The sequence below is a fragment of the Thunnus maccoyii genome, chromosome 1, assembly GCF_910596095.1.
Source record: "Thunnus maccoyii chromosome 1, fThuMac1.1, whole genome shotgun sequence".
NCBI classification, from domain to species: domain Eukaryota; kingdom Metazoa; phylum Chordata; class Actinopteri; order Scombriformes; family Scombridae; genus Thunnus; species Thunnus maccoyii.
This window is the reverse complement of record NC_056533.1, coordinates 31,545,547-31,792,278: the sequence shown is the minus strand read 5'-3', so window position 1 is coordinate 31,792,278 and position 246,732 is coordinate 31,545,547. Positions and strand designations below refer to the sequence as shown.

At 38.6% G+C, this 246,732-nt stretch overlaps 7 protein-coding genes across 9 annotated transcripts; 4 read left to right on the top strand and 3 right to left on the bottom strand.

The window, feature by feature from the left end:
• Positions 1–19,131: 19,131 nt before the first annotated feature.
• tspan4a (tetraspanin 4a) lies at positions 19,132–163,140 on the bottom strand. 3 transcript variants are annotated; one of them, XM_042391389.1, is made up of 8 exons: positions 163,039–163,140; positions 128,744–128,823; positions 68,200–68,391; positions 57,788–57,862; positions 34,706–34,807; positions 31,111–31,242; positions 22,720–22,803; positions 19,132–19,659 (listed from the first exon to the last, which is right to left on the bottom strand). In XM_042391389.1, the coding sequence occupies exons 2-8, from the start codon at positions 128,804–128,806 to the stop codon at positions 19,591–19,593; spliced, it is 717 nt and encodes a 238-aa protein (XP_042247323.1). In that variant the 5' UTR covers positions 128,807–128,823; positions 163,039–163,140; the 3' UTR covers positions 19,132–19,590. The 3 variants fall into 3 exon arrangements, with proteins under 3 accessions (XP_042247323.1, XP_042246602.1, XP_042245788.1); XM_042390668.1 differs by lacking the exon at positions 163,039–163,140 and adding an exon at positions 129,588–130,364; XM_042389854.1 differs by lacking the exon at positions 163,039–163,140 and having other exon boundaries at positions 128,744–129,569.
• A 7,799-nt stretch (positions 163,141–170,939) lies between these two features.
• On the top strand, positions 170,940–183,854 carry taldo1 (transaldolase 1). Its single transcript, XM_042418681.1, has 8 exons — positions 170,940–171,139; positions 175,413–175,536; positions 176,028–176,135; positions 176,598–176,729; positions 179,180–179,355; positions 182,248–182,445; positions 183,023–183,168; positions 183,294–183,854. The coding sequence occupies exons 1-8, from the start codon at positions 171,040–171,042 to the stop codon at positions 183,324–183,326; spliced, it is 1,017 nt and encodes a 338-aa protein (XP_042274615.1). The 5' UTR covers positions 170,940–171,039; the 3' UTR covers positions 183,327–183,854.
• An 8,986-nt stretch (positions 183,855–192,840) lies between these two features.
• Positions 192,841–200,887, top strand: LOC121900507 (mucin-5AC-like). Its single transcript, XM_042416921.1, has 9 exons — positions 192,841–192,914; positions 195,051–195,203; positions 195,463–195,500; positions 195,653–195,682; positions 195,835–196,001; positions 196,653–197,167; positions 197,352–197,451; positions 198,489–198,774; positions 200,183–200,887. Exons 1-9 carry the CDS (start codon positions 192,853–192,855, stop codon positions 200,263–200,265), a joined length of 1,434 nt encoding a protein of 477 aa, XP_042272855.1. The 5' UTR covers positions 192,841–192,852; the 3' UTR covers positions 200,266–200,887.
• A 2,461-nt stretch (positions 200,888–203,348) lies between these two features.
• LOC121894738 (paired amphipathic helix protein Sin3a-like) lies at positions 203,349–222,193 on the top strand. Its single transcript, XM_042407562.1, has 21 exons — positions 203,349–203,670; positions 207,607–207,823; positions 208,585–208,764; positions 209,018–209,124; positions 209,315–209,642; positions 209,896–210,147; positions 210,309–210,461; positions 210,810–210,965; positions 211,352–211,438; positions 211,598–211,716; positions 211,971–212,196; positions 212,589–212,705; positions 212,909–213,147; positions 213,236–213,419; positions 213,707–214,289; positions 214,439–214,608; positions 215,074–215,247; positions 215,358–215,450; positions 216,113–216,207; positions 218,646–218,853; positions 221,216–222,193. The coding sequence occupies exons 2-21, from the start codon at positions 207,629–207,631 to the stop codon at positions 221,432–221,434; spliced, it is 3,885 nt and encodes a 1,294-aa protein (XP_042263496.1). The 5' UTR covers positions 203,349–203,670; positions 207,607–207,628; the 3' UTR covers positions 221,435–222,193.
• On the bottom strand, positions 221,965–230,006 carry LOC121894744 (cellular retinoic acid-binding protein 1). The gene is made up of 4 exons (XM_042407574.1): positions 229,853–230,006; positions 228,455–228,633; positions 227,685–227,798; positions 221,965–224,004 (listed from the first exon to the last, which is right to left on the bottom strand). Exons 1-4 carry the CDS (start codon positions 229,920–229,922, stop codon positions 223,954–223,956), a joined length of 414 nt encoding a protein of 137 aa, XP_042263508.1. The 5' UTR covers positions 229,923–230,006; the 3' UTR covers positions 221,965–223,953.
• A 3,694-nt stretch (positions 230,007–233,700) lies between these two features.
• Positions 233,701–240,128, bottom strand: LOC121898732 (solute carrier family 25 member 44-like). Its single transcript, XM_042414111.1, has 4 exons — positions 239,928–240,128; positions 236,805–237,473; positions 236,476–236,603; positions 233,701–235,793 (listed from the first exon to the last, which is right to left on the bottom strand). The coding sequence occupies exons 2-4, from the start codon at positions 237,430–237,432 to the stop codon at positions 235,602–235,604; spliced, it is 948 nt and encodes a 315-aa protein (XP_042270045.1). The 5' UTR covers positions 237,433–237,473; positions 239,928–240,128; the 3' UTR covers positions 233,701–235,601.
• Positions 240,129–240,753: 625 nt separating this feature from the next.
• Positions 240,754–244,333, top strand: LOC121898740 (proteasome subunit alpha type-4-like). The gene is made up of 9 exons (XM_042414124.1): positions 240,754–240,835; positions 241,287–241,312; positions 241,414–241,456; positions 242,102–242,264; positions 242,373–242,450; positions 242,550–242,638; positions 243,006–243,136; positions 243,733–243,856; positions 244,102–244,333. Exons 2-9 carry the CDS (start codon positions 241,310–241,312, stop codon positions 244,254–244,256), a joined length of 786 nt encoding a protein of 261 aa, XP_042270058.1. The 5' UTR covers positions 240,754–240,835; positions 241,287–241,309; the 3' UTR covers positions 244,257–244,333.
• Positions 244,334–246,732: the final 2,399 nt, after the last annotated feature.

The window sequence follows — 246,732 nt, the reverse complement described above, 5'->3', positions numbered from 1 at the left end:
AAAAAAATACACATCCTATTACTGAATGTAAAATTAAGGCAACTTTCTGTTTTTTACAGCAAAACTTTAAATTTAATGTAAAAAAAAGGTAAATAAATAAGTAAATAGTAAAGAAATGGTAAAAAGTCTGGCAGCAAAATTTGCCAAACATGGTAAATGGTAAAATATCAGTATTTTTTAAAATAAATCTCTGTAGAATAACTAAAGGGTTTTTACTGTTATTTGACAGTAAGTGTCTGGTAACTTTTGCTGCCAGACTTTTTACTGTTTTTTTTTTACAGTGTAGAAGGTTATTCAGTAATAATGAAGTACATTTTCACCTTTTTAATGAGGAAGTTGTCACGTTAAAATTAATATATTTCTCATTATAACAAGAAAAATGTTAAGGCATATTTTACACTTAGATCTGTGCTGCCTCAAGTTCCAGCTTCTCAAATGTGAATGTTTGCTTGATTTCATCGTCCTCTGTGCTGTGATGGTATTAAAGTAAATATCATTGGTTTTAGTGCTGTTAATCAGACAAAACAAGTCATTTGAATATGTAAATTTGATGTGCATTCGTGGTGTCAGTTTGGTGACCTTTTATGGACCAAACGATTAGTCCAGAAAATAATCAAGTAAATAATTAATTAATTAGATAATTGCTAGTAATAAAAAACGCTGCAGCCTTAGTTTGTAGTAGCTGTTAAAGGATGGGTTGACAATTTTCCAAGTCTGTCTTACAACAACAGTCAGGAGCCCAAATGAATATTGAAACAATTTTTCCTTGCTGTAATCATCCCTCCTGTTCATTAGAAGATCCCTTCATAATGCACTTATAATATAAGTGATGGAGGTCAAAATCCACGGGCGACCTTCTGTGCAAAAATGTATTTAAAAGTTTATCTGAAGCTTCAGTCATCAGAATGAGTCAAATCAAGTAGATATCTTTCAATGTTACAGTCTTTTTATTGCCAAAGTCCCTCTTTTTGTTACTATACTTCCACCACAGCTCAACAGGGAAACACAAAGAGAGAATTCAATGCTAAAATGTGGCAGATATCCACTTGATATGACTAACTCAGACTGCTGAAGCCTCATATAAACCTCAGAGAAACTTTTAAATGCATTTTTGCACTAAATGACACACTTGATTTTGGCTCCCATCACTTACACTGAAAACACATTTGAAGCGGATCTTTTATTGGCCAGTATGAACATTGTTTTAAGACAGACTTAAAAAATTGTGAACATGCTCTTTTAAGGCTGTGAGCAAAACAGATTGTATAGCTCTTTACATAGAAAAAGAAGTGAATGTAAATCCTCTTATTCAGGCTGAATTGTTTGCACGTAGACTCACTTTTCTCCTTTTATATACAACAGTTTGAATGCACGAGGAGCTTTCCACCGTTGTTGACCTCGTTTGTCAAATTAAAACAGCATCTTGGGTCTGGTTTACAGTTTATGCAGCCTTGCTGCTTGTAGCCTACATAGCCGCAATGAATCTTAGTATCCAAACAAGAGAAATAAAGGGGAAAAAAATGTTTCCATCAGTATGTCGGTAAATCAGTTTGTGTCCATATTAAACACGCAGGGTTTCCTTCTTGTTTCTTTGTCAGACCTGCTGAAAACGCAGAATGTTTCTTTGCATTTTTTTTTCTCAAGCACCTCATTAATTTCTGTTGTGTGTATATTTCTTTTCATCTGCAGTAAACAGTGTAGAATTGGGAGATACCAGCTATATCAGTCGAGGATATCAAAGGTCTTACAGAAAGAAATACTGGCAGGGTGACAGCGCAAAGTAGCTTCAATTATTATTCTCTTCACCGCTGCATTTTTGACTGAAGGTTTGAAGCAAACTGGTCTGTAACTGACAGTGGAAGTCCTCTGCCAGTTCTCCTGATCTATTTCTGTCCTCCTGTCACCATCTTTGTTTTGCTCTGGTGTTTCCCCCTTCGATTCCACATTCACACTTGATTGTTTGCATCTTCACCTCTCCTCTATATTGAAATCTGTCTTGTGAATTTAGAGAAAAACAACATTTATACACTAAAAAAGGCAAATATCCTTCCATGACCGTAAAAAGAACTAGAATAGATGAATATGAAATGAATTAATTTACTCAAATATTGTAAAATTCTGTTTTCACTGGCGGAAGATTCAATTTGAGATATTTTATTATTGGAACTCATATGTTATGGAAATCTTGAGCTGGTTTATTCAGAAATACCAGGAACCTTGGATATCTTAAGCAAAAGAATTTATTGACTCTTCATCGATTAAGGAGACACTCGGGTTACAATCTAAGTGCACAATCTTGACAGTGAATGCTGCCCAAAAGTCTGAAGGAGAGCTCTCCACAACGCTCAGGATTTGTTTACCAGGCAGCCTTGGCTCAAGTCAAGACATACAGAAACCTTACCATAAGATTGTTTCCTTTATTGCTGGTTCCCATGAGAATGATCCTGAGGAGAGGTACAGCCGGACCACAGAGACGACAGCTGGCCGACATACTGATATATGGAAAATCCCCTCACAGATCAACAATAATTACCTACCATGATATCCTTCAGAGTTGGAGTAACATCCACCTGCTTTAATCAAACATCATGTGAATCAAAGTATACAAAGATTAATATGAATCATATTATACAGCAATTAAGAATTAATAATGTACTGAATCAACCAGAGAATCTCAAATCTTTAACTCTTAGACATGTTAACACCAATCCACACAAATCTTACTAGATATAAAGGTATTTTCTTAATTCTCCCAATTTAAAACAGAGGAAAATTAGTTTTCAATAAAACACCATAGAAATGAAACTACAACAACGTCTCAATCCACCCAATTTACCTGACTCTGAGAATAGACCATTCAAAGCTAAAATAAGTCACATAAATCAAATACAGTATGTGTCGGTGAGTATGATGATCAATCAAAATAAACGGACTGAAGGAGGTGAGTGTTTCAAAGATATGTGGGAAATGGAAAAGAGTTATTGCCTCGAATCCCAAGCGACATGCTGTCATCACGCTGAGTAGCAGAGATGTTCAATATCTGCAACACTGAATGAGGAACATGCACCACACATTTCCGACCTTGTACAAAGGGAGAAGATTTCTCATTTATGGTGGCAACTGCAGCCACTGATCTAAGGCAACCTGGCATGCCAAGGACTACAGACCGTAGTACGAAACAGACCAGTAATGAGACCCATGTTTCTGTATCAGGATGCCTGTAGCATAGCCATCCCTGTCATGTACATGTAGGTGAAACGGCTGAAGATAATCCAGCAGGCCCAAGGCTGGGGTTACGGAGAGTGCATGTTTCAATTCATGGAAAGCTTTGCACATTCCCTCAGTGCATAGCACAGTTGGAAGAGCTGATTGGACTATGGTTGCCCACAAAACGTAACAGCATACTCATAAATCCAGTGTCTGCAGTAGTTTGCCATCCCCAAAAAACGAGAGCATCTCTTTCTTAGTCTTGAGAGGAGGTGAAAAGGAGGCAAATGTTTCACTCTCTCTGATGAAAGGAGGCAATGTCCATTCTTAAGAACATGTCTCAAGTATGTCTCCTCAGCCAGACAAAACTGCAGTTTAGTCAACAAGGCTCTGTGGCCGCACTCAGCCAGTCTTTGCAGGAGCAAGATGGAGTCAGAACAACAAGCTTCCTTTGATGGAGAAGCTATCAGCACCACATACTATGACCTCAATAATAAATATAAAGTAGAATTATCACCTGATTATCACCTTGAAAATGTATAAGCTTCATAAAAGTAGTAGTACAGCAGAGCTGTTGTATTGGATTACATTAGATTGCACATGTGTACCTAATGAAGTGGCTGGTGAGTGTAGTAACTCCCTTGCTGTACAGACACTGCCGTGATGCTTTACCAGAGATGCGTGCAAGAAAACAGCAGCATTTATCCTTAATGTAATGTTGGCACAGCAAGACATTAGACAACAACAAAATCTATGCTTTTAATGTTTTCTGATGTTTTTAAAGAGTTAAAGCCCCTAAAAACTTGGTTCCAAATGTTAAATATTTGTCTATAACATTAAATATTTGTGACTAAATGAACAATAAATTAAGTTTAAGTTTAGGAAAAATTACCCCTCTGTATTATTTTTTTTAGCATTTAAGACTCAGAAACAAATGTTTGGTGTGATTTGACCAAATTTGATGCTGTCTGACAACATCTGTAAAACAACACCACATCTTAAATATTGTTAAATTCTGATGGATTAAAAAAAAACCTCAGAGGAGCACAGATGGAGATTTAATTAACAAAAACTTTTGCAGAAAATGTTGTCTTCCACTTTTAAACCGTCCATGTTTTAATTTACTACTCAAGGACACAGAGCTCTGTATTTGTTTGTGTCCTTTTTTGCTCATATGTATGTTTGACTTGCACTGGACCCTGCAGAGGTTCAACTATATGTTTGAATTCATGTGTGGTTGAGTGAGAAAATGACCTTGAATTTGATGTTGAAGAATTGCTCGTAGTACATTGAGATAATAGGTTATCAGGGCCTTTAAAGATGAGTTAACATTAGAAGTGTCTGTAAACACAGGACTATTTTAAAGTATGATCAGTTTAGAGACACAGAAGGCTTATTTTTCATTTATATACATGAATACATGTGTAATTTAATGGATCAAAAACATTAGATTTAACCTTTAACCTTCAACTCTTCCTGTAATTTTCATTTCAGCACATTTATACTGGGTCAAGAACCATTTTGAGTTCTGGAAATCTTCCACCACAGTTCAAAAAGGTAACAGCACCAACAATAATGGTGGCCGGTAGAAATCTTTCACAGCAGATACTTTGACATATCATCGCTGGGAAATCAGATGGAACTAAAAACATTAACGATGGCTCAGTTCCATTGAGCGTCCCATGAAGCCATGCAAGTGAGCCGTCAGGCCCTATTACTGGCAGCATTAATTGAACGCAGCCATAATTAATGTTATTAATTATACCTGCACCTTTTCTGCAATGACGTGTCAAAATGTCTGCGGTGAAAACGTTCTGTCACAAAGCAGAGATGATTCATGTGCTGCCAAACAGCACTGTGTCACCTCCAGACACAAAGCACCGACAACAAGCAGACATCGATGTGTAAGTTTTTGGGTTAAAAGGTCATCAAGATGTGTCTGTCCTTCTAGTCTGAAGCATCAGACACACAGATTTTTTCAAATCCTGCACTGCTTCAAAATACCAAATCATGCAACAGAAATGTACCTTTAAAGTTACACTATTTTATATTAACTGAATAACATGACTATGTGTATTGTGACAGGGGTTATTCGTAGTGACACACCCACTGCAGCTTCTCTCAGGTCCACAGTGATTTCAGGGTCTTTCAGCTCATTATTTTGGTTTTATGTCCCGCTGGTTTATCGTTCTGGTTCTGCTCTCATCAATCGTGTTTGCAGCAGGCCAGTGTTTTCAGGGAAAAGGCTCCGAAAAACCAACTGTATGCTACCTGACCTAGCACCAAACAGCAGATAGAAGTTAACAACTAGCTGTTGAACATATGGTGTGATCCATTCAAGTTGGAGGTTGGAAATTTCCAAGTTGAAAATTCAACTCCAGAACGAAACATCAGAGCGTTTTCTAATCTGGCGAAAAACATTTATGAAATCATTGTTGTTCTGCAGTGTGATGTCATAGCAAATGCAACACAGTAAGTTTCTATGTGGAAAACCAGCCTGTGAACTCAAACTGTAATTGCTCAGAAAACACACCATATGCAATGCGCCAGGATTCAAAACCTAATAGCAAACAAACATGTAAGTGGAGCAGGTGGTGTAACTCACACATACTGTATCACCTGCAGCTGGATACAACACATCTTGTCTTGCTGCTCTTGAAACAAAATCATTAAGTGAAGCAGAAGTTGATTGTAACAAAAAGGTGTGATTCAAGTTGGATACACAATAAAAAAAAAAAAAATCAGAATTAGAACACTTGCTAAAATAGCTCCTTCAAGGCAACGAACATCACAGATGGGTGATATCTAACCGCGTAACAAGCTCTTGGGGCGGATTTTCCTTTAAAGGGTAAAGGAAGGTCGACCATGTAGAACCACCTCTGGGAAATGTCCAGCACAACCACAGACTCGTACTGATTAAACCGAGCGGCTTCACTGGAGCAGCTGGGAGGCTGAAGCAAATAATTTCACTTCAGACTGTTTGACGCGCAGTTATCTGCTGAGTCTAAACGGCTGTCAGAGAGTCATGCTACCTCTGTTTTTACTGGTTGTCTGTTTCTCTGAGAAGTTTTTTTTTTTTTGCACCTCAGCCTGGTCTGGCTCCCAGCTATATCACACATCTTTTAATCCCACTGAGCTGGAGCCAGAGGGCCCTCCAGGCCATTCCCAGCACAAAAAGTGACAGGGTCTTTGATGTCAGTGCCCCAAAGCTTTACAACTCCCCACCCCAAAAGCTCTAGCAAGCAGTCTGTGTCATATTTTTAAAATCTTTATCTCATTACCTGTGCTGTGCTTGGTGTAATCCCATGTAACTCCTGTCTGATCAGTTTCTAGCAGTTTCTAGTGTTAATGAGACACTTTGATGCCCTGTTTCGACAAGTGATATCAAGATACAACTCAGAACAGATGATGTAGGTAAATTAACACCTGGTGTTTAGAGTGAATTGGGTTGACACATCTCATCTCATTATTTCCAGCCTTTAATTAAAGCATAAGGCAGGTGATATTCTATTTTCCTTTTTTAGTCTGTCTCAGTCATTTTTGGACTTTTCCTAGCCTGTGGCACTTGATAACATGCCGATATGTTGTTACTGAAGACATTTTTGTCATTTCATCTAAAACAGATGGGCTCTGTAGTTTTTAGGAAATGTTTCTCAAACAATTGTTAATGGTGTATTTGTTGAGGACTGTTTTCAGCTGCGGATTTGGTGTTCTTGTGAGTATTTATGGCAGCAGGACGGTGTATGTACAGTGCCTGTGTTCATATTAATGAAGGGACATGTTTCTGGGTGCAACAACATGGCTCATGGATGTGTTTTTAATAGTTTTTGGATAACAATAAAGGTCTGTGGCACTGAAGAATGAGCTAAATCAGGCTTTGGATACACAGACAACCTATGAAATGTGACTAGGTCTTCCAAACTGTTTTCTTCTCACATTGTTTAGGGATCTTCTAGCACTTTAGTGTTAGGCTACCATAAAGCTTGGGGACCCACAAGAGACAAACTTAAAGAAGAAAATCGAAGCAGCAGAGGCCAAGATATCCTGACATTACTCATAGTAGCACCGTTGGGTAAAGCTCCAAAAACACTAGATTCTACCATTCCCATAATGCAACTTGATAGCATCTCTTCATTAGATCCTCACTGCCTGGATCCTCACCTGCATCTTTCAAACTCACCTTCATTTTGTCACTGTCTCCAAGCCCAAACTGAGATAACTCGGTGCTCCCTTAAATATTTTCTGTGACCTGAAGAGGTGAAACGATCCAGTATTTCATAAATAATGTTAAGATTAGAGAAAAATCAGAGAAAGTAAACAACAAGAGTGACAGAAATATGTTTTATTTTCTTATTTTCTATCTCGTTAATCATCTCAAAACACCACAGCTTTCTCGTGTGATTAACTGACCCCAAGGTCGGGAGCCACAGCACTACAGGTTACGTTCAGTTCTAGACCCCACAAAGTCTTATTTCCCACATTTTCCTCCAGTTGTCTCCATATTACTCCCTATTTGGAGTCAGATTGCTTACTGGGAGTGTGTTGTGAAAGCAAGTGTTTCATTTGACTTGGTACACTCCCTACAGAAAACCTGAGCTCTTTGTCACAGATTCAAACGAGTGAAACTCCATATTGTCCCCGGATGAACTCTGTATTTTCCCCGAGGACAGAAGTGGACTATTTATGGAGTCTAAACAGCATGGTTAATGCATTCAGCCCTGGCAGGGAGCCCCCACTTTCTGGCACATCATTTGTTACTGCCATTCCCGTCCTGCAGCGGTTGAGGGGGAGTTTTGCCCTGGTTGCTGTACTCTTCTACAAGTCTATGATCCAGCCAGAGTAAACCAGGTTCTGAGTATTTGTTTTTTTGTCTTTCTTTTTCAGTCTTACCAAGATTGGACTACATTCTTTTTGGTTTTGGTTTTGTATTGTTTTTGTTTTAAGTATTGCATGTCTTCTATTTCTGACTTTGAGAGATTTTGAGCACAAAAATATGAAGATAAACTCTCACATGACAGAAGAAAAAAAATATCTGCAGTAATGTTTTCAGACTTAAATATTGTGGAATAGGATCACAAGAAGATTGCAGTGTTTCTTTTCTATAAGATGGTCTCTCTTGCCTTCCCCATCCCCAGATTGTCCATAATAACAGAGGAGGAGGAAGATGTCTGTAAGCGCTGACACAGTAATGTGTAGGTTTCAGGCGACTTAAAAGGAATCTGAGGGTTTCGCTGTGTGCTGTCAATAAGAAGGGCAGCCATCTCTCTTTAAAATTAGAGATAGAAATGACCACAACTTCCTCCATGAAATCACACTTCACTGTGAAGATAAAATTTGATGGAAAACTGTTCTTGAGATCACTAATACACACTCTCTGGAATAATTTCCACCCGATTGTATTAATAATGTAGCGCCTCTAATCACGTTAGCTTAGACGTGAGATGGGATTGGTTTTGATGCTCGGGCATACAGCATGAAATATTCAAATTGAACTGCCCTACATTAGGTGGTGAATCTTCTCTTTTTTTTTCTTTTTTTTTTTTTTTCGCTCACTGGAGGCGAGTGTCTGATAAAACAGCCTTTCTCTGATAGCCATGTTAAGATGCTTATCTGGTAGTCCAAACATATAATTATGTTGCAGAGGGAGAACTAGACATTTTCTGGCACTGTGTAATTACAAAATGTAGATAAAATGCACTTGCAAACAACAAAGACACACACACAAAAAAACAAAGCTCAGGATGTCGCATCAAAAGCGCCCAGCTGTTTGTAGTGTTGAATTTGTAATTATAAGTCTGGTCAAATTATCCTCTAAAATTATTTTTTTTATATGTTTATGAATAAAAACAAAAAAACATTCAAACAACGCTAAAAGTCTCCAGCCATGTGGGGCTCTGAGAAGCTTATTTAAAGTGGTGCTTTGAGTTAAATGGGTTAATGTCAGCTAACATGCTAACATGATCACAATGTCATTGCTGATATTTAGTAGATATAATGTTTACCATGCTAACCATTGTAGTTTAGTGTGTTGACATGCTAACTATTGTTAAGTAGCTCAATTGTTAAGAATCTCATTAGTATCCTCATGAGACAAATTTGAATATTGACTTGATGTTAGCGCTACATGAAAAGTCAGAGAATCACCAAACTCATCCTGAGGGGGACATGAATGTGTGTACCGATTACCACGCCAGTCCATCAAATAGTTGTTGAGACAGCTCATCTAAAACCACAAAGGTCAACCTCATGGTGGCGTTAGATAAAAAGTCATGGGGTCAGCATAGTCATTAGGATGGTTGATATTTCAGTCTGGACTAAAACGGTAGACCCACCGACATTCCCATCCCTTGAGCCACACCACTAGCATGACTACAACCAATTATATAGCACAATTTTGATAATTTAATACGAGTTATTTGCTGCAACAAAAGCCAAGATGCCTTCACGCTCAAGAATTCACTGGTCTTCAGTGGTACATGCAGTGCGGATCTGTCACGTGGCCTCCATGCCTTAAAGTGAACATATGCACATTTCCAGGTCTATATTTATATTCTGGGGCTCTACTTGAATATTTTTGCATGATTTACAGTTAGAAAAAACTCATTATTCATCTTATATTGGCTCTCAATACAACCCCTCAGTTCAGCCTCTGTCTGAAACAGACTGTTTTTAACTCCTGTCTCTTTAAGGCCCCCCTCCCGCTAAGCCCACTCTGTTTTTATTGTCAGGCAACATAAACAAACTATAGTTGTAGGATTTCACTTCTTTTTCTCTTTCTTTCATCTTTTTCTTGAAACTTCTCAAGTACATTTGTACATGTTTGAGCCCAGATTTGATCCCAGTGGACAAGGCTGTTTCTTTTTCTATCGTTCCTTGCATGGATGAAAGAACCCCACCTTAAGCTTAACCTCTCTACGACTGAGCTCCTTGTCATCCCAGCCAGTCACTTTATACAACAACAGATCAATATCCAGCACGAATCAGCCCAACTCATGCCCACAAAGTCTGCCCGAAACTTGGGTGTCATGTTTGATGACCAACTAACCTTTAAAGTTCACGTGGCCTCGATTGCTCGGATTTGCTCAGTACAGCATTGGGAAAAGTAGACCTTACCTGCAGCACAACTCCTGATACAGGTTCTCATCATATCATGCACTGACTGCTGCAACTCCTTACTCGCAGGTCTCCTGCTCATGCACGTTCAAACCTTTGCAGATGATCCAGAATGCGGCGGCGTTCAACCAGCCCAAAACAGCACGTCACCCTGCTGTTCATATCCCTCCACTGGTTCCCAGTTGCTGCCTGCATCGAATTCAAAACCTTTACAAAACATTACAAAACAGCAACTAAAGCAGATCCAGCCTACCTGAACTCATGCCAATGAAAGGCGCCTGTTACTATCACCACAACAGCGCCCTAAGTCACCAGAAGACTCTTCTCTTCTGTAGTTCCCCAATGGTGGAACAAGTTATCAAACTCCATTTGATCCTCAGAGTCCCTCTCGATCTTTAAGAAGAAGCTACAGACCCAGCTCTTTCACAAACACCTCCGCACCTGATTGACTGAAAAAAAAATTGCTTCTATGCATTCTTTACGTTGCCTCTGTGCACTGCCCGTTGGCACCTACATCCTATCAGACTTGAACTTAGCTTTATGGCACTTATTCGTGTTGTTCTCTTCTGACCCTTGCTTGTGTTGTATTAACTCTCTCACTTTGGATAAAAGCATCTGCCAAATGAAATTATAACATTGAACATTGTAATACAGATCTACATTCACTGTGTTCATGGAGCAGATTTGGTCCACACAGAGAGCTTATACTTTTTCTGTCTGGAGGAAGAAATACTAAACATGAACAAACAGATAAGTGATTAGAGAAGACAGAACAATTTTGCAACCTTTCATTGTACATTTTGACTTTCCAATTTGACCTGAACATTTATTTTTGTTTTCAATCTTAAGATTTTAATCTTTAAAAAACAATGTTCAGGGCACAAAACTTGGAGAGAGGTTTAAGACGTAGGGTTACAGCATACATTGTAAAAAACGTGCTGTGGTTTGTGTAATGAATTCAGGATTTATGATGGTCAGAACAGTAAAATATTTTTGGCTCGCTGAAAATCAATCGGGAGAAGCTCCACTGACATGTCAAGGTGTTGCCAAAGGAACAATGCCTCTACTGGCAAGGCTGTAGTCATGCCCTGTTGGGCATAATAACTGAACAATCTGATCAAACTTGGCATCAGACTGCAGCATAAAAAGAGAATTAATGGTTCTGGATCGTAAATCAAAGGTTCAACAAAGCCCATGTTTTGGAAGAGCAATCTGAAGACTGGTCAGCAGTCTGTCATTTGTTTTCTATCCGTCATCCAGAAAAAAATTAAACATTGATTCAAGTAGAAGTTTTCTGCTGCTTACAAATTGTACTGTAATTTGTTGTGTTAGTTGATTGGTGGAGATTTAAACTAAACCAGCCAAAGTGTGATGAATGTCCATATACAGGAGAGACAGCCAAGTCCAACCTTTCAGCTTTAAATGGTCAGTACAAAGTCAAACTCAGACTCTCACACTTTTTTCTACTGTGAAACAGACTTTCAACATGGAGATTTGGAAACAAATTTGAACTGATTATCAGAGAGATAGTTTGGCACTCTTTTCCCTCAGCCCAACTATATCACATGTTTACCAAGGTACACTATATAGCCAAACATATGTTGACATACTTTCTAATTGGTGGGTTCAGCTGCCTCAGACACTGCTGCAGCTAACAGGTGCATAAAATCAAGCATACACCCATGCAGTCTCCTTTGACAAAGATTTGCAGTAGAATTGGTGACTTTTTAACAAGAGTGCCATCTTTCCAATGACTCAGTTTGTCACAATTTCTTCTCTGCTACTTTAGATTTGACCCTGTCAACTCTAAGTGCCGTTATTAGCAGGAGGCCACATGAGCTCACAGAATGATAATGCTGAGTGTTAAAATGCATGACGCAGCATCAATCACATTTTTAGACAATAGTGTGCTTCCAACTTTGTGGCCACAGTTTAGTGAAGACCATGTCCTGTTTGAACATGCCCCCTTGCACAAAACCAGGTCCACAAAGTAAAAGGTTTTCCCAGTTGGGTGTGGAAGAACTTGACTGGCCTGCTCGGAGCCCTGATCTCTACCCGGTCCAACACCTTTGGCATTAACTTGAACACTGACTATGAGCCTAACATCAACACTGGACCTCACTAATGCTCTTGTGGATGAATGGGAGCAAATCTCTGCAGTCAGGTTTCAAAATATTGTGGAGAACTAGACAAACCAGCAAGTTAAGGCTGCTACGGAGACATAATAAAGAATATGACTGTTGATTTACAGTTTACAGACTACATATCATGACCTCTTGATTTTATCCTTAAGTTATTTACAATGTACAATGTAGTACAAAGTCAAAGTTTGTGCACAAGCTAATGAAGCTCTGTAAACAGAAACATGTTCCCATATGCATGTGCATGGCATCTGCCTTACCTGTATTCAACTCAATGTCACCCAGTGCAACGGTGTGGCTCATTAACATGTTTTAATAGTTTTAGGACAACAATGGAGGTCTAGGGCACAGAGGAATATCATATACAGTATCAGACTTGGCACATAACATTTGTAAGTAGGATCAGTTAATTGTTGGTTTGTTAGTATGTTGGAGCCGCTGATTTCAGCTTAAACTGCTGACTTGATTTGTCTAGCTTTTTGGAGTTAAATCTCTGCTTATTTTTATTTAATGTAATTTTGTTTATATTGTCTTGAGTATAGGAAAAACTTTTAGCTTCCTGCCTCTTCTGGACAAGCATTAGTTTACTTGAAATGAATGTATAGCTCAGTACATGTAGATAAAAGTGTGTTGTTATACTGAACATATGAATGTCTTTGTGAACATATCAAAGCTTTAAATTGTTTATAATAAATGTATGGTTCAGTAATGCTGGTTTTTATGTTCCAGTCTTTCTGGTTTGCCTGCTAAGAGAGTAAAAGGTTTCCATTACTTCTGGCCATCATATAAACATCTATGTAACATTAAAGGCACACAATAAATGACAGATGTACACGAACCTTTCTTCTTTAACCATCAGTCCACATAGATGCTGATCTTGTGATACTATGGAGAATATGTTCTGCTCTGTGTAGGAGTGATGTTTGTTGTATAGAATCCATTTGTGGCTTTGAAGAAAATCTCTGTCAGGCATCAGTTTAGCTTAACATCTTCAAATGTGTATACCTGTTTTTTTTTTTTATTTTGGTGTACATTGGCCAAACCCTTTCTTAAAGCTGCATTAATCAATATTTTTATATTCACAATGGATCAACTGGCTGAGGGTAATGTGAAAGGTGCCACTAAACTCTGCAGCTCCCTTCAGCTCCATGAGGAGTTTTAACGTATTTCAGCTCATTGTTTTTGTTGTTTGTTGTAATTGGTTCAGTCTCACCACTTCATCAACCTTGTTTCCAGTAGCAGCTATTTTCAGCGAAAAGCTTATATAAACTCATTGCACGCTACTTGACCCTCAACAAATGGTCTACAGTGACATTTAGCCACTAGCTGATGAACATAGTGGAGCATTTAGCAGCTGAAGAGACAGATTTTTCATCCTGCAGGAGTTGGTGGAGACCAAAAACAAAGCTAAAAGGTGAGTAAATATTGGGCTTACATTCGCTAGGTGGCCAGAAACACAACTGCAAATGAACACTAATGTTGCTCTGTGTTTGCTAGATGTGTAAATAAGGTACTGTTTGCTAACACATTTGCTGAATTCACTTTATAAGGTGGTAATATATTAATGTTAACAGCGTTTTTAAAAATGTATTTAAAAATTAATTAATGCAGGTTTAAAATTATTCTGTGGTGATAATTTATGCTGGGCTATACTTCCTCCTTAGTGCAGGACACTGAAAGGAAATATTCTTGTAAGCATTTTTAAAGATGAGAACTTTTGTGGACTTGGGGAGGAAACTATGTGGGTGACAAATAAAGTGAGTTCCTTTCTCTACCCAAATTAGAGACACAACTCACGCAGGCGAAAGATGGCCTGAATTGTAGTAATTTTCTCCCAGTTTGAAAAGGCCATCCATCTATGCTGTTTTATCAGCACAGCATGGGCTCACGGTTTGGCTTCAGGAACAAGACGAGAGGATGATTTATTATTATATATGACATCATCTTGTGCTTGATTTATTGATCAAGCACAAGATGGGAGAAAGCCCATGAACATGGGCATGAATAATACATTCCATGAGGGGAAAGGAAACAGAGATCTGCTGAAGCGGTGAGGTGAATTTGAGAGGCAACAGAGGGACGAGAGGAGACGCCGGAGTTTGGAGAGAGTTTGCTGTCTTGTAAGTAAGCAACCACATTTCCAGACTAATGGAGTCAACGAGGCAACTTATGCTTGTGTTTGAATTGGTGCACACACCTTTTTGTGTGTTGAAAAGCCAATTGCAGGTTAAATTTGTCGCTCTTCCCATTTCTTTCCATCCAGGGTACTCCCGTCTGACTCCCCTTTTTTATTTTTAAAGCTTTTGTATCTTAAAACCTTAATCTAGGCCAACATGTACCCTTACTTTTCAACTTCACCATATGCCCTGTAAATTATTTCCACTGTTTTTTTTTTTTTAGGTCACATCAAGCAGTGGTACTCAAGGCTCATTTTCATCACCAGAATAGCTAATTTTTTATCTCATAGTTTCTGCACTGTAGGATCAAAGATACTGAACCTTTAGATGCCGGCACATGTACATACTGTACAGTATACAAGCTTGTATTCACTTGTTTAAGTTGAAGAGAAAACCAAACATTTTGTGAGGCTTTGGTGGAAGGTTTATCTTGCATTCACTGAGAGCCTGAGGTTGTGGATTGTCATTTTCATTTATTGTTTTCATTTATTGTTTCATAATGCAGCTGCTCTCAACCCCTTTTGAGACTCTAACTGCGTTCAACGACGGTACACATAAACTTGACTTATTTCCTCATAAGAGCGCCTGAAACACTGCATGAAAACAAAGGTACAAGGGTCCATAGGTTATATCTGACCAAACACTCCAAATCAGTTTGTGAAAAGCCGGTGGTGTTTGGTTTGTTGTCAGCGAGCTGAGGAAATAGTATACATCTGTCTTGACATTTTCAAACTACATCTCAGCGTGGGAGATTTCCGTTATTGTAGCAGGTCCAACAGTCCAAGCCCATAGCCAAACTGATGTCTTAGACATCACTGCTTACAAAATTACAATTATCCTCACCTTGCAGAACATGGCTAACTGTGATCTGACATGATTTTGAGTCCTCACGAATATTAAAATGTATTACATTTTTTTATTATGTATATGATTTGCATATCTTTGACGTTCTGTTGGCGTCATTGGTCTGTCCTGGTCAGTTGGTTAAGTTTATCAGCTTGTTCTAGAAAGATAGAAGCATTTGTTGTGTGCAAAATGTTGTTAGCAGGAATATACTGTATAAATAAAAAAATAAACAGTAGGTGTGAATGTGAGTGTGGAAGTTGTCTATCTCTATATGATAGACTGATGCACTGTGCAGGGTGTACCCATGGATGTGTTACCTGCCACTTGCCAAATGCATGCTGGGATAGGCTCCAGTCTCCTGCTAGTGGAACATGATAAGCATGGTAAGTATGGATAGATATTGTTAAGTTATTGTCCTGATGGCGACGCTATGAAGCTTAAGAGTTAGATGAAAAAGATTGATACTGCAGTAGTTGGCCTAATCGGAGACAACAAGGAGCTGGTTTACAGGCAGGAGGTGGTGCAACACCATAAATCTATCCCTGAATGTCGACAAAATGAAAGAGATCTGTGTTGACCTCAGGAGGAACTGTCCCAATCAGATTTCACTCTACATCAACAGCACCAGTGTGGAGTCAGTCAAGAACACAAAGTTCCTAGGGGTGTACATCATGGAAAACCTGACCTGGATCCTAAACACCTCATCTCTAGCCAAGACAGCCCAGCAGTACTTGCAGTTCCTGCGACAGATAACGAGAGCATACCCCCCCCCCCCCCCCGCCCCCCCCTCCCATCCTCACCACATCGTACAGAGGCTCCATAGAGAGTGTACTGACCAGCTGCATCATTAGCTGGTTTGGAGACTGCAATGCCTCAGACCGGAAGGCCCTGCAGAGAGTGGTGAGGACAGCTGAGAAAAACATCAGGACTTCACATCCATTCAGGACATATCACACAAACACTGACCACCAACATTGCTGAGGACCCCACTCATCATTATCGTGGTCTATTTGCCCTTCTGCCCTCCAGCAAGAGGTACTGTGGCATATGGTGCAGAACTGACCCCCCCCCCCCCCCCCCCCCCCCAACCACACACACGCGCATCCACTGACTCATGCACACACACACACACTTGGACTGTGCCAGTCTAGTAACTGCTTTTATCCTGTGATGCAACGTAATTTCTTTCTGCTGTGCACTTGTCCTGTTTATAGACTGAATCACAATAAAGTTAATCTTGAGTCTTGTGTGTATATGAGGCATTGAGGGTTTGACCAAGCGGGTAGCTACAGGTCTGAAAAGTGAAGCCAATACGGAAGTTCCTCAAACCTGCATTTTTTCTAATGGCCTGCAGGGGGCGACTCCACTGGCTCCAAAAAGAAGTCAATTTGTATAGAAGTCTATGGAAAAATGACCCTACTTCTCACTTGATTTATTACCTCAGTAAACAGTTTCCTAATGAGTTTATGGTCTCAATCTCTAGTTTCAAGTCATCTTCAATACAGCATGACGTTCATTTTGTAAATTATGATCCCATTTAGAGTGAAACAGACAATAAAGTAGGGTATGCTTTAGGGTGTGGCTACCTTGTGATTGACAAGTCGCTACCACAGCGGTGCATGAGGTGCTGTAGTTGGACTCTGGGGAGCTCCTCCCCAGCTCCATGCTCTCATCCAAATATGGTCACTTCTCTTCACTTCTGGCTCCAAAATACCAAGATGGCGACGGTCAAAATGCCCAATTCGAGGCTTCAAAACGGGAGTCCACAAACCAATGGGTGACATCACGGTGGCTCTGTCCATATATTTATACAGTCTATGGTTGTGACAGCAAACAAAACAGCAGAAAATAACACTACAAGTACTACAAGTACCATTACTACTACTAATAATAATAATAACAAGCAAAGGTGGGACAAAAAAATTAGAAGAAAAATAACAAAAAAATATAAGTAGAGTAGAAATTAGATACATTATTTTATTAATACATTAAAGCAGGTCGGTCTTGTTGGTTGGGAGGTCATGAATGCATCTAATGCTCATCAAGCTTATTTCCCAAAATGTCAAACTATTCCTTTAATACATCAATGTGACATGCAGACAGGTGTCCACAAATAAACATGTCTTTACTGTAGTTGTCTAAGGCAGAGGCGGGAAATACAAATCACTTTGCTGGTTTGAAATGTTACAAGTAGTTGTTTTGTAGGTTGTTAACTACGCTTAGCGATAAGATCACCATCCAAAGGCACATCCATATGAACTTCAGTGAGTGAATTCATTACTGTTCACTTTTATCGTTATATTCTGTGCTTCCTCTGGCTGCCTTCAGTTAAACAGTAAATTCAGTATGTTCCTGGATCAAACTGTTGCATTCAGTTCATGACAAACTAGGCCTATACAAGCACCATTTGTAAGGTTAATAGCTCAGCAGCCACCTATTATATTGCAATAGTTATCACATCATGACTGTTTCTCTGGCTTCTGCGGTGTTTTAGTAACCTTTTTACCAGGGGTTAATACGCTGACTGTGCTCTCAGGCACCAGTGAGGGGAATTGCACTGCTACAGGGTACTTACTGATCTGAGGACAATGATGATTCAGTATACTCAGTTTAGTTTGAAAATGTTGAACATTTGTTCGTTCATGTTCATCCAACACCTGTAGTTGTAGTGTGTGTGTTATTTTGCTTTACTTCAAATTTGGTGTTTTTTTACTACTTGTGTCACGGCCAAATAATCTAAATTAAAAATAGATGTTTTTTCAACTGTTTCTCTTATTATGTTAAACATATGTATGTATGTGGCCAAAATATTAGGCGAGATGTTTATTTATGTGACTCTAAATGGTAGAAAAAGGTCCTGTGCTAGGAACAAAAACATGCAATGTTGCCTGTTATAGTACCACCTACAGTTTGGTGACTTCAGCAAGGAGTTTTGTCACATTTCCTTAGATCTGATTGCTCTGAGACTTTTGTTGTCTGAGTTCTGGGTTATTTGAGGGCAGAGAAAGAGAAGCATTAGAAGAAAAATCCTAACAAATGCAGAAGGAGTGCCGGCACCTGCAGTACTTGGATCTCAAACTGCAGCTGAAACACCTCTTAAAGCTTTTTTCCTATGGGGCTATTTAATCAAAGTGTGTCTCTGGAGTACTTATAGCCTGGATTACACTTGACGGCCCAAGGTAGGGAGGGTAAAAAAAGGAACTTAAGGAGTCACAAAAGGGCCAGAGGAGGCTTCAAAGACTGCAGATGAATCTTTGTCATTGGAGCTCTGATTGGTGCTGGGAGGCAAATAGCCCCAGGCCAGTCTGGAGGATCCTTCTACTTGTTCATTTAAATTCTTCTGACAGAATCTTTTTTATTGCAGTTGCTGCAAATCTCATGTCCCATGTAAATCTTTCCAGTAAAAAGCCACATGTTCCTAAGCAAATGAAGTCGATATATCTAATTAATGCCTGATTAGTTATGTACTATGAAAGATTTTAATGACTCCAGAATGCCAGTATCAGCTGGAGGACTATATTAATATTTTTACATGCTGGTTGCCAACAAATTTCCGCACTTGTTTGTCATCTAAGTATCCAGAGTTTTGGGCATAATTACAGCAGGACTACAAATTTGTTGAGGAATGACACGATGACGTGCGCATGTTTAGTCGAGCCAAAACATTTAATACACACCATCGCAGAAGACATGCACTTTCCCAACTTTTAGCTCTCATTTTTAAAACACATAGAAACCATAAAATAATTTAAAACAAACACATATTAAAAAAAGGGGTTACACTTTTTTATACATGTTCATAATACTGCTTCATAAAATGTATCACAGAAATTAGCATTTGACACACAGCAAACCATAGGAAACAACTCAGGTTTTACACCGACACTGTGCTTGTTGATAGTTAGCAGAAAAAACTGTGAACTGTTGACATCCAATAAGGAATGTCACAGAGAGGACAAGTGTTGGAAAGAAGAGTCTGTCATGGGAGAAGGAGGAGGAGGAGGACGAGGAGGAGGAGGAGGAGGGAGGGAGGGAGGGAGGGTAAATATCGGCTCCTCTCTGATGAGAAACAATCCAAGTGCGCTGAAGGGCAGAGAGGTCGATCGCTAGGCGTAGAAGGTTTCTACTTTCACAGCCTGACAGAACATCGTCATAGAGAAGACCAGGCCCAGGATCTGCATCGACAAGGAAACAAATCAGCTGTTAGTGTCTGTAGATGTCCATGTGTGAAGTCACAGCGGAATAATAAGTAGCTCTTCTTTCTGCTTGGCTCGTTCTCTGTATCATAATATACAGCTGTTTGACAATAAATGCCAGAAAGACTAATTTTCTCATACTGTTATATCCAAATCTCATTACATTTATTTCTTGGGTAACAACAGGAAGATCACCCACACCCACACACTCCAATCTGTGCAATACTCATTTATTAAATATTACAAAGATTGGATTGCATGGACACTCTTCATTTTATTTCACATTGAGTCTTGGCCCCAACATCTCCAACAAGCATTTATCTGGTGAAGATTTTTATATTTTTTGATTAAAAGCCTTTTAAGCCTTCAACTGAAAGTGCAAAACAAAAATGCCACTTTCTTGTGTATTAAAATGACAGTGACTTGTGAGTAAAAAGCCATAAATTTAAGATGCCTTTTAACATCTGCTGTGGACACATGATGTGTGAAGTTTTTATTTTTACTTTAAAGGATAGGTTCAAATTTTTCAAGTCTGTCTTAAAACAACAGTCAGGTGCCCAAATGGACATTGAAATAGATTTTTTTTCTTGCTGTAATCATTCCTCCTATTCATACTGACCACTATAGGATTCATTCCTAATGCACTTTAAATGTAAGTGATGAGGACCAAAATCCATAGTCCTTGCTGCATGAAAAAATACATTTAAAGGTTTATATGACGTTAATATGAGGCTTCAGCAGTCTGAGTTACTCATATCAAGAGGGGATCTTCCAAATTTAATGTTTTTAGTAAGAAATTCCCTCTTTGTGTTTCCACAATAGCGTGTCTTTGCTGAGCTGCAGTCGAGAGAAACAGTAGTGATATTAAGGGAATTTTGAACTAAGAAGGCTGTTATGCTGGAAGATCACTTGGTTTGCTTACTTGGCCGACTGAAGCCTCATATTAGCTTCAGACGGAGAGGTAGACTGTGGATTTTGTCCCTCATCACTTACATTTAGAGCTGAAATGATTAGTCGATCGAAATAAAATTAATCGCAATTATTTTGATAATTGTTCTGGTCAGAAAAGTCAATATTTGCTGGTTTCAGCTTCTCAGATGTGATGATTCAATGCTTCTCTTTGTCAAACATGATGGTAATCTGATTTTCTTTCAGTTTTGGACTGTTGTACAAACAAAACATGACATATCATATCAACAAGTCCTCCTAATTAAATGACCACATAGGTCGTTTGTACCATGCACTGGAGAACGACCCACTGGAGCATTATCTAATATGCCTTCCCAAAACCATTACACATCACCGTTATTACACATGTTTTATTATGTTAGGATGCTGCGGTTAAGGTCTGGTTAGGTTTAGGCACAAAGACCACTTGCTTAAGGTTAAGAAAAGGTCATGGTTTGGGTTAAAATGATCACTTGAAACATGGTGTGGGTTAAAGTTACTACTTCCTTAAAGTTTCCTGCAGCAAAATCCACTAAGTCCACTTTTTGCAAGTCAGATCTAACCAGCCACTTTATATATATATATATATATATATATATATATATATATATATGTCATCTAACTGCGTCACTTCTCTTGGTCATAACTACTACGGCTGCTAGATGGCCTCAAATGTAACTGTAAGTTGTTTTTCTCGACTGAATTTATAATCTGTAGTGTCATTTTTCTTGGGAAGACAGGCTCGTTCATTTGGGCACCTGACTAACGATTCAAGACAGACTTGAAAATTTCTGAACCTATCCTTTAATTGACTAACACACCAAGGTACAAACAGATAAAATCCATACAAACATCCGAACTTAAATGTCACTTCAGTTGATACAATAACAACAGTAAAATAAAACGGGCATCACAGGAACTACACACTCTTCCCTGTGCACATTTTATGGAGTGAGTGTGTACAATGAGTGTGTGTGTGTGTGTGTCTGTGAATTATTGAAATGATGTCATTGCTTTAATAAAATCATCACAGAGCTCCAACTCATGATACTAATAATGCTGCACCTTCTGCAGCTTGATTTAATCACTTCTACATAATCTGTCTGTCTTCTTAACCGGCTGTCGATGTTTTAGGGGTATTTTTGTTTTAAGGAATCTTATGTTGTCTTCAGGATGACATTGTGATGTATTTGTGAGACATATTTTAGTGTTATCTGTTTTATGTTGTTTGTCTGTACACATCCTTGTTGACACTCAGTTAAGTTTTCCTTGTTAAATAAAGGTTTATATCTGTTATACATCAATCTATCAAAAGTTTGCCAACATTAGACATTGCAAAACCCCTGAGTGCATGGAATGAAATCACAGTTGAACTTCTTATTAGTAAGAGGCAGATTAATTCTTAGTTGCTGTTTACATTTCAAGATTGATTATCGATCTATAAAATGAAGATTTGATCTGAAAAGGTTAAGGCAACTTGGGCAGCAGCCTAGCAAGAACAAGCATTTACCAAATAGTCATTGTTAAAGGGTAAATCACTTAGCGTAAACCATAATTGTATAATTCAGTTCTTTGCATTTTATAACACTAAGTCAACAGGCGAACATCAGAGAATTATATATTTGAGATAAATCTGGCAGTGATTACGTGTTCTGTCTGGTTTTCATTTTAGTGCACGTAGGATTTTCTAAACGGGGCACTGATATACTAACGGGTGACTAAAAATATGAGCCTGCAGCATCACAGGCGCCTTGTTTGATCGGTGCTTTCAAGAACGGTGTATTTCTTTTCTTTTCTTGTGGATTGTGGAGGCGCATCACGTACCACTTGGCTGGAAAGAAGATAAAAGAATTTTATGGAAAGTCAAACCCTCCTATGTGGTCTTTAGTGGTAACAAACACAAGAGGCTTATATGGGCTCCTGCTGTCCTAAGAGATCCTACCTTCAGCGCTTAATGCAAAGGACACTGGAAATATTAAGTTTATTTATCACAAAGTAAGAGCCTCCGTCTGAGGCCCGCAGATATCAAGGGCTGAGTTAATGACTGCTGGAAAAAAAAAACTCATAACTTAAAAGCTGTACAGTAATTACCTGAGTAAGTGCTGTGCATAGAGCGAAGATCCAAAGTGCCACCAGGTTCTCATTAAGCCAGTCCTTCACTCGCTCGTAGCATGGCTGCGGAGACACACAAACACACACACACACACACACACATAGTATGAGCAAACATTAGCTGACAAATATAAACTCACCATTTGTGGCTGTGTATGCAATGCAATGCAATTTGCAATAGAAAGTGCCATTTACAGTGAGTCTTCTTCTCTCTTGTATTAAGAAAGTGTGGCAGAAAATGTTCCTTAGCTAAGAGATCCCCCGTGGCAACATCCTTATCTCCCACTCCCTCCTCTGACCTAATATTCCTTGGGAAAACTTTCCAAAATTCACACACGTCCCCGTTGTACTTGTCTTACTTCGGCGGCACAAACAGGAGTAATGTGAACAGGCAAGCAGCGCACACACTGGAGGTATCATTTTGACATGAGAATGGGCTGAATTTTTCATGTCTGACATTGCTTGAATGCATTCTAAAGGCATCGCAACGACAAAAAAAAAAATCTCTACCCTTTCACAGCTTCCCTATTTTATGTTACTAGGACATTTTCACCATCTCGAGTGCATTTCAAAATCCCTTTTGAAACTCGGTGAAATGTCCCTGAGCCATGTAGTGCCCAAAAGGCAGAAAGAAAGGAAAGATAATTATTATTAATAGGAGGAATGGAGCAGAGTCCTCCTGGGTCACAGATGTAAGCAAGTTATGAAAAGGAAAAGAATCCTCAAAGCAAAGAAAGTGGCTTTCTAAGAATAGATGAAAGCTGACATAACAAGTGATGGGAGTGGCATTTACCATGAGGGCCTAGTGGCAAATGGTTCCCTGCCTGAGGGAGTTTCACCTTTTAGACATTTTAAAGTTGTTTGTGCAAAACTGCGTGTATGATTATGTTAGATACGTCGGAAAAAAGACCATCTGACATACTGTAGTAAGGGAAAGGTGCTGTCATAACAGGCTACACCACTGTTCTAATTAAATTATTCATTTCTGCAGACATGCCTTCCCGATTGTGCTATTTTTTAAAGCTCCTTACATCAAGAAGCTGAGTCAGTGCCGGGGAAACCAAATACAATCTCCTCTACATTTCATTGCTGCCTGAGACGTCGGGGAACCAAAAAATATATTTTCCTAAGCACAAGGTGAAATAATTCTCAGCTGGATCAATATGGAAAGTAATGCAGTAAGCCAAAAATTTTAGATAGCTCAGTGTTATTTATCAAACTGCTACCAAACTGTAATCATTCTGGACCACAGAGCTGCATTTGAAAATATATAAATTCATATTTTTATTGTTTGGCTTCCACTGCAGATTCCCATAAAACCAAGAAAGATCAGATAAGTATACCTGAACCTGCTAAGCCAGCACAGTTACCACAGTCACAATATTACACGTCGAACAAATCCTCCGACCTAAATAACAAAATAAGTCTGTGTAACTTCAGCTCAAAGGTCCACTTAGCAGCTTTTCTGATGTTTTTGTCTCTCTGAAAAGTGGCTGAAAGCTTATGATGTTGTGACCAGTTTTAGTCTGGTGCTCACAGACAGCTGATGTTGTCTGTTTCTGCTGTTTGTTCAGTCTCTTGTCCAGGGTCGTTGCCTTTTCACCGATGTACAGTAGTGTTCCCAACAGCTGTCACACATAAGGGGAGTCTTGTCTTAAGAGTGCACCAGCAGAGATCTTTAAGTGTTGAATGATTTGTGGTAAGTACTGACTGCTCGCGACTTTAAGAACTCTGGTTAGATGTTCTGACAGTCTAGTCGTGTAAAGGATGTTCCTAGTGGTCCATGAATTAGCAGAATCGTCTTAGCCTTAGAGGGGATGTGTCATGCTTTCTGTCATTTTTATACTGCTTTAATGTCAGATGTCTAAGTTAAACACAGTCAAAGTTCAGAAGTGGATGTTTTATATTTGTAAAACTTTCCTTGAGCCTAGAAAAGCGATTTAAAAATCTGTGACATCTGTGCCATCACAATGTAAAGTCTATGGGACGAGCGGGGGAAAGCTAGAAACTTTTTTGGTGTATGCGCCAGGCGAGCAATTGTTATTGGACTGAACAGGAGCCATTTTGGGTCCGGTATCCAGCTCTTATAATACATCCATGGATGGAAGTCTGCTGAGGAACAGCTTCCTGGAAGCTGGCCAATCAGAACAGAGAGGGCTCATCAGGAGGGGGGCCTTAAAGAGACAGCTAAGCTAAAGAGAGAGCTAAAACAGCCTATTACAGACAGAGGCTGAACTGAGGGGCTGCATAAAGAGCCAGTATAAGATATATATGGAGTCTTTTGAACTCTAAATCATGCAAAAATATTCCAGTCGAGTCCCAGAATATAAATATAGACCTGGAAATATACATGATACATCCTCTTTAAAATGAAGAAAATGAGCCTTTGGGGAAATATAAGAAATGCTCCTTTTTGTCAAAGCTAGCTGGAGGGGCGCGTCGGCGTCTGTGTTTGATTGACAGCAGCTGGCAGACTGCCGGTGTTCCACCTTATAGAACAGAGACGAAGTAAACAAACTGCTGTAGCTACAAGTCATGGACAGACAGCGTGTTGCTAATGGATCTGAAGTGACATTTTCAGGTACTTTATGTTTACATACTGATTAATTGGCTGCAGTTGAGCAGCTAATTAGCGTTCTAGCCTGCTAACTGATGTTGGCGGTGCACTTTTCCCCGGCAAATGTTTATTTGGTGGCTCGTTCAACAAGGTAAGGTGCAGGACAAGAGTTCATGTTTATAAGATAGATAAGAAGGAGATTTTAGTAGGTTGTAGCTCCTGTGTCATTAAGTCAGCTGCTACCAGGCTCAGTATGATCGTCTGCTCTGCTTATGATCATACACCACATTCTCCAAGTCACTGAGGACTTTTTTCTGTATTAAATGAAGATCATGATCCTTCCCTAACCAAGGGCTGCCAGTATTTAAACATTTTTTTTTATTATGGTGTACGAGTGGATATTACACTGCAAGATCAGATATTTTGGTGGAAAGCAAATGAAATATGTTGTTAGTGAACATTGATTGTACTGATATGTTCAGTATAATAAGTTGAAGGATCCATTAATTAAAAGCATTTTCTCATTTATGTTGACAGAAAATGGAAAATTCAGGCGGCATTATGTTTCCCTCAAAATGTATTTGCTGTTGCACTTCAGCAATATATAAAAATAATTTCTAGAACACAGAATTGCACATTTACAGCAGTTGTGCACATTGCAGAAACACGTGGTCCTTGAAAATTTCACAGGTTTTCATATTGTGACCGTGTGTTTGTGTGTGAGTCCTTTTTCTGTTGTTTCTGTTTGCTGTCAATAAGGGAGCGCTAAGAGATTTTTCTTTATTTGTACAAAATATCTCTATATGGTTCTTAGGTTCATGAACACTCAGCTGCCAATGACAGAAACCACAAGAATCTTAAGCCAACACTGGGGATCAGGCTTTGTTCCTACTCTATTCATTACTAAACCATTTACTGAAACATAATATGAGGCATATATAAGATTTGTATCTGGAAAAAGAAGCATTCTCATATATCTGCCTCGAGACACTTCAGCAGCATAAAGCTTTTGTTTTCTTTTTCTCAAAAGAGAAATCTCAAGAGCGTGATTTGATGACACACTAAAGACTGAGGGTTATATTTTGTACAGGAATATAGATATAATTAAACTAAAATATTCAATATATATATATATATAAACAAAGAATGATATGTAAGTATTATTGAAAGACAGGATTATTTATGCATAATTCAATATGAGCAAGTAACTGAATCCTTGATCCGCAGGCGACATTAATCAAAATAAAAAACAAGCTACTTGAATTCAGAGGTCTACACGAAGGCCAACAAGCTGTCACATGGGGATAAATATGTATAATTCTGCAACATCTTTCAGTGGTTTGTGCAGAACCTGTTTTTAGGGAAAAGTAATGGAAAGACATTTTAAAAGGTTATGTCTTTCATTTTTAAAATTGAAAACAGCTGAAGTTTGACCACAGCTTGGCCTTTTCACTGCTGAATGGACAAATTAAATTGAGTTGCCAACAACTGCAGAGAGAAATTTGTATTTAAAGATGAAAGGCTGTTGGTTCCTGAGTCTACACCGATGACTATGATGGTATCATATTTAAGATTTGGCCTCTGCAAGTGGAAAATAAGGATTCACTTATTAACTAAAATAAAGGAGGATATTTGTTGGCAAATAGCAACCATGAACTATTATAACCAAAATATGCAAAACAGGGTCTCTCACTCATGACACAACAGCACTATCTTTGTGAGTTTTATCATAATTAACTCACAAAAGCTTAAAAGCATCACATTTAAGAAGCTGCAACCAGCAAATTGGGGCATTTTTTGCTTTAAAATTTGACTAAAATGATTATTTGATTATCAAAATAGTTGCTGATTAGTTTTCTGTTGATCGACTAAGCGATTAACTGACTAATGGTTGCAGCTCTAATGATGATGAACCAATCTAACCATAAGGATTTGCATTTTTCCTCAAAAATGAAATATAAAATTCGTACATCTACAACTCCGTGACACCTGAACACCTCCATCTACTGATGAAGATCATGTGATATGATTGAAAGTCCCAGAACAGCCACCAAAAGAACCTTGTCATGAGATGATTTCTCAACTGCTGTTCAAGAACCTCAAATTGTGTGATGTTTAATATGTTATAATGTTTTAAAATCTGGTTTTAAAACTAAAATTGACATCATCGAATAAAGTTTTTTTTAAAAGAGATTCATGAAACACTTTATAAACTTCGACTGTTTCTACAGGTGACATGAGGCACATTGGTATGATTTTTGAAAGGCCTCCTTATTTTGTTGTAACGACACAACATCTGAGGCCGCAGTGTCATTAATGTTCATTATCTTCGCTCATTATGATGCACGGTGACTGCTTTGGCATTGCTGGATGACAACACTCAATGTGTTCAGTGGTCCTAACAATTTTCTACTTCTTAATGGTGACAATGTGTCGATGTCAGAGCTTATTTTTAATCTTATTACTCCTGTCATCGCATCTTGTTGTGACACTTAATTCTTTATCATTAATCATGCTGACGACTACAAATGAAGTCTCCAGTTTCTGGACCTCTTCTTGTTCATGCACCATAATCTTTTGCAGTTGGAATGGCTGAAGAACAGCTGCTGTGTAGGTTTTGTGTTTTTCCATTTTCTTTTACTTTTAAGCAAAACTGAGTAAATTTAATTTAAATGTTGAACAAGCACACATGGTGTTCCTCTTTTATATAGTTGCAAGACTTACAGTAAACAGTGAACCACCCAAAAATATGAGGACTGAGGAGACTGAGGAGAGGGATGTTTGTACTCTTAAGACGACAAGGAAACTCTACTGGGACCCTGAGAGATGGAGCAACATGTCTCCCACCTGCCGCAGCTTCAGTCTGAACAACCAGGGCACCGTGTTCGTCTGCTGCAGAGTCCAGCCGGTGGCAGCGGCAGGTATTCCTGGCAACTCCAGCTACCAGTGAGCTGCCATGGCAGCTGCCGTTGTTTGTGGCAGCACAGTTTATTGTTCTAATAACTGTGTATTTGTGTGTTTTACGGGGATCAGCAGAGAGTCATGCGTATCATCACTGAGGGAACCTCAGTGTTGACTGGTCCTGAAAATGTGGCTGGTGAATGCTGCATTCTCCTTGTCCTGACTTTTCAAACTTTGAAGGTCTTTCAAAGACAACGAGACTCAAACCATTGAGGCTAAAACCAGCCTACAAATACATTATCCTGACTCACATAATCAAACATTTCTATTGTCCTGGCACAGCTTGTGCAAGGCTCTTTTTTGTGTATTTCAGTATGTGTGGCACTGTGTGGAGCTTTTTGAAGTCCCTGATTTAATGGACTTTGTTTATAAATGAGACATTTAGCAGCACTTTAAAACTGTCGGTTTGTCATTTTGGAAGCTGATTACTGGCAACTAAACACATTGCAACTTGTAAAGGACTTATAAATGATTCAGTCATACATTTACACATCATTCATAACAGATGAGGATGATGAAAGTAGTTGGGGATGGTATAGAGCTGACACATGGAGTCATCTGCATGAGGAGCTACATGTATACCGGCAGGTCACAGCGTGCATAGGTTCACATTATCCCACAGACCCACAAACACCCACACCTGTGCTCTATGAAGCACCTGACCAGTACTGGAAACACAGGAAAGTAATATATCAACAAATCAATATAATAAATCATCTACTAATATTTATTCATGAATATTGACTTACAATATGTTATGTTAACATAGCATTAAGTAATCATTTACAAAGGTATATTAATGTTTTGTTCATGATTAGTTCATCAATAGCTAATATAAATGACTTACTACTGATCTTTAGTGTTACTCATACCTACATAAGAAGCAGTAAACAAATTTTACATTTCAATATTTGATTAATATTTGGTGGAGAAAAGATCTGGACCTAAAATCAACCCTGTAGGGATGCCACAGTGGACAATGTAGTCTGAGTTCTTTTGGATAAATCTGATGAAAACCAGTAACAGACTGAGCCAGAGACACCTACCCAGTGTTCCATCATGAGATTAGGATGGTCTACTGTGTGTAAAAGGCTGATATAAAAGCCAGAGGACAGAACAATTTGATGCATCAGCTGTCAAGAGGAGATCATTAGTCAGGAGGGCTGATTCTGTCTGACGGAGCTATAGGATTCTCAAACCAGGCTGGAATTTTTCAAAGATGTTGATCTGCAGCAGGAAAGACAGCGATTCAGAAAAGAAATCTTGTTTTTTCTAGGACTTTGGGAAGAAAGGGAATTTTGAAGATGTATCTCTAGTTGTTCAGGACTGTGAAATTTCTCCCTTTCTTTAAGGAGTGGGTGGACTACTGTGTTTAATAAGATAGAGGCCAGTCAATGGTTGTTCTTGCAGTAGCTTCAGCTAATGACTGAAAGAGAGCAAGGACTAATTGTGCTAATGACAAGTTTATAGTGAGAGTGTCAAGGGAGCAGGTGGGCGCTTTCGTGTAGGAAACAATTTGCTTAAGTGCAGAAATGATAGTAAAATAATTCAGCAGAGTTTGCAGGGGTGACTAACAGGTCACAAATAGGTGGAGTAATTTTAGTTCTGAATGAATGTGTAATTAATACCAGCTGTCCCTACATATTATCTCAACACACTCAATTACCTCTCCAGTAACTACTTCCAGTCTTGCCAAATCATGTTACATGTGCAGATTAATCTATTTGCATACTGTTCTCGCAATCACTGGAAGCACCCAGTATTACATATTCATTGAGACAAACTGCTGCTAACCTGCAAAAATTATGTAGCTTCTCTTTGCTCCGTTGACTGAAACAATCTGCTGCACCCTCTTCACCAGCAGTAACAGTCATGCTCACAGTCATAAACAAACAACCCGTTTTAACAGATTGTGCCCTTTTTACTTTTACTTTACTAAAAAAAACAAAAAAAAAACTCTATATTGTTGGTTTTAACCTGGTCTGGACCTACAAATGGTCTCAAAAATGACTTTAGGAGGTGCATCGCAGACCTAAGAGCTCTAAACCTTAAGTTGTAAAATATTGCATAACATAGGACCTGTCTATCTTTGTGCTGTATGGTTCATTTTCTATATACTTTTATCACAATCCAAAAGGAAAACATTAATATTCTGTACTGTATAGCTGCAAAAAAATTAAAAAAATATATGATGATGTGATTATGCATCAGAAGAACATTAGCAGAAGTAGGCAAGTCCTCCTGGACAGAAGTGATTAATTCAGTAATTATGAATATTAATCTCTCCTGTCCTGTTATTTGCCTGCTGGGGTCTAGGGCTGCACAGCTACAGTGTAAGGTAAAAAAAAAAAAAAAAAGCCTAGCATTTTTAGCTGTAAGGATTTTGTGTTAATTGTAAGATTTGTAAGCAGAGTTCTTTTTTAAAAGATTACTTGAATCTTTAAATCTTCTTGGTATGTATAAGATAGCAGATGTGACTATTGATTATGGTCCCAGAATGATTTGGGCTCAAGTGCAACCTTTTGACATTATAAATTTGCATTTAAATGAAATGTGACCAACACTGTAATGCCTTCACCTCAGTGGTATCATCTCTTCTTCATTTTTCTTTGTTTGAATCTGTACCTGGGATGATTTTGAAACGTACTACTCCTCGGCAGACCCTTTGTTCACCAATGTGGATAATAAACTTCGACATAGAGTCAGTCATTCTGGAGAAAGATTGATGATATTTGAACTAAACGCTGACTATGATTCAGTAGTTACGGTTGCTAAACTATAATTTGACAATCACTGTTCAGGGAAGGGGTTTGGTGAAGTTTATCACTCATTTTGAGAGGTACAGTACTTACCGCTGTCCACCATGTTCCTGGGTTGTCCAGGCCACAGTTGTCGCTGTACTCCAGGCAGCAGGAGTCCGGCACACGAGTGGCATTGTAGACTTCAAACCAGTCTGTGTGGTTGGTAACTCCACAGCAGCGAAACTGCACCAGAGACAGACAATGAGTCAAGAGAGTCCGAGCTTTTATCACCATCACGGTGAAATCCTGATGCATGATAACAAATAAACATCCTCTGCTGCTGGCAAACTAAAATGATTTACCTGCCAAGAACAAGATTTACTGGCCAAAGCAATTCATATGTGTTGATTGTTAAAAACACTTCATCTTGCTGCTATTGAGCTGCAGCCCCATTTGTACAATCCACATCTCATTTGATTCAAGGCCCTAACGTCATTTTCCAACTCGCCTGCTTCTTTCTGTGTACATCTTCCCCCTTTGTGATTGGTATAGATTTTTGATAAGGGATCATGGCTTTCACCACAGTTCAATTCATCAGTGTACTGCATGAAGAGATAAAGTGCCCCTGATGTTTTGTTCATTCACTGGACTTTAATTCCACGCGGGGGTAATACCACCCGCTCCCCTACGCCACTTCGTGCACAGAATCAGGGATTGTGTGTAAATTTAAAACTCACTCACCCGCCCAAACTATGGATCAAGTTCGCAATTTATCATGAAGTACAGCAGAATTCAAATTACCAGAAAGCATTTGAATGAGTTTTAAAGTTGGAGAACAAAGAACAGACTAAAGCCTACATAAAGTTGAGATATTCAAATGCAGTCACCTCAAAAAGTTAACGGCCAGTGTGACATGTGCTCCCGACAGATTTATTGTGCCGGGCATTTGGCGTCGGGTGGATGTTCAATTCATATCCCGTGTGTTTTTACTGCATCCCCTTATGTATGTAGGTGCTCGACTACTCCATAAGTTGCCATTAATAATATTCAGGGTGAACTCTGCTCCAGGGACATCCGCTTTATTATCTATTCAGTGACTCAGCATGTATGAAGAACAGGGGAGCAGTGACAGAATGAGAGCTGCCTTTTAATGGTCACATCTCAGCCAGAGCCAGACTTTATGGAGCCCCATACATAGACACAGCAGCACTGATCTGACAAGGAGAAAAGTGCACGTTCACCCTCGCACACATAAATTATCAAACTGAGGCTCGTTCAGGCAGATTCTCCTCACACTATCATCCTGTAAGCAGAAAAAAAAAAACTCTGCACATTACCACCCACACATACAGACACATTTGCATATATTATTTGAATAGCAATACATTTCTCTGTCATCATTTATAGCTTTCACCGTACACACACTCACACACATTATATGCCTCCCAGACACTAGGCACATGCATGCACACACACACAGACGAGAGCCAGACCTTCAGTATGTGCTGCACATTTGCTAATGGAACAAAACTACAAGCCATAACACTGGATCTGTGATGCGAAAAAGGTCCAAAGAGGCCTGAAGTCTGCGATCTATCATTTGATGTCTCCCAAAGGCATTCACCAGCAGCAGCATCCGTCCTCTGCAGTCCTTAATTCCGAATCTCTGATTCGCACATTGTGTTTTTTCTTTGCGGTGGAATTTTTTTTTAAAATAAAAATATAAATAATACAAAGAAGAAGGCACATCAAAGTGAGAGCTGGAAACAAAGATTACCTCAGAGAGTCTATGATGTTGGCATTAATCTCTCTTTTAAAACTAGGGAAGCTTTGAGTGTTTGTTACAGTCAGTAGAGACATTTGAGGCATTTTTTAATCAGAATGTCAGTATTTTTTTTTTATCAGCCTGCTTGTAAATGTCCAGATCCCATTAACTACAAAAAGGATTGCATTTTTTATTCTCATTTTAACACAAAATGGAAAAATGTAAAATCAAATAGCCCTTCAACATTTGACTACTCACTTTTAATTTTCAAATTTGACCCATTTTGACATTTGAAAGCAATGAAAACACCCTAAATTACATTCTTTAAGCCTGATATTTTATGACTCTCCTAAAGTGGCCCAGATATACAAAAATGAAAATATTCAGCTGGTATATATTTTTGTACATAGGGGGTGTTCCAGGTCATATTTGACCTGTATTTATTTAAAGGGATTTTAAAGTCACCAGAGGGGGTCAAATCAAGGTTATGGGGGACCTTGAAACAGTGAAACCTCTGTACAGATCATGTCATGTCAGACATGTCATGTCTGTGTATTTTTGTCATCAGGACAGTGATGACAGAGTTCAAGAGGGACCTTGACACCGTCACGAGAACTGCTCATGTTCCCAATATATTGCTGCATTTGCCAGGGCTCCCACTCAGGTGGACTCCTGTAGACATTTGAGGTGTTATGGGGGAAACAGTGAAAGACTAAAACTGTGCATAGGCATCATCATATATGCTTTACGCACAGTAGGGACATTAGGTCACAAGGTGCCTTGACACTGTCGCATTATCTGCACCTGCAAACAAGCCTGTACAAGATAACAAATAAACCCATCAATTCCCATGCAACCAACATATTGGTTGACCAGCATTGCCTACACTATAGTGGAGGGCAGCTTTCATAGGACTATAAAATGTACCTGAGCCCCTATTTCACTGATTTGGTGATGTGACACCAGCCACAGCAGCACAGTAGTCTGAATCTGATCCCTGATCAGTCTGCTGTCCTACAGTCAATTGCCACAAGGTGACAAAAAAGAGGGAGATGCAACTACTGCACAAAAAAAGGATTGTAAAAGTAATGTGTTTGCAGTTTTGTTTGTTTGATATTTGCAAACCAGTTTTTTGTTTTGTTTTATGACTAATACACTCAATGCATAGTTGATTGTGTACAACTGACAGAAAGGGAAGGCACATGGTTTGTGGGCAGTGTTGAGTCACAGTTTTAATGGTTAAAATGAGAACTACCATTCAGAAATGTTGTTGCATCCTTCACTTTAAAAAAAAATTCATATAAATAATCATGGCCGTTATTTTCTCCTGTTTTAGATAATATGAGATCATAATATAGGCTAGTGATGGTGAATATATTTTCTTTGTAATCAAATAGTGTCAAACTTAAGGCAAAAACACTATCTCTGCTCTCTGAAACATTAATGAAGGATTAATTAACCATTTATTAATGACTGATAAGATATATATAGGAAAAAATACATTTGTGGTTCAAACTTTGGTATAGGGACTAATTATAAAGGGATACTTGAGCCAGGTCCATACTATGAAAGGTCAGAACATGAACAGCATGTAAAGGTTAACACTGATCACAGCAGTACAAATGGTGAAACCCTGCCAATAGCAAACATAAACACTGTCACAATGAATAACGGAGCCAAAATGTGATGTATCTCAGTCTGTGACAAGGTATTTTGCATGAGTTGACTTTCTAAATGGCTTAAAGTTAATATTGAATGGGCTGGGATGTTCAAAACAGAACGTTGAAGTTTTTTTTAGAGCATCATGGCTTCAACAAACTGTGAGTGAGAAACAGTAAAATGTCTCTTGAACTTCTGAGCTCTGTGGCTCAAGTCAACTGTGACTGTTTTAGATCGCCCCGACCACCACCATCTGCCCCCTTCAGTGATCTCATATCTTACATCAGTTTGTACTATCATCCAGGCGTTGGTCAAACCCACGTTGCCCTCTGTCCCGAAAAGCTGAAGGCCCTTCTTCAAATCCCTCTGGGCGTAGTGATCGATCTGTGAAAACAAGACAGGGAAAACTGTTGTAAAAGAGAGAAAGAAAGAGATACTATAACAAAATCTCATTACTGCTTGTGTGACCTTTAACACCGCTGTGCAGACGATGGACAGTTTAACAAAAGGATCAAAATGAATGCAGCAGGACCAAAGATATCATCTTTTTTACTCCATAGATTCTTCTCCTTTGCCTGGTGCCTACATTACCCACCATGCACCTTGACTAGATTCACACACCTGCAAAGATTTGGTTTGGTTATGCTAGCAGCGGCTAATGTAGCCTCAAGCCACTAGCTTCAAGTAGAGATGAGGAGCGGGCTACAGAGTTCTGGTAACCTGACCTCTTTCTCACTCCACAACCCCAGATTTATTTCACTTTAAAATTCGTAGTCTTCAGCCCCAACTGACATTGCTTCAAGTGACATCACTTGCAGCAAATTATCAGATTTCACGCAGATCACAAAAGGCTTTATACAACTTTTTCACTTATGCAGTAGTAATCCCCAAGACCTGGAAACAGACTTTGATGCGTAAAATCTGAGGAATTCCTCCTTAAACTGGATTTACACTTCTGCATTAAGGGGTTACACCATAGCTACGGCGGCTATGTGCGGAGGCTTGGAAGCTAGGCCATATCTAATACCATGTGGGGATCACAAGCTTTGGCTTCTTGTGTGTTCTCCAAGTTTCTGATAGTGATGGAGAACGTTGATAATGAAGACAACATGAAGCCAGGTGAAAAAAAGGCTCCAATATTCTTGGCAGTAACACATCTAACAAAGACATCTCAACTAGAAACCTTCTGCTCACCTCTGCTCTGCATCACAGTCAATGAAACAAGATTATTATGGTGACCACATGGAATAGTCTAATATTCAGTAACAGAACAAGCCAGACTGTCGCTTGTATCAGTGTAACAGTGAGTGAAACAATGTAAACACTATTTTAATACATGATGTGGTGATATCAATGGGTGAAATCCATGGCGGGATACCAATTACACCAAGTATGAATCCATGTGGCGACAAATAATCGCATAGAGTTTGTTTTTCTAAGACTAATTTGAGCGTTACGGTCAGAAAAAGGTAAAAGAAAAAGGGCACCAGATGGACTCAAACCGGAAATGTACTGGTTCACATGATCATACTGATGTATACTGGACTCCTGGTTCACTGCACATGGTTACATGGTGCATGTGGACTCATAGTGAACCCCTGTAATACATTGTTACACTGTGGATGTCTGATATACATCAATAGTTTCCGGACTGGTGGTCAGGATCCCACCATGGGGTTGAAATTAATCTAAATGGCCACGAGATAGTAAACAAATTACGAAATAAGAAGAAAAATCATTGGGGTTATTTTTCTCTGACTTTTCTCAAAACTTCAGAATCAGTAAACTGGACTTTTTTCTTGTGAAAAACTGGTGAAAAACTTTTTGGACTCTAAAAATGTTTAAAATAATACAATCTGAAAAGGGAAAGCCATTAATTGGTTGACTCTCTCACAGGTCACAGACAACCTCTGATGAGGGGTCATAAGAGGGCATTGCTTGGTTGTTAAGGGTCACAATCCATAATGTGTTGGGCGATATACGGTAGATATGGTCTAATGGTGGACACTGAAACCCACCTGTTTAGGTTACATAGTACAACAACTTTATGTAGACCTCTAGTTAACATAATAAATCTCCGGGACACTTTTATAGTTAGAAGGAGGTGGATGTTGACTGCCTGCAGTTTCTCAAGCTCAGACTAACACAACTTTAATGGACTGTGAGAGACTGCAGTCTGGTCTGATACTGATACACAACTCATATTTCATATTTCCTCAAGTGTTCTCAAATGATATTAAGACTAATAAACTGTGAAACATCAGTGGAAACACGTCAGCTTTACTGAACTTATTTCTACTGAGATTTGATTTGCTTTGACTCAAACAGCACACTGCAGAGAGAGCATGTTATCCAGCTTCAGCTCTATAAACAAGCTGCGTGCAGATCTATGTGGGTTCAGGTAAGAATCTCTGCTTCTGTGAACCTAAACAAACAAGATAAAAAACGTAACAAAATCAGCTTTTCCGGTAAGCTTTCAATCAAAGAAAACAAATTTTAAATGAACAATACCATCAGAGAGCTCAGACGTTGTCTACAAACTGCAAACAAAAACTCCAGACACACACAAGCTGCTGATCCTTGTTTACGCATTTAGATGGTCAATCCCATCAGACATCAATCTGATCTCCTACACTGCAGCCTTTTAGTCTGTGAGGTGCTGCAGACACTAAACACCTTGTAAGATCTGTGTCTCTTTTGCTCTTTCTGCAATCACAAATAATTAAAAAGACTATTATTTTGCTAAATAGCATCTGGATGTTAAATGTAGGGTATATATGCATATACTGTATATTCAGTAATTATCCTTAACACTATACTGGATGTGTAATGGGGTTGAACAGGGTAAGTTATTACCTGACAAAGCTCTCTGTAATCTGACAATGTCACAAGTTGAATGTCATTTCAAGTAGACAGTCCATCACTTAGATATCAACACAAACCCTTTATTGAAGTTTATTGAAATTTATTGAAAATCGTCTGGTACAGGATATAAATCCTCCACACCAGACTCTACATCTCAAAACAAACAAACCATACAACAACAACAACAACAACAAAAATACCACAAGATACTTTAAAATCACAATAATATCACAAATAATCACAAATCAGCTTTATAATTATATAACATATCCTTTGTTAACCAGAATTTATCCAATCTATTTTTAAAAGAGTTAACTGAAGGACAAACACTTTAGTGGGAATAATTTTAAGGAATTCCCTCTTAGCTCATACCTATTATTCCAAAAGTGGATGACAGGCTCGGCTGTGATATCATATATTCTGTGAACAAGCTTGTAGACCTCAATCATGTCTGTATACTAGAGTTGGTAATTGTAATTTTCTTAACCTCTCTTCTTCTGTTTCAGACCTGGAATTAGTTTAGTAGCTCTCCTCTGAACTTTCTCAGTTTTTTTCCATATATTTGAATTTATAAGACCGAACTTGCAAATTCAAGCTGAGATCTTCCGAGGATTTATATAATGGTAGGAATATTTCATCGCATAAATTTGTAAATCATCGAAAAATTCCTCTGATTATCACCAGCATAGAGTTTGCCTTTTTTAATTTTTTATGATGAAATGTGTGTGTGGAATTCAAGTGAACTATCAACCACTCCACCTATTACTTTTCCTCCTCTACTTGCTGAATCGCCAATTCTCCGACTGTATAATTAACAGTTATCATTTGATTTCCCAGTAAGTAAATGTTTACATCTTACAGATCTTCTTGAAGATTGGGCTGTGTCAGCGTCCTTAGTAATTATTCTAAATATTTTGGTGTCATCCACAAAAAGATATGCATCAGATTGTATCACGCTTAGTAAATCATTTATATAGACAACAAAGAGTACAGGGCCCAGCACAGATCCCTGTGGAACTCCAGAGGTCACCGGTTTCCAGTCTGAAGTGGCATTATTTACCATTACCTGCTGTTTCCTATTACTTAAAAAGTCCTGTATCCAGTCTAACTCTGTTGTCTATACAATAAGATTTTAATTTTGACAGTAGTCTTTTATGAGCAACTGTCTCAGAAGCTTTTTGGAAGTCCTGACTGTCCTTCATCCAAAACTGCTAACCACTTATAAAAACCGTGAGAAGCTGAAGTGTAGTCAAAGTCTGTTAAAGTCTGTTTGACTTCAGATGGTCAACAATAAATGTTCTGGTGAGATTTTCCATTGTATTACACACTACAGATTTCAGACTAACTGTAGTTTCCTGCTAATGATTTTCCTTTTTTTTCCCATTCACAGGGTAAAAATGATTCCTCTAACAATTGATTATATAATACTGTTAGAAGTTCCGCAACCCCACAAGCCAATTCCTTTAAAATCCTTGGATGTATCACATCTGACCCTGGAGATGTTAATATTCTGTAGAAGCAGTTTTGTATCCTCAGTAGTGAATATAAAATGTTCTATTTGCTGAACTTCCAACCTTGGCAATTCAGGTATGTGCCCCTCAGGTTCGTTCACAAATACACTGCTGAATTATTCTGACAATTTTTCTGCCTTCCCAATATCTTTGTCTGTTTCTGGGGAGTTAGTATTATTCTGATTAGTATATAAATTCTACTGATGTTTTAATTTTTGTCCTCTTATTTATATAATTCCAGATGACCTTTGGTTCTGTTTAGATTGTCTTATTAAGTCTTCTTCGTATATCTCTCTTAAATATCGTGTTCTCATTCTCACAGGATTTCTCACTCTCCGGTTCTCCTGTTGTACCTCTAGGTTTTTATTTCTTATTGCCTTTCTTGCAAGATTATATTTTTCCTTTTTTTTAAACTATCCAAGGGGAAGTTATGTTTTTCTTTCTGAGACCTGATTTCAGTGACTAACTTGTCCTCTACTTTGTTCAACTTAGCCTTAATTAGTCTCCATTTGTTGCCAACATCATAATAAGATAAGTTTTCCAATTCTTCACGCGCTTTTTCAAAATTCACCTTGTTGTAATTTTCATTTCTCAATGTTTTAGTATAACAAATGACCTTCAACAACAAGACACAATGATTGCTTTTACCTAAAGGGCTAAAATACTGAACATCATCTATCATGTTTTCCTCATTTGTGACAATAAGATCCAACACGTGTGTCGCCACCTCGTCTGTTCTTGTACATGTTGAAACAAAAATGTGTTCTGAATACAGAAAACCTATTATCTAATGATGTGAGATTATTCCCCTCTCCAGTGGTTAAATTCCAATCTGTTTGGCCAATTAAAATCACCCATAATTAATTTATGTGAGTGCTTTCTAGTTGACACTTCCTCCTTTAGAATCAAAAGATTATCACTGTTAGTCTCTGTACTGCTATCAGACCTTATTATTGCATTTAATCTCCCCAAAAAATATTCTCTTGAAACACTGTCCCTGTTATAATATCTTTAACCTCTAATGATTTATGAATACAAAGCAATGTGTCCTCTACCTGTATCATTATCTATATTCTTTGAAAATATATTATAACATTCTATATCATCCAAATTTAATGCCGCTGGGATCATTTTCTGCCTCCAATTTTTACACTTAACTTCAACACTTAACTTAACACTTTGATCTGCATTTGTATAAAAACACATAATGCTTTCTAAATATGTTATATATATGTTTTAAATATGTCTTTTACAGCATCCCAAATCCTTTTAATGCTGTTAAAGGCAAGTGTATTTTCTTTTGGGTCGACGTTTTTCACTACATCAGCCCAACTTGGCGTGTCAACATCTCTCTTCTCATTGCGCTTTTTCTCCAGCTTCGATTCCATCTCCTGCATTCGTTGTTCAAATACCTGGATTATTAGCTGGCATTTCTCTTCAATCATCTGCTCTGTCGCAATGCTCTTTTCCACACTTTCTTCACAATATGGACTCGTTTCTGTAGGATCACCTACTCTACGTCATCTAGGCATTTTATGCAGTAGTTCTTCTTACATTGTTTACAAATAAATATCTGTTTCCGAACTGTCAGCAGGAGTTTGGCATACTTGACATGCACTTTCTTTGTCCACCTCTGAGCCTCAGCTAATTAGCGTTTTGTCATTCTGCGCCACACCGATCCTAATATTAATTGCTCTTGTTCCAACATATCTCACACTCTCATGTCTCTTAGTATCTGTCATAATTCTCCTTCAGTTCTAGTAAGTGCTTCGTTATTTTATCAGCACTTAATACTAACTATGAACACTCTACATGGAGTTCTGCATGTGTCTAAAACCTGCCTGAACCCAACTGGTACTGCCAAATTTGAGACCCAAACCCAACCTATGACCTGAAGCTATATTTTTGCTTTATTTTATCCATTATAGGCTATTAGCTCAGCAATCTAATGAATGCACCAGCTACATTCTCTCTATCTCTTCAGTCTGAGCATTATGTATCTATTTGCAGCACATGATACACATAGATGCCGACGATTGGCACAGTCAAAGTAATAAAAAGAGAAATTAATAGATAAAATTTCATTTGAAAGTAACAAAACTTAAAGTTTTGAGGTAAGAAATGGGCCATGTGGCTGCAGGATCCACTTAATTAAAAACAACAAGTAGCGTTAATTAGCTGTTCATGCTAATTTTAAAAGGTGATTCATAATACTGTTGAAATATTTAGTTATTAGTAAATTAGAGAATCGTTTCTTGAATGGTTGTTTACGTCCTCTAATTTTTTAGTGTAATCACAGTCACAGATTTAAGAGGAGACATTCTTTTCCCGTCATCTGTGATGTAGGAGATCACATGAAGAAAACATCCATTTTAACAAATATGATATTTGCACGGCAGGTGATTCCATCATCGTAAAACGCAAGTCGCCACATAAGGCTTTTATTACACATTTATTAAAGGTCATAAACACGCCTGCAGGCCTGAATTTCTGTGAGAAGCTATTAAAATTAGCCACGAGCCATGTGTTCAACCATGTGTTCAGCCATGTGTAGTCGGTAAATACATCAGCTGAAAGTGAGCAGACAGAGATATATTGAGGGAATCAAGAAAAAAGGCTGAACTAACATGAACAGATTATGACATAAACACTCATCTACACCTGATATCAATCCGTCTCTTTGTCTTGATTGAAAATAGTCTGTTTTTTTTGTTTTTGCTCTCATGAATGTGTTTTAATAACAAAGCGTGTTTAATGCAATAAACCCTGGTGACAGATGTGTGAGGATGTTGGGATAACGTGCTCTACTGTTTATGAGATCCTGGGGGAGGATGTGTATGCTTTTGTATATACTTTATTTACTGGGAAATATTGAATAAATTACACAGAAGGGAGTTGAAACCTATGTTTTCCGTAACGCTGAGAGGGGCTGCAGAGTTGCTGATAATTCTCTGTAGGTTCAACACTACGAGCGACGCCTCTGATATTACACACTGAATTATATTGATACATTATTATATTGTTGTTATAGAAAATATCAATTATAGCCGCTTTAAGTATGCACACCATTTTGCCTGAAATATATTTATTGCATATATTGTGGACACATTTATCATGCATACACAAAAAATTAGATGACGCATAAGGATCTGTAAACATAAAAAAATCATCATTTGGATGCCTCGAAGAGAACGGAGATAAAAGAGAATTTTGAATGAAAAGACAAATGGCACAGAAAGTAATTTCTTGCAACAATAAAGAACTGTTGATCTGATTTCTACTGGTGCTATAAGCCACTGCATGATATCACAACTCTGGCAAAATGCAACATGCAAGTTATCTCAAAACTGACGTAAGCACAGGGAGTCCTTATATCCCATTTGAGTGGACTGGAGAAAGCCCTAAGTCTTGTGAAGTTGTGCTAATAAAAAAAAAAAGAGGAATAAAAAGAAAAATATTTTTCATTCAAATTTAAGTAGGTCATTAGTAAAGAGTGACTGAAAGTGTGGCAAGCAGACTGTGAATACGCCTCAGCTGTACTTTTAGTTTAGTATTGATGTTGTCCTCGGGACTTGAGTCGCCCTTTAACTACACCAGGCGAGTCAAAGATGGGCCATCAATTATTTATATGGCAGGGATAGAAGGAGAGATAAGAGATGAGATGTATACGGAGAGGAGAGTAGAGTAGAGGAGAGGAGAGGAGAGGAGAGGAGAGACAGAGAGATGTGGATTTTAAAAAAGGGGGATGAGAGATGGAGGTGGGGAAGAGAGTGGATGCAGGAAAAAAAGTAAACAGGGAAAGAGAGGGAGAGGATGAGCCAGAGAGCGACGAAGGTCAGAATATATAATAGCATACCTGTGTACACTGTTGGGCAGATGGAGTGCTTATATGACCACTGGACTCCATGCAAAGATAACACTGACAGTAAAGCAAGCAAAGAAAGGGAGCTTTCTATCTGTGACAGCCCGAGAGGAAGGACATTATGTTTGAAAGAAACACAAGAAAGGTTTTTCAGAGGAGCGGAAATAATGAGAGGAAAAATGCCTCAATTTACCCGCTTCCTCCAAACAGTGGATATCCATTACCTGTGTCATAAATGTGGGAGGAAGACAGAATCAGAGATACAGTAAAGTAGATAAAGACATTAAAAAAAAAAGAGGAAAAATCTGTGATCATACTCTCTGTGGATTTCCCGTGAACACATTATTTCACTATGAGACGCCAAACTGCATAAAACATGTCCTACTTCATCTCCTGCAATGACGTTACCGGCTCTAAAAAAGGAGGATTTTTAACATCATTGTTTTATAGATTAAACTGCTGCCTTGAGTTTAGAATTCATCACAACAATGCCGGCGGCTTTGTACCTCCAGATAATCCCAAATCAAGGTTGTATAAAATGTTTGATTTAAAAAGTCATGTTTCAGTCATTTCAAATATGTGTAATTTTGTCACCCAGTCATCTCTGTGCTTTCTAAAAGTACCCGAAGGTCCCACGGGGTTTCCTCACCTATTGGGTGCCCACGCTTATTGGCAAGGGCTAGTTTCCTGCAAATGCTTTCATTTTATCCTTCCTCCAAGGGAGCCGGAGCCCAGATTACATTCCCCGGACTCTGACCAATTTGGACCAAAGTCAACGTTTTTCAAGGACATTTATTTTGACTGCAGACAGACTATATTAGTCTGACTTGCTGCACTTTACTTCCCCTGGCTTGGGATATGAGTTTAAATCTTTGGAAGTGTTGCAGTACATTTCGGGAAAGGATTTACAGGGGTATGCCACCCTTCTAAAGAATCCACATATGTTATTCCTGTGCCTCAGGACAAATCGGTCAATACTTGCAAACTTTGACAGCTCTTCAGTAAAGCTATAATTTCAGGAAACCTTTAAATTTGTAAAGTGGGATGTGAAATCTGGTAGTGCTCCTCAGATAATAAATGGGATACCAGAGTCACAAATTTAAGGCTTCTGTCTCCGACTTGTAATTCTGTCCTGGGGCACAGCAATAACATACGTAAATTATTAATATGTGTGGCATTCCCCTTTAAGTGACTAATCTCAGTCCTTAGCTGGGGCAAATCAATTACAACCCCAACTCCTTTCCCTCCTCTGCTTCTAATCAGTTCTTGATTAACACTTGGCAAACCATGTGAGTAGACAATCAATGCCGCTAACGGGGGGAAAGTAGCGAACTAGCAGAATTGAGGTTATAAGGGATGATACTTGAACGGGATTAATCAAGGTGGTACTGAATGATCTTGGACAAGATATTGGACAATAACACAAGGTCAAGACTCATTATCTCTGAGATTCAGAGGAAAACTTTCATTATGATTGGACTCATTCCCAACGCCGAGATCTGTGTGTTTGTGGCCTGTTTCTCCATGTTGTTGATACTACGAAGGAGTTCGGAGGTGACGCATGAAACTATTTTGATGCGTCACTGAAATACTTTTGCTAGGCTATCGACAACTACGGCTACATTTTCCCTAAGGAAAAATGTGCTGAACTGTTTAACATCACTGTAGATTTTTATATTTTATAACCTTTTATCTACAGTTATTCTGTCGTTGTAGTGTCAAACATGTGAAAAAGATTATTATGTGAATGCAGAATGTGTAAAGTGTTGATATTTGGAGTCTATCACATCGTCACCAAGCTCAGTACAGCAGAGAGTGATAATAAAATCTTCCCACCTTGAGCAATGCACAGTCCTACCAGTGGATGCTGGGGTGGAGGTATGGTTGGTGAAACGTTACATGAATAGCAGTGGCAGTAAGTGACAGCGTCGGGCAGCAGGCACGACAGCAAAAGAGTGAGCAGAGCACTGACGGTTTAAGTACCCTGCCATGACTAAAAGGGTGAGTTACGGACGTTGCAGTGAGAAGCATATGTCATGTTGCAGGCTTTGAATAATTTAGAAAATATTGTGAAAATAAAATATGAATAGTGTAAAATTTAAATTAGCAGAAGCATCTCTCTTCGGCTCGTCGTCTGGCTTGACTGGGTTGTGACTGACAGACGGCGAGTCCTGAAATAACCACGAAAAATGCGTTTCTTCAGCTGAAATAATTAGTTGGAAAAGCAACAAATTAACTATGTGCTAGTGTGAAACTGTGAACAGAACCCCTTTGTAGTTCGGTGGCAACTGGTGGCTTCTCATTCACAGTGATGGTTTTCCTTTATCAACACAATTAAAATTCTTTGAATTATTTTACTTTTGGAATTGAACAGGAGAGAGAAAAAAAGCCTGATAGATTTGCCAAAACTAATTTACATCTGGCAAAAAAAAAAAGGATTTAGAAATGTCTTTAATCATGGCACATGGTAAAAACAGACAAATTTAATAATTTGCAGTTTTTACATAAATGGACTCATTTTATTCAAAGCAGCACAGTTGAACTGTTACTCCTACTGTGATTTCCCAGCAGAAATCTGTCAGTGCTCTGTCCATTGTCCTACAGAACCTGTGAAGCCTTTGACAGCAGAGCGTTTACTCACCTCAGGCTAATATCTCAGTTTGTGAGTGGGTTTTCAACCTCTGCAAGGAGCCCTTTGTTGTATTTCAAGTGTAACCCTTTAACCCCTCAAATTGTGCTGTTTTATTGAATTCATGAACCAGAAAGAGGCAACAAAACTGCAATATGTAACTCTTTAGCTAAATAACCCACACGCAATTTGTTATTTATTCAAAACCTTTTTTTCAAATTGTAACCCTAAACCCACTTATATAGAAATTGCACAAAGCAAGAACATAAAGCCGAGCTTGTTTTTCATGTCTTGAAGAAGACCGAATAATCTGAAGCAGGAGGAACAAGACACCTGGCAGTCCACCACCAACTGAGCAAAAGCTTTTGTGTTTCACAGGAAAAAATTTTTTTTGCTCCTGCTGAGAGGTGAAATTGAAACCGGAACATTTGATTTGTGTTCAATTTCTTCCCGTATCTCGCTGACGTCATGTTTTTTTTTTTTTCATGTTTATTCAAATGTAACTGTAGGAGTGTTTATATTTTCCAGTTTTCTTCCTGTTGCAGAGCTTCACTCTCTTGTGTCCCTTCATAATATGTGCATCTAGGCCTGATTGCAATTTAAATGACTTATAATTACTGTTGTTGCAACTCCTCAGCATTGTTATCTGCAGCCCTCAAACTGCACATTCCCTTGTCACATATATTTCAAGACTCCGCAAACAAATATCTTGTCTGTTTGACGATCATCTCAATTTCTCTCATATTAACATTGCCCTGACGTGGGTGTATTTTAGTAATGTGATTAGCCAGGGGTGTTTATCTAATTTCATTTCTTCAGTCTACATGAAATGAAAATTTCTCAGCCTTGAAATGTATTCAGACAGGGGTGCTGCATTTTGATATCTTGACAAGCTTAAATGTTTGACGGCTGATGCTGGAACAGTAATGATGTGGAGAAAGTGGAGCTATCCTGCTTGAAATGGGTATTTAATCGGGTTTCACGTGTTGTATGTCTGCAATTCAGATATATGATGCTTGTAGTTTGTTTTGTCACATGAATGGTTGCACTTTACCTGCATTTGAAAGTCTGTTCACAAATGGGTTATTTTTTTTCCCCTTTTCCTTATCAAGTTATTTCACAATTTCCTGTGTTTAGTCTTAAAACAGTTGGAAGTGGAGGAGGGGAAGAGGAGGTGATGTGAGAGTGAGACTGACACATCACCGGGGGCCTGACCCAGGTGCTGCACACCGACTCAGTCGTGAGAAAGGCAAGGCGGAGACTGTTTCACCTCAGATGCTTGAGGAAATTCTGGGTATCTCCTCAAATACTGAGGAATTTCTACTCCTGCACCATCGAGAGCGTCCTGACAGGGAACATCTCTGCCTGATAGGGAAACAGCACCGAACAGGACCGCAAGACCCTGCAGAGAGTGGTTTCTTTGGAGGAACATACAATAGGTGGTGCTTTACCTTGTCTAAAAGGTAATTACACCGGGCGCTGCAATAATAAGACTAGGAGAATCATTAAGGATCACAACCACCTGGATAACAGCCTTTTCTACCTGCTGTGGTCTGGAAGAAGGTACCGGATACAGCAGACCAGGTCCTTCACAAACTGAATTTAAATTAATTTAAATGAAACAAGTACCACGTGAATTCAAACACATTTTCAGTTTCTCAACTTTAACCTATTTAGTCATTTGTGTCTCACAAACACAGGTGGTATACAAAGAAATTACTTTTTCTGATGACTTTTTTTTCTAAGGCAACAACAACAACAGTATTTTCATTCAACCATAAATGAAGCAGGGCACTTTTTTTTCATATATGGATAAACTTTGAATTACCTTCCCGTCCTATAATGCAATACATAAAATACGTTCTGGTATAAAAGTCATTTATATGTGATTTCTTGCCAAATGGCTTTATTCTCAAATTGATTGAAATACATAAAACAAACAAAACATATTGAAAATGTGTAGGGCTGTGTATCCACTGCGTCTGTAAAAAAACATTTGCTCCTCAGTGAACAAAGCTGAAAAAACTGGCCTGTGGTTGGACTCAATAGACCTTTTTCACAGCAGACACTTGACATGATAGGAAAAGTAAAGGTGCAATTGATTACATTCATGATGGCTGAATCCCAGAACCATCATTGAAGGACGGGTTCACAATTTTTCAAGTCGGTCTTAAAACAACAGTTAGGTGCCCAAATAAACATTAAAACATGTTTTTCTTGCCATAAGCGTTCCTCCTGTTCATACTGACCATTAGAAGATCCCTTCATAATGCACCTCCTGTGCACAAAATGTACTTAAAAGTTTATCTGAAGCTAATATTGAGCTTCAGTCGTTTAAATGAGTCAAATCAAGTAGATATCTTTCAACGTTACAGTATTTTTAGTGCCAAAGTCCTTCTTTTTGTTACTATATTTCCACCGCAGCTCAACAGGGAAACACAAAGAGGAAATTTGATGCTAAAAGTACTGTAAATGTAGCAGATATCCACTTGATATGACTAACTCAGACTGCTGAAGCCTCATATTAGCTTCAGATAAACTTAGATACATTGAAAGCACATTTGAAGGGGATCTTTTAATAGCCAGTATGAACAGGAGGATTGATTACAGCAAGGGAAACCTCTTTCAGTGTTCATATGATTTGAGGTTTGATGGAGGGATGATGTCAGTTTGATCTGTTGGTGTTAAGTGGAAAGACTGGTCCGGTACGTACTAGCTTGATGTGGCTGCTGGAGATGTGGGGACGCGGCTAGCCGCCACCAAAAGAGGAGAAATTAGACTCCACGTAACTCTGAAGATAATTTATGTGCATGTTGTGTCTACTCAGCTGGCTTTCCTAAAGACTACATTCAGGAGCCACCTGGTTTAGGTCTGTAGTTCTCTGTAGTCAACCGTCTAGCTGTTGGTTGTCAGTACATACCTCCAAACTGTTGGTTGGCTGCTCGTTAAAACACAATGTCACATTTTCTTCTTCTATATGTGTCCAAACACAGAAGATGTGACAGGTGGGTGTGGAGGGTTTGAAGTAGAGCTGCAACAATTCATTGATTAGAAAATTAATTGGCAGCAATTATGATGATCAACTAATTGTTTCAGTCATTTTTTATGTTAAAAAAAGGGAAATGGGAAAAGGGACCTTGCTGTTTTTTCATTGTCATATATGACAGTAAATTGAATATCTTAAGGTTTTGGACTGTTCGTCAGACAAAACAAGCTAACTGAGGACCGTGGCCTCTACGAAATTGTGAATTAATTTTTTTTCACTATTTTTTAACATTTCATAGAATATAATAAAAAATAATCTGCAGATTAATCGATATTGAAAATTATTGTTAATGGCAGCACTGCTTTGAAGTTATTTAAAAGGCGCCTTTGACAGCTAGACTGAGAAATTAAAGCAAAGTAACAATAAATGTAACTAATAACTTTAGCTGTTGTGTAATTAAAGTATCGTAATTACTGATTACATTACAAGCGATTACATTTCTAGGTTACTTGTCCAACACTGTGTATAAATGATTAGTAAGGATAAGTAAGGACTTTGTGCAGTTGCCATGGAGACACAAAATGTTCTTTTCTCTGCTTACAAGTTATATTATAGTGTTATAGTGTGTTTAGACTATTAATTAATTGTTTATATACTGCTTATACTAAGCAAAGGGGGTTAAAATAAAGTGCTACCAATGTTTCAATAGCAGGCATTTTCAAACTTTTACAAATGGCACCATCAGAATGACAAACATGGCCACTACATCTGCTGGCATAGTTGCCATGATTCATTTTAACAGCTCCACTAGCCTTTGGGTTAGTGGATGAGGTCTGCTGGGGTTCCAACCTGACCATAGCTCTTCACGACTACCTTTTTACAGCGGCATTACCTCACCTTGACTCGTCCCAAAGCACACAAGCAGATAGCAAATCACACTTACTACTGCTGCATGACCAGACAGCAGAGGCAATACCTCATCCTGGATTGACCTAACATCATGCAGAGGTGAGGACACAAACGATCATAGCAGGATGAAGTTACACTGCAGATACTCTCTGAAATGAGGCTCATGTTATGATGAAGATGCAGCAGGGCAGTGTCAGGATGATTGGCTTTTTAATGTATCCCTACGTGATTTGTTGGCATCTTTTTATCCTTTGAAAGTGACAGAGGGGAATGAGGAGGAAAATGGTGATGCAGTCCTAAAAACAGATTTTCAAAACACATCTATGAAGTATGAACTCTTTCATTAAAGCAAAGTCAAAAGGACGTGTACTGAGGTTGGGTACATTTGAACGTTTTTGATATGCTGCTAATATGACACTGAGGCAACATTTAACTTTTTTTGATACCTTTCTGTGAAGAATATAAACATGTTTTTGTACAGGAAAGATGTAAAAGTATTTAATTTAGTTTTACTGTCAAACAAACCAGATAGACTAAATGAAATACAGTCTGAAATTAGCAAAATTATATAGAGAATTAATTACTTCTTTGTGCAAATATCCTGCTAATTGATATTACTGATCCTGACTCATAGTGTTCTTGAATCCAGTGTTATTTCCCTTTGTGTGTGTGTTTTACTGTCTTTCCTGTAGAGCTGCAACGATTAGTTGATTAATCTGTTAGTCAATCAAAAGAAAATTAATCGGCAACTATTTTGATAATCGATTAATAGTTTTCCAGCTTCATAAATGTGAATATTTTTCTGGTTTCTTTAGTTCTCTGTGATAGTAAATAAATACGTTACGAAAACATTTGGGTTATTGACAAAACAAGACATTTTAAGCTGCGTCTTGGGCTTTGAGAAACAGTTTCACCATTATCCGACATTTCATAGCTGACACAACTAATCAATTAATCAATGAAATAATTGACAGATAAATCAATAATGTAAATACCGGTTAGTTGCAGCCTTACTTTCCTCCCCCTCTTATGTTTATCACACAGTATTGATCATATTGGCAGCTTAAATCGACTCCTCCTTTATGCTGCTTATTTCACCCCTTGAAACTCATATAAAGATGGAAAAATACCAACATTTTGATTTATATAAGGAAACATCAGATCAAAAATAAGGATACGAATGTGATCAAGCAATTGATGCCAAGTAGGAGTCGCTAACAGTTTCAGATTAAATAAAACTAAAAGGTTGGTATTCAGGTTTGAACCTTTGAGCAAACAGGATGCCACAACATCAACATTCAACTTGCACTATACAAAAAAAAGCTACTGGTATTGAATTTCTGGACCCATTATGTGGTTTAGCAGTATAATCTATATATATTATTAGATATTGTATAAGGATTATCTATATATAGATTAGATTTATATCATATAATTATAAGTGGAGTCTTAGATTATATATTTTTTGGTTTTAAAGCAACAGAAAAACATAAAGTTGAGTTTCAAAGTTAATACTTGACCTTGTAAACAGTAGCTGGGGAAACAATATCATCTCAGGGTCCATTTAATAGCTGTTTTGGAACTTTCAGTCATACCAAATGATGTTCATCAGCTCATGGATTTTTGCTCAGTTCTCAATGAATTGTAGATTTTAAGTTTTCATTTTTTCTGAGCACTTCCTTTTTTTTTAATGTTAAGGCCTCAGAAAGAACATGGACTTCCAGACATGTCATTTTCTAGTAATGTTCAGCAAAAAGAGAAGAAGTATATTTTGGCAGAGATTGAGAGACAATTTTCTCCTCTTAAAGTACCCGGAATAGTTTATAATGTAATACAATCATAAGACGTGTTGCCTTTTCCGTAAAGGGCACGGCTCTCACTCTTTCTATATTGTAAACTCTCTTCATTATGGCCATTTGTTACTCTTCTCTCTAAATGTAAAATCAACATTTCACAGCTGTTCTCAGATGGATCAAAAGACAATCTTGGGAATTCAGGAAATCACCAGCAGGAGTAGATAGAATAAGTGGGGGTAAAATCGGGATACCAAAAAGGTGAATGACAACTCTTCCTCAAAAGAGAACTCCACTGAACATCACAGACTGATCACACAAAGCAGTTTAGGAATATCTGACGGAAGACTTTTCCCTTTAATTTTAACCCATCAATGTCAAAATCAAACCTTTTGGCTACGGGGCCTTTGTTGCACTCAGCTTTTGAACTCCAAGATCACACTAGATACAGACGTATCCAGTGTATCACTGTTGGTGCCAAATGGGTATTGGATTGGAATCTTCAATCAAAGAGTGATCATAGTTGATAGATATCTCTTTGATGAATGTCTCCTCAGCTGCTCATACAGAACAGTATGAACTGACTGTGTGGTCTACGTCTGAGCAAACATTGATATTTGGTTTAATTCCACAGTATATTGATATAAAACTAATAAACTAGTATAAACTAATATAAGTACACGAAGGGGGCGCGATTCACGGTGAACGTCTGGGGTTCTAATGTAATTAGCCCTTTAAATCACGCAAGTGCATTCAAACACCTTACGTTTCAGTTATTGATCTGGTTTTGGATCATTTATATAACAGACTCCAAGTCCTATCAATATACTTGCATAACAGCTTTATATACACCTCAGGGGTAACCTACCAGGGAGCTCTAGAGCAAGAATGGCCGATAATTTCTATTACCTGTATTGACATGTTCAGTGTCAGCATTTTCGATTTGCTCCCAGTGTTCACTCAATTATTTGTGCTTTTGTTGAGACCTTTTAACATCCCTTCAGGCTGTTTGATGAGGGAATAAATCTGAATCTAATACCATAAATGCTATTACTACCACTAATACCATGACTATCACAAATATTACTATCACTGGTGCTATACTCAGTATAGCAGTAAAAGTACCATGTGAGGTATTTGTACCGGTATTAATTGGAAGTAATTTCTTATAGTGGCTGAGTTTACTTTGCTGTTGGTTGTTTTTTTGCCATATGTTTTATGATGCTTTCATGCTGTTCACTTATAATGTGGTAAAGTATACACACTCGGGTCGAAGTATTATGAGTATTATGGCCTGCATTAGATTTTTCTGCAAATTTCCTATATACTGTAGCTTGTTACAGTTATTTTGCAGGGTTTCTCCATCTACTCATAACAAACTCTGGTCTCTAGTGGAGGGTAGATAATGTCTTATATCGGCTTTATGAGTTAAAATTTTATGGTTGACTTGCACACATACGGTACTGAGTGCTGATCCACATGAGTTAGCTGACTGAAGTGCATCTGTACTATGAGGAAAGCAAGCAAAACTTAATATATATAGCAGATTTAATACAAAAATGACAGTAAAAGCATATGCACAAATACAAAAACATGCATGCATAATGCACTAAGAGCCAAAATGATATATAATTCAAATGTTATTCAAAATGAACAGGAAACAAATGCAGAGACCTTATAGGGCTGTTGAGATAAGATCTCTCCCTACTGTCACTACCTGTAGTACTACACTACTACAACTGTGACTATTAAAAAATAATATAATGCGAATAATAGTTTTTATAACACTATTGTTGACAGTTTCCTAATCCTTAAATACTGTATTGCTCGTGGTCTGCTGTTGTTATTGCTTTGTTTGTGTGGTGGAGTAATATTCCCTTGAGGTGATAATAAAGGCAAAGTGGACAAGGCTGTAAATCCATGTGGAGAGATAATATGAAACAGCCATACATCAATTTTCAATATCACACCGCTGACTCTGACTTATTTTTATTCACTTTGACACTTTGAGTCCCACTGGCTTCAATGACATTAACCTCATTGGACCATTTCATCATTCTTAGGAACCAACAAAGTAAAACAAACTGTTTCAGGTGCGTGGAAGATCTGTGAGCTGTTTGAAGTAGCTTCCAGCTGCGTCATGGAGCTTTTTATCAGGTCTAAAGCAGGTGTAATAAACCGGACCACTGAGCGTGACCATACCTGAAGCCGACGGAGTTCATCAACATGCACCCACCGCTGCACTCTAGCTCTTTAAGTTATGGTATCTGGAAGGCTTTGCATACTAGAGGAATAGCATTGACTTATGTTCCAACTGCAGGACTGCTTCCAGGGAGTTACCATGGTGATGATGGTGATGGAGGAGGTGAAAGTCAGCATGGCTTGATAATCAGAGATAAACTAGGGCTCTAAAAACTGTGGGAAAAATCCAAGAAGATAAAATCTAACGAATGCTGAAAAGGATTTCATATTTGGGTCCAAAAATATTTGTATGCATGTTTTCACTGTCTATCTGGGTTAATTGTCTTTTTCACCTAGTTAGTTTGTTTATATCACACTGTACTGAAAGTAAATCCCCCCTAAATAATCAATACCTTAGGTGTTTACTTTGAAGACACTCTAAATTATAAAATGAGTATTTCTGAACATTCAAACACTGCATTATGTTCATCCTCAACATCCTAAATCTACCGTATGTTACAACTGCTTAAATCACACAATGCTTGAGACGATGCTGCAACGTGCAGTTTTACTCTTTGTAAAGGGTTTTTAATGTTTTGAATTTGTTTTAAAGAGATTTTATGTTTTATTTATAATGAACAGTCATTATTTTTTGCAACAAATCAGTGGCAATACTGCAAAATGATGCTCCTCTTACATGTGGCAATCAGTCCACTTTTGTGTGTGTTTCTTCCCTAAACTAATGAGGTAAACGCTGCATGCTTGCACGCAACAGCAGCAGAGAGACAAAGTGTGACCAGAATATCACACTCATATTGGAGGATTACACAAACAAAACCTTGCTCGCAGACACAGTTTCTGATGAAATTAAAATCAGGGGACAAATCCCTTTTCTGTATCTCCTAGTATGGATGCTCAAAACAAGACTTAGTGTTGGCACAGTAAGCATACAGTACTATCCAACCATCCCCAAATCAAAGTTTGTTTGTATTCGATGCAGACTGTTCTCTCAAGAAAAATATCAGTAGACATTGTTTGTTCAAGCAAATAAAAATGAGCTTTGTTTGTGTGACTTTCTTATAGCACAGTCATAGAGATTAATGTTTGGCTGTGCAAAGTTTGTGACTTAAATATTAGATTCTGTAAGTTTATTTACAGACAGTAAATGTTTCCTGTCAGCAAAGGTTAACTGGTGGATGCACACGATAGGTGCTGGTCATGGTATTGGTATATATTGAAGGAAAGACGACCTCACATTCAGCTCCAATGAGTTTATTATACAACCTACGTTTCAACCACACTTGTGTCGGTTTCAAGGCAAGTAAAGAGTAAAAAAACAAGAGCTTTCCTAACCTTAAAGGGGGCATCACATGCTTTTTGTGATTTTCTGTCATTTATATATTGTTATAAAATGTTGGATGTCAATATTAAACATAGTCAAAGTTCTAAAACTTGAGGTGCATGTATGTAAACATGCCGCCTTCAAGTCAAAGGCCAGGGCTACTGCCTACGCTGACGCTCTGTTTGCAAAGTTACCTCTACTTCCTCATCAAAAGGACATCAGATTGTTCACACATACCTACTAATGGCCGTCAGTTCTGTAGTCTTTGTTGCTAAGGTTGTTCCACAGGTTGTTCACGTTGTCAACTTGCATATTCTGTGCTCAAACATGTACAGATGTTTTTGAGAAGTTTATATTTTGAGTAAATAATGAGAAAAAGACATGAAATCTGACTACTATTGCCTCTGGAGCTGACGGAAATCAGAGTGGGCTCATCGGGAGGGGGACTTTAATCAAAGGGGCAATATTTTAGAAAACGCTCACAAGTTGTTTTTCAATTACTTTTTGTCAGTGCAGCTGAATATTTGAAAAGACTTGATCATTTTATTTGATCATTTTATCAGTTTGGACCTGCAGCACCTGTTCTGGTAAGCAGCCATGCACGCAACCTAATGAAAACATTATACCTCAATGACTTTTTAAGTTCACATAATACGCAAAAGTCAAGATATTTCTTTGCAACATAAGAAAAGTGAAAGATATTATGAAATATACCTTGTGATATTACACTGTAGAGGTTTTATTCAATTTTCCAGCAGTGCACACATTCAACAATTTAAAGGTGCAATAAGAATTATGTAAGTATTTTAGTTGAAAACATTTAAAAAATTAACTAAAATCATCAACAGAATGTGAAGAAATAATAAAATGAGACCTTCCCTGACTTTCTCAGTTGCCAATAACAGCCTGTGGACTGAATTCTGTGTAAAGGACTCAGGACGGTTTTGCCAAGAAATTCCAAAGGATGTGACGTTAATGCGCGCTCCCGAGTGCCTTGCCTATCTACCGTCCCCCTACAGCGCCAACAGGGTGCAACACTTGGTAATGTTAGCTTAGAAATGGGGTCCGCAAACGTCCGACCCCGGGCTGGCTTTCTTCCTATTGAACAGTTGAGTTAACATTACATCAAAGCATGTGAAATATATTGTGATATTGTGGTTATAGGTGGCTAATGTTAGCGCTGCTGCTCGCTCGCGCTGATGGAGCACACACGAGCAACGTGATACTAACTGCAGCTCACTCAACGGCCACTCGTGTCATTAACGAGAAGGAATTTCTGATTCATACATACTGCATCTTTAAAAGACAGAATGAACTCAGAGAATTGCCTCCTGCTTTTTTAAAAAATATCAATGGTATATCAAGTAATGGACACCCATTTTTTTACTGTCAGTGATTTCCCTCAGTGCACCAGCTCTGCAGAACATCAAGACCATCCCTAAATTTTTACTTGGTTCTGTCGCTAATTGCCTCCTGGGTAGATGAAACTGAATTATTCAGATCCTGAATAAATGAGGTGCACTGAACATCAGGGAACACAGATACTAAAGGAAAGGTGAGGCGTGACAGCAGTCAACATTCATTAAAAGGTAAACAGAACACTGCTGATTGGCTGAAATCCCAGAAGAATATGCCGGTCCAGAAATATTCATTGTGTTACACCACTGTGATGGAAATTCAACACATTAGGCAATATAATCATGCCAGAATTACAATAACAAAGAGATAAAAGCCAGAACAAAGTACATACAGGACCAAGGTCTATGGTCTCAACTATAATTCAGACAGAACGAGTTAGAAATATCAAAGTAGGTTGTTATTTACCAAAATGTACAAAGGCATTACACAGAGTTGGCCTTGGCCTAAATCTTTGGGGATAATGTTCTTAGTCTCAGCACATGAATAATGCAGTGCAAGTGGAGGAGAATTGCTAGTGATTTATGAAGGGCCACCATGCTTTGAATTCCCTCCATCTGGCAGTGGTCAATTATTTGTCTGTAAAGGATGCTCAATATATTGCACACTTCATGGAATTATAACACCTGAAGAATTTTTTAACGTACTTTATATCTTCACCTCATTACAGGACACCCACTCCCTCTAAAGGATTTCATTTCAGTAGAAACATGCTATCAGTTTCTATTAGTGTTCAATTAATCAATTAAAGAAGATAAATCATGAAAATATACAAAAGCAGTCATGTGTTCACAGCTGTCGTTACTGCTCGACATGTTGTCTATAATTCAGTAACTGGTCATTTACTGTGCTTTGGACTTTTGATTCTATTATTGCAAAAAGTCAAGGCTGTTCTGTTTGTTAAGAATCTGATTGTACTTGAAAGTGCTGATGTGAGGAGTCATAGTGGTCCTCTGACAGCGGCAACAGCAGTTTTGCATTACAAGATAACACAAAATAACACGAAACATAATCCTCAGGGGACTGAAGACAGGTTTTTTTTTTTTGTTGTTGTTATAGCAGGCCTTGGACCATATTTTAAAACTTCTGAGTCATTGGTTGCATCAACGCAGATTTATTTTGGGAATGTCCTTTCCCCCAGCACCGAACTAATCTCACTAATCTCACAAAATCCAACTAATACCCATTGTCAAAGTGATGTTTGTCATTCTGTGTTCAATAGATGTTTATGGACAGAACAGAAGACACATTGTCAGTGCTTTTGCATTAATCTTCCAAAACCCAAAATCCAGCCCTCAACCCCTTAATTAAGATTAGGATGGATGGAATTTAACATGCCCTTTCAATGCATTATTAAAACCTTAGCTGAAAATGTGAAGAGATTACAAATTTGTATTAGGAGAAGGGTAGCTCATCCTTTTCTTTTCTTTTGCCTGACTTGTTTATTTACAGGGGAAATCATCCAAAATGGATGAGCTGAGATAAATTGAGATTTACTAACAAGTACAGGAAATTGTGACAGTGTATATTTTTTTCCGGCCGTAGCCCAAAGATGTCTCCCCAAAGATGTTTGTGCATCAACCAAAGTAAAAACAACAACAACAAAAAAATCTCATTAAAACATCGTTTATGCAGAATGTCAGCTGGCATGCTCTTTTCTACTGCTTGCACTGCTTGCATGAACTTCAAAAACAAACCCTGCTGCTGAGACGCATCATTTTACATGCCAACGTCTATCTGAAACGTCAGCAGTCTACATGACATATGAAGGGAATTGGACAGTCTCTCCGCAGCCTGTTATTATCTTGTTCAGGTGGAGAAAATGACAGGATATAGGCTAACACAATGAGAGCAATCACTTATGTCTTACCTCGTCTTGGTAGATGAAGAAAAGCATGATGGACAGAATTTCCAGGAAGAAGATAAGCAGAAGAAGGATGAAGAACTGTGGAGACACGAAGGGAAGAGACAAGACAGCTCAGTTATTTTACAGACCATTTATCAGTGGAGAGAAAAAGATCACATTGGGGTTAACAAGCATCTATTTCTCTGTGAACAATGAACAAAATATACATTGAGGAGAAGAAAAAAGGACATTAAAGTGTGTGAAAGAGTGAAAAGAAAAAGAAATAAGAGAAAGAAGGGAAATGGCCATAGAGTGTCAAGGAGAAGAGGCCTGCGAGTTAAGATCGATCGAGGAGCCGTAGATCGTTCAGCCTCGATATTTCTAACTGACAGGTCAAGAGTGCAGAGAGAGAGGAGGAGGTGGGACAGTCATAGCTAGTAGGACAGACGAGGTGATATACAGTTTTCCTCCTTCCACTTTTGAATTTGTTAAAGGAGCCACATTTTACTCTTCGCCAGTCCCCACCCGCCCCTCCTCCGTACGGCGGCCGAGATGAGCTGCTCGATGGGTGATACATCTTCCTGAGGGCCCTTTTGAGTGCTTAAAACAGTTACGAGCTCATCCATCAACCACTTTGCGAAGACGTGACTCCGTCTCTCTCTCACCTGTCTGAGCCGAGGGAGGGATGAAATATTTTTTAGCAATAATGGTACGTTCCAGAGGGTCAGTAAAAGATGAAATGGCACTAGAATATCGGTTGATGTCTAAAGACGTATACATATACAAACAGCAGCGTTTCGAAGAATTTGTTTTCGTTTTTTTTTCGGAAAAAAGACGCAGACATCGTGAAATCTTCTCAGAGGGTCAAAATACAAATTTCAAAAGCAGAGATGTTCTTGTTCAAAGACCTCATAGCTACACTTCCTCCTGTGTATTCCAGGCATTTGCTTGACAGTGAATGTGAGTGTTGCTAGTTCACAAGACTGGTATCGAGCAGGGCTGTCAGTTGCCCCCGAGGTCTTTTTGGCAGCACCTGCATGAATGAATCACTAAGCGTGGAAAGGATGAAAGCCTCAGCGGCAACACTAGAAGCTGAGAGACAGACTAGGTAACGAATCGACGGCAGCACACAGCCCACGGTGTGTTTGACTCACTTGTGCGCTATTCAAGAGGTGCTCTCAAATAAGCATCTGAAATCAATTTCTATTGTTCTGTCAGGCTTCATTGTCTGAATGTTATTCACTGTGAAATACCAGATAACTCCAATTTGGGGGATTTTCAGGTGTTTATTTAAGAGGGAAAACTATGTTTCACTAAGGGTTGAGAAATTTCAACCTATTTGGGATGATGAAATCCTTTAACAAGCCACTGGATAATGTGAAAATAAAATGCAGTTGATTGAGGAGACACTGCTGTTTTTCTTAGTGTCTGAAAATTTGCTGGAGGTTTTTACACCAGACAGCAACAATAAGACTTTTTTTTATCATTATGCTCCATGTTTCTGCAACCGAACGTACAGTTTTTAAAAATAAATAATGAGACCACCAGACACAGAGGACGTTTTGCTAACAACGAAACAAAAGTCAAGTTTGAATTTGTCTTTTTGTGATATTTTCTGACCTGCTATTGATCCAGGAAGGGAAATCTTTTCCCTCCACAGTGCTAAGAGAGTGAAGGGTCAAATGTTCAACTACACTGGAAGATATTCACTGTCTTGCTCAAGAATTCTTTAGCACATTCTTGCTGCCACGAGCACTTTAACCACTATTTCCTACTTACAGTTGCATTAATCGATTTTTGGCCTTTTAAGGTTAAAGCAACAAATGATCACTTTTTTATGTTGTTATGGGTATTGTGTCAGCAAACAATTGCCTATTTACTGTACAAATCTGGAAGACGAAGACTTCATTATTCAGTCTGACATTGTGTCCACGTAAGCCGATTTCTGTTTGGGAGGGGGGGATTATTTTATCATAACCAGTAGACCAAAGGAAAAGGTCCTGTCAACACCATTTTCAGTTGACACAGAAGCGGTTAGCGGTTGCTCGGAGCAGATAATGTATCGTTTGTCATGTTGCCAGAAGAATTATTTCAATTTCTGGAAGTCCACTAACAACAATCCATCCACGCTTGTGGCCATTTTTGTGTCACTATTTTTCTAGCTCTGATACAGGAAGATAACGCCCCCTCATTCTTAACAGCTCACAAACCTCTGATTGACTGGATCATCAACCCCCCCCCCCCCCCCATCTCTCTTTTTTTATGATTTCACTCTCAGTCTCTCAACGACTCTTTGCTCTCCTGTGATCTTCAGTTTTTCTTTGAGACCGTGATATTACATCAGAGAGCAAAGGCAAAGGGACATCATTAAGAATGAGAAACTGATACTCACAAGCACTTGGAAAACAAACACACTCCATCCCCTGTGGCTCTCTGGACATTTCCCCATTAATCTGCTCTTAATAAGAAATTTAACTCCTTTTCTTTAGACCACAGGCAATTCAGACACAAGCAGATTCAATGGGATCACTTGATGGCAGAAAAATGTATTTTACTTTTATTATATACTGCAAGAAAGCTATTGAATTAAGTTAAGGGATTGCAAACTGCTACACTGTCACTGTTATCAAATGGGTTTCTGAAATTAACTGTAAATAATGAAAATACATTTGTGAACTGTGCAGAAAGGCTAATAATAATAATAAAAACTGTGCACCAATTAAGTCAAGTGCTAAGGAATCATTCTGAAGCAGTTGTTTCCTTCATGAAACACATTTAATGTAAAATGACAGACACAACTTCCATATAATAATAATAATAACAACATCTAAATAGCTGGCCTTCTTCTCTGAGAAAAAAAAAAAGATTTAATTGAGATGTAACATAAAAAATGGCATAATTTGTTCCAAATCACTTTGCAAGGCTGTTGCCTAATAAGACTGTAATGACACGCTTGTTTATGTGACAGACGCAGCAGGCAGCGAAAATACATTTGCATCTGCTCTTCTGTTTTACTCGTGGTAGTTTGTGCTTGAAGTAAATGGACATGAATGCAATATATCTCAGCTAAAATTTAACACTGAAGTTGGGGTTGCTCTGTGCTGCTGCTGCAGCCTCGCTGTGATGAATTAATATAAACAAAGACCGAGATCTCATTACTACACGACCAAAGCAAGCTCAATATGTTTTTTCCTGAATTGTCATTATTCAAACTGAAATATGTTATTCTGTTTGCAGCAGCATAACTACAGGAAAGATTTATGGGATATCAGAATAAACGGAAACAAATGCTACAAAAAAGCATTACAGCTTGCTAATCTGTTATCAAACAGAGATTCAGAGATTCTGCTGATTTTCAAACTTATCTATATGTGCTGTGTAATATGACATTCCTACAGTATATACACTATAAAAACTATTACACAAGCCAATTTTCTCTGTATCTTGCAGGAAGTTGGTTTTCATCCCCCCAAATCCTTACGCTGATCATGTAGTCACAGGCTGAGCAATGGCAAGAAAGATTCTTTTTTGGCCCCAAGTCTTCTTATTATTCTCATCACCAGATAACACTGAGAATTTGGAACCAGAAAAGCTGTATTTTCCTGTTACTGCTCTCCCTGTGCAAGGCTACAGTATGAGATTTAGATAGTACTGACACGTGTAATGGTGTATATAATCATGTCAGTCTATCACACCAGAGAGATAAAACTCAGTGAAGTGGTCCTTTAAGACCTCTCAATTCCAGTCATGGAGGAGGCCGGAGTCCTTCAGGTTTTTGTTCTCTTACAGTTTTAGTTCCACGAGAATTAATGACCCACAGCTGGTCTGTATCTAACCTTCATGGAGGATTTATGCTGTAATATTTACATTTAAGGAGACTTTACTATATCTGAAGAACACCACTTTTTATAGGCCACTGAAGTCTAAATGCAGATTGCATTATGAAAATTTATATAAAGCACTCCACAAAGGCTGCATGCATAAACTCATGTTATTTATGTTATGAGATGTTCGGCCGGCGATGCTGATATCCCTGTTTAGCAGAGATTGATGCCTTAGCAGGGCTTCACGATGAGAACCATAATCAAAGTCCAGGAACGAGGATTGATTCCTTCATTTCGGTCCTGCTGTGGTATCCACGCAGTGTGAAAGCTACAGAGGCTCTTTGTCTGTTGACACGCCGGTAAGATTGGTGAAGCAGTAATGTCAGGCACACAGTCCATCAGCCCCTCTGAAATCAATACCTTTTGGGATCTTGTTGCCTCGAGCGTACATGAAGGGAAGCCTCTGAAGGTAATAGCCGTCTTCTTTTCATGTGGTGGGTCTAATCATTTTTACAGGCTCTATATCTCAGGCTCATGTGTGGCTGCAGTGTAAACAATCTGCCTCCATTTCCACCAGAGTGATCTCACATTCTGTCACATTCTGACTAATTTGCAGCCAAATTAGGTCACGGACCTGCCACAACTCCTCTGTGCCCTTTGACTTGCTCTCGTATTGACTATCCGAACTCACTGGTGTGAGACATGACTTTAATTACCCATTAGGCTGATGAAAATTGAATTTCTGGAGAATTTCAATGGCCCTTATGACTCTTATTTTAAATTTAAAAGGAAAGGGTATTGGATTTTGTACTAAAATCTGGTTTAAGGTCATGACTGGTGCATTACACTATATGATGCATGAGGAAAAGCACCTGGAAGCAGGAGGACCTGGTGACAAATGGGTTTAAGGCGCCAACTACGAACCACAACATCCCTTTTTTGCGTCCAGCCTTCATTTCTCTCTTCTCAGTTACTCTTATCCGTCTATCTAGGCATAAAATGGCAAGAAAAACTTGAAGCCAGTGCTTAAAGATCCCCTCCAGACATGTATTAAGACATAAAAATACTCTGCTTGGAGCAATAATGTATTTCTGTTATGATTTTTCCAAAAAAAATGAAAGTATAATTACTACATTAAAATCCTTACAAGGACATCTACTCCTTCTCCCTCATTAAAAACTCCAGAATCTATGAATATGCAAATATATTTAATTTCAGAAGTTTAACTGCTGGACACAAGATGTCTCCTACTTCACTGTAAAGTCCATTCTCAGTGTTTGTGCACTGAAGCTTCAAGTTTCCACATCACACTTGTATAAGTTGCATACTGGACCAGGAAAATCAGATATTCAACAAGCACAGAGAAACTTTTCACTTTCAGCAGAATGTGAAGAAGAAAAACATATTTTTGAGTGGAGGGCGACTTTAGATATTTCTCTTTAATGATAAATAGTTTTGACTAATTAAGCAGCAATCAAAGGCTTATTTGCTTTCTTGCCCATGCGAGTTAGAAGAGAAGATTTATACCTGTTGGTTAAATATAAAGCTACCACCATCAGCCTGTTAGCTTAGCTTAGCATAAAGAATGGAAACAGGGAGAAACAGCTAGCTTGGCTCTGTCTGACGGTTACAAAAACGACTACCAGCACCTCTAAACCTGATTAATTAACACGTTATTTTTCTTTGTTTAATCTGTACAAAAATCAAGTATAAATACATCAAGTGATGGTTTTAAGGGGTTTATATGCCAAACTATTTCTTGGCGTGGAGCAACGTCATGATGACGACAAGACTCCAGGAAGCAGCTGTTTGTATGTAGCCAATCAGAGGCACAATTCAAATGCTTTGCTACTGTAACTAAGAGCAATTTACCCAGAATCTGAAAGGGCTAATTTTTTAATTGGACAGTCTACGGGTTTCTAGAAACTGGAAACTTTAACCTTCACTCACCATTAGCAGCACATGCACCAGAATTTTCAGGTTACTGATTGGTTGTTTTGTACTGAAATGCACTTTGGGAGTCGTGCTTAACTTCTCACCCTTCATTTTAATGTACACAAGCCTGAACTTTTGACTTTTTTTATCCAAACCCCCCCTCCAAAAGACCCAGATATTTCCCAATGCAATTTCTCATCTTTTTTGCTGATAACAGTGAAAGTTTCATGTCTATCCAAGTCTTGGACGAAATCCAACCGTTAGTCACCAACTGTGTCTACGCAGAAAATGAAAGTGACTGTTATTTCCACACAACTGTGGACACTTCAATTACCTCCTAACACCTTGAAGTTCTGTTGTTCTAACTTTTGCAGGAGATAGTAGTGTGTCCATCGCTCATGGTAAGAACAGAAATTGAAAAAATAAGTCTTCAGGGTCTTTGTAAGAGGTTTATTTGTGTGTGTTTACACACTAATTTTGCAGCCCACATTCCCTTTACAGTAACTCTGCTGCTGCGAGGCCAAAACCAAACATCAAGACTGAAGCTTACATGAGGAAGTGACTGGATAAAATATGTTTGTGACAGAAGTTTCACATTTGACACAACATTCATACAAAAGCTAAAATGTCTTTGAAGTCACTGAGTCACAGTTGAAAAAGCTTTTTTTCATGACTGTAAACCAGTGACTCTGCTGTTTGGAGCTTCGGATTACAAGCCACACAAAAGGCATAATAATACTTTTTCCAGCATCAAGTGCAAGAGTAATTCCTCAGATATCTCACAGTAATGTTGCAACACTCTCGTCAGCGATCAACATGCTAATTGGCCCTGAAATTTGATGGGAGAAGAGTCTTTTCTAATCTCCATGAAGAACGGGCCGCTCTGTCACTCATTAAAGCAGACTTACAGTTCGCCCAGACTCATTATATTGACACAGCGCAGGAATTGTTCTGGTCACTGTGGGGAAAATGGATCATGCTAATGATCGACGCTTAGACTCATTCCCACAGTGCTCATAATCGCTTACTCCTGCTGTGCCATTTTTATAATGATTAATTCTATTTTTTCCCCCCACAAAGAATTATTCTTTCTGATAAATGCTGTGCTGTTTCAGTGCTTGATTACATGAATGTGTTTGTTTATTAAAGTTCTTATCTATCTCACACTTTTTCAGGGATGCCTAGTTTGAAATTGGAGCTCAGACCAAAGTTTGTATAAATTAGATTGAAGAAAAGTTTGATATTTGGTGTCAAACACATCCTGTGCCCTGATCTGCAGATTAGTGGGTATATATCTGCTTTTCTCCCATGGCTAATTCAGAGGCCTGTACTATGAAGCAGGATTTGGGGTTAGCAAGGTAACTTCAGGTTTAACTCTGGTTTTCAGGGTAATGATGGTGGTTCACTTCTTGCCGTTGTACATCACCATGATAATTATGCTGAATAGCTAACCCGCTCCGGAGCAGGTTAACTTCAGAGGATCAGATGACAACCTGTCAACACCCCGACCACTGACCAATCAGATAACTGGAATAAGTGTCATCATTCCTACAGGATCTCAACATGGACAAAAATCCCAGGTTTACTATAAAGTGACAAGTAAAAAACAGCAATATCTATTTTTTTAAGTCAGTAAAAACATTTTATTATTTCAGGGTTTCTATTTCCACTCTGGTTTTAAAACAATTTGAATAAATAAATGCCATGAAGCATCTGATCTTGTTATGATTTATAGGCATTGTCTACATACAAATGTTTATATGTAACTCATATAAGTGAGATTCTATCTCTATAAAAAATCTAACTGGTTGATAGCTGTGGTATAATCAGCATATACTATGGCTATGACATTTAATGTCCTTTAACGGTTCTGTTTTTAATTATCACTCTGCGGTTACTGTCTAAGTGTTGCCCACAATCTGTAAGCAAGCAGGGACGACGCAGAGCTCCACCAACCACTGTCTCTGCAGCACCGTGGTGCAAGAGCTTTTGGATGTTGGCCTTGAAGCAAGAGAGATCATGTCTGTAAGCACAAATTTGAGAGCTCTCTCTAAAACTACTGGCGACTGAAGCTCAGTTTCCGGAGAAGGTGGAGCAGCATCCTCACCGCACCAAACAACGTATCTCCTAACGAAATGAGTCTAACATTACTGCAAACACTTTGCAACGTGACTTCGGTGACATTGGACAGTTTTTCCATGGGTGTACAATTAATGGGAATGTTCAAATTAATGTGAATAAATAACTCTGGTTAGATCTCTGACTAGCTTGAACGTTAGTTTAGCAGTTTATTAACGGTTCAGAGCAACCGCAGGCAGCCAGGAACTACTTTCTTGTAAATGACTCTTGTAATGTAAAAATTATTTAATAAAACAGTTTTTATTGGATCGTGTCTATAATTTCTGTGTTGTAATATTTGGTGACTGTTTTATAAAAGCAATAACTCATGACTGGCCGTGGTATATTGTAATTATATCACAGCTAAAGGGCGTTTTGTTCAGCCCGACGCACAGTGGAGGGCTGACAACCCTCTTCACCACCTTAATTATAGAAGTGTACACTGCACATACATACAGTGCTGTGCAATAGTTTTAGGCACTAAAAGTAAAGTGAGAATGCTTACAAAAATATTGCTATAAACTGTTTTAATTTATCAATTAACTTCTTACAAAGTTGAGTAAACAGCAGAAACCTAAATGAAATCAGTATCTGCTGTGAGCAGTTTTGCCTTTAACACAGCAGCTCAGTCTCCTCAGTACACTTTAACACAGTTTTTCACGGTAACTTGCAGGTTGGTTGTTGTAACCATCCTGGAGAAAGAATGTTCTTCTGTGGATTTATTATTTAAGCCATCTCAGGTGCTTCTTCATGTAATCCCAGATTGACTCCATGATGTTGAGATCAGGGCTCTGTGGGGGCCATACTATCTGTTAGAGGACTCATCATTCTTCTTATTGCTGAAAATAGCTCTTTATGACTCTAGCTGTCTGATTGGGGTCATTGTCATGTCATGAATAAATTTGGGACCGATCAGACACCTCCCTGATGGTATTGCATAATGGATAAGAATCTAAACATCTAGGGTGCCTAAAACTTTTGCACAGTGCTGCACATTGTTCTGAGAACATATTGACTGAAAAGCGGTCGTTGTCGTGATCATTTATGTATGTCATTAAAAAAAATGTGTCATCATAACATGGGTTGTATAACATGGGTAAGATGTACAAGATGTACTTTGACATGACTTACAACAGCTGTTAAGCCCCCAGACAAACATGTACTCGCTGGTCTACTCAGATTGGTGCAGCTAATAGAAATATCTCCAGACATTTAACTGGTAAAAAGAGGAACCATGTCGGTGGGGTTCTGGTGTGGGTCCAAGGGGGGGCCAGAGATCTATACCCCCATATGGTCCCTAAAGGTTTTGTCCCGGAAGCTCAGGGAAGCCATGAATTATTCAAAATATCCTTGTCGTTGTAATAGAAAAATGAATTGATTTTTCTTTGTTGCATAAAGCTACTGTAATTGTATTGTGTTGTTGTTGTTGGCTGTGTCTCAGCTATTTCTCATTGATTTTTATCAAGTTACTGAAACAGCATCCCTGTGTGCACACAGATGTAATACATGTCATGAGGTTTGTGTAATGTATTTTTAAAATAGTCAGAGGTGGCCGCCGACATACAACCATATATATATTATCAATAATCAAGACGTAAAGCCAACCACACTGGGTTTACAATCAGATTACAGTAAGTTAATGCACCATTCAAATGAAGCGACCAAGAAAGTGAATTAGTTTTCTATTATTGATATCCTGATGAAGGTCAGGAGTGTTTTCTATGAAAAGTGCCACAAGATATGTACTGTGATAAACTACAAGATATTGTCATTTACCACTTTAATGCACAGAAAATGCTAAATGCCTTCTATAGTTGTCTGTATGAACATGTGCAAGTTGTTCATGTTGCTTTAACATATCATGCATTAACCAGAAAGAGTATTTTGTAGTATCTGTAGTATTTTAGCTTAGTCTGCGATGGTTCCTTCAGAAATTGTATCATTCTGATATTTGAGAGTCATTCTGTGCTGGGTCTTCCTCAAAATAAATCATTTAATGTTAGCTGAACATATCACATCATTTTCAGACAGGATGTTAGCAGCCAGCTCTGTAGTTGTTGGGTGGATAGTGGTCATTTGTCTGAATGTTTCAATAAGCTTAAATAAATAAAATAAATAATAGACGTCAGGATTTTGTTTCTACTGTATCATCTTTCCTTCATCTGTTGAGCCATAGTGATTATTGAGACCCGTGTAGGTCTGCTTCTGTTTACCACAAACAAACAAGAAATGAAAAATTAAAGACTTCTTGTTAACAAGATATTTTCCTCTGGGAAGATCTCCTACACATCAGCTGTTCAAGAGACTAAGTAAAAGTTTTCAAGAAGTTGATACAGGTGGAATCACCAGCTTGTCATATCAATCAGTGATCGAGAGAACCGAGACAGAAACGCATCCATGCTGTATGAGAGTGTATATTATTTAATACAAAGTTGTTGACGTTATCTGTCATAGCAGCAACAAGAAAATATAATCTGAGAATTTGACATCAGAACATCAACACAGCCTTGTGTTTGAAGTCAGCGAGAACATCAAAAACCATCCTGGTAAATAGCTTACCGTCAATAGCAGAGGACGGCTCTCTTTGACAGCTCCAACACAGCCCAGACAGCCAATCACCATGATGATGGTCCCCACCGCGATGAGCAGGTTGGCTGCCGACAGGGAGGGAAGGGATGATGAAAGCGTGGCGAAGTTACCCTGGGTCACTGAGAGCCAGACTCCCACTCCCAGTATGCCACATCCTCCCAACTGCAGGGGGAAACACAAAGAGACGTCAAGCTGTCAGTGTATAACAACAACAAAGTCAAACTTGTCCTAAACAAAAAAAGACATTCATACATGGTGGTGCATAAAAAAATAGGTGCAGACTTGTTGTGGCTTTCTGTTTGTTTTTTTTTAAACTGCATGCCAGTAAGGGGGGTGCAAAGGCTGAAGAGGGAAAATCAAAATGAAAAAAATCTGTTGTCAAAATCTCAGAACAGCAGCAAAACCTGGGATAAAAGATCAAACGAGATAGCAGAGCAAAGACTTAGAAGCAGGTTTACCACAAAAGTTCAGCAACCTAACACCATGTCTACACAGAAAGTGTTTCAGCCACGTTTTTTCAGTCGTCCGTCTCACGGTGCATCTGATTGAATCAATCAATCCAGCTGTCTACGTGTTTCACTTGTGCTACACATGAGTAAAAGCATATTTTTATGCTTTAAGTCTGTTTTCTTCTGTTTTATGAAATGAAGATTGTTGGAGACACTGAAAAATTAGGGATTTCCTCGTCACTCGCTTGGATGCGGATAAACGTAATGAATTGATCGAACTAATCAACAGCTATCCATCGCTGTTTTTCTGATACCCCGTCCCAAACACGCTTAATAGAGCAGGACATAGATGTTGAAGATGCTGAGCCCATCAAGCAGCACTTTTATCATGTGTGGGATGAGAAGAGGAGACAGTTGGAGACTGAAGTTCAGTATATGCTAGACAACGGCATCGCTGAGCCATGTTCATCTGATTGGGACTCCCTGTTCCTCTTAGTTAAAAAGTCAGATGAAATTACTGTAAAAATACAGCCAAATCCAATCCGAAAATGTGACATCTAGAGAGCAAATTCTGAAAATCTGTACAAAGAAATACCAATAAATCTAATTCCTTCAGTATTATAAAAGAGAAACTCCAAACATTAGAAGAAACAAATAAAGACAACCACCACACAGACCACACAGACAAAATCTCTCCAGCCAAGGAAAGCTTGTAGTCCAGACAGTATTAAAAATGAAACACTCAAATGCAGCACTCCAGTGTTGGTGCAGTGTTGAAGTTGTTCAATATCGTGTTACAGTCAGGATGTTTTCCTGACATCTGGTGCAAAAGACTCATTTCCACCATTCATAAGACAAATCAGACCCTAGTAACTACCGTGGCGTCTGCATCAGTAGTTATCTAGGTAAATTATTCTATTAAATAAATAAATTATCCTAATAAATAAATAAAAGAATATTAGATTTCCTTGACGAACACTTCATCTTGAACACTGCACCACCAACCATGTATATACCTTTCACACTAATTAACAAACATGTGCACCAAACAAAAACAGGTAAGATATTCACTTGTTTTATTGATTTCAAGAAAGCTTTAGACCCTATTTTGCAATGAAGGACTCTATTACAGACTTCTACATTGTGGTATAGGGGGCAAAATGTATGATCTGGCTAAATCAGTGTATTTGGAAAATAGGTGTGCTGTTAAAATTGGAGACAAACAAACTGAATTCTTCACCCAGAGAAGAGGTGTTTATCACGGTTGCAATTTAAGTCTGATTTTATTTAATGTGTATATAAATGAACTTGCTGTTCAGTTGGATCAATGTTCCTGGACTCTCCATCCTAGATAGAGAGGTGAAGTCTCTGTTTTATGCCGATGACCTTGCTCTACTGTCTCCTACTGAACAAGGACAACAGCAACAGCTGGATATAGTAGAAAAGTTCTGTCAGAACTGGGTTCTGGCAGTAAATATGAAGAAAACTAATGACTCCTATACCTATACCTACCTTGGTATAACCATAAAAGCATCAGGGAGTTTCAACATGGAAGTGAATGCACTAAAAGGAAAAGCTCCAAGAGCTCTAAATGCAATTAAGAGACAATTTTACAATTTCCAAATTCCAATTAAAATCTGGCTTATTTGATAGTGTCATCTTGCCCATTGTGCTGTATGGTAGTGATGTCTGGGCTCAATCATCATAGCAATACCCTCTGGGACAAACATCCAACAGACTCTTTATATACAGAATTCTGCAGATAGATTTTACATGTACAAAAAAGAAAGTCCAATAAATGCACGTAGAGCAGAATTAGGCAGATATCCGCTGATAATTAACATTCAAAAGAGAGCACTCAAATTTTTTAATCACTTTAAATCCAGCCCCCTAGACACCCTCCATTCCAAAGCCCTCCAAACTCAAGAGCCGAGCCCAGAAATAAGTCCCCTATGTCAGTTGGTGCTCAAACTAACTCCCCTCTCTCAGACACACTCTGGCAGTCTCACACCAACACTGCTTTCCAAGCACCAATCAGAGTAAACCCTATTATAACACAAAGTAAAGAAACCTATTTGGAACATGGGAAAGAAGAAACTGAAAGCCAAAATATATTAGAGTGTTATCTGGCCCTAAAAAGAGATTATGAATTGGCAGAATATCTGTGCTGTCAGAGATAGAAAGCAGAGACAGATCCTAACAAAGTACTTTTGGTTGCCATGATTTTTTTGTCTGCCAGGTTGTGTTCACTGAGCCTGTAAACACAATATATGCTCACTGTTCGACAGGTAAGGTTGAGACAGAGATGCACTTCTTCCTACAATGTAAAACCTTCGGTGAAATAAGGAACATTTTCTTTAACAAGTTCAATGTTATTTCAGATTTCAAAGAGCTTAAAAATGAAAAATCCTTCTACTGTAGGAGAAGGACACAGGGTATATAATTCTGCACAATGTGTATCGACATATCACAGATTGAGGGACAATCAATTACCTCGACACACACACACACACACAACCACACACACACATACACACAAAGGTTATACTGTGTATATAAAATTAATATATATCAATCTTAATGTTGTGTTAAGGTTCATATTATTGTTATTTTGTACTCAAAACTTTCATGCCAACAAAGCACACTGAATTGAAATTGCATAAAAGCGGTAACTGAAAGCCCTTGAGTAACAAACTAACATCCAACCAGGATTTTGATTGTGACAGACAGTAAACCTCCGCTAATTAATGCGCTTTGATACGGACTGAAGGAATGAGGAAATGGAACAGCGTGTCTTGCTCTGTAAGAGAGAGGAGACAGAAAGAAACTCAGGGTTTGTTGAAGAAACCCTGCCCGTGAGCGGGTTAGGTTCACAGAGTCAGTTACCGTGGTAACCGACTCAAGAGTTTAGAGTTTCCCTCATCTCAGGGTTAACAACCTCAGAGTTTTCACTAAACCCGCTTTCTGGAATACGACCCTGATGATCAGCAGATTAGATCAGCAGATAGTTTTGCCTTTGAATTCATGCTCAAACCATTTACTGTATTTATAAAGTCCTGTAGTTGATCTAATTTGCTTTCACACGACCAGCAAACCTCACCAGAGCTCGCTCTGCAACACACCTTTTCAAACAGTCTCACCGCGGTTATTTGGTTTAATTAACAACTTTCAGTTAAACAAACTGAAACAAAATGGACAAAAACGCCAAAATTTGTACCAAACGGGTTAGTGTGAAAGCACTTCATGAGATTCAAGCACAACATTAGTACAATGATGTCTGATGGCAATCACGATGTAACATGATGTTCAAAAAAACAGCTGTGCAATGTGTTATCTTAACCATAATCTCTTGTTTGGAAACATATCCTATGAAAACTTGAAATATTCATTTCATATCCTACAAATAGAGGCCCTGCTTTTGCCTCACCTATTTATATTTTTGTTCAGTTGTGGGTGTGAGAATGAGGTTAAATAAATTTGGCTAAGGTTAAAATATTCTCTTTGGTTCAGTTATGAATTTGATTAGGGTTTTTTTTTTCAAAATTTTTTCCTCTATTAGACAGTAGCCCCTTTGGGACATTTTAATATAAAAAACAGTTTTGGATTGAGTCTATGTGGTATCTGATTATTTGTACATTTCAAAGGAAGGAAGTATAAATTTCCCATTAAACAGACTGATTTGTAGTATAAGACTAATTATCACCTCCACCAAAGAGGTTGGGTTTTTAATATACAAGACCAATTGCAGTCAGTAGGGGCCACCGTTTGAAGAATTCATCTGCTGTGAGAAGAAATCTCCTTTTGGAGTCCAGAGCCTGTGTGGATTCTTGTTTTTACTTCTTTGAAAATTTGTTCTTATGAACCACAGCATGTTTGCCTTTAGAGGCACAGACATGATAGTGGGAGGAGAAAAACAGTAACAAATTCATGATGTGCTTCAGTAAGAATTTTCAGACACATCTATAGGAAACATCCATCATACATGCAAACACAAACACTCTACGGCCACTTGCCAGAGACCCCCAAAGGCAATAAGATTTACATGGCTAAATACAAGATTATTGTTTTTCCCCCACTTTTCTTTCTATTTCCAGCTTTAACACAAGATCTTATTTAATGAGCTCTTGAGCTGGAAGTAGGGCAAGGCGAAAATAAAAAGCACTCGTGAGGGGCTCCAGTCACTGAGGCAGGTTTCTGTTCACTATCTACCATGGCTGGGAGATTTCAACAGCTTGCAAGTGAAGGGTCTTTGGGTCACTGTTGTTCACAGCGGACCCTTATTACGCACCAGAGTGTATTCTCTAATGAATATCGGCCACAGTGAGAAGGGTGATGGATGAAAAAGGAATGCTTGGAATAGATGGTTGCAAATATTCTGAGGTCAGATTCATAAACTCATAAGCAGAGGAGAGATTACAAAACTAAAAGAAATGATCAATAGAAACATACTGGCTAAGTGGGCTAGGGGGGTTTATATCAGTTGTCATCATGCAGGGAACCTACATCAGGTCGCATGGGGAAAAGTTTTTAGAAGGACTTCGGAAAATAGGATTTTGACACTAAAACATATGTACTAAGACCAAAATTTTTGGATTTGAATACATATGGAGCACTAATGTGAAGCTGCAGAATGAAAAAACACCTCAAAAACTCAGGAAGACTACCTTTCGTATGCCCGGGCCCGTAGTTTATTGCTCGTACCACCCTGTCATTCTCATCTCTCACACATGCTCGCTCTATTTCCAAGCTGCCGATGCTCAGAGGTGCAGATTGAGTCTTTTTAAATATATATCTCTCTCTATCCACCCCAGTCTCTGCAGGATCATCGGTCTCATCACTTCATCAGCTATCAGTCTCATCTGAAGTCATCAGCCACCACCACCAGTGTCCGGACTCCATGGGGGGGTGGGGGGGGGGATCTATCTAGCGGCTGCTCAGGGATAATGTCCCTGTGGAGTCAAAGCGCCAAAGTCTTTTATGACTATCATTTCTATCCGTATAATAAACGTTATCTTTTCTCCATTCACTTGTCTCTCCTGATTGAAATTGTGTCAGTAACATGAAATCCTGACTGTTAAGCCTGATGTGTGAATTGCATCAGATCAGCTGTGAACACAATGTCGGATGATTGACTATAAATAGCTCTCACATTTCCAGATCATCAACATTTTGAGCTTTTGTGCAGTGTGAAAACTAAGCTTTGGCTGTTTTGTTTCATGACGAGTGCATTGCATTTTGTCATAAACTACATTCATGACATATGATTATGTCATATTTGTTTTATATGTGAAGTTACCGATTGTGGCATAAATGTGCTGAGAGTCAGGCTGCCCATAACAATTGTCAAACAAATAAAGATTTCTTGGCTATTTATGTATTTATTACATTATTTTAGGAAACCCTATAAGTACACCTGTTGTTAGGGTGTCAACTTGACATCTATTTCTTAGCCTATGTATGTTATAAATAGCCTGCTACTTCTTTATGCAACTCATAAGTGCATATGTTGGGAGTCTGACCCTGATGTCACTTACAAACATGAATGTGAACCATCAACACATAAAGATCAGATCTGACTAAAAAAAAATCTAAATTGAGCATCAAGGCCTGTAATGTGAACATAGAAGAAGAAGAAGAGTGTTTTCTTGCTGTTGAAGCACTAATTAATGACCATTTTGAGCACCAGGGACACTCGACGCCTCTGCTCACTGGTGAATCCTCACATAAAATTTCTCATCAATTTCTTCATTTACTCTGCTGCCTATTTCTTAGAGTCCGACAATGTTAGGTTGTGACTCATTTCATTTCTATTTGCTCACAAGCTTTATCTAAAGCGTTTTGCTGGATATACATAATTTCATCCACGGCAAATGAATAAATGAAAAGCGAACACACAGGGAGGGGGAGCTGGTCTGACTATTATTGTGGCTGACAAGGAGTTTTATCTGTTTCACCCTGTACAGCGAGAGGAAAGAATCCCATTCATTATTAAAGTGATTAGATTTTTCCTGTGTATGAGAGACGATAATGAAGTGATATATTTACTACAGTACTCTTAATGAAAGGTGAGCACAATTTGCATTCAATTTCTCTCTTGTATATTTTACCTTGTGCTGCTGCAGCCTTTAAGCTTATATAACAACAACATTCAATTCACATTTGTTCCATGTTATGTGTCACTTGGTAACAATAATAATAGATAGACATGAGACCGACATGTTAAATTTTCATCAACATTTAAGTGCATGTTTGAAAGGGGATATATATACTGGATAACATGCATGTACATAGCTAAACAATCTTTTGCATAATCGATGATCATGAACGCTGCTACAGTTTCAACTGTCTGCACCAAGTCAACCCTGCACACTATATTATTGTATTTATTTCTTTTATTTATATTTTTTTAAACCTTAAACTTTTAATCCTTGAATTCTAAATTATTTTAAAGTTTAAATACTTATTTTGCATTATGCTACTTTCTCACCAAAGCCCCAGGAAACACAATTTCATGTCATCATATGTAGCACTGAACTGAAAAGTATAAATGTAACTGTGATGAGATGACAATAAAGGTCCTTTTGTATCCTTGTACTGCACATTGTGGAAATGCAATTAAAATGCACAAAGCAACTAATTTTAACTATCAATTAATCTTCTTTTTGTTTCTTTTGATCCAAACTGCCAAAAAAAATGTGAAAAATGCGCATTTTTATGAATACGAATTTCCCAGAGCCCAAGGTGACATCTTCACATTGCTTATTTTGTCTGACAAAAAGTCCAAAATCAGAGGATTTTCCATTTACAGTGATCGAAAAGAGAGAAAAACAGGAAAATTCCACCTTTGAAAAGCTGAAACCAGCAAATGTTTAGCATTTTCACTTGATAAATAACTCAATTTTGGTCCATCAACAAATCAATGAATTGATTCAGTAATTCAGCACTAGAATACCGAATAAATGTTGGAATGACTTCTCACCACATGTCATCATCACAGTTTCAGAAATGTGGTCTTTTTTTTGTGCAGTTCATTTTGAAGTTTAAAAAAAAAAAAATCCTTCCATCTATCAGCTTTTACAAGCAGTTCTATTTTCACTCTGATCACTACTGGTCTTGATTAGCACCCATCCCAAAAACAGCAGCTTCCATCTTTACACTCCCACAGATTTGCAGTGTTGAAATTGATGCGACCATCTGGACTGCCTCCCCCACTCACAGCAGGTTTGTGTATTTGAAGCAGAGCCTCTGATACTGTCTACTGATTAAGGCCCAGGACTGCGACTGTTCTGTGTGTGAGAACATACAGCTTTCTTCAATAAATTCCTATTAACTGAACTGCCTTTACTGCATCAGAAACATGAACAGAAAACTTGGCACAGTGGAGCAGAAACATTTATACCGATATTTTGATGATATGGCAATGAAAGAACGTCTCTGAATGATTTCCCCCAATAAAATATACATGTGCAGTAGATGTACTTGACTTCTGGGTTTGCAATGTATGACACAGGTGCTTTTAATGACTACATTCACAGTACATGAATATCAGCGCTCTGATCTCATTGCAGTTACGAGCGCTCCGTCCAGCATGGGTCAAGAATACATATTTATATAATGATATTAACATGATTAAGGTCATAAACTGAATTCTCATACATACATGAATGAAATGTGAAAGTCTTGAGGCCAGGGAGTGTGGTACCACACCAAAGAATGCTGGTTTGAATTCACATGCTTCATCTATTATTTCTCTTCTGACATTTTGATGTGTGAATCATGTATTCAGTTTGTCCCTGAAGAATGAATCCCGGTCTTTATATCTGCTCTGGTGATGAGGATTAAAGGTTGTTGGTTTTTAATATATTGCATACTTTGATCTGTATTACCTTTTGCTTTAAATAAGTTACAGCTTTAATCTTTATCTGTCCAAACGTGGCACATTTTCAATTTCAGCTTATAGAGTAGAATTTCTTAACGTATTATTGTAAAATGTTGGTCGTGTCCTGGCCAGAATCACCTGCCCTCTCAAGCAAACTCTAAAAGCAATCTATCAAAGAACTTTGTCGACTGATTATGCATGCACCACACACCATTTCCAGCAGACACAGAACAACATTTATAGGTTGTTTCTGGTCACCTGATGAATATAAATGCAATATTCAATCTCCTTTTTTTGCTCTGATTTGTTTCCACCAACTCCAGAGAAAAATATCTACTCTTGAGCTGCTAGATGCCACTCATTTCCTTAGGCCTTTAATAACACCTCCTTCAATAACAGGTATATGCCAATATTGCGTCCAATTCGATACTTAAACTTACCTAAATGTTGATTTACACACACTATTTGATTATTTCACATGAGTTACCTGGTTCAACAACTATTAAGTTTATATGATGATATACAGTATATGATATATGATATATCAGATTTTGATCAGGATTATTTTAGCTGATCCCGATGTACCAAGTGTACACTTGGCCTACAGTAACTAAACTTCTTTGCTGGAAAGCCTGTAATTTTATATGGGAGGGTTTGTTCAAGGGACTCAACTGCACAGTCTGTATGCACCCTGAGAACCAAAACAATTAGTTAAATTTGGCTAAGTGCTGCATTGCGTTGCAGAGTTGGATGATGATTCTCAGTAGGTTCCATACGACAACATTTTAACTTAATGTAGCTTTAAAGTTATCTGCTGATGAGACACAAAATGAAACTTCAGTATTTTACATGTTTAAAGGCCATAACGTCTTCACACAACTTTTTAATAAAACTTGGAGAGTTAATAACTTCTGCCACAGACTGGCCCGAGGCATGCTTCTATTATTTTTGATGGTCGACATGTCTCATTTGGTTAATGTTTACATCTGACATTTTTACTTATATCTACACCCAGCCTACACACTTCTAGGGCGTCTGTACTGATGAACTTCTGAGAACAGGGCTGCTTTGCTGCTGTTTGGCTGCAGATCCTGGCTGAATTAAACAGCTTGATAATATACTTGTTGTACACAAAAATCTCCACCATCAGAAGAGATCAATGTGAAAAGCAAAGACTTATAAAGTCCCTGTTAAAAACATCAAGGACAGCGCTGACAAACCATGACTGGTTCAAATTGATTCATGTAAGCTTTTTGTGATCTGCCACCCTCAACAGGGTCAGGTTAAGTTTAAGCAACTCAACTGACAAGAATGATCAAGGTCATTGCAAATGAATTAAAGAGCGCTAATGAATTAAAGAGGCCCCATGTTTAGTAATGATGAAAAGAGAACATATGATGAATAGAAACTGTTATGGGACAACAGTGTAAAAGTGATGAATCTATTACATTTTGCTTATAAAGTGAGGCAAGGCTAGAAAATCCCACATTTACACCAACCGTGTGAATAGTGGAAAGGCCTCTGCACGGCTCTGCTTATTGATTTTTTTTTTTTTTTTTTTTTTACACAGTCCAACCTCATTCATTAGCAGAAAAGCTTTTAACTCAAGCGAAATATGAACTGAACTGGCTGGAGAGCAGTTTTAATTACTAACAGGTTGTAGTGTTTGAGAGTAAACAGTTCACCCTTTTCATCCACCGCCTCTCCTTAGGGCTGTGCGCTACCTCTTTTCATATTTTATATGCAAACGACATACGTCAGCGGGAAATCAGGTTTATTATCAACTTTTCTCATTATTAAGTCATTGGTAACCTTTGGTGGGAGGTAGAGGATGGACGGGGACTTATTTTGAACGTGTCCTGTGTCCCACACGTGTCTTGGTGTGACAACTTTTCTCAGCAACTGAATGCCTCAAAAACCAAGGGTGTGATTATTGATTTTAGACAACCGTCATCCGCCCCCACACATACACGAACACGATCAATAAAGCTGGTGGGCAGCTTCAAGTTTCTGGTACCCTTATTGACATTAAGATGAATTTTGAGGCACATACTGATAATAGCTGCAAAAAGGTCATTTCATTGTCTCACTGAATCAACCTTCTGCATGATGTCCTGGTTTTGGAAACTGGGTATGTTCAATAAAAGAGATTAGGAGACTTTTGAAGGTAGCAGGCAAGATTACTGGAGTTGGCCTCAGCTGGCTGAAATCTTTGAAAGGCATTTGCTCAGCAAGGCAAATGTCATCCTTGATTGTCATGGTCACCCCCTGGTTTGAGAGTTGAAAATGTTTCTCTCTGAGAGCCACTTCAGAGCACTTAAATGCAGCAGGAATTAAACTGTTTTTATATATAATCTGGATAATACATCTCTTGCACATTATCATTTACAGCTTCAGCACTTTCAGTATTTGTTGCACTGTTAACACTCTCATTGCTGCAAAAACCTCAGTTGGATTTAAAAATGTTTAACACAGCTACAGTATTCTTGTGTGTGTATGTGTGTGTGTGTGCATTGTCTGGTAACAAATGTATAGCCTTGTAAGAGCTTCAAGTTTTCATTCCTTGTTTAAATAGAAATAAAATTGAAGTTAATAAGCCTAAAACATGCATGTTTTTACCAAAATTGTGCTTTTGTTAGCAAGCCATTGTGTAAACAGGAAACTATGCTTCACCTCAGGCTGTTTGCTACCTTCAGATTGGGAATAAAAAGATGCGAAACATCCTGCCCCTTGTTGCTAAGGCGAGTGCAAACACCAGACTTCCCTCCAGCACCTTCCTCTCTGGTTTTCTCAGAGCCACAGTGCAGAGAGCTAGCAGCACGTTAGATAGGTGGCACAGTAGAATCTACTACTAATTAGGAATGGTAATTATGACAAACCAATGTCTTTAAGCCAATGGTACTGAACATATGCTACCCATATAAAATTGTTAATTGAAAACATTTTGTCAGAGCCTCCTTGCCTCTTATAACAGTGGAAGCTTTCTAACACCGATCAAGTTTCACACCAGCAGCCCATTTGGAAAGACCAATTAATTAATTTGAACTAATTCAAAACTGCCCCCATCCACTTTTCATTTGAATTAATTTACAGCTATACCCATTTTTCCTTTTTACAAACTGTGAGAAAAGGAGGAAAATAACAAAAACACATTTCACTGTTTCCCGTAGGACTGCAATAACTTCTTCATCATGGCTGAGAGGAGCACGGTTTCACATGACTGAACCCTAAATCAAAGAGCCAATAATGGAGCAGCGAAAAGCATTCATGTCCCACTGATTGGGATTTTAGCAGGAGGTAGGCTATTATGCTCATAGATATGAAAGGCATACCAGGCTGTTTTATGTACACCAAATAAAAGATGAATTTACATGGAAAGTAATAACTGGTTTTACTCTCTATGAACATTTTCATCTGACAAACATCATATAAGAGGTTGAAGTTGCTTTATAAAGCTCAGACACCAAGGACACTCAAATTAAATTCTAGATAATAAAACTATTTCTGAGTCTAGTGAGATTTACATAAACCTGTTGTAATTCATCCATAATCTTGTCTCTCTATACAAACATTTTGAAATGCAGAAGCCTTGAAGTACAACCAACAATAAATCATCTGTGAATGATAAAGACTGTGAAATGGAATTAATCAACTCAAACTGCTATGAAATAAAGCACAATGTAATCAAATTTACCAGACTACAAATTTAATCTTGCATCACCTTGTTACTCTCTTCTTGCAAGTGGTGACTCTTCTGTGATCTATAAACTATAGGAATGTAAATTACAGTTTTGTTATGATAAAAAAGAAGTCTGTATAAAAAGAGATTTGTCAGGCAATTTTAGCGACACAAAAATCTCATCCCGCAAATCTTTTATTTGATCTTCTTTGACTTATAGTTGCTTTGCCAGACTCCTGCAATTCATGGCACCAAGCAGCAGAGATTACTGCCCAAAAAGATACAAGATGGCGTGTAGGATGTGTCATTGTGAAGCCATCCACCATTCATTTCTGTTCAGATCTTTATTGTCCCACAAGAGGAAATTCTCTTTGCATCAAGGAAGCATAAAAACACACAACCATGAAAATGTAAACACATTAAAAATACACCAAGACAATAAGATATTAAACACATTTAATTCAGACATTAAGGATGTGCTTTAAAAGCAAGGGAAACATCAACAAGGAGAATAAAGATAAGAAAAATGAAGTGCTAAGCTGTGTGAGGAAACAAGAGACAATTTATAATGTATTATAATCCCCCCATTCACAGGATTTGTCCACAAGTTGTTTCATTTTTCTGCCAGTTACCTGAACTATCCACCTTCCAGTAGAGCTGTTTCTGAGTTTAGTCATTGGCTTCATACTTTCAATTAAAAAGCAACTTTTTAAATGTTTCATAAAATTGTATCCTTATTTCCTTAACCTGATGTAATTCCTGTTGAAACAGGTTGTTAGAACAGGGCATTGGACAGCGAGGGACCGATATTTAGTGTAAACCAATTATCTACAGGTGATGGCGAGAAAGGTATTGTGGTTAGATAGGACAGGTAGAAAGTTTGTGGTTTTATTTTTGGTTAGACTTTTTGGTGCCGGATGAGGTCACCACTGAAGATGCACTATTTTCAGTGAGTAATAGTAATCAAAGGAAGTTTGCTTGCTTATTTTATACTCTTTTAAACACAAGCTGAAATTCTGTTTTTGTTAAGCTCCGGTAGTTTAACTTCTTACCTTGCTGCAGGGATATAAGTGTACAATAGGGTGTGGTCAGTACACTGTGACATCACTGCTGGGTGTGGTTACAAGTACAACAGAGCACACTTCTAACCATAGCTTAAGTTACTCATTAAAGTAGCTAAAATCAATATTTATATCTCAACAACAGATCACATGACCACTTGTATGGGAAAAGGTATCGCCCACAGATTATTATCACCTGACTCTGCAGTTCCACTCAGCTCAATGAAGAGTTTCAGCATCTTTTAGTTCATTTTTTTGGTTTTACATCCCACAACTTTACCAAAACCCACTGTACTAGCTGGTGAACACAATGGAGCATTTAGCAGCTAAAAAGTCAGATCAGGAGTTGGTGAAGAACAAAAACAGAGCTAAAAGGAGAGTGAATATTAGACTTGCATTAGAGTTCATGGCTACAAATGCTAATGTCACTACATATCTGCTGGATGTGTAAATAGGCAACTGTTTGCCAACAAGTTCACCATATCAACTTATAAGGTGATAATATGTCAGTCTTGCTTGTTTCCGCTGCTCCCAAGTGCCAAATAAATTAGCTAATGCTGGCTTGAAGACTCTCCTCACCCTCCTTGTTAGCCAGATAATGCCAATTAATTTGTACCATATGAATATGTACCAATGAGGGCATAGTTGGCTTCCTGCCATTCTTGCCTGCTTATCTGTTTGTCTGCATTTGGGTCCTTATCCTTGTTGCTGGTAACATTGAACTATGACATTTTGTGAAGGAGTTTGTCAGCCGCGTAAATCTTCAGCTAATCCGCCATGAGAAAAAGACACATGTTTCCAACTGTTCCCATTTTGAATATCTGTCATACTCGCACACATGTTTAAGGGCGGAAAACATGTACACAGGCTCTAAAGAAACGTCCCTTTAATGTCAGGACTCTTCAGTACTGTACTATTCCCGTGGGTTTACCTTATGTAGGTGTGTTCTGAATATTCCTCTGACAGTGTGCAAGTTTGACTAATCCATTTCCGCCCCTGGCTGACACATCCAACAAACAAATCGCTTCCTCTTTATTTGGAGAACCCCTGCACAGGATGCACACACAGTTGGTGAGATAAAATGTAATAAAAGCCAGGAGGATATGCTGTTATATAATCAAACAGTCCCTAATGTAATGTAATAATGTAATTATACTGATACAATGATACAATAAACTCCTTGTTAAGTGGGTGTAAAACAGAAAGTATAATGTAATATCAGACATGAAAAACCTGGATGGAGTTTGATAAAGTTACGTCAGTGTAAATGAATTACTGGATGACATAGAAATACCACGATTTACAAGCATGTAGGAATATTTCAAAAGATTAAAATGATTAGATCGAATTCTTAAATTGTGAAGTCTCTATAAAGATCAATTTGTTCCTGATTTGTTTTCAGTGTGACATTGTGAAATCATGTTTTCCAGTCCTTGCTGTATTTATGTGCATTTTCAGATATGTGTTGGGTAGTTCCCCATTGTGAGTGTAATGCTATTTAAGGAAATATAATACTGGAGCTGACAGGGCAAGAAGGCCACGTCTACAAAGTGCAGTACAAGAATGATTATGAGGGAATGCTGGTGCATACTGGCTGAGGCTCATCTTGGCTAAATAGACAATTGACTGTGAACTCCACTGCTCATGTGATTAACGTGGCCTTCCTCCAGCCTGCTAGCTCAGGCGTGCCATATAACTCCATCTGGCTCCCCTGCACTCTCTATCAGTGCGGAAGTCACCCAGAGCTGCACTGTCACTGACAGACTCTAGTGACTGAAGTTTTTCTTAAGCTTATGTTTGCTGTAATGATCTCCACTGTGTGACTGTAACTGTGGCTGTTACCAACACTGTCATTCTGCCCAAATGACGCAGCTGATTTAATTATGATGTCCTTCACCGCCACACAGCAACAGAGCTACAGAGCTTATGCAGCTTCCTGGTTCACTAATGACATGTAGAAAATAAAAACAGTTGTATGTGTCCTGAAACAATGCTTCAGACACTCTGGGCTCTCTGTCCATAAACTGGCCTTGCGTCAATATCAAAGGACTTCATCAAAGTCCCTTAAAGATGCTCAGTCACAGTTCTAGTCCAACCTAATTGATAACAATCCTGGAAACCCTAAGTGTCTTTTTTCCACCATAAATCATCTCCTGAAGCCACAATCATCTTCCCCAATTGAGGCTACAGAAGAGCGATGTAACAGCTTCATTGACTTTTTCAGAGCCAAGGACAACAACATCCGCTCTCTGATGTCCAGCTCTTTCTCTCTGCCTCCTCCTGTCATCGACCCTCTATCAGGGAGCTCGCCATCTCTACTCCATTTTACAGGCGTCAGGCAGAGCCACATTGAGGAAATCCTCAGGAAGATGAAACCCTGTACTTGTGCACTGGACCCCATTCCAACAGCTCTGTTCAAATCATACATCCCCATTCTCAGCCCCCTGATCACCCTAACTGTCAACCTCTCCCTTCAAACTGGTATTGTTCCATCTGTCCTCAAGGTTGCAGTCCCACCCCCTCCTCAAGAAGCCCAGCCTGGATCCAGAATCTCGTGCCAGCTACAGACCTATCTCCAACCTCACTTTCCTGTCCAATGTGTTGCAGAAGGTGGTTGCTTCTGAGCTTCAGAACCACCTTAAACACAACAACCTATTTGAAAAATTTTAGTCAGCTTTTCGTTCAGCACACACCACTTAAACAGCGCTGCTCAGGGTTGTGAATGAGCTGCTGATGGCAGTGGATACAGTGTTCCCTTCTCTCCTGATTCTCTTTGACCTGAGTACTGTATTTGACACTGTGGATCACATTATCCTCTTAGAGCGCCTCCATACCACCATTAGACTGTCAGACTCTGCACTTAAGTGGTTTCACTGGGAGGATGCAGGTCTCCCTGTCACCTGTGGTGTTCCGCAAGGATCAGTTCTCGGCCCCATATTGTTTACCCTCTACATTCTCCCTCCTGGACGTGTCATTAACAGACATGGGATGTATTTTCATTGCTATGCTGATGATACCCAGCTGTACATCAAAGCTGCCCCAAGCTTTTCTACAGCCATGTCACACCTCAGCACCTGTCTTAAGGAGATAAAGACCTGGATGAGCACAAATTTCCTCCAGTTAAACAGTAGCAAAACTGAAGCTCTCCTTATTGGCACTCCACACCAGTTTCAGTCATCCCCCCTTACCTCATCTCACCATTGATGGCCAGGATATTCCCTTTTCTCATCAGTCACTAATCTGGGTGTTACGTTTGACCCTCAGCAGACTTTTGCTGACCGTATAAGACATCTATGCAAAACTTTTTTCTACCATCTGAAAAACATCTCTAAACTCTGCCCCTCTCTAATCCTGTCAAATGTAGAGAAACTTGTCCATAATTTTATCTCCTCAAGACTGGACTGCTGCAATGCAGCTCTTCACAGGGATCCCTGGCAGGAGCATCCAGAAGCTCCAGTACATTCAGAACAGCGCTGGCAGGATCCTGGTGAGAATGTGAAAACATGAACATAAAACACCAATTCTGTTTTCATTGCACTGGCTCCCTGTCTCCTTCAGGATAGACTACAAAGTCACACATACAAATCCATCAATGGGCATGTGCCTCTGTACCTACTGATCATACCACTAACATCCACCTGCACCCTCAGATCTGCAAGCAGCTTGCTCCTCCGGGCCTCCAGTATCAAGCTCCGCACCATGGGGGATTGAGCCTTCTGCTGTGCTGCACCACGTGTCTGGAACAGCCCTCCTAACCATCTGATGGCAGAACAGACCCTAGACTCTTTTTTTAAAAAAAGGCCTGAAAACCTTTCTATTCAGGAAAGCTTTTTCATCTTAACTCTTATTACTATTTTCTTTGTGTTTTGTGTTCTATGTTATTAATACTGTAGCACTTTGAGTTTCACTTTGAGTATGAATAAAAAGTGAGGTACAAATTAAATGTATTAATATTATTATTATGATTTATTAATGTGTAAATCAGTTGCGAGGAAAAATCTGTTTAATAAGAAGCAACAAACTATGTAAACAGGAAGTCACTGTAGCATCACAAGCTCTAACAACTTAACTGCCAAAAATAACAGTTTTAGGGGCCAAAAGATAAAATAAACTGCAAATCCTTTGTGAACAACTTTGTTTTATTTATATCTGCATACCCAGAGAAATATGTGTGTTTTAGAATTAGTAGTATCCATGCAGTTTACAGTAAGAGGGAGAAATCTGATTATGCTAAGCTAACTGATATTATTTGGTCATATTTTCATTACGTTATTGGCTTAAAGTTTTGCAATTTGAGGTTTAACACTGAATCAAAAACTGTCAAGTACTGAAAGCTGTGGTTAGAATTGCAATCTTTACTTGTTTTGATCAGATAGTTGTTTTTTTGAACTAAAGTTTTGCAAAATTTTGACAGTATTTTATTCAGGCCCAGTTGCTTGTAACATTAGACAACCTTGACTTTTTTATTAATATTTCTCAAAGTAAGGTATCAAAAAAAAATCATTATTTTTGTATTTGTATTGAGACTTGGGTATCGTATTACCACAACTTTCAAAGGAATTCTACTGATAGGTTTTAAGCAATAAGCAGAATTTGAAATGATCCAGATATGTCTTGGATTTCCTTGTTGACTAACAGTAAGGTTATCCTTAAAAGAAAATTGAAGAAATAGAAATGTGTGGTGGAAAAAAAAAAACCCCACCGCCAGCTCTGCACACTTTCTTGTCAGTTTTTCAATTCAAGGCTTTAGGGGTGATGCTTTGATTGAAAAATCAAATGAGATGCAGCACACAACAACAAGCGCTGAGGGAAAGTCAGGGATGGCTGGTTAAATGAAACACGGCTACGGTCTGCACACTCTGAAAACCACCACCTCATCTGACACCTGAACAATAACCACACATAATAAAAGCTTGTCGATTTATTTCTTTAACTTCTTCTTTAAGAAGAAGGGGAGAAATCAAACTCAAGTCCTTTTTGCTGTGAGGCTTCAAGGTTCAGTCAATCAACCAAGTTTATTTGTTACATGTAACCCTACCATTATGAATAATAGTAGGGTTGTCATAATAATATCATACTTTATACTTTTGTCATACTTTAATTGTACACCCATGACAGTCAGTAGAAACACTATTAGTCCCATTTGAAATGCTGGAAAGAAAGAAACCTTTGGAGCTTTAAGAGCATTTTCCAGAGTCTGCTGGGGCTTTATTAACTGATTCCTGTAGAAAGTGTGGAAGTGTGGGGAATCACAGTTAAAAAAAAAACCTCCTGAAGTGTTTTTTAGGGGCCACAGTGGCAAGTGTTGCCAGCTAATCCATCCATATTAACGTTCACATACACTTATCTTTTACTCCGTATTTTCGCTGCTATTCTCTTCTGAATCTGGCTGCCTAGCATCACATACATATCAGTGTATAGTAGAGCAATTATATGTACTGAATCCTGCCTCTGGCATCCCAGCCTCCCCCTGACTAAGACTTCAGCATCTCATCATCAGCCTGGCAAGCTTACAGACAGTCAACAGTGTTACCTCTCACTGTTAGTCTTAGCCACTCCATACCTGGAGAAAATGGCACACTTGGCACTCACACGTTGACCTACTTTCCTTGATAAAAGCCTAACAACCTCTGCTCAGCCTGGAAATCAGTTGTGTTTCACTCACCGGAAGGGGTCTTAAAAGTCAGACAGTCTGGACATTTCAGCAGAATGAGAGAGTTAAAGGATGTAAGGATGTTGGAAGAGGAGAGCAGAAAGTGGCAGAGAGTGGAATTGGTAACTCGCACAGCAGATGATCTTGAATCACAGCAATCATATTGAAGCCAATCTAATCCCCCCTCCTTTCCAATTCCCACCTCTTTTTTGCCATTTAGCACATATATTTCCATCTCAGTCTTTTAGATGATGCTCCCATCTAAACTTAGAAAGAGTGTGACAAAGGTAAAAGCTTCAATTGCATCAGAATATATAAGCAGTTAATATTTTTCTTACTGGGCCTCTGACTTATAAGCCTCCTGGAAGTTAAAAAACAAATCCAGCTGGTCTTGTTCCACTCTACTTTCTCCCAGTATGTAAATCAAGAAAGCTATTTAACCTTACAGGTCAAACTGTGCTGCGGGTAGTTTATTCTCAAGGCGCTGTGTATATGTGCATGTGCTTATTAGAGACTTGCATTCTGTTTATCAGCCAAATGAAATCTCAACTCTCAAACTACATTAAGATACGCATTACTGAATACACATAGGGAGGAATCTCAGTAAATACACACACACTCCAGATGTGTGTTGCCCATCCAAAATCCATCTAGCCATTTGTCATGGATAGAGGGAATATATATCAGCAACTGACTGTGAAGTATATTCATGGAGCAATTTTCTGTTTAATTAAGCACATAGATTTTTAACCCCCAACTGCTCTGCTGGGGCTCAGTAAATTATCTATCTGTGCTCTTAGTCAGAATTGCAAAAAGACATCTGTACTCAGATTCTTAATATCTTCCAATCTATTAGAAGGGTGCAGTGGGATAAAAGAAATATAGCTCCCCTCAGGTGTTTTGATGTTGAGTGATAAAATCATAGTGTAGCAGTTCTCACACTAGTAAAAGCAGAGAGAAATTGCTACGTAGCCTCCGCTGTGCTGTATAGCTTCCTGCCGTCATCTTCCCACTCTGTAAGTCTGGGACACATTAAAATACTAATTTGTGCTGAAGGCATTGTCTAAATCTGGCGTTTGTTGCCAAGATGGAGAATAGACAATCTCAAAACCTGCAGGGTGTTTGAATGGATGCTTGGAGTCTCCTTCGATAAGCACAAGACTCCACAAACTCATGATCTCCCTTCACTGCCCTGCATAAGACGTTTCTCCTCCTTATTGCTTTGCTTTTGCTTTTTTTTTTCACTCCATGCTAAGTAAGAGACTCTTATAGAAAGCTGTGTTAGCCAAAGAAGTGACAGATTATCCTGTTCCTGTTATATGGACATCTTCTCCTGGCTTTGTAAAAGTTGGCTGCACAGAGATTTTCTGTTCACTCTGGTGCTGAGGATAAGATTCAGTAGCCAGAAACCATATTATACTGTATGCCTCCTTCAGTGGGAGACCACCGGAGCCAATAACATCCCGGTGTAAAAAGGCATGCAGCTTCCACTGAATATAAAGACTAACTGCCAAGTCTCAACCAATACCTGCCCCCGCACCCTTGTCTGCCCCCGCCGCCCCACGCCTTCTCATTCATTCATATTCTAAACACAGTCATAATCAAACAGCACAAGCACAAGCCCGACACAATCATCTACATGTCTTGCTGTTTTTTCATGCCCATCAGAAAAAGAAAGCAGCATGCATTCTATGGTACGGAGAAGCTGCATTTACATTTTAACGGTGAGCAAAGTGCAGCTGCTTGAGACATCACGGGGCATTTATAAAGACTAAAAGAGAAGGGAGCCTGCGTGATACAAGAGTGTATTGCCTTCATGTTCTCCTTCCACTACACTGATGCCGACATTGGTGCACTCGATAAGCCTCTGGAATGATGTTTTAGGAGAAGGCAGGTCAGTCGAAGTCTGTAACACACTGCAGAGCCAAAACATAGCCCTCTACAACCCTCTATAAATACACTGGCAGAGAATGGAAGACCCAAGGAAGATGGAGAGAGGGAGGGGAAGGGGGAGAGACACTGCAAAGGGTAATCAATAAATCTCTAATCTCTTGAGTATTCTCTCCTCCTCCTTCCCTCTGTGCAACCAGAAACACACCACACACATACACACACACACACACATAAACACTGATGCGCTCACACACACACACACACACACATACACACCTCTAGCCGCCTGCAGGTCTGGTCTCATTATATCGACTGGGATTGGGAGGAGACTGATTTGTTGCAGCAGCGCCCAGTTTGTCAGACATGGTGACAGCAGTCATCCCGTCCCTGGGCAAAGTCAGAGTAGAGGGACCAGCACACACACAGCTAATATGCTTCAGCTTATTTCCCTAACGCCAGGTGCTAAAACTGCCCCATAAATCATGTGAAGCACATATTCACATCCTAAAAGTGAATCTACCCCGGCATCCGTTGAGTTAAAGCCATCTGTGTAGAATCACATTATTGTTTCTTATTTAATGTAATTCATGATTATTTTATGGGTAACTAACTGTTTGTGTCTTCTCAATAAAGGAGAGAACTCAGTTTTCTTGACCTGCATGAGAAAGAGATTGCTTTCTCATGTACCAAATTGGCGCCTCGATTTCAAAGCCTTAGAAATCATCAAGGCTTTCCTCAATTTCTGAGCAGCCATTTTTGAATTCATTATGAAGGAATCATATTGGAGTAAATTACCCTCAGTCCCCAGTCCCCTCAAGTGTTGTCTGATCTTAATGTGCCCTCATTTGAGAACAGGTTTTGTGTGCTCAAGTCACTTTGCCGTATGCACACAAGTATATAAAACTCCCCCAGGATGTAGAGATATCGGATAACGATAATAACAAAGGTAGCACAAACACAAAGAAGGTTGGGAACATATCATGAATAATATCTAATAAAGAGAAATGACACCCTTTGCCTTTAGAACAACTTCAACCCTCTGAAAAAAAACTGTCTATTTTTGTATTTTTACCACTTCTATTACTGTATTTATCACTGGTATGACATACTGTAGAAAAAAAATCAGAGAAAACCTGACAAAATGACTAAGTAAAAGAGGATGTTTCATTCTAATGACAAATATGTCTTGCGCATAAAATCTTATTATTCAAAAAAAAACTGTTGAAAATAAATTAGCAGTTAAAGTCTGTAGATGAATCAGAAGACTGATGTAAGCCAGACATACAACCGAGTTTGTACTCATTTTTAAAGGGTTTTAAGGGTAAAACTTACGGGTAAAAAAATATTAACTAGTAAACAAAGAAGAAAATGACGGTTCTGAACCATGCAGCAACTACCATAGCATTAAGCTGGCGCTAATGCAGAAGTGCCTTAAAGTGCAATGCCACTGACGGTCGCTGTAGATGCTGGCTCCAATTAACTCCCTTTCAAAAAGCATTAACTTCTCTCTAGAAATACTAAGTCATTCTTTTTTGTCATTATGGTCTCAATCGTTAAATTCAAGCCCTCTAATAAGTGTGCTGGTGGTCGTTTTGGAGATTATTGCACGTTAATAAGATTTGAAGACTTATAGTAGCTTTGATGTCTTCCATGTGGACATTGATTGACAGTTCCTGTTGCTCTCCCCGGCATTGTGGGGTGTGTTTCCAGAGCCTGAAAGCCAACACAACGCACTCCTTATCTGGACGGTCCTGGCTTCAAACAGAAAAGATGGCGCCAACCATAAGCTGCAACTCTGGGCTTCAAACTGGCTGTAGTGCAAACCGATCGGTGACGTCACACCTTGCTACATCCATCTTTATATACAGTCTATGTTCTGAACACTTAGAACGAATGCAAACATTTAATAATAAAGCTGAGATTGCATGTACACAAGGGGACTGTAGTTCAACCCATTTACAGCTATAAGCACCCACATACATAGAAAAGCCCAAGAAATACATCATATCACAGATGTAAACATAAATCAATACCAAGGCAATCGGGCACTAAAGACATCAATAAAATAAAAACATAGAAGAAATAGAAAGGAAGGATGTATCGCACATTCATCAGGAAAACCATCATGAAGTGCAATGCCTACAGTAAGTATTCCTTAAACACATCATTACACTCTATTTATATCATCATACTAACGTCAACATTCTAATTTAAAACACTGGAGTTGTAAAGAGCCTCATATCTTTTTCTTTAATAGAAAAAAGAAGCTGGCAAATAAATGGCCACGTTTGATAAACAGCTAAATTGCAAAAAAAATACCATGCAGTAGACACCAAAGTGTAAACCTCTTCAGGAGATCCATCATTATAAGTGCACACTGTTCATCCAAGCGCTGTTCAAACCCAGGGAGCTTTATTTCAAATTGCACTGAGATCCCAGGATACCATATATGTCATTCTAAATTCCATATATACATTGATGCACAAGAAATTTCTCTCAATCTAAGCATTATTTAGCTCCACTGAGGCACTGGGGAAAGCTGATACAAAATGTGACATTGTTGGTCGTGTGGGAAATGCTGTATGTTTTATCCGCCTTTAAAAAAATTCACTTTAAACATGTGGGTTCACATGGTTAATCCACCTCGGACTGCCGCGGGGAGATATAAGACCCTGTTCATATAACATCACTGGGAGATGAAGAAAATGGAGATCATATATAATTTAGAGAAGATATTTAAGGAAGGGACTATCATGAAAACACAGAATGTAGTGTATGTAGTATCTGGTAACGCTTTATTTTACAGGTCCTTCAATTTTACACTAATTTCCTGGAAATTTTCTGAGCAATTTGCAGGTATTTAACAGTTAATATTTAGGACATTTTACTGAAGGACTGGTGCAATTTGATACAAATTATAAGAAGTTGGTTCAGTCGGTTAGTACCAGTTCATTCTTCATAAATTCTTCATAAATTAGATTCTTAACAATTCTTTAACTGACAGAAAATACTTAGGGCCAAATCAACTACAGGATTTTGCAGCTTTTGCGGCTGCTAAACTGGTGCAAATGAGACAAAAAGATAGCATGTAATTCACAAAGCACCTGCAAAGGGTGAAATTCAAACTGCAAACTGCAAACTGCAAACTGCAAACTGCGCTGCCAATCAAATAGTGCCAACCAAATGTTCCATTAGCATGTATGTAAATTAGGTAATATTCATACATTCAGTGCAAAATTGGCCCCTTTCTATGCAATAAGCGTTGTTGCAAAAACAGACCAATTCACAAAGACTAGTGCTAATAGCCACACATAGTTAAGGTGGAATTATTACCGTCTTCAGATAGTTGGTTTTAACTGCGCACACACACACTCCTCGCTCACTCTCTCTGTCTCTCTTCAAATCCTCAAGTTTGTGGGGTATTGACTGATATTGAATTGATATTGAATGATATCAAGGGTGAAATCTTGGAGGATGGCGCAAATGCTGCGCAATTGACGGTGCTGTCAGCGGCCCCAATCCATTCTTTGTGGATTTGGCCCTTAGTTTTCAGTGTGTAGTTTGTTTGTCAAACTAAATATTAGTAAATGCACTATCAAATTGCATAAGCCTTTCAAAGACATGTCCTAATAATTAATGTAGTTACACAGCAGCTACTTTTAGGAAATTATTGAAAAACCTAACATGCTAATATATTGTTTGGCACACAAAATGACAAAATGACACAGTGAAAACGAAATATTTTCTGTCAGTTAAAGAACTGTCAGTCACAAGTATTAACCCAAATATATTAAGTTGGTACTAAACCAACTTAAGTGTTTTTTTGGGGGGGGGTTTATAATTTGTATCAAATTGCACCACACTTTTTGTAAAATGTCCTAAAAATTGATCATTAAAAACATGCAAATTATTCAGAAAATTTCCGGGAAATTGTAAACGTGTGAATTAAAGAGTTATCCATCTTCCTTGTTGTCTGCTCTTATCTTGTACCAAGTTTGTCACAAAGGCTACAAGACTCCCCCACAGGAACAATAAAGACATAAAAAATAAATATTCACAGATTTTTAGATCTTGGTTTAACAAGCCATGAAAGGCATTAAGTGTTCACAAAGCCACCACTGAATTTAATTGTTCAACAATTAAATTGGTGGGAATTAACATCTTTAGAATATAAGAACATCAGGAGGGAGCAGTGTTTGCACCTTAAGATGCACCTGCTGCTATAAAATGCCCTCATACACCTCGGTCTTTATACGACCGCGCAGAGCAATCATCAGACCTAATGACTCCCACGAGATGGAAGCTCACACCAGCACAGATCCACCCCCATGTTTAACAGTGGCAACAGACACTGACAGAGTAAAAGCTGTTTTCTGCGGATAGAAACCTGTGAGGATGTAAGAAAAACTCATTAGACCACACTGACTGTTTCCACAGAGCTGCAGTCCAGCTTTGTCTGTTAAAATTGGATACAATTGATTTGTGAATGGTACCCCTGCAACACAGTACAGCTTTGTGAAGCTCAACACAGTGGATGCTTTATTGTGGAGGTCACCAATTCCTCATACCTGAAGGACAAAATATGTAGCCTGTGAATGTCTTCTAAAACGAACCACATGACAAAAATATAAACAGAGGCTGAGGAGGGAAGAGCCAGTGACGCATGATGTCAGATGCCGGACGCCGGACTGCCCAATCAGAGGCTGCACTGCAGACGCTCTGGATGACGCTGACTGGGAGATGTTCCAGCACAGCTCTGATGACGACATCAATTCATTTACGGAGGCGGTGCTCGACTACACGCAGTTCCTGATAGAGGAAACTGTACCCACCACTATGGTCAAAGTCTTCCCTGACCAGAAGCTGTGGGTGGATCCATCCGCAAGGCTGTTAACGCGCGCACCACTTCCTACAACACAGGGCTGATGACTGGAGACGTGGAGGAGTATAAGGCAGCTTCCTACAACCTGCGTAAGGCGGACAAGAAAGCCTAGAGAAAGTACAGAGAAAAGATGGAAGCCCAATTTCAGCAGTCGGACACCAGATGTCTGCGGCAGAGCAAGCAGACTGTTGTGGATTATAAAGGGAAACCCGTTGCCACAGCACATGCTGACGTCTCTCTGGCGGATGAGCTTAATTCATTTTATGCTAGTTTTGAGGCTAATCCCACCATCACTTAGCCCTCCAAACAGCATGAATGGTGATCCTGCCAGGGAGGTAAGCGCACTCACATTTCACTATCACCAAGCATGATGTGAGGGTGTTTAAAGGAGTAAATCTGAGGAAGGCATGCAGCCCTTGCGGCATCCCATGGCGCGTCCTAAGATCTTGCGCCGACCAGCTCACTCCAGCTATTATCCCTATTCCGAAAAGCTTTCACCCCACATCACTGAACGACTACTGCCCAGTAGTACTGACGTCTTTCGCCATGAAGTACTTTGAGTGGCTGGTCAGGGACCAAATCCACCACATCATTCCCCAGCTCACTGGACCCACTAGCTCTCCCACCTGGACCAAAGGGGGGGGGAACTATGTACCCATGCTCTTCATAGATTACAGTTTAGCCTTCAATACCATTGTTCCCTCCAAGCTCATCACAAAGCGCTGGGACCTGGGGCTCCAAATACACGATCTTCCTCAATCACCCTCAGCACTGGAGCCCCTCAGGGCTTCGTCCTCAGCACCCTGCTGTACTCCCTACTGTGGACGACATGGTGGTGGTGGACCTCATCAGCAATAATGATGAGAGGCTCTACCTGGGAGAGGTGGAGAACCTGACCTCATGGTGTCAAGCCAACTACCTCTCCCTGATTGCTTGAAAACAAAGGAGCTAGTTGTGGACTTTGGCAGGATGCAGACCAGGGACTACAGCCGCTTAACCATCAGTGGGGGTCCAGTGGAGAGGATGAGGAGCTTCAAATACCTTGGTATCCATCTCACCGAGGACCTCTCATTGATCAATCACACAGGCGGTATTGAGCAGCATTTGAGCAGCACCATTGAGCAGTACTGCAAAGCACTCCCCAGGATGTTGCGCTCAGCTGAGCATGTCACGAATCGACCCCCACCTGCCCTACAGGACATTTACACACAGCGGTGTAGAACCAGGGCAGGAAGGATAATTAGGGACCCCAGTTACCCAGACCATGGCCTGCTCTCAGTGCTGCGGTCAGGCAAAAGATAACGCAGCCTGAGGACCAACAGCGAGAGCCTCAGGCGGAGCTTTTTCCCTCAGGCGGTCCAGGTGCTAAATGAGAACGCTGCTCTGGGGCTGCACCCCCCAATCACCTCAAACACCCAGTAGACAAACACACCAGTTCTTTTTTGCACAAGGTGTATATAGTATATGTTGTCTATATTATATAATGTTTATGTTTATATGTTGTATATGTATGTTTATAAAATTTTGCACTGTTTTCTGTTTTACATTTTATTCTTCTGTCCTGTTTTATCACTTTGCACAATCTGGGGGTGGTGGGGGGGGGGGGGCACAATGGGAACACATTTCACTGCCTGTGACAAATAGAACTTAAACTTCAACTTGCAAATGGCCTTAAAGGATATGGCTGGTGATTTTCTGTATTTTTATTGTCAACAAATCTCATGTGCAGAGCCAAACCAACAATGAACTGATCCTACTTACAAGAATTGTGTGTAAAGCCTGATGTATTCCTGATGTATTCCTCTGTGCCGTAGACCTCCATTGTTGTCCAAAATCCATTAAAAACACTTCAATGATCCACACCGCTGAACTGGGTGAAACGTTGCTTTGCTACAAAGAGTTTGGGCACATTAGTTTGTTTAGAAATGGCTCAACTACAACATGTACTACAGTGTACACTTTAAAGAACTTAAGTACAAAGTCAAGAGGTTGTGATATGTAGCACAACAAGATAGTGAAGCACTGTAAACAGAATCACGTACAGTGGTGTCTGCCTTACACTGAACTACTCTGAACTGAACTGAAAATGGGATCACTGTTATTAGTCTTTGGAGCCATTTCTAAGCAATCTAACGTGACCAAAACCCACCATGGCTAAGGTACATGTCACCCAGTGCAATGATGTGGCTCATTGACATGTTTTTAATAGTTTTTGGACAACAACGGAGGTCTACAGCACAGAGGAATAAGATATATCAGGCTTTGGATACACACACAATACTTCTAAGTAGATCAATACATTGTTGGTTTGGCTCTTCACATGAGATTTGTTCACAATAAGAAAAATATAGAAAATAACCAGCCTTATCCTTTAATGATACTCCTCTGATCTGCCATCTCTGGTTATTCTTGTTAAGTTGAGGCTGAATCATAAAGTAAAACATCACCATCATGAATTGTGAAAAGACACAAATGTAGGCTGTTTGTGTGAGACAAGACGTGGACTGTAGTCTTCCATTTCTCTCTCAGGGGCAAACCATCATTTATAGAAAAGAAATTTCTGTGATTTTCTTGCAATTTATTTATGTTAGGAGTCTCAAGTGTATATGCTACATTGACCCAAAAACATAAAAGCCTGAAAAGCTTTTCCAGTGTACATGCCTGATGAACAACTTTTGCTGGATTGAATGGGGCGCCATCTTAAAACATGATATCCACTTCTCTCAATATCAGAATATCAGAAACACGGAGAGTCTGAAACAGTGGAGGAAATCACAGTAGCTAGTTGCACCATACAAAAGATGCTTCACTAAAGATGCACAAATTGCAGTCAGTCTTGAGATAGCAGTCTGATGAATGAGATATTACATTTGCATGTTACCAGCTACAAAAACTAGCACAAATCTTCCTGTGCCACTTATTTTGCAAGATGTACAAATAATGTGACCAGACTTTACAATATAACGATATAACAATCTCTTCCTATTTCTGCATTTGCTTCTAATAGATGACAGTCATTACTCTGAAAGCTGATAGGAATCCCTTATACATCGTGAAAATAAGTCATGTTAAACGTTGGTAGAAAATCAACTGATACTGTCATTGTTCCAGCGAGAAAAGTCTCATTTAGAGCGGATCAGAGAGATCAATGTCATTTCCTTTCTGAAGCATCCATCCCGAACATCTATCTTGTTAAATGTCTGTGGGCACATGAGGTAGGGACATAAAATGGTTTTAGATTGGGCGAAACTAATTAGTCTCTTTGGAAACCTTTTAAAACTCACATATTAAAGAGGCAATTGTTACACATCTTTTAAAGTTCACACTTCCTATTAATTAGCATTCAGCGGGAACTGATTTGCTTCTGTAGCTGCCTTTGTGATTTAGTTCCTTCAAAGTTTCAATTTCCTTTGTCATGATGTGGTATTTCCATAACTTTGTCCTCACAAACACACACAAACACACACACACGCATGCATGCAATCACATCTAACGGGAAACAGGAGTGCAGTATTTCACGAAGAATAGGCCTTCTTTGTTTTGCAATAATGGCCTTGTATTCCCATTCAGCCTTCTGAATGCCTTCTGGTGCATTCAGGTGGTACTAATGACAGATTGAAATGGCAATACCTACACTGTGTGTGCAACACTGATTAAATAATTCTCCCTGAACAAAAATATGGACGAAACCGAAGCTGCTGGCCTCACATGCAGTTTTCTGATGCTGCGCACTCTGTGTTCTCCGCTGATAAAGGCATTGCAGATGAAAAAACACCTCCATTGCATGCTGTAGGGAGAAACAAATCTCTGACAGCAGAAGTATGAGATCAAACAACATGAGGAGGGGGGTAAAGAGGGAGGAAGGAGAGAGAGAGGGTAATAGAAAACTCAGCGGACAGTGACCAATGAGACGTGAATGAGGGAATGGCAGTGGCATAACAAATCAGAACCGGGGGAGAGAGGGAAAGAGACCAATGAGAACTGCCCTCCAGAGCAAGAGTGGCATTACAAATTATAAATGGAAAGAGAGAGGGGTGGGAGGAAAGACAGCAATGAAGGAGGAGAAAGGGGCACTGCATAGAAAGAGTAACAAAGAGTGTCCCATGAGAACTGCATGACAAAATGCGGTGGCAGGCAGCGTTGCTGACAAGGAGGCTAAAGTCATAAGAAGGAGGGAGACAGAGAGGGGGGAGGGCGTGCAGCGGGATGAAAATAATCAGAGTGGGTCAACAAAGCAAAGAGAAGGAAAGAGGTGACAGATAGACCGGTGGGTTTGTTCAATCAGAGCGTTGTTTAGCAGCCGACGGCCCTCATGAGGCTGCGTTTCCACGTGTTTGCGGTAACAGATGCTCCACCTTGACTTCCCTTTCATGGAGGCAGAAAACATACAGAGATGATAAAAACTCCCCAAGAAAAATCTGACACTCCAGCCCAGTATGTAAGGAATTATGTACATATTTGTTCACATCCTGCCGGTCATAATTTACTTCCAGTGTCAATGTGGGAAGTGTAGGGAGGCAGAAAATAATATGGGAAACCGGAGTTCGTATCCCGTCACAGAACTACAATTAATGTTCACCTCTTACGGCATTTTTATCACCTTTATGTGATAAATGCAGAGAGAGCAAGGAAACATGAGTAGAGCGAGGGATATGACTTACAACAAAGGTCAGAATCGAATGATGAACGTTGCAGTTATGGGGTTTGTGTCGTGACCAGTAGGCACCTCTGTGTTCACTTTCTCTAAACTGTAACCACAACTTTTCCATAACCTTAACAATATCATAGATGTGCAGATAAGTGTTTCAAACATTTCAAACGCCTTTGAACGTAGGACTTTAAAGAATCATTCTTCAGCAATATGGTGTGAGACTCATAGTTGATTGACAGAAAACTGATTTAGTGAGTAAGTTAGTGAGTAAGTGAGACGAGGCAAGGAACACTGCATTCAGTCAATCACACAACACAAACCCCAAGGTGAGAAAATAAAGAAAAATCATTTAAATTGTATCCAAAGTGTCCGTTGTAAAGATCCATCAAAGTTTACAGACTAACTCCTCGCTCAAACTTTGATCCTCTGGACTCGCTGTAGTTGAGCACACACAGTGTTTCTGTTCAATGTGTCAAGTTCGTTCTCACTTTCGTCAACAACCTGTCACCCGACTTCTCATGTTTCTTGTCTTGTTGGAGCGAGAAATTATCTCTGAAATTACTTTGGTGAGTACAGTGTAATTGGAACTGACAGGAATGATGGTTAAATTGTACCCAAATTATATTTTTAAGTATTTTGGAGGCTTTTATGAAGTTCGAAGTAGAGAGATGAAATAAATGAAAGGTCCTTAATTGAACCCAAACTGGAGATGTTGCACACATCCCTTAAGTAATTTTTCAAGTAAAACTTCTCAGATATTCTAAAATATTTCTGAAATTTTCTCTGTTTGATGTCATTGTAAACTTAATATCTATGGGTTTTGGACGGTCAAACACAATAAATCTCTATTGTGATAGGCATATTTAATTATTTCCTGATATTTTATGAACTAAACAAAAAAAAAACAAACATTTAATCATAAAAACACTCCATAATGATGATAACCTTTAGTTGTAGACATGGCTCTGACTCACTAGCTGGTAAACAACAGGCCTCTTGTTTCAGTCGTATATGTGCACACATGAGTTTGTTTGTGTACTTCTGTGTCAGTCAGCCTCACAATCCCAACCACTGCATGTGTATGTTTGTGTGTGTGTGTTCACACTTCACCTGAGGGGGACCATCTATAAACCCCTTAACACTCCTTCACTCTGTCTCTCTCTGTCTCTCTTGTTCTCCCAGCCGACTTCTCTGACATTTTAATTCCTTGTTTCTTAATTGTGCTGCTCTTTCTCTTCTTTCACATCCTTACCTCTCCTCCTCCCCCACTCCGATCATTAACACCTCATTCCCCCAAGCCCTTGTTCTGTTGCACTTCTCCTCCTCCCTTTTACTCTCTTCCCATCATTAGCTCTCTCTTTTCCCCACTGAGTCACACATTCCTCTTTCACCATCACCCCCCCCTCTCTTTCTATCCCATTTTCTTTGCTTCTCTTTCCATCCTTACCTTGTCATCCTTCACAGTATCTGCCCTCCTTCTATCCATTTCCCCTTTCATCTCATCCTCACCTCCCTTCCCCTCTCCCTCATCTTCCTCCAACAGTCAAGCTCTGCCGCCACCAGTTCAAATCACCGTCATGTCCACCAGCCTCCTCAATATGGAAAATCCACCAAGGGTGAGAGAGGCTTAGGCTTGAGCAGGCTCAACCAGCCCAATGCAGTCCTGAAGAGCAGACATAGAGGGCTGTGTTAAGAAGAGGATTCATCAAATAAAAGGAGGGTTCTCAGCTTTTTTTTTTTTTGCTCACATACACACCCACGTTGCAGCTGCATATCGTGGAGCCTTCTGCCACTGTATATCCAGTTGGATACGCAGGTAATAAGATGGAAGGGTTAGCACTGAATATTTCAAAAGGCCTGTGCATCAAATAGAATGGGGCGGACCAGAAAACATGTGGGCAAAAAAAAAAAAAAAAGGGGGGGGTGGGTGTGTGTTGTACTTCGCAGAATCAAACAGCTTTGAAAGCGCCAGGGAAGTAAAACTGATGAGAGAGTGGTGATCAAACACAGCCCAGTTCCCGATCAGACGGGAGGGAGCACTGATAGCGCACAGTTTTAATCTCGTCGTATTATGAAACCAATCAGCACAGCTCACTGGCATCCAGGTGCAGACAATGTTTGTTTAATGCATTGACCTGCGCATGAAAACTGAAACTGGTTTTTTAGAAACATTAAATTTGGTTTAATTGCCTTTCAGCTGAGGAGTCCAGCAACAATAATCAGAGTCTAATTTGTGTCAGGAGCAGGAGGTTTCCCCGAAATCCTGAGATGAATTAAGATCTGCATGCAGCGTGTGGAACTGGAGTGAAATAATTCCAGCGGATAACAGACAACATGCCAGAGAAAAAAAAACATTTTTAAGCTCTGATGAATTAAAAATGCAGTGCGATTATACTCTTTAGCTGAGGTAAATTCAGTGTCATTCAGCGCATCGACATGAATGCCAATCAGCCTCCAAAGAAACCTTCAACCTTGTTGCCTAATTAAAGAGCCTCCTCCTGACTGGCCAATTACTCTACTTCAGTAATTATCCAGATTAGGAAATCTCTTAAGTCTCAAATGAGTAGCTGCAAATACATCCCTAAATTCTCTACATGTTGCATCTGATATCTGTCAGCCAATTGCTCTTATTCAAAGGTGCACAAAGTATCTCCGCAGGAGGATTACAGTGTGATCAATACATAGAAATTGCTTTCGCTTGTTTCCAACAATTCACTTTGCACCTTCAGTATTTTCACTTTTGTAAACAGGGGAGAGCAGAGCAAAACGGGCACCACAGGCTATATAAAAGCTCGGTGACAATAGAGATGTCAGACAATAAAACTGAAGAGTTCTGAAGAGAAATGAGAGAATCTGATTGCAGCAATCAGTGATTTCAATAAGAGATGTGCTGCAGATGGTGAGCAGCTGCCGCAAATTGAAAACGCTGCTGGTGAATTTTTTTGTTCGTTTTGCATTTTTCCTCATTTATTTCCCCAATTTAGCCACAGTAGCACGGCCTCTGTCATTGTCAAGACCCCATGCAGCGTGAAAACTACTGTGTTCTTTTCACCTTTCATCACAGAGTTTCACCAAACAATGTGTGATTATGCAAAGATCCTTTCAGTAAAGCTCCTTTCTGTGATGAACACTCACCGACAGTACAAACTCACTGTATTTATAGATTTCTGTGTAATCCACAGACAAGAGATGAGAAACATGTAGACTGATAGATGTGAAAATTAGTATGCAATTGAATTTCCCCCAACATTTTAATTCAATTTTTAAGGTGCTGGCCTGAAAAACACCCCAAAACCAACAAGTCCCTTCAAATTAAATGAAAAAAATCGTTTGTAATCGCCCTCCAGATGTACACATAATCTGATCAGGATGGCATCATTTGTCAGTGCCTTCCCCTAACTGTTACAAATCACTGTTGCAAAAATTAAACTGTTTTCTGATCACCACTATGTTAGCTTAGGCACAAAAACTTTTTGGTTAGGCTTAAGTAAAGGAATGATTGTGGCCATTAAATGCTGTGTTCACATTACATACTGAAGTGGCCCAAATTCCAAATTTTTTGCCTCCAAGTGACTCAGATCAGACTTTTTCACTAAACCAAATCAGATGTTTTCATATCAAATCTGGTCCACTTGCATATGTGGTCCTACAGCTGATTTATATCCAAACTCTGGCTATGCAACTGCTGTCAGAAAAGTCAGATTGGATTTCATGTGGTTTTCTTAACATCTCACTTCTCTGCGCATATTGCCTGCAGTCATCACTCAGTGTTGGCTCTTCACAGCTGGTAAAAGTAAACATGGAGGAGAGCAACAACAGCAGCGTGGGTCAACGGAGAGACGAGGAAGTTTCAGATTTGTTGGACATTAATGGAGATGCTTCTCCATAACATATAATGTATATACATGTATGCTAGCACAGCGATGTCATCCACGTTTATGGTTTGACTGTCACACAAATGATGTTATTGTTGGTATTCTTGAATGTGTGCAGCTCACATTTCAGTTAAAGCTTCACATGCATGGAAGTTTAGGACCTCAAGAGTGTTCACACCGGAGATGGATACATGAAAGACATCTGAACTGAGCGTTAAGTCCTGTATTGTGACCCTTGTCAAAGACTGCGTTGTTGATAGAAAACCACATGTGAACGGCGGTTTACTGTGCCAAAATCCAAAGTTGCGTTAACCCATCCATCCACCCACTTTAGCCTTTGAAACCCTCTTATAATATCACTAATGTCCTAATTTCTAATGCGCCTGAGGGCTTTGTCACTTGTTTTTTGGCATTTGCTAAAACAAAGCCATTTTTCTTGGATGGGCAATCTCCAAATTATATGTTTACAAGACAGATTAAATTAAAAAAAAACATCCTCTGCCTCCATCTCTTCCCTACATATAACAATCTGTTATTAATCTTTGGCATTTACAATTTAACCAGACATTAGCTTTATGCAGAATTGTGACAGGATACTTTTACTCACATCAGTTAGCAGGGGCATTGTCTTGACTCAAATTAGAGATCTTGTTATGAAGACAGCTTCTCATAATTACTGGTCAGTGAGAGATTGCTGAGAAATCACATGCACCAGCATGTATCAGAGCATCAGTACACCAGGTACGCACCACATGCTTTAATTGGTTTCCCAGGCATTCACAAAAATAAGATCTATAATTAAAGCTGGTGATCGCAGGCTGGTGTACTTATCAGTTAGCCACATGGGAGTCTAATCAACATGACAGATGGTGTACTAGCTAATGGATGGTTTTTTGTTTGTTTGGAGCATATCAATGTTTTTTTTAAAAAACATTCAGACTTTCAGACACCATACTGATATTCAGTCACCTACTTTGGGAAAAGAGTAACAAAAGATTACTTTACTACGTCTTCTGTCACTTGCATGTCTATGTCAGGGGTAGAGGAACTATATAGCACATAAGTAAAAAGCTTATTTCATCTAAAGCTGAAATAATTAGTCAATTTAAATATGTGTTGACTGACAGAAAATGAATCTGTAACTTTTTTAAGTATGTTGTACAAAAACAATCTGGTTGCTACTTTTAAATGTGAGGATTTGCTATTTTTATTTGTTTTGTGTCATTGTAAATAAAATATTTTGGGGTTTTGGACTGTTAAAAAATAAATAAATAAATAAATATGTCACTTTATGCTGTGGAAAATTGTAATAAGCATTTTTCACCATTGTCTGACATTTTATAGACTTAATGATTAATCAGCTAGTAGTAAAAATAAAATCTAATTCATTGTTTAAATGATGATAAAAATAATTCGTTCCAGCTGTAATTTCACCATTATATAACACTAAATCAAACCAGTCAAGATCAAGGTTTCAGTCCCTCATCTGGCTTTTTCCTGCCACTGTCATAATCCATCCACTGCTCTGTTACTTCAAAGTATCTGCAGAAAATGTGCAGAAAGTACCAAAACTGAAAAGCAGTAACTAGCATCAGATGAAATTGCTGAAGTAAACAACCAGCTTGCAAAGAACATTTAGCTTTGTCATCACAGCCTCGTATTATAGATATTGAAAAAAATAAGGCCACTGGTGGCTTCTCATGTTTTGGCACTCGCGGCACACACAGCCTTTTAGATAAATATGGCCTGTATCCCCCTGGAAAGATACATATTTCATGAGGACATTTGGGTTTGGGCTCAATGTTTATCTTGTCAACAGTTAACAAAGCTGTCTTAAAGGCTGCTGTACCCTGAGGAATCACTTCAGATCCCATTGTGTGGCCACACGACGTCTGCCCCAAAGACTCGGACTTGTCTCAATGAAAGGCAACAGAAGGTGTATTAAGAATGGATGTCCTTCATTCTTCTTTAGAAGACAGAAGGAAGGGCCTTTGATCATTACAAGACTCCGCAAAGGATTTCATTGTGTCGGCTACAAAGGACGACGGAGCACCGGTGTCTCTTGGAAATATTCAGGTGGAACCCTGCTTTGTCGTGAGATTGATTGGACGAGTGTTTGTCTCCTTAGAGAAGCAATGTATCCATCTGGCCTGAGGGTATTCTTGTGTCTAAAGGCTGAGTCTCTCTGCCTTTTCGCCAAGCCAGACAAGAGTGCGTGGGAATGATAAGGTTGACGATAACTCAAATACCTCAGGAAGACACTTGAATACTAAGTCATCAGCATGTGTCAGGTGCTGCAAGGTCAAGCTGAACCCTTTGGCATGTTTCCATCATGGTGTGGAGAGACAGATGGCTCAAACCTGATAAATGTGACAACAACATTGAGCAGCATTAAATGTAATCAGACCTATTATGGTCAAGCTCACATGGGTTGATGAGTCTAAATACGGCAGCCTTTGGGGAATCGACGGAAATATCACGCTCAACGAATTATCAAGGCTTTTTAATTCCATGTATTTTTAGCTCGTTTTAGCACACGAAGAAGCACGTTTGGGTCATTACAGCATCATCAAGATACTTTATGATGCAGCCTGTCTGGTGCTGTTACCACAACGTTTTTTTTTCCCTTACCCCCTCACCACCTGCTGTTTCCCCACCTGTTCCTGCAACCTCCACGTCTCCCCTGGTCCCTCCCTCATCCCTCACTCACCCAACCCCCCTCCTCTCCTCCCTCCTTCTCCCCCACCACCAGCTCTTATGGCTCTGCACCAATCCACCTGCATTCAGCACAGGTCCCAAGGTGCTCAGGCATCCTCCGGTTTGTACAACCACACCGTTCGGACTCTCCGCTGCACCACACTGCAGTTGTTTTTTCCATACTGCTACAACCGGATCTCGATTACAAGAACAAGGGCAGTAAAGACAATGCACTCCCCCCCCCCCCCCCACCCCCTTGCCTCCTCCCAGTTCTCTCAATTTGTCTTTCTCTCCTTCTCTAACTCTCTCTGGTAGTTAGCATTCTTCTCCCACTCTCCATTCTTCCATGCCCAGTCTTTTTCCCCCAACAACCATCTGGTCCTCTCATTGTCCAGACTTATTTTGGTTCTGTTTGGCTTCACTTTAATACAGACACTCCCCCCCTCCTCCCCCGGCACCCAAATCATCTCTCTTTCTCTCTCTCGGTGTCTCTCGCTCTCCCTCTGCCCAGCAGCATCCTTATTCTAAGCAGCGCTGCAGCAAAACGCTCCCGCCCTTCTCCGTTTCCCCTGTCGATAAGAAGATGGAATTTTTATCAGTGTTAATAAAAGCCTCTATTTTTATAGTCTGCTGAAAGAGCAGGGCCTCATCTTTGCATTCTCTCACTGTTGTTAATGTGTGAGAAAGTGAGAAATGTTTGCGCATGTGTGTGTTGTACCATGGAGAATGTGACTGTATGAGTGTGTGAAAGGTGTGCATAAAAGGTGTGTGTAAAAGGGTAAGCACAGGAGAGCAGGCATGGATGAAGCGGAGTTTCTGTGTGCAATCTTTATCCAGATTTTAGGCTTATGAAGTGCTTTTTTTGGAAATAGTTTGATTGACAGCTTGTTGACATGAAGCTAGAATAAAAACCAGCCACGTGAGGAGTTGAGGTTTAGCGCTTGGCCAGCTAGAAAGATGCTCACAGGGAGCTGCAGAGGAAGGTGAAAAGTTAGAAAGTTTTATTATTAAAAAAAAGGAAACATCTTCTCAGGAGAAGGCAGTGAATTTCACTGAATATTGTCAGAACAAACAAAGAGAACCATAAAGCATTGAAATTTGTGTCAATGCTATAAAAATCAGACATGCTAAGGCAATGGAGAAAGCTGCAGTCCAATTCGATTCAATTCAATTTTATTTATATAGCGCCAAATCATAACAGAAGTTATCTCAGGGTAGTTTTCACATAGAGCAGGTCTAGGCCATTTTCTTTAATTTATAGAGACCAAACATTCCCCTTATGAGCAAGCAAAACCGGGCTCTAGGTGGGCAGCCATCTACCTTGACTGGTTGAGAAAGAGGGAGACACAGAGAAGCACAGCAACAACAATAATAACAATAACAGTAGGAATATGACCAATAACAGTACAAGTCAAATGTTTGGACACACTTTCTCATTGAAGGGAATGTGTGCCCTGAACGCGTCAAGGTCTATTTTGAAAGATTATTACAGTGTGTCTCAAAATGGAAAAAAAAAAACAGAATTATAAATATTTTATACTCACAATAACCAGTCATGTCACAGCAGTCCACCACTTCACCAATAAATAAATAAATAAATAAATGCAAATGTAAATGTATCACCTTTTCTCTGCACTCTGACTGTGACAAACAGGTGTTGGGTGCAATTACAATGTGAACGTTGTTGGCATAATCTCATTAAACTGATGTCTTCTCCTGACAGAGGTGATTCAGACAGCGCTCCTGACAGAAAAAAAAAAAAAAAAGCCTATGGTTATACTTGACATATACCACACTACAGTGCAGACTAATAAGTGATGGGAAGGATGTATGTGTGAGGGTGTACTTAGAAGAAGAAGCCTGTTTCTGATTTGATAATGTGGAAGAATTTCAGTCGTGGTGCTGTAGTTAACGTGGGGGCGTGTTGCTGTGTCAGTGCCAAACTTACTCTGTAAGGAGTTGATTTACTCAGTTTACTGACAACACTGACTCACTGCTAGAAATCACACATCCCCTACCTACATAAACACTTTATTGTCTTTCTCTATTTTCTACTTAAAAGCTAATTTCTCCGATTGCTCCAAAAATAGTATGTGTTTCACGTCCTTGAGGGGATACGAAGGGTTTCTGTGGAACTATTGATTGTTCTTGTACCGGCAATATGTATTTAAATGGGGAACACCACCAATTTCACACAGAAAGGTTAGTTCACTAGTCCCAGGTGGTGCTATTCAGCCTCTGAAAACAGAAGCAGTCAAGTCAAGTGTAAGAAATAACCCTCATGATGCCATCAGGTTTGTTTTAGGCTTTAGAAAGCTTGTGTTACTAACTGTTAGCATGGAGCTTGAAAGATTCGGGTTTCACCAGAAAAAGAGGGTCAAAACAAAATTATGCTATTGGTTGTGTTATGGATAATGTAGGGTCCAGCATTTACACACACTTAGGACTAAAAGTCTGCTTCAACCCTGTCTGCTAGAAATTACATATTTGCTCAATGGATTACATAATCACTTAGCGGATAAGGTTTGTGGCACTGTGTTTTCCAATGATGCAAACCCTACATTTAAACCCTTACAAAGACTTTAACACCAGTAAAACACTTATGGTTTTGGTTAAATGTTAATAAAGATGTCATTTTCAATATTTAACCAAAACCACAATCTTTCCTTAAAGCAGCTATAGTTGATATTTTTAAATATAACAATGTATCTAATTATATTGTGTAATGTGAGAGGCGTCGGTTGTAGTGATGAACCTACAGAGAATTATCACCCGACTCAGCAGCTCCCCTCGGCTTATGGAGCTTTACAGGGAGTTTCAGCTCATTGTTTAGCTGTCTGGCTGCAACTTTACTGTTTTGGCTCACTCCCAGCGCACTCATAGCTTCTTTTTTTTTTGGTTGCAGCAAGCAGAAAAGCTCTAAAAACCCACTGAACACTACCTGCTCAGCACCAGACATCAAACAGACCAGCCTGGTCACCAGAATAAAACATTGAATATCGACGTTTCAACACATGTAATACGAAGCATATTAACATTTCAACAAAACATATCATCTCAACATTTCTACAAAACGTAGCATATTAACATTTCAACAACACATATATCAAAATTTCAACAAAACGTATCATCTCAACATTTCTAAAGTGACCAAACTTTAACCACAGCGTTGTCACACCATAAAGCATCATTATTCAGTGGATAGAAATGTTAATATGCTGCGTTTTGTAGAAATATTGATATGCTATGTATTACACATGTTGAAATGTTGATATTCAACGTTTCTGTGGTTTGCAGAAACGTTCAATGCCGACGTTTTGTTCTGCCGATTGGGTTGAACAGACACAGTTAGCAACTATCTGGTGAACATAGTAAAGCAGCTAAAGAGCCATATTTCCCTCAGGAGTTGGTAGAGAGCAAAAACTTGAGAGCTTGAAGAATGAATATTGGACTTACATTCATCAGCCGGACAGAAACATGACTCCAAATGAATGATAATGTTGCTCCTTAACTGCTGGATGTGTAAATTAGCAGTCTGCTAACAAATCACTAATCCGCTGCCCTCAATTGGCCAAAAAATCAGTTAATGCAGGTTTAAAGGGCCTAAAGATAACCGTAAAAAAAACTACTTCAGTACCAAAGAGCAGATAATGTAAGGGAAACAAATAAATTACTTCAGTTGTAAGTAAACATTTTTCAGATATGTCGTGTATCAACATTTTTCTACTTGGCAGATACATTCATTAAAACCATTTCCTGATTGTCAGGCAGCATTACGTTGCTCCCAAAATATATTTCCTGCTGTAAATAACGTAATTTCAAGGAGACAGACTTGTCTGCTTCAATTCTGACCATTGTTTTTTTTTTTGTTTGTTTGTTCCCCAACTTTATTGCAGTACAACACATTGGAGGATCTCTATATCTTCTTTATTATTATAAAGTAATTTGGCACAGCCATGCTTTTGTAAAAAATAAAAATAAAAAAAACTACTTAAATAACAGGCTGATTTGAATCAAAATGTGTTTTAAAATGTGTCCAAAACATTTACAATTTTTCCGTTTGATGGACTGGTGCAGCCATAACAAAAATGAATCCTGCAATGCAATATTTCACTCAATGTATCTGTGATATAAATTCAATGAAGCACTGGATCAGACGGATACAGAATATATATATATATATGTGGGACCGCCAAGTGGTGTATAATTTTGAAGTGACTTACTGGGAACTTGAAAGGAAAGATCATTTTCTTCTTTTATTCTGTCTAAGACTATCTCTGCCAATTCTTATGCATTTTAAATGTTTTTACACAAAGCACATTGTGTTTTTCTCATGCATGAAATGTACTATATAAAAGTCTGACTTGCCTAACCCTATCTTACACTGATACAACCAGAAATATTTCCTGACAGTGTGGAGAGCATGGCACAGCTTCTCCACAGAGGTAATAGAGACCACAGAGGGGAAAGGGAATATCAATAGAAAAGGCACTCTTGCAGAGAGAGTGACTACCAAGTGCGTGGGAACATCATAACCACATATCAGAGAGAAACTCTGTCTCTCCTCAAATTGACATTACTTATACACCGCTGCTTGTTCTTGGGCATAAATGATTTGTTACTGAAGATTTGTACCCGCCCCCTCCATCCTCTCCTGACGTCTTTCATGATTTTTCCTGGTGAGGTTTCATTGAGAATACAGCACGTCCTTAGAAATAATCTTAGAAATAATCACACACATGAGCGAAGCAGAAAAAAAAGAGGCTCTTCTGACTGTTCTTCAAACAAGAAAGAGTTCCCAAAGCATCTTTTTCCTTTATCCACTGTGCCCTGAGATATATTGATAATTAACACTGACTTTGTTTTTATTTACGTCACAGAACAAGAAGTTTTGTACCTGCTCAGTCCCTTTAGCATCTCTTCGGCAGCCGCAGCTGGATCGGCTCGGCTCTGATTAGTGTCACTCGGTTGTTTATGCATTCCACTTGGGACTGACTGCACCCTAAACCAAAGCTCCTTTCATGACACCACGCTGTCAATTAGGTGTATCGAGCTGCCTTTTTCCATCCTACGTCAGCAGGTGTTGGTGGGGTGTTAGAGCTCACTGCTTCCATCTGGTCTCCATCTGTAATTAGACAGGCTGACGGGGGGTCTTGCTCACTCTAAGAAATGATTCATGGGGTTAGTGAGCGTAGCTTAAAACCAAGAGCTTTTTCAGCATTAAAAAATAAGTTTGTTACATGTAGATGTTTTAGTCAGTTGATGACTAAAGTTGGTCAAAACGAACTGTTGGTCTTAACTCAGTAATATATCGATTTTGAACATTTTTGCCCGACTTAACAATAGAAAAGTATTAAATTAGTGCAACTTGTATATGTAGTGAGCATCCTTTAAAAGCAGAGAACAAGACTGAATTTGCCCGAACTTGTTTTGCTGCCAGACTCCACCTGCCACACCAGAGAGGAGGGGGAGAAACTGGGAGAAACGGAGGTTTGCATGGAATATCATTTAAAGGACCAGTGCGTAAGATTTAGTAGCATCTAGCGGAACGGACTTGGCAGAAATAGAATAAAATATTCATAAGTATGTTTTAATTAGTGTATAATCCCCAGAAAATGTGAATCGTGTTTTTGTTACCTTAGAATGAGCCCTTTATATCTACAGGGTCCTCTTCCACGGAGCACCGCCATATTGCACCGCCATGTTTCTTGCTTTTCATTTTGTTCATCTGGAGTTTTATGATGCATTATTGAAATTGAAAATTCTAACTAATTAATCGAGTTATAATGGCTTTTCTTTAAAATGATCAATTTATTATTTGATTATAATTAAACACAGTAGAGATCCGTAATACAGTCCAGGGCCTCATAAACCTCATCCTTCAGTCTTTTTTCCTAGTGATGTAATTATTAAAAATCCATCGTCAGTTTAACATTTTTCTTTCTTATTCACAGGATGATTCTGTGGAAAGAAGGAGAGAGGTTGCTATCCGCAGCTTAGTGGTGTATCTCAGAGAAAAGGAGGAGGGTCTCTTCAAAGAGCAGTTCGTAGGTAAATCAGACACTGAGGTTCAGACACACTATACTGTGTTACTCTCGTTTTTAAATACATTATGACAACTTAAAACACTGACTTTGATTCTGACCTACTTATGCCAGGATGGTGGGGATATTACCAATGAAGTGATGAAGATTGTTGTAAACAGAGGTGCCATAACGTCTGATCCAGTTGGCACAAGGATCATGATTGAGGGAACAGAAGTCCTGGGAGATCTGGACTTACCCAGAGTACCCTGTGCCTTGTTAATGGGGCTGATATATGCGCTCAACCACAGCTACCCAAAAGAACTGAAAAACACTTTTGAAGTACTTCAAAAGATATTCTTTGAGCTGAATGGTCTGAAAGCCAGTCTGAAGGTAATGTCTCTAAAAAATAAACCGCTGTACTAAAAAAAAATGTGAATTCAACAGGAAATGTTGGATTTATTGCAAGACTTTATGATTTGTTTTAGTGAAGTGGACCCAATTAACTGGATGTTGATGTTGAAATCTATTTCTGAGGTTTTCTGTGATCTTTTTTGGAAGTACTGATGTGTATCAGACATGTATTTACAAAGTAACTTGGAAAACATGCCTCCATATTCCTCGGGGAGAATGCATGTAGCCATTCGATGTGTTTCTGTCAACACCAGCAACACTAAGTTTTGTTTTGTTTTTTCCACATAGTGTATAGTGTTATTTTGCTATTGCCCAGAGAGTGAGGGACTGGATTTAGTTCAGGGGATCATACCTCCAAAACCCACATTAATAATTTAAATATGTTGTTGTTTTTGTTTTTACCTTGTTGAAGGGCAACTTCCTGGTACAAGCCTGTAAATATTTGAGTTGATGTGTTCATTCAGAGCTCCCGAAGACACCCTTAGTTTTGGTTAAAACCCATTCGGGTCTTTTATTTATTTATATTTGTCCGAGTATTTGTTGTGATGGGATGGGATTTTTATTCTGTGCACAGATGATGGTATAAAAATTGGTCACAGCTAAAAAAAAAAACAAACAAACAAATATTTGTACATAAGTTGACATTGGTTTTACAATAACCCTAAAACTGGAATTGGTATGTGTAATTTATTCTGACTGAAATGAAATAAGTTACTAATACTCAAAAAAAAAAAGGTAACAATTTGCATGGACATTTATGAGTGGAACGGAACTAAAATTAAGAAGTTAGAATAACTTAAATGAAGTAATTTGACCACTTAATAACACCAAAACTTTTAAATTAAAATTAAGTTGGTTCAACTTAATTAAACTTGTAGAGGACAAAGAACATCATGTTGGTTGTATTAAACTAATTGAGTCAGTCTAATCATAAAAGTCTCATGGGATTTACTCAATAATGGCTGAGTTGAAATTACTTAAAAGGATCCATGCAAATTGTTACCTTAATTTTTGGCTGGACCGGCCACGGACCAGCCCTACAACTGCAGGTGTCCACGAGTGATGAAGTTACACCATTGGTTGGCCGGCCGAGTGTTGGAGTTTCCTCATTGGCCGTTGCTCTTTCAAAATGAATCGGTGCGAGATAAAGGAAGTGGAGGACAGCGGCGATGCAGAGTGACTGTGTTTCCTGCTCTGACGCTCTCAGCTCCAGTCTTAAAATGCAGCACAGTCGGCTGAACTCCTGTTTAAACAGACACATACCAGCGTCTCTACACCGTACAGTGTGATCAACTCTCCGGCTGTCAGCGCTGTCAGCAGGAGAAACGCTCTGCAGCGCATTTGGATTTTATAACTGAACTTATACCAGGACGCAAACTTTTTATTTCTCTGATGTTTTCACATCACAAACGATGAACGATGATGAAGAGTCTTTCAGGTGAAACATGCAACTCATGTAGCCGTTATATCAGTTGGGGGCACTTGATTTGACTGTAACTGCAGTAACTGGGCGGAGATAAGCCTCCTGAATTTGCACCCAAAATGCTGTCAAATCTTTCATTTACAATTTCAACCGCAGCCTCCATGATCATCGACCAGGAAAAGAGGCAGAAAAAAGGTGCATGCAAAGTTAAAGCACCCCAAATGACCATAAATCTGACAAAACAGTCAATGCAGAGTGAAAAATGAGAGATATCCTCAGAGTGAAACAGATGAAAGAGCAGATATCCCAAGATATGAGTGGAAAGTATTGTTTTTGCAATATTGCATGTTATATGCTACTTCAGTAACAACAAATATTACTGAGATCACTACAGAAAATTGCAGATGAACATTTAATGTCCAGGAATTCACATTATAGACACTACCAATGACTATCCCTGTAACAAACTAGCAATACATGATCCAGCCATACACTAGGTTTTGACCTAGTCTTGTTTTAAGTTGAGCCAGAGTATTCTTTTTTAGAGTGCTCATATTATATGAGGGTTAACAGCCCACTGCTGTACTAACACAGAGGAACTCTCCAAATGCACATCTTAGATATATCCTTGTCTTACAAAAAAATTTTCCAGCCGACTTCTCAGTGAAACCCCCTCTAGATTTCATTACTGCCTCAAGCCAGTACACATGGTCAGCTGAGTAAAACAAAGTGGAATTGATGGGATTATACTTACGGGGAGCCACTTGACTCTTGGTAACTCTCACTTAAATGGATAATTGTTTAAACCAAAGTGTTCCCCAACTTCCCAATGTGGACTGAGGCTCATCTTCCACATCCTCCATGTGACATCTTAATCCTTTCATAGTGACCTAAAAATGAGAAACGGCCAATATATAGTATAAGGCGTTCCTATCACAACAGTGCAGCTACATGCTGTTTTCCCACCGTACTGCACGTCACTTTGACACATCCAGTCCTCATGTGTCCTTTATGAATATTTTAAAATTCTCATGACTCAGATCTGTCAAACGTGATGACTCAAAGCTTATTAATGTTAGCACACTTGGATGGAGCTTCTGAAGAGTTTAAAATATGCTGATTTTTTTTTTTTTTACTTTTTTGACATTGGCTTTAAATAAATGCAATGTTATATAAGGCTCTTTCCTTAAATCTATACCTGTTTTTAAAGATGTCCTTTGGTGCTATGGGAAGATAAGGCCATCTGTGTACAGAGAGGAGCCTCACTGCAGTCATGCCAGACGGATGCAGTGGAGGAAATAATTCACTGTCAGAATACTGACAAAGTAGTGAGCACATCCCTCACTATTTCTACTCAGTCCGCAGGCTAATGTGGAAAAGTGTTGGAGAGAAGAGTGTAGGAACAACAAGTGTTCTCTTAAATGGGTGATTCGGTGAATAAACATAAACATGTCTACTGTGATGCAGCACATTATGTGAAAACTAGAGTGGTGGTTCTTGCTGTATGTCTATATTCTCTATAGAGAATATGTTACAACAGATGATTTTTCCAACAACACACATATTCTGTGCAAAAACTGCTTTTGCTGCTCAGAACTGGCAGGTATGCATGTACTTGGAGTTAAAAGGTCAATTAACTGTGACGAAATTGCCCAGACTTTGAGGCATATTCTGTCCACTGAGCTTCCCAACGGTGGTAGCACTTGCTGCGCCAAGTAATAAAACAGCTCATCAGCGTAGCTAATATCAAATCTTTTTGGAAGTGACTTAAATTGAAAATGGTCATAAGTGAACAGTTTTTCTATCATCAACTAAGCTCAGGAGAACTAACACTTGCTAACTTTGTTCCTCTCCCTGACATCTCCTGTCCCTTCCTGGACTTCCATGGATTCAGAGTGTACAAGGCCAACCACAGCTTCGGGTCCTGGAGGCCTCGCCTCAGGCAGAGATAGGTCCACTGCTCAAGGATCATACGAGGAATTTGATCCTTCCATGGCGAAAGTGCCCTGAGAGTTGCTTCTATCCATGCTAGCTGAAAGTGTGATGGTCAGTGTGTTAATCTGTTTCTATCCGTTGAAGGAGAGTAAATATCGTACATCATGTAGGTGCAAGGCTGGTTAATATTTTATAGAAGGCTGTTGCATTTCTGTACAAGAATCTAGAGTTCCTTTTTTTTAAGCTTACTATTCTGTATTTGGAACATATGTTGATTCTGATATATGTGATGATGAATCTGATGTATAGTTTATATACAAGATGCATGTTGTGATATTTGTGATCATTTTGATGTATCGCTTTTGAAGTATGGCCTTTGTATTCCTGCTCTTTTCTCTGTACTTTATTGAATTATTAATTGCTTTGAGATGTTTATCACCCTGGGCGGATTGGATGGTTAACCACACCTGCCATCAAAGAGCTCGTCAGCCTATTGGTATGCATGATGTATAAATATGGGTGTGTTACAGACATTCTGACCTAACGAAGGTCCGAGTAGGATCGTAATGTCCAGATTAAATTTTGTGGCTCGGAGTAAGTGTGCAGGTGTTACCTTTTACCATTGAATCTTTCTCTGTCCTCCATCTAGAGACACTTACTGCGTTGCCAAGCCTCCACACAACTGTTTATCCACCAGTCTGCACATTGCATGTCTTAAATATTCTGGTTGGGAGAAGCCAGGCAAAAACTGAAGGTGCACATACTGTACCTTTAAGACTTTACAGTCATTTAATTATTTCATCATGTTAATAAATGACAAAAATGTTGAAATATGGTCTTAACCAATAACAGAAATGTGGCCTTGAGGCCAGGATGCTAATTAGCCTATAAATCAGATCATTTAACTGAATTGATTTTTTGTTAGGTTTTGTTAGGATGTTCATTTACTTTTCTTTTGTATTTTACTTTTGCCCAAACCAATCGGCAGTGAATGACGTATCCGTCCCACCACCATCATTTTCAGTCAACATGGAAGCTGCTGCTGCTGCTAGGAGCAGTAAATTTAATGTTTTTCACATTGATTAAAGAATTATGTAGATTTAGTTATTATTTATGTACATGGACTTGTAACATGTACAACTGCATTAGTCTCTAACAAGTCTCATCTGTTTTCTTGAATGTAGCTAGCTAAGTGGCTATGTAGGAAGATGACGTCTGCTTTCGTAATCCCACCCACTAAGCTCTGATTAGTTGACTGCTTCTCCAAATGGCAGAAAGAGCCAAGCACTACAACAGATTTGAGTTTCTGAACAAATCAGACATGTGGGTGGTGATTCAGAGGTCTAGAACCAGGCTACATGACAATGGTACCAACCTCAAATTTACTGTAAAGTTCTCTAATACAAAATATGTTAATTGTAAATATAAAGTAAATTCAAACAACCTTAGAGGGCAATTAAAAACAACTATGACTTGAGGTGTGTTGGCAGCTCACAAAGGGCACAAGTCATGTTATCAGTAGCATCAATACAATTTACAACTTTGTTAAACCTTTGAAAAGTCAGTCGGCAAAAAAACAAAGCATGTTGAAGTGTCTGGGGAAACAGGCGGGAGAAAACAACACAAGGCAGAACTGTCAAAACAGACTTGTGATCAGCTTTGTATCAGGTTTGACAACTGACTGGAATCAGGTTACTGACATACTTTTTTTGCTATCAAGGGCTTTCCTGGATGCCATGAATTTCTTTAACTTTAAACAACATTAGAATGAAAACCCATAAAAACTGGCATAACCTAGTTGCATCAAAAGATGACAACAAAAGCAATTTTATCTGAACTTTTAAAAACTTAATTCTTTTATGTATTTTTCATATCATCACAAGGCTATAGATTAAAAAGCACGACACTCCCCCATGTTTCCTATATCTACACTTTATGATATTCTTTGTTTTGTCTCATACAGTCTGTTGTAGCAATGCAGATGGAGAATGTCTTTATGTTGTTATCATAACCTAAGGCAGGAAAAAAATCATATAAATGTATAATTTATCACTGCATAATGATGGCTGATTGAATCTAAATATGTATTAGACCTAATAGTGACAGATTGTGCTAATCCTGTGATCACATAAATATAAACATCACTGGTGAGAACAAATAAAGTTATGACTTCATACCAACACATTTATGTGGCAGCTGGTTTTCTTAGCCATGGAAACATGTATAAAAATAGTTTTTTTAAAAGCTAAAGAATGTTTCAAGTAGGTCAGTGTTATGGCAATGCCAAAATCTGGTGTCTGTAAAAGCTGAAAGCTGGAATCAAAGGGGTTTGAGTATTAAACTGGCAGCAATGATAAAGCCAGAGCAGCCTCACTGAGGCATCACCTAAGCCTCTTTGTGAGCCAGGAAAAACCCCAGAGAGCTTTATTAAAAAATATTTTCAACAAAGTCTATCAGAAATAAACTTCGGCGTGTTTAGGAAATAATTAGTTGTAAATATTCTTATTTATATAGCACTGAATATACATCTCAGCACTACCCTACTGTTTGCTGTTACCTCAGCATGGCAGATCTGATGCAATTGCTGATGCTGTTTAGACACAAAAATGTAGCTGATGTCATCATCTGTAAACATGATAATGACACTGAGCAGAAAAACAAGACACCCCTTGTGTCTCTGCTCCATTTCTTATGTCAAGATCTAGAAGTTTCCCCCGAAATTGAATGTGGGTGTGACGTCGCCTGTGAAATGTGAACATAAACATACCACACTCAGCAAATGCAGGCCTATTATCTGGACCGCTCATGCAGTGCACGTCCCCTGACCTGCTGCGAATCGATGAGCTGTGTGGCGGCAGGGGCTGGGCGGAGTAGGGCTGACAGATCTCAAATCAGTAGAAAGGCAATTTTTTATTGATCTGGCCAAATCAGTGGAGACAGATGCAACCCATTCACAACTCTGGCAATCTATGGAACCTCCACTGGGCTCTGACCTACATTACGATGACAAGTAAACACAACTTCAGAGGACACTTCTTCAGTCTTCAGTCTTACTCTCTTCCTAGCTTCTTTTCCCTGTCCCAGTCTCACCCGCTGCTGCATGGGATTTCCCCCCTCTCAATCCCCCCACCCCCCTACCCTCCACCCCCACACTGTGGAAAAGCCAAGCGCTAACAAGATTAATTAAAAGGTGTCTGTAAATGAAAGTCTTATTTTGGTATTTTGTAGCTGTGGGGCACTATTTCCAGCTCTGTGGTGGTTTCCACAGAAAATGATTATTGTTGTGCATCTTTGCATATTTCTGAGTTGCCCACTGTTGCAATTTTATGCTGGAGTCATTGCTGTTACATTTAGAGGATAATCAGCATTTGTCCTGGAGCACAGAAATCCATCTCTCCATTTTGTATTTTTCTGATGCTTTGTCTGGGAAGAAGTGATACCCAGGCTGCTTTCACCCACACGGACGTTAATGTACTAGGTCAGAGCGTTGAGCTTATTTCACACATTTACAGTATAATGGGAATTAACCAAGCGGCAAATTCAAGGTCTGACAAGTGAAGCCAATGCAATAGTGCCTTAAACCTGCATTCCTTCTAATGGCCATCAGGGGGCGACTCCACTCGTTGCAAAAAGAGGTCTGATTGTATGGAAGTCTATGAGAAAATGACCCTACTTCTCACTTGATTTATTACCTCAGTAAACAGTTTCCTAATGAGTTTATGGTTTTTATCACTAGTTTCAAGTCTTCGATACAGCATGATGTTCATTTTGTAAATTATGGTCCCATTTAGACCATAAAGCAAGGTATGGGCATGGCTACCTGGTGACTGACAAGTTGCTACCACGGCAACAACATTGGTTACGTACATTACATATCGTAACCCCAGATTAGAATAGGAGTATAGGCATAGCAGTCGCTATTTTAGTGTGTTTTCAGTTCATGAAAGTTAATTGTAACATTTTGGTCACCTAAAATAGTCTTGTTCAGTGTTCAGTTGTAATAAAAGACCCTCTAAGGAGTCGGATGTTCAGTTTTTCCAATAAGTACATTTAATTTTGTTTTAAACCTTTCACTAGTCAAAATTAGTATTAGCATTAGCATTATCACAGTTGACCATAGCCTGAAAATGCACTGTGCTAACCAAACTAACAGCTAGCAGCGAGCGTTAGGGTCAACTCCAGCCTTTTATCCAAATATGGTCATTTCTGGCTCTAAAAATCCAAGATGGCGACGGTCAAAATGCTGAACTCAAGACTTCAAAACAGGAGTCCACAAACCAATGGGTGACGTCACGCTGGCTACGTCCATTATTTTTTTTTACAGACTATGGAATCAACAGAAGAGTAACTGAAGAGCTCAGAGTAAGTAAAGAGTTATTGGATTCTAATTTGAGTGAGATGTGTTAGCTGCTGTCGACTTTATTTACAAGTGTGTGATATGTATTATATGGGCACGCACAAGCACACTCACACTCACATGCACAAACAAACGCAGACCTTGTGATTGCTTTTCATGCAGTGCTTCAAAAAGGACACATTTCCATGACAATCTGCAAGTTGATACACCTTTTAATGACATGAAAGCATGAAATCTGAATTCAGACTGAGTAATGGCTTTGTTCCACATTTTTGTTCTGAGAGAGAAACACAGACTCCGAAATTACATTTATGATAATAACAGTAATAACACTGCTGCATCCACCATTACTCATACACAATAATGTAGTCAGAGTTATCTAGTGGCTCTTTATTTAGCCTTAAATAACTATGTGTATAGGATTTATTTTTATTAAAAATAAATATATAAATCAAGAATATTGCTGTTTTTTGAATATTTTAAAACATATTAAACCAGGTAATAATACAAAAATCCAGGTGAAAAGCAGTTTATTTGTAGCATAGACATTCTGCAGTTTAACTGTATGATTTTTAAGTTACTTAGAGGGACTGTGATGTATAATTAGCACTTTATTTGTGCTTTCTCCCTATTTTCTCTTCCTTTTCTATCACCAGAGGCATTGTCTGAACTGTCAATGTTGCAAGAGGAACTTGTTTAATGTAAACAGCAGTAACAATGTCTGCAGCAGGGAACTTGGATGCTTGGGGATGTAAAATCAGAGGGAAACCAGGCTTAAAGCAATCTGTTCCTTAAAAACTGAGTACTTTTTAAATAATAAAAAAAAACTTCAAAGGGAAAAGAAATAAAGACAATAAACCTTCCTTTAAAAGTATGTCAAAGGAACTGAGTGACAATAATGTCGTCATAAGTAAAAATTGGGACTGAAATGAATAAAAATGCCATGCATGACTAACAAGGTGACACAGGAATTAGACATGTGTTAACATGTACTTAAATAACCAGGTTTATAGTCCATTATCTCCAGAAAGCTGATTTCTTAACTGTCATTGAGAAACATGAGAGACCTGGTTTCTGAAAACGGTATAGGGGATTGAAGAAACCTGATTTCCCCAGGTAGATTTCTCCTTGAGAACGTCAATGTCTCTGCCATTTATACACATCACCAGGTTTCTAATCAGCTTTTTTACAAGTATGCATGTCTGTAACAATAGATTGCATTTCAGGGAAAGCACAGGACAGCGGCTAGATGAAAGGAGAATTCTTTACACAATGAAATGCATCCTTGCATTTGAAATAATTGCATCTAAAGTCAGACTAAAACTGAAACTATAACAAAGCCTGTAGTAGTTTAAATGAGTCAGTTTCCACTGCTGAACATTTGACTGTTAAATCCAGACACTGTCATGCTGTGAAGAAAAACTCTGCTCTGTCTGTCTGTAGCATCTTTTATCACCAAGCCACATTTTCTAAATGAGGTTGGTGATAGGAGAGAAATCTGGTTACTTATCTGTATATGTGGATTTACAGTAACTAGATTACAGTGCGTTTAAATGTGTTACCCACTAGGGATGTGCAGAGAGCCAAATATTTGTATCTGTATCTGTATTTGTTGAAGCAGCAAAATTATTTGTATTTGAATAAAAGTGGATTCCTGTTTTGTTTTGTTTTTGTTACGCTTTTAATTTTAGAAAATGGAAGTGTTACAATAAGTGTTCATGAATAAACTACCTTACGAAGGAGGTCCCCACACTGAGTCTTGAACTGGAGTCTCCCAGATCATAGCCGACTGCACTGACTACTGAGGTAAAACTTTACTCATCGCTTCATTGCAGACAGACCTCTACCTATTTATACACTCATAACACAGAGACAGCACACCGTGTAATGTGTAGGGAGGAACATCAAAGGCGACTATTGCTTTGCACTTCTTTTCATTTATTTTCATTATCTTTTACATCCTAACTTTGTGGAAAGGAGAAGAGGAACAACAGGTTATGGAGAGTCCTTTGGGAGCACTTTGCATGTGTCAGTAGCTCAGCTTTATCTCTGGGGAACACTCCCAAATCCAGGAGTGACGTCCAAATTAGGAAATGTGCGTCATGCAGCAGGTGGATGTGACTCCCCTAGTTGAGACCTGCTGTACTCTAGGCTCCTCTGCTCTACTCTAACAGTAGAGCAGAGGAGAGAGACTGAGATAGCGATCTAACCGACCTGCACACTGGTATTTGACATGTTTTTTTTTTTCCTTCCTGAAAACAAATAATTTTTAAAATATTTGTATGAAACAACCACTATTTGTGCTTTGCCAAATAACATATTTGTGTTCGGGCACACCCCTATTACCCACATAACCTGGTTTCACTGAGTGACTTGGTTACTTAGGTGCAAGTAAACACATTAATTATACTACAAGAGCATAATATAAAAAGTTTAGTTCTGTTTCTCGGGAAAGTTGCTTCAAATTTAGATTCCTGTAATCTGTTGTTCTACTGCAGCCAAACATCAGTAAAGTCGCAGATCTTTAGACTGTCCCCTCTGGAGCGGGACAGCAGTCAGCTCGCTCGAGTAGATACTGTCATCTGCACTTGTTCCCATCATCCCCGGTGCCTTCAGTAGCTGCACACCAGCAGCTCTGACCTCAATCATAACGACAGTTCTGGCTAAGTCGTCACAGTTTGACTCATTGACCTCTTGCAGTCGCCTTGAGAACAAATTAGTCTGTGACACCAACATGAGCAGACAGTTTGTCCCAGAAAATCCTGACGCTCCTGGCTGCTGTGTCATTGTCCTGTTTTCTGACTGAAAGCATAAAAACTCCAACATGAAACTTGACACTCTTTTTGCACAATTTCTAATCATCCAACCCAAAACCACTTTAATCTACAGAAATATAGATTTGTAGATTTTATGTAAATGGATTATTTCAAGGGGAAAAAAATCTGATATTTCTAGATATTTTCCAAATTGTCTGTTATTGTGCAGTGAAGTGACAACTTCCACCAAGAGACGGTCTGTTATTTGATATTTTATATGCCAGAGTGAGCAAAAGATTAATTGGTGGTATAACTCAGAGTGGAAACAAAAGGAAGTAGTTATAAAAAAAAAAGCAGAAAAAAACACTGAACCACTAAAAAATATTTTATTCAGCATACATGAGATACACTGAAATCAATAGAATGAAAAGAGCTTACACCTAATTGACTGAACATCAAATTATAAAGTTTTTCTTTTAGAATTTTTGGCCCAGTTTTTTTATGGCATCTTTTAAAAACACTTGCACTGAAAAATATGCATTTTGCTTGTACAGATTGGAATTCCTCAACTCATTCTTCAATTAATTACCTACTGAACAGATGGGTTTGACAGTATTTCATCATGGGGAGTTAGGAGGAAGCAGATAATTGGGACTTCCTACTCGGAGAGGAAGGTGTTATGACTGGTGACAAATGAAAGGAGAAACCAAAATAAAGTGTCTTAGTAAGGTGTTGGGCCAACAGCTTCAATTTGCCTTGGCATTGATTCTACAAGTCTCTGAACTCTTCTGGAGGGATGAACTCCATTCTTCCAAAAGATATTCCCTCATTTGGTGTTTTGATGATGATGGTAGAGAGCACTGTCTAACAGGTCGGTCAGAAAATGTGCCATAGGTGTTCAGTTGGTTTGAGATCTGGTGACTGCGAAGGCCATAGCATAGGAATCACATTATTTTCATACTCATCAAACCATTCAGTGACCCTGCGTGCCCTATGGATGGGGGCATTGTCATCCTGGAAGACACCATTTCCATCAGGATAGAAATGTTTCATCGTAGGATAAAGGTGATCACACATAACAACTCTGTATTGATTTGCAGTGACCCTTTCCTCTAAGGGGACAAGCGGACTCAAACCACGCCAGCAAAATGCCCCCCCACAGCATAACAGAGCCACCAGATCTCCTCACTGTAAGGGTCAAGCATTCAGACCTGTACCGTTCTCTTGGTGTATGCCACACTTGCACTCGCCCATTTGTCCAGCATATGGTGAAGCATGACCTATCTGACCATATCACTTTTTTCCACATCTCTGCCCACTGGCTATGGTTTTTGCACCACTGAACTCAAATGTGTATTCATCTTTGTAATGAGAGGTTTATGCACTGCAACTCTAATATAATATCCCTCTGTATGTAATTGCTGACAGACTGTTCTTGCTGAGACATTCAGTTCACATCCTACATTGACATTCTGTCACCTGAGGAAGAGTTGCTCCTCTCTTTTTCCTTACATGTCGCACTAATGCACGAGCATCATGGTCATCGAATGTGCACTGTCTACCACAATTTCCAACCTTATTTACTGAAGTCTCTCCCATAGATCTGAATGCAGATGTCACTTTGGTCACTGTTCCTATTGAAACACCAGTCAGTTGAGCAGTCTTTGTGACTGACCTGCCATCCGTGCCTCAACAAGGAATCATCTTTCAAAGTCACTTGGATCTTTTCCTCTTGCTATCATGATACAAAATCTGAATCAACTGGGCCTGCCAGCATTTTTATACATGCCACAGAGCATGATTGGATCTTTATTGCTTAATTGTACCATGCAGTGCACCTGAGTGGAAGCATCTGCATTCATTATGTTTCACCTCTCATTTATTCAGGTTTTTTCTGTAGCTCCAACTGAATGTCTGTTGCTGATAAACTGACACAAAACTGTATCAAAACTGCAGTTATTTCATACTGATCCATCACCAATTATGAATTCTGTCATTGGTATTCATCCACCATCAATAACACCATCAAACAGAAATCAAAACATCTCCCCTTTAATTATGAAGTTGCATCAGAAGAAGCTTTTCAAAGTCTCAGCTGGTCTTACTTTACCAGTCACAATAACAAAAAGCATCCTAACCTACCATAGTTTTGTTCTCCTCCACCTCCTGCTGCTCTCTGGGCAGCGCAGCATGGGTGATTGGCAGTTTGCTGCCCACCATGAGGGAACTACATGATGCCAGCAAGAAGGTCTGTCTTCAATCCTAAACACCCAACTGCACAATTGACCTGAAAATGTTCCTCAGGGAGACAGCGCTGGTTCATTCGACAATGTCTTATCTTTTTCATTTCATCCAGTTTAGGGTAAATCCATCATTCTGTTGTTGACATTTGTCATCTGATTTAAGCAAACATAGTTGTGTTGCGACAAAGATAAAGAGCAAACAAGGCTAGAGACAAATGGGAGCTTTGTATTTTTTAATATTTTGGTGAACAGACTGAGAATAAAGATGGAAAGCAGAGAGGTGTATCAGGCTGCAGGAGAAGTTGTATGTTTTGATATTTTTTATTTGCCATGACTCAAAATATGGACTTTTAGTGGAGCATTCCTTTAACTTGTACTGTATATGTGCACAGCAATATGTGTTCTCTCTATCACATGTCACACCGTCTTCTCACTCAGTATGTGGAGTCATATTGTTCCTGTGCCTGCACAACAAGTACATTTATCTCTGACAGTGTTAACACAACACTGTCAAAGATTATATACAGTATATAGACATGTATGTTAATATTTGAAGGTCTTCTGTGTGTGTGTGCGTGCATGCGTGTGCGCTGTGTGTCATTTTCAAATCTAGTTGTCGATGCATATCTGCAACATGACAACTTTCTGTACATTTTCTGCACTTGGCAGATTCAGCTCTTGATTATTTCTGTTGTCAGTGCTTCCCTCGGAGGATTTTCATCTCACTGGGTTTACTCAATGGTTAAAGTGGTGAGATTCTATTATTTATATATCTAATCTCTTTGGTGCTAAGCGCTTGTTGCTATGGTGTTTTTATTTTTGCTCTGCAATTCACAAAGATCATCCGTCAGTTTAACAGTCAGGCCAGTACTGTGCTGTCTTTATATTTGGACTTTTCTGTCTGAGTTTCTGTCAGTGGCTCTTTTTTGGTCATTTCAGCCATGGTCGCTGTCACACTGCACATATTATAAGTACCCAGCTCTCAGGCTTTTTTTTTTTTTGCTGAGCCGCTGAGTAGGACTCCAGCAAGGAAGAAATTATGTGCTATCTTGGGTGTTATATCGATACTATGAGGGCTGCAACTGTTTTTTATTATTATTAATTCATCTGTTTATTATTTTTTGATTAATGATTTACACTATTCAAATTGAGAAAATAATGAAAATTGCGAAACACAAGTTCCCAGAGCATGAGATCAGGTTTTCAAATGACTTCCTTTGTTCAACCAATAGTCCAAACCCTAAAGAAATTCAATTTACAATAAGAGAAACCCAGGGAATGTTTGGCCTTTTTGCTTGAAAAATTGCTTAATTTTCTGTCGATTGATTAATTAATTAATCAAGAAATGATTTCCACACTAGAGACTGAAAGGTCTTTTTGAGAAGATTATTAAGTTTCATTTAAATTCATCTGCACTCCACCAGTATAAGTAGAAATGTTTATACTTTACAAAAATATAATTCTAACATGAAAGTCAAACCATTAGGGAGAAGTTCACATTCCCTCTTGTGGGTTTGTTGTTTCAACTTTCGACTTTATGAACACTGAATGCCAGAAGTGGTTGTTTCCCTTATGCATTATATCTGCTCTTCTCTGTGTCCTCATTTTGTCTTTGTTGCATGTTGTTGTGCTACTGCACACAGAAATTATCTTGACGGAAATGGGCTAAATAAGTGGCAACTTTATAGCCTGGTATCTGTAATGTAGAATCAATACAGTATATCACAAAGAAAGAGTGCCCATTACAAGATAAGTAGAGGATTGCTCTCAGTTGGCTACTGTCATTTTCTTTGTAATTCTGTGAGTTGCAGGAAAAAAAAGGAAAATTTTTACTTTCTTTGCTAATGTGGGATCAAAGAAAATTCACACCTCAGTGGTGTTATGTAGCAGTGATGGCAGTAGACAGATACAGAATTTAGATTATGTTGCTTTAGTTGTAACTACCGGTGTTAGCTGAGTACATTCTTTCATTTTGATAGTAGTAAATTACTTGAATTAAATTACGGTATCAATACACTCTACTCTCCCATTTTGTGAAATCAGCAGTAACAATACAGTCACAACTGATCATTAGTAATCACAACCAGCACAATTTGTTATACACTCACTGTAGGTGACTGAGGAAGAAGCATCTTTTAGATGTAATTGTTCTCATATAAATATATCAACACTGTCCACAAAAAATAATGCATTTAAACACATCATATCAGTATCTGAATAATGTGATTTATGTGAAGTTTTATACAATATTTGCTTCTGCTGGGGTCAAACTACAAGACATTTGAAGTCTTGATTGACGCAGATCAACCACTCATCTCTGGATCCTTTCAAAATTACATTACGTTACATTATATTACATTACAGTTCATTATAAGTCCAATAATTAAACCTATTTTCTCGCAGCACAGTGCAGAAGCTGCTGTTTATTGATATTATCACAAGTATATTTCTGAAGAATTCTATGACACTTACAGAATATGAACTGATTGAAGTCACTTAATGCCCCCTGGAAGTCTTGTTTTTGCAGACCTCCAGTTGTTTAACTTCTCACCTTGCTGCAGTGCTGTACATGTCAACCCCAGGACACTGTGACATCTCTGTTGGGTGCGTTTCAACCAAAAGTGTTAAGTTGCTATTTTAGTTGAGAGTCCCCTCTCAGAAGTCACTGTATGTGAGAACTTCTTAACAGTTAACCCAGTTGAGTTGTGAATCTCACTGATATAAATAATATATATAAGCCACTAGAAGCTCCAATTGACTTCCATTCAAAAGTGTCCACTTGTCTCTAGAAATAGAAAGTCAACGAGCCATTAAGGTCTCAATGACTAAATTCAGGCCTTCTAATAAGTATGCTGGTGGTCATTTTGGAAATTATTGCTCCGTCAATAAGATTCGAAGACTAACATTAGCTTTGATATTTGCTATATGGGCGTTGATTGACAGCGTTGGCTTATCTGCTGCTCTCCCCGGTGCCAGGACTCACATTCTGACTATTGTCGCAATATTTCAGTAAGTTTAATGTTACTTGATTACAATACCTGCCCTATTAGCACAATTTATCTAAAGTACCTAACGTTAGTTCAGGTGACCACTGCTCAGAGTTCCCAGCAAGCTAGCATTAGCTTGGGTCCAAGGTAGCAGGGTGCTTTACCAGAGCATGAAAGTTAACACCCTGCAGTCCTTATTTGGAAGGTCCTGGCTCCAAACAGAGAAGATTGCGCTGACCATAAGCTGCAACCTTGGGCTTCAAACCAGCTTCAATGCCAACCAATGACTGACATCACCCTTCGCTATGTCTATCTTTATATGCAGATGATGGTCAAATGTTTTCAGAATATCAAGGTCACATTCAAAACTTACAGTATGAAATTATAACTTGAAAGTCTATATTTTGAATGAGGTGCACAGACACACTGGGTTTGGAACCAGTGGGCATAAAACTGAAATGGCTTGTAAATTGCTACTGAAATGGTGGACACACTGAGGTCTGACATTAGCCATCAGCAGATACTATGACTCAGATGTGTTATTTTCAAAGACAGGCTTCATATTGAAAGTGCTTGTCTCATCTTAGCTGGATGATCCTAAAATGATTGGCTTCTCAGGAGGAGAAGGCTATAGCTCATCATGGTCAAGTGGTCATTATTTATCCCCCGCGGCAACACATACACACACACACAGAGTGTACTAATAACAAATACTATGACCCCTCTTTGACAGCATTTTACAGCAGGCAGAAGATGTGGAGGTGAAGAGGTCACTCATTCCCTGAGGGAGATTGCATCTTGGTAGCTAAATTGCATTTCAGCGTTCAAGGCCTCATCTCATTCCATTACCAATAAGAACAGACGTATGACAAATCAAAGTAATCCAAGAAAGGTAACCACAGAGAGCAACATCCTATCAAAAGTCTGTGACAAGTTGGAATGGATTTCACAAAGGGAGTCTGTAGCCAAAAAAAAACCCACAGATGAAGCAGAGATCAAGATCTTTAAATCTGAACCACAGCTGGGGAACATGACAGGCTTCATAGTGTGAATGAAAGTGAACTGTTGTGGGGCTATCGGAGCAGGATTGACAGAGGCAGACAGGCACCAAGGCTCGAACGTCCCCACGGCAAACAGATAAGATCAGCCAGATAGACCGGATTGACAGCAGATGCTTTGAGGGGCTGAGAAGTGCTGCTGCACAGGGAGGAGGGTGAAGCAGAGGCAGGTGAAAAATTACAGCACAATGGTAACACTGTGATTAACTATAGTACACACAATACACGCTCCAAATATGCCAAAGCTTAACACAGCAAACAATGCAGTGCACACCCACACTTAAACTACTGTATAGGGAACAGAAAAAGCTCGACTCACCCACACAGTGGGCTTTGTACACATGATCTAAATGCATGATCTGTCTCTTTCTCACACACCGCCTCCCCCCCCCTCCTCGCTCATCTCACATCACTCTCGGTGAACAAACACACATATCAGAGCTGAGTCTAAACCGAAAAATAGGACTTTACAGTGAAACAAAAACCAATTTAAAAGTCAAGAAAGCAAGACAGCACTTTCTGAAAAACAAATATTGCTAAAACTCACATATACACACACACACACTCAGTGATAGAAAAATAAAAGACAATTCACTCACCCAGAAAAGGAGGTTGAAGAAGACCATTCCATAACGCAGGGCCATCATACAACCCTCGGCCATCCTGCAGCGCCGCAGTTCTAGGAGGAATATGAAGGAGAGGTCCAGGTAAAACACCACATACTTCTTCCCCTGGGCGTAGCGCCCCTTGGATGTCTGCGGCCCCTTTGTTGTGTGGAAGCCGAACGCAAACGGTGGCCGCTTATACTCAAACTCCCCACTGAAGCGGTGAAACCCAGAAGTGAACGGCGGCGTGTCAGGTTTACTGTCCAGAGACGGACTCCGCCGGTACGGAGTCTCGTCTGTGCTCGAGCGTCTCATTACAGAAGCTGAATGAGCCTTAAAGAGTTTTTAATAGTTACACTGTAATTCAGCTCTGCACAAAGTCCACAATCAAGGATCAGAAGTTATTCCTCTGAGGAGCGAGCGTTGGATTTCAATAATGTTTTGACCTATCCTCAGTTTGCCTCAAAAATAATTATTACCCGTCAAACCCTTGGATTCAATTACACCCCAGGTGTGATCGCACTTGATCTCAGTTAATTTGTAGATAATGTGCTGCCATTCACTTGACAGGAGTTCTTCTTTTTAATCCTATAGTGCCACTATATTCAGGACACCTGTGTAATTCTGTGTATTTAGGACATAATCCCAACACACACATACACAGCTGCACGTCTCTGTTTCCCTCTCTCTAATCCCTCAAACACAGGTGTCATGCTCTGCGAGATAAGCTGGGTTGCAGTTTCATCTAACAACAGTTCAATCAGGCAGGTGACTGGAGGGCTTCGATTCGACCTCTCCAGCTGCTTTGGGTTGGCAAAACGATCCAGAAACGTCCTACCTGATCTCATGAGAAATTCCTGAGCAGGTGCTCTTGGCCGGGAGGTAATGGCACCCCTGCTTCAGCCAATCAACTTCTTTTACTCAGTAACACATAACACATCCACTGAGAATGAAATGCTGCGCTGAGGTCTATGTCGTGTCTGAGTGTGCTCGGCAGTGTCCATGTGGTCGTGGCTGTCGATGTGCTTTTGCTGACATGCAAAAAAAAAGGAAAGAACTAAACAAGACAAGATGAGCAGGAAAGGTGATGTTATGAATGTGAGAGGGAGACTGAAAAACAACGGAGGCATGAAGGGATGAATAACGCATGTGAGCGGACCATTCTTTGGCTTTTTGAATTAGTATCCCTGTTGAATTCCTGCCTTGCCTAATTTCCTCCTCGCTTCTTTTTACCTCTGCCCTAACTTGTCCCTTTCTCTCTGAAAAGTATCTAGGGTTTACTCTGCCTCTCTCCACAGCCCATTCTTCACATATCTAGCAATTCACCCTCCTCAACTCCCTCTCTTCCTCCACCTCACACTGTGCCCCTTTCTGCGCTCCCCCCTCTGTGCCGATGGCGGTTAATTAATTTCCAGACTCTCATCAGTGAGGCAAAGTGTGCGGTGTCCCCTCTTCTTGTCTATCCCTCCTCCGCTACAGCGTTTCTCTCCTCTTCTCTACGTGGGCAAGGAGATCAAGGTGTCCACCGGGGTCATGGCCATGCAGCGAGCAGGAAGGGGAGACAGGCAGGGAGAAGAGAAAGACAGTTTCCTCAGAGAAGCAAAAGAAAGACTGCAGTGTTTGAGCGCTAGTCCAGCCTCGCTGCCTAAAGCTCCCTCCCTCTTTCTCTTCACCAGCTCCTGTTCTCTTTCTCTCTCTGTTCCCCCCTCCCCTTTTCCTTGCTCTCCTCTCTCACAAGCTCTGATGCTCTCTCCTCCCCGCGCACAATCTCAAACACCCTATCCCTCCTCGGTAACTGTCCCCAAAACCTTGCAGCGCGAAAGGCAAGAGCAGTCATTCATATTCTGGCCACACCTTACTAGGAGGCACAACCAATCACTGTCTTGTAGCCCCATCCTCCCTCATGCACACGCCAATCATGCCCTCCTATCTACAAGATAACACTCACACATGCACACACGCACACACACACGCGATGTATGTGCACACTTAGACACACACAAAACCTGGTGTGTTGTTAACATACCAGTGCTGAGAAGCCTGCTGCACTTGTGCTAGTGCCTTCTCCTCTCCTCTCCTCTCCTCTCCTCTCCTCTCCTCTCCTCTCCTCTCCTCTCCTCTCCTCTCCACCTCCTGCCTGGATCTCATTCCACATGCAGAGGTTGTTGTTGCGCACAACCCGGGCTGCTCTCTGCACGCTTGGCTTCAGTCATGTTCCCTTTTCCCTCTCTGCCTCTGGACCTGGACTTGTGTCATACAGTATCCGTGTAGCTGGATACTCGGCACAGATTTTCCACACTACAAACAACTAAACACACACCTGAAGTGTGTCTCTGTATCAACGCACTGGGAAGCGTACACTGCTGCTGACATTCACACAAAATAACTGCATGTTCGCTACAACCTGGTAGCCATCTGGGTCAGTTGCTTTATGAGTCCACAGAGACATTTCAAAGCTGCAAAGGTACTGACTTTATTCATGAATGCATCAAGTATTTAAAGGATTTCTGTTTTGCCTCCTGCATGTATTTTTGTATGACCGCAGAGGCAGCGGCCTGGGACAGTGAATGTGACTTACTGACTGACATTGTTCATGCGTGACATTTAGGCTAATGGTGTTTTCTCCGAAAACATTAGTTGTACGTGCACAAAATCAGAATAAGAAGAAAGGATTTGGTCTTTCCTCATGATTAAGGACTTTATCAGATGATTTTGAACTGTTCTTTAACTAATGAGCGGTGGATGGTGTAACACTGCAGTAAAAGAGTTTTTAAATTAAATGAGTATCTACTGCAGTACTGGCTGTTGAGAGTTAAACCTTTTTGTGATTCTACAGCTGCCTAAAATGTTGCTAGTATGGCACGCAACTCGTGTTTTATTGGGAATCCACATAGAAAGTGAGATATTGAAGCGTTCTATCCGTTCAATCCACACTGACTCCGACCTGCATTCGGACGTCTCTCTCCACAGACCCGGCTGTCTGGTCAGAAGCTCCTGGCGAGCTGAGAGGACATCAGCCAACCAAACTGTCTTCACCAGGCTGACTGCTATAGAAGCAGAGAAGGGGTTTCTGGCACAACTTCACCTATTTCCAAGGTGCACGGAGCATGGAAAAACGTCTAAAGAGGTCAAAACTCCAGTGATTATAAAGTTGTCGGCATTTTGACCTCTTAACCAAGGTGACTGACAGCAGAAATTTCCTGAACCAAAATAGTTTTAATGTAGGCTCCATGGGAATCGACAGTGTTTGTATTTATTGATTTCATTTCCTTGCTGCTGGGGAATCTGCCAGTAGTGAAACTGGCAAGCTCACAGGCAGACTGGGAGCCTTGATGAATCAATATACCGGAGATACCACTGGTGCCGGACTTGGAGGGGATGGGGGGGAGGTGAGGGGGGGCAAGGAGACTTGATGAAAATGAAATCAAAGTGATCTGACATCCAATAAAATTTCATTATGAATTGTGTGTGTGTGTGATGTCCAATGCCAGAGCTGAACAGAGTTTCTCAAGTCTCCTTGCATCTGATCTACAATGACAGAGAAACGGCTTAACAATCTGCTTTTCCTGCACATCCACAAAGACCTGCCTGATGACTTGGACATGAGCAAAGTGTTAAATAGCTTTTGCTTTGCCAAAGCAAACGCTACAGGACCTATTGCTCGCTTCAGTACTTTGGAAAATAAGCCTGGGGGACTAAACCTTGCGGTGCTGTCTATTTTTTAGTAGGCATATTGGATATCAAGACTCCATTTTAATAGGGCATGAATTTTGATCTTTTAAACCCCAAATGGACTGGTTGGTTGGTTGACTGGTTACAGTGTAACAGTTCTCAGAATGAAAAACATAAGAGTCTTGTTATAAGACCACTACCCATTACCCTGATGAGATGAGGGAATGCATTTCTTACCATATTTTAGTTGTACAAAAACAGTAAGCTAGGCTGAGATTGAAAGGAAACTGACATGAAAAAGTTTACTAGCCTTTAATATAAAAACAGCAGGAGATTTGTGTGATTTAAACAGCTGTCTGTGGAGATTACGCTTCACTAAATACACCAGAGGAGAAAAAAAATCTCTTGGAGCGGGTGTAATTAAGTGGGTGTATCTCAAAGTCAGTGTGGATTGATACATTCAATAAAACGGAAGCATATTCTTTTCTGTGAGATGTACAAGTGACAGACGTCTAAAACGCTTGTAAAAACACTTTCTATGTGGATTGGTCGTTATACATCATCATATTTGTTTCTCAGTTATCCATGATATTCACCCACGCTCACTTCCAATGTCATCTTACTAACTTTTTAGCTGTGATCTGCCATCAGCGTCGTCAACATTGGGCTTCCAGGGCTTTAGCTGGTAATGTCTTTTGACCAGCCCTGAATCTTTCAGGGCTGCTGGATTTGTGAGATCACGATATTGAGCAAGGGTCCATCTTGTAAGGCTTCAAGTTATGCACTTGTATCCAAACCACCAGTGATGTGAAACGAGAGAAAAGTGTGAAACAAGATCTGTTATGTTGCATTTTGAATCAGAAATCCTACCTGACAAAGTATTCTTGGATCATATCAATTACCCAGTAAGGTATTTTGTTCCCAAACCCATTCAGTGTAGATGTTGTTGGAAATCTGGACACAGCTCACTTGTGTGTAGACATGATTTGGGGATATATGATAAATATGGATAAGTGCTGCAGAAGATATTGTGAAAAAGAACCCAAGTGTAGTCAGTGTGGAGGGGAGTCATGAGGCATGGCAAGCAGATTCTCCGAAGAGAAAGAAAAAGATGGAAATCATGAGGATCAGGTCTAAGAGAAGGCTAAGCCATGAGGAAGCAGCTAGGACTGAAAAGATTCAAGAGCTAAGGGAGAACAAATCAGGTAGGAAGCATGATGAATATTGTTTCTGTAAGGACAAGATTAAATTCTTAGCATTTCTGGCCAGGGTGATTAACTGTGCCGCTGAGGCAGAAAGGAAATCCGAGAGAGGGAGATAGATCTGAGATAGTTGTTGATGCAGCGAGAAAGTTTTTGGATATTGTGTAAATTACTGGAGAGAAAGTGGAGGGGCTGTTGAGAGAGGCTTTCAGGCCCTCTCAGAGTCTAGACTGAGAAGTGATATTAGAAAACTTTATTCATTTATTTTTTGTTATTTTTATTTTATTTCATTTTATATGTAATAATTTAGGGTAGATAGGTGAATTGAGTCCTATTTTCAATCCAGTAAAAGGCGGTAATGCAACATTTTAGATGCAAACCCCCTCTAAAAACCAACAAAGAAGAAAAAGAAGAAGCCTCCTTTCTCTCGGGTGCTGCGTGCAACCTCATGTCCACACCTGCGCCATGGCCTGGACACATAGCGTGCAATGCTGCCTCTGCTTCATACTGTCTGTTCAGCTGTCAGGGTCACACAGCAGTGACAACACTACACCAAAAAGATAAAACAAAAGTCCTACTGGCGACTGTGCTGCACCTCGATTTGAGAATCACTGGTTTATTGACTATTGTAGCTGAGCAAAGCCTAACTACATATCTGTGATATCTGCTGTTGGTTTATTCTGACATTTTTGCCAGAGAACGTGGCTAAGCTAATGTTACTGGTACATGTCAATTAGCGTAGGGGTTACAGCGTTGCCTTGATATATCTGATAACTAACCTGCTAGCTAATGTTAGCTGCTGCATTGTTTAGCTCCTGGTATGTAAGTGTTTAAGTATGTAACATTATGCTACCTTTGTTTGATAGCTGATCAATGGCCATCATGTGAGGGCCGTTTAATTTCGGATTTTTTTGCCAAGAAGGGAGAGAGCAGACTGGCAACAAGAGGAAGAGAGAACACACATGGTTCAACAACAAGACTTATCTAAATGCCAGGGGCAAGTAAAATGCCACATCGGGCTGGTAAATGTAATAACATAAAAAATGTTTCACATCATTTCATTTTTTTCAATCATTGTCTTATAAATTAGGTTCTCGTTCTCTGGCACACAGCATAGCCCCCTCCCCTTGCGCGCGGCAGAATATTGGCGCATGCGGCTGGCCAATCAGGAATCGAGTAGCCTAGCTGTGAGATGAAATAAACATCCCTCAGGATTATGTGAACACTGTCAAATAGAGTAATCAGTGGAGCATGTAATTTTTCACTGACATAAATACTCTTGAGAACGAGAAACATTAAAGAGGGAAATCAGGAAGCTTGGAGTGGAAGAAATGAGTCTAAAAATGTATTTGCCATCGGGTTAGAGAGTCTATTCCACTATTTGAAAGAAACTGATCAAAAGAATTTAGAGTTCAGTGAAATATAGGGGATGTGTCACATTGTTTCTGATATGCAAGAATGTTTGTTGCTTCGCATCTATGACACAGTGTCCTTGTTCTGTTGCATTTACTTAAATAAAGATTAAACATTACAGTTAACTTTAGTCTTTGTTTTTATTTGATAACTGCCAATAAATAAAACAATTTGTATAGAGGCAAGTAAAAACTGACTTCGGGCAAGTAGATTTCTGAACCACTTGCCCAACCTAGCAAGCGAAACATTAACGTTGGACCCTGCACAGGTAACTATTCATAATACTTTGAGTGTTAACAATAATAATAATACATTTGAAATGAAATCGAATTTGAAAGTGCTGCTGGATACTACTATACTATATAGATACTACATAGATACTATAAATACTGCTACACTGGGTGTCTGTCTTCATTTATACATCTCCCTGTTTGTGAACAGATAAGCATAAACAGTTTTGATTGGTAACTGAATCTTCTTTCGTAACAGTTCCTCTGTACTGTAATTACCTTATCTATAGTGTACAGTATACAGTATAGATGTTGTGTTAGGTCTAGAAAGTAGTCTTTAGATAAGTGTAGTAATACAAGTTTTATGTTTGTTCACTCTGTCATTGACCACCACAAAATATATTGCAAATTAAGTAGCAGACTAGTATCCACCCATTTCATAATGCAGAGTTCCCAAGGTGCCCCCTCACCCCATCAATCTGTCAAAAACAGACATGCATGCTATATCTCGGAAACATCTCTGAAATTCTTCGTTATAGCACAATTTATAAGATTGATTGTTTTGTGAAAATGAAAAACGTGTTATGGGAACAATCTTTATGGTAATATATGATTTTGTCATGTAGACATATATGACATGAGTTAAAGGACAAAGGATACTTGGAGAGTTGGTAACACAATTTTGAGGAAAAGGATGATATTCCCTAAATGTTTGTACAAATAAACAAGTGTTTCAATTCAGTCTACTGTCACCAGGCTGCTGGTTTACTTTATTTGTACAACACAAAGTGCTAAACATTACAGCAGTCAAATAAAATTCTAAAAGCAGAATAAAAAAAGTAAAGTGGCAATTAAACACTGGTGCCATAGGTTTGAGAATCCTCAGCTGCCCTGCAGAGGTCCATTTCATCCAAAACAATTGTCTCAACATTACTATTAAAAATTCAGTTTCAAATGAAATGTAATGTTTGCAGTAGTCATACAATGAATAAAATTATATTAAATTTAAGCAGCAGTGTTCCAGGCAGAACAGCAGGGACCACCCAAAAAAAATTGAGTACACACTCCACACACACACACACACACACACACACCGTGACCACAGCCCCAGATGGTCTGGGCTTATCCCCAGACCTTGTCATCTCCTAGAAACGCTCCTGATGTGTGCTGTCTAAAAAATGTCTCCACTGTTTGACTCTCCCCACGTCCTGTATGCTTTGGCTGGCATGAAGCAGGAGTATGGATGTATTAAGAGAACTGGATATGGCGCAATATACATTACGGTGGCTAATGATGTTACTGCAACAAACAATCCCCTGCAGCCCAAAAAGCATTTTCCTCTGTTATAGAAAGGTGGATTTTTTTTTATAATTTGCATTATTACAAAGTCACAGTGCTTTTGACTTAAAGGACCAGTGTGTAGAATTTATTGGCAACTAGCAAAACAGACTTGGCAGAAATGGAATATAATATTCATAAGTATGTTTTAATTAGTGTTTAATCACCTGTAAATAAGAATCGTTGTGTTTTCGTTACCTTAGAATGAGCCCTTTATATCTACATAGTGAGCAGGTCCCCTTCCACGGAGCCCGCCATGTTGAACCAACATGTTTCTACAGTAGCTAGTTTCATGGTCGCCCCAGGTTCTCCTACACACCTGAAAGGGGAGGGGTATTCAGTTTGTTGCAATCCGCAACCTCACCGCTAGAAGCCACTAAATCCTACACAGTGCTCCTTTGAGCCTTTCATTTTACTTTGGAAAAAACCTAAAAATGTGTTAAGGAGAATTCCTCGCTCAAATAAAACGTAAAACTGTAATGACCAACACCAATTTCAACTGCTGAGTTAATTTTATGTAAAATATGTCATCAAATTGCTTCAGTACAGTCAGTGCTGTCAGGAAAGTCACTCAAGTTATGTTTATTGAACAAATATGGTTGTCCTAGCCAAGCAAAATAGCTAGAAAAAGTATCATCAATGAGGAACTGTTTCAAAAATGAACTGACTGTGAAGCGTCTTCATCGGCTGTTACAGTAAACCAGGAGGGTTATCTGTTAATTCTCAACACGTTAAAAGGTATTCGGCATATTTTATTCATTTAATCTTGGACAGTTGGATATCATACTGACTTTCTAGGAGACAAACAGCTCTTTTTAGTTCATCTTGATGATCTAATGCAGAATAACAGTATACATACAAAAATGGCATTGGTTACATATACCGGTCTAGGGCTGCAACTAACGATTATTTCATTATCGATTAATCTGCAGTCTATAAAATGTCAGAAAATTATGAAAAAATGCTTGTTATAAATTCTTAGAGCCAAAAGCGATGACTTCAAACGTCTTGTTTTGTCAAAAATCCAAAGAAATTCAGTTTTAAATGACAGAAAAGCTTCAAATCATCACATTTAAGAAGCAAATGTTTGGCCTTTTTGCTTAATAAATTATTAAAATGATTATTCAACTAACAAAATAGTTCAGATTAACTTTCTATCCATTGACTAATTGATTGACTGATCATTGCAGCTCTGTTCCTCATACTTATTCATGATCCATATCGATAAATTATAATACACGTTGAAAGAAATCACATATATCTCACTAATATGTCAATGAAACCAGTACAGAATGATCTGCTCGGCGTCACTTTCATAAAATATACAGACGGGAATGAATCATGCAGCAGAAAACTCATTATAACTGGATTGTCATTAACATACTGTGACGCCGTAAAGCAAAACACCTAACTGTTCGTCATTCATGTTCACATCCATGACACCAACACAACTAAACGGGACTCTAACCTACATTCTTAAACACACACACACACACACACACACACATACACACACACAAACCAGCAAACTAAGTAAATATGCAGTGGCACCCTGGGGTTGACGGCTGCTTTGATGTCCTCAGCATGAACAAATACACAGATGGAGAAAAAAAAAAAAAAAAAAGGTTTATACTGCAGCAAGGGAACATGATACACACAACATGATGAATCTCATCTGAGACTGAAGGTTTATAGATAGGGGCAAATATTAAAGCATTTCATGAATCGCTGTGATGTGGAAATAGGAAGTAAATGGACAGACGAGCTCAGTCAGATAGACGAAGCGCGTCGTGCTGCACTCTGGTCTCCGTGCAGCCGTAAAGGGGTCAGAGTCTGGTTTGCTTTGCCTTGTTTAAAGCTGGAATATGACTCTCCCCTGAATATCTCCACTAAATGACAAAACACGCTAAAGGGACATGTGCACTGCGCACAGAGAGGCGGTATGAGCATACGAAATGAGAATGTCTTTCCACCAGACTGGCAAATTATTTAGAGCTGTTTGCCTGGTAGAATTTTAGCTTAGTCAGCCAGTACAGGCTTTACATGATGCTATTTTTGGAAAATCTTTTTAACTGTCAGACTTCATATGCCTGTTTTAAGACAACTTATTTCTCCTTGGATATTTTTTTTCCGATTCAATAAAATGTCTCTTATGTGGATTCATTATGTACATATACAGGCGGCATACAGATGCAAAGAGCAGGCATGGTTGCTAATGATTATGTTGGGCCAATTATCTTGAGATCGCAACATGATTATCGTGTGATCTTGTTTTCTCTCCTGATCAGAATTTAATGATTTCATTTACTCAGAGTAAGGAATTATGTTTCTATTTATTTTTCAGACCGTTCCTTGAGATAACCGTTTGATATCCTGAGATAATTCGATAATATTGAGATAACAAGATTTAGCGTTTAACTGTCAAATTGGTATCAGCCTCAAACATGCATGTTTTATAATCATTTCTACTGCTGATATTTTTGAGACCTTATAAAAAAAATCTGTCACATGATCTCACCTCGAGTTGTTGCTGTTTTGGTAACAGCAGACAGAAAAGTACATCCGTTTTCCAGCCAGGGTTTAAAAGTGGATAATTCATTGAAAGCTTGTTTTCTCGAGGCATGAAATAGCTCAACCTCAGGGTTAAGTCAGTGATTTATCCTTTATCAAATCACATCGATTTGTTCAAATAAATGACACTAAGGCACCTTAACACTCTGAGTTGGTAATAACGTTAAATAGTTTAATGTTACCTCACAGTTCTTGACATTTTCCGTCCGTGAATAATGTGAAGGTCAGAATATCGCATCATGATCAGTGTTCAATCATCAAAATCTGAGAATTATCCGTGTTGAGGTATCACGTTCCAAAAACACAGCTGTGGTGCAGCAGATGAGCTGACTGAAAGCACATTTTCACAACAGCATGACACCAAAGATCACTGAGGAATTAGAGCCTTTAATATTAATAACAACAGCTCTGGTGGGAAATAAACATGTTTTACTCAACCGACCAGACTCGGGGGGGATTTAAGATTTGCTTCACTGACAAAAGCGAGGTTTATGGAAAATAAAACTAAAATAGACACATCAAGACATCAACAAAGTGTTTTGTTAAAAAAAAACTGGTACCAGCATTTGCAGAATGAGTAAAAAGGCAAATATAAGCTCAAATAAGATACATCATGTGAAAGCCTTTTGGTAGAACTGCTGATGAAAAGATTTAATATAAAATAGAGTAGTGTTGAAATAAGAATATATTATTATAACTATTGGAAGCCTGCCAGTTTCATCAGAGCACAAAAATAATGTGAGTAGAGAGTGATGGCATTTTAACAAGCTTTTAGTATGTCACTCAAGGTTTAAACATTATTAAAGATAACACCTTTTAGACATAATTTGTTGAACGTTTCTGTTTACAACAGAAGAAAATAACCTCGACTGTGTTTAAATTTATCTGAAGTTTCGGTCTCAGATACATTCAGTACGTGACAACAGTCAGGCAGAAGTGTCAATGCGGGATATTTTTGGTTTAACGGAAAGATGGTGCTCAGTACCGTTGGCAGGGCACAAACACGTCTGTATAACATGCGAACAGATGGAATTTTATTTAAGAAGATAGTCAAATTGAGATCGATCATCATAAAATAAGAAGTCCATTATAATTTCTTAAAGACCATGGTGACGTCTTCAAATGTCTTGTTTTGATAGATGAAGATATTTAATGAGTGATATAGGTAAATTAAATTAATCTATATGAAATAATATCTGTGACTGTATATAAATGTTCATACCATCACCAAGATCTGGTCTGTATTGTATTTATGTGGTAGTTTATAACTAATGGTTCTTATCCTTGTACCATTCAGGGTAGAGGAAGGGAGGAGGGAGGAACTTTAAAGACAGAGGAGCCTTTTGTCGGGCAGTTGATGAAGGTCATAATATATATATATATACAAGAGTGCCATGTTTGTATGTTTATGTTAAAATAATCTATGTCCAGTATTGCAGATGTATGTAGAGGCTGATGATTTGCTGTTATATTCAATCTAACTTCCAATACTGAAAAATAAATATTTAATCACAAAAAACAGTGATATGGTTACCATTTAAAGTTTGTATTTGCCAGTGACTTTGGTTAGATTAGTTAGATTTGATACTATTTATATTTGCATTTAAACAAATCTCCTGTTAAGAAGGGATATCTGAAGAGCATCATAGGCAGACTAAGCATGAGTAACAGCCTGCGTTTGAATGGTAATATTGGCATATAAAATGTTAATATTAACTTAAAAGTAAAGCTGAAGCTGAAGCTATTTGATGATTAGTTTAACACAAATATATGGGATAAATGTATCATTATACGAGATTCAGCCATAAATGTCAGTACCACTTTTCACAGCAATTCATCCGATAGTTAGATAGATATTTTACTGCGAACCAAAGTGTTGGAGCGACAGAATGATGGACAGATGAAATAACAGACAGACTGACTCTGCTTTCCCAAGAGTCACACCACTATTTAGGTCAGACTGCACTAACGAAAATTACAGAATAATGTTGAGAGGAGCGCTGTGATGCGTACAAAAACACTCTGTCATTGTTCCCAAATGGCCCACATTGTAAATAAACATGAATTAAAGAATTAACTAAACACATTAACCAACATAAATGAATAATATGAATCCACAAAGCTTGAGAGTGAGAAATGAATGAGTCACACCTCGATCACCATTAGTAATGTGGTGACTTAATACCTTTGTACATTATAATTTAGCATTAATTAATGGTGTTAACTAAAAGACTTAATTAATATATTAATTCAACAAGGGGATTTCACATGTGGGGGACACAAAACAATTAACTAACCATGAAAAGCTTGTGATCCAACGTATTGTTCATTAGGCATGTGTTTGTGTATGAGTCCATTGATGTCTGCAGTTGTGAAACCTGACACGGTGAAATGTAATTACGCTGCATGCCACACTAAGAGCCAAACAGACACACTGTCAATGCAAAGAGTTTGGATGTAGGCGGATGCAAAGAATGGCTCTACGCCTTCCTGTATTCATTGTGTAAAGAAAAGAGCAGAAATGAAGAAAAATGTATTTCTGTGTGTCAAGTCAAATAAATATTATGATGTTACTGTTACCTTTTTGAAGCACTGGTTTGGCTTGGAGCTGCTTAACTAACATGATGTGTTAGTAGCAAAGGTCATGCTCAGTTTCAAGATAAGGCTGCTGATATTTTTTTTTAATTTTTTCTTATGCATGAGAGAGTTCATTCTTGACTTCTGGACATAATAAAGTGATTGTTTTGACTAAACAATCCAGGTCTATTTGCTATTTTTTACAGAGATTTGAGTCATATACTGGTTTTCAATAATAGATTAGGTTTGTGCAGTTGTCATGGCGATGAAACTGTTAACTTCACTAAGATCAGTTGCTGTTATGATTTCATCCATAGTACTTTGAGGACTTCTCATCTGTATTGCCTTAAAAACTAAGCATGAAAGAAAATTTATTCTTAGCCTTGGATATAATAGTTTGAACAAGGTCAACAAATTGGCTTTTACTGGAGCTTTCAGATGAGAAGTTCTTGTCTTTTCTTTGTTTACTGCAGCACATATATGTATATGATCTGTAAATCACTTGTCCTTTGTCCTCTTGTGAGAAAAAAAATCAGAAACCTAAAGGGAGAAATGTATATTTTTAATTCTTTGGTTTCAGGATGGTGCCCCCTAGTTTTGCATTATTTCGATGAAATACGGTTCTGTCATCCGTTTAAGTAGCTGGAGTCCTTATTTCAACACAGCAAATCAGACAGACACTGAGTCACACTGAGTCTGATAATACACAACACAAGAGCCACAGACTCTGAATAACAACTATTATCTTTCCTGCTAAAGTCTCCTTCTCATCTAACTCACAAACACACGTCTCGTCCTGCACCTCACCTCGTTGGACGAGCCAGTAACACTGTGTTTAAGCATTCACCATTATTCTGTAGCTGTCACAAGTGACCGCAGTGGCAACTGTTCAGCAAAAATTACACAGTCACACATATATGAATAAAATCATAACAGCTACTTAGCATGTCAACAGATCCATCTCCAGATCAACTTGGCAAACTCCAGCCACTGATAAAAACTGTGTGATATGGTTTACAACTCCAAAACTAACAATTAATTGATCCCATTAACAAGTATTGTCTGTAGATACTGTACATACTCACTTGCACACCAATGTGTATTAATCTATGGCTGAAAGTAGTCCTCAACAAATACACTATTTACTCTTATTTGAATCACATTTAATTTATTTAAAATAAATGCATTATAGACAGGATGAGGAAGACGGAGAAACACACTGTTGATTTTGGTCTTGATTTGTTGTTATTTGCTTTCTAACTTTTCATTTTGTAATTATTTTTGTGTTTAGTGATAGCGGGTGAGATCAACCACAGCCCAGTCTGGGTAAGAATAGATGAACATGTGTCTTTTGCCATTTGTGTTGGTGCTGGTTTTGAAAGCCTAAAGGTAAATTACCTATCATCAGGGAAGGTGAACTGAGAAAATTGAACTTTAATTATTTATACAGTTTTTATAGCACAGGCTGCCTCCTCCACTGCCTCCACATAAAAATGTAATTAGGTTTAAAGTTGTTATCAGCAGGTCTGTGTCTCCTCATGTTCTCAAATGAGACAACATGCTTAACAATGCATAGGTCTTGCATTAAAGCAGGAGTGGGCAGTTTTCAGGAAAAGACAAAAAAAAATGCCAGAATTTGAAAATAAAGCCCTCCTCCTGCAGCTCTCCCCCCTCCCCTCTCTGTCCTAAGCCCCTCCCACCAGACAAGCACGGGCATATGTACACGTATCATACGTGCACGCAAACAGTGTTTACTACTGCACTCACTCACACATATAACTTCCTCTCAAAGCACAACAACCTTTAACGGACAGTAAACAGTACACAGAACCACCTCTCAGCTTTTTAAAGTCTGCCACAAAAGCAGTGAGTGCCTCAAGTGCACATGCAGAGTGCACGCTGGTAGGCAAGTAGGTAGGTAGACAGGCAGGTCGGCCATCCAGTCGTTTCATGCTGGCCGAACGAAATGATTGGATGGGCTTATTACAGGCGTGCAACAGCCACAGAGCATTTGATCGATTGATTGATTGCTGTTGGGATGTAAAGAGAATTTCAAAAAATACAACAAAACAATCCATCAATCCATTGTCTTTACTGCTTATCCTAATAAGCAGTAAAGACCTGTTATTGCTTTCTGTGTCATGTGTCTTTGCTTTTGTGTTGTACTGCCTTTGTTTGTCAAAAGCACTTTGTTACTATCTTTACTATTATTACTATCCTCCAGAGGGTCGTGGGGGAGCTGGAAGCAATTTCAGCTGACAACACACAGGTTGCCAGTCAATCATAGGGCTCACATATTATATAGACACAGACAACCATTTACATTCACACTTCCAGGCATTTTAGAGTCACCAATTGACCTAACCTGCATGTTCTTGGTCTGTGGGAAGAAGCCAGAGTACCCAGCGAGAGCCCATGCAAACCCCAGCCGGTCGGTGGATTCGAATCCCGAACCCTTTTGCTATGAGGCAGCAGTGCTGACCACTGCACCACCGTGCCACCCTATAACAAAAAATGCTTCTAAAATAAATTGCCTACCCCAGCTTTAATAAAGTACCTAATAATATACATGAGCAAGATCCCCATGCATATTTAAAGAAGGCCTGTCAACTTGTGATTACACCACAAACACTAACTGAAACACTGCTTGTGGTGAAATATTAAGAACAAAGAGTCTTAAAATATTTATTCGTCTTAGTAGCTGCATGCAGATCTGTCTCTTGCTTTTCAGGTTCCAATGTTGTGCATTATTTGTCACACTAGCATTATCAGTCATACAGGGACAGGCCGAACAATGTAACCAGGACTTTGAATTTAATGGAGTTTGATGTGACTTAATTATGATTTAAAATGTGCTAAATAGTTAAATCAGGATTAGCAGCATAAGAGCGGTTTGGTAATCAGCAGGTAGATTTGGAAATTTACCAATGAACTCCAAAGAGGTCAAATCATCTGTGACCATTCTGTAGGTGCATCAGTCAAAATAAATTGCAAAATTATAATATGTCAAGGGAACAGACAGGAGGGAAACACAAACTGCATCAACAAAAAGAAAAAGCAACTGAAAATAACAAAAAAAAGGAAATGATGGACACAGACCTGATATAACCTTTGTAGCCACGTGTGCAGACTGGTGATTCACAAATTTAAAAGCCTTTCTCAATGAGTACTTTAATTGTTTATTCTGCCTCCGTTACTGTGCACACACTGTACTCTCTGTGGACAAAAACACTTCAATTTGTGCTTACATATCCTCTTTCTTTAGCCATGGTAGCAGCGGTCTGCCAGTCCACCACTTTGTCCAGACTTCAATGACTCAACAGCTGTTAGATCTATTAGATAGTTTGCCATTACATTTTGTGAAAACATTCATGCTCCCAAGATGATGAACCAAGAGCAATTCTTACAGTAGCTAATTAGCATTGTAAGCATGCTAGCACGCTAAACAAATATGGTGATTATGTTGATTATTTACATTATACCTGCTAAACATCATCATGTTAGCATTGCTATCTGCTGTTAGCATGCTGAGATTTGCTTTTAGTTTAAAGCACAACTGTGCCGAAGTACAGCCTCACAGAGCCGTTGACATTGTTATAGACTGTCAAGGTGCTTTCAGACAGTGGGCAGTCGCAGCTGCTGCCTCCATTGCTGCTGAGGTCATCAGTGATGGCAAGAAAAGGGAGGGCAGCTGCTACTTTCATGAACACGCTTTTGCCGCTGCTGCTGCCGTCGGAGTTCATGACAGTTCAACTTTGCCGTGTGACCACGGTAACCACGGAAACTACAGCGAGGAAAACGCATTTGGGAAACATTACAGGAGCTGATTTTACTGATAGGTCATTTGAGTTTCCTGAACATGATGAACAACTCTCCACCGGCAGAGAACAGTCATATCAATGAGGAGAAATGGTATTGGAGCAGCTCCAGCTTCAAAGTCTGATTGTCTGGTTTAAGACAATAAACAACATTTTTGATACTGGTATGTGTAACATATGCCGCTTGCATGTTACATTAGATACATCAGTTGAGCTTTAAATGTTCACTATGTCTAATAGCAAAATCTTGTTATATAGAATATAATTTTGTCAGCAATTTTACCTTTATTTAATAGTTGTAAGGTGTACATATTTGTGCTATTGTCATATTTTCATGCTGTTATCTTATATTTAATATTTAATACTTGGCTACACGGTATCCAAGGTAACTATGCAGCTATAAAGCACATCACCGGGGGAACAAGTCAGACTGGGCTTGTATCCCTCAGGTGAGTGTGTGACTATTAAATGGAAACCTGTAAATATTAATGTATAGCTGATCCGAGAGAGACTTGACTACTAATTATAACCATATTGACATTCAGAGTGATTATCTGTGTGAACTGATTCATCTGTATCAATAGTGTCTTTTGTGTAATTTGTAATATAGTGAGTCTTTGATCCTGGTCAAGGTTAGACCGTTGGCCCTGTTATTTAACGATTCATTGCAGAAATCATTTATTAGTATTGTAAGTTTCCTTTGATTATGATTTTATTTATATTAAATAGTTTTACTGAGACCATGCTTGTATCCCATAGATCCCAAAGTGCTTGTAAGCAATAAACAGTCATCAATGAATCTGTGTGTCTTCGTTGTCGAGTCAACAAACGTTACTAACTGTCAGCTGTTTGTCCACCATCATCATCACAACACAACGCAGAGACTGTAGGCTGTCACTATTATCAGCAATATAAAAGAAACTTACTCTGTACTGCTCACCATTTCCTCTGTTTTAAGTCACAACCTGCTTTATTTAGCAGCGTGATGAGATTGTAGGTGCAGTCTGTGGTGCACAAACTGGTCGGATCAGAGGTAGCTGCCATAGTGGGAGCATTGTGCCCTTCTGCCACCGATTCAAAATACAGAGCATTGATGTTGCGAGGCGGCAGCTGTGCACCTGCTAGCTAGCACTGTTTTGACAATTGAATGCCTGAAAAAAATGTGCTTTTTATCACTTTCTGGCACTGAAGTGAGGTGGGGCCCTGCCTAGTTCAGCTCTGGTGAAATGTTAACATATCAAACCATTCAGGAGGTCCACACCCACTCGTTAAGGCAGAAACTTCTGAACCGAGATGCTGCATTTGAACAGCTTTTCATACAAACATGCAACCCAAAGTGCTTCACATAGCAAGATTAAAACAACAAAGACTTAAAAACAAAAACAGACAACAATACATAAAATTCTTCAAGATTAAAAATTACAGCAGTAACGCAATAAAATGCTGAAAATAAATGAAGAAAAAGTCAATACAATAAACACCAGGGATAAAAATAATATAAAAAACAATGATTAAAGCTTAAAAACTAAGGCTATAACATTACTATATTACAAATTAAAAGCCAGATTAAAAAGATAAGTCTTTAATTTCCTTGCCATTCTAATATCCAGAGGCAGTACTTTTATGGGACACAAAAGGAACATTTTTAGAAGAGAAGCAGTGGAGGACTTCAGTGATCTGTCTGGAATATAAAATTAAAGAAAATCTGTAATGTAGGGAGGAGCAAGGTCATTTAAAGCTTCATAAACATTTAAAAGAACTTTAAAATCAATTCTTAAAGATACAGGTAGCCAGTGTAGTGTCTTAAGCAGTAGGGGGGATGTGATCTATGTTTCAATTACAACTCCGGCCTCAGCATTCTGAACTAGCTTTACTTTTCTTATAGACTTTTTAGTTAATCCAGTAAAAAAGAGAATTACAATAGTCTAAACAGCTATTAATAAAAGCGTGAACGAGCGTTTCAGCATATTTCTGAGTTAAAAAATGTCTGACTTTGGCAATATTTCTGAGATGAGAAAAGGATGTTTTAATGACCTTGTTAAAGTGAGAATAAAAATTTAAATAAGAGTCTGAAATCACTCCCAAGTTTGTGATTGGTGTTCTAATCTGTATGCTAAGACCACCAAGCATTGAGTGCAGTTTTTCTCTTACTGCTTTGGGTCTGGGTATTAAAAGAATCTCAATTTGTCTCGACAAAGTGGTACACAGCTGTGGTTGGTTGTAATAAATACATAGACTACAGTACAAGTGGTGAGAATTTACTTAAACGCGTGCTCTGGCGAACGACGTAGCAGGTTAATGGTTAATATATCCATATGTCACCATGTGTGTAAATGATGGTAGCAGTCTCATAATTAATAGATCCAAGCTGTTTACAAGAAGATAAAACGGTGGATGACTGGCTTCCATTATTTACACCTTGTGGTGGCTTTCTCATTAGTCCTGTTCATGTGATGTAATTACCCGTGACCGATGATCAGCCAGATGCAGAACAACTGGTAACTTCGACTTAGCCCTGTGATTATTTTCTTCCCTCTACAAACTGATAAGTAAATGACATCCAGATGCAGCATCACTCAGGCTGTGAAATCTTTCAAACCTGACAGAACGGTAATTTACACCTATAAATATCTGCATCTATTCATCTTCATCCATATCTCCATCACCTCATCAAACATCTCTGCCATAAGGGGTGTCAGCGGCTTCATGACTGATTCTGATCTCTTGCTCCACACCCCAGAATAACCAGCGTGAAAACCTTCACACCTGCAAACATGAGGTATGCATATGTGTCACATCTGCCATTTACATTCAGCTGTTAATCCCTCCTAGCGGGAAGGTTATTACCCTGCTTGCCAGTCAAATGCTGCCCAAGAACAGACAAATATGCTTTCTGTGTGGACATGTATTTATGGACATGAAGGGAAGAAAATCCCCCCGGAGGAAAGAAGCAGCGGGGGGTTGCTGTAAATTTAACCATCCATTTTACAGACACAAACATGCATCTTGCACATGTGAAAATTCATCGTGACACATGTATGAATGACCGCCCCTGCTGCGTTAACATGGAGACAAGTAGTTGACAGTCTCATATATACACTACATGACTCCCACTCCCAGATTATATTACTCGAAAAAATCTATTCACACTGTTGGTGGTTTTAACAAAATCCTCTTTCACTCAAATAATCCAAGTAATGCGTATTTCCTGGTAAAAACTGAGTCAGCTGTGGTGTTTTAAAGCAGGTTACTTCACAAGTGTTTGTGTGGATGGTGTATCCAATGGTGCTGAATGAAAAGCAAATTGGATTGTCCCATTTTAACGCCGCACATGTCCACACGCACAGGACAGGCTGAAATCTGATTTGCGCGGCCAAACTGAGACACATTTATTCAGATTTGAGTCGCAATTTCAAATGAATGGTTTAAATCTTATTTGTGAAACTCAATTTCTGTGTGTTGTTTTTGCTTTCCGGGACTGAAAAGCAGGCTGCCAATCACGTCTTTGATTGTCCCATTGGCGTCACTCGTTATACAGAGGACATTCACAACAAGTAAACTCAATCCAGCTGTCATCACACTGATGGGCTCTAAAACACAATGCATGTGAATGAATGCCCAATCACAAGGTAATCAGAAAGTATTTTAGCTGTCTGTATCTTTCAAATTGCAATATAAGTATAAAGATTACTGCTTTTTATGCCTAAGAAAGTTTGGACTGTTTAACAAATGGTTTTGAAGTGTAATGAGATGCAGTGAGTTTCTTTGCATGGAGATTGAGCATATTAATTTAGCTGAATGTGTTCATAACGCACCGAATCTCATAATTTGCATTTACTCCAGTCTCTCTTGTATAATATCCTCGAATTCACTGAGTTTATAGTAATAAACAGGCACAATTTCAAATAAATCCACCGTTTCATTTCTCAAGCCAAACTCACATCCGCACAAAAGCATACAGAGACATATGTCCTCCCTCATTCACAGCATTAAGAGAGTATCACATCAAAACACATGCACACAAAAACACACACACACACACACACACACACACAAACAGCTGAAATCCCAGTGTGAGTAATCTCATCAGAGGAGTGTACAGACAGGTGGCTGTGTGTAGGCAGACCTGCTTGATCCAGAAGACAGGGAGCACCAGAGATAACCGGTGATAAAGTCCCTGGTGCAGACATGAAACGACTGGGATCGCGCCACATCAATTGATGTACAAGTGTGTCTTTGTGAAAGTGTGCCGGCATGTGTGTGAGCACCATCTTTCCTCAAGGGCCTTGGTCCATTGTGTTCTCCCGAGACCATCAGTCTTTAATACACAGATGCAATAGAACTTGCCGCAGTCTGTGTCTCAAGGGCATCCAAACATGGCCTTGTTTAGCCTGACGGGCTGCGAGGAGACAGGCTTGTAATGTCTTTAAATTTTAAAATCATGTCATGTATGCATATTTTTTTGAAAAGAGTAAAACTACTGTAATTGTCTGTTAAAGGATGGCATTCAAGCAACCGAGTCATTCTGGTCTGCGGTGCAGGATATGATTACCTTCTGCAACCTCTTTTATAAAACTGACAAGGCTGAAATGGATTCAATGCAACCAGGAGAGCAGCAATTCAGTGGTTTCGAAATTATGACATGAAGCTTTTTTTAACGAATCCCTTTTGTGGTAATGTTTCATAAGAATGCTGAAATAAAGGTTAAAAACTGCCAGCCTAAAAAGCAGCTCAGATAAACAATTCCTAAGCTCGCTGTAGCATTAGATTTCTGACGAGCTATCCATAATTTGGTATGCTTTGGTAATTATTTGATTGCGTTTCTATGGTGATGTTACACAAGAAGCAGAACGATGACGTCTGGGCCTCACAATGGAGTGATGAGAACAAGGAAAAAAATATAATAACAGTCAAAGACAGATTAAGTATTGTTTGTTTAATAGATTATTAGCTGATTCTGAGACATAGTGAGCTTATTGTTCACATGGATTTCCAAAAACATGATAAGAAAAGAATAAGAATTTTTTCATAAAGAAATGCATGAAAGCATGAAAGTGTTTTCTTGACCCAGGAAATAGCAGTTGGACAAAAAGTCTTAAAGTGCCCATTCATTCAAAAATGTGTTTTTCTTTGTTACTTCAGTTGAATGTTTGAGCTTCACTCTGCAGAATGATGCACATGCAGAGTTTGACACTTAAAGGCTGTTTTCACACTGATCTGCTGAAAGGGGAAAATTTCACTGCGCTCAACAAAATGTTTGAGTTTGCACACTATGAGCAGGATTTGTGACATCACAAATAGTTTGGAGCCAGTCATGGTCGAGTATTAAACTTCAGTGTAAACTTCACATCGGTGTGATGTGGAAACCTGAAGCCTCCTTGAATTAGGAGATGATAACTGACAGTTTGATGATCCCTTGGACTGTCTAACTGATGTAATATGAGCAGTATATATCCATAATGAGGATACACACTGAGAAACTACCCTTGTCCACACAGACCCCTACAGGGAGGCGGGGTCCCTGAAAGAGCGTCTGATCTCATGGGTCAAACGGTTAACAGCAATCAGTGTTGCAAAGTAAATAATTTGATCACAGGGAGCATAAAGGGATTCATTATCAAATGTGTGCAAATATTTTCTGAACGTAATGACATTCATTTTCTTTTAAGGATCAGCAGTTGATTTGTTTGGGCACTATCTATTATTTCATACCTTCATACCTGACATTTCATCAGGGTATATGACAGTATTTGTGTAAAAAATAAATTAGTTAATGAGCTGAGCTGCTGGTGATAGAAGTCATTGTAGCATGTATGACATTGTCTAGCCTACAATGCAGTGTGTCTAATATGCAATTAGCCTACTTAGACAAGTCTTGCTGGGTTTTAATACTTATGGCCTATAGAATAATTAATAGATAGGAAACAAAGCGCCCCTCTTCCACAGATTCTTGCTGGAGGACCTGATGACACTTGTTGCCGCAGCAGATACCGACACATTAGCAGGCTGAGCGGAGATGATGTGCGGGAGGTGGTGGTGGTGGCAGACTGGCTGTTGAATAAAATCATGTGGCTAATAAACCGCTTTCATAGTTGGAAGAAGATATAATATCAAGATAAAGTTACATGATTCTATACCACTCGCAGACGCCATCTTTCTCAGCCCGGCTGCCTGTTCCACCAGTATAGACTGTCTTCTGTTGGTGTGTGCTGTGCGCTATAATACGCCACCTCAATACAGCATCTCCATGTCAGTTTAATAGAAAGAGGAGCGTCTGTGTTTTTGATGGTATTGAAAATCATTCCTTCGGGGTTTCTAAATACCCTGGTATACCGTAATACCTTAATACCGCCCAAGCCCTGGTTGTGTGATGTCCTGCGTGGGTGTTCTTTTAACTATAAAACATGATCATGGAAAAAAAAAAAACATCAAACAGCTTTCATATCTAACTCCAGTTGTAAAACATCCACACAAGCTATTGCATTTTATTGTAGCCACCGCTATCTGGCACATCGAAAAAAAATGGACACAGGCTTTCTTTCAAGTGTGCAAAGACGCCTCCGTACCCAATTAACACGATTGTTAGCTGAGCTTTTCCTATGTGATGAGACAGCATGAGATATTTCACTTGAATGTGAGCTCTGAGGAGGTAGGTGGCTTGTTTTGAATGCAAAAAAACAGATTTTTAGATGTCAGTGTGCTGATTTGCGTCCTTTAACGCATGCTGTGAGGATAAATTATATGAAAATTATATGAAATTATAAAAGCAGGCACTTAATAAGTGAAATTTTTGTTAAAGCTGTCAATATTGTAGTTTAAAAAACACTTTTCAAACACGGTTTAACAAAAGACCAAATACTTGACAAATCAATTATAGCTGATTAACGATGAAGCCTTGTTAAGTATTAACAAGCTTAACAAAGCTCACTTGGGTAAAAAATATCTCCTACATGCTACATTTTTAATACTCAACTGATGCATTTCAGCTAGTTTGATGTATCTTCAGAAATATGTTACTGTAAGATCTCAGATTAACTATGAATAAATGATGCATTCAAAATCATTAAAACAGAATAATCGAAACTGTGACTGATTAAAATAAATATATCTACTTTGCCAAGAACAAGTGAGAACAATGAGGCCATATATCATGCATGTTTCCTCACCCACTCTGTTTGAACCTTGTGGGATACAAAGAGAGGAGGACAAGTTAAAGGAAAACATGAATAAATGAGTGGAGTAGCAGATGTTTCCATACAGGGGCACCCGGACTCACTGAATGCATTTATGAACATGAAAAGAATGTGAATCATACTGTATGCAATGTCCCCCGCAGTCACCATATCTCAACCCAGTTGAACCACTATGGGAGATTATGGACTGATGGAAGTGCTCTCCACCACCATCATCAATAAAGTCAATCAAATGAGGGAATATCTGCCGGCTGTTCATCCCTCCAGTAGAGTTTAGAGACTTGCTGCCAAGAAGCTGTTCTCCAGGCTTGTGGAACAACGCCTTATATTTTATATACTTTATGTTTGTCACCCATTTGTAGACGTCTTCAAGATTGCTGCAGTTTTCATAAACTAGAATTTCAATCTAAGGCTGCTGTTATTCTATATTTTCCTGACTGTCAACTTGTAGTTGGATCCACTCATTGTTGATTTTGCTCTTTTCGAGGGACTTGTTGACAACAAGAAACATATAGAATATATGGAATACATCTTTCTATTGCAAAATCAGATGTGTTTAGAGGGGGGGGTGGTATTTTCTCCTACAAAAAGTGTACAACAAGACACCACAACATTTTAAAGACTTCACAAACTGTATCTGAAAGTATTCCCCATTCATTTCACATTCATGGTATCCTCAGCCAGCTCGGATCTCTAGCCCCTCTCTGCATGCACACAGAGAAGTCATCCAGCTCTGTCCTTTCACTGCAGCCTCACTAATGACTCATTAAGCCCCCGCTGGCCAACTTCAAAATTGCAAGCTGGCACCCCATTAACTGTATCATCACCATTATGAACGGGTACGCTCCTCCTCTGTGTCCACATTTTCTTCTGTCGTGGCTTGTTAGAGTCACATCAGAAAAAAAGACTAAACTCCTTGCATGCCTCCCTGTTATAAGTCTCTCAGATAAAAATGGAATTAAAATCATGCCTTTCCCCTAACAATACAGTTCAAGATCTTCTGCATCACCTTTTGTGCTAAATATCAGACATGATTTGCAGCACTATTAGCTATTCTTTTGAAGCGCTAATGAATACAAGCTGGAGACTACATCTACTATCATAACAATCTGGTATAGGCAGAAATATGCAAAAAATTCAGGGTTAAGGTGGGAGTACAGTAGCCTGGACAGATGAAGCAAACATACTGCAGCTGCTCTTGGTGATTAATTCATGAAGTAATAATCAGGTTATTAATACAAGGTCTACTTAATGATTTTATAGTCTGATTTTAACATTTAAACAGCTCTCGCTTTGGCTGCTGTAACGAGAATCAACACTCATTTTGGTGCAAAAAGTGAGAATCTCATCTCTCACACCAAAAATGTAAAAACATGTCCAGAGAGAGAGAAAGAGAGAGAGCCTGAGTTAGATGGGCAGTCAGAGGAAAAATGCATGTTGAGGTTTCTCTAACACGCTTCTGTCAGAAATCACCGAGTCCACGAGAGCTACCGAGCCTCTGTCAACAACACTCTTCAAACTTTTCCATAACGTATCCTCCACCGAAAGGAAGCAAACACAAGTATCGGGTAACGTATTCCTCCTGACTTCTGACAGCTTTGTTTCCATGGTAACTAATCTGCAGGCTGTGGCAGTAAAGAAGTACCTTGTGAACTTCTCAATGAGAACAAGTCACTGTGGACTAAGGAGTGGAGGACTGTGAATGTTAATTATATCACAGACCTAGATAGGAACTCAACAAATAAGAGCAAAATTAGGCAATGTGTGCTCCATCACTTCCTTTCTGTGTATTTTTAAAAGTAAACATTTGACTTTGTCGTATTAAAACAGCACTATCTATATGATGAAAGTGTGTGTGTGTGTGTGTGTGTGTGTGTGTGTGTGTGTGTGTAGGTTTGGCAGGATGGAGCAGACCGTTCAAAGGGCACAGTAATCAAGGCTACATGAGGGTTAATTACAGTGCTGGGAAAATCATTGCTTACAAGAGCTAATGACGTGTGACATTAGCCACTTTGAGCTGATTGGGAATATAATTAGAAGAATCATCCCAAAATGGCACGAAAACAAGATATTCTATTAGTCAGCGACATGGCCTGAAAGAAAGAAGACATGGCAAATCAAGAGAGTCCAATAATCAGTACTATTCAAGAGAAGAAAGCTGGTATTTCTCACAGGAGTTGTAAAATAAAAAACAAAAGGCTGAAAAGACTCTCAGGAGTTTTTTGCCATCAGGATTTTTGTACAAAACAGGTCGATATGCAGCAGTTATGAAGCAAAAATTTCAATTTTTATTGCCATTTTTTCCTCATCTATGATGCCTTCAGGAAGATACAACCCCTTAAACTTCCTGTGTTTTGTTTTATAGGTTAAATTAGGACTGTTTTGTTTCTGATCCACACACACGAACCCATAAATGTTGGTGTGCTCTTTTTAGTTTATTTATAGTTGTTTACAAATGAGTTAGAAATGAAAAGCTGAAATGTTTTGAGGCAATAATAATTCAACTCCTTTGCCGTGACACTTCAAATCAAGTTTGGCTGCATCCAATTTTGTAAATGTCTTTTGGATTCTCTGCAGCGTGAGTTAACTTGTCGACGTGTGTTCACTTCATATGGCTGGACACGGTTTTGGAATGAATGCCAATCACGATGCAATGACATGGCGACACACAGTCGATGGAGTCATATGATTCTTAGACAGAGATAAACATTAGACACAAAAAAGTCTAAAAGGAGCACAGCAGGGGGCATTGTTAGGAAACGAAAAACTCTAAGTGCACAGTTTCATCCTAACAAACTGAGCTACACTGAAAAAAGGGCCTGCATAGATCAGGGGACAGCACAAGAGCAGAATTAAAGTAGAGAGTTCCTTTGATGTGGTGGGAAATCTTAAGAGAGGGACAACATAACGTTTACTTCTCATATCTTGGCTGTAAAACAGTCATGAAGTAACGGCTGGAAAAAATCCCACATGACAGCAGCAAAATACTACACAGTGCAGAGAAAGGGCATATTATATGTCACGTCATCACAGTGTGTGTGTGTGTGTAAAGAGTCACTTCTCTGCCATTAAAAGCTGATGCCAAACCAGAAATTCCTTAAAGGGGCACTCCAGTAATTTTTAGTATTGCACTTCTATAAAGTTGAGGGACTTGCAAGAGAGCCAAGATACAGAAAAGAAAAACTTGGGATCCCAAAATTCCCTAAATAGCATATTTGACTGGACGCTCTCTACCTTAAAATGCTTTAAATGCTTACATTTGTAATGCAGGCTCTTTGGTCTCTAGACCAAACTAAATAACAAAATAACCCTGAAAGAGTTTATAAAGCTCCTGCAGAGCCACAGAAGACATTATACAACTGTTTTCACAGGCTGAGTGAATAAGTTCTCCTCATGATGATTAAACTCATGATGTGTAAAATTGTTCAAGTCTCCTTTCATGTATATGAAAAGTCTGCTAATTTCTTATAGAACATCAGAGTATTAATAGCTAATGTAACATCGTTCTGATTTGTATCTTGATTTAAAAAAAATACTGTTTCATCAAAGAAATAATTTTTAAAAAAAGGTACAAGTCAGAGCATGTCACACATAGCTGAGGTGGTTGCCACTTCCTTTTCACTCCTCAACTCCACCCAGACTCCATTTTCCTTTGATGGAGTTTTAAAAAGCAAATTGTCTGTCATCAAGCCCTAAACCCAAACAGGTTAAGAGGTTGGACCACCTAAGACCGACCGTCACACGCAAACTCTCTGGCTTTTATCCCACAGGGGACACAACAGTTCAACCAGAAATTCGTGAGGAGGGTAAATGGTAAATGGACTGTACTTGTATAGCGCCTTTCTAGTCTTCCGACCACTCAAAGCGCTTTTATACTACGAATCACATTCACCCATTCACGCACATTCATACACTGAATGGGTACAGGGGCTACCATGCAAGGTCCCAACCTGCCCATCAGTGGAAATCTAATCATTCATACACATCCACACACTGATGGCACAGCCATCAGGAGCAATTTGGGGTTAAGTGTCTTGCCCAAGGACACATCGACATGTGGACTGGACGAGCCGGGAATCAAACCGCCAATCTTCCGATTAGTGGATGACCCACTCTACCTCCTGAGCCACAGGGGCGGCTGTGGCTCAGGAGGTAGAGCGGTGTAAACTTTAATTTTGTTTTAATGTTAATCCTACTTTTAGATGTATGACTGTAGTTTTGTGTTGTCTATGGGTTGGTTATAGGTGTTTATCTTTTGTGCTTTACAGCATTGGTTAATTAGGATGGGAACACTGTAATTTCCATACTTTTTATGGATGAATAAATTGAACCTTGAACCTTGAGACTTCAAAGCGTCCCTTCAGAAACCTGGGTGACGTCCCTGAAAATATATATCGATGTATTTCTACAGTCTATGTTAATAATGCTGGTATTGAAGCGAAATACTCAGTGGGTTGGAGCAGAAATTTACATTTTAACAGTCTCAGACAATGACTCTTTTCACGTTTACATTATCTGCAACATTTACTACAGTAGATGCTGTTATCCAGAGAAACATTAAATCATCATCTTCGACAGCCTTTTCAGATTAAGTGAAGATATATGTTTTATGATAGCAATCTTTTATGTCGGATTAAAAAGCTACAGCTGATTTTGTACAACAGCTTTCTGTTTAAAAAGAACATGAGAACTAGTCATGATACAAAATAGAGTAGCTTCAGTACTGGACTGTATAAGTAGTTGAGTGACAGAGATAAAAAAAAAAATAAAAATAAAAAAAATCCCATTTGAGCTGTTCACAAAGGCTCCCTACGGAGCTTGAAACTGCACATTTAAGAGCTAAAAAAAAAAATAAAAATCCCCAAATCCAGATGTGACAAACAAACAAAGACAATTCGAAGAAGAGCAGATGCTGTCATTTCAGCCACGATTGTCTCTAAGAGGACGTAATACTATTTAAATGGGACGATGTTTAAATTCAAGAGAAAAACAAAAACAAGAAAATTTAAAGCTGTGTTCAATTTTTCACTGTAAATTATTCTGTGTAGATTGTCGACAACAAATCCTGATGTACTTTGTATTCAATCTGGCACGCTTTCAGGGCATCATGGGGTTTTGAAACTTTCTAAAGGGATTGTACTTCAAATCTAGAAGAGAAACGCTCTCCATTTTAAAGTCATGAAAATTGATTTCCACTCTGAAGCTATAGCATGATCCGTGTCCAGGGAGCCAGCCTCTATAAAGTTAGACTAAATCAATTAAGATCACCGATGACTGGCCACAAGTGGCTGCCAAAAATGAATGCAAATGAGAGTCAAGCTCTTATTTTGAGATGTTTCCTTCAGTACAGGCTGCTCAGACAGAACTTAGGCTGTATTAAAGAAAGAGGAATCATATCAAGAAACGGATGATGTGGAGAGAAATCTGAGGAAAATGAATGCAAAGATAACCTAAGGAAATATGTTGACTTTGTGGTATGCTTGCATGTTTAAAGCATTCCCCATACGATGCAAAATTACAGGTTATGTAAAGATTGCACCACCAAAAGGGATAAAAAAGAAGCAGCTATATACAGAATGTTAATGCTTGCTGCTATTTATATCGTCTACAATGAAAACTAAGGAGTCTAAACAAAAGATTAAACAGAATATATATCTCTATGTGTCAACTAGAGGTAAATTACGGTGAGAAAAGTGAGATAAAGAGTGTGAGGAGAAGAGGAAACATCAACTAATGTAGTGAAGGGGGAAAAAAGCCTGTCAATGTGTGTGTGTGTGTGTTTTCTCTTTTTTGGGTTGTTTTTTTTTTTGCTGTGTTAAACTGGGCGTGAGACTGGGAGTCAGCAGCAGTGAAAGAGTGTGGTTATGGCTTGTGGTCAGCAGAGCTCTCAACAAGAAGACAAAATAGACCCTTCAAAATGTAAGAGGCCCATCCTGAGAGGACAGGCTGAAAAATAAAACAACTACCATGTGTGACATCAAGTATGTGCAGTTAAGTGTAAATTATTGTAGCTGTAACCATGGCTGTCAAACACACACTGCCTGTATTTCCTTTTCTCATGGTTGAGAGCAGCCTTAGACAAATCTGTTCCCTATTGAGAATATATTAAAAAAGATATATGAGGTAATACTTTATTATTTTGTTGACAGCAGGCATGTAGCGACAGACCAGAAAACTAAAGTCACATCCGTTGTATTTTGGGGGATGTGGAGGTTTTTGCGACCTGTCACTACATGTGACTTTCAATTATGGTGAAAATTGGGTGTGGAAATAGTCTGCAAGGATAATGATGACTGACTACAGCAACTTATATTTTCTAAATTCAAGCCTTGACTCAAGTCTATGAACATAATAAAAACCATTTTGTTTATTTTTTTTGGGTGTGGTTGAATAAACAAAACGTGTGCAATTTACTTTACCATAAACTTTGTTTAAAAGGTCAGCTTTCTTATATATATTTTTTGTAACATTTAACAGAAGAAAACAATACTTTTAGTCATTTTTTTAAGACGTGTGTCTGCAGATGACCAAATAAGATCATAGTAAGTCTACTGTCTGTCATTTTTCAAACCAAACCGGCCAAAAAACACACATGTTTAGTAGTCATAGTTTCAAAACTCTTTGCTACTGCCTTGGATGACGATATTCACTTGGAACGCATTTTGAATGACCTAAATATGCGTCAGACATACAGTAAATGACATAAATACTTTCTAAAAAAAATAGAAAATTGGTGTGTATTTTGCCTCCTGACAACATTTCTTCTAAAATCCTAACATCTATTTCCTGCATTTTTCTGTTTCATGCTGCAGTTGCCTTGTTTGACCCACCAGAACTATTCAAGTTTAATCTCCCTGTATCTTATCTAATAGTGTGTCTGTTTGGACCAATAATTACTTTAGATAGGCCTCATCATACTGGGTAGTATCTCATATCTACTGTGGCTACGGTATGTTGAGTCTATAATTAAAGGTCTGCTCCCTCTGCAGCCTATTATGGGATAACTATATATTTTGTCATATTTCACAGTTTGGTTTTGCATCCACTGCTGCACACTATTACAAACTGTACATCTGTCCTGCATCATGTTATGTTACCTTACCCCTGATTCCCCTTAAGATATATTTTTCATTCCTAACCTCACACAACCCCTTCTACCAAAGATAAGAAAAAAATATCTTCTATATGTTACCTATATTCAACTTAACATACAGTATATTTCTACATTCTCTTTTTTCTTCTGGCAGAACTGAAGAAAATTGTGCTACAAGAACATGAGGCTGAAAACTGCAGGCATAAACTGTACTGAGGGAACAAAGTGAAAGAAGACCAGCTGAAATCTGGCAAATAAAAATGTACTGAAGGTACATAGAGCTGAGGGAAAATTGGGTGAGTGAATTCAGAGCAGACCTGTGCACATACGCTAACACACACACACGCACGCACACACACACACACCTGCAGGCAGTAGTACAATGCAGCCTTGTTATATCCACCTTCAGTAGAGCCAGTGTTCAGGGCAATTATCCAGAGAGTTGCCACACCTAGAGAAGCCTACAAGTCAGCCACAGAACTGTAGTTGGACAAACAACACCAGCTGTGACGATTAAAGAAAACACTCGACACCTCCTCTCCCAAACATATTTTCACTGCTTCCGTGAAAATACTTAGCTGCCATATACACTGTTAAGCAGCGAGGAAAACACGCACTCAGAACTCTGTGTAACGGAAGCAGCTTTGGTCTTGGCTAGTGTTTGTGGGGTAAATGTAAACAGTGTGCAGCTGCCAACTGTCCGGAGTCATCAGTTCATCAGTTCAGCCATGCTGGAGCTGATGAAACGTGGGAGGACGTGTCTCAGTGCACATCTTGGAATGTGTCAAAGCAGTCTGACTGTCACTGTGTGCTGGTGAGAGCGGATTTCATGAGGAAATATACAGTAATATGGAACACAAGCTGAATATTTCTAAAGGAAACATTCTCTTTAAATAGTTTTATACTGGTTGATTCAATCTGTTAAATGGAGTACAGTCCAGGAGTCAGTCTGTGATGTACTTTACTTCTGTTGTGGGTTCATTAACCACATTTCCCAGGCTGCAGTTAACAATTACTTCTATCACTTATTAATCTATTGATTGATATTGATCTTCAATGAATTGTTCAGTTTATAAATATCAGAATAGTCATCGCTTCAGTGAGCTATGGGAAGAAATGGAAGACAAGACTAAGAATCTATAGCTGTGCTCACTGCTCTGTGGGCTAAATACTAACCCCAACTTGCTAATGCAATGCTAATATATTTATAATTAGCGGGTATAATGATTAACATGTTCACCATTTTAGTTTGATGTGTTAGCTTGCTAACGATTCATTATGATTCATCCTGAAGGGGTTGTGTCTGTATCATATTTAATGATAATCTATCCAATAGTTGTTGAGACGTTTCACTCAAAACCACAAACGTCAACCTCATGGTGGCTCTAAAAGGAAAGTCAGAGGATCAACAAAGTCGTACTGAGAGACATGATTGTCTGTGCAAATATTTGTGCCAATCCATTGGGCAGATCTTGAGATATTTCACAGGATAAGTGAAAAAGTTTGAGTTGCTGATGGTGCGAGAGGAAACATCAGGGAACCACCAAAGTCATTAAGATTCGTCCTCTGGTCACCATGGATATCTGTACAAAATTTCATGGTAAATGATCAAATAGTTGTTGAGTTATGTCAGTCTGGATCAAACTAGTGGGCCAACGAACCAACGTTACCATCCCTATTTCCACACGACTATCTTGGCTATATATAATAGGCTCATAAATTAGTTTAAAAATGAACTGATCACCAATGTTGATTGATAAATCAAGTAATTGTTTAAGTATTTTGGTAGCCTCAAAAGCAGACTAAAGTGCCATTTTGTTTTTTGAATATATTGTTAAACTAAAACTAACACATACATTTAATTAAAAATCAAATATTACTATTTCAAATTCTGAAAATAACTAATAATAGATATAAAATAGAAGTTTAGAAGTCTGAAACTAGGCTAGCACTACTCAGCAACTCCTAAAGGAAAGTGTAAACTTATAGGATTCATATGTGTTTAATGAAAAAAGCTTATGAAGAGAGAGAAAAAGCCAGAGTGATGCTTCTTATTCATATCAGTCTTGTAGCTGAATTGCATTCTGGTCTATTCAGCTTTCCGTTAGCACGCAAAAATCTGACGTGTTTATTCTACAACAATACGTTTCTCCATGTATGATTGTTGAGAATCAGCACAAAATGTAGAGTCTCTAAAAGAAAAACTCTTTCTTTTAGATTCTGAGGAACTGACACCAAAATCTGTTGTTTCATGTTGATGTTTTAGACAGTTCAGATTTTTTTTTTTAAACTCTCATTGATGCAGCAATTAGAAAAATATATCACAAGACAAAATGGGCCAAAATCCAGGATACATCTCCTGTTTTAAGCTTTTCATGGTAGATTTCCCTTTAACGCTGCCTTAATGCCATCATTAAAGTTGAGATTAATTTTTAATGCATCATGTGGGATATGGAGCAGCTTCACCTGGGAGAATTTAGGACCTCTGCAAACCTAACAGAAGGGCACATTGTATGGCAGTGAATTCCTCTGCACTTTGCCAGCCAGTCGTGGCTTTGAAAAGTCAATGAGGCCCAAAGTTCCTGTAACCCCTCCAGAAGAAAAAAAAAAAGAAAAAATGAAGGGAGGGAATCGCTTAAGGAATGGTTGGTATTCTGAAATGTTGTTCTTCTCCACAAGTTTATTTCTGTCTTTCATCAAGGTTCCAGGGAAACATTCCCCGGGCCAATCAGAGAGCTTCAGTTTCACACATCGCCACATTTCCACAATCATAACATACAACAACATATATTTTTGGACAGTTACTGATCAGAGAAAAGACACACTGGGTAATATTAAAGAGCTTTTTTTTTTTTGTGAGCAAATCACACTTCTGGTGATCAGCAAGCTTAAGTATGATTAATGTAATCCCACCCTTTTTTAAACCAAGTGCAACAGTCATTGACCAATTCACACAAGATAAATGGAAGCAGAATATAGTTTATCCCTTCTAATTAGACAAATACAGAACCATGAAAGCTCCCAATTTATCAAAGTTAAATCTCTTTAACAAGGTCATTGACTTCTGTGCATGTGTATGGTAGAGCTAGAACACATATTTAAAGAGAAAAGATAGGAGAAATAGGAGAAGTCTGAAGCAAGATAATACATCTTATTTTAAATAGGAGGAAAAAATGACTTACCTCTCACTTATCTCACACTCTACACTCCCTCCCGGCAGTCCTTCTTCTTTCCTCTGTGTATGACAAAACTTCCCAAGTTGTTCCTCTCCACAGACTCTCTCTCTCTCTCTCTCTCTCTCTCTCTCTCTCTCTCTCTCTCTCTCTCTCTCTCTCTCTCTCTCTCTCTCTCCCTCCCTCCCAACATGGATGCACATGTGACTGTCATTGACCTGTCGAAAAGCAAAATGCCGACATCTAGTGGTGAGTAAAGCTATAGCATTTTAAAGCAATAGTCCGGTGTAGACAGATTGGCCCCCTGACAATATCCAAAAGTAATTTGTAGGCTAATTTGCTCTGATTAAGTGGGCGATTTAGAGGCATTGGCTGATGAATACTAATAGCTACTAATAATAAATATAAACAGTTTTGGCCATCCTTGGACACGTCATTAAAGCCTATAAAGTCAAGTAATATTCTTATTTTGTATCTAGGGAAACTTATTTTCACAGCCCATCATATAAAATATATTGTGGAATCTGATTTTGTGAGTAAAATTCAACTTAATGTTAAATTATAAGATATCAAGTGTGAATTGTCATGTGACCTGTGGATTGTGACACATTTTTTTTGCCATATGAAATACTCTTTGAACATCTTTGAATCAGACTGTTTTGTGGATATTTTCACTGGAGTTTTTAAAAAATATATTTGAATGGAATATTTGCGTGTGTGGTGTCAAATTATATACTTCCTTTATACTTAATTTCTTTTCTTTTTAGCCACATTACCGGTACATTGCAGCTCTATGGCACAGTTGGTCCAAACTGAAATATCTGAGCAACTATTGTATGGATTGCCATGAAAATTTGATTTACACATTCATGTCCCATCTAGGATGAATTGTTTTAACTTTGATGACCCCTTTACTTTTAATGTAGCGCTACCATCAGATCAAAATTTCAATTTGTCCAATATTTTGTTTTATGACCAAATACCTGCAAAACTAATGATATTCCCATCAGCCTCAGATGTACGTACTGTTAGCATGCTAACATGCTAAAAAAATGATAGTGAACATGATAAACATTATACCAGCTAAACATTAGCATATTAGTGTTGTTACTGTATGTTGCCATGCTAGTATTAGCATTTAGCTTAAAGCACTGCTGTGCCAAAGTACAGTCTCACAGAGCAGCTAGCAAGGCTGTAGATTCTTAGTCTTATTTTCATACTAGTGAGTGTATTTGAGAAGACAGCACAAAAGGTCACTCCACCATGTGTCACCACACAAAACAAATGTTCTTGTTTCTTGTAGTAAGAAAGCAAATGTGGAAGTGAGCAAATGACTGAGGATGGTTGCTTCCTTGCACCCAAGCTGTATGACATGGCTGGAGGCTCATGGGGTTTCCAGTGCTCCAAACTGGAAGTGACTGTTTACTGGTTGCTTAATGAAACAACTTTTGCTGTATATTCCAAAACCAGGTCTATACTGAGCTTGACATTATAAACATCGGTTGGATAAAGCTGATAGATTTTTGAAACTGAAAGGCTTGTGTGCAAAAGTTTTAATGCCATCAATAGTTTTTATTTATCAACCTCATATAAAGTTCAGTAAACAGTAAACACCTAAAGTTAATCAATACGGTGTGAGCACACTTTGCCTTTAAAACAGCAGCAGTTCTCCTCGGTACACTTGAACACAGTTTTTCAAGGTACTTGGCAGGTCGATGTTCCTGCATCTTGGAGAAGTTGCCACGGTTTCCTCTGTGGATTTTGGCATCTCAGTTGTTTCTTTCTCTTCATGTGATCCCAGACTGACTCCATGATGTTGAGATCAGGGCTCTGTGGGGGTCCATACCATCTGCTGCTGTTCTTTTCTTCTTTTTTGCTGAAGATAGTTATTTATGACTCTGGCTGGATGTTTGGGGCCGTCATTATGCTGAAGAGTAAATTTGGGACCAATCAAACATCTCCCTGACGGTATTACATTATGGATAAGAATCTAAACATCAAATTGCCTAAAAATTTTACTGTATATTGAGACTCAGAGCCAGAATCAAGTTTATTGGCAAAGTACTGTATGTTGATGCAGTAGCTCTCAGTAGTCAATAGCTCTCAATACACTTACAGGATGATACAGATACAGACATACAGCTAAATATAGATATAAAGCTAAACAAATATAAGCAAACATAGACATGAAGCTATTATATACAGGCAAGAGCTGGACAACAAACGTATCTATATACAGGTCAGATTACATAGTTGTGTGACATGTAGTGCAAGCGTGCATGGTAGTGTGAAGATGTTGGAATAAATACTATAGGGATACTAAGATATGTACTTGTATTATGTATGTATATGTATTATTTAAGTGTCTTAATGTGTAAATATTGAGATTATCTGTACATAACAATGCTTAGACTTGACAATGAAAGATTGTCATATTGTTGCACAATAATAATATATCATATACTCTATACAGTGTTAAAAGAAGAGAAGAAGAATCAGCAAGGAATGGTTTTATTTCAGAAGTCCTAATTAGTGCAGCAAAAAATGTGATCGAGGTACAACAAAACCATAAATAAAGATAAGTCTGCAACCTTAACATAACAAATATGACGTTCTGGAAAAATAAACAAGAACTGCTAAATATTTTGTCAAGCAAAGAGGAGATCACACAGTTAGCATATGCTAATTACGCGGATGTAGGCTTTTGTTTATTTTTGCCTTTGGGATGGAAATTGTTTGCTGAAGGAAGGTTTTTACATCTCTTTGAAATAATTCAGGTAATAATACATCTTTTCTGTTTACTACTAATTGGCGATGTTCAAAGTTCTGACTCTTCTTTGGCATTTGGCAGCACGTCATCAACTGTGAGATATTGTTTAATATCAATATATCAGTAAGGCAGCCCTTCAGTTTCAGTAATGGAGTAAATGGCCACTATGCTGCTAAAGCCTGGGGGTTGAAGTATTGCTTTAGAATACAGGCACATATGCTGAAAGGCAAGCAGGGCAATCACACCGAGTGTAATGGTTTCTTAAGTGAAATTGTTCCCATATTATTGCAAATAAGACGAGTGTTCAGGTGACTGTTTCTGCAGGGCAAGAGGATGTATTGAGAACAGCTGCCTTGGTAAGGTTATTGCGATAATCAAGCAATCAAAATCACATTAAGCGTTGGCATGTGGTTTACATGCTGAACAGACTCTGCACTCTATGTTTAATTAAATATTACACAAATTATATGTTGTATTATCATATATTATATTATTATAGTCTGTTATTCACAGACTAATTTAAATGAAAAAAAAATCATGATGGAAACTTAATTCCTTCAATAAACTTTATTGTTCCAATGTGTTACGGAGAGCTGCCTCCTTCATCGGTGCTCACAAAACAATAATGAAACAGACTCACCATGAATATATTGTGGCCAGGAAGCCTCAACAACAACAGAGAGAGATATTCTAATATGTAGGTCAGAACTAACAGGAGTTCATTACCTTCTGCCCTTTATCCTCTCAACATACTGTTTTACCCTTATAGAGCCTTTTTGCTTAAATATCTTAAATGTTGGAAAACCGTCTCCACTGGCAGACAGTATCAACGTCATCAACAAGTTATTGCAGCTCTTCACTGAAACTATATGATGTTTACACAGAGTGTAATATTAAATCCCAAGACTCCAGTTTTTAATGGCTGCACCATCCATCAAATGAAAATATACTAGATGTCTTCTGGATCATTTTTATGTTTTGTTTTGTTTTTGTTTTTGTTTTTTAATACACATTTCTCTAATTAAATCTAATTCCATTAGAATTTACAATAAACTAATGAGGGTTTGAACCTTGTTTGGCTGCACAGACGGACTGCAATGAGTTTAAAGGGTTAACATGTCAAATTTAAAGTGCCCCTCCACTCAAAAATGTATGCAGAATGATGAGTTTGACACTAGGAGGCTGTTTTCACATTCGTGAGGGAGAAAATTTCTCAGTTCTCACTTTAACTGTGAGTTTAGGATGTGCACATACGAGCATGATTTGTAACATTACATCTATTTTAGAAGCCAGTCGTGGTCCATTGTACAACTTCCACAAGTGTGATGTTGAAACCTGCAGTGCACACACACTGAGAATGGACTTGGACTTCATAGAAGTAGGAGATGTTGCAGCCAGCAGTTAAACTTATGAAATGAAAAATATTTTCATATATTTTTCACTGAGGGTGAAGAAGTGAGAATTTTTAACAGGGCAATTGAACTTTTTAAAGGAAAAACGGTATTAGTCACAAATTATTATTATTATAAGCAAAGTTTTATAAAAGGTTTAAACATGCCTGAAGGTGATCTTTAACTCGTCCGGTTGAGCATTCACAATGACACATAATAGAATCATGGAAAATAATATTCACATGATGTTGGCAAATTACATGTTATGTAACTTATGCCTGCAGGTAAAGTTTCAGACCTGAATTTAAAAAGAAAAAGAAAAAAATGTTGTTAAACTGGAGCAACTAAAACATTTTTAGACCGATTTTGGAGTTACACTCATTGTGCTTAACAAATCATTTCTTTTAAGACAAAAAACACACGTGTTAGTATTAGCTTATATATCCATTATTAAGTCTTTCTGAAAAGTAAGTAATGTTAATTATTCATAAGACATATTTATAGAGATATGTATTATAATTATGACTTACTGATGTCATGGATTCAACTTTGTGAATCATAGTCTAATTTGGTAACAGTGCAGCACAGAGAAAATATAGAAAACAAAGGAGAAAACAAATCAGAAAATGCAATTTCTGAGGAAATTGTGTGTGACTGCTGAAAGCTGAAATTGATTGCATTGTTGGGAGATGAAAAGTACTGAAATTCTACCAAGACTAACGTTGTCTGCGGGTGGGTTCACACCTACAACCTCATGTTTGTACAACAGCACTGCTATGCACCAAGCTAATGTGTGACAGCAAACAGCGAGCAAGATCAAATTTACATATTTAGACTTTTAATTGCATAACAACATAAGGGTTGCAGCTCCGATGTTGTTATAGTATTAAAGTGCGCTGAAGTCACACTGCATGATGGTACATGATAAACATGTTAAGCGACTTTCTTTATAAGAGCAGAGTTATGAGGAACACTGCCCTGAGCTGGTATCAGGGCCAAAACCTTGAAATCTAACAGGGAAAGCTGGTGATTCACAGGGATGAACCACAGAGCACAAATTCACATTTTGTTGAGGAAAAAATGATTTGCCTAAAACAAAGCTTCTATCTCAGAGATTTGAGCATTATTAGAGGCGGCAGGACTAACTGAGTATGAGGATATATGTGCACAAGGTGTTTGAAGAAAGAGAGAATCTGTAAGTTTAAGAGATGGGAGAGTGAGGAGACACACAGCCTGCTGATTCTATTGCAGTCAATGAGATCTTGACAGCGCTCTCTCTATCAATAAGGTTTAGATCTCAAAAACTATAACTCATAGGAAATATTTTTACATTTTGAGAGAGAGGAGGCTTGTGGCAACATTTTAAGGTATGGTATGTGCTTGGAGAGTTAAAACTGTAAGAGTGAGATGTGTTTACTTTTTTTTTCTCGTCTAAAAAACTGACTGACTGATGATGTCACACGCTGATGTCACACACTGATGAGATCTGAAAACTGCTGTGAAACACAACTTTGAATATCGAAAGTTTGCTTAACGTTTTAAAGTTTCAACGGGATCTGTAGGCCAACGTGTAACAATAAATAATAATAAAATCAAAAATGAAGCAAATGCCGATCATATTTAAAGATATAGAAATAACCTCATTAAAATCCTCATAAAAATGCAGACTCTATGTAAATATTTTATTTTCAAAAGGTTAACTGCTGGACACAAGATTTCTCCTTCTTCACTTGGAAGTTCATTCTCAGTGTTTGTGCACCGGAGGCTTCAAGTTGCCACATCACACTTGTGTAAGCTGCATGCTGGACCACAAACTGGTTATGATGTCACAAATCATGCTGGTAGGTACGAGCTTTAAACTCATTTAAGCGGACACAGAAACTTTCAGCAGATTAACGTGAAAACAAACTCTGAACATTCATCATTCTGCACAGTGAAGCTCAGACATCCAACTGAAGGGACAAGAGGGAAAACATGTTTTTGACTGGGAGGGGATTTCACTGATTCAATTCAAAATTCAATTTGACTTTATTGCCATTTTCCATTAAAAATGCATTTGTCAAATTAAAAAATGATGAATTTAAAAAACGTAAGTTAAAATGAAAATGAAAATAGAGTAGCATGGTCTGAGAGATATTACATTATTTACAACAGTTATTTACAGCAACCCAACAATTTTTCACAGAGCGTCTAATGAAATAGTGGAGCAGCAGTTAGAGGAAGGTATTGTAGGTATTGCACATAAGGAAAAAACAGATATTGCACCGGTTTAGATATTTCACCACAGTGCAGCAGCATGTTATAATAGGATATAAATAAAGGGTTTGGATAAATAAAATAAGCAAGGTGTTTGTGTGTCAGATGTAGGTAATTCACAGTCCATTTACAGTCCAGGGAGGGAGCGTGTGTGCGTGTGTGTGCGTGTGTGTGTGTGTGTGTGTGTGTGTGTGTGTGTGCTAGGACACCAAAGACTGAGAGTGATGGGAGGTGAGCGTGCCTCTCACCAGCCTCAGTGTCCTTAGCAACCAATCTCATTGCTGCTGGGAAGAAGCTGTTGCTGTATCTGTTGTATCTACCTATTTCCAGTTAGTATATCAATGTAGCTAAGTTCTTAGCTATATTATTACATGTACAGTACTGTGCAAATGTTTAGGCACATTAGATGTTTAGATTCTTATCCTTAATGCAATATTATCAGGGAGGCATCTGATTGGTCCCAGATTTATTTTGCTGCATCACAATTACCCCAAACATACAGCCAGAGTCATAAATAACTACCTTCATGTAAAATAGAACAAGGAGTCCTGTAACAGATGGTATGACTCCCACAGAGCCGTGATCTCAACATAATCAAGTCTGTCTGGGATCACATGAGGAGACAGAAGCAGCTGAGACGCCTAAATCCACAGAATAACTGTGACAAGTTCTCCAAGATGCAGGAACAACCGACCTGCCAAGTACCTGAAAAACCGTGTGGGAGTGTATCAAGAAAGACTGGTGCTGTTTTAAAGGCAAATCGTGCTCACACCAAACATTGATTTAATATGGGTTTCTTCTGTTTACTGCACTTTGTATGAAGTTAATTTTTAAATATAATAAAAATTATTCATGGTATTATTTTTTTTTTAGCTTCCTCGTTTTACTTTTAATGCCCAAAACCTCATTATAAACCTCATCATCACCTCATCGTTTTTTACCTCATTGTTTTCTGCTGTAACATTTTAATTTCCCCTTGGTATCTATCTATCTATCTATCTATCTATCTATCTATCTATCTATCTATCTATCTATCTATCTATCTATAACTTTTGCACAGTACTGTACATATTCATGAGTCATATAATATAAATATGTCACAAGAAGCTATGACTGTGTGATAATTATTGTCTCTTAATCGAGACTGTTTATCTACTTTTTCATTAATTACTTTCCCTTTTCTGCTCGAGCTTCCTTAAAGTTTTATTTCTCCAGAGCGCGCTCCCGCCCGGTGTCTCCTTCCTGGTCGTGTCTACACGGTAACCCTAGATTGCAATACTCTCGCGAGATTTGGAAGTAAATTGTATCTTTAACCCATACCACGTTTCAAAGTGATTATTTTAACCCAGACCATGATATTTCCCTAACCCTAACCAAGTAGTTTTTGAGCCTAAACCTAACCAGACCTTAACCTTAGCGTTGATACATCAGCGAGACAAGAATATTTCGAGGCGGCTCGCGAGAGTTTCGCAAATATAGGGTTACCATGTAAACTCCTTCCTCTCCCGTTGGGCTGCGCGTATCCGCCTCTCTGACATTCCGCCTGGTCTCACGTGTTTTCTGTGTATAAAAGGGTCTCCGTCTCTGCTCACAATGTCCAGTGTGTCACCAGACAAACGGCGAAAAATGGAGTCAGCGCTGAACCAGCTGAAGAAGCACACCGTGGTGGTGGCAGACACGGGAGATTTTAACGGTAAAACGGCCGTTTTCATCACACGCTAATGTTAGCTGGTTAGCATGCTAAGGAACTGACCAGGCAGTATCCAGCTTTAATGTGAATGACCGCTGTGTCAATATATAACGACTGTTAGCATCGATCTCACTCCGTTCAGGCTGGCCGGTGATGTTACACAACCTAGCTAACCATCCTCTGTGATGTTTTGCGTGTTTTCTTACTTGTTACTGATGTTGACAAGCTCATAATCCAATTAGTTGCTATTAAAGGCACCTAACATAGTAACAGTTGCTACTTTGCGTTAGCCGTGGTGGCTAACTAACCGTTTCTGCTTAATCTGTTGTGAATACAAGTATTTTGTGTGTGTATATAAGCCTTATACCAACCTCAAAAATGACAGATTTATACAAGCTACAACTATCATTTCTAACTAATGTGTGGGTGGAGGAAAAAAACAAAAATGATACTGTTCTGCACTGTAAGTCATCACACAAGAAAGAGTAAAATGTGGTTTTCCTTCCTTGTTTGACCTGTTCATGCCACAGATGAAAAGATCTCGTTTCTCAATAGACCTGAATGAGGAACAGTGTGCAGTAATTCAATTACATTGTGATGCAAACCAGACTGTTCCTCATGCAGGTTTGCAGACTCAGGATGACATGACAGAACTGGTTTGTGACTCCTGCAGCCAGGCGTGACTCCTAGAAGCTGATTATCTGACACTCATTAAGCCTTGCAGGGGTGTTTGTGTAGACTTTTTTTTAGTGTGTTTGTGTGTATTTTACCTGAGGCTTGGTTAAAATGTACTCTTGTTCTACATTCATTTTGAGAAATGATAGGAATGCATACAAGGAAGGACGCAACATCATGAACAACGGTCTCATTTTGTGCAACCCAAGGATGCTGAAGGAATTAGTCAATCTAGAGCTGCAGCTAACCATTATTATTGTTATCATCATTATTATTATTATTATTATTATTATTATTATTCTGTATTGTTTTCACAGTTAATCAATTAACAGTAAATTTTAGAAAATAGTGACCTTGTGAGTCCAAGGTGTTGTCTTCAAATGACTTGTTTTGTCCAATCAAACAGTCCATAATATATTCAATTTACAGTCATCTAAAACCAGCAGGCGGCACATTAGAGAAGCTAAAATCAGAGAATGATTGGAGTTTTTGATTGATAAATGACTTTAAGGATGAATTGAATATCAAAATAGTTGCCAAATAATTTTCTGTTGATGGCCACAAAACTGATTGACTTATTGTTGCAGCTCTTTATTAATCAATTAGTCAAATCTATTGAAAAATTCAATTCAAATCAGTTAATTGTTTTAGTTATTCATAACACAAAAATACCAAACATTCTGTTTCTAACTTGTTGAATGTGAAGATCTTCAGCTTTTTAGTTTTAATATAATTTTAAATTGAATATATTTTGGGTTTTGGACTTTATTTGTAGCTCACCTTTCATACAGGTTGGTGCTGTTAAAAAATGCTTCACAGGTGACCAAGACAGACAAATATTAACAGTAAAACATTTATAGACTAACGCACACAATAATATGAAGATGTCACCTCAAACTCTGAGGCGTTTTTCACTATTCACGACAGTTTATAGATAAGATGAATATAGATACAGAAGAATCGACAATGAAAATTCAGCACAGCAGCCGATTTAAAACATCTGTCAACCTTAGTGAAAACCTTCATCAGCACTGTCACTAAAAAAAGATGTTTGTGATGGTGATAAGAAGAGTGGTTCCTCTATATTTACCTCCTCTGGTTTTACATGAAAGCTGTAAGATTTTTTGGGGGGTTTTCACTGCTTGCAAGTTAAAACCTGTTTAGAAGCAGCACTTCTGTTTCACAAAAAAAAAAAAAAATGCAAGAGCTCGGTTAAACGTGGTGCAACGCCACAGTCTTGCTTCACTTATGTAAGTGGGGAAAGAGCGATTCTCAGAAATATTTTGAAAGTTAATGAGGTTTAGGGGGCACTTGTGAAATTTTGCACAAGGCTACTTGGTAACTGATTAGCCCACACAGTTATTAATAGTTTAAAGGAGACATACATTTAAGGTTGTTTGTGTCTTTTTATGACTAATGTGTAGATTAATGATGTAATCTGACATATTGAGTAAATTATGCATTTTTGCTTAGTCATTTAAGGTTATTAGGAATAAAAAGTTTGATTTAACATCTTCATATACCACAATTCTCACAGAATGATCTTTTATAAAAAGTTATGGTTAATTAGATGTTTCCCCACATTCTTTAACACATCACTCTGGAAATTAACTTGAAGCTCCAACTGCATGTGTACCAAAATATGCTCATTCACAGGAATTGTGTTATAATATGCATGCAAATATAGTTGCACAGTCATGGTGAAGTTGTAAATTACTGAAGGAGAAATCAGCGTTCCCAACCGCAAATCTTAAAACTTATCAGGCGCCAGTTTGCACAGAAAGGTCTGCACTAGTGTTGTATGGTATATTCTTTAATACTTTTATTTGTGTTGTAAAATTTTCCTCATAATTTCTAAGTATCTATGCACCCAGGGGAGGACATGTATTGTTAGAGGAATTTTTTAGGTTATTTACTGTTGATAGAAAGTGGATAACAAACCAGACCTCACTTTCTGGAAATACTAGTATAATCAATCCGCCATTTTAACTGTGTAGTATCTCTTTGAGCTGTTGATCACGAGTGTCCAATCCAAACCCACTGACCTGCAAAAGGATCTCTTTTTTTTTTTTTTTTTTTTTTTTTAGGATGTTGTGAGAGATAACTAGGTAGAGAACAGAGGGGGGCTTTGTTCTCTCTGAGGCTGAAGAGCTGGCAGCACTGACTAGAATCCACTGCTACAATCAAATGCTGACACAAACCCATGAAAAGGCCCCGTCGCTCATGCATATTAAATTAAAAAAAAAATTGGAGTCCAGCCTCGTGAACATTAAAGCTGTGTAGGTTATGGAATACTCTCATACAGGTTGTGTGAGTTTTCACTACAGACTATAAAGACTATTCAACTTTTTACTCATCTCAAACTATTAAAACCTTTTCTCTAGTATATCTTAGATGTAATATTATGAGCTAAGATTTATCTTTACTGATAATTTCATTAGTTCCTTATTCAGGAGAGAGTTTCTCTCTGTGGTTATTCTTTGTCCTTTTTTTTTTTTTGTTTGTTTTTCCTCTGATTTAAAAGGAGCTTACAGCAGGTTGCTGCATCAGCAGTTTAGACCTTTTTGCTAAGTATGGGAGAAGAATTCCCAGCCGCGTATAATCACCCTTTAGTAATACACAAGACACTGTTAAATAATTCATCTTTACCCTACTTAAGCATTTGTCCTCTTTTTTTTAGGATTGTGTTAAAACTGTGTATCCTTTATGTGTGTCCAGAAGAAGCGCTGATATCTATTTGCCTAGTCTGACTCTTAATAGTTTGTTTTTTAGAGGATGGTAAGACAATACATTTGCACTGTAGATGGCGCCATTTTCCACCTGACAGCAGCAGTATTTAGTAGATTTTACATGATGGTGTCCTCTCCTTGACCCTTCTGACTAATGTTTTTTTTTTTTTTTTACCTACATGCAGAAACACTCCACCTCTTTTATATTTATGGGATTAAGGAAAGTCTTGATTACAGTCATTAGTGTGAGAACTGGATTTAAACTGGTCTCTGAGGTTCAACTGGTGTTACATTTTACCAGTTATTGACACCTCAGGTTTGTAATAGACTCATAGTCAGTGACATGGTTTGAAATCAAATAATAAAAAGCTGACTGTAATTATGTTGCCTTTTTAAAATTTTTGAATACCATCTCTGTCCTTGATCCGTAGTCTTCAGTGTTTGCAATTTAAATGGATTATAGAAAAGTGATTGAACTACATTTTTGTGAGAGGACATAATTTTAATTTTGTAGAAAATGCAAAGAGTGATGGAACATATTTTGATATTAATACTTTCATATTAACCCTGGTTAAAAATGGGACATATTCAAAATAATAAAGTAGCTAAAGCATCTTTTATTATTTTCCTGAATTGTGATGGTGTAAATTTTATAATAATTTTGACACACAAGCAGAGAGAAAGGATTCAGTCAAGTATTTAGTGGTAGCATCTACTTCCAGTCTACCCTGGGTTTGTGGATGTCAGTGCATTTGCCATGTATGAGATATCTGATAAGTGAGAATGATATCTGTACTTCCTAAACCAGGTTTAGTATGTATGTATGTATGTATGTGTGAGACCTCTAACTACTCTGTTCCATTTTCCTGCAGCCATCGACGAGTACAAGCCTCAAGATGCCACCACTAACCCGTCTCTTATCCTGGCTGCTGCTAAGATGCCAGCCTACCAGCACCTGTTGGATCAGGCCCTTAAATACGGCATTGCCAAAGGCGGGTAAGAGGTTTTCCACAAATTACACCCCAAATATATGAAACTATTCTTTAGTCTACACTAGAGGGCAAACTTTGAACTCAAACAGCATTCAAGTAAAAGTCACTTGCTGAAGAGCAGGAACATTGTTTGCAACATTGTTCAGATGTTGCACACAGTTCCTCTGTGCAAATAGTTGACAAAGTTCCCTAATTTATAGACAGTTCACTCTTACAGTTACAAGATGAAACCTGGGATGTTTTTAATGAATGTAATTGTTTTATCCATCTGTTTGATAAGGGTTGTGAATCACAAAAAAAGGCATTTACTGTGGTTGGAGATGAGTGATTTAAACTCAACGTGGCATCAAATTTGCATTAATTAGTGTTTAGAAGTTGACAATTGCAGCTGTAAACATATGTAAATGTCAATTTCTTGTAAATTTCCTATGTGAATATAACTTTTTGATACTAAGTTCACCAGCTTCAACATTTTTTTTCTTCCTCTCTCGTCAGATCTGAAGAGCAGCAGGTAGCCAACACCATGGACAAGCTGTTTGTGAGCTTTGGCCTTGAGATCCTCAAGAAGGTCCCAGGCAGAGTTTCTACTGAGGTGGACGCCAGGTAGATGCAAACAGTACTGTATATCACAAGATAGCGTTTATGACAGGAAACTGATAACACAATGTTCACTATCTTGGAAAAGTACACAGTAGGACAAGAGATTCCCAAAGCGTGTTGGTCATGAAGCTAAATTTGAAAAAGTGAGCCGTGTTTAGAGGCCGTGTCGATGTCGAGTGGAAAATCTGACTGCATGTGATTCATGTTGTCTCTTCTATTGTAGAGTTAATTATTATACATACGATACAGTCGCATAATGTATCTGAATCTCCAGTCATGTCATCTTTTTTTTTAATTTAAATTTTACTTCTCAATTATCTGCCACATAAAAAAATCAATAATTAATCGTTAAAAGCATTAAAATAAATGTTTTTCCTTGATGAAACTTTGTTGTAGCAACAGACATGGTAAAGTAAAATGGGTATTAATCACTGTGTTGTTTCCACTGATCTCTTCGCCCAACAGATTATCTTTCGATAAAGATGAAATGGTGGCCAAGGCCCTGAGGCTCATCGCTCTCTACGAAGAAGCGGGCATCAGCAAGGAGCGTGTGCTCATCAAGCTGTCATCTACATGGGAGGGAATCCAGGCTGGCAAGTGAGTATGTAATGTTAGCTATGCTGGCCTGTCATTTATTATACCTGTTATTGTCTGCATTGTTGTTAGAACATTATGATGTCGACAGGGTTTCATAGTCTTTTCAAACGGTCACTAATTAACACGTCGTATCTTGTTGTTTTTAATCCACCAAAGTGTAAAATGACAGTTCACTATTTTTAGGGTGTTTTTTACGTGCTGAACTATGTGTGTTGACTTGAACCAGTCGATATACTTTCCCACAATTTCCTTTCTGTATAAGAATATCCTCTGCAGCCACATTGATTTCAGTTTTATTCTTAAAATGTGCAAGTCAGCAGAAGCCAACAGCATGTATCAGTGTAAGGACAGCTGGGCAATATCACCTGAACTCAATATCACAATTGATTCTAATATTTACCTCAGTAACAATTAATCAATTGATATTTTGTTAAATGCACCTCTGCACAAGATTCTCCGTCCTCACAGTGGAGCTTTTATTAATTATTTGTACTGAAAAATAAAGAGAAAACCCTGAAATATGACTTAGTCACTTTCCAAAATAGATAAGTTAAGTACGCGGAAACTCAAAGGAGTGGCTTGTCACTAAAATAAGAGTAGCTCTCTCTCTCTTTCTATTTCTTTTTCTTTTGTCTCTCTCTCCCTCCCTCTCCAGTTACAGATGTTTCATCTCTCGCTTATTTTTAATCTTCCCTCCCCTACATCAGGTTTCCCACCCATAACCCAAGCTGCATGTATAAAGATTCATTCAAGTTAAAGTAACTATGTGCATCACAATGTGGACATATGTTACATATAAACATACGTCCCCCCATTTAGGGGGAAGGTTTTGACCTTTTTAAAGTAGGATATCACAGGTTCCCAAATTAAATGATTTTTTTTTTTGGTTGATCCCCTAATAGAGTATTTGATCTTTTTCAACCTGAGGAAAAGCATCAAGTCACTAAAGCCTGACAGATGCTTGAGGTGGTTAAAGATTTCCATTCCAACAGGTTCCTTCCCCTGGCGTCTTTTTGGCTGTTTGTCAGAGATATGTCATTACCTGGTAGCCCAGAGATGGCTATCTCCACTTTAGGTTACAAGTCAATATCAAACGCCTCGGACAGGGTTTCAAAACTGTAGCCCAAAAACCTGCTAATTTAAAGCAGCAGCGCCAGAACATGTGAGCTAAATCTGCCTTTGCAGTGTGATGTCGGTCACGTTTTTCATTAACACTTGAGTCTGTTGTAGATAGTCTGGCTTTGCAGAAGTGGATACGGTGTAGGACTTTGAATATATTAAGCTCAGGTGTGTGCATGTAGACATACCATTCACTCTATCTAGAGCACTTTCCCAGGACTCCTCGGGTATCTTGAACTCATCTGCCCAGTCTGAAAAGTGACATAATGATGTCAAGCAGATAACAGATTAGATCCCTTTTGGATGTGGGGAAACTGCAAAATGGTATCCAACCCTGTCTTTAGCGGCAGGTTTGGAAATGTTGGGCTCAGTTTTCAAACACATTCCCAGATCTGAAAATAATGAAATAGGTTTGACGGGGATAGCTTAAACTCATAAGAAAGGACACAAAACTCACAGTCACGGTTCCATCAAAATATATGATGCTGAACTTTTGTTCAGTTCTGTTTGATGGGATTTTTGTCTAAATTTAGACCGTATCTTTTAATGTAGAAGATACAATAGTGCAGGTGGTGTATTGTGAGGGAGAAAGGGATAGCTTAGCTGTGACTAATACTGGGAGTGATGGTGATGGGCAGGAATTTGTTTGACTGACACCAATCTACATCAGGAGAGTGGAACCAGTAGACAGTCTTATGGATGTTTGCAGCTCAATAGTAGTTCCTGATGTTTGAAAGTCTGAATCCCACCTCCGCCCTGTGTTGTTGAAGAATATCCTTGTGTATTCTGTGATGTTTGCCTCCACATAAAAAGGAAGATGAGTAAACATTGAAACAAATATAGAAATCTTGGTAAAATATTTATTTTTATGCAGTTGATTCTTCCTGCCAGGGACAAATGAAGGGCGCTCCATCCAAACATGTTTTTTTTTTTGAGGGAAACGTATAATAACTTGTCAAAACATGACCTGTTTTTGACCAATCCGGCTTTAAAATTAGGTTGAGGTATTATTTTAAAAATGTTCCTTTTTATAATATGATTCAAAATGATAACGAAGTTTTGGTCCTTATACCAAAACCTATCCAACTCACGTATATTGCAACCTGTATCTCTGTTAACTGCTTCAAGTGGTTCTACATATTTTCAACAAAATGAACTTCCTCTCAACCAATAGGGTCGGGGTACGCCTTGAGAAAACTAATGTCTCATATTCTAACATTCTGTGTCTCGTCATCTCATCTTTGAGGAGGATCTCCAGTTGAAAAGGGGTAGCAGAGAAAGATGTGATGTGTTTTTTTTTTTTAATAATATATTTTTGTTTTCTTGCACAGGGAGCTTGAGGAGAAGCACGGTGTTCACTGCAACATGACCCTGCTGTTCTCTTTTGCTCAGGCTGTAGCCTGCGCAGAAGCGAAGGTAACACTGATCTCACCCTTCGTCGGACGTATCCTCGACTGGTACAAGGAGAACACGGATCGCAAAAGTTACGAGCCCCATGAAGACCCAGGTAGTGTATCACTGTTATGAAACCATGCGAAATAAGACACCAAGGTGCTGATGAGAACAACTTGAAATTTTTGCCTTACAGCTACAGACTTGGATTCTGATTGTATAACTCTTCTCATACATAGTATGTTGTTTACAGCAGTAATCCTCCCCTGGATATAGATCAGTGTGTAGCTCAGACATTATTGATTTTATCCAAGACCAGAGTGTATAGATAATTGGCTAGTTAGTTTTGATAGAGTCAAAATGCTCCCTGTAAAGAAACCCCCCCCCCCCCACCCCACCCCCTCACAGGAACAATATTCCCTTATGTTATTTGCCTAATTCATTCGTCTCATTTCAACTCTGTGAGAATCTCTACTATGTTTTGCTGGCATTTACAGTCGTGCTAGTTTCTCTCTTCTCCTCTGCTCTCAGCCCCTCCCCACACACACACACACACACACACACACACACACACAGAGCAGAGGAGGAGAGGCAGGTGAAGTGAAGATAACGTTACTCGAGTTGACAACAACCACACTTGCGTATAACCTAAATGTCATAATTAAATGTCTCGTGGAAAAGATGACGCACACAGTTGTTTTGGTGCATCCCACTGCGTATAAACCACAAGGCGAACGATGGGAACAAATAGTCCCGATACAGTCAAGTAATAAGAGTGAAGATTTTTCATGGAAACCCCCCCTCCGAAACTCCTGTAGACTTCATGACTGACCTCATAAATGTGAATCTGTGTAGAAAACTGATTCATAACAAATTAGTGAGGTATTTACAACAGCAGAGGTGTTGTTGTGCTAGAGTCAACCCTTGGGTCTGAGGTGTGTCACTGTCCTGTGAAATTGTATGTTATGCAAATAAAGACTATGCAGATGGAGCACATACCTGGAATTTAACATGAGTTGAAAGGGTTGAACTTCATAAATGTCATGTATGATATAAATGGCACAGAACACAGGTAGGCGGGCTGCACCTTTTCTCCCGCCGTGACACACAGTGAGTCAGAAAAATTGGCAAACTGGAGCGGACAAGGAAAAAAACTTGGAAAGGTATTCTGACTATTTAAAATGGATATTCTGAAGATACTAGAAAGAGAATATTTATTTTATTTTATTTTTATTTTTTTTATTTTTTTTATGTAGCCGAATTAAAGAAAATGTCTGGATAATTGTGATGGATTGGCAAATTGCAGCTTTGATCAGTATGTAGAATGAGCTTCAAAGCCCCAGAAAACCCTCAAGTATTTCTCTGTAACATCAATATTCATTACTAAATAAGCTGAATCAAAGTTTTAAAAAGCATCCTATTACAAAAAAAAACCTCAAAAGCTAATCTGCTTCATTAGGACCCTTTTAGGTTGTAGTTTGGTCAGATTTGGTCGACTGTGAGCAAAAAACCCAACATTTGTCATCAGATTTCGGGTCTGTAATCACACTTGTAGTATTAAATACTAAAGTGCACGTTCACACAGCACCAGGTAGTAGACAAGCAGGGTTTCCCATACATTCATTTATTTGTGGCCACAATAAAACTTTGCCCGCCACAAATTGGTTTTCTATTTTTGGAGCTGCACACTACGCTCTCTCTCTCTCTCTCTCTGATATACTCCCAAACAGACGCGGATGCACCTGCACCGACTCGTTCTTCCCCCACTGTACACAAACCGCCTCATCTGTGCTTTTATCCTACAGTCATGTCACGCGCCATCTACACTTGAGAGGCGCGGTCGCACTATCTCCATCTAAAAATTTAAACACTTAAATGTAGATTGTGCGTTTACATTGCTTTGTAAAACACCGACCATAGACTGTAAAGACAAGGGACGTGATGCATTTAGATGCACCTCATAAACTCAGAAATCTGTACTCCAATGACCACGAAGGTTGTTTTTTAAAATTAGTTTCTTTTGCTGCAGCATTTTTAATAATTAGATGCTAAAATCATAACAAGAATATCCCATTCGTTCAAAAGTTCCATTAATCCCCCCCCTGCCCCTTATCAGCTACCACCACAAATACAATCTGATTCTGTGGGGAAACACTGACATGTGTCCCATATCTGAAATATGCCAACATACACTACACTTCACCCACACTTGATAGCAGATGATAGCTCCTGATAGCTCTTCAAAGCTTCATTCACAGCCAAGTGTATCCCACAGTCCACCACAGTAAATTGCCCATCCAGTTGTTGGCGGTAGTGCATCTGTAGGCTGTTGTTTTAGGACACACATGAATATTAATGTCCAAACACTACAAAGTTATGGCAGGACCTCCGCAGATTATCATGTGATATTAACAATCCGTTCTTCCTTTTTTATCAAAGATTTTGAGAAAAATGATCCATCCTTAAACTGTTATCAGAAGGAAACCATTCAAAATAATATTATGTCACTTTAAAGTGAGAATAGCACATTTAAGTATGAGTTGGCAAAAACAATAAGCACTCAAAACATTCAGCTGCCAAACAATATGAAAAGATTTCATAACAACACTCAGAATTTAACTCAGAAGTCAAACTATGGTGTTTATCGTGACACGAGTTATTCACACAAGTTAATATTGTCAAAGTGCAGCGTACTGGGTGCACTTGACTGCACACACAAAAGGCGTGTCTCTTCATCCATAATGTGGCGCCTTTTTCTCAGGACTCTGCAACCAACTCACCTAAATGTTCCACCAGCACCACCAAAAGTCACTTTAATAAAAGCAAAAGGAGGTGCCACAGAATGAAAATGATATGTGTTTGGCAAACTTTGATATGTTTGGTTTAACTTTAATGGCACTGCTAATCAGGTCTGGCTGCATCTTAAAGTAGTTGCATCATGGTGATTTGGTACATCTGTCACGTTTGGCATTTAACGCATCCTCATTTCCCTCACCTCCGTCTCTAGGTGTGCTGAGCGTGACTAAGATTTACAACTACTACAAGAAGTTTGGCTATAGCACCGTGGTGATGGGCGCCTCCTTCAGAAACACGGGGCAAGTGAAAGCCCTGGCAGGCTGCGACCTGCTCACCATCTCTCCCGGGCTGCTGGGAGAGCTCAGCCAGGATCACACCACTGTCACAGAGATGCTCACTGTGGAGAAAGGTACTGTCTTCCTGCAAAATACTGCTATCTTTACTTTGCCTGTTTTTATTTTCATTGTGACTGGACATTCAGTGACCCAGAAGCATAAAAGGGGAAGAGGTTAGATTACATCATTAAACAGGCCAAACCCCAAATAATTGCAGCCTCTAAGGTTTTGACACCTAGTTGGATCATAATTAATACGTTTTTATTAATTAAAAAAAATATATATATCACTGCCTCTATGTACCAGCTGTTCTGTAGCTTGTATTAATGCAAACAATGGTACAGTGACACCTGCTATTATCTCTCATCCAGCCTCCTTCTTGCATCAACAAAGATAATAGTGTTTTTGTTTTTTTAAGGAGTTGTCATCTCAAGAGCCACAGAGTTTTGCTCCCTTTTTCTCTTCATTCTCTGTTATTGAAAGCATTTTCTGAACATCATAAGACAACATACTTTTAGATGCATGGGGGGAAAAATCTGTGTTTAGATTTGTTAAAACCAAACTGCTCTTTTGAAAAAGCAAAATTGAAAATCTGAAAAACCTGAAAATGAAGAGTCTTGACGTTTTGGGTTTTTTTTTTTTTTTTGGCAGCCAAGATCTGCGATCTGGACAAGATCCACCTGGATGAGAAGGCCTTCCGCTGGCAGCACAACGAGGACCGCATGGGCGTTGAGAAACTGTCTGACGGCATCCGCAAGTTCTCTGCTGACGCCATCAAGCTGGAGACCATGATCAAAGTAAGATTTCCAATTTCTTTTGTTGTTATTTTTGCATGTATATGGAATCTATTTCTTTGCATTTGACAATGTAAGTTATTTGCCAAGTTTTGTAATTCTGAAGCTGTTGTCTTTTTTAATTACAGGAGAAAATCCTTAATGTGAAAAACGGCCAGTAATGGACAGATTGGGCGTCTCCCGCCACACTGACAGGAAATATAAGGAGTTAGGAAGCTGCCTTTTTTTTTGTCCTGTACAACCTGAGAGGAGGCTGAAAGCACCAGAAGACCTTCTCTTTCCTTCTGTGACCAAACGCCAGGGACCTCCCTCCCCAACGGACACCTTTCCTCCTTTAGGCTGGGACTGACTCTGACTCTATTTCTGACCAAACATTAACGGTGAACGATACTAATATGAGTGTGGAGTTAAAATATGCTAATATTTACTAGAAATGTGACCAGAAAGGAAAAAAAAAAAAAAAACAACTTTACAGAAGAAATTTCTTAATGAGACTTGATTTAGTCTTGTTGAGTAGCGATCAGGTGACTACTAGAAAGGACCATGAGCACTTTTTGGCAGGAAAGGACCACAATTTTTGTTATCAAGAACAGGGTTAAGGGCAAAACTTTAATAAAAGACAATTGTACCACCATTCCTGAGAATATTACATTTTGTTCTTTCTATAAATAAACATGTCAGTCTTCACAGTTCTGTTTTGGTTGTTTTTTAACTTTCTGTCTTGGGTAAAAACAGGTGTCGGACTAACTAACTGCATCAACACTAAAGCCTTGCAAGGCTTTTTAAGTGGGAGCTCCATCAGTTGAACTTGAAATTACACTTATCCGTATCACAAGTCCTCCTCTTGACGTGCAACTATTGTCATGCCTCTTTTACAGTCTCTGGTCCGGCCAGTTTTACTTCATTCCTTCAGTCTAAATTCAGCTTAACTCCACCTTCGCTCATAAGACGTATGTAGGACCACAAGGCTACTGTAAGCTCTTCATACTTCCTGTTTGAAGCCAGTCGAGATCTCAATCTTAGATAGTACTTTGAAGCGTTTGATTGTGTGGCTGGTGGCTTAAGGTAATGGGATTAATTTAACTTCTGTATTAGATATTTTTGACTTCCTGTTTTGTTTGCTGTATTTCAGTGTGTGTTAAATAGAGTTTGTGGAGATTTTAAGAGACTAAATTTTGTAATATCAGCACCAAAACTGGTATATTTATGTGGTCTGAAGGTTTCAGTACTCACAAAGATTTTGCACAACTTTAAGTAAGGTAGCAAATGTATGTAGAGTTTAAGCAAATTAATTGGTGGTCTCACACTATTTCTTGTAATGATGAACGTAACTTAAAGTAAAACAAGCTCCTGTTCCACCAAACTCAAAAAACCAAGATTTAAATTGTTATAACTTGAAATATTTGTACAACAGCAACTTACACGGAGCAAATGTTGAGCAGAAAGAAGGAAAGGCTCATGTTTTTTAGAAAGACAACTTGATTGAATGTAATGCTTTTGTCACTTTGTTATAAGCAAAAAGTTTTATACAACCAATGTCTTGTATCTGAGAGTAAATTATTTCCGTCCTTAAACGCTTTGTTAGAAGCTCAGCATACTTCAGTCAGCCATACTCCTGAAATATGTAGCTTCCAGTTTTGAACCTGTCTTGTAAGAAAACAAAAGTAAAAGATGAGCTGCTCGGCTCGGTAATAACAAAAATATTCAAAGACGTTCTTCTCAAAACGTAAGATTTGTTGGACCATTTTACCTCTTTAGCAAGTGACACTAGTGCCATGTAATGTGCCACAATTAATTAAAATGTACTTTTAGTGGGTTTAAGGTATAATAAAAACCTTTTTAATGTACTGCACGTCCCAATAATGTAGAAACAGTTTTATGACGTAAGATCAAGGCCAGATTAACCTGCTGAGGGGCCTCGAGCGAAAATTTACAATAGGCCCCCGTTGCCATCAGCAGTATCTAATGTAAACAAAGATAAACAATACAAATTTCACAACTCAGTATTTGTATGTACTCAATTTGATTTTCAACATTTTAGAGATGAGACGGAAATGAGACTATTTTTCTCGCAGGCGTGGTTCTCTGGAAATTGATGAGTGGATGGAAATGTTTGTTTCTGGCCCAAGAGTCTGTTTTTAATTTTAATTTAACCTACACTGACACATATTTTGATTTGAATTAGAAAGATATTTAAATACATCTGCAGTATTGTAGATACTGCAGTATTTTCCCCATTTGTGCTCTAGGTAATCAAGGCATATATAACATAACATAGTTTTTGTAAATGGTAAAAGATAACACTTGTAGTATTTGTACAATACAATTAGGCAAAGGCCATGAAGCAATGTCATATCAAATCAATTAAAATGTGTTTGTAAGGAGTTTGTGAGATATTTAGCTCCTTAGGATTGATCCAAAATCTTGGAGCCCCTGTAAAAACAGTGAAAATCATGATATAAATGTACATCTTCAAATGGCAAACAATCACTAGCCATAGAAGAAGAAGAAATGGCAAAAGCAAAAGTTAAACAACATGAATGAGAAGTTTTTGTAAGGAACATCTTGTCGACTATTAGTGAAAAAACAGTCTGCAACAATGACTGAAATGGTGACAATTCAAAACAACTCAAAACAACAAATCTGGAAAATATTTAGCTTAGTCCACTGCTGTCATATACTGTGTATATATGCAGAGAGGGAAGGCTGATGTTTCATTTAAGATTTAGGACTGAATCACGTAACTGCCTGTGTTTTTACTCATGGAAAAATAACATTTGTGACAAAATACTAGGAATCTGCAAAAAAAGTGCATTTGAAAAGACACAAACACAGTGTCTAGTCATGTCTACATCTGTTAAATCACTTGTTCTGTTACTTTTGGCTGATAAAAAAATAATATTTTTTGTTTTGCCGTCACGCTTTACACATCAACCAATCATAAAAGTCCACGACTTCTAATTCTACAAAACAGTCCGTGTAATCACCCGTGGCGCTCATTTCTCTAAGCGAGCTCTCAGTTCCTTTTGAAAAGTTCCAAAATCATTAATGAGCAGTTTCTGTGAGGAATATCCTGTTGATTGTTGGAGACAAAGGTCAGTTAGTGACTGAAATGCTGACATTTATAACTCCAAACCAACAGATGGAATATATATATATATATATATATATATATATATATATATATATATATATATATATATATATATATATATATATATATATATATATATAGTATATCATCCATCTCTGTGTACCACAAAAGTCTGTGTTTTTACTTGTGAAATGGATAAATAACATGTATTTCTTTCATTTCTTCCTTTTTTAAGTAATATTAGATTAGTCAGATGTTCCATATACCATCCAATCATAAATGTAATTGCTCCTCAACAGTTCCGCCTAACCTGCCTTTGCAGTGTTACTCCCGTCGCCTCCGCAGTCTCCTCCATTATTAGCATTGAGTTCTGTGTGCATGTTGTTGAAACAGAGTTGCACAACCATTAATGGGTAGCTTCTGTAAGGAACATCCTGTTGACGGTTGATGTAAGAGTTTAAAAAGACGAAGGTCAAATGCTGACAACGAAAGCAACAATCAGACAGGAAAGACTGTCATTATGTCTGTACATATATATAAAGACTGACAACTCAGCTGCTTCATTTTACCACAAAAGTCTGTTTTTTTCTTGTGAATTGGGGATAAATAACATTTATATTATTTTTTTTTTAAAAGAATTATAATCAGACATGTTATCGAGCATGATATTCAGTTTTATGTCATAAATGTCCACGACTGATTGAATTCAACAAGGCGCTACACGGCCGTAGCGTGGAACTCGTTTCATTGTGAAATCTTTAATTCTCACACTGCTCCTCAACACTCCAGCATCTCTAAAAATTGTGACTCCCTCTGCTCCCCCAGCATTCGAATTTAGTTGTATGTGAATTTTGAATGTTTCATGTAAATTTATGTTCACGTTTGTTCTAATATTGTGTGTCTCAGGCTCTAATGGTGGGTGTTGGAGCTCAAGGACAGTCAGATCTGTTAAACAAGCATCACCTGCTCAAAGACACACCACCAATTTCAATTGCATACATGTTGAAATAACTGATTTAAACCTTATATGATATGCTTTACCGGTGATTATATCATATCTCTAATCTTGATAAGGCTTTAAATTATCCTTCACACTGTTCTGCAAAATAATAATTCAATAGTAATACTGATTGTTCTCTAATTTGGAGAGTGGCGGGTTGTGCTGCTTGGATCTGCTCCATCTTTATCATTTCAACCTTTCAAACTAAAATAGGTCAGACATACCTTATCATGACATACTTCTTTTTTGACATGCAATACCATGAATTGCAGAGGTGCTGGTTGTAACCCAAGCATCAATCAACACTCCTTTATCATCTCTCTCACAGTTTGTTCAAGACCATAATTACATAACATCTTCATCACATCACCATCCCGTACAGACAACCTCCTTATTTCAGAAAGTGTCAAGACTCATTATGCTGGGTAAGTCTTAGTTACTTTGATTTATTAGCAATACATTTTAGAGCTTATGTATGAATTGTGACTGGTTAACCTCCCTCTCTGTGTATTTCCTGTCTCAGTGAGGAGCTGGGTGTTGGTTAGATCCAGTCTGAGCATCCTGTTGCAGGGCCTGGCTCTGTTCTGGTTAGGCCCTGCCTGTGAGGCTACCTCTCTGGGGATGACAGTCCATGCTGTGCCCCTGGAAAGTGATGGAGGGAAAACGGTGGGCATCATTTTCTCCTCAAAAAACTTTCTGTACAGTTGTCCTTGAGTTCACAGTCTTACTCTGTGTAGCTCTGTGGGACTGGTAGACAGCCTGTTTTATATTTTCTATTGATTGATAATAATGAACAACTATTTACTGCTGTTACAAAGCTCAAAGGAATCTAAAGTTATCATTTCATACATCAACATCATACTGTATTATTTGCATCTAGAAATCCATAGTTTGAAATGATCTTTGGAAACCATCCAAATTAGGAATTTTACAGGTATTTCTCATAATTTCTATTGTAATTGTATTTCTCTACAAACCTCATATTCCTTAAAATAAATGTATTATTTAATTTCTCCTTAACCTAATCCTATTAAAATGTTCTCAAGCGTTCATTAACAGAGGAAGAAAGTATCAGTTTTAACAAAGAATCTTTTTTAACAGAAACCACTTATTAAACAAACTTAACTCCTAAAACCAAATTTTTTTCAGTTTAATTTTATTTTTAGAAACTCACAGCCATTTTAGCAGAAAAGCCAACTCAGAGCCTTTAATTAAGATCCATTAATCCATTAATTATCAAAATTACTAAGATTTATTGTAATCAATGAATTTATTATTCAATAGCCATATTAAATCCATTAATAACTCTGTAAAATACAATTAAAACAGAAAAAAGAAAAACATTTTGATTCTCAATCCTTGATTTAATCCCATTACCCTTCACAGTAACCGCTCATAATTAGTCTCTATACCAAACATCTGAACCACAAATCTATTTTAACATTCATAAATACCTTATCATCATGTCATTAATAAATATGTGATTCATTTACTAAGCTTTCAGAGGGCAGAGAGAGTGTATTCTTTAGGTTTTACACCATTTGTTTACAGTGAAAAAACATTCACAATCGCACTATATTATGGTCCTATGTTAACTTAAACAGGAAAACATAAAAGCCATCATGATTTCAACATTTCTGAATGGTGATTTTTGAATTTTTGCATAAATACAGGTCACATTTAACCAAGAACAACCTATATCTAAAAATATGTATCAGCTGCACAAAAATGAAATAAAAAAGTTGAAATATTTATTTATATTTTGTATATTCTGGGTCACATTAGGAAAAATTTCAGGGTAAAACAAAGGTGTTTTTAAGGTGTTTTTAGTGCTCTCAATTGTAAACATTGGTCAAATTTGAACTAAACAATATAAGGGATACTAATGCTTACTTTTTCGGGATTTGGCATTTTTTAATGAATTATTAGACTTGATTTAATTGAGCAATTAAGGATATCTAAGAGATAAAATTTTGTGTTTTGCTTGCACATTGTTACATTTTCGCTGTACCATCAACTCTCACTGGGCCATAAACGCCCCTTACTGTATCTTATTATTGATTTATAAAAGATAATATAGACCATCTGGCGTTTTATGTTTTGTAGTATTGTGATACCTCACGAAGTACATAATACTGGCTGTAAATATCTGTTTTATCTTTGTGACTAAGAACAGACTGATCTCACCCTACAGGTTCTTCATCCTCAGCTGAATTCACTTAACTCGGTCATAAATTCCGTCACTGCACGCAAAGACACGTTTGTCATTCTCCTCTTTGCTTCTTGTAGGTGCGGGCTCATTTCACTGTCATCGCTCCCAATCCATGTCCATTATTAAGTGGGCTGTGTGTTATAGGTGATGACTGTGTGCTCCACACTACCTCCTTACCTTTCAACGGCACCAAACCCGAATCTGGCTGGTGTGTCCGCCAGTGGTGGAAAAGTGTCCCCAGTAACTACAATGCCACCATCACTTTAGGGTATGAGACCTGCATACACTATCTGGACCTTTAACCTCAAACATCTGAAATTCATTCATTCATTCTTTTACATCTGCAGATTTTTTTAACCAATAACCTGAACAAGAATGGCCGCTCTGTTTTTCATCTTTTATTGTTGCTACTTCCTGTTTTATGATGTTTTGGAGTGCAACATGCAAGTAGTTGCAAGTAAATAATGTTAACAAGGAGAAACTCTTTGTTCTTTGGCTTTTGGTTGTTTTATCTTGCCCAGATATAACTCATATGTGTCCGTTATTTACTCTGACAAAGTAGCTTAATAATCACAGCAATTTGTGGCTTAGTTTGACATTATTTAATCTTGATAGTTAAAGTTAACAATTGAAGTAATTATAATAATTATACAGATCTTGATTATATTAATAAACTGTGGATAAATAAGGGATGTGTCCATAATTTTTCAAGTCTGTTTTAAAACAACAGTCAGCTGCACAAATGAACATTGTAACAGGTTTTTCTTGCTGTAATCATTCCTCCAGTTCATACTGACCATCAGAGGATCCCTTCATAAGGCACTTTAAAATGTAAGTGATGGGGTACAAAATCCACAGTCCTCGTTCTGAACAAAAATGTATTTAAAAGCTTATCTGAAGATAATATGAAGCTTCAGTCGTCCAAATGAGTCAAATCAAGTAGATATCTTTCAGCCGTCATGTAGAGTTAGTCATGTCTAGTAGATATCTACTTGATATGACTAACTCAGACTGCTGAAGCTTCATATAAGCTTCAGATCAACTTTTAAATGCATTTTTGTACAAAATGACTGTGTAGACAGACTGTGGATTTTGTCCCCCATCACTTATATTGAAAGCACATTTGAAGGGGATCTTTTAATAGTCAGTATGAACAGGAGGAATGATTACAGCGAGGAAAACCTGTTGTTTTAAGACAGACTTGAAACATTGTGAACCAGTCCTTTAAGGTTTTTTTTTTTTTTTACATCTGTGAGAAATCTTTATCAATGGAAAATTGCTCATACCTATTTGATTGGTTACTGTGATTCATGTCTCACAACTGGTTTTTCTGGGTCCTCAGCAATTTTATTTCTTTAACATTCCTGTGGTAATTCTGCCTTTAGCACTTTGTACTGTCAGCACAGTGAGTTTCATTTATTCTTATACTCCCTTCTTTTCCTTTAGGACCAACACAGAGTTTCATGTTTCAATGAACGCAGGGCCAAAGATTCGGACTAACAGCGGGAGACTCAACCAACCTGCTTATGTTGCTCTCCCACCCCCTATAAGGTAATGTACACAAACACAGACACTTAAGTGCCATTGTTGTAGTAAACAATATAATTAAGACATTATCCTCTCCCATGTTGTAAAAAGTCGGCGCCGTTTACTTAAATTGCACAACAAAAATATGAAACTTGTGCGATTCACAAAACACATAAAGGAGTATGGCCACCAAACTAAAATATTAAGGGAAATGAGGGCTTACTGTAGTTAAAAGCATTAAATAAGAGTTGCAGAGGTGTGAATAAATCAAACATACTCATAATCAGCTTTACAAACATTCTCTCGAGATTTCAAATCAAGTCTCTAACTTTGCAATAGTTCAGTTAATCACCTCACCTTTATTGTATCCACTTTTGTTTGTCTCGTCTATTGTGACTGTATGTGTGATGTGTGGATCTGATTATCTCTTGTGCTGTGGGATCAGGGCCCGTGTGAACTGCCCTCACCACTTTTATCTGGCAGTGAAAGACCTGGATGGAGACAAGGTGCGTTGTCGCTTCGCCCGCGCCGACCAGGGAGAGTGTGTCAGCTGCCCTCAGCACTCTTTTATAGAACTGGATGAGGTGAGTCTGACTTGAGAATTTCCTTAAATGGTTTGTACAATAACACATTTATCTATGTTTTTGCTCAGTGAGCTTTTGCAAATCTTTATTGAATTGATTAAATCGCATTTTTGTAAGCAGTATGATTAAACTTGTTCTGTGTGTAAAATCTTTACCTGCTGAAAAACTTATAACTTTAGCTGTCAGATGAATGTAGTACAATATTTTCCTCTAAAATGTGGTGATGTATAACTATAAAGTAGCATAAAATAGAACTTAATTATAGTACTTAAGAAAATGTAATTAGTTACTACCACTGGATATAAATCCACATTATTGCAAAACTACATGTAGTTTTTTTAAAAGTAAATAGCAAAGTAAACAAGTTGCTTTAAAGGTAATTTTCAAACACTGGGAGAAGTGTTGAAGCAACTTGCAGCAGTGATTAAATAAACAAAATCAAGCTTACTTTAAGAGATCGCTATGTACCAAACTAGCTCAGTAATCAGGGAGGACAAGATTGACAGTGTTTGTTTGTTTGGATAGCATAGGGAGGGCCCATAAACAGAAACCTGCCAGTAAAATGTACAAGTCTCAATGAATAAATAGTGATCATATTTTGCGGTCCAACACTCAGCAGTGCGTTGACTTCCTTGCCTCGCCCACCTCTCCAGAAGCATTTTAAAAACTCAACAGCAGCCTGACTGTCTAGGTTAATTTGCATAATCCAACTTGTTCATTAAATGCATTTCTGTGGTTTAAATCTGTTTTGTTTATTCACATGATTTGCTTATTAACTCATTACAATCACATTCTGTTTGACCTCTGATCTCTTTTTTTTACCAGGAGAAATGTATGCTGAGATTCACCGGAAATGCACCAGTAGGACGATATTTTATCTACCTGATGGCGGAGGACCTGATTCCTGTGCCCAAAACAAGCCATGTCATAGACAACAAACCCCTCAGCTCTGTCCCCGTGCACCTCTCTCTCACTGGTGAGTCTGTCAAGGCATTATTTAATTATTAAAAAGGCATTTATGTTGTCTATATGCCCTCACAGACATACAGAGTAAGAACCGGTAACTATAGAGGCATAAAATGTACATTTTAAGTTCATGTTCTATCCCATTTTAGTCCTTTCTCTGTAAAAATGAGAAATATAATTAACTTTTTTTTATGCTGCTAACAAATTCGTCTCTTATTCTCCTTTCCCTCCAGTGGAGGAGGCGTCTTCTAGCTGCAGTGCTGAACCTATGACGACAGATGAGACCCCCAAACAGGACTCGACGATGTTTGTCCTGCCATTCCAGGAGGTCAAATTCAACGCCAACTTTATGTCACGACTGGAGAGGTGTGTCTTAATGTCATCTTTGTGTTTCCACATGAAACATTTTTGACAAAACCCATATTGTTCCAGTGGCACACACTGCTCCACAACACTACCAACTTATCATTATGTATTCCTCCTCAAGTCTGGAGAATTGGTTTATCAAACCACAGACATATTGAGTTTTTCATTTGAGAAGGTCAAAGAAATATCCTGCACTAAAACAGAGAGGAAAACATTTAGAGAGGAATGCTAATCATTTGAAGATTTTAAAGAAGTTGTTATTTTATAGCATGTATAATTTATACCCCTTCCGTCTTCCTCAATTCCTTCTTCATAGTATTGAACACATCTTAACACATTAGCAGGACAAACTTATCTCTTTTGTTTCTCTATATGGAGTTAAATAGGAAGCATTGCATATTCACTAGTGCTGCATTCATGCAATTTCGACAGAGAACAAGAAAAACTCCTGTTATTCCGACTCGGGGGCATCCATACATTATTCCAAGATGGTAACCTCCACCGTTAGCCATCATATAAAAAGCCTAACTTAGCTTCTTATGTTGCGTTACATATTTGTCAAGGTTTGTTAAGTGAAAGCACACAAACACAGAGAGCATAGCTCATTTTAAAGTAGCTGAATTGGATTTTATTTAGATGTCACTGCCAGTGATCGAGGCTTTGCTGCTCTGAATCGTACAGTATCACATGAACTGAGCATAATACACTAACTTAAAGGATAGGTTCACAATGTTACAAGTCTGTCTTAAAACAACAGTCAGGTGCCCATATGAACAAATGCAAAAATGCATTTAAAAGTTTATCTGAAGCTTATATGAGGCTTCAGCAGTCTGAGTTAGTCATGTCAAGTAGAAATCTGCCACATTTTAGCATCAAATTCCCTCTTTGTGTTTCCCTGTTGAGCTGCGGTGGAAGTATAGTAACAAAAAGAGGGACTTAGGTACTAAAAAGACTGTAACAATGAAAGATATCTACTTGATTTGAACAATTTGGACAGCTGAAACTTCATACTATCTTCAGATAAACTTTTAAATACATTTTTGTATGTAGTAGACTGTGGATTTTGGCCTCCATCATTTACATTGTAAGTATATTATGAAGGGATCTTCTAATGGCCAGTATGAACAAGAGGAATAATTATGGCAAGAAAAAAAAAAAACTATTTCAATGTTCATTTGGGCACCTGATTATCATTTTAAGACAGACTTTAAAAAAATGTGAACCTGTCGTTCAAAGTGCATTCACCAGGAATGAAATGTGCTTCATAAATAGAATTGCCTAAAGGCCCTGCACACCCACACAGGTGTTTTCAGTCATTCTTGCTGATAAGACCTCTGCTCAAGTTGAAGGCGAGGGGAGCCATGCTAGAATTACTTGAGGCCACCATACTTCATGTAGCAACACGCCTTTTTCACAGCAGACATTTTGACTTATGATAATAGAAAAAGCACAGGTGTTGCTAATGTCATTAATAATGACTCTGTTCTTTTCAAGTGTCCCAGTAAATCATGATGGTATGACAGTAAGTCGGCATGCACAATACCAGGATCCTGAAACTGAAGCAGCTAAATGGAATTCAGCTATCAATAGTTTTATTATTTTACGCCTGCGCTTTTCCTACTGTGATATGTCAAAGCGTCTTCTGTGATAAAGGTCTATAGGAGTAATAAAAGCATAATTTACCTCACCCTAACATTTACAACCAAACTAACTGGAGAGTCTGGGAGATAATTAAGTGCAGTCTGTACACACCCATATGGTCCTGAAAGGAGGGCTGCATCCAAATTCACTTTATTTGAGTGTCTGAAACATATGCCTCATATAGAGCCTACAAAAGTCCCACAACGGAATGTGTCCATGACATGAACACAATGCAATGTGTCATCTTTTATAGATGTGACAATTACTGTTGTGCAACTCTACACCTGCACCTGTCAATGATGACGCAAAATGACAATAATTCATAAGTGTCTGTCTATGAACAGGGAAGTGATTTCTTACACAGCTGAGATCTAATCAGGCACAATAATTCAATGTATCTGTGTGTGTTACCAAGGGTGTACCAGGCCTTTAAGCAAAACTGTTTTAAATACAGTTATGACAGCCGAATTTAAAGGTTTCTCTCTATATTTGCAGTGTTTCAGAGATAGCAGTGGTTGGCCCACCTGCACTCTTCAGGACTGGCTTCGTATCAGTCGGCCCTCTGGCGACCATGACCATGGCCTGGGTCCGCTCCGAAAACAAGCTGACTCGTCTTTTGCCTGTCTGCTTTGTTGCGAATACCAAGAGGTAGGTTGTCCTGTGAACTGAATTGTACTAATACTGCCAGAATTACTTTCACACTCATGAGCAGGAGGAATTAAGGTTGTAGATACTTTAGAAAAATATTAAGTAAGGTTGTTTTTTAAGTCTCGGGAATTTATATGAGCTTTTTCAACATGGTCTATTATTCATAAGTACACCTGATTACACTTCTAGTTAAATTATTTCTTGAAGAAAGTATATTTAGTACATGACGTGGTCTGATTTGCACTTCTTGTCTTTCCAGTTTGCAGTCAGAGCCCAGATGCATGTGGCTGTACCAAAGTAAGACCTTTAGCTTCCTACAAATAAGACGCCAGATATGCTTTACTGTACTGTAGCTCTCAATACACTCCTGTACCAATCAATAGAGTTTCTCAGAAAATATTCACTATTACCTAATGACTATTAAAACATGCCTTTCCTAATATTTTCAGGAGAAATGAGGACCCTACCTACCGGAACAGGTTGAGAAAATATTCATTTCATTATAATCACACTTCATTATAATCAAGTCTTGTGTATGATTCAGATCTCGCCTAATGACGAGCGTGCTCATTATGTCTGTGAGTGAAACTAATTATTGATCATCTAAGAATGTGCTGCTGTCTGCCTGCAGAGTTGAAGTGTGAGAACACAGAGATGTCTCTGGTGCTTCCTGTCACCTCACTGAGCAACATCAACCTGGCCGAACTGCAGCTCAACAGCCCCACCTGTCCCGTCACGTACAACAGCACACACCTGACTGCACGCATCCCCTTGAGTGGCTGCGGCACCAAAACTGTGGTAAAAGGCTCTACCTTTCTTTCTTTCTTTCTTTGACTATTTTCAACCCTACAAGCCATCTTGGCATGTAGGTGTAGGTGTTTTGGCTCTATACTCTGGCACACTGGATTTCAAATCAAACAATGATTAACTATGTTGGTTAACTATGTTGTAGTACTGACTTAAAACTTTAATGATGGTTTGGTGGTGTCCACATTCATATTAGCCATAATAGCCTAGACAGCGATGCCCTTTTTACCCCTGAGGGACTATGAACGAAAAGTTCTACAATTTCAATTTCATTATTGGCTATTTCTGACCCCCAGTGTAAATTATTGAATAAAATATTATTTGTTTCAAGTTCTGTGGTTTATATCTTCCTGTTTCATCTATTTATGACGATAAGAAAAGGATCATAGCAGTACTTAAAGAGCAACTTAACACCCTTGAAAATCTTGACTTTGCTGACCTCAAGTGGTTTCAGTTTTCACCTTGCTGCAGTGATGCACTACACCAAGCATCAGAGGTGAAAGTGACAGGAAACTTTAAACCAGACATGGCAATAAAACAATCTGGTGTTAAGTTACTCTTAAAATTCACTTTGCATTGACAGGTTTTTCAGCTGAATGTGAATTCAAACTGTAGACTTCCTCATTCTCTCCTGTCTTCCAGCACTCTGGTTCAGAGCTGGTTTACACCAACACCTTGAAAAGTGTGCGTCCGTACACCATGGTCAGCCGCGAGCCCTCCCTCGTCCTCCCCCTGGCCTGCCGGATTCCTGGAGTCCAGGCCAAAGGACCACAGCACAAGATCAGCATGCCCACAGAAAAGGAAACCTTTGGTGAGGTTAGGTTTTGGATAGAATTTCACTTACCAGGAGAAGGGCCCCTGGCACAATTCACACGCGACCCGAAGTTGCGCTCCCTCCGATTCTCACCAGAACGAGTGCGTCGAGAGGTGGAATCACTATCAAGGAGCTACAGCACATCAAACAGCACCTCCAACAGTACCTCAGACTTCTCCGTTAACAGCACTGGCATCTACGACGCCATCGGGTCCAGGATCAACCAGCTGGACCTCCATGTGATGTCCAACTGCAGCGTTGATCGTGCTGAGATGGTAGTGAGCAATTGCATGGAGTCTGAAGCGGAAGACTTTTCTGTATCCAACCCCATTCTGGAGCAAGGGTCAGTAACAAATCACTTGTTGACTGTAATAGTTTGAGGTTACCATTTTGAAGAGGATAGATATGAAACAGTCTGAAAGAAATATTGACTCACACACAACTTATGTGTACATCTGTTTTAGCTGTCTCTGAGTTTGAAGCTTATCCTATAAACTCAGGTAGTTCTTTGACTATTTCTCTTCCAGATGTACAACATCCAGCAACACATTGGAGGTTGTTACAACAGAAAGCAATTCCAAAGTCTACCGCCTTGATTTGAGCACTCTGGAGACCCAAGGATCAACGGTCTGTACTTTCATGCAACACACATGTTACGTCTTTCATGAATCATAAATAATATAACAGGGCTGCACACAACATCTCCATGACCTAATACATACTCTCACTTGCAGGTACTGGCAACAGAATAACGTGTGGAAAACTCTAAATTCAGATGTTTTTTGTTGTTTTTTTAATATGATGTTTATTTAAGCAGGAAGTCTGTACTAGTTCCTGCTTTTAGTTATTCAAAGAGACAATTTTCATTTTTGTTTAATATTTACTTTTTTTACCGGTATTTTAAGTGTGTTTTCACTTGTCTATTGTGCTTACTATTATAACCAATTTTTCATTCTGCCCACTTGGTTTTAAACAAGACAATGGATGGTACAACTCAATTGCCCACTGTGTGAGGAATTTGTGCTTTTAAAAAATCTAGTAAAATGTTTTTTGTATAAATGCTCCATCAGCTTAATCTCAAGTCAAGACCTGAGACTAGGTCCAAAAGTATTAGAGCAGCTCTGACTTATATACAAACATTTGTGGTAAATTGTTCTGTCAAATGTCTATGATTACACTTTTCTCTGTAGAATTGATGGTTTGCATAAATTTTTTGCCATACTAGCGACTGTTTGGATGGAAATTTCAGTCCAGTCCACAACTTTCAGCAAGACTGAAATTTCCTGGATATATTGTCATGACATTTGGGACGGACATTCATGTCCCTGATATGATGACTTGTAATAACTTTGGTCCCATGACTAAGCACTAAATTAATAACATTCCTATCAGCATCGGCATGCTGTTACTTAACTAACCCAAGCCTGTTGGTTTGCATTTCATAAATATCCGCTAGAAATCTCATGTTTGTGTGAGGATCAAACACTGCCTTGGTTTCCACTTCTTTAATAATTTCCATTTTTCAAATATGTGTATTGTTACAGTATGCTGTCAAACAGTAACTAATGTCTCATAAATATTTGAAGATATGTTGTGCAATTCTAAAATGTTTTGAAGCTGCCTCCACTCCACTAACTTGTATCTATTTGTTTTGTGCTGTACAGATGTATGTCCAGTGCACAGTCAATCTGTGCATCGCCACCCTTCCCTCAGAGAAGTGTCCTGACCTGTGCACCCGCGCCATTAATCACAGATCGCTGGTTAACAGTGTGTTTACGAAAACCTACACCATCAACTCAGGACCTATTAGCCTTGTGATCACCACTCCAGGACCATCTACAGCCGCTCCCAGTACTACCACTACTACTAAACCAACTACAACAACTACTACCACTACTACTACTACTGCTGCTGTTACCACAGCTGCCCAGACCACCACCACCTCACATGGTAAAAAACTCCATCTCTTTGTTTTGTTTGTTAATTTGTAATAATCTATTAAGTGAAATATCAATCCACTGACTACTGGCGGTATTATTTCAAGCAAATCCTTTATTTTCCTGTGAACGATATTTTATTTAAGAGCTGTTTCATACCAAGCATTCATATTAGCCAAATGGACAACTGGTGGCATAAAAAAACTAAATGACCACTTTGGTCCCCAGAGCCAACAAGGGCCCCCCCAATGTGTGAACTATCTTATTTTTTCATAATTTAAGTATTTATTCAAGTTACAATATCTCATGTTTATTACAAAGCTTTGTAAATGAACCACAGCCTGCTGAACTGCTTTGTTAATGCTTTATTTTATAGATCCCTAAAGAGTAATTTGCAGGTATTTAACAGTTGATTTTGAGGACATTTTACAGAGAGGGTGGGGCAATGTGGCACAAATTATAAGAAAAAACTGAATAAAGTGTTAAATTGGTAAGTTGGTAGTTGATAGTAAATACCCACTCATTATATTTTAATACATAATTCTTCAAAAATTACTTATATCAGTACTTAAACTGACAAAATACTTGGTTTTCAGTGTAAATGTTAATTCTTAGGACATTTCTTTGACAGGGTTATGTAATTTGGTAATATACAGGAAATGTGCTAATTATAGAGTTTTTAAGAAACAACCCAACATGCTATTTTTTTGCAAATTAACAACTAGGTATGAACCAAGATACGATAATTAGCAACTAAACCAACTTAAGAATTATGCATTACTTAAATATAATGAGCGGGTACTCACTATCAACTACCAACTTACCAATTTAACATTTTATTCAGTTTTTTCTTATAATTTGTACCAAATTGCACCACTCTCTCTGTATGTCCTAAAAAAATAACAGTTAAATACCTGCAAATTACTCAGAAAATTTCCATGAAATTAGCGTAAAATTACAGCACCTGTAAAATAAAGTGTGATAGCTGCTCTTGTTCCACTTTCATCAGGTCAGTCATTGCAATTGTAGCTGATTGTAAATTGTGAAGTAAATTTTAGAACTATTAACCAATTGTTTTTGAGGGGACTACCTTGTGCTTTGTGCCTATTGTGGTCATTTTAATAACATCGTAGAGAAATAATTTACTGCTCCCTCCAAGGTTTACACAGTTGTGAGCCCATATAATGCACAGTTTATGCACTGGAACACAAGAAGGCACTATGAAAGTTATTGTTAAGTCTTTAATAGGCTTAGGCAAGCCCTCCCTAAAAGAAAAACGGTTTAAAATGACTTGGCTGCCTGAAAAAAATGTTTAAAAACTCCAAAGATGTCTGTTATAAGTCACTCTGAGGGAAATCTAAAGTGTGAATTGAGAAATTTTCTGTAAATATTCAAGTAAACTCTCCTCTCTTCTCCTGCAGCTCCACAACGGGCCTCAGCCATGGCGGTGGGAGTGATTTTGACGACTATCAGCATATTTCTTCAACACATCTTCCTTTACTGAGCACGTTGGATGATGATCTGTCAGTAACATGGAACATTACTTTTTCCTGTTTGGCTTCAAATGAAGATTGAGCCCCATTCCACTATATATTTTGAGCTGTTTTAGAGAATCAAACAAAAGCAAGACTAGCACTACATTGCTGTCAGAAAAACATAAGATGCTGCACTGCTTGCACTGCAGGATCCTGAAGGATGTGACCCAGACAAGCAGTCAAGCATTAAAAGCTTCTCCCTGAAATGAGGTTTTATTTCTAATGCGCTTATACAAAGCGTCCGTGAAGCCTAAATGTTTAAGACGCTGACCATATAATCGCAATGAGCCTAAATTTGTTGTGTTCATAAGTATTGAGCACAGGAGATAACAAATAGCGTCATACACCTCTTTCCCCTCATGAGCTCTTATTGGCTACTGCTGCTCAATGTTCTGTAAATGTTTACTTATCACAAACATTGCAGATAAAATCAGCTGTATTTTAAAAACTTAAAATATTTAAATATTTCATCACTGATACTTCTATCTGCATGTCCAATTTGTCTTAGACCTAAAAAATCTGTCTCGTCAAAACTGTGCTTAATGTTGTTTGTTGTGTATCTGTCTTTACTTTAAATGTAAAAAGTATATATATATTTTTAGTAATAAATTGTTGGTATAACATGTATATTTTATTAAACAATTATGCAAACTGTATAATTCAAAAGACAATAAAACATTAAATGACATAAAAACACACAGATTTCCTGTCAGAAAATTAATAGAAGCTAAAGTTTAAAAAAAATGTGTGAATGATGAGTCAATGAATGTGTGCGTGAATGGGTGAATGTTGACATGTAGAGTGAAGCACTTCGAGTGGTCGGAAGACTAGAAAGGTGCTATATAAATGCAGTCCATTTACCATTTTAAATCAATTACAAATGATTGCTCTATAGGTAATCAGTGCCTGAATCTCTTCAGGGAGACTCTGTCAACATGTTTTGTCTCCTCTAATGACTTGAATTAACTAAATGCAGTGGGCCATATACAGCAGCAGCAGCAGCAGCAGCAGCAGCATGATGCAGAGGACGGAGCACACCAAAACAGGTGTATGTGAGTGTAAGTAGGAAGTATACATACCTAGTAAGAATAAAATGCCAATATGAGCACAGAATTTTAGTCTTGACCTTACTACTTACTAGCTTTTTCTAGTAAATGTCAGCAGTTGATCTATTCACTAAAGAAGACAACCATAAAATGATATTAAATAAAAATCTTGTAGATTGTTTTGTAATCTAAAATCAAAATGCAACTTTTTATTTCGAGTATAAATTCTTTAAATTATTACGCTTTGTGTTTGCAGGACTGCATGTACAGTATACAGTAGTAATTCAGAGAAAGGTTGCAGGATGTGCTTCAATGGACCTGCATAAATGCAAAGTGAGACTTGCCATTGTCAATGATTAAAATGTTAAGAGCAGCTCTGCACACTGTCAAAGCCACTATTTTAAGGTCACAAAACTGGTTAGTAATACTTTTTAAATAAATATTTACATGAAGGTTTGACACTAGTATTATGTTTATAAACTCATTTTACAATGTTTAAAGGTTGTTGCCACACAAATACCCTAAATAGGCAATGTATCCTTGGATATCCAAACTCTAAAATACATTTTACCATGAATTTTATAGGATCAATCATTTTATTCTAATGTTATGTAGCCTTTTCAACACCTGGCCAGGGATAACAGATGAAAATGAAACTTTTAGGCTAACTCTGGCTCATTTACATTTTTCTTCTGTTGATTAATGAGCACTGTCCCTGCTAAATAAATAAACTTATAAAAAGTTGTATTTTGTGGGGGGGGGAATAATAAATCATGAAACTGTGTTTATTAGCCCAAATGAGTTGGAATAGAGTAATGAGATCATTTTAACTATTTCTATGTTTTGCCTATATAAGAAACAGAGTACTGGCCTCTAGTCCTAAATCTTACTGGCTGAAGATATGTGCCTTTCCCAAAGTTGTCAATTTGTCACTAAGTTTACAGCAATGACTGTAAATACAGCAGCTTTTGTAGATCAGTGTATAAAAACTCAAATGTTAAAGATAAAGAGGCTTTGAGACCAATGTACCAATACAGCAATGTAAAAATACTCCATTACAAGTAATAGTTCTGCATGAAAAATCTCATTTAAGTACATAAGTATTATCAGCTTTATGTAGTTAAAGTATTGCAGTATAACTGACTGATATATTATTATGTATGACATCATTAGATTATTAATACTGAAGCATCAGTGTTAGAGCAGCATGTTACTGTTGTAGCTGCTGGAGGTGGAGCTAGTTTCAACTACTTTATATACAGTTAGCTAGTTTAGTCCAGTGGTTCCCAACCTAGGGGTCAGGCCCCTCCAAAGGGTCACCAGATAAATCTGAGGGGTCGTGTTCTGATACACACATCTGGTTTCCGGTCTTGGACTTTTTCTCTTATCTTTGATTTTTGGTGAAATATTGGATCATTTGAACATTTATTGAAATGAGTGTGTGTGTGTTCACAAAGTCCCAGAGTTCAACTTGTTCAACTAGTAACTAAAGCTGTCAAATAAAAGTCAAATAAAGTATAAAATAGCATCAAATGGAAATACTCAAGTGAAGTACAAGTACCTCAAAACTGTACTTAAGTACATTACTCGAGTAAATGTATAAAATGCATACATTTTAAAAGGTTATCTCACAATCAAGAAAAAGTATGTACTTTGTTGTTGAGTTTCATAAGACAATATGTGTGCAGATGTATTAGAGTTTAGTGTTTTGTGATAAAATGTGTATGTGTCTGTTGAGTTTTGTGCAGCTTCATATATTTTAATGTTGAGTTGTATGTATGTTAAAAGCCCATCTATAGACGGGCACAGCAAACTAGCTTAGCCTATACATGCTTTGGTATGTGGCATAAGTTCATGCTATATATTTGTCCCTATGCAAATAAACATGAAATATGAAATGTAAAATAATCATCCACCTGTAACGTAGCAGTAAAGCAGCAACGTGGACGCCAGTGTTGCAGATGGAGTGCAGATACAAACCTGCACTTAGAGTGACAATAAACTAAACCAGACGCCTTTAAAGAAGAGATACCGAGAGATACTGGCTCTTTGCCTTTACTGTATTTGTTTTCATTTTCTGAAGCTGACCAATCCCAGTTCGGACTGGGAGGAGACCAGCCCGCCTTCAGGAAAGACACGCCTCTATGTTCAAGGAACACCGCTTCATACATACACTGTTGTTAGCGACGCAGCCGCTACGGACAATTTCATTTTTGACATTTTTCCACTTGAGACCAGCTCACAAAACCTCACATCTTGCCACAGGTGAATGCAAGAGTAGCGGTTTCTCCTGGTTGGGCCCCGTTACGCTGGTGGCAGTCCTGCGAGGTGAGTTTAAACCAGCTAGTTAGCGCCGAAGATAGCCTGTAACGTTACTGATGGGGGGTTGGTTGTTGTGCTAACGTAGCATTTCACTTAGCTGCTACATAACCTTGCCGAACAGACACAAGTAGTGAGCTAGCTAACACTGGCCGCATTTCCGTTACGACTTAATATTTTCGTCTTCTGGCTGATTAACAGGAGAGATTTGAGTAGAGGCTGCATGAGCTTGTGGCGTCAATAAGTTAAGACAAGCTAGTTTGAGTGAGGCTAGCAAGCTAACAGCGGCGACCATGATTTAGCTGACAGGCTAACGCTAAAAGCAGACTGACCTGACAAGATGCGTTTTCTTGTTGTGTTTAATGTTTACTGCGTGGGTCTGGGTTGTTATGAGACTAACGTTAATGGCAGTGAAGTCGTTTGTGTGACAACTGTATTTTTTTCTCTGTCGGAACTTCTCGCATAACTTGATGTTAACGCGACGTTATGTGGAAGCTAGCGTTAGCTCGTCGGCTAACTGACCTAATCAGCTTGCTGCATAAGTCAGAAATAATTATTGACCGTCTAACTTCATTTAACTGCGGTGCTGTAACGTTAACACACATGCTACAAACTAAACATCACACTGTGTTGTCGCGTTGTCAGCTGCGATGAGGCATTGTTGTGTCTTTTCGACATCTTCCACCTAACTAACAAGCAAGGGTAACGTTAGTTAGCCAACATGTTTCAGTAAGCAGGGTCCCGTCTGTCGAGGACGGCCAGCGACGACCCGACACCATCACTTTCTGACAAATAGTACCATTAACAGCTCAGTCTGCAGATAGCAAAAGGTTAGCTTGCTTGCCACATAACTTTGGGCCAGGACGAAAGCCAACGTCAGCCATCAGGCAAGCTCACCGAGAAACGGATGGCGTTAAGCTCGGTGTTTGGCAGAGAGGGGGAGGGGATGAGGCAGAGCTACAGCGAAAGAGAGAGAGACAGCGCCTACATGGCTGCGAAGTATAACCAATATTCTAGCTTTTTTTGAAAGCGTTAGTCGACCAATTTCGCTGTCTATGACTCTCTGCCGTATTTGTTTCGCGTTTCGTCAAAAAATATTTGAAGCTGGATATGCGACAAACACGATCTCAGCGACTCAAGCCACCGTGTTTTCCGAAATTGGTGGTGCAGGGCAGCGAGGCACAATGTCTTCTCCCCGCTGGACAAATGCAATGACGTTTGCTTAGGGAGCGTCAATAACTTACTGTTTTTTTTCCGCCGAAAAAAATGTACTGATCGTGCTGAGAGCCTCATACATAAACTTAAATGTGTGTAAATGTATTGTTGAGCATTGTGCAGTTTCATATGTATTTTTACTGTTTTACTGAGTTATATGTATTTTAAAAGCCCATGCAGGGACAGGCATTGCAAACTTGCTTAGGCTGAAAATACTGTGGTATGTGGAAAAAGTTATTTTTTCCCTTTTCTTTATTTTAAGTATTCTTATGTAATTGTCAAATTGGATTTTTATATCGTCACATCAGGTGTTATTTTCTTTAAAAAGAAAAGCAATTTTGCTGATAGTGGATCATATCGCTCTTTATTTTCCTGTTGCCCCCTATGAATAATAGCCGGATATTACATTGTAATCATGATTTGTTGATAACATTGTTATCTCAGTGTTGTGTTAAATAAGGAAATTGTTTACATACTTAAGAAACTACATAAATAAATAAATAAATACATTGGTGTCACCAAATCCAGAGACGGTAAATTGCCAGATGTATTTCAACAAGTCACCAACACTTTAAAAAGTGTTTACATCTTTGTTATTTGAAGTGTTCTTATGTAATCATCAAATTGGCCTTTGCATAGCATCACATCAAGTGTTATTTTCTCTAAAAATGCATATTGATATATCACTCAGCCACTTTGCTTTTAGTGGATCTTATCACTCTTTACTCTGCTGTTGCCCCTCATGAATAAGAGCAGGATATTATATGGTAGTTATGATTTGTTGATAACATTGTCATCTCAGTGTTTTGTAAAATAATAAAATTGCATGCATACATAAAAAATGAAGTTGCCATCACAATATCCATACACTGTAAATTACCAGATGTATGTCAAGAAGTCACCAACACTTAAAACAAATGTTCTGCACATACATTATAATTTCAGGGTATTTTTGGTAACAGATTTATACACTTAAGATTCAGTAAAGTTCCACTTACAAACCCAGAATACCAATATCTCAAAGTTGACCTATCCGGTTGAAGTTTCCCTGATTTGTAAACCTAAAAGTGTAGCTTTCATATCTGGACTCAAAGTCTTTGATGGGAACAAATAATAGAGAAAGGCACATTTAGGATCCCAAATACACCATCTAAATAACTAATGGCGGCAGAGATGTATTGGTGATGTCTGTAAAATTTCCATTGAAGCACTATAATGCTGAAAAAGTCATTATTATAATTGCTAGAATAGTGTTTTATTAAATTAATATTTGGCATCTGGTTAAAGTTCTGTGAATTAAACGCAAATTACTCAAACTCAATTAAACGTAAATTATCTTTAATTTATAAAATGCTTACTTTTATGTTTTTATTGAGTGAAGGGAGTCTTAGTCCTCTCATGAAGCTGCAATGCATTTTTCAGTTCTTTCACACGTGTGTATCACTTGAAGGACGGTCCCTAACTTGCTGCCATAGACATCCTGCTGTAGAATGACAGGAAGCCCATATAGAGACTGTCATGGTGAAGCATTTTGCATAATACTTTCCCATAGCCATTTCATTTGAAACAGTCAGTTATTCTCTTTGTTTCACTCTGACTTTTTTTTCCTTTTCTTTTTTTTTTGCTTTTCTTTTTATGGCATGTTTGTGGTTTTGTCAGTTTTGTAAACTCGGTGCATAAAAGAGGGCTCTCTTGTTTGTTCAGTATGACTTGCCACATGTAAGTTAAGGTTGAATTTGAAACAATGGCATGGTTTACAGACCGAGACTGTTAGTATTATTATGTACGTAGACTGGACCCAACACAGTGAGAGAATTTTCACTTCAGTGTTATTTCTCTTAAAACAGTGTCAAACGCCAGCAGTTCAGACCTTAAATTGTTACCGTTGAGCTGCACTGAGGAAGTGTTATGGCAAAGCATTACATTGCAGAAAAGGGGATTTTTTTTTTTGCATTGAAGTACATATGCTACAATGCTTGTGGCATTGTTGCATTTGACTGTTACACAGAAACACCTCATTCAGCTGATTCATTTCTTATGTATTTTCTAGATTTTAATCGCAATACTGTTTAAATTGCAGTTATAACATCAGAGACAAACTAGAGAGGGCTGCTGTTAAGTCTCAAACAACAGTGAAATGGCTTGTCAGTAAGGAAAGTTTGTTCAGGTGTCACTGTGATACAGGGATCAATAGAAATGTCTAAGGATACAAAACAATGGCCGAAAAAGTTATTTTATCCATGTTGTTAATTCAGCCAAACGTGGTAAAGAACTGAAGATCTAGAACTTTTTAAATAACGAAATGAGGTAAAGGTAAAAAACTTTATATTTGAGCATGGCGTAACTCTGCCTTTCTCCTTCAGTGTTGAGAATGTTTAAAAAACTTTTTTTTTTAACTTTAGCAGACCTACGTATTACATCAGTGTTTGACAAGATACTGTACTTTCACTTGTTGTGATGACAGCTGTTTCCTCCTCTCCTCTGTCAAAGTAAAGATCCCTCACTTTAAAAAATACTTAACCGGAGTACTTTATTTTAAAATGTTGATCTCTTGATGATTTCTAAAAGTATTTCTGGCTGCCCTGTGTCCCTTTTTTTACTACATATACTACATACAAATATGAATAGTCTGCACATTCTTGAGGAATGCTTGACACTATTTGTTAAAGTTCACAGACTCGGTAAAACCCAACAAGCTGTTAACTGTCCATCTGTCTTTGTCCATTGTAGCCCCTTTGAGTATGTGTATACAATGAAGAGGCGTGTGGAGGACCAGGAACCAATATTTGCATCCCAGCAACAGCAATCACGTCGCCCCCCAGTTCAGGGTATTGCAGAGAGCTTCCAGCACCGGGCCCTCGCCCCGGCCCCTACTGTGATAGAGGCAGCCGCAGACAACATGCAGCCCTCCACCGGCATCCAGTATTCTCTCCCCCAGGGCTACCAGGTATGGTGCAAGCAGTTGGTGCTTGAACAGGGTCTTAGATTAACATTTACCAGACACCACTATCGGTAAATTGCCGTTGGGTGGATAAATGGATAAAGCCATATAGAGTCAAAACCTTTAAAGGGTTTGGCAATTTTTCTATATTTTTCTTGTTGTCAAGAAATCACATGTGCAGAGCCAAACCGACATCCTACTTAAAAGTATTGTGTGTGTATCCAAAGTCTGATATATGGTATTCCTCTGTGCCATAGACCTCCGTTATTGTCCACACTGCACTGGATGACATGTTCCCTTCTACCTGGCGATGGTAGCTTGTTTAGAAAGAGCTCCAAAGGGTAAAGACATCGATAAGATAGTAACCCTCTGGAGTGATGTTCCTAGTTTGACACCACTAAGCATGCACGGGAACACGGTTCTGTTTACAGCTTCGTTAGCTTGTTGTGCTACATAATACAACCTTTTGACTTTGTACTACATCATACATTTCTCAAATAACTTCAGTACAAAGTCAAGAGGTTGTGTTATGTAGCACAACAAGCTAGCAAGGCTGTAAACATCTGATCCGTTCATTGTTGGTTTTGGCTCTGCACATGAGATTTATTGACAAAAGGAAAAATATAGAAAATCACCAAACAAATCCTTTTAAAAACCTTGTAGTTCATTTCAGTATCTCTATTTGATTATTTATTTAAATATTGTAAAGAAAAGAGTAATTAAGTGTTTATAGATCTTAAAATGCAAGTATATTTCTTCCTCAAAAGGTGCCTACAATGCCTCAGAGCACAGGAGGTCATGGACATAACAGTACTGCACCTCATGTTGGGCCCCATGCACACAGCATAGCAGTTCAGTCCCAGGGCCCTGCAGTGGTCCAGGGACACGTTCATCCACCTGCACCCTTGACTTCAGCCCAGGGACAGCAGCAGTTTCAGCGACTGAAGGTACATCCACATGAACATATAGACAGTCTTTAAAATATGTGCACCAAAGTAAATCAGCCAATCTAGGCCAAGTATGTTGATGAAACCAATAACTTTGGAATATTTATTTAACTTGTTACAGGTTTCTACATGTTTAGCCGAATATATTTCAGTTTTTCTGTTTCTAAGTTCATGTTGATGCTGCATTTAGTGGTTACAGTATATCTGCTTCCTTGAGGGGGATTCAGTGAATTTTTACACTTTTACTTCGTAGGTTGAAGATGCCCTGTCCTATCTGGATCAAGTGAAGCTGCAGTTTGGGAATCAGCCACAAGTTTATAATGATTTCCTTGATATTATGAAAGAGTTCAAGTCACAGAGGTCAGTCCCAGTTTTACTGCCATTTCTTTTCAACAAGCAGAGGAAATCCATAAACAGCTTTTCTATGTTTTAAGTTTTCACATATTAAATAAACAGAATATCCATTATCTGCTTTGAAAAGTAGCACAATGATGCTTTTAGATGAAGATTTTAGATGCTAAATTACCATAATTTCCTCTTGTCACTACAGCATAGACACTCCTGGAGTTATCAGCCGTGTGTCCCAACTCTTCAAGGGCCATCCAGACCTCATCATGGGTTTCAACACTTTCTTGCCACCCGGATATAAGATTGAGGTTCAAACCAACGATCTGGTCAATGTGACCACGCCAGGTCAGATTCACTACATTACCCCTCATGGTATCTCTGTTCAGAACATCCCTGTAAGTGGAGCATCCAGCCAACCTGCGAGCCAACACCAGCACCAGAGTCTGCCACAGGCTGGCCCGCACACCACCACCACTACCACTACCACCCCACCCATCCCCGCCCAGCCTGCAGCAAACAAAACCAACAAGGTAGAGTATGGGCTTCTATATTGGTTCACTGAATTGAGTGTAGTAGACTAGAACATCACATATTGAGAGTCTTATTGGTCCAGTTTCATATGCTGACATCTTACTAAATTTCTTAATCAAGTATTTATATCTGTGCAGGTCCTTGTTATCTAAATATTTTTAGATTTGATATTAATAACTTGTCGTTTTTGCACACCAAATTGAGTCTTTGTGTGTGTTAAGTGTTTATACACTTCTCTGTTAATTTCATAAGCCGATGCAGTCTCCAGCCCACACCCCCACCAGCCAGCCCAACCCATCCATCCCATCCTACGCCTCACCGCGCTCGCCTTCAGTCCAATCCCACACTCCTGTGAGCAGCACACCGTCCGGTGGGCCACCTCTCCAGAACAACCAGCCTGTGGAGTTCAATCACGCTATAAACTACGTCAACAAGATCAAGAACCGCTTCCAGGACCAGCCAGACATCTACAAAGCCTTCCTGGAAATCCTGCACACATACCAGGTAAGGAGGTGCACAACAATAAAACATATTTATGCTTCGTAGTATATACAGCGCTGTTGGTACCCAAATGACTTTATGTGTTGCCACCAAAAAAAAAACAAAGTGTGATACCCCCAGAGTTGACCCAACTACTACCTCTTTTTAAATTACAAATTTTCCAGAAGGAACAACGAAATGCTAAAGAGGCAGGAGGCAACTACACCCCAGCGCTGACTGAGCAGGAGGTCTACACTCAGGTGGCGAGGCTCTTCAAGAACCAGGAAGACCTGCTCTCAGAGTTTGGACAGTTCCTCCCTGATGCAAACAGCTCAGTGGTGAGTCTCTGTTAATACTTTATGAAACTAATGAGGTTATTTTTGTGATTGTGCTTGGTTATGGAGTGCGAAAGTCTGGAAGTCTTTCCGTTTAAATATTCCATCTTTATAGTACAGTTAAATACAGATGAAACACTGGCACTGCCAAAAGTAAAGGAATGGAGGAAAGAAAAAAATATTTTTTAGACCTGTCCTAAACATGTGACTCATTTGCTCTCTTCATTTATTCAAGTGCCTCAACTCTTTTTAATAGGTAGTTGACACTATTTACACAATTTTTCCTTGATGCATCCTGTTGAGTTTATGACATCTGTTTGGTGAGATAATGGTGTGTAAATCTCTTCCCAGCTGTTGAGCAAGACTGCGCCAGACAGGGCAGAGTCAGTGCGTAACGATCACGGCGGCACAGTAAAGAGACCTTTACTAAACAACAAACAAAGACTGAGCCAGAACGGCCTGCCGATCAGGAGACCTGTGGGAGTTGGAGTCACGCCACCTGTCAAGGTACACACCGTTTAACATGTTGACTGTCTGCATATATTTAACTGATTGTACTGTTTATGTCTTTCTGTCATGATATAGACCTAATAAAAGGCAGAAATTATAGTGTATATTGATAAGATAATTAGCACCAGTCGCAGTGTCAGTGTACTGCAATGGCAATTTGTTTCTGAAGTGCAAAATGTAATTAGTCATTTAGACTTTTGAATTTGTGCGTACAATTAATTATTTCTAAAAGTAAGTCATTCTTTCTAAAATGTATTGCTTGACATGGTGCACATGTACATTTAAATCAGCATCAGTATGATATTTTCTTCTACTTAAACATCCTCCTTTTTAAAAAAAATGAAACAACAATTAAACCTTTTAAATCATCTTCACCCTTGCAGAAGAAACCCAAAATAGGGATGAAGGACCATGGCATGACTGAAGTCAGCAAACACAGCACCAGCACTGAAACTATGTTCTTTGAGAAGGTCAGTACTGTTAAAAACCAATATCACTATTGTTATTTATTGTTCTGGTCTTGTAATAAGATGAAGATGATAATTACTAGAATGAGTTTCAAGGGATGGTTTGTTAATCTTGTTTTTTTTTTGTTTTTTTTGTCATCATCACTGAAAACTCTACAACAGGTAAAGAAGGCTCTTAGGAGCTCTGAGGCGTATGACAACTTTCTGCGGTGTCTGCACATCTTCAACCAGGAAGTGATTTCACGTGCTGAGCTGGTTCAATTAGTCATCCCATTTCTTGGGTGAGTGTACACATCACACAGTCCGTTGGAGCAGCAGATACATATTGCTTCTATAACTGTACTTCTGTGTATTGTAGCTTAATGATATCTTCAGACTAAAATATAGTTTGTTTTGCTTTTATTTAAAAACGTCACATTAGTTCATCACACTAAATACTTAAATCATAGATTCATAATCATTGAACCACTAGTGTTTATGTTATAAATACCTTCCTATTAACTGCATTATTCATGCATTGTGACACACTTCACAGAAAATTCCCAGAGCTTTTTACATGGTTTAAAAACTTCCTGGGCTACCGAGAATCAAGCCACGGTGAGTCGAGCCAAGCGGAGAGTTTACCCAAGGAGCGTGCAACGGAGGGTATCGCCATGGAGATTGACTATGCTTCCTGCAAGAGGCTGGGGTCCAGCTACAGAGCACTGCCAAAAAGCTACCAGCAGCCTAAGTGCACAGGGAGGACGCCACTGTGCAGAGAAGTGAGTCACTGGAGTCTGCTACTTAAAGTTTAAAGTTTTTCCTATCATGATGATTAATAACCAAACAAAGTAGGACTGAGACTACAGGTTATTTTCATTATTGGTACATTTTTGGTTAAATAGCTTTTCTTTTTACACACAGCATACCACAGCAGTGTTTTTTCTCCCAGATTGCTTATTTATCACATCCAAAGCTTTTAAAATGAGAAGCTGCAACAAATTCATGATTACTATTTTCCCAATACACAACTGAAATTTATCATTGATTATATGTTGACATTATTTTTGTGATTTCCGTGCCTGCTATCAGTTTGTCACAGTCACAACTGAGAGTCTAAATGCCTTCCTGAGAATAAAATAAAGGTTTGAATGAAGCAAATGTGTCTTTGTAGGTTCTGAATGACACATGGGTGTCGTTTCCATCATGGTCTGAGGATTCTACAGTTGTAAGCTCCAAGAAGACTCAGTATGAGGAGCACATTTACAGATGTGAGGATGAGCGCTTTGAGGTGAGGAAACAAAGTAAAACTTGTGGTCTTGTTTTGGTTGTAAGAATGTGTGGAGTCAAGATTTCCAGTAGATGTCCAGGGAAAAGCCCTGCTGACAGCATTTGCAATAATGAAAATTAGAGTTGATTGGCACAAGCTTTAAATAAATCCTCAAATAAAACAGATTCAGTCATTAACTTGACGGTTATGGCGCCCTCCTTTAGCTGGATGTCGTGTTGGAGACCAACCTTGCCACGATACGAGTCCTCGAGACAGTGCAGCGACGGCTTTCTCGCATGTCTGCTGAGGAGCAGCTGCGCTTCAAGCTGGACAACACATTGGGCGGCTCCTCAGAGGTCATTCATCGCAAAGCTATCCAGAGGATATATGGGGACAAGGCCCACGACATCATCGACGGGCTTAAGAAGAACCCAGCTGTGTCCGTCCCCATAGTGCTCAAGAGGTGAGTTAAAATTGTGATTTCTTAGCTTTTCATCTGCTTAGGGTTTAACTTCAGGTTGTAAATCACTATTTTTTATTGCTGTTTACAGGTTAAAAATAAAGGAGGAGGAGTGGAGAGAAGCTCAGAGAGGCTTCAACAAAATCTGGCGGGAGCAGAATGAGAAATATTACCTGAAGTCACTCGACCATCAAGGCATCAACTTCAAGCAGAATGATACCAAAGTGTTTCGCTCAAAGACCCTGCTCAATGAAATCGAGATGCTGTATGATGAGGTAAGGAAACAATAATTGGATAGATTGAAAACAAGACAAACATAATAACTCAATGCATGATTTATTTACAGCGTAGCTCCAACAACAAAAGACAAAACAGTCTTTTTGTTCCCACAGTGCGATGTGTTTGGTAGTGCTTTTGATACTTTAATTGCTTTTGACATCTTGTAGCTGTAAATGAGACCTGGAGCATCACTTCCTGTTGTCTAGACATTTTACTCTCATACAGACTGTCTAAAAAGAGAAATCCTCTATGAGCCCAATTAACTCCTGTCTGTGTCCTATAGCGCCAGGAGCGAGCATCAGAGGAAACTGCCACACCGCCTCCCAGCGGCCCGCACATGAACCTGACCTACGATGACAGCCAGATCCTGGAGGACGCCGCTGCCCTCATCATCCACCATGTCAAAAGACAAGTTGGCATCCAGAAAGAAGACAAGTACAAGATCAAACAGATCATCCACCACTTCATCCCTGACCTGCTTTTTGCACGGCGAGGTGAGCTCTCTGATGTGGAGGAAGAGGAAGAAGAGGAGGAAGAGGACATGGACGTGGATCAAGACGGTCCCAAGAAGCACAACGGCCTGCCGGGCAACAGCCCATCAAAGTCCAAGCTCCTCTTCAGCAACACGGCGGCTCAGAAGCTTCGGGGCACAGACGATGCTTATAATCTGTTCTTCGTGAACAACTACTGGTATATCTTCCTTCGTCTTCATCACATCCTCTGCTCTCGTTTGCTGCGAATCTACGGGCAGGCGGAGAAGCAGATTGAGGAGGATGCCCGTGAGAAAGAGTGGGAAAGAGAAGTGTTGGGGCTGAAAAGAGAAAAGAATGAAAATCCAGCAATTCAGCTTAAGATGAAGGAGCCTAGTAAGTGCAAAAACCTTTAAATGACACATAATTATACTCAAATTCTCACTGACAGTTGTTTTGATCCCACTAAAAAACCACAGGGTGTCATATTTTATGATATCTCACCATATAATTAATCACATTTGCTGTCCCTTTTCTCATTGCAGTGGATGTCGATGTAGAAGACTATTACTCGGTCTTTCTGGAGATGGTGCGTAACCTTTTGGATGGAAACATGGAGCCGGCTCAGTACGAGGACTCCTTGAGGGAAATGTTTACTATCCACGCCTACACTGCCTTCACCATGGACAAACTCATCCAGAGCATTGTCCGGCAGGTCAGCGTACACAAAGATTTTATCATTCGATTTGATTTCCGTCGCACAAATATTCCATGGAAGTGTCATTAGTTCATGAAAATACCAGAGAAATTAGATTGAACTGATTGGCATTTTTTTATTTCCTGTTAAAAACGGATCTTACTAAGAATCCGTTGAGCATGAACAGACATGTATGAGTATTAGTTTGTATTGGTTGTTTTGAGAATGTAATCTGACTCCGACATGAGTAAGGTGGAGTAAAAAGAAAAACTAACATGCAGCCAAAAGTCATCTGCTTTAATGGAGCAGAGCTGTATTTCCTGTTTTTCCTAAATAACACGTCTATTGTTTATTGTTTAACTCTGTGATAGATGACTGAACGTTTAACCCTTCAGTCACTGAGTGTGTTTCTATCACACTGATAGGCTGTGATCCTACAAAGCCACCTGTTGCACACTGAATGCTTTTTTTTTTTTCCCACAGCTCCAGCACCTTGTCACTGATGATGTGTGTGCACGTGTGACGGACTTATACCTGAGCGAAAGTGCCAATAAAGCCACAGGGGGCACGCTGTCCACGCAGGCGTCCAGGGCCTCAGCAGAGGGCACCTACCAGCGCAAAGCAGAGCAGCTTATGTCTGATGAGAACTGCTTCAAGGTACCACAAGCACAGAGTCATATTTTTTTGTTAATCAGTCTGCACTTCTTTGAACACTTTGTTTGTAGACACTGTGTTAAATACTTGTCTCTCGTTGCTTGTGCGTCTAGTTGATGTTTATGAAGAACCGAGGTTCTGTCAGTCTGGCCATGGAGCTGCTGGACACAGAAGAGGAGAACTCTGATGAGCCAGCTGAGGCAGAGGTAAGACTCCCATCAGTATTCAAGTACACTTCATACACTGAGAATTTCTTAGACACACCTGCATCTGTGTTGGCAATAGATTTGCAATAAGTGTGACTTTTTTGAGGTTGGAGTTTATGGTGATGTTTTAGTGTTTCTAATACTGTGTCCACCAAAAATTGACATCAATTGGTATTAGCACTGAAACAATTACTCACTTAATCAAAGGCTTATTCAAAAGAAAATTAACTACCAATAACTTTGATTAAATTTTAAGTCCTTTATCAAGGAAAAAGTCTCACTTCCAGCTTCTCCAGTGTGAGGATTTGCTGCTTTTCTGTGTCTTAAACTTTGTGACATGTTTTTTTACTCAATGAATCACATCATTTAATCTTGATCAATCAATCTAATCAACAGTGAACTAATGGGTGTGGACTAAATATTAGGAACACCTTTTAGAGGAATGATACCTGTGTTATTGTAGCAGCATAGAGTAACCGTGTTGTAAGTTAACTAAAGCCTAACACCAGGGTTAGAGGTCAAATATTACACATTTGAAAGGCCGTAACCACTTGTCTGGTTATTCTGGTTATTATGTTACCTCCTGTAACTGGTCCAAAAAGATGTAAATAGAGACGTCTATGTGAAACATATTTATTTATTTTTGCTCTGTCCCCTAACAGAGGTGGTCAGACTACGTGGGCAGATACCTGAACTCAGATTCAGCCTCCCCAGAGCTGCGTGAGCATTTGGCCCAGAAGCCGGTGTTCCTCCCCAGGTGAGGCCCCAGCCATGTCTCCCTCTTGTCTGCACACTTAAAACTTCTGTCCTGAGCCTCTAGTCAGCCGAGCAGCCACTCCACTGTTGACAAGCCAGACCAGCTGCCAAACAACTCATTTTCAGAGATATAAAACAGTGGCACTTTTTTACAAGCTTGACTTAGGAAGCTCTCTCTAATCTCAACATTTTGGGCATAGGAGCTCTGCCTTAATAGTCACGGACAAACAGCAAGAGTTTGAGAAGGTTAATTTACAAAGAGTGACTCCACAGTAACAGTGAAACCCTGTCTGGAAAGAATCTCATTGGCCATGAACATTTTTTCAGTTTCTGACCTCTGCCTCACGTAGAAGATTGCACTTTACATGGCCATTCTTTTAAAAATGGAATTTATTTATTCATTGATTCAGTTCCTTTTTAATGGGGAATTTTATTTATTCATAGTAAGGTTTTTAAAAATGGTTTTGGCTTGATCGTGGTTTTGAATTTCCAGCTTAGCAGACACCTATAAGGAATCATTTGGTTTGATTATTCACATTGTATTGAATTTAAATGATGATTTTCATTGTGTAACGTAATAACAAAAAGTCTTTTTGAATACGCAAACTGAAAGTAAAACAAATGGGTTCCACCTTTTTGTCATTTTATTTCATTTTTCTACGATGTCTTTGACCTGAGTTTGAGAGACTAAAGCTCTTGTTTAGGACCTGAGTGACTTTGTTAAGAAAGAAACAGTGAAGTCATGGTTTTTCTTTTCTACCTTATCATGCCCTTTGTTTGTGATTGTATTCAAATCAAAGGTCCTGTATGTGACTTAATCACTGTTTGCAACTGTAAATGTTCAAATGTCCATTTTGTTTAAGTCTGTTCTACTCAGTGTTATGTTTGTAATAATTTTCAGTGGAAACAGTGCACTCCCGTTGCAACTTTTTGTTGTGGGTGAGGTTTTTTTTTCCACTGGTTTGAGAGAGATTTGTGCTCAAGCTTTTTAAAAAAAAAAAAACTCTGGTCAAGCACATTATCTGCAAAACTTGTACAGAGGAGTAGGGTTTGTAAATAAAAATGATCGTCTAAATTGTATGTTCATATGTTGGTGTATTTCTTTCCTGACACCTCAGAGCTGTGCATGGAGGCGTGGTTGTGTCCACTCTGTCTTAAAGCTCCAGATGAGTGTTGTGTGTATTATTATATATACATATATATATATAAAAAGCCTGTCTGTCTTTGATTTTCAATGCTTTTTTTTGTTTTATTTTGTTTTATTTTTGAGATGGCTGTCCATTACCATAAACATTTCAAAAGGCTTTTTTCAACAAAAAAAAAATGCAGAACAATCTTACTCTTAGTTTTCTCTTATTTAACCCATTGCATAAATCTGGTACCTGACTATGATTTATCATTGGGCTCACCCACATCTTGTCCTTTTTTCCCATCAAATCTATGAGAGGTCAGCAGCACAGGAGGTCAAAAGACTTGGCCCTTCTTCACACAAAAAAAAAAAAAAAACCTTCAGTGGCAGTTAAAAATCTAGCGGTTTCTTTTTCCAGTTGTGTTGGGTCTTCATCTCATGATCATAACACTCTGTACATTGTTGGTGAAAGTATGTGCACATCAAAGTATCCTCAGCTCATATTTTGGATTGGTATCCGATCAGGCAGCAATTTTTTTTTTTTTTTTTTTTTGTAGTGTTTGTTTCTAACAGTTTTACCCTGAAATTGGCCTCACTGTCATGTCTTTTAAGTGGAGCCCTGAATGCAAAAATATGCTTCATGGTTTCAGTCCTCGCTCACCTGTACCCTCTGTGGTAAGTACACATTTAAAACTTTCATTCAGGTGGGGTGAATATTTGCTTTTTTTTTTTTTAATTTTTTTTTTTTTAATTAATATTACCTGCACAAAATCGGGATCAATTTCCAATTAAAAGAAGTATTTGTTTGCCAAACATATTTAGATTTCAACTATGTGGCTGTTCAACGGAAGTGCACTGTAAAGAAATATTACGACTGCTGCCTCTGCTGCTCTTATAGATCCACATTCCCCACGAATGATTTGACTCCCTATCTAATTCTGTTACTCGGTGAGTTTGCAATGCATGGGTTTAAAAAAATTCTTGTTTAAAGGGACAGTCCTCTCAAATTTGACTAGACAGCTCTCAAATCAGCTTGTTAAGATTGTGTGTGTATGATGGCTGACTACATCCTTTTTTTTAGGCTGTAAAATCGCACAGTGCATATTGTCAAAATATAAAATTGTCTCTTAAATGAAAATAAAACAGTTGACAGATATTTTTTTTTTTAGAAATTTGTGCGAACTTTCCCTGTAAACGTGATGCACTCTTTTGATGTGTGGAATAAAGAGCAGGATTTTTTTAATTTATTTGTTTGTTTCTTTCAGGTCAGCCAGTGTTATTCATGTCTGTCAATCTCTTCTGGCTTTCAGGAATTTGAGAAGGATAAGGAAGTGTCAGAGAGGATGGGAACAACTGCAACAGGAGAGAATGACCAAGGGCACCTCCGACAAGTCGCAGGACGGCAAGAGCGAACTAAAGATGGAGTGCATGTTCAAGCTCAACTCCTACAAGATGGTGTACGTCTGTAAATCAGAAGACTACATGTACAGGCACACAGCGCTCACGCGGGCTCATCAGGTAAGCACAGAACAAATAATCAGCTGTAGAGTTTGTCTGCTTCTAATTATCATTAATTGTTAATTCATCACTGGTACGGGGGGGGAAATACATTTAAAAATTAAAGCTGCAAGCAGCGTTGAACGGGCCTTCGCACCCTTATGGGCTTATAATATCTAAACTGTTCCAGTTATTACAAAGTTTTTAACAAATTTTGTTCAGCACAGTGTGATAAGTCATGTATTCAAGTTTGAAGCCGATACCATTAACGCCTTAGGATGAGATAGCGTTTCTTGGGGGTCGAAAATTGGCGGAAAGTCGTACTTTGATGAGCATATTGCGGACTTCCTGTTGGATTTAGGTCAGGGGTGTCAGTGTATGATTTGTAGGTCTTGATGAGATGAATAATTGAGTTTTGGTTCGATCTCTCTACGACATTCCTACGGGCTGTGGCAGCCATATTAGATACATAGGTGGCGCTATAGAGCACATGTTGGCACTTTGGGGGATAATTTTTACATTTTATCACATTTTTCACCAGACCTGATGTGTGTGCCAAATTTGATGAGTTTTGAGCATCTTTTGTTTAGGGTTGAAGTGGCGTAATAATAAAGAAAGAATAATAAGAAAGAAACAAACACACGAAAAACAACAGGGTCTTCGCCCCTTTAGGGCTCAGGCCCTAATAATCAAACATATTTAAATTTGTCACCATTGTGTAGATTTAAAAAGCACCAGAACAACAACGTAATGAGTGAACACACTAACGGCCATGTGTCCAGTCACATCGCTACTGTGTGTTCAGACAGAGCTCGAAGCGAATTTAAGAGGTGGCGCGATTACACACAAAGTCGATGCAATGATGCAACTAGAAGTAAATTCGTCTGAGCAGTGCAAATACGTGTCTGTGTGAGTTGAAAATGTTTCATCTTGAGTGAAAAAGTTGTGCAAATCCCAGAGCTTTATGAATGTGTTTCATAGAATAGACCAGAGGGAAAAGGAGAGAGACAGAAACAAACTGAGTCTCTGGTGAGTTTTGAGTTCAGCCAGATGCTGAACTGAACACAAACACACACACACACACACACATGGTCAGTGTGCTTGTTGCTATCTAGTTTACAGTTAATGCACAGTTGGTATTTTGGCTGTTTGGGGCGAATAAACACAAATGGTCCAGTGATCAAATACGTGCGAATGATGCAAGGCGAAGATTTGCTTTGTGTTCTGTCTGATCACACTGTTAGAGGTTAACATCTAAGAACTATGAAGTACCCAGTGGTGGGTCTGTGTTGATAAACTCCTAGTGTGCAGCCAAGCGTTCTTTAACCAACAGAAAGATACATATACCATCCCGACAATTCCTGTTTACAGCCAAATAAGGTGCAGCCATCGTAGCTCTAATGATGTGTGGGGGCACAGACTGGTTGGACGAGGAGAGTATACAGTGTGCAGTACAGTCGTGTGATGTGATTTGATGTGGAAAAGATGTATTAATGAATTTTCAGGTAAATTTTAGGGGGAAAAATCAAGATATTATAAGTTTTAATGAGGTATATACCACAGTACAGTTAAGGCAAGTTCAGAAATGTTCACCTGTTGTACACGAGAGAAAAAAAAAATGTTGTTTCACATATTTATACATTATCAGTTTGATTGGCAGAGATATTTGCAGTTTGCAGATTTTCTTTCTTGCTCCAAGCTCATGATCATAGAGGTCAATCAATCAAATCAATTTTTAGTGATAGTCTTTTCATGTATTAGCAAGTTGGATTTTTTAAATTTTGGTAGTTCTATCAATAACTATTCTTTTTTATTATTATTATTATTATTATTATTATTATTATTATTATTATTATAACTCTTAATAGTGGGTCGTTTGTTTTTTCACTTTTTATCATTCTCAAAATATTTTTAATTAAAAGTATTTCATATGTGTTTTAACAAACTTGAAAAACTTTATAACAGTCCATACTTAAACCTATTAAGTGACTTTTTTAGTCAGAAGGTGATGACAGGAACCCTTCGGCGTTCATCGTGTGGCGATACGATGCCCCCTAGTGAATGCAGATGATCTGAGATGCCGTCACATTAAAATGACATCTCACTTTTGCCGCCTTCAGAAACGATAGCGTCAGTTATGTCCTCATTGACTAGAGGAGTGACATTGCCACAAGATAAATGCTGCGAATTTCCTTTATGTCATCAGACCTGAAAATAGGATGGATAGTCTGCAGCTCTCTACAGCCCAGTGGATTGATTTTGTTTTGACGTTGTACCGCTATATCTGGATGAAGGTGATGACATGTTTCTGCGACTGTCTTAGTGTTTTTATGTTGGTATCATAGTAGCTGAACTGCATTTTTCCCATTGATGTCTCTTCCAGTCCCAACAGCGGGTCAACACACGCCTGCACAGACGCTTTCAGACCTGGCTGGACTCCTGGGCCAAGGAGCACGTGACGAGCGACATGGCTGCCGACAACCGCAAGTGGCTGATGGGAGACGGACAAGAAGGCCTGGTGCCTTGTACCACCTCCTCCAACCCCGAGGTCCTCCATTATCTCAACATTAACAAGTACCGGGTGAAGTACAGAACACTGTAGTTTCTCTGAAGGATGAACTGTGGCTGTGATCGTCATCACACGACAGACTGCCAGTAATGACTTTAAATATACAGCAGCTTCATGCGGATCTTTCAAAACCTGCCGTTACTGGATTCAGTTGCCAAATGTTGTGTGGTTATCAGTCCAGGGTTCACATTGGATTCCAAGTTTTTTCCCCTTTTTTTTTTACATATGCGGGCGGAACCGTTTCAGGAACTTTGTGCTAACTTTTAAGCTTACACTGCAAAGTCTGCAATGCCTGTGAAATAGTAGTTTTGCAGGTATTGCTGTCACTAGATTGGAGAAAAAACCCCCACTTTTTTTTAGTAAGTCCAAAAAAATATTAAATGCAGATTTTTATATTAGTTAATGAAACAAAAAAAGCACTCCTTGCTGCATTTCCTCTCTGGAATAACTCACAATTTGAACAAAACACCCGGTTAAACATTTCGTAAAACATACTTAACAATTAATTAGCTGTTTTTGGAGGACCACAGGAAATAAAAACAAACAACCTCAGTTTTTTTTTCTTTAGGTAGCAACAACTTGGACCTTTTACCTCTGTGAAAATGTGCATACTCTGACTTGGAGCTTAATCTGGCTTCCAGCTGTAAAATTGTATAGCCTGTGAATGTTTTCTTTTTTTTGATGGTAAAGGTGCAATAATGCACTGTATATTCAACATCTCTGGCAACTGCTGGGAAGCTGCTTGGCATCAGTACAATGTCAGCAGAGTGTATCAAGTACAGTAAGTTATGACTGCCCAAACAATTTGTGTAAATATGTTGTTTATATCTAGATTTTTTTTTAAAAAATCAGATGTCATCGATGTGTAGCATACATTAACACACATAGTATCAATATTTAGCTAGAGGTTGCAGAGACATTTATTAAGAAAATGCAAAATTTTAACTGTTTATTACCAAAGGGTGTTAATTAGAGACCTTTTTTTGTTTGTGGTCTGTTGAACGTGCTTTCCCCTTAAGTCTCAATTTAGTAGAAAAAATTGTCCATTTCATGTTTCGAGGCAGAAACCGTCTACCCTCTCTGCGCTTTTCAACCTTCAGTCTTTGGCATTGGTATCACTCGTGGTGTTAACATGATTGAATGTAGCCAAGCAGCAATTTATGCTTTTTTGAAAGTAACAGTAAATGTCCGTTTTTGAAAGTACTGAAGTCCTAACAGTACTTTGAATTCTTTCTTTGTATGTTAACTTAACCAAATGGTTAGAATCTGTTCGACAGATCTGGTGGTCTCACAGCGTATCACCTATAAAAAAAAAACTGTACATTTAATTTGTGTTTATTTTTTATGCCCAGTGTTGATGACAAACACTGACAGATGTATAGTGGGTCTATACGTGAATGTCAGACTTGTGTGACTTGTGTACAGTTTTAGGATCAAGACAACAAGCGAGCAATAATTCCTTTCAATTGCAGTTAATCAAAGCTATGTTTGTATTTCTTGCTGAAATACAAATGTGAATGTTAAATTCCCTTAAAAGAGGGATGTAAACAAAGGATTTTTTATTGCCTTTCCCCTCTGCAGTTTGTTTATTTAAAGATAGAATTAGCTTTGTAGATATTGTAGGTAATGTTGGGTGGTCAGACGAGACCAAAAAGGCTTTTATTGGTTTCTGATTTGAGAATATCTATCACACTAAAAGCTGTCAAGTGTGTCAAACAATACATATATATATATATATATATATATATATAAGACACAGACTTTTCTTAACATGCAACTTTTAGGTAAGCAGTCACATCACTTTTACATTTTCATGAATGGATCATAATGCGAGCAAACACACCAAAAGTTTGGTTCGGATGTGCAGATTGGCAACACTCCAAAAGAAGCTGCCTGACAAATATTTTAACATTTTCCAGGAACATTTAAGGCAACAGTCAATTACATAACCAGCTACAGACAATCTTGGAACAGTTTATTACTTGGGTTTTTATTTTTGTATTTACTATGTTTAATATGGAATACGACAGGAAGTCCCGGGGAGCTGATTGTACATAAAGACATCGTTTGTACCTTGTTTTAATGTGTCTCTTCTCTTGACTTTTATGATGTTGTACATGAGTGTTAGTATGGTGTTTGGCATTAAACTATCCTTTGAATAGACAGAAACCATTTCCTCTTTCATTTCTGACATTGTGTTTGTATGATTCTGGACACTTTTTTAACAAAATAAGCCCATCCGTAATGACGAGCAAAGGTGTATTATTTTATGCAGCTTTTGTCTTGTCTTCTATAACGTCCCCAGATTTGGAGCACGAGTTGAACAATATAACAAGAAGAAATCATACTTTGATTGTTTAATTTCCAATGCTAGAAAAAATTATATACAAAAAAGAACAGAATGGTTATATCCAGCTCTGAATTGTGAGTTATGAAGATGCAAAACAAAGAGTTTCTAAAGCAGTAGTTTTAGATATGTTGATATGTTTGTAACAGCCGTATAAATGAGGGCAACTCATTTCAGTTTGGAAACACATGGACGACTTCTTCTGCTATGCTCGTACGTAGATCCTTGTGCACACCACATCATCGGCTCCGAAGGTCTGAAACGAGATTGAGAGGGAGAAGAAAAAAAAAAAAAAAGAAAGTATCTGATTACCATTTCATCAGCATTAGCTCGTAGCCTGTTCTGTTGCCACGCCTCATTAGAGGTTTCTTGTTATTCATGAATGATTCTTTTCACTGCAATCGTAGCTCATTGCCTCTCGTGGCTCTTTCTGAAACGGACAAAGGCTTCCTAATCAAACGAAGCAAAGGCAAAAGATGTGTTCATTTAACTGTTAAGTACAAATGTCTCTAATGCACTCTCCATATTTCTTCTAAGACAAAGTTAAAGTCCTGATATTTGCTGCTGCTCTGCTATATTTCCACCTTTTAATTCATGAAAAACAAACTAATATTGTGATTTTAATTTGACACTACTCAGTGAGGAATATGGCAGCTGCCTGAAAGAGAAACGGACGTGACAGAAACTGATATGAAAATGGGAAAGAAACATAGAAGGCCCTCGGATCAGGGGTGTGTCCAGTTCCTAAGATTTATGGGAGTCCCACAGGCATAGCATTATGGCCAACTGCAGCGCCACACATCATCATTATCTCAAGCCGTGCAGCGTGGCGGAACAGGAAACAGGCCCGGGCTGTGAAAAATGGAGCTGAGATGACTCCATCTGGCACGTGGCCCGATGCCGAGGGAGACATTAACTGGAGCTAACGCCAGGGTCCATTGGCATTTTTCAACAGTGTGATCAATGAGGCCAATTAGAGCCCACAGGAGAACACAACAAATTTGGACCAAGAGACCCCCCGACGCTATCACAGCCACACAATTTCTCCTGGCTCCAGTCCAATCATAAGCTAGCCATTTTGAGGACTGAATTAATCTTTAAAATCAATATCTACTGGCTTCAAATGTAAAGGATGTACATGAGGTTCCTCACAGTAAGAGTAGTTTTTTCTCTCTCTCAAGCATTTATCCTCCTCCCACTTATCCTTTTCACTGTAGACTCTCCAAATGGTCATTGTAGTCCACCCATCTTCGATCACTGTGAGTGCTGTAAGCCACCACATGTTGTCTTCATTAAGCCTTGCATCCATCCATCTTCCCCTGAGAGCTCTAATTTCCCTCATCTACTGGCGGCCTTTTATTCAAGTTTATGCTAATTTTTTTTTCTGTTTATACTGAAGGATTGATCATATTCCTCTATGAGTAGAAAGGAGAACGAGGCCGGTGTTAGTGGACAATGGGACATGTTAGCTTGTAGCACTCTTTGTTCAGAATATCAAACAGGTACTTTCCACATGTCATTTTAAATTTGTAGGAATTCAATTTGACCATTTGATTATGTTTTGGCTTGTCTTGAAGCTTTGAACATAGCTGTGGACATAAGAGTCAGACTAAGACTTAAGACTTGACCGTGATGAGATGTGACCTACTTGAGACCAGCCTCTAAAAGACGTCTTGTCTTCTGTCTTGAGACTTGAAAGTGGAAACATGTAATTCTCAACTTATGAGCTGTTATAATCCTGTAACAACATGGTCTGAATGATATAAACATGTCGAAATTTCTAATTATAATGATCAGAGACTTGAAAGACTTTCAATTTAAAGACTTGACAGACATAAACAGTTGCTGACTCTTCCCAGAATTACTATATACCTCCACCTGTGATCATTTAAGTAGATTTTCAGTGTTATACAGTATGTTCACAGTTGAAGAAGACTAAGAGTCTACAGCTATGCCAGCAGCTTTGCAAGTATGTAGGAAAATAAAAAGTATTGGACGAATTTAAAATTTGACCCGATGATGGCGCTAGACGATCAGGTTCGCCAAAGTTATTTCAACTCATCCTAAGTGGAACATGGATGGATTGCCATGGAATTTGGTACGGGCATCCAACAGTTGTCAGAACATTTCACTGAAAACCACAGATGAGAAACCTACAGTAAAAGTAAAGGTGTTACTATAAGGTTTTAGGATGAAGAGACTATTTCACAGTATCTTCATCACCTCAGAGTTGAACGTCTTTGCTTCAAGGAGGCAATTATGTTGAAATTACAGAACAGCAGGGAATTTATCAGACCTCTCCCTCCTTGCCGGTAAAACTCGATTATATCTTTGAAAAAAGCAGGTTTTTTTTCCAATGATTCAACCCCACATGCCTATCAGGTTACAGCCCATCACTCCACATGGACAGACGTACACACCCTTATCTTGAATAAAAAACAGATTTTCCTCCTGTTCAAAGGTTTCTTTCCAGTTTGAAAACCTGCATCCGATCCAAATTACAGCCCCTCTCAAATGTTTTCCTGATTGCCTCTCTTCAGAGGTTAGTCACAGTCGGTAAAGAGGAGATCTCCATCACATCCAAACTGGACTCTTTGTTGTCCATCTGGCCAATAAATCCAAGCAGGCCCAGATGTTTACAGAAACACTGTATTGTCCCGGTGATCTTGAATTGCCAGGAAATGGAGACGGCAGTGTTTCTGATGGATGCAAGATCATGAAGTGGAATGTAGCGTCTAACAACAAACGTATGGCAGCGAAATGTTAATTTAGCCCTTTGAAACCCAGAAGAAGTTTCCCTGTGGACCCTCTGAAAAGGTGTTGCTGCAAGCTATAACTGTATTCAGATGAGAATTGGCAAATAATTCACTTCTTTTTGGCCTTTCGCGTCATTTTTCTTTTAATTAAGGTGCATCGTGCAGCCAATAGCAAAAATCAGACCACCGTGAAATGACCCAAGAAAAACAAAACTCCCCTCAGCTGTGTGCTATTTCTTGTTTACATTTGAGTACAAGACCTTTATGAAGAATTCCCTTAATATTTTTATGGATTTCTTTATTTTATGTGGAAAATAAAAGCCCCCCCCCAAAAAAAAGGGGGGGGGGGACAGCTCACTATGACAATGTCCTTACGTACAGTTACAGGCATGTTTATACACACCCTCAAATGGCAAAAGAAGGAAATTTGTGAAATGGATGGCAACTCCCAGTGGCCATGAGAGAACATTTCCTTGGAGTCATGTAGTATTTTGGAAAAAAAATATCCACCAGATCGTTAAACAGTGTCACCACCCAGTTATGGCCTCTTTAGACCATCTGTCTAGTTTTGGTTTCTGCTTCTGCAGTGGAAAGGCTCATCATCATCATTATTACAGAGAAACTCTCTTAATAGGAATAGTTTTGGGAAATAAGCTGAGAGTTGATGAGAAGATTGAAACCACAGACATGAGAGTGGTCGTAATTTTCTATGTATTTCCAAAAATGTCAAACTATTCCTTTAAAGACACACTGTACTGCCAGAACAACTGTATTTTTGACACGAATTTGAGGACCGTCCCTTCAGCCCACCCATGTTTTTCATATTGGCAGACACAGAAAATGGCCCATGTGGTTCAACATAGTGACCTCAGGATTTGACACCTCATCCCACGTCGCAAAACATCCAAACATCTGTTCATAGATCTGCTGAGACTTTTTTTTTTTTTTTTTTTTTAAATGCAAATGGGAGTCATTGCATCAGACTGATGGGATGAGAGCATTTGGGAGTCACAATTTAATAAAAGAAAACACAGAACCAGTCCGTTACGTTATGAATCTACAAAGGGAAGATGAGCCTCCGAGGAGGTACATGTGACTCCAGAATCCATGCTCTGAATTTAGTGCTCGCTTTGGTTTCTGTCACCATATTTCTAATTACGGTAAACTTAAAACAACCCACCAGTATGAGTTCATCCCCTCTGAGTTCTCTGCTCCAGAAGGTTTTCGGGCCGTTCCCGTTCAGTAGAGTCTGTGTGCAGTAAATCTTGTTTTCCGTCTCCCAAGTGGCCAGGCTCTGTGGAAAAGCAGCACCTCAATGAGATCTCCTACAAATATGCCCTCAGTTTCACCTGGATAACAGGACGTCAGCAGAGAGTGATATATACATGGAAGATCCTGCCATGTTACCAAATTTACTACTGCCTGCTGATTTTCAAAACATTTGATTTTTCAATGCATTTTTACCTTTTTCCTGGTAGCCAATGGACTTCCTTAGTTTCAGTAGTGTGAGAATAAAATAGCAGGATGTTGAGTCTTGTTTGGAGACAGCCAAAGCAGTATGATTAATATGATATGATATATGCATGGTAGCACGGCTGAAAGTTTGGACTGCTTTTCTAATGTCTTTCTCGGTGATGTGTTCAGGTGCTGGTGCAAATTTCCAACATCTAAGACTTGTTTTTAATGCAAAAAGCTACCAAATTCATATAATCCTTCTCATAATGTCCATTTTTTTCTTATTTTTAAATGTGACACACACACAGACAGATGAGTATTTGACTCTTACTCTTTTTATTGAGACTTGTTACATGTTATATGCCTCATAATGTGTTATGTTTTTGTTGGACTGGGGGAAGAGTAGCTGCTGACTTAGTGGCAGCTCATGGGGATCCAAATAAAGAATTAGTCTTGTGCACATTCATGGATTGTATCACAGGTTAATTACGTTACCTTGCACTTTCTGCCGTCCACCGTCTCCTCATTAAACTCCTCACCAACGACGAAGTTGACCTCCGTGGTGCGGACTGTGGTGGACGTCTTGATGTAGAAGTTCTCGCCGTTCTGCTTTATCTCCACGTGGGGCTTGGACGCAGCCGCCACTGCGACCTTCCTCAGCATGGCATTTACACCTGAGAACAAACCTAACTGTGAGCCTGTGTGAATTTAAGTAAAGTAGGGCTGATGAGTGTGTCAATGATAAAACTCGCAATGACCTGATGTGCTAAACAACAAGCCCCTGCGGGTTTTTTAGTGGTGCCCCAGACAAGAATTCCCACTAAATGCCACCTACTTTCTCTGTATTTTATCATCTGACATTGAGTTGTGTCACCTCACATTTTTGCTTGTCTGCCTCTGGCGCCAAAAAAAAAAATCTGAGTTGCTGTTTCAGTGATGAAGGAATGCAAGAAAGAGAAAAAGGTATCTATCTCAGGCAGAGTCATGCCACATTGAAAACAATTGGCTTTTTATTTGTCAGGAGGAGCTATTTACAGTAAAGAGCCATTGGTGAAATGAAAATCAGAATCCTCCTGCAGCTGCAGCTGAGATTGTTATCAGCAGATGTTGCAAATATGGAGGGGATGCAGTGACAAGGTGATGAGAGAGGGGAATGTTGGCGCCCTTTGCTTTGTTTATCTCTGGTGTAAATCATGATATATTCTGTCCTGTAGAATGAGTGGAAAAGCTCTTAACCCTCTCTGTCACACAGTTACAGTACAAACAATTAGATAAGCGAACACTTCGGTCTGTTTGCCATCCGTCCTCCTCATAGTCCATCACCGAGACGCAGCATCAGTGCATGTGTAACAAGACGAGTTTGTCGTCTCGTCCTGCAATTGAAACCAGATTTACTCCACTTTGGAACAAGAGAAGACTTTAATTTGTCTCCTCCAACTATAGTCTACATCCACATGAGAAAAAAAAAGCTCTGCAGCAAAGACCTGTGTAGTTATGGAGGTGTTATTAGAGAAATTGTGATGAATATCATCTTTTAGTGGTAGTTTAAGTGAATGAAATGATTTTATTTCTTTAGCTACTGTCTAAATTGCTTACAATCACTGTACAGTCTCCAATTTTCCACTTCAAGTGTAATTTTTGTATTTTCCTTACATTTGAAAATCAATAAACTATTCAACTAAACATCAGTCAACTCCTCATGTGTTTAAATATAACCCCTGACTGCAGTCTAATGCCAGTATAAAGCAGTCATGATCTTCCACAGCGCAGAAAATAGAACTCTGACAGGCTTGTTCATTTCAATCTGCAGTCACTGGATCATTTTAGTAAAAACCTTCTCTCACTAAAACACATTCAAACCTTGAAAGGAGAAAAAGAGTGAAATGTTCTCACCCAGGGCTTTGAGCAGCTCGTCGAAATTCTCGCTGCTTTTCATTTTCCAGTTTCCTGCGAAATTGGGCATTTTTTTTGTTGCTGGGTGTTGATTGTGTGTCAGCCGTCGCCTCTCGTCGTCTGTCTCCTGCGCTCCCTTTTTCTTCAGGCTCTTTCTCTCCCTCCGTCCTTCCCTGTGCTCCCTCCTTCTCTCCTCCCTGTGTGTAATGATCCCATGCAGCAGACCGAACCCCCCCCCCCCCCCCCCCCCACCTCTGCCTCCTCTCCCACACACACACACACACACACACTTAATGGTTTATTGTCATTAGAGAATTCTTTTAATGACCGTCCTAAATTATGGTTCAGCTGGAGTGTCTCATCTGCAGTATCAGTCAGCTTATCAGTGGAAATTAATGGTGCATTTATATAATTATGTGATCTCAAAATCTTTTCTCCAGAAAAATCTCAGTGGATCACAGCTGAATAGAGAATTGTACAACAAAACCCTTTTGAACTCCTTTTTTTAGTTTTGTTTAATGTATCAACCCTTCTAGTTTAGCCAAATATAAAAAGGGTGGGTTCACCTAAATTACCACAAAACATCTTTTCTCACTTATCTCCAGTATATATCTCATCATGAAGACAGTTTTACTTCTATTTTCCCAGATTTTGAGATATCTGAGATTTTTCTGCTGCCACCCAAAAACAATGGAGTTGAATGGAGTTTCAATCCAACAGTAACATCTCTCTTCAGAAACGACGTCCCTGTTGCGGTTGATCCACAGATCTCACTGTGAACAGCTTTCATTGCAACTTCTTTCTGCTGAAGAAACAGTGCCTGTATGAAAACAAGGTCTGTTAACATCAACACAGTTTCTGTAAAGAGAAGCTGTTTTTTTATGTAATTTTTACATTTACTCATTTTTTACCTCCATTGTATCAGGGCGCAGATCTCTGATATCTCAAAACCTGACAAGTAAAACAAAACTATCTGCATGGATAGATACCACCAGAGAAAAGTGAGAAAATATTTGTTTGTTTGTCTTTTTTTGTAATTTGGGGCGAATCTGCACTTTTAAATGGGATCAAATTTGCATCAAAACAATCCTGAGAGAAGTTTTTGTATGATTTAACCTTAGATAACAGAACATTGTAATATCAGCCAGAAGAAAAATGGTAAAGACGACTAATTTAAAAGGAGTCAAAAGCTTATAATAGAGGTTTCGTAGTGCAGTCTCCATTTAGCTGTCAACACCACTGCAAGGTTTTTTGATACTTAGAGACAAAGTGTTACCATCAGTTTCCTCTAAATCCCAGTGAGATCACATCACTAATATTGAAGATGATGATAACGACAGCTCCTTTTGTAATACCTTTTTATACTTTACTGCTTTTTAAACATCCCCGTTTTTGTTTAAAGCTGCACAGACGGTTACAGAAAGTCTCTCAACACAAGATGTTCTCAACGCTCGTACTATCCCACCTCCTGTCCTACTCACACGCACTCGCATATCTTCCACCATTACATCCCATGAGAATGAGAGGCCCTTCCTCTAACCTCAGCCAAGTCAGATTTGTTCCCTCTCTGACAGCCCCTCATCCATCTTTTTGACAAAGTGCCTTCCAGACACCGCTTGATAATTAATGTATAGAGCAGAGCAGAGAGCACTCAGTCATCCCACCAGGAAGTGTCAGCTCAAAGAAGACTTCCGCTGTCTTCACGAGGAAAACCTTGTTGGTTTCATTCACCAGTAGGATTTGTGTGTGTGTGTTTTGTCTCTGGGTGGGTTTTTTTTTTATTATTTCCAACAGGGAAAGTGGTGAAAGGAGGAGAGGGAAAGTTTGAGAGTTTCTGACAAAGCATGAAGGGGGAAAAAATGTGGGATGTGAGAGAATTGTCTGCTGCCATCTATCGCCCTGTTCATGGAAAATGGTGACTTTTAACATTTGTGCCAGTTACTTCTGGTATTTCTATGGCTTTAAATTTAATTTTGAGAACCACTGTTCTTAAAAAAAAGCAGCATTTTTCACTCATACACAATTATATCTCCAGTAAGATAAACCTTTAATGTCTTATACATTGTTTCATAAGTTTATTCATTTCTTTCTTCTGAAAAAAATCACAGTAAAATGAACAAGTTTCAACCTAAAGCCCATTTTGTCCCTTTAACAATGGATATAATATAATTTTCTAATATCATGAAAAGGAATAAAATCCTTCATATCACACTGTAACTTCTTCATACTGAATGTTGCAGTTATATTTGCTGCCAAATTAGATAAAACTGTCAGTAAAAAAAAACAAAACACTTGGATTAAAAATAAACTGACTTCTCTTCAGTAAATCCTTTCATCTCATTACCTGACTAACATAACGAGATATGACCTTTGCTGTCAGAGTGTCACCTTCCATAAGATGTATGGACGCCCCACGGTTATGAGGACATCAAGGAAACACATTAGCTTCTCAGGCCACAGAATCACATTTTCCCCTGACGGACCTTTAATTGAACGATGAACTCCCAGAGGAACGGGACAGGACAATATTGACTTTTTTTTTTTTTTTTTTCTAAATTGTTGCAGTTGATATTGTTCAAAGCCTCTAAATTGAATACAGCCTTCTTATGTGTCATTTGTACATCAAAGAATTGGTAGGAGCAGCGAGTTAGGAAACATAAGGAAAACATTTTCCCCCCGATCACTTTTTAAATATTTGATCCAACCAAGGAAATAACTTGTCTGCAGTGATTTCATGCATCACAAATTTTAAAAAGTTGAAGCTTTTAAGGAGTCTGCCTTTATGTCATTCATGTCAAATCAGTGATCTGGGGGGATTTTGGATATAAAACGCATAATAAAAGACAAAATATTACCATCTAAACTATTTCACGGCATGTTTGACTAGTTTCTAATACAAGAAATCATCCAGGTAGATATATTGATACAGGAATACACTGTATGTCAGCTGATATTTAAAAGGAAAATTGCAATACAGCAATGACTAACAAATAATTTACAAGTGTCACCACTACAGTTTGTCCACTAGAGAGCACTGACAGGTTTATTTTTCAACTGGAAAATGTCTACAGTATCTACATCATCTTAAAAAAAAAACCCCAATATCAATTGATTTACCATCTGATTTTTTAAAACTCAAATATTGATGTCAGCCTAAAAAAAAATCCTGCATCAATCAGGCTCTAATGTAGGTGTATTTGATAAATGTTTCCAAACAATTTCTTGTAGTTTGACATGATATCTGTTAACCCCTTTACAAACCCATTAATCATTATTTAATTCGTCTCATTTTTTTAGAGTAAACAGTGAAATATCTGAATTTAAACTGAAAAGGGCAACACAAAAAGCATGAACTGACTTTGTTTAGCGGTTGTGATGTTTTATTGGCCAACCAGTTGAACCAAAACACAGACAACACATAAAACATGATGTAAAACCCTGCGTACTCTATACATGACGGCTGAGATTCTGATTTACGTTCAGAAGACTATTCTCTGCGGCTCACTCTGCCGCAGCTTACTGACAACATAATCGTACTGATTACTGGGAGCTGTGCAAAGAAAATAAAAACTCCAGACAGTAGTAAACCTTATTCCATTACCCTTTTCTCCCCAGAGGCTCACAAGTTTAGTAAAACATGCCTTTAAAAAGATAAAGAGAATTGCCCCGAAAGAAGTGTCACTGCATTAAAATCTGAATATTTCTACAAGCTTTACCAAAGTTCAGTGACTCTGAATGACACATCATAACGAGGTTTTAGCAGATTTAAATAGAAAGTTTATGGCTTTATCTACTTTTTGCCCTTTCTGCAGTGACAAAGTGAAATATAATGTGTCCAATTTTTTAAAAAATGTGATCAAATCTATAAACTGGCCAAAAATGTCATTAAAACAACAACAATACAAAAGCAACAAACTGCATGAGCCACTCTAATCAAACTTATCGATCTTCAAACAAACTTAATAATGTGACAAATTTGAGGTTTGGACACTTTTGTGGTTATAATCTTAAAGAAACTCCCAAAATAAAAGAATAAATTAGGTATAATACATTCTTTTAAAGACACATTATTCACACAATTTACAAGAAATGTAGAGTCACATTTTGTGCTGAAAAGGATGAAACATTTACATTATTGCACTCAACATTTAGTGTCACAATAGGAAACCTTTTCAGCTCAGATACTCCCACACGATGCTCCACTTCCTGGTAGTCAGCTGTACAGTAAATCAGCCGTTTCTTAACCGGCGTAGTGCCTGCAATATTTTCTACAATGACGGTAAGAAAGCATACTCCTATGTCACATGAATGCTTTGCGCTATGTGTTTATGCCGATGAAATATTTTACTGTCTGTTTACTGTTTTTCATGGAATTTGTGAAGTCATTCGTTTTGACCGCGGCGTACAAGACGTCTATAAATAAAAACATACCTACGACACACAGACTGCCACAGTGAAGTAATTCTAATACCTACTGAACATCTTGCACATATTCTGCAGTTGAAACCAAAAATAAAATAAAAAAAAGAAGCAGATAACGCGTCATGATTTCACACTATGAAGGCAGCAACTTAAAAAGGCAAAACTGCAGAGAAGACATGGAAGCCAGTTTGGTGAGAGAGAGAGAGAGAGGGAACAGACAGGAAAGGTTTGTTTACCTGTTATCTAAATGCGTCACCGCGAGTTATATGACGTGTCTCTAACTATTGTTTGATGTGGGCCCAACACTGTTTGGTTTTGGTAAGACGGCACAAACACGGATGACGACAGCAGCTATCGGGCCAGCGCTACTACAGCGGGATAATGACAGCAGCTATCGGGCCAGCGCTACTACAGCGGGATAATGACAGCAGCTCGCTCAGTGACCAATCCACTCTCATCCACCGCAACGGTGCTGACTGTAGAGCATAGATTCATTTTTCCAATCACCAAGTTAAGAAAATAAATCCTATAAAGTTGCAATGATTGAAAAACTTTGTAGTGACACCTTCTGATTGCAACTGCTTGCATGGGTCTGGTGTGACTGTTTAAACCAGGTATTGAATCAGTGACTAATAGGTTGGTAACAGATGATTAAATGCATCTTTGAAGACGAGGTTTGTCTTTTAAAAAGTACCTGATTCTATTTTGTTCCCCAGGCTGTTGTTCAACAACAAACCTTTCTTACATCTGGTGCCTCCAGAAGAAGTCTAATTTAGGAGTGATGCCGAGATCAAAAAGTGGCTGATGATATGCCGCTCCCGTTCTAGGTCCCTCTGTCCGCCTGCATACCCGTAGTGTGTTTTGTTTTAGTGTCATATGCTGCTTTAGCTAGTGGCATGTCTCTGCTGTACGACCGGCATATGGCACATGAAAACAGTCACTACCAGATACCACTCCCTACCGGCTTATGGCAGTTCTTTACTAGCATATAATCGCTGCTGAGCCACATGAAAACAGCGTATCACTGTTGTTGCACCGGGAGATTTGCTGCGAGTTCCAACACACCAGCAGTATGCCGGTGAAAAGTGGTATCTGCCAGTGAGCTGGGAGTGTTAAGCCATTTATAAGTCGCACACAGCTGCAGCATAGACATGAGTTTTAGAGTGGTGTAAAACAGTGAAACCGCCTCAGCATACCACTCAGAATCAGCATATGCCAATAGAAGATGTGGGAGACGTACCATCAGACACTTTTCAATCTCACGCTGCTCTAATTTAGGGCTGTGGGCTAAAATGGCACATCCATATGAAGAATGTCCAGGTAGCTTCTACCAGTGTCTCGAATCCACCAGCTCCGGCCGCAGACTCATTTTTTTTAGCGCCTCGTAGCCGACCACCATGACGATGGTGGTGGGTGTGGATGAAATGATGCGTGCCGACAGTCCTTTGGTCAATCCCCAGAAGCCCTCCTCTTTGATCAGCTGCCTGAAGGTCTCAGTGACTGAAGTCCTTCCTTCAACCTAAACAAAAACACACATACGTTCCTGTTGAGTTAGTGTTACAGTGTAACAACTTCCCCTAATGTTGAACTGAATATGCAAAACGTGCAAGACCAACAATGGAGTTTGCTCAGTTAGTGTGGTAAATTAATTATTTGTAGCCTCCAGTATAACATGTTTCAGAATAAATAATTCTTCTTAGAGGCAGAACTTGGACTCTGGACGTTCCCTGTGCTAAACCTGTCTCAAGAGCATCACTTTGGCTGTCTTTCACTGGACAGGGATATGTCTCTAGTGTGTTGAGATATGCAGATCACAGCAGAGTCAATTAATAACTTGAAATGTTAAACACATAACAAACAAACAAAGAAAGCTGACTAATCAGTAACAGTTATTGTGTTAGCCATTAAAAATATCTAACTGAATTATGCACTTTCAAAACATCTCCCAGCTACCTCCACACACACAAGGAAAACTATTTTTTTGATATATTAAATGCCATTGATCTCTTCCATACTGGATTAAGCTACAGCCAATATCAATAACACCAAACATTAGAAATTAAAAAATTCCTTGATTAATCAACTTCACTGTGCTGTGAGTGATCAGTTTAACACAACAGCCCAGACTGACCACCTGCCTGTACCTGTAAAATACCTGTCCTGTATTTTAACGCAGCCTGTTAGATGTAAATAACGTCTACCTGCACTCTGGCTCTGACTACATCCATCGGGTTGGTGACAGTAGAGGCAGTAGCAGCAGCTAGCGGCCCGGCCATGGCTTGTAGAATCAGATGAGGGCAGTCACTGGGAGCCAGATTTGAGAGCTGCTCTGTTGAACATCACAGATACAGATACATTATTAACTATACAGCCAGAAACTCTGGATTGTATCCTCACTACAGATGTACAAATGAAATGGGAAAGTTCAAGGTCTTCACAGAGAGAACAGAGCAACGCCATTACTGTACCGCCACATAAGTGCAGTTCTTTCTAGTGCTTAATATTTTAGAAAACATGAGTTTAAGCTTACCAGCATAAAAATGATAGAAAGGCCACCAGACAGCGCTGTTTGGGATGTAGGTGAGTAAAGAAGCCACATATCCCCTGTAGAAGCCTCGGAAACCATCAGCAGCAAATATCTGACCCATAATGCTCCTGGTTTGGCCAAACACTTTTTTGGGTTTTCCAGTCTCTGTGTTTGAATTGAGCCGAAAGCGGGTCATGTGCTCCCCTTGGCCCTGCATCATCAGCTGCTGAGAGACAACATCTATGGGGACAGTGATGCTCTGGGCAACCAGGGAGGCCGAGCCGCCCGCCACCAGCGACTTCACGGTGTTGTCATCAGAATATTGGGAGACGTACTTCCTCACCAGCTCGTAGGTGGTAATGTACGCCTGGCCTGAGATGAGGGTGAAGGTGTTGACCATGAAGCCGCGATACAGGCCTCGTACGCCTTCCGCCCGCAGGATCTTGAAGAAGGCGTCGAAGGTGCCGCTGTAGAGCGATTTGCCCCTCTGCACCTGGAGCCGAGTGCGGATGAGCGTGGCCGGGTAGACCGTGGCCCGGATGGTCATGGTCATGAACACCCCGAAAGAGTAGAACTTCCTCTTGTCCAGGTCCTCCCACTCAATGATCTGGATGTTCCTCTTCTGCTGCATCCTGCCAGCTGTAGGAGCCCCCTCATCAGACTGATCCCTGCCTGACAGCGGAAACAACATCATATATGTATATATTATACAAGTCTACACCAGGGGCAGAAAAAAAGCTGCTGATGTGGAAGGTAGTAGGGGTGGGTGATATAAATAAAATCAATACATGTCATTCTGTGGTAAAATAAACAAGCAGGAATGCCCAGTTATTCAATATGACCATAAAGCAGTCAGGGATTTGCAACATTGGCCAAAATGTCCCACACAGAGATATCAAATGGTATAAACGACGAAATCTGTGACCGACAGTTGACAAGTTGATATCTCACCATAGAGCTGCAGTGATTAGTCGATGATCAGTCGTTTTTTTAAAGAAAAAACATGCCTAAATTTTCTCATTCCAGCTTCTTCAATGTGAATATTTTCTGGTTTCTTAAGGCCTCTGTCGTGATATTTGTAATTTTACATTAAGTTATTGATAGAACCAAAGTCAAATACTCGGCAAATAAAATTTGTTTACTTATTTACTTAATTTATTTATTTACTTTTTTATTATTATTATTATTATTCATTTTATTTACTTATGCACTAATAATGGCTCCCATGCACTGATAATGGCTGTATGGATGATGGACACATGAAAGGAGCCTTAACATTGCTTCATTTACACCTGTATTGATGTAAATATTTGAAAAGCTGATTGTACTGTATGACTGCACTTGAGAAAAGGAAATAAAATAAGTTTAAAAAAAAATACTCGGTGAATAAAGTTTATTCTGATTGTGATAAGCATCATGATACTGAGCATTTTAAGTAGCCTTAATGAATAAACTGTCTTTGAATAAAATAACATGATTGAAATGTCTGTTTTTGACTGATACAGAAAATTAAATTGCTTCCACATAAGAGTATTTCACTATTGTTGCCATTTTATACCATAATAGTACTCATTTTCATTCATTCATTTGCAACACAATGACCTAATACAAACTGAGATGTTTAATGTGATAACTATCAGCTGACAAATTTGAATCATCATACAGTCTAACTCCACCCCTCTCCAGTTCAGTCATGTTCTCCAAACTGGTCACTATTTATTCATAACATGATGACACTTCCCTGTGAGGGAAGAGACACAAGCTCATTTCAATGGAAAATCCTATTTGCAACCATTGGATATATACAACGTTATAACTGTAGGTTAATCTGCTATAATTAATGTCCTCTAAATATTACTTGAATACCAAACTGGTACAGGGCTGCAACTAACAATTATTTTCATTACTGACTAACCTGTCTGTTATTTTCTCAATTAATCAATTAGTTGTTTGGGCTATAAAATGTCCAAAAATGTTGATCACTGTTACAAGGTGACGCCCTCAAATGTCCATCATTTTTTCACATTCAGTTTATTACCATAGAAGACTAAATAAAAACAGAAAATTTTAACATTTGAGAAGCCGGAATAAGAGAATTTTGACATTTTTTTCTTTTAAATTCGATTCATTTTCTGTGATCAACGAATCGATTAGTCATTGCAGCCCTACACTTGTAATTTTGTAGGTTGTTAAAGTGCTGAAAGTACTTTTTTTTCTGCATTCCTGATCTGACTTTACGGTGAAAACATCTAATAACAGCTTAACTATCTCTTGTCCTTGAGCAACATCTTTCTTCTGTTATCTGGGTGAGAAGGTTCAAAGTACGGCTGAGCAATATGGACAAAATCAAATATTACAACATTTTTTTACCAAATATCTCAATATCAATATTGCAACAATATTGTAGGGATGACTATTGGTGCTTTCACAGAATATTTACACAATGAGAGTTTTGATAATCAACAGTAATGTGGATATAAAGGCAAATAATAGAACAGCTAAAACAGTTTGGTAAGTTCAGAAAAAATACATCACTTTACTATAATGTAGCCTTTAAAAACAGGAAAAGACAGCATTTATGCCATAACACAATATTACAATATCCAAAATCTAAGATGATATCTAGTCTCATATCACAATATCGATATAATATTGATGTATGGACCAGCCCTAAGCTGAACTATCTCTTCTCCTTGAACAACATCTTTCTCCTGTTACCTGTGTGTGAAGGTTCAAAGGTCATGCTGCAAGAGGCAACTTAAGCAAGCTGAAGATAAATCAAAATCCGAAAGGTTTTGACAAAAAACTGCGAAGCCTGTCGGTGTAATGACCGAGTTCTTACACATATTAAACACCAGTAAGTTAGGTGTTTGCACTTGACCCTAATGGCAACACCGTGCAGAGGACACCGTGTACCCTCTGAAGCCTGCAGAGGGCTGCGGGGGCTGCGTTAGCTGATAACACTTATTAAAACCTAACAAAGCAAGATAAACAATGACGACACCAGGTGTTTTATTAAAACGAGCCTGTGATCACCCGCTGCGCTGTGTATCTTAAGCCTGTGTTAAACACCGATGAGCTAGTTAACGCTAGGTTAACTTACACAGCAGTAAACTGAGCACTTACCTCTTTGGACAGATGTTTATTTCAAAGTCAGGCCTTGAACATCATCTCAACAACCGATTAAACAGTATGCTATTCTAGAGAAGTCCATTAAGCGGTTAATAGATATTATAACGACGTAGTCCGGAGTTAGCAACCTCCTAACTCATCGGCTAACTGGAAGCCTTCCTTCTTCCATGTTGCTGAAACAACCAATGACGCGCAGCGTAGCCTCTTCTTCTTCGTTTTCTTTACTTTACACTTCATGACACTTCCGGTGTTTCATTACCGCCACCACGAGGGCTGGAGGTATAAACATACATACATGTATATACTGTATAAAAGGTCTGTAATTGATGATTTAGTCTATGAATTGTCAGAAAAATAATGTCAATTGCCCAACATAGTGCACCAAATAAATACATACATAGAAAGAAATCATCAATCACAAAACAAACAAAAGGAGCTAAAAACATAATTGTGTATGTTTTTCTTATTTATTACCATTAATAAACTAATATCTTTAAAGGATAGGTTCACAATTCTTCATGTATGTTTTAAAACAACAGTCAGGTGTCCATATGAACAGTGAAAGAGGTTTTAATCATTCCTCCTGTTCGGTAAATGTAGTTACTTTCCACCACTGTTTACTTCTACCAGTCTATGAAGTTACTGGTCCTCCCACAGACAGGTGGCGCTGTGTGTGTGTGTGTGTGTGTGTGTGTGTGTGTGTGTGTGTGTGTGTGTGTGTGTGTGTGTGTGTGTGTGTGTGTGTGTGTGTGTGTGTGTGTGTGTGTGTGTGTGTGTGTGTGTGTGTGTGAGAGAGAGAGAGAGAGAGAGAGAGAGAGAGAGAGAGAGGAAGCTTCAAACTGAAAGTAGTGCAGCCCTCAGCTTCGGAGAAAAGTACGCTGAATTAGTCCTTTTCAGTCAAGGTAATATTATATAAATATTTCCTTACTCATCACAGTGTTGTTTTTTATTCCGGTACAGTTTTAGAGTATAAGTAGAGTTTGACTCTGTAAAGTCTGTAGACTTTCTTTATTATGAAGTAGTAGCATGCTAGCAAGCTAACACGCTCAGATATTGCAGATTCATTCTGTGCAGCAGCAGCTAGCTAACATTAGCTAACATTAGCTAACTGTCACACTGAGCCACAGTTAGAAGAGAAAAGTGAAGTATCAAAGCACAGAATAAATGCATTATCATAGACTTGTTATACAGTAGATATTTGTCTATATTTAGGAAAGGAGGTGTGTATGTCCTGTAAAATAATCTGTGAAATCAGAAGTTATCTCGGTATCAACGCAAACAAGCTGAAACGTTTGGTTCACTGTTCAGTTTCTGCTGGTTGATGTCAAAACAACTTTTTTTGTATTTTTACAGGATAATTCAAGTGACACGAAAAAATGGTAGGTGGATTTAATACTCTTTATGACTATAATTCAAAAAGCATATCATAATAACCTGTAGTAATAATATTAATAATACCTGTTGTTTCTTTGTTGTTCAGTCTCGCAGATATGATTCCCGGACAACCATATTTTCTCCTGAAGGCAAGTGTTATTTCTTTGATTATCTGATAATTGAGTTAAATTTTAAACTCCCAGATGCCTGTTATTATGCCTCCATATGTGTATTATATCATGCAGTTTCCCCAATATATCAGCCCAGAGAATTGGGACATCTTTTTTTTTTGCCAAAGACACCAAATCTTGGCTAAAGATTAACAGTAAAGTTTGTTGTATTTCCATGAGTTTGTTTGTTTTTTTGTGATTTGCACTCTTAGGGTTAATTTACTCTTTCTAGTTTGGGCATTTGGGATAGAAGTTCTTTCTTGTCTGTGGGAACAGTAATTTGACAAAATAATCTTAACTCAAAGTCCTTCCACTAGCTTTCAGCTGCATCTCACAGCCTTCATCAGTGAATGAAGTTTGCTAATTTGTCATAGAGTCGGTTCAACTCAGTTCATTTGCTTAAACCGTTTATACAATGAAGTGAACTGAAATGAAACAACTTCATGACAGTTTCATTCTCTGATAAAGGCTGTAAAATGCAGTTGAAAGCTCTTAAAAAATAGTAAGTGGACCTTCAGTCAAGATTATTTTTGTCAGGCTATTACCTAACTTGTGTTTAAGGTTTTAGTGGGTTTTCTTTTAGCTATGTATGATTAATATAAACTTTGTGACTTTGTTTTACAGGACGCCTGTATCAGGTGGAGTATGCCATGGAGGCGATCGGTCACGCTGGAACATGTCTGGGGATTCTAGCAAATGACGGAGTGCTGTTAGCAGCAGAGAGACGCAACATTCACAAGCTGCTGGATGAGGTCTTTTTCTCTGAGAAGATCTACAAGCTCAATGAGTGAGTGAACTGAACTACAGAGAGACTGCCAATACCCAAAAATAAACAGATATCAGATATCCTAACATTGTGATGTGACCTTGTGTGTGTGTGTGATTTATCTTTCAGAGACATGGCCTGCAGTGTTGCTGGTATCACATCAGACGCTAATGTACTGACAAATGAACTGCGGCTAATTGCACAGAGGTAAGTTTTAGAGGAATCATTAAAATTTCAGGAAGTGAGTGAGGAAGTGGCAACAACACCACCACCAGCTGCTGACCAGTTGAATTTATTCCTCTGTAGATATTTATTGCAGTACCAGGAGCCAATACCATGTGAGCAGTTGGTGACAGCCCTGTGTGACATCAAGCAAGCCTACACACAGTTTGGAGGTAAGATGCACAGTAGTCTCCTTGTCTAGTTTATCGCTCGGATCCCTGAACGATTCTAGCTGGTGAAATTGCTTTATTCTGACTCTGCGTCATACGTCTCCTCATTGCTCAACATATTTTCAGTCTGCTTTAAATCATCTCACAGAGGAACACCTATCCGTCCTCTGGAGCTAAAACAAAATATATGTTTTTTGGGGAAGTTTACTGAAAATCTGTTCAACCTGTGTCTTCACTTACAAAGCAGACAACAGACTTAAAATTTAATTAAGTTAAAAAAAAAACATTTTCATGACAGTTGATTAAGGTGCATTGTTTGTAAAAACAGATCAATTTCATTGTCAGTTAACAGTCTGCGTTGTCTTGACAGGGAAGAGGCCGTTTGGTGTTTCTCTGCTGTACATGGGCTGGGACAAACACTACGGCTTCCAGCTGTACCAGAGTGACCCCAGCGGCAACTACGGAGGCTGGAAGGCAACCTGCATCGGCAACAACAGCGCTGTAAGTCTGAAATGACTCACGCAATGAAAATCTATGAGATGATCTCAACAGAGAGACCAGGCAGATGGTGTGCTGTTTAAATCTAAAATGAAGAATGTTGTATAGAAATTCAAGAGATTCAAGATTCAAGAGCTTTTATTGTCACATACAATGCAACACAACAGGTAGCAGCGACATTGATGGCAGTAAAATATGGCTTCTTCAAACTCTAGTCCCAATTAAAGTAGAAAATAAATATTTACAACTGTAAATAGAGAGAGACGAAATAAATAAATACACACACATATACAGTTGTAGAAGTGATTTATATTTGTTATTAACTAGCATAAATTATATTTTCTTTTCACACAGTTTAGTCTTGTTTTGGTTTGGTGCGTTGTAGAAATGTTTCTCTGTAAATGTGCAAAACCGTTGCCAGTACTGTTGGTCTAGTATTTTGTGTATTTTCAGTAGTAACATAAATCTCCTAGATGTCAGTGCCGTTTCCAGTGACAAATTAGAGGTTGAAGCAATAAAAAATGTTCATACATTATGTTCAAAGTGAGTTATACTCTCTCTCTGAATGGTGTTTGATGTGTTGCCTTCTTGGCCCGCAGGCTGCAGTGTCCATGTTGAAGCAGGACTACAAAGAGGGAGAGATGGCTCTGTCCTCCGCTCTCGCCTTGGCCGTCAAAGTTCTCAACAAAACGATGGATGTCAGCAAGCTCTCAGCAGAGAAAGGTGAGGTGGAAACCACCAATATCTTGAATATATATTCTTGTAATTGGTCTGCATATTCTGGTCGGGTTTAATGTGAAATGACAATCATTGTGTTTAATGCAGTACGATATTTATAGTAGTTGTAACTTGGGTCGGAAATTAACACCAGCTAAGGGAAATATTGTGATTTAAAAAAAAAAAAACTGACACCAGTAAGTAAGGTTACAATACAATAACATGATTCTGTATTACATTGACCGTTTCAGTGGAAATTGCCACTCTGACTCGGGAAGACGGGAAAACAAAGATCAAGGTGCTGAAACAGAAAGAAGTAGAGGAGCTCATCAAGCGGCACGAAGCTGAGGAGGCCAAGGCTGAAAAAGACAAAAAGGAGAAGGAGCAGAAAGAGAAGGACAAATGAGCAAAATAGTTATTTTTTTCCTCACGTCACCAAATCCTGTATTGTTTTGTCTTTTACATTAAAAGTTTGGAAACTGATGGACTCGTTGTTGTCGTCTGTATTTTAATCACAAAGTAAAAGGAAGATAAACTTTTCAAAGACCTCATTGATATAAATGGATAAAAATAATAGGAACAGCTCTCAGTGTAACACAACAACAATAGACTGTATTAAGTGTCCAAAATGATCATGAAGTTGAATCAAGACTTTTCAACCAAAACTTAAAATAGCCTTTAGAGGAGATTTAGCGTTTATTACAGGTCTGTTATATTAGACAGCATTTAGTTTGAGCCTGATGTACAGACAATAAGTTTGTCCATTTACAGCACATATACACTCATGTGGGTGTATTTGTGATTATGAAACCAGATCCTCACTTTTCTTTTTTGGGACCTTTGAGAATGGAGGTCGGAGGTCACAGCCATCCCATCATGCAGTGCTCCATCAAGTGACTTAAGGGGGTGGAGAGTGGGAACGTAGTCCTGCACTGTGGTGACTTCAACTGTTTTACAGTGAAACAAAGATCCAATTGTATTGTCTAGCAGAGAGAGATGTTTCATCCTCACTCTGCCGTAAAGAGTTCCTACAGAAAAATTCCTCCTGCTTTTTCTTTTTGCGGAGTGATCACTGAATGTCTGCTCCCTGTAGAGTGAGAAGTTTAATTTTTTGCCACATGGTGGTGCTATCAGTCCTGCAGATAGACTATTACAGTGGTCTGATGTGCAAAAAGTGCAAAAGGACAAAGTCTGTTTTGCATTTGTGATCATATAATCACTCAACAGTAAATTAATATTTTTAAGCTCCAATTCAAAAACTTATTGACTCATAAAAACATTCTGCTCCCAGTTTTATTCAACTCAGTGATACTCTCAGAAATGATAACAGGGTAACACATAAAATTAACAAAATTTAAGACATGGATTCTTTAGACCGTGGCAAGAATTATATTTATTTTCGTGATGAAACTTCAGCACCACAGTACATTGCACTGGTGTTCATGATAGTAATTGTACAACAACTTGTACCTCATTTTAGGTCTTTGAATCCAGAACAACAGGAGTTGTTTTATGGCTGAAAATTAAACACATTAAAAAAAATATAAGCCAGATTTCTTTTAGAAAAAGGGAAAATGTCTACTATACCTCCTTTTATCTACTTAAACCAAATTAAACTAGTTTTCTGTAATATTAAGTTTTATTACTGATAACAAAGCTATAACCAAAGACTCCCCTTGTAGCCAGCTAGAGGTGCAACAACAGAGTGTACAAGAAACACAATCTGCTTGTCAAAGTATGAAAGTCAGTTTGTCTGTTGAGTGTTTACAGGCCCACAAACCATCACATCCTTCAGTTTTCCATTCCTCCATCTGACTCCCCTTTAAATGTTGTTTGTTCTACGTACCACTTGATGGCGATGGTGTTCAATGCCTGACATCCTTCTGATACTGAGTCAGAAAAAAATAACAGTATTGATTTAAATTGAAGGCATTTCATGTTCAGAAATGTACAGTTACCAACATACATTTTTGAGAAATAAGAGTTATATATTGATTTAAGTGCAGAAGTCACATGGAATCCGATCGATGAAGCACAAATACTTCAGACAACACAGAATCACTGACATGCAGACCTAATATAAAGACAAAGACTTCTGGTTGTGACACTATCTGGTCACAACAACTCCACAGCTTTGCTGCTTAGGTTAAATTTCTTTCTATACTGTTTCTTTAACATCAGTTTTGCATAATCAAACAGTCAGCAGTGTTGAAGATGATGATTTAAACGTCATTTCCTGAGTAAACCAATGAGTCAAAGAGCAGGTGGTGAATGTGACAGCGACCAAGTGTCTGTTTGATCAGTGTGTGTACAGTAATGAGCACTCAGTTACAAGCTATGTAGGTGGTCATGACTGGATTAAAACCAGCTGTTGTTAATACCCTACCACGCATAATGACATGGCCACTATAAGGTTAACGTTTGCAGAAACATCCCTTTTGTCACCAGTGCCACACTTTTAGAGTATAGTGTGTTTTTAGGTTTAATTTCACTTGTGTTAAAACCCAACAGACCAAATTTTGTGTGTGTACGAACTTAAACAACAGACTGCAGTTCAGAGGAGACTCATTACAACTGTCCACTTCATTATCATGTGGACAATGAAGTTTAGGAATTTTAGACTTTTATATGTGATCTTTTAGAGACATTGACATGATCCTATCAGTCATTTTACCTAAATAGAGATGCTAATAACTGTAGCAGAGGATGCTGATTGGCTGATATGTGTCTCCACAGCTTCAGCTACATGAGGGCGTTGTTTCATGGATACAACTTTTTTACATTTTCACAATCTGCAATTAATTTTATGACCCAATATTTAAAGATCCACCCCAGACATGTTTTATGACATGTGAAAAAAACTTTACTTACCTTGTTAAAAA

Excerpts from the sequence above, each read along its gene's own strand:
- tspan4a (XM_042389854.1), bottom strand. The coding sequence starts at position 129,064 with ATGAGACGCTCGAGCACAGACGAGACTCCGTACCGGCGGAGTCCGTCT. Across the intron at positions 57,863-68,199 it reads GCCGTCCTCTGCTATTGACG|TTCTTCATCCTTCTTCTGCT; the intron begins GTAAGCTATTTA and ends GTGTCTCCACAG. Across the intron at positions 22,804-31,110 it reads CAGGAACATGGTGGACAGCG|CCATGCTACGAGCGAGTGAA; the intron begins GTAAGTACTGTA and ends GTGTCTCCGCAG.
- LOC121898732 (XM_042414111.1), bottom strand. The coding sequence starts at position 237,432 with ATGCAGCAGAAGAGGAACATCCAGATCATTGAGTGGGAGGACCTGGAC. Across the intron at positions 236,604-236,804 it reads TTTCTATCATTTTTATGCTG|AGCAGCTCTCAAATCTGGCT; the intron begins GTAAGCTTAAAC and ends GATGTTCAACAG. Across the intron at positions 235,794-236,475 it reads TAGTCAGAGCCAGAGTGCAG|GTTGAAGGAAGGACTTCAGT; the intron begins GTAGACGTTATT and ends GTTTTTGTTTAG.
- LOC121898740 (XM_042414124.1), top strand. Across the intron at positions 242,451-242,549 it reads CTGCGGCTAATTGCACAGAG|ATATTTATTGCAGTACCAGG; the intron begins GTAAGTTTTAGA and ends ATTCCTCTGTAG. Across the intron at positions 243,857-244,101 it reads CAAGCTCTCAGCAGAGAAAG|TGGAAATTGCCACTCTGACT; the intron begins GTGAGGTGGAAA and ends TGACCGTTTCAG.
- LOC121894738 (XM_042407562.1), top strand. The coding sequence starts at position 207,629 with ATGAAGAGGCGTGTGGAGGACCAGGAACCAATATTTGCATCCCAGCAA. Across the intron at positions 210,462-210,809 it reads CTGATGCAAACAGCTCAGTG|CTGTTGAGCAAGACTGCGCC; the intron begins GTGAGTCTCTGT and ends ATCTCTTCCCAG. Across the intron at positions 218,854-221,215 it reads CGCTCACGCGGGCTCATCAG|TCCCAACAGCGGGTCAACAC; the intron begins GTAAGCACAGAA and ends TGTCTCTTCCAG.
- LOC121894744 (XM_042407574.1), bottom strand. The coding sequence starts at position 229,922 with ATGCCCAATTTCGCAGGAAACTGGAAAATGAAAAGCAGCGAGAATTTC. Across the intron at positions 227,799-228,454 it reads TGGACGGCAGAAAGTGCAAG|AGCCTGGCCACTTGGGAGAC; the intron begins GTAACGTAATTA and ends GCTTTTCCACAG. Across the intron at positions 224,005-227,684 it reads GAGGGGATGAACTCATACTG|ACCTTCGGAGCCGATGATGT; the intron begins GTGGGTTGTTTT and ends ATCTCGTTTCAG.
- taldo1 (XM_042418681.1), top strand. The coding sequence starts at position 171,040 with ATGTCCAGTGTGTCACCAGACAAACGGCGAAAAATGGAGTCAGCGCTG. Across the intron at positions 171,140-175,412 it reads AGACACGGGAGATTTTAACG|CCATCGACGAGTACAAGCCT; the intron begins GTAAAACGGCCG and ends ATTTTCCTGCAG. Across the intron at positions 179,356-182,247 it reads CGAGCCCCATGAAGACCCAG|GTGTGCTGAGCGTGACTAAG; the intron begins GTAGTGTATCAC and ends CTCCGTCTCTAG.
- LOC121900507 (XM_042416921.1), top strand. The coding sequence starts at position 192,853 with ATGTTTGTCCTGCCATTCCAGGAGGTCAAATTCAACGCCAACTTTATG. Across the intron at positions 196,002-196,652 it reads GCTGCGGCACCAAAACTGTG|CACTCTGGTTCAGAGCTGGT; the intron begins GTAAAAGGCTCT and ends CCTGTCTTCCAG. Across the intron at positions 198,775-200,182 it reads GACCACCACCACCTCACATG|CTCCACAACGGGCCTCAGCC; the intron begins GTAAAAAACTCC and ends CTTCTCCTGCAG.